This window comes from Ammospiza caudacuta, chromosome 2 (assembly GCF_027887145.1).
Source record: "Ammospiza caudacuta isolate bAmmCau1 chromosome 2, bAmmCau1.pri, whole genome shotgun sequence".
Lineage (NCBI taxonomy): Eukaryota > Metazoa > Chordata > Aves > Passeriformes > Passerellidae > Ammospiza > Ammospiza caudacuta.
The window spans coordinates 100574697-100799746 of NC_080594.1; the positions used below are offsets into that span (position 1 = coordinate 100574697).

At 39.8% G+C, this 225050-nt stretch overlaps 1 protein-coding gene across 3 annotated transcripts; it reads left to right on the top strand.

The window, feature by feature from the left end:
- Positions 1 to 21457: 21457 nt before the first annotated feature.
- Positions 21458 to 212867, top strand: TBL1X (transducin beta like 1 X-linked). Of its 3 annotated transcripts, XM_058825108.1 has the most exons (17): positions 21459 to 21816; positions 75298 to 75370; positions 124391 to 124498; positions 158624 to 158731; positions 175748 to 175893; positions 178670 to 178919; positions 185453 to 185585; positions 192422 to 192563; positions 195295 to 195358; positions 195460 to 195557; positions 197036 to 197096; positions 201485 to 201606; positions 203052 to 203126; positions 205006 to 205133; positions 206308 to 206473; positions 207203 to 207304; positions 208359 to 212867. In XM_058825108.1, exons 4-17 carry the CDS (start codon positions 158674 to 158676, stop codon positions 208383 to 208385), a joined length of 1572 nt encoding a protein of 523 aa, XP_058681091.1. In that variant the 5' UTR covers positions 21459 to 21816; positions 75298 to 75370; positions 124391 to 124498; positions 158624 to 158673; the 3' UTR covers positions 208386 to 212867. The 3 variants fall into 3 exon arrangements, with proteins under 3 accessions (XP_058681092.1, XP_058681091.1, XP_058681093.1); XM_058825109.1 differs by lacking the exon at positions 124391 to 124498 and having other exon boundaries at positions 21458 to 21816; XM_058825110.1 differs by lacking the exons at positions 21459 to 21816; positions 75298 to 75370; positions 158624 to 158731.
- The last annotated feature ends 12183 nt before the right edge of the window (positions 212868 to 225050 follow it).

The window sequence follows — 225050 nt, forward strand, 5'->3', positions numbered from 1 at the left end:
AGAAGCTGGGTTAATACCCAAATAATTTAAACTAGTATTTTGCTGAAGGAAGAATCAACCGACTTGTCTAGCTCTCACTAAAGGAGCTCAATGGAGATGTAAATTTCAAAACCAGGAATTTTAGTTCTATGTGTATCTTACACTTCCCATCAGGAGCTGTTATAATGTGAACACAGGGGAGCTGGGTAACAAATGGAATGTAATCCACATGCTGCATCACCAGCAAGGCCTATTCTCTATGTCATTGCTGCTAAATCTACTTCCTTCAGCAGTTTCTTGGTGGTATCAAAAGTTGTATGGCCAGGAGGACAGTGATTGTCACCCTGTACTCCACACTGTGAGGCCACACCTCAAGTCTTGTGCCCAGTTCTGGGTCTCTCACTACAAGAAGGATATCGAGGTGCTGGACAGTGTCCAGAGAAGGATGGAGCTGGTGAAGGGTCTGACACAAGTCCTATGAGGAGCAGCTGAGGGAGCTGGGGTTGTTTAGCATTCAGAAAAGGAGGCTCAGGGGTGACCTTATCACCCTACAACCACCCAAAAGAGGTTAGAGCCTCTAAGATGGGGGTAAGCCTCTTCTCCCATGAAATCAGTGACAGGATGAGAGGAAATGGCCACATACTGCTCCAGGGGAGACTCAGGCTGGACATCAGGAGGAAATTCTTCACTGAAAGGCTGGTTAAACATTGGAACAGCCTGCCCAGGGTGGTTGTGGAGTCACCACCTCTGGAGATGTTTAGGAAATGACTGAATGTGGCACTGAGTGCAGTGACCTGGTGATTGATCAAAGGTTGGAATCCATGGCCTTGGAGGTCTTTCCAGCCTTAACAAAACTGTGACTGTATGATTCTGTTCAATGATGTCTCCCAGACATGAATGAAATATCACATTGGCTTCATGCCTTTTATTTAGATGCATGCAGATGCTAAGGAATAAGTTGGATAGTGTAACATACATCTTAACAGCACAGTAACAGATATCTTCCTTATTGGCTCAATATTTTGTAATGATTGCTCTGCTAAAAGGGAAGGTGGCCTTCTAGCTGGGTCGTACTTTATAAAAAATTTGTGAATACTTCTACAAAAGTTATATTACAAAGGTCAATCCATTCTCAATATATTTCTAAGGAGGTTTTTTTTAGGAACTTTTACCTAACTTAAAGGTTTAACTCCTAGCTTTATTTTAACAGGAGGAAACAAAGACTCCCACCAGTGTGGAAAATTTCATCTTCAGTAGTGAATATAGTGTTTATGAAGCTCTCTGTATTTCCTTAAAATGTAAAAGACAAACAGCTCTTATAGGATGGTAAAAAACTAGAGGACATAATCAGCCTGGCATTCTGAAGCAAACAGTTGATGGATTGAGCTGAGGTGTGAAATATGTTCTAGCACAAAGAAAGCCAGAAGATTTCCAAACAGTTCTTGTGGTTAGATATTCCTGTAAATGAGTGTTTTAGTTTGGGTGAGTAATGGATTCGTAATAAGATATTATTGTAGGCCTCATTATGTTTAGTTTTTGGCTTTTTTATGGCATAAAGAATAATGCTTGGATTTGAAATTGTGTGATCCTTTGCATTAGCTGCTTGGCATGATCATTAGCATAAATTCAACAAGTGGATAAACACCAAGGAGGTTTAAATAATGCAGAGGTAGTTCTTAGCGTGTTCTTAGCTAAATTCTTAGCTTAGTCTTATTTGCATCTTCTTTTTTTAATCAGCACATGGAGATTTTCTTCTTCTAAATTAAAATCAAATCTGAAATTGTGGCTGGACATAAATTTCTCATAATGTCTTGAGATGCAAAACCATGATGGCAGAATGGGGCATCCAGTAGAAAGATGATACCAGGAGTTAATAATCTTAATTACATTTTATTCTGATGTTTCATTTCTCAAACTCCACTTCCCAGTGATTAGATTTTATTATACCTTTATGGAAAGGTCAAAAAGCTCACAGCCTCAAATAGCTGTTCAGTGTTTAAATCTCTATCCATGGTAATCTTCTCTTGTAAATTTGTAACTAATTCCTTATATGTAATGGAACTTGCCTTGTAGTTTTTACTCCATTTTATTGTATTTTTATCTTTTTCTCAAAATTCCAATTTCCTTCTGAAATGTAACTTTTTCACTTGGACATAATGTTTTACACTCAGCATTACATGTATAGGTGCCAGCCACTTCTCTGCCATGGTTCTTATCTCCAAGACGTTTGCAAATGCCTGTGGGAGATTTGCTTTCTTGTCTTTGGAGCTCCTCTGAGCATTCACCTCGAGGCAATTACCACAGCTTACTAAATATGCCTCTGTGTGACTGCTTGCCAAGACAGTCTCCCATCCTCAAAGGAGAACTTGCAATTTTGTTCCCTGTGTACTATTTTCTATTTAGTTTTATTAAAGTACATTGTGCTCGTCATGACAACATAATTAGGCCATTCAGCTTGCACAGCACAAGCAACTTCTCTACCTTGTTCACTACCCTGCTCAATTTCTCTGTCATCTGCACACATGATTAGCACAGATGCAATGTCAGTGTCTAGAATGATCTTTCATCAGATGGAACCATTCTGTAGGGAGCAGACTAAAATAGGCCTGCCTTTTTTTGTATGTTCCTAATTATAACAACTGCATTTTGTATCTATGAGTGATCCAGGCTTCAATCCTTTCCATACAAATTCCCTATAGTGCAAGTTTTTAAATAAGTCATTATGTGGTTCTAAGTTAATATTGCAATTTCAGATAAAACCCAGCCTTCTGGGAAATGAACTTTCCTGTAACTGTTGTGTAGGTGGGAACAAGTGGGGATTGATATTGCCTTATCCAGCTTCCTCCTTCACTTCCTACTCTAAAGCTCCAAGAGGAGTATCCTGGCTCAACAGTGGGTCAGGTGTTTGCCATATTCATTTCTTCATGCTGAAGAATGTGTCCTGTCTGTAGTGACCAACCTCAGAATTAATGAGTTCCTCAATTTTTCTGTTCTCGCAGTGTTCAAAAACACATATATAGTTCCAGTCATTTACTGGAATTTAGTCTTGCATCCTAATTAGATATTGCTTTAAAATGTGGCAAGAAGTGTCAGATGTGCATATGTGTTGTATTATATTATTTCAGCTGTGGAAACTGATAAATACTGCAGCTGCAGATCCAGGCCTAAGCATGCTAGGTGTTTAAAAAAAAAAAAGAAAATAGAAGTTGTAGTCTTTGCCCAAAGGGACTTACATAGCCCCAAAACACAGCTATCTGTCCTTTGTTCCACATGTGTTTTCTAGTACTCTCAGCTATTCATAATATTTCTCATTAGTCATCTTTCACTGTAACCCATCAGGGTCATTACATGTGAAACTTTCCAACAAAATGCAGGACATCAGCTTCACTGAAGACAAAGGATTTGGTATTCTGTAGTGCAAAACGTGCTCTGGCCAGTTCTAAAAGCCTCTGAGGTGCACAGTTTCCAGTGTCTACCCAGGACTTTCAGCATCTCTGAAGAAGTCCTTGAACCCTGCCAGGTGGAGCTCAATAAATAGCTAGCAGTATATTAATTAAAGCACCCTGAGAGTGAGAAAGTCTTGGCACAACATGAACAAAAAAGAGCCAAGTACTCACCTAAGGTAAATGGCTATGTTCCCATCAAGTACAATTATGCCGATTTATACTGCTTCAAGATTTATCTATAAATGCTCCTACACCCATATGGATGCAGAGCTGTATCCACCCTGAGCAGTGCAGTCACACACAGACATCCAAGGCAGTTTGGCTGCAGCAGCAGGAGCAGAGAGCAGCTGCTGTCTCCAGCTCTGGGAGGGAATCTGCAGGACACCCCACTGCGGCAGCCAGGCTCACACCTCTACTGCCTTCAGGTACATCACTGTGATTTCCAAGTTTTCAGGCAGACTCGGGAAACAGAGAAATAGAGTTTAAATGGCCACTTGTAATTTTTTTCTACATGATGTTAAGTGAGCAGGGTTATGTTGTCAATTAAAACCAGAAACCATTCAGCTGAAGTATCTGAGTGCTGCCTTCTTCTTGGCCCCAGTACAGCCATAAATACTTAATATTCATGAGAAAGATCTTAATAAAAATATTTGGCTTGAAATCTTGAATGTCAGTAGCTTCTCCAGAGGTTCTTACTTCCTTAAATGTAGTCAAACCTAAGAGGTTAATTGGGAAAAAATGCAGTGGAACAGGTAGGGTTATCTTAAAGCAACATCAGAGCAGGGAAATGAGAGATTAATGCTAGCTGTTACCTTCAACTAGGAGAACAAATTGGGTGACCTGAGCTACTAGAACATTTATCAAAGGTAACTGTCAAGTGATCTTTTAAACTACACACCTGTCCCGTTAAATACAGAAATCTTTCATGTTGTGGGTAATATGGCTCAGCAAAATAGCCAACAAAGGGGCACTGATGTGTTTTAAATTGTGCTGCTCTCTGGCTCCTTTAATGTATTTTCACACTGGCTGCTCTGGCAGTGGAGGTGGTGTGGGCATGGACATCAGCAGAGACTGCTCCAAGGGCTAATGGGGCTGGGGGAGAATCCAGGCTTTGGGCTGATGGAAGCAGAGGCAGCACAATGGCACATATAAGGTAGTGTAAGGGCTTTGGTGGGTTGGGAAGCTGTGATCCATGGGTATCTGCCCCCCACTCACCTTGCTGAAGCAAGTTTCTCCTCCAGTGTGGGCTACAACAGCCCTGCTGCCTGAGGCTCTTTGCTAACCCCACACTGTGTGTGTTCAGTTAGCTGTGAAAAGGGACCAAGAGAATAATTTCTCCACTGCAAGGTGTTAATGTCAGTCTCCCACACACATCCACTTAGAGGCAGAACTAAATTTCTTTTTAAAGGTTCTTCAACTTAAAGGTGAACAACATGAATCACTGTTTCACCCAGAGTAGGTGTAATTTCTTTTCACTTGACTTACATGACAGCAACCAAACTCAGGTATCACTAGTACCTTCTTGCTCTTCTTTCTATTCAAGTTTAAAAGTTTTATGAAGGCTTTGCTATAAGTTTGAAGCAAGAAGCTGATCTACGAAAGCATTTGTTAGTTTTCCTTCAGCTGCTACAGCTAAAAAAACCTGAATATAGATGGAGTTGTTCAAGCAAAACACGTGTCTTTCACTAACATGTCTTGGTCTGGGGAGATAGTTTGAATCTACTGGAAAGAGAATTATTTCTGTGGTACAAGAAAAAAAACTCCAGCAGCAAGGTTTGTGATTTTAATTTCAAAGGCATGTCCCTTCAGGTACAGACTAAGTTCTACTAGCCATTAAGGTTTAATGGCAAAATTAATACACCCTAAAAGTTTAATATATCCTATATATGAAAACATCTGTGTTCAAGGTTTATTAGAGGCTGTCAGTAGAAACATTAATTTAAGTGCTGTTAAAAAATTAATGTTATTATGTTTCAATAGGCATTTAAAAAGGGAAAATGCACTCATACAGATAGACAAGAGTAAGAGTTGAAGAGGTCAAGATTTCAACTACTGTAAGTACCATTGCTCCTACAGGGGCAATACTACAGGGGAGTGATAGCAGCGGACACTTGTTGAAAATCTGGCCTTATATTAAAATTACAGAATCCATTAAGTGGGTATATCATTAGTTTGGACATCAGGAAGAATTACTTTACTGAAAGGGTTGTTAAAAATTTCAACAGACTGCCCAGAGAGGTGGCCAGGTCACCCTCCCTTGAAAAGTTCCAGAAACAGCTGGATGTGGGAGTTAGAGCTGTGGTTTAGTTTATAAGGTGGAGATCAGTCAAAGGTTGGACTTGATGATCTTGGAGGTCCTTTCCAACCTAAATGATTCTTTGATTCTGTGATCATTAGACTCAAGAGGCAGGTGGTGTACAGGGAGAGGCAAGTGACAGACCATTTTTGTTCCCTCCACTTCCAATCTACCTTAGATCTCACCACTCTCAACAAGAATTATTTTGTCTTTCCTACAACAAAAGAGATTTTTTTTTCTTCCCTTCCCCCATTCTGGCAAAACCCTCAAATAAACAAATTTTTATTGGTTTTATCCTAAAATGCTTGGATGAAGTTACCTCTTGCTGTAAAGTTCAGGGCTAGCCTTGAAGTACAGGATGGTAAAAATTCTATTTGGTACTATATTTTAGAGCAGGACAATAATGCATCCTGGTTTCCTTGCTTTAAAACAGACATTTTTTTGGGGAGTAGAGACATAGCACAGTGTGTGTCCCCACTGAAAGCAAATCCCACAGCAAATGGACCTTTTGTTATGGCTTGTGAGAATGTATAGCACTTCCTAATTTGAGGAAAAAAGTAATAAAAACATGAATGAATGCCCATCCAAATCTATGTTTGTTTGAAAAATCTAGATAAGAGTTTTTTAGAAGATAAAGTCTTAATTGGCATGTTTCTCAATAATTTAAGAGGAAGGTTAAATGCATGATAAAAGTGTAAGAGGATGGATTTTCTTCTGTTTTTCTTTTTACCTTTAAGCTACCAGGAAAGCTAATTTTCCTATAACTTTGCTTGAGGAGCCATTGGAGACCCCACATGTTCACTTTGAACCTTTTCTGCCCTGAAGAAAGACAGAGATAAATTTTCTCCTGAGTATTTTTCAGTAATCAAGTTAAAAGTCAAAATCAAACAGTGTGAAACTCAACTTCCCTCTCATTACTGAGGATTTATTTGCATAGATTTTCCTGCTGCCATAATTTCCTCCTCTTCTTTGTCCAGAAGTCTGGAGACTCTGAGGAGTCACCTAGGAAAGAGTGGTAAGAAATGAATTGTCACTACAACACAAATGTACAGTTCCAGAGGTAAATATGTCATCTGATATTTGCACTTAAAGACAAGGAAAAAGAACATAAATGAAACTTTCACCTCCTCCTTTCATAATGCATTATTAGTAACAATATCTTTTTTCTTTAGGGTTCTCCCATGTGCCCCTCATTAATCTAAAAGAGTAGCACAAGATTAGCTTGATTTATCATTGACATTGTTCCCTGGCCTTAAAAAAATGTTCTCTTTTAATCCACCCCGCTGCAAAAAAATGCTGAATGACTTTCTAAAAGGTGGGTGAAATAGTTGCCATAGCCTGAAGGCAGCAACAATGTAAATGCTAACAAGTTATTCTGGTTTTACATGTCTGTTCACCTTTATACAGATTCTACCACCTCTGCATCTCATACTGCATGTGTTAATGCTTGGGAAGTTCTTTTGGGCCCTATAAACAATCCCATTATAGTCTTGAATGTAAACTGAAATAGTTTCCTCTAATTCTCTGATGCCTATTTAATAAGCATATTCTTGCTCTGCACATTTATGGAGTGCCTAGCTTTGCCACCCATACACATTCTCCCATTTTATGATCTTATTTTTTTTCTTAATTCAGCACAATAACTTGGATTGTGACAATTGCTTATTCAGTTTTAGAGAAAGTAAAAACACAATATCCTTCTCTAAGACCAGCCCACATCTTGAATCCATATGTTTGAGTGTGTAAGAAAATTGGATCTGATGCCCCCACCATGAACAAATTAAACAAGAAAGGGTGACAATGGTGATGGGAAGAGCAAGGAGCAGTCCAGTGTATAACTGTACCCTTTAGAGTGGCTTAATCAATGCAAAATTCAGAGAAAAGATGCTCTGTTTCATTGTGACCTGATGGATAGCGCATTTCCCTCTTGTCCAATTCAAGTCAGAATACTCTTTTTTTAGGGCTGACAAATAAATTTACAATCCAGTTCGCAACCTGTTGGAGTAAGAAACCTCCCAGATGTAAGAGAAGCTTTCTGTGAGCTCAAGTACATTTTCACCAAAGCCTCTGGATCCTGACTGGTTCTCACTGAAGTAAAAGCCACAACATCTGCTGCTGTCAGCACCCTGAGGTTTCACCCAGAAGTGAGAAGCCCAGTTTGCCACAGCCAAACCCCTTTGTGCTCAACACCAAGGCACCCTAAGGGCTTCCTCCAGAGCCACCCAGCTCCAAACAGGTTCCTGCCGTCCAGAGCAGCTGTGGCATGCTACCAAAATATTTTCAATTTTTTTTCAGAGGCTAATCAAGTAACAAGCAGACTGCAAATTCTTCTGGCGTGAAGGTTGCATTGCTGTGGCAGTGCTACCAAAATATTTTCAAATTTTTTCAGAGGCTAATCAAGTAGCAAGCAGACTACAAATTCTTCTGGTGTGAAGGGTTGCAGAGAACAGCAACATCAGGGTCTTCCTGTTAGTCATGGTGGCTGCCTGCAAGCTACCAGGGGATCTGAGCTGTTGCAGCTTGCACACAGGTGAGGACAGGCTGGAAAAGGGGCACTTAGAAGTTTAATCAAATGACATGTTCCTCCAGGCAGCTGTGGCCATGCTGGACCTCAAAATCTCCACAGGAACCACTTGTAATGATCTCACACTAGATTTTAGCATGGGAAGGGACAGATTGCAAATAGAAACATTGGACTTGTTCTTGATCTCTCTCAAGATCAAGGGAGAAATTCTAGGGCTGCAATGGCACTGGAAGAGGGAGGAGCTGGCACTGGAAGAGGTGGCTGCTCCCAACCAAGGCTTTATAGGCTCAGGAATGAAAAATAACAAGGGAAAGAACAGGTTTCATGTTAACACAGCAACTGGAATTTGAGCCTGAAAAAATTCAGGGAGTATTTTTCTTTCTATTTATACAAAATTTATAATGCAAATACAACTGTGTTTTTGTATGCTGGGCCTTTCAGCTCTATTTATAATTTGACCATCATTTTCAATCCTGGCCTGATTAATATTAGTCCATTAAAATCATGCTCAGATTTCTAAAGAAACATTCGGCTTTTTTATTGTTGTTGGAAGTGGTGAACTCTTGCCTTCCCCTATGGCATGTGTAGGATGGTTTTGCCTTTTGGCAGACTCTTAAGGCAATGTAAAACATTTTTCCATCACATAAGAACCTCAAATTAGGCTCTTGAGGACATTCTGTTGGAATAGAGCTGTTGGTCTTGCCCTGTCTCAGTGCTCCAGCAGATTCAGCCTGTGAACTTGGAACTATGGACTCCAGCAGTTTGTGTGGAAAGGAGACCATCTGTCCCAGCCCTTGTGCAGAATGGGGCTCAGTGCAAAGCTGGGACAATGCTTCTTCCTCCTCCTCCTCCTCTCCACCAGGTGTTTGTTTGCAGGGAGCCATAGGGTCTCCCCTTCTCCAGGCTGAACCAGCACTGTGCCCCCATCCTTTCCTCGAGCAGGGTGGGCTCCAGCCCTGGGATGCAGCCATGAACCTGTTCCCATCCCATCCACCCTCTCCTGTCCATCTGGCTTCTGCTGCAGGGGCTTCTTCCAGCCCTGGGACAGCAGCTGCTTGTGGCACATTGACCATCACTCCAGTCCTGTCCACTTCACACACAGCAGCTCAATTTCCTTGCCTGTTCCACATGCAGGGAGATCAGAAGTGCCACTAAAATCCAAATCATCTTTGCTGAGGACTAAAAGATCCCATCCACATGAGTGAGCTGAGTCTGTGCTTCTAAAAATTGTTCCCAAATGTTTGCTCATGCCATGCTCTTCCACAGTGACTGCCCACGGACTCACACCACACACACCCTGCTTTCATCTGAGTGAGTCACCAGCAGAATGTCCTGACCAAGGCCACGTTCTAACAATGGCCAGAAAAACACTGTTGTATGCATTTGCCACTTTCTGTGTAAGATAATACCCTCACCTTAGTTCAGCTGGATCAGAAGGATGAATGAATTATTAATCTGGGCAGTGTTCAGGTCTGGGGGAGGGGAGAAGCACCAACATTTATGAATTATCTTATGAATACAATATAAATTATTCAGAAGCTATACATCCTTCTCACAAAGGAAATGAAATATTTTTTGGCTGTAGTAGGCTTGCAGACTCCTAAACAGAGAAGGAAAGAAAGATAAATCTTAAAACAAAAATGCAAACAGAAAAATGTAAGTAACCCTGATTTTAAAGACCTCATTGGCAAAGTTTATGCATGTCACATTTACCTGTGACTTTGTCCACCATTTTAGGGGGAAAAAAGTACTTTTTTTCTTAAGATAAACACTTGTGAAGCTCTAGTTTTACTTGGGTAAGTTAATTTCATTAATTAGAACAAAACCCCTTTAATTGTATTCCTGCCTGTGGTAATTTTACCATGAGTTGAACAAAGCCAGAACTCAACCCTAAAATTTCAGAAACTGGGGGAATGACTATACACAGAATTTTGAACGCACTGGACGTATTGTTTTCCTTTTTGAGCTCACACTCTTTCACAGCTGTAAAGGCTTGTGGTTTAAAACAGAAAGGCAGCTTGTGTGAGTTAGGCAAGTGAGGTCTTTCTGACCAAATTGAAGACTTTTTTTTCTTTCTTTATAAACCCTAGGGGGAAAAAATCCCCAAAAATTTCTTTCTACATTATTTGCTGCTGCAGTAGCTCCCACTCATTGGTGTACTTCTGCAAAGAAATTGTTCTGCCAAATGCAAGTAAAGTGTACTGAAAGTACTTAACTGATCTGTTGATGGATGATGTAAATACTCTCTTTAAAGGGGTACTAATTGTAGAGATAATTACAAGCATTTTAAGGGCCTCTCTTTTTATTGACAGCATTGCTCAATATTAGTAACCCATTTAATGAGCAATACAATCACGCAAAGGAAATGCTTACATTCACTGCAAAATAAAAAAAATGCAAAATTCAGTTTAGAGGGTGGAAAAGCAAATTAGGTGCCCTTTTCTCTCTCATTCATTCTTTCATACTCTGGGACCATCTCCAGGCAAAACATCAAGCCTGAAATCTGTCCACAGCTTCATAATAAAGATCTGAAATTTGCTTTGCATATTCTGCAGAAAGAAAACAAGGGCAAGCCCCTTGGCTGCTGTGAATGGGAATAACTCCAATGGCTGTAGCAGTGCTCTGCTGCACTGCAATTCTTTTCTGGACATGCTTCCTATGATTTGAGGCATTTCTGATGCATGGAAAAGGGAAGGGAGAGCCTGGGATACCATTTCTCTTGGCTGTCTCTCAGAAGTCATTTCAGATTGATCCACCTTAGGAAAACCACATTGCCTTAATTACATTCATGAGGAACATGATACTTTAAACTATTTTATACCATCATAAATTCTTGTACCTTACCCAAACTCAGTTTATTTTATCCCTTGTTTAAGGGAAGGCATACTGCTGCAGCTACCTCTACATCATGGAAGTTTTATTTAAAATGACACTTAATAAGAAAACTAAACCTGCAACCATTCTAGTTCCCCATTCTAGTTAGTTCTTGGCAAGAACTTGTTCATCTTTGCTTGGACATGCCTTTGAGGGATGAGTAGGATAGCACTTCATCTAAAAGGGGCATTGTGTTGCTGCATGAGCTCAGGCCCTTGGTGGCTGGTCACCAACACCTCCATGGCTGACCTCAGGCTAACCTGCAGAGCAGGGCTTTAGTTTCAGAAGCACAGAACCATTAGGATTAAAAGGTGGGAAAAGACCTTCAAGGTGACAGAATCCAACCTTTGACTAACTACCACTTTGTCAACCAGACCATGGCACTGAGTACCCATGTCCAGTCATTTCTTGAATGCTTCCACAGATGATGACTCTACCTCTTCCCTGGGTAGCCCATTCCAAAGATTAACCCTTTCTCTGAAGAAATTCTTCCTGATATCCAGCCTGAAAATCCCCTGGCACTGCTTAAGGCCATTTCCTTTTGTCCTGTTGCTAGCTGCCTTTATTTTACAAATCAGAAGGGAAATTTGCTTCTCTACAATTCTGTCACTGCAATGTCTTCCAAGAAAAAAAAACAGAAACCTCAAGATAAAACTCATTTCCTACTCTCAAAAAAAGTAAAAACATTGAGAAATCATTGTTGCTCTGTTCCTAGGTTTGGGTAGATCAGGGACTGAGCACAGATTAATCCCAAGCTTTGAGTTCTGGTTACTACTGAGAAGTAAAGAGTACATGGCCACAACTGGATGGGTGTTAATGAGGATAATGAGGATCCTGGTACAGCACTAAACAAAGACATCGTGCAGTGCATCTGGAACAACACAGCTGTTCTCCTTGAACTGACAGGATGCAGCAAAGGACTGCTGGCACCTTGGTTCTAGTGAATTCAGTGAGGTCTTTGTGAGGGTAAAGGCTAATGTGTGAGGTCCAAGGCATGTGGCTTTAAATGAAGCATGTTTGTATATTGTGTCTGTGTGTTTCTCCTGCAAATACACAAAAATGCACTTAGGTTCTGAGCCCTCACACACTACTGGAAAATAAGTAATTTCATGGGATTGTTTTGGCTGATAAATCTGATGATTGCTTGGTTGGTTTGCAGCAAATCTGCAGACTTAGTAAGAGAAGATAACACCAAAGTTAACAATGACCCCATCAGAAAGATTCAGGCAACTGGTACCTTTGCAAGCCATCAGGAATCTTCCATGGAAGCTGATCCTTATAGAACACAAGCTGGTTTGCTTCTCCTGGCACTGGGCAAATGGAAGGGGTAAAAAGTAATTATATTATTTCAGTAACCACACTCCAGTTGCAAATGCTTACATGGCTCTGGCTTGCAAATAAATCTTTCTAGCTGGACTATTCATCACTCTTACAAAAGTAAACATAAACACTGATGAGTGCAAACATAGACTGTTACGGAAATTCTGTGGTATCTGAAAATCTTGCAGCTGCTCTTACTCCCAAGCAAGTCAAAGTTCATGTGGAGGGACTAGAAAATGTAGAACTGAGAGTCCAAAAGACTTAAAAAAAACCCCAAAAACCCTAGCCAGTGTTTTCTCTGTCTGGAAAGTACAGAGCAATCAGCTTGAAAAATTACAGGCTCTCTCCCCTAATCTTGAAGCTGATTCTGTGAACACTTAGTGCCGAAATTAGACACCATTTTAGGTGGTATCTTTTTAACCTGATGGGATCCCTGTGCTGTAAAAATCCTTTGCATGTTGGTTTATTATTTTTGCCTCAGGGTAATTTCAGTATCTTGCCCCTTTATGTTCTAGTAGGGAAACAAGTGAACAAATGTACAAATATGCCATGGTAAATATGTAAAGGCACTTCTACTCTTACCACAGAGGGATTGATCTAAATTCATTAACATACAGACATGGAAAACTTGATTGAAAAATTATACTAGAAGTCTTGTAAAAATGTTGGTTTTCCACATAACCTTTATTTCAAAAGCATTTAATTTTTGATAATGTATAAATGTTTATATTCAATTCAGAGTTTTTCTTTAAAAAAAGGAAGAAACATAGTAAATTTAATAACTATAAATGCAAGTGTACTTTCAGTTCCACTTTTTTTATATATTTATTAAAATTTTGGGCTCACCTTGCATATCTCAGTTATGTTTTCTCCAGTCTTTCATGGTTGACAGAGTTAGAGATTTATTTTAGATAAGGTAGATAGCATTAGATGGTTAGTAGCCTTAATTTAAAAAAGTCATAAAACCCACACGAATACAAAAAAAGGTTAAGCTAAACTTAAACCTTAAGCTTAGGTTTGACATGTTAATTCCACTCTAAGGGTAAGTAAAGCAATATTTTAGAATGAGGAATTTTATGTAAATTATTCAAAATATTTCAAGCTGACTCACAGTTTTTCATCCTTCATTGCAAATTTTAATTTAACAAAAATGAAACATTTAGAGTCTTGAAAATAAAAGAACAAAAGATCCTAGTAAGAAAACACTAAACAATGTAATCAGTTATGTTCTTTAAATATTTCCCCTCTTAATCAAGAAAAAAGAAAGAAAAAAAGCCAACAGCCTACATAGAGCAAATTACACAGAAAAATCATGAGCAATTGCAGCCTGTGAAATATTGCCAGCCACAAATTTACCATGACACAATGCAGAGGAAGCTATAGTTTGAAGCCCAAGCTGTTAAATCTGAATTTGGAAGTCTCAAAATGCATAGTTAAACTTAGTGACATTGGGAAGATATTGAAGGGAGATGGCCAAGAGACACTGAGGAACTGCCTCATTCCCATGATCCCCCCCTAACTTATGTTCCTAATACAAAAATTAAAGGAACTGCTGAAATCAGGGAGGAAAAACCCAGCGCTGCAGGATTCAAGGAAAAGAAGGATCTGTGGTGGGAGGGAAAAAGGAGGGAAAGAAGGAGGGAAGGAAGGAGGGAGGGAGGGAGGAAGGAGGGATTGTTGATTTGAGAGGAAGGAGAGTTGGCCTGGTAAAGAATGAAAGAATAGTTTTTTGTTGTAATGAAGGTTTGTACTGATTTATTGAACCTGTTTCTCCCTTGCTGCTTAGTCTTTCAAATAATTTTCTGTGTTACTTAGGAACTGCAACAGGAAACAACAACAACCAACAAAAAACAAACCACACACACACACAAAAAACCACCCCAAAATACCTAACAAACAACAAAAAACTCCAAAACAAAACAAAAACACCCCACAAAACATTAATCACTAGGGGTGCATTTATCCTACTGCATACAGTTTTTTTCCAGTAGTTATAAGGTATTGAAAATTAAGGGTCTTATTATGTTCCCAAGGAAGTAGTGGCAAACCCACTTTTGGTTTTAAGAGGAACAAGAGAGAAACTGAAAATTGATTTTATACCTGAATGTCTTAGTTTGAATATCCAGTTTTTAAACATAGCTCGCCAAAGCGTGGAATTAAGAAGTATCTTTTTAAAAATTAAATATTAATTTTTATTTCATTTTCCTTATCATAATACACATATCATAATAATAATGCCTTTTGAACATCTCCTAGTTCTTTATTTTTAATTTAATTATCAAAAATGAACTGAGTCTCTTCTCCCTCTAGTGCATTTTCATTTGTGCCCATGTAGAGCACTGGCCTCATGAAGAGAGGCTCTGAACTGTACCAGATCAACTGCAGCCATATAGAAATTAGGACTGAAAGGCAGGCCTGATTCATAGCCTATATCATAGTTTGGTTTACTGCTAGGGCAAGAGGTTTGGAGATTATCCTTGGTTTCTTCTCTTACTTAAATAAGGTTCTAGGAAAAACCTTTGGAATATGAAAAAAACACTAAGCCAAACACTTTAGAGAAAGTGTTTGTTTTATACAAAAAGAAAAGTTGTTTTAAACGTTTAATGTTGTTTTAAATGTTTGTTAAAATTAGAAACACAGTCCACTTTCCACACACCTGCAGTAACACAGGTGCAAATTGGGGTGGCAAAGTAAAACTTCTTTGTTGTTAGGGTATTAAGAGCATATTTCATGAAAATGTGTATCAAATAACCAACAGGTAAATATTTAGCCAATCACACTTTGGCTTCTCAGAGGTCTGCACTCGAAGGTTTGCTAGAAATACCATTGTGATGGTTTGCTCTAAGCATATCATGTCATAAGTGGGCCTTAGGACTTCTTGCTGCCTTTTGAGGCTCAGTAGTCGTGCTTGCTTTAAGATTACAGTCAAAGGACATCCCCACCAGCTGCTTCACTGGTTGATTTCCTTAAAAACCTGCTTCTTGCCTGTAACTTTGAGCTCTAGATCTTCCTGTGTTTGTGGGATTGACTGAGAAGTTCTCTGATAGCTCTTTTCCTTCCTGTTCATTCTTCCAGAGGGCTGAGTTACTGCATTGATAAGTTAAATGGATCACTTCTTTAAAAATAAGACAATCCTTTTGTCTTTATCAGTACTCTGTAGTTCCTCCATCACCCTTCTTGAAGAGCAGATAATTGAATGGGACTGCTTTAGCAGACATCACACCCCCAGTGCCAAGCAGAGATTGTTCAGACCCTGTTCTCCTTCCTGACACATCCATTTCTGTGTGCCCAATATTACAGGAGCTCTTGGGCCACTGCACCACACAAGGTTAATTTTCTTCCAGCATTACCATCACATAGATGAATTTCTTCAGAAGCCTTTTCCTCTCTATCCACTGCTCCCCAAAAAGGGCAGCTTGCATCTAGAAATGATACAGCATACCTTGTGTGTTTCAGTAGCCATAGGGATTGTGTAAAGAAAAACTATTTTAGAATTCTTGAACCAAAAATTTTGCATTTGGCAAGGGAAGCAATCCATATGTCTTACATTTTGCAACAGTGAATCATGCTTTAAATCCTGAGTAATCCTAGTGAATTAAGTGAAACCTTCTAAAGTGTAAAATATTATACAATGCAATGTCAATATAAACAGGGAACTGTCACAGGCTGCATCTACACCACTCTCAGTCTAAAACAGGAGTGCACTTCTGAAACTGATCTTCCAACCCTCTCCCCATGCTGAGCTTTGGGACACAGACCAGAGCAGTTTCTGAGCATGAGAACTGCCTTCCCTTTGGGTGAAACCAGCCCAACCAGTGCACTTTGAGAGCATGTCCAGGGTGCTCCTGTCAGGCAGGACCAGCCTCTGGCTGGACAGCCCCAGGAGGCACCTGGATGCTGAAGTTGGTGCAATGCAGACACTTGGTCCTTGCATCCCTGTTTCATCCTTTCCACTGTCCACAGACATGTCTGTGTCTTGTTTGCTTGCTCCTCTGCATGCACCCTCCTCATGAGAGGGATTGGGCTCTCCCTCTCCCCTGGGGCTTGTCCTGACAAAGTCCCCCCTGGGGACCAACAGGAATTCTTCAGGAAGATTAGGCCTTCCCAAGGGCAGACTCCTGGTTCCCAGCTCACTTTAGCCACTTTGAGAAGTGTGAGCAGAGCTGCTGCTGCTGCTGGCCTCAGAGGCTCAGATAATCCTCACAGGACCAGGGGAGATATCTGACAGCACTCTGACAACACTCAGGATCCATACACCCCCAGAAACCCTGAGCAGCTAGGGGTGATGATGCATAGTTAACACCTCTCACATCCACAGCACAACCTCCTGCTGAGTCTGGCTTCTCTGCACAGAACTGATCCTGTTCACTCTCGAGGTGTTTCAATCTCTTGCAGCCAGCTCCTAGGTAGAACTACTTTCTCTTCTAAAACCTTTCATGGGAGGAAAAAAAGGTTTGAAATGATAAACTGTCCCAGACATTAATTCAGCACAGCTGGGGCCATGCAACACTGCATGGACGAGGAAAGACAAGAAAAGAGATCATCACCCCTCTCTTCTTTCTATTCCAGACTGGCAGGAGGCCAAACTGGCTCTAAGAGTAAATTAGAGCAACATAAAAAATCTCTGTTCCATCTGAGGATCCTAAGGGACCCATACTGCTAGCTCAGCCCTTCGTGTCAGCCCACTAAGTAGATCAGAGGAGTGTAGATTACATACATCAAAGTTTCTGATTTATTTTACCTTAAGTAATAACAAGTACGTGTTCAACATACTAAATATCTTCCATATAGTAGATAGGAGTGTTGCTGTAACTTATGTAGATTTTTGTAAAATCTAATTCCAAATCTGTTCTTATGATCTTATAGAAAGGAGCAAAACCATATTTGGTGTGATGCCTACCTAATACACAGTGTTCCTCAGCAGCAGGTGTGCACTGTTTGTACATCTATGTACAAACTATGAATAGTGCATCCCTCTTTGCAACCTCTGCAACAGAGTAACAGCCTCAAAATTCTTATCAGAGGTTTTTAGATTAAGTCTTCACATCTCAATGGTGGAATAAAAATGATCACTACAAGGTGCAGGTATTACAGGCCACATGAATCAATCTGTAAGAGAGGAATATGATAGAAAAAGGATCAGACCATGCTTCCTTTGCAAAATCAAAAAAGTTTTGACAGTTTTATCTTCCAGAAACTTTGAAACAAGGTCTTCCACTTTACTTTTTTATTTCTGATAATATCATTTTACTCAAGAGGTCTACTTGCACAAGTGGTCATGATCTTTCAGTCTAATCCAAATATATCAATGAAGTAATAAGTAAAGAAAAAAACCCAAAAGGAGATGGTCTCAATTCCTGAAAATATCTTAGTCAATCAGAATTTCCTTCTAAAATTGAAACTCTTGGTATTAACAAGTGACTAAACGAGAAACCATTTTTTGGTGCTGTGAATCAGTTGCTCACATAAGTGACTCCATCAGAACATTCACCTGAAGAATATCAAATATTGTAAGGACGCTCACAAAATAGAAGTCAAAGCTTGCTGCTACAGAAGTGCTAAATAGTAATAATAATATGCCAAAAGTCTTTACTTTCACTCCACAAATAGTTTGGCAAGACACCTCATAATAGGAAGGATGAGGTTTAACATATTTTTAAGTGTGACAGAGCAAGGGCCTACCATGTCACATTTCCATGTATAGAATATCCACCTCCTGCAATGTGAGAATGGAATAGTGCCCCTCTGTCCCAGTAGTGTGGGGATATCTGTTCAAGTTCAGTTTTCCCTATTGTACCTGAAGTTTGCATATGAATTTGTCTTAAAAACTTAAATTAGCAGCAGATACTTTTTTCAATCCATAATAGGATTGAATTCTGCATTTCAGGAGCTTTTTTTTTGTTTTGCAAGAATTATTTAACAGAAGTAATGTAACAGAAGAAACAATTATTTACTTTGTAATTATTCACTTTTTCAAGAGAACCTACTTTTATTTAGACAAGGGAAAACATGGGATGAGGGGAAAACATAGAAACAGTTACCAGTGCAATACAAGATGATGAAGCACTAGAAAAATAACAACAGGCTTCATCTAATAAAATACAAAATATTTTGCCTTATGATCCCATTATCTCCCCAGTAGGCCAACCCTGCTGGCCCTTGACTTTGATTGTTTCAGGTTAGGGTTTCCATTTTAATGAGGCTAAGAAAGCTCAGCTTTGGCTCCCTTCATTTGGAGCTGCAGGGCTGTGGCACTGCTGCTGATCACCATCGCAGCGACACGAGTCATGAAGCTGAAAAACAAGGCTCTTAAAAAAAACAGTGATTTCTTTATACATGGTCACTTTGGAGTCTTCTCTTACACCAAGGCCAAAATTATTGCAATGGCCAGAGTAGTGATTCACTCTTCTATCCTTTACTCTCCCGCCACTTTATAGTTGGGGATTTTTTTATTTTGTTTTACCTGGAAAAAACCCAAGTCTTTATCATGGGTCTGTGTAGCTCCTCTTAGCCAAGCACAACCTGAAAAAAGCGCCTTCCTTGATAACTTTCACTTGAAGTTCTCTGCAAGGATTACGTCAACATTAACCCCATCCCGGGGGTGCTGCCTGGCTTCCCAGGCTCAGCTGCAGGCACCAGGGCTCCGCGCTGCCCACAGCCTCGGCTGGCAGAGTGGGGGGCAGGCGTGCAGCCCCGGCTTGTCCTGCTCCCTGCAGGACTGACTGAAACTCCCCCAGACACAGGCAGCGGCGGCTGTGCCCAGTCAGTAAAGAGGAAAAGTAATTTCCTTGTATCCGTATGGCGTTGCAATTTAATTTCCTCGCCATCACAATGCTTTCAGTGGCCCACCAAGCTTTCCTTGTCCGCCTCCGTCTCCCTGCCCGCTCAGCAGAGCGTGTGGCCAGGCCTGGCCAGGCTGGGCCCGGCTGTCCGAGACCCCGGCCGGGACACGGGGCCTTTCCCGGCTGGGGGCCGGAACACTGCGGTAGGTCCAGGCCAGGCAGCGCAGGATGAGCGTGTGCTGCTCCTCAGCAGCGGAAAGCCCAGCACAGGGCTGGGAGGGCTGCCAGGACAGACCTGCAGTGCTGCGGCTCCCGGCATGGCGCTGTCCCGCTGCCCCCTCAGCCCTCCCGGCCATGCTGAGCCACCTCCCGAGTGAGGGGGACAGGGACGGGACGTGTCACAGCGGTGACAGCTCTCAGCTTCCTTGCTGGGCCACCGCGCCTTGGAAGCTCTGCAGGTCTTGACCAAGGACCATTTCTGGTGAGTTTACCTCATTGTCAGCCCACGGCACTTTAAAAGCAAGCAAGCAAACAATAAAGCGCAGGAGCTTAAATTTTTGGCCCATCTCGCTCTGAATCTGGAGGGTGTTTTATGTTTGTTTACACTGCCGAGTAATAAAAACGTAATGTAGGTTTTGCATTTGGAGAAAAATAAGGCGAATGGGAGCTTACTTGGAAAGGGAGACACGTGTCTGCCTGTCTGTCTGAGCGCAGATGGCCTTGCACTGCAGTCTCGAGGCTCTGCATACGAAAATGAATCACATCAGCCCGCAACATTTCCCAGTGTTTCGAGAGTTCTGCTTTCAACACAAATATGAATGTACGTAGCAATGATCTTCATTGTCCTGACTTGGGTGATGTCATATTTTTCCATCAGGATACTGGGTGACAGCACATTTGTATGCTTTGGGCTAAATGTATAACGAGCATGAAATTCCCTTTAATGTCAAAATAAAACTAAAGGAGAAAAAAGAGTGGAAAGGTCATAGGGAAAAAACCTCCAATAAAAATATGACTTTTGGGGCCGCCTGAGTCTGGCTGTCACCGTGATGAGCCCACCGAGGCAGACACCCCGGCAACATCCCGATAATCTTATTATTTGCATGACATTACCCATGAGGCGGGGGGATGGGGAGAGGGGTGGGGGAGGGGAAGGGGGAAGAAGGCCGCCGAAAGCATCCAGGAGGCCCCGGGCGAGCGGGCGGGCCCCTGGCGGTGGTGCGGGGGTGCGGTGGCGGCCGGGCCGTGCCGTGCCGTGCCGTGCCGGGCGGGGGCAGGGCGGCGGATGGCGGTGCGCAGCTACTCGCGGCTGTGCGGTAGCGGCGGCGGCGCGGGGCCCTGCGGAGCGCGGTAATGATGTCAGCTTGTTATTTACCTTCCAGCGCCGGGTGACGGCGCAGCGCGAAAGGAGAATCAATCAGCCGCCGGGTGACCCGCCAGGCGCAAAAAACCGGAGCCGGGCGGGGGAGGGGAAGCACATGGAGCCGCGTTGCATCATCCGCCCGGGGTGGGGGGGACACGGGCGGGACACGGGGACACGCGTGGGACGGGCGCGCTGGAGGCTAAAGAGTCGCGGCGCTGCCGCCCGCGGGTGTCGAGCCCCAGCGAGATGCGATAGAGCCCGTTTGTGCTGATTCACAGCCCGCCCGGCCCCGCGCTCCGGGGCGCTAACTGGGCACTGCCGCCCGCCCCGCACCGGGGCAGCGGTGGCGGCGCGGGGCGCGCTCCCGCAGCGCCGCCCGGGCGGTCCGTCCGCGCCGCTGCGCGGGACGAGCGGCCGCGTCCCGGGCGCCGGAGCGCGCCCCGCGGGGCCCTGCGCGGGCCGCTCGAGTTTGACCGGGCCGGCCGCGGGGCCGAGCGTGCGGGGCACGGAGGGCGGCCGCGGGCACCGCGCGCCGGGCCGGCACCGGGGAACGCGGCGCTGCCCGTGGGCGGGGGAGGGGAGGGCCGCCCTCCGCGCGTGTGTGTGCCTGGTTTGTCACCGGGTTTCAGTTGCGGGGGGGTGTCAAAGCACAACATAACCACAGGCGGGGCGAGGGCTGGCGGCACCCCGGGGCATCCCCGGGGGCGTTGGCGGCGGCGCCTCCTCGAGCCGCGCGTCCCGGCGTGCGGGACCGACGCAGGTGGGGGAGGGCGCGGCCGGTTCGCCCCCCAGCCGCCCCGGCCCTCCCGGTGCGCCCCCTCCCCCGCCGTCCCCTCCCTCGCTCCCGCCCGGTGGCGGCGGCCCCGGGCGCGGCTGTGGCTCCCCCTCGGCGCTGCTCCCGCCGCCGCCGCGCGTCCGCACCGGCCCCGCCAGCCCCCCCTCACCGCCATTCCGCCCCAAAACTTTCCGTTTCCCCCATCCCACTCTCCGGGACTTCCTTGTGCCGCCCGTGCGCGCGGAGGGGGGGGAGGAGGCGTGTGCGGCGGCGGCGAGGGGGGATTCGCAGCCTCCTGGCAGGCTGGCCGGGACCCCGGGGGAAGAGGAGTTGCACCATGCGCGGCAAGTGAGGGAAAGTCTCCGCCAGCAGCAGCGCCGCCGCCCCCCGCAGAAGTTGGGGCTCTCCCCGCCCGCGGGAGCGGGAGCTGTGCCTTTAACGCCCGCTGCGCCGCGAGGTGAGTTCCCGAGGCGGATTATTCATCCCGGGGACCCTGTTGTGGTTTCTTTTTCCCCCGTCTTTTTTTTTATTATTATTATTATTTATTTTTTTTAATTTCCCCCTTTTCTTACGCTTGTCCTTCCCGGCGCAGCCCCCCGAGCCCAGCCCAGCCCGGGGCCCGCTGCCCCCCGGCGTCCCCTCTGCAGCCTGACCCGCCCGGGGGGGAGGGGGTCGCTCAACCGCCGCTTGTTATGACGAAGTTTTCTCAGCCCGGACGTTTTGGGCTCTGTTTGGGGGTTTTGGGGGTGTTTTCTCCGGGCCGAGGGGATGTGTATGTGTGGGGCTGCCGTACCCGTGGCGGGTGTTTTGCAGCTGCCCCCGGGCAGAGCGACCCCAGGGCGTGGGAGAGGGGAGGGGGGCAGTTTCTCCCTACTTCTGAGACAGTATTTTAATGTATGGGGGTTTATTAAAAGACTAAATAAATGCTCGGGGAGGGGGGGAGAGAAATGCGAGGTATTCACGCTCCAGTGTGGAGTTTGCAGAGCCTGGGTGGGGGAGGGGATCCCATTCATCGCCAGGGCTTGAATCAGCAGCGGGCGGAGGGGCCGGTCGCTCCCCTACACCGAAGTTTACTTCCAAGTAGGTAAACAAGTTCGCTGCTCGCCCCCCGCCCCGGGCCCAGCCCGCCGAGCCGCGCTGCCCCCGGCCCCGCTGCCAGCGCCGCTGCCGCCGGCGGGGCCGGGCTGCGGGGAGCCCCGCGGGGCCGGAGCTGCGGGGCCGCCGACCTGTTGCACGTCCCGGGCCGGCGAGCCCAGCCCCGGGCCGGCGGGCGCCCTGCCCCCGGCGCTGTCAGCGGGCCGGGCTCGGTCCCCATTTTGCGGTACGCCTTCAGCCCCGGCGGTGGGGCTGAGAGATGGGTTCGGTGCGCGGCTCAGTGTCGGTGCGGTGTAAAGCGAATGACCCTTGACCTATTTATGTTGTGTTGCTGGGCTCTGGGCAGGCATCCTGCACGGCGCAACAAGGGGCAAAAACACCAAGCCACACCCTAAAAGTTCGGCTCGCATATTAATTCCTCAAAGTCGGCGTTTAGACGGAATAAAGGCTGCCCTTTATGTGGTGCCTTAACATGCCTCTGTGCTGTTCTCCACGAGGATTCGTACGGCGTTTCTCCCTGCCTGACGCACGAGCCTGGCAGTGTGGATGTGGATGTGTGCGCTGGGGGAGGGGAGGCGGGCTGCTTGGCGGGGCTCACCCACCGCCTCCTCCAAAACCAGAAAATATTGCAGCATAATCTTGCAGAAACCGAAAATATTCCATTGAAAAGACTGATGATTTGAAATAAAATGGAGTGTAAAATTAAAATTTCCCAATTAGTGTTTTAGGCTAATAGTATGAAAATAAACATGTTGTGCCAGAGGGAGATCTGATTGTAGGTAATAAATACGAGGTCTTTACTCTTGACAAATAAAATGTCATGTCTTTCTTCCTTACCCCATTTATTTGTGGTCTTTTAACCGAGACTACTCGTGTGGATGTGTAAGGTTTAACATCATCTACCTTGTGCACCATGTGACTGCATGTACTGGGTTTAGGCCTCTCCCCGTCCTGCAGTCAGTGTTCTCTCATGTACAGGGACATTGGGCAGGTTTTAAATTAAATATATCCATTCTGTGATAGCAGATGTTGTTGGCAAAGAGAGCCAGATTTGTCCTAGTGTGTGTTTTGGCGCTGTTGTTTTTTTTGTTTGGATTTTTTTTTAAACAATTACAGATAATAATTGCAACATCTCAACGACAGCAATAGTGAAACAAGGAAGGTTTCCCACAGAAGATTTGTAGAGGAGGTGGGAGGAAAAAGGAAAGCAAGAGGGGGAGGATGCTATCACATTAAAAATGCGTTAAAGCTCTCTTGTGCTATATGTAATAATGGTAAAAACAGGGCAGATTTGAGCCGAGCTGCTGTAGTTGTCTCAGTGTATAACACGTTCAGTGAGCTATGCAAGAACCAGGGGCAGGGCAACCCTGCATGTACAGACTGGGGAAGGAGAGGCTGGAAAGCAGTGTCAGGAGACGGACCTGGGGGTCCTGGTCGATGGCAAGTTGAACCTGGGTCAGCAGTGCCCTGGCAGCCAGGAGAGCCAACCCTCTCCTGGGGGCATCAGGCACAGCATGGCCAGCTGGGCAAGGGAGGGGATTGTCCTGCTCTGCTCTGAGCTGGGGCAGCCTCACCTCGAGTGCTGGGGGCAGTTCTGGGTGCTGCAATATAAAAAAGACATTCAGTGTCATAGAGTCTGCAAAGGAGGACCATGAAGGTGTGAATGGCCTTGAGAGGAAGCCCTATGAATGAGGAGTGGCTGAAGTCCCTTGGCTTGTTCATTTTTAAGGAGACTGAGTGGAGACCTTATTGCAGTCCACAGCTTCCTCACGAGGGGAAGCAGAAGGGCAGACACTCTTCTCTGTGGTGACCAGTGACTGGACCCGAGGAAATGGCCTGCAGCTGTGTGTGGGCATGTTTAGGTTGGGTGTTAAGAAAAGACTCTCCACTCTCCCCAGGGAAGAGATCACAGCACCAAGCCTGATAGGGCTCAAGAAGCATTTGGACAATGCTCTTGAGCACATGGTGTAATTCTTGGGATGTCCTGTGCAGGGACAGGACTTGAACTTGATGATACTTGTGGGCCCCTTCCAACTCAGTATATTCTGTGATTCTAAGGTTGTTTTTTTCACCCCCTAAGATGAAAAAGCGTGTCTCAGAAGCAAAGAGGATTAAAAATTACACATACGTGTGAAGACTGGCAACTGCACAACTGTCCAGGTTTCATAGGGCATAAAAAAGCCCTCGGGAGATAAGTTGGCATCTGAATACATCTCCCCCCACCCATCTGATTAAGATGACTCCACTGTTCTCTGCTATGTCACTGCTGTGAGTTATGTTACTGCTTTAAATGATCGTAGATATTCTCTGCAATAAGTATCTAAGGAGCAAAACTGAGTTAAGGAGGGAGGGGGCACCTGGAGTTGTCAGGTTCTGCTCCACCAGTTTGCCCAGTTTTCACCAAATCATAGAATATGCTGAGGTAGAAGGGGCCCACCAGGATTGAGTCCAGCTCCTGACCCTGTGCAGGACAGCCCCAAGAATCCCACTGTGTTTTGAGCTCTTATCACACTTGGTGCTGTGATCTCTTCCTTGGGGAACCTGTTTCAGTGCCCAGCCACTCTTGGGGTGAGAAACCTTTGCCTGGTATATAACCTAAACCTCCCCTGATTCCGTTTCATGCTGTTTTGGTGCTGTCACTGATTATCAGATGGGCTTTTCTCATGTGGTGACAGGGACCAGAAGTAGACGTGTTGTCTGCTCGGTATGTCTGATGTGCCATGGCTCCTGAAGAGCTTCCTGAACAGAGAGCCAGCCTGTGGCAGCAGCAGCTGTTGAAGGCCTGTCATCCCTTTGCTTGGAAGGAGTAGAGAAGAATGTCTCTCAGTGTGGATGGGATCTTATTTCTCAGTAGCTGAGCTAAGTCAGCAGTGGATTGAGTGGTGTGCTGGGTTGGTTCACTGTGGAGGTGAGGCTGGAAAAGCCCTCCCAGGTTTAGGTTTAGGTTGCTGGGTGGTTGCTGCAGGTAGCGGGGTCGGTGTGTGCGCCAGCCCCTTGCTCTTTGCTGCTGCTACGAGTCCAGAGTAAGAATTCATCTTGTGTTAAACTGATGCTGTTTGCGTTTTAGTAGTGCCAAGGGGCCCCCATTCAAATCAGGGCCATTTGGGGAATATTATAGACAGTGGTTCTCACCCTAAACAGGTTGTAATGTAAGTGAGGGAAACAAAAAGCCAGGAGGGAAAATGCTGGAAAAAACTGACTCAGGGGAACGGCAGCTGATTGTAGTGCTTTATCTGCAGGACCACGGTGTGATCTCAGCTGGTAGGAGAGAGCAGAGTTGTTAACACCTGGCAGCACTGCTGCTGGTAAATCTGTGTGCTCTGCCCAAAGTGGGGTGGGCGTCACAACGTGATCCATATCCTGGATTCCCTTTACTACTGCTCTTCTAATTCCTAGTATTTTAGATTATGCACACCAGCCTGCCTATAAAGTGATCCAGGTTTTGTAACTCTTGGGACAGCTTCTTTTTTTTATAATCTTCATTATGAAGCAAGATGGAAGTAATTTTGTAAACTCTTTTTTCAGCTGCTAAATTAAACTCCACTCCCTCTTCCCCTCCCTCATCTTGCCTATTTTTAGTTAGGAGGAAATAGCTGACCTCTTTACAGCAAGAACCCATACCCCCTGGGTGCCATTTATAGGTTTCTACCAAATGGCCTACTTGGACAAGTTGGTTGAAATTAAACAAAAACATTGGAACTACGGCTGTACATAGGAATAGCAGCCTTCCTGTCAGTGCAAAATCTGTCATTTTAATGATACTGAAACAAGCATACAAAGGTGAAAAGTACAATTTAGGTTATTTTTCTTCAGTATACAAGAGAATATTTTAAAGGTTTTTGTTGTTGTTCTCTGATTATTGATATAATGGAATTTCATTTAAGGATGACTGATAGTGTTTTGTCTTACAGTCACAGGAAGTCCCCCAAAGTTAGGGCCGTGTAAAAGCTAGAAGCAGTCAAAGGAGGTTGTTCATTAAGGAAACATCGTTTCTTACCAGTTGTCTTCATGTGTAGAGATTTTGTCCTAGACAGAGATTTATAAATTATAGTTACTAATGTTTAATAATTCTGTAGAAATATAAATTTGCTTCTGCTAGTTTTACCAAAAGCACGTTTAACTCCACAATGGGTATGTGACAGTTTTTGAAGGTAAAGGTGCACAGGCCTTTCACACTGCTTTTCTTGAGCTGCTTTTCCTATGTGTATTTGTATTTATTTTAAGTGATAATAAAAATACTGGCCTGTAGCAATAGTTATTGCATCTCTTCATTTGTTGTTTGAGAGGAGAAAACTATATTGCCTCTGTTATCTTCTGTTGGGGTCCCAGCCACCAGTCCCTTTCTATACTTTGGGGCAGCTTGGGGTTGGGTGCATCTGAGGATGTGGCTTCCATCTTTATAATCCTGTCCACTTTATGCAGTTAAAGTGGCATCATGATGTTTAACCTCATTTCTTGGCTGTCTCTTTTGTTAGTGTGAATAATTAATATGTGTCCTGTTTAAACTGGAGTGCTTGTAAAACGTCATAATTTTGTGTGAAGTTTCAATGGAAATTTCTGCCAAGAACCCTGCAGTACAAAATCATGATGATAGTACTGTAGTAGGAAGAAATAATTATTCTAATATTTTAGCTAAGTGCATTGCATAACTACATTTTGGCTTGGGTGTTGAACTTTAGTCATTTGCTAGGCTGAGTTACCCAGCACACTGAACATGTGGATGAACAGTGCCTTGATGCTTAGATGACACAACTTAGGGCCTGTTCCTGAGCAGATGAGTAGTACTAACAATGTCTAATAATTCTCTATATATGTGTATCAAAATACTCTCATCTAAGTAACTAGGGAGTTTGAGTGACCCTTTGCTGTTGGAAGGTGGAACAAGACCAGTGTTCTGCATTAGTGTGTAACAGTTGCTCTATACATCACTCCAGTGCTATTCAAAGTGTGATTGCTTTTACTGACCTAAGTTTCATTTAAGCTGCTAATTCTTAGTTACAGTTTAACCTCTTATCACTATGTAGACATTAGAAAGTGTTCTGTTATATAAAATCATAACTCTATTAAATGAAAAAATGTAGTAACATGATTTTATGGGTTTTTTTTGTATTGAAATACAATTTTCCCATACCTCCAATAAATTACTGATAAAACAAAAAAGCAACATTTTTCCCATAGACATTTAAATGACTTGGAAAATATGCTTTGACATTGTCTTCAATAAAACAAAGAGGATTTTACTTTGGTGGATAGATTCCTTTTGTCATTCTGCAGCCTAATGCATTTGTTGTACTCCTTTTTGAAGGCAGCAAACTGCCCTGGATGTACAGTGACAAACTTTGGCTTCTGCTGTATTTTGCTGTGTAGCACCATCAGCTCTTCATCATTCCTTTGCTATTGAATAGAGACCCTGCAGAATATTCTCTAGTTCAAGAGTTAAGCAAGTTATTTATGATTTATATTTCCAAATCAGAGTCATGCTACAGAGGCCCCGCTGAAAGGGAGCAGTTGCATTGATGTGATTAACATGTATACAGTGTTATTGTGCTTCATGCTTAGAAGTGTCCACTGCTGAGTTTGTGCTAATTTGAACACAAGCCCATAGCCTACAGCAAAATAATTGGAAAGATGTTCTTCCAAAAGAATTGACCGGCACAGTGTGCAGTTAATAAATACAGGAGATTTTTATAAAGTGAAGTAAAAATATGGATTTTTTTCTTTTGTAAACTCATGTGTTGGTAACAGAATGAGGAATTGTTATAACAACACGATAGTTTCAGTGTCATTTAGCAGCTACAAGTTGCTTGTTCATTGTATCAATGGTTTTAGTCTGGTTGCTACTGGCAGAGGAGATGTGTGTGTCCAGAGACCCATTAGTATTAGACTTGTGTTAGCACATAGTCTCAGATGGGATTGTTGAACAGGAGTCAGTTTCACAAATATTAATTGTTTCAAATGAACTACACTAATTGTGGTGCGTGAGTGCATGCATGTGCACATATATACACGTACATGGATAGCCTTAAGGTAGGCCAAAAAGCAGTTTTGGGGGAAAAGGTGTAACCCTGACCCTGGAGAGTGGTGGCAGTGCTTGACTCCCACACCCTGAGCTAGGATGTGCTCAGGCTCAGGTCAGCAGCACCTGAGGTGTTGCAGAGCCAGTGAAATGACTGTAGGCTGGGCCAGGCTGGATGTCAGGTTCTGGAGAAGGCAGAGGTGCAGCACCCTTTAATTATGTGCTCGTTAAGATGTAGCAAGGTCAGGAGTGCATGCTGTGCTCCTACCTCTGACTGAGCCTGGTGAGACCAGGAGGCGACAGCTGGGGCTGGGACATGCATTCAGACATCACAATTATGTTATCTTCATTTTTTCCTCCTTTTAAAATTTATTATTATTATTTTTATTTGGTTTTTGGTTGCTCTTAGAAGTAAAATTTAAACCCTGACCTTGACAGAGATGGAGGTAAAATTGCCCTCCTCCATAGTGTTCTCCACAGATAGGGTGAGCTTTGCTGACAAGTTAGGGCTGGGAATCCAGGCACAGACAGTGCCGGTTCATATTGGGGGGATTAGTTTCCAAGGATATTTATCTGTTGCTTTTTACAGTCACAAAACAAACTTTAACCCTTTTCATGCTTATTTTACATGCACACATGAGTTAGACCTCTAAGAATTTGGATATAGAATTGGTTGAAACATATTAAATATTTTCTAAATATTTCAGAAGATATTGGTAATGCTACTAAATATGTGGACTCAGACATCTCTCCTTGTATCTTAACTTTCCTCTTTGGTTTTGTTTTGACTTTTTGGATGGTTTTGTTGTTTGTTTGTTTTTACTTTTTGGCTTTAGTTTTGTCCTTTTTTAATGTAAGGGCTTCTGTAGTTTGTATAGTTGACTTTTTCAGTTGGTGACTTTTAAACTAAAATACTGCAATCTAGGAGGCACAGATAAAAGGCATGCCTGAGGATTATTCTGATGAGGAAAACATCTTCCTTCCTATGCCAGTTCTCAAAAAATGAAAGCAAGGAGCAGAAGCAAGTACATTTTTAGTAACATTGTAGGGTTTTCACAAGACAGATTTTATATAATTCTGTGAAAACTATTCAAGGTTCCTTTATTTTCATTTTGACTACTACTGGGTTTTTTTGGGCTGCTGGTGTTGTAACTCTGTAACAATGCTAATTTGTATTTGGAGGAATCTGGTTCAGTACTAAAATACACAAACACACTCAGCTCTGATACTTCTGCTAGTATCAGAAATGTCTTACATAATCAATTAATTTAAATGAGCCAATTAGTTTAAAATTAGTGCATGACAGTGTATCATAAAAATTCATCCAGCTTCATTCTCACAGGATTTGATGTGCTTGGAGAAAAAAAACACTGAAGCTGAAAGGGTGGCCCAAAATGCAGTATTGGAGTGGAAGGAAAGAACCTAATCATTACATAGAGCTCAAATTTACTAGAGCATTATCATAATGGTTTCCCTCACTGCTGCTGAATGAAAATTACTTTCTGGGAGACCACCAGCCTGTCTTTACTACCTAGTCTGGTGGTGCTGGGTAGAGGTTAGAAAAAAACGTGGAATGTAGCTTAAGCCCTCCTGGGCAGTTTACAAGGAAGAGGAAGATGAGTGGGAGTAGGCTGCCTCAAAACTAGGATTCACTGTTTTTAACCTGCTGACCATCAAGTGGGCAACTATTTTGATTTTTTGGGGGTTTTTTTGCTTGGCTAAGGTGGCATGTCTTCAAAACACTAATTCCTGTGCATTTCTTCAGTGTGTTGATGGTAGTATAATGGTATTATATGTGGGTGCTTTATAAAATGTTATTTTGTGGTTACAGAAATGGCTTTTTGTGCATGCCTGGTTTTTGTAATGTTTTACGTATTTGTATGCATAGGTGCCTCACTGTGAATTAAATCTTCTATTTTAAATTTTGCTTAGGCCAAGTGATAAATTCTTCATGGTATCTACTATGTTACCAGCAGCATGTATTTTAAAAAATAAGTTTAAACATTTTTAAAAAACACTTGAAACATGGAAGGGTTCTATGTTCTCTAATGACAACATGTTAAATGCAATTATAAAGTGTCAGTTTGATCATGGGCAGTGAATGATGGCTTTGTAGATAAGATTTGTTGTGCACAGCAGATGTCTGTGTACATGGAGTCCAGTGTGAAAGAAATTTAATTTCCTCTTACTAAAAATAATATAGTGACATGCATATTCTACCTGTTTAAAATGTGCTCAGATAATTGCAGTGAATGATTTTGTAGTTGTTTGCTCCTGTATTCATTTTCCCATGAGCTTTTGAAGGACAACATTTTTCCTTTTTTTAAATGTAAATTTGAGTATATATATCTGTGAAAAGAAAGAAAATCTGTTTCTTTAACAACCACACAAGGTAATTGGTAGGGCACACCTTTTCACAGCTGGGTAAATCATTTACATTCAACTTATAGTGCAATGTTGTACTACAGAATTGCTATGAAGGATTTATGAATGACAGCTTCTGAAGAATTTTAAACAGCAAAACACATTGTCAGTTTATTTTGTTGCTAGTTTATTAAAACATGTGAATGTTAAGCTGTACTTAATAAAGTATAATCCCATTTTTCCATCAGCTTATCCATTAGGATAGCAAAGTATCAAAGGAAAATTATGAAACAAAAAGGTTCTTTCTCCCTTTCAGTGTTCAGTTTAGAGTTAGAAGTAATGACTGCTTTAATTTGTTAATCTTCTATTAATCTGTAAGTTAGTTTCCTGGCTAACAGAGTTGGGTTTAGGGTATTAGTTTGCCTCAGAACAAGTCTTTGTTGATTTTTTTTCTTTTCTTCAAACTTTTTGTAATTGCTTTTAAACCTTTATTTTAATTACCTCCCTCCACCACAGCAAAAAAATCTATTTGGGCTTGCAGTGGAATTTTAGAGGTTTCATTTTAATGGGTATTTTCTGTGCAACACAGTCTTTAACTCCAGCAAGGACAGAGTTGATGATACATTTGTGTTCTGAACATTCAGCACTGCCTGTTGTATCTATGGCCTGATGTTGCAAAAATGTGTTTGGATGTGCAGGAGCTTTCTGGGGCCAGGCCTTATATGATGGCAGCACAGATTCTTGACTGATGAAGTAAACATTTCTGAGCCTTTTTTTATAGCAGCAGATGATATGTGTGATTTTAGCTTTAGTCCCAACAGGCAGTGTTCCTGTAATGAAGTGGAGATTGCAGTGTCCCTCTCTGTTCCCCTAGCCCACGTAAATAGGTTTTTTTGTATGGCATAACTTCCATGGTCTGTTTTGGGTACTGTTCTTATCTGAATCTTCCCCATGTTCTTGGAAGTTTCTTTAGATGGCAGACATGAAGTTGAGATTTAGAGCCTGGTTTCTTCAAAATGTGCAGGAGCTGTGTTGGCTATGTCAAAATTTACTGGGCTTAATATTTTGCAGTGTGAGACTTGGTTGCAAACATATACATTCAAAAGTGGCCTGCACAGGTGGATGATTGGAACCTGCGGCCTTTTTTCAGTGAAGTGCCCTTAGTTTTTCAGGCAAGGCCATGTCACGGGGGTCAACAAACTCTAGCAGTGCCTGGCAAGCACTGGCAGGATGGACTCATGGCCTGTCTGGATCATGGGTAGTCTCAAAAGCGTTCTGCCAGATGTGACCTACCGCATCCAAAGCCCAACACCTTGGGACTGGCACTGGATGCTTGTCTTGTGTAAGGGCTGCATGCACCATAGCCTCTGTGGAGAGAATATGTCAACCTTTTTTGTTCTAATTTACTGTTCTTCTCTGGGGTGATTGCTCTGTGTTTGACTGCAGTAGATCAGGAAAATTACACAGAAGGATCGTGACATTTTTTTCACCTTAAATACAAATTTTCTAACATTTTTTCATTTGATGACTCAAACATCCTACAAATTGTTGTCTTAAAGAAATATTTAGCTACTTATGCTATTAGCATTGTCTTGTTATTTTTGTCTTTGGAAGTACATATGGTACGTTCTGGTGTCTCAAGTGGAGCCAATGTCTTGCCAGCCTATTTAGAGTGCTAACGTATGTGAGAAAGTGTGCCCTGTGGCCTAAAACATCATTCATGTATTTGCCAATTGCCTCAGTCTTTTAATTTCTGTTTGTATGCATTGCATTTGCTTAGGTTGAATTTATTATTGATTTCAACTGTTTGCAAATAGTCTACTGACAGAGCATTTGCTCACGTCTCCTTTGAGCCAGGATTTTACCCTCATTAGTCTATGGATGTGTTCTTTTGAATGTTTGCCAAATGTGTTCATAAAACCGGTGAAATTAATAGAAGGAAAAGTGGGAGCACTGTGTGACCTGTTATTTGTAAACAACATCATGAGGCTGCCTTTCAGTGTTTGACCACAGACCACTACATTTATTTTTCCCCCCGTGTTTTCCCTTTTTATTCATTTGGGTTTTACGAGCTTCCCATCATATACAGCCATTTTCTCAGCAATGTTAGTTACCTTTTTTTTTTTGGCATGTTTTGGTTTGGTTGGTTTTGAAGGCGAAAGCTACTAGGTAAATAACAACAGTAATATTTACCAGTTCTGTAATTCTGTAGTTCCAGATCATGGCTTGCAAGCTGCTGAGGTACACAGGATTGTTTTTATAGAGAGCTGTGAGGTTAAAAAAAAGAAGGAAGTCTGTTGTCATTGTTCAGTTTTACTGTGCAGGGTATCTTTATTGGTCGACAAATTTAAAGGGTTTTAAAAAATGGTCTAATTATATTGTAAACTTCTTTAGGATGTGATGATATCTATTTTTATGACTTACTGCTTTGTGGGTGTATATATCATTATGCAAGTAATGATCCTTGTTTTCTCAGAAGATAATTTATACCAACATTACATTTTGGCATGAGTTTGGTTACGTTGTGTAGATATTTATGAAAATATCCCTTCTCTTATGTAGGACTGTGAACTGTATTTTCTCTGATAGAATACAGATCTGTCTGATCCTGAATTGCACAAAGAATAATCTGTAGAGAAGCATTTGGATTCCCTTAGTTTGTGTTTACCAGGTCTGTCATAATAGGAAACCTGCTCAACTGATCTTTATTTTCAGGGTCTTATGCAGTACTGGTTTTGTTTTTAGACTACAGCTATTTATATGGCAACATCTGATTTCAGTAAATCCAAATTCTTGCATCTTAAACTGTCAAGAATTTTGTTACTTGATGTTACTACATTTGTGTTCTCTCCTGTGCTTGAGAGCAGCACTCCTTGCTAATGTTAGGAGGGGTGAGGTAGAGGAGGTGTGTATGGTGAGAGTGGGGGTGGGTAGTGAAACAGGCTCTGGCTGTTTACACATTCCAGGCAACCATAGATCTGCTCTCTTTGAGGCCTGAAATATTTTCCTTTGCACTATCAGTCTTGCAGATCTGGGGTATTTGGGCACACTGCCAATAAAAGTAAATAGTGATGTGTTAATCTCTTAGATTGAAATGTAATAAACTGTTTTACCTTTTTGTGTGTGTGCATAAGAAGAAAATATTAACTGCACTTTATAGTTAATAAATGACATTTCTAGAAATACTGAAAGTTAGGACTATTTCTATAATTTCTCAAAGAGTTGCCTATAAAAGGACAAAATAAATTTGACTCCTTTTGTCTTGCTAGATTGTTCCAAAGGGAAAGTTGCCTAATCCAAATATTTTTGCTAACTAGATTTTGTGTTTTCAGCATGGTAACCATTGGGTCAAGGAGCTGAGGATGACTCCCTTTTTCTCATTTCCATGTAATGCGTGTATATACATGCATTTTTAAAATTTATTTTGTGGTAGGCTTAATCTGCTTTATAGTCTTTCATTTGATCATTCTGGTTTTCAGCACTTACTTCAGAGTCCTGATGAAATCAGATACAGAAAGCCATCCACCTGCATGACTTTTTTTTTTTTTTTCCCCAGTATTGGAAATTATTTCCTGTAGCCTGCACTGAAATAGACTGAGCAGGCAAGCAGATGAATAATGATTTCTTCCAGGTTCTGCATAATGTAATGAACAGACCTTCTGTTTATTATTATTTATTATCAATATTTGTATACATGCCATTTCCTTCCCTGAAGCTTGCTTTCTTGGGTTTCTTAAAGCTGTATGCTTTGTGTGAAATTATTGCTTTATTCCAAGTGGTGCAGTAATGCCACTTTGTCACTCCAGCAACTTGCTTTGTCACTAGGACTTGACATGGCCCAACTTCTTGTTGTAAACAGAACATGTTGCCCTACAGAAATGTTACCATATCATAGTGGCAAACACAGAAAAGACAGTCCTACTGAGGTAACAGCTGCTGCCTTCAGTCTTGGGACCATTCTAGCGCATACAGTGCAAAAGGTAATTCAGACCATACAGTTGGGATTTTTTCAAAGGCAGCAAATTGCTTAAAACTCTTGCATAGCTGTGACTGCCATCTAAGCTGCATTTAGAGGCATTAAACTGCTTTTGGAAAAGCTGTGGGCTTCTTCAGCTACATCACCAGCAAATTGGATAAACTGGTGATGTTTCTCTTGACTATGTTTTTAGGAAAAAAGTGCTGTTCTCATCCTGTAGCAACCTGGATCTAAAGCCAGAGGTTTTTGGGGGTTTCTGTCAGGGGAGATCAGACTGTTGAGTTTAACCTAAATGGAAGTAAACAGGAACATTACCTGCACCTCATTATTTCTGTGCTTTTATGACAGACACTCGAGACTGTTTGTATAGTGGCTATGGCTCATGCTGATTATGTTGTTAATGATTGGTGTCTGTAGCATGTGTACTGGCTGCAGTGATTTAGAAGCCAACATTTTTGAATATAAATAGCTAAATAAGTGGCTTGTTTATCAGAAGCTTGGATAGGTACAGCTCCAGTTGAAGTCAGAGGAGTTGGTGCTGCTTAGTGCTTGGATAAATAATTTGTCTTAGTGCAGGGATGCATCATAACATTCTGACAGCAAAAGATCACCTCCATCTTTCTACCCAAAGTTAAATAAAGCTTTATGTTAAAAAATATTTTAAAGAAAAAGATCCTACCAAGTGCCTACTGTCAGTCTGTATGCAGATGGGTGGATTTTTTCCCATGTGCATAAGTTCATTGAAAAGGAAAAACTTGATTCTCAGCAGCAGCTTCTCACATTTACTGTATGGGTAAATGTATGTATGTATGGGTAAATGTATGCACTGTATGACTGTGCAGGTGATAGATGGTTTGTGTAGAGGTTAGAGGATCTCTCTTGTAAATTGGTACCAAGTTTGCTTACCATATGTGTTTAATTTCATTTAATGTAACATTTGATGCAGTGAGAAGAAGTACTATTACTGTACTAGTGATCCTGTTTACTGTTTGTTACAAATATTTCTGAACTAAAACACCATGAGAACTTGTTTTGTGGTTGAGATAGTAGAAACTGGAAATCTTGTTCTTCTTTAAATAAGCAATATGTGGTATAATGACCTAATAAAAAATAAAGACCCAAATGCTTCTTAAAATTAGACAGATTTACTTATTAATTATGTGTATAAATATCTAGTAATCAGCAATATCAAATGATGAACTGTATTATATAAGAATTACATGCAAATTGCACTGGCTTGGAGGTTTCTTCTTCTTTCTCTAGCTTAGAAGTGTTGTTAACCTGGTTGAGAATTTAGTGTAAGGTATTTATTGGAAGTAATTTGATGGTCTGTGATGGTCTGTTCTGGTCCACAGTGGAGTTCAGGAACTATAAGATAGTAGATTAAACTTCTCATTTTTTTCTATTTTTGTGTAGGTTGAGAATATTGGCCTGTGTGAAGCATACTGTAGGCTGTTTATATATTGACCATTAATTTCAAGCCACAGAACCTATGAAATGAAAATTTAGACATACATTTAAAGGTTTGATTTTCATGCTTTTTTGCTGGTAACAGGTCTTTAACAGCCAAAATCAATATCACAAATTTGCATTTTGACCTAGCATAACAGGTGGGTTAGTTTTTCGAATTTTACAGCCTGATAGCTTTCTCTAGAATTATTATTTAGTACTTTTTAAAAATTCAGAATATTTCATAGAAATCTTAGTTAGGAGTCTGACTGATGCAGTGAAAAACCTGCAGTCACAGGGGCATGCAGCTTGTAATGGAAAGAGGCTGTTCTAGTACTGAATTTGTTTCTTCATCTCTAGTGATGGAAACATAACAACACTTCCAGTACATCAGCAAGCTACTGTTTCAAGAGACCTTTCATAGGGAAATGGTAAGAAGTAAACCATAATAATTCATAGACAAGGAGCACAATCTGGGCCTTGCAGGAGGAACCCTCACCTATCTGGCAGATTTCTGTTCATCTTAGGCAATTGTTGTTTCCAGAAGGTTTCTCTCACCATTGGTTTCACAGTTTTTGAACCTGATAGTTTCAAAGTCTATTCTCAGCTAGGCTGTTTCCTGTGAAAAGTGGTGTTTGGTGAGGTGTTCATGTGTGCTGCATCATGCTGCTGAGAAGTAAATTGTTTTCATCCTGCAGTTCTTGCTTCACTTATTACATTTAATGTTCCTTTTGAGAGGGAGAGGGAGCGAGACAGCGGGAGCAAACAACAGTGCTGATATGGTGTGGTTTATTGGACAGAGAGGCATGCTTGCCAGCTTTCCCCAGGTTTGCTCTCTCTGATTCTTATCCGAGGTAGGTTTGGTTGATGCTGGTAGCACAACAGTGGCTTAAAGAGACTGGTCCCGTAAAGGTAGGAATTTACACAGCACCAGTTTCAGCCTTAAATTGAGAATTGGCCTTTCTGAAAGAGAAAATTGGTTTTGCAAGCATTCATACATTACTACAAATTGTTCTGTTGATGAGTCTTTAAATAAAACCCCATGAAAATACACCAGAACAAAATAAAATTAAAAGAAAAAAACCCAAAACAACAACAACAAAAATTCCACCCACAATGCCAACCAGCCCAACAAAAAAACCCTCCAAAAACCCCAAACAAACAAAAAAACAACCCCCACATCCCCCACCAAAACAAAGTTAAGCCCATGACACACTTATCAATTGAGCACTGATAGGTTGCCTTAGGACATAGGTGCTTACATTTGAATTGATTCTCAATTGTCAACTTGATGTGTGTGGGAAGTGAACTTTTAATGAAAAACATTCTCATAAGAACAGTTGCTATTCGTGGTTCTTCTGGTACATGTAGGTGTGTGTTTGGGGAGAAGGGAAATCACATATTAGTATTTTCACTTCTAAATTGAAGAGTTGCCTCACTTATCTTAAGCAATGAAGTCTTTGGATCATACCCAGGTGTTTGTCTGCTGGACAGCTATACTTAATTTTCCATTAAAAATAAGCTTTCTTATTTAAAAAAAATGATTTTGTCATTATAATTTCAGTCACATTAATTAAAATGCTAGTGATAAAAAAATATTTATATAAAGGAACTGATTATGCTCAATGGTACCAGATCAGAATTAGGCAAAAATTTTTACATTATCCATCATGCTTCCTTGCATCAACATATATACCTTTATTCTACTTCTTTCTGCAGTAGTTTGCAGACTGTTTTGGCTGTTGTATGATTGTCAGTACTGTACAAGTTGACACTGATCTAAAAAGTTTATGGCTGACAACTGATGTTTTTGCCAGTTACAAATGTCTTTTTCCTCCTTGTACATACTTCAGTGTAGAAGTTAATAAAGCCATTTCCCCCTTAATATTTAGACTTTCAGTTCTTAAACATTAAAACCAAAGTGCTGTTAGCTGTATTTTGATAGGCAGAAGTGTCCAGGGCTGTGTTGAATGGGGCTCTGAGCAACCTGGTCCAGTGGGAGGTATGTCCCTGGCCATGGCAAGGGGGGTGGAACAGATGATCTATAAGATCCCTTCCAACCCAAAGCATTCTATGATTCTATGAATATGTTGAAGTTGAATTTTAAATAGTTCAACTTAAAAAAAAAAAACAAAACCAGAAAGGAAGATCTCTTTCAAACATATTTATATACTTATTTTTGTGAAATATGTGTCTTTATTGTAGACCAAGACATTTCTTTCTTATAGGATATGGCTCTAGGTTAAATATTTATGTCTGTGCTTAACTGCATACACAATGGTTTCACAGGAATAGAATAAACAGCAGTTGTGTGCAGAAAGCTTTATGTTCATGTGTGTATATGTTTAGGACCTGACCTTCATTGCTGGTTTATACTTCCTAAGAATTTCCTGTCTGAAGTTGAAATGTTTTAGAGTCCATCTTACTTCTACTTTGTAGATTTTAAAACCAGTACCAGGTAACTAAGCGCTTTCCATAGGCAGTGAACACCTACTTGTTGAGCCTTGTGGTTTGTCTTTGTGGTTCATGTTTAATCTTTGGGTACCCCCAGCCCCCTCTCAGTGAGGGCTGGACAGAAGAATGTTTGACTGCTGCCCACAATACTCTTAGGGAAAAACAAGTCTGTGAGACTTCTATGTAAATAACACAGCATTTAGTAATGAGAAGGTTAGCAACTCTCTTAATTGCTCATGAGACATACCTGTGTAGAATTGTGCTTTGAAATTTTCTTTCAAGTTCTCTCCGTATCTCCGGTCTGAATTTTATATCCACCAGCATTGCAGACTTATTCTACAACTAAATGGAAGGAGTGTACATTTCAAACCTTGTCTAGTCACGGTTGGTTCCTCGTGTTACAATCCTCAGAGAAGTTAATGCTCCCTTCTGAGACGAAGGAGGCCTGTCACCAAAGGAATTGAATAAATTATAGTGGTATTCAAAGGGCAGAATGAAAAGACAGGTGTTGGGATTGCAGATGTAGCTTTAGTCAGATGAAGGAAATGGTTGTAAATATGCAGTCTGGTTCATAATGTAGGAAAAAGGGCACTCATGGAGTTCCCAGACAGTGTATATGTAGAGTTTGGATAATTTATAAATGTTTCAGGTGCTTTTTCCTGCTTGTATGAAACAGGATTTTTCAAAAGCTTTCTGTCTAAGACAGGCACTAAGCTTCATTTACCCAGCCATTTTGAGAAACAACCTGAATGCCTTTTGTATTCTTAAAGGACATGGTTTGCAATATTTTCCAGAATTGCTGTGACACAGCCTCTGGGGCTGTGTCTGTCCCCAGTGCTGGGGACAAGGCTCCTGCCCTGGCAGGGTCTGTGAGGCTGTGTCTGTCCCCAGTGCTGGGGACAAGGTTCCTGCCCTGGCCTGCTCTGTGCCATGCCTGGCTCCTCAGGCAGGCTGCTGCTCACAGCTCTCCCCTGACCCGGGTGAGACATCTCCTGGGACAGTGTAACACGTGTGGTGAAGCCTCTGTGCCTCTCCCCTGAAAACATGAGAAAGAAGACTTTGCCAGGGATGTTTGTTGTGGCAGAAGGCATCAGCCAGCAGGCGTTCTGGGGAGCCAGGGAGGAGGTGAACAGCAGCAGTGAGAGGCAGCAAGGCTGAGCTTGCCTGGCACTGCCGTATGGCTGCTGAAATATTGCTGCCAAATCGCTTCTTGCTGGTGGGCAAGAGGGCTGGGGTTGAAGGAGACATGAGCTGGGGAAGAGGGATGGATGACAGCCTTCCCTGGGTGCTAGGGGCTGCAGGATGTGCTCTCCCCCTCTCCTGCCCACTGGCAAGGGCCGTCCATCATTTGTGGCTATTGTTTGATGCAATTAGTTTTTATTGACCAAGACGACCTTAATAGATAGGTTTCATTTATGTATCTTGGTTTTATTGCAGTTTAGCCCTCTAAATACCCATGAGGCTCTTAAAATAACAAGGATACTATTAATTAGAAGCTAAGGATTGTAAGCTTAAAACAATACACGATTTCTTCCTTTGTAACTACCGCCAGGTACTTAAAAATAGACTTTCACTAAAAATGTTTTGGTAAGTGATAGCTGATTAATATAAGAAAGAAATCTATCTAATTTCCTTTTTTTTTCCTTCCATTTTTGTCTCTTGCTTATTTGAGACACTGTTGTCTCATTCAATGTCATTGTAGTCCTCCAAGGTCACTGTTTTTCCCATCTAGTCTGTTGAGTGTTTTACCCCATGGTGAAGGTATTTTTTAAATAGGAACATGAAATAATTTTCAAATCCATAAAAGCAAACATAAGAATTACAACTGATTTAAGCTGTGAAACTACCCTGCTTATTTGAAATTGAGAAGATTTCACAGAGACGATGTCTCTTAAAATGGCGGGAAAGGGAGAGAAAACAAGTGGCATTAGCTAAATGAAAGGTCTGAGAGCTAAGAGCCTGATGTGTAATAAAGTGTTTTTATGCCATTTTGCTGTCAGCAACAAAATGAAGCAAATACATTGGACTAGAAGCTGAAGTCTTCTACTGTGAAATGGAAATTTATCTGGTATTGTACTTTTAAAAATATATTGTTTGTTTTTCTGCTAATGAGTGCATGCCAGATTATTGTTTACCAGTTACCATTATAGTCCAAATCAGAATTGAAGTTGGCAGAACATAAAGGAAATTTTGAGGCAGCTAAATATCATCATCCGGAGCTTCATTTACTGTACGTGTTTGTGACTTCAAAAGTACCATACATCGAGGAACAGGCATATTAGTCACCAGCACAGTTCAGTTCAAATGACTCTTTATTTTTATGAATTCCTATTTAAGAATTGATTAAAATATCAGTATTACTGCCTTTACAATGAAAGAGCTGGTTGTCTGTTAAGAATAGAGCTGCTTAGATTGGAATAGCAGACTGGAATACAGTATTTTGTGTAACTGGGAAGTGCACGTAAAGCAGCATGCATTTCCCTGGTGAAGTGGCCTGCCAGGCTCAGGTGCTGGGCAGTGTTTTGTTACTGAGGTGTTCTGCTCTGCTGGCAAGTAGAGCCCTTTCACTGGATCCTAGCTCACACTGCCTGAATGTAAGAGTCTGAAAAGGTTGAGAGGGAAAATAAACTGAAATAATCAGTTTCTGTACTGTGGGGGCATTAACAGCTACAGCTAGAGTGACTTCTGTCTGATTTCAGCACCTGCCAGCCAAATCCAGAGTTTATATGGTAAAAACTGAAAGGTGGGTCAGCCCACAAACCTGCCTTGTGTAGCATGAGCTGGGCGGGAGTTCAGGCATCTTGAGTAGGTGCATGTCACCTGTCTAAGCATTATCGAGGTTTTCCTAAGAAACAAAATCTGTAGTTTGGATTTGTAAAATCACAGAATATCTCAAGTGTAAAGGAGCCCAGAAGGGGTCTAACTCCGTGCTCCTCACAGGAGTGCCTAAAACCAAACTGCAGGATTAAGAGCCCCATCCAAGATGCCTCCTCCAGCAGGCCCGTGCTGTGACCATTTCCCTGGGGAGCTGTTCCAGTGCCCAGCCACCCTCCAGGTGAATAACCTTTTCCTAATGTGCAAATTGGCATTGTCTGTCACTCCATTCCTCCCAGAATAGAGCACTTGGTTCTGTTAAGCATCAGCCACATTCCACAGTGTTAATGTGCTCAAAGATAAGGAATTCCTCCAGGTGTTGGAAGGATTAGTGGCTGAGGGAGGGGGTAAAGGAGACCAAAGTGATGTCACTCCCTCACCATGGGAAGAGCTCCTGGCTCCTTTGTGGTTCATTCCACGGGCAGCACTGACTGGGCGGGTATCACATGGATCCTCTGGATAATAGCAGGAGTTTGTGAGGCCCTTCAGCAGGCCTGGGGAATGAAAGTGTCAAAACCCAGATTCTTTTAGTTCTGTTGCTTTTAGAACAACATATTTATTTGTTATGTGAGCTGCAATCTGGTATGAACTTAATTCAAAGCCCGTTGCAAATGCCTATTTGCAGAAGGGGCGTGAACTTACTCTTTTTAAAATACATTTTTAAATGTAATTGTGAAAGGCAGATAAAGTTATAAATCCATCAGCAAACTGACTATTTTAAGGCCATCTAGTCATGTTTCCAGAGATTTGATTTTTACAAATGTGATATTTTTAGCTGGATGAAAATGAGCATATACCACATGCTGGAGGTATGAAGCACTTTGTAAGCTGTAAATTTAAAACCTTCTGTTTTCAATATGATGTTTTAAAATCTAATGGTGTGCAGTATTTTTCAAATGCTATATTATTATAGTTTAGCACAATTCTATATGTCTGCAGAATCATCATATAAATTTATTATTTATCATGCAGCTACAGAGTTTATGCTGATAATTAGGACTTCTTACGTAGTTAATTTCTGTGACCCTTGCACAAGGACTTTTTGTTACTATGCTATGTAGAAAAGCTTGTATAAATTTCTTTTGTGATATTGGGCTGGGATGTGTAATACATAAAGGCTAATTTATTTTTAGACCACATTTTCATCTTAACTTACAATAGGAATGTGGATTTTTGTTACATTTTGATTGGTTATTTTTGATTATGGTCCAGCTGACATTTCAAAATACAGCTTATATGTAACAAAATGCCTACCTCTGTCATATATACATTTCTTGAAATCAGTTGTGGTACAGTTCTCATCCAGACTGATCCTAGGAGTGCATCAAACAGCATCACCAGCCACTCAAAAGAGGTGACTTGCCCTCTGTGTTCAGCATTGCTTCAGCTTTACCTTGAGCACTGGGCCCAAAATTTAACAAGGATGTGAAGGTCTTTGAATGTGTCTAGAGGAAGTCACCAAATGTGGTGAAAAGGGCTGGAAAGCATGTCCTGAGAGGAGCAGCTGAGGACTTTGGGCTTGTCTCCTTGCAGAGAAGGAGCCTGGGAAGCAACCTCATTGCTCTGGATGGCTTCCCAAGGAGGGAAAGCAGAGAGGGACGTGCTGATCTCTTCTCCCTTCAAGGCAGTGAAAGGGTGTGTGGGAATGTCTCAGAGCTGCACCAGGCTCAGTTTAGACTCGGCATTAGGACACTTTACCAAGGGGTGGTCAAACACTGGAACAGGCTTCCTGGGTGGTGGTCAGTGCCCCGAGGGTAACAGTGCTTGGACAGTACCCTTACAATATGCTTAACTCTTGGCTAGTCCTGAACTGGCCAGGCTGGGACTAGGGAGAGTTGTAGGTGCCTTCCATCTGTTCTGTTCTATCCTTTAGCTGTGAAGCCCCTCTTATTTTTGTTACTAGACCTGTAGAGCTTAGTGTCAGATCAGGCTGAACATACATCCTGTAACCATGCTAAACAGAAGGAAAAAAAAGTACCTAGGCATTCCTTTACATTTGGACTTCATGAAAGCCTGCTCTGAGTGTGGGTTCAGCTGTTTTGAGTGTCTGCTCTGGAGAGTCAAGTAAAAGCATTTGTTGCAATCTGTTCTCAATACTGTTTTCCAGGTATAAGAAGCTTATTCTCCAGTAACTATGTTGGTGTAAAAACCAGTGCAATAGCCCAGTACCATGTGTGTAGGTGGAGCTATTCTGCTAAAAGTGCTGCCATGTTTATTTTTTTTTTGTAATTGTAACCTGTCTAAACCATAGTCCGTTTATCTATCCCCTTGCTGTAACCCAGCAAGTATCAAGTGGTTTGAACTGCATTGTATTAGATTATAAAACCCTTCTCTAATAATGAGGTGCTTATTCTCAGCAATGGTTACAGAAAATGTAATGGATATAAATATGACTTAATGGAAAACAGGGAGAAAGGACTTGTGAAATGGCAGTGGAGTGGTTGACTGAGCTGCTATGTGTGTTCCATTTTGGTATAATAAGCAGAGCATTCTGAAATCATGCAGATTTTCTGTCAGAAAATTTGCCAGTTCTTTATTCTGGAGGGAACAGATTATATTGGTAATTGGCAGAAAGCTTAAGAGAAATACTGGTTGTGCAGGGTTAAGCTCACCATGTCTGATGATGATTTTTCCTGGATTGACACATCCAGGGTGTGATCAGTGCTTGCTTTTGTTTCCTCATTATGCTGAGATTTAATGACCTGCATTTAGAACAAAATCCCCTGAAACTGGAAACCATTTACATTACTTTGCACTGTTTTTTAAATGCTACACCCACAATAAGTCATTTCCCTCTTGCTGTAGTTATAGCTGTAAAGAAGTGGTGCTTTAAGGGAGGGACCTCACTAGGTGGTTGGATGGCATGAGGTACATGGATGGAATGGGTAAAACTTGAAAGCCTCCCCTCACCTGCTTTTGCTCTGTACATTCTGCTGAGAAATTATTAACAGGTGCTGAAGGCATGGGTGCTGCCTGCCCTGAACTCTCAATGCACAAAGAAAAGATGAAACATACTTTTTTTTTTTTAAATAAAAGGAAACTACTGGAGTTAGAATTTGTTGTGAATGAGGACTAACCTGACAATACGTACTGAATTTTCAGTGACAGTGAAATGTAACTATTAATAACTACATCGACCGTTCTTTTTGAGTCTGTTTTTCTTGTCCTACCACAGGGAGGACATTGGCAGACTGAGGAAGGATCAAGAAACTATTTTAATCAAACATTAAAACACTCTTGAGAGAGGTATGGCTGAGGGTGCTATGCTCAGAAAGAGATAAAGACACCCTTCTAAATTAAGTAAGATTATTTTCCTCTCCTTCTTTGCTTTGCATCAATACCCATCCCATCCTCCACATCATGTTTGTTAGCCTGTAGATTTTGAAAAGATAGCATTTGCTTTCTCTCCATATCAAGATCTCAATCCCATTTGCGTTGACATTTTAGCTTTATGAGGGAGAATGCATTATGTAAAGTTTCCATTAGCCTGCAAAATATTAAATTAAGTGTTGAAAACATGAGTTGTTTGTGGTGAGTGAAGCAGAGCAAGCCATGGAGATGATTTGTACTCGTCAAAATTAGATAAAGCTGTTGGTTTGGATTTTTAGGTTAGACAGAGAATGTAGCCTACCTCTCACTTTCCTTCCCATCTTTTTACCTTTGTTTAGAAAATTAAATAGACAGAACAAAGGCCAAGTTCTTAATAACACAAGTGAAAGCCTAACTATAATTTGTAGTTGGAAATACTGTGAGTAACATTTGTGGCCATACGTTCCTTTGGCAAGATGTTACATTCTCCTTGAACATATAATTATGTATCATTGCTTAATAAGGAGAGAATTTCTTTGTTGAACATTTCTCTGTACTGTTAAGCTTTCAAACTGCATGGTGTAATGGAATGTTTTGGAAGGTATCAGAAGATTGAACTGCTGCATTTTTTTTTCCTGATAGGAGATAACACTGTTACAGCATTAACTGTAGTCTAAAATGGGTAAAAGTGTAATATGCAGTGGTGTATTTGTGCATAAGTACAGGAATATAAATGAAATCAGTCTCAACATGCACTCACGATAACATTCTTCCAGTTTGTTTACAAAATGAAAGAATATCTGTCTCTGGTAGAAAATTCTGTGTTTAAAGCAGTGTCTCACTATCCTTTGAAGTGTTAAATCCTCCTGGGTTTCATTTTTTTTGGCACAAGAGTAGTGGATGTTTAAGAAGCCAACAACATTAGCTTGCACAGGAGCATTCCTGTCTTATTTTTGTTTCTAGGTCTGTTTCCTGTGTTGGGGGAAGGGCAGTGAGAGCACAGCTGCTCCCAAAGTTCAAGATGAAGCTGCTTCTTCAGTGTGTTTTAAGCCTTGGTCACCATTTCTTACTGGAAGTCTTTAAATGAGCTTTAGTCTGATCTTCAATTGAGCTTTTATAGGCATGAAATCTCCCTCCTTCCCCCTCTTCCCTGACCCTCCATCCCAGTCCCCAGCAACAAAACAACTCACTACTAAAACAAAACTCCTGATTATCTGCAACATAAATATCGAAGGGGACCCTCAAAAGCAGAGCATTTTGATGTTTCTGAGTTCAGCAGACTTTTGATAGAGCAATTGATCAATATTTGTTCTGAGAATTTTTTTCCTTCATTTTTAAAATGTTGATGCAAGCTAGCACAAAAGATTGGCTACTTTGGATACCAGAGTTGCTCCATTTGAACTTTTATTTCTCAGATAAGCTGAAACATCACAGAGAATAGGAGATAAATTTTCTGCCAGTTTTTTTATGGTACCTCCAGTAATTCACATGAAAAAGTAACAACCTCTTCCTCTCATACATTGCCTTATACATATTTTAAACAGTATTCTCTCTAAATTCTTCTGAGCATATGTTCCTTGAGCAGAAACATTTCTAACTTTTCATAGTTTTACAAACATATTAAAGCACCTCTTTCTTTCATTTGTCCAGCTGACATTTTTATTGTGTTGTGTTGCAATCATATGTATATAGAAGGAATAAACCAAGCCTGCACTGGGAACAATGTCATTGTTGCAGTTACTCTCTTTTCATGCAGTGGTAGGACTTTCTTTTGAGGTACCTTTGCTTATATGGACTGCTTAGGTGAGAAAGAAAATCACATATTGTTGATTGTATTTGAGTTTCCTGCTTGAGAGCAGATTGATGGTTGTATGGGAAGAGGGTGTTTTGTTTAAAATGCAGAATAATGTGGAAAAGAAATTTGTTGCCTTCCAGAGGCACATAGTCTGGGACAGCAGGAATTTAGGTAGAAGTCCAGTTTTCAGTGTGGCTGTTTCGAGGTCTGAAGATATTTTAATCCAAACAGAGCTGAGGAAGAAGTTAGTGTTGGGCTCTCACTATTGATTTATAAAAGTGTTGGCAGATGGGGAGGACAGGAGAAACTTGGCTCAGCACCAGCAAGGGAGAATAGATACCTGAGGTAGTTATAAACCCAGATTATGATCCAGGTAAAATGATGGAGTAACTGATATAGGGCTTGGTAAGTAAAGGGCAGAGGAGAATCACAGGATATTGGTAATGCTTGTCATGGTGAGTTTGTTAAAAATAGTCCCTGTAACACTAACTACTCTTGCTATATTTTTGAGCTGCTTATATACATTGGGCTGTTGACAGGGAAGAAGTGTAAAAATATATGTTTTCCATAAATTTACTCCCTCGGTGCTCTTCGGCATTTTCCTGAAGAGTCAAGAATGATGCACAGTGAGGACACACAATAGGTGAATTAGACCTAAGGGAAGATTTTGGTGGTCCTTGAGTATCTGTGTGTACCAGTGGGCTGCCAGTCCTCCACACTTGAACATTTTATTGGTCCATGTTAAAGTAATCACTTAAGTTTATAGAGTACTCAAAGATGGAGAAAATAATTTAATAGAGCAAATGGATGAGTGATTGTGCTTGTCAAACTGGGCAAAACAAGGTCTTTGCTTTAACACAGCAAATGTACGTGAAGAGTCAAGGATGTAGAGCTTCTTTTGGAGCAGTAGACTCCATCCTGTGTAGAACATCTGCAGCTGAGGGGTGACAGGAGCCCTGGTATGTAAGCTGGGAAGTGTGGGAATGGGAAGGGAGATGGTGCTCTGGCTCTGCGAGGTGCAAGGCTGGATTGCTTACTCCAGTTCTTAGTGACTACAAATAAAGGAGAAAATAGATGAAGGTTCAAAGGGGAGTTGCAAGATTAAAGGGTGGAAAGAAGCCTTAAGTAAAAAGCTTCTTTGAGTTTAAGGTATTGAGCTTAACAAAAAGCTAAAATGTATTCTCTTTGAGCCTTCTTAATGTGTTAATCTCTTAACTTCTGTGTTTATTTCTAAGTGGGAGAATCATGGAGCCCCTCTTTTCTGATTCCAGTTCTGTCATGTCTCAACAGTTTTAAAAGCTTCACAGATTTTATATATAAAAAGGGCTTGAGAGTATTCAGTGAAGTAGTTAAATGTAATTACCTGATTTTGTAGATAGAGAAACCGGAGTAATGTCACATGTTTTAGTTCTGCCTCTGGATTTTTTATGGAGTACATTTACAGAAATCTCATGGTAGGGCTATATTGTAATTGTATTGTCCTATGCAATGGTTCTGTGAATTTTCCAAATTCAGGATAATGACTTTTTTTAAAGAATTTACATTTGTTCCCTGAGCTCTGATCTTGAGGAATTGTGTTAGTATCTGCAATCCTAAAACTGAAATTCAGGGGAGACTAAGATTGAAAGTTAGGGGATTTGGTAGTTATCTTATAACTCCAAAAATGGAACAGTGGCATAATGAAAAATATATTAAATACTTTTTTTTAATAATCTAATGAAACACAAGCATATTCATTTATAGGCTACTCAGGAAAAATCAATTATGTCAGACTGGTATGAACTGTAGCACTTTCTGGAGAAAAACTGAAGTCAACAAATATGTGATAGAGTGAAACATACTGGAAATAAACTCAAGGAAGAGCAAGTAGTCTTGCTCTTCATTTTTAAAAATGCATGGACTTACTTATGGAATCAGTAAAATACCCTATGTATGTATATAGAAATACATATGTGTGTGTGTGTGTGTGTGTGTATATACAAATGTTATTTTCCTGGAAATTAAAATATTTTTTTCTGTATTAAGAAGTGCCATATGCTGATGCTGGGGAAAAAAGTTTTAGTGCCATTTCTTACCATTACAATATATATTAAAGAAGAAGTACTACAACCTCTAAATTATTATTGTATATTTTGCATAAATGTTCATTATGCACTGTTTTTTCCTATATTAGTAACAGGAGGCAAATAATGAACTAAATAATGAATATGCTACACAATATAGTGTTTTCAAGCAAAGTGCTTATAGATACACAAAACAGGAGAAACATTAAAGTGATACAAAAATATGGAGGAGATAAAAAAAACCCTTAAACCAAAGGAAGAGGGCATGGAAATAGGATCTGAAAGTTCGCATGTAAGCAGTTTTCATATTAATATATAAATAAATATACATATGCATCTAAACAGAGTTTGACTAATCCTTCTCAATTTGAATTTTCTCAAGGATAGCTGCATACTTGCTCTCCTATATCAAATGAATTATTTTTCAGGTATAAACTTGTCAGCAGTTGTTCTAAGGTTCTAGTCTTCCACCCTCATGATATGTTGGGGTGTGGTGCTTCAAAACTTGGCTGCTCTATAGCTGGGAAGAGTGATTCAACTTTAATTAGGTCAGTCTTTCAATGTCAAAGCCCTCAAGCCTTTCACTGTCCCAACAGATGCATGACAAAAATTGAACCCACAAATCACAGTGCTGTGTGTGTGTACACAAACTCTTGGAGCTTCAGTGCCGTGAGAGCTGTGAAACCAGAATTGTTTATGCTACCACCAAGTCCTGCCTTCAGCCTGTTCTGAACTCTTAATAACCAAACAAAAATGTTCCAAGTGGATTATGAATGGTGGTAGTCTGGCAAATTATAAGAATATTGAGGTAGTGTGTTTATGGAAGGTGTTTGGCAGATATTGAGAGTCAGGGCTGAAGGGCTCAGCCCTGCAGCTGGACACAGAAATTGTGGCTGATTAAAGCTGAACTGACTCAGCTGCCAGGTCAGAGTTGTGCCATTGCTCAGAGCTTGTCCCAGGTGAAACAAGGCTCCACTTTTCTTGTCTGGCTGTCGTTACTTTAGAGAACAAACTCAAAATAGGAGCTGTGCTGTGTTGTTGTTTGGTGTGATCAATGGGGAAGATTTTCCTCATGTGTGTACTCATGTATAGATGGTGGATGATTGTCTGTGTGTTTTTAGGACTTGGCTGATTTTTTCTCTAAATATTGTGTATATTGTGCATTTTTCACAACAATCAGTGTTTGTTAGTGTTACAGTTAATAGGTGGAACACATAAATACGTCTGTAGCTGTGGTTGTTCAAGTCTGTTCTAAAATGCCATATTCAGTTGTGTAATACTTCTGACTTAATATGACTTCTTTTTTTCTGCTCAGAAGTATTTTTTTTACACCTGAGCAATATAAGCAAAAACCCTGTAGTTTTTTAAACTGAATATTACCAGAAAGATTCCTTAGAGTCTGTATCATTATTTGAAGGAAAGGGGAGGGAAAGAAAAAATCCAGAAAGAAATCAGTTTTTGTCTCCATCTTTTTTTTTTTTTGTGTGTGTGTGTTCTCAGACCACAGCAGAGTTTTGTGTGTAAATAATACATTTGGTGGTGTATTTATTTTGAAAAAAAAATTCTCATGCAGGTGTATTTTAATGTTGGCAGCTGTGCTTCTCTCCCACCTCAGTTCAGCACTAACCTGTCTCTTTCAGTCTGCATCCTCCTGGGAAATGAGTGCCTGGGTGAAGGGAGAGAGATGTTCTCAACTGTCCTGTGATTTATAGCAGTATGTGAAGAAAATGGCAAGATCCAATGATACTGCATCATATGTAATTATTGTTGTCCTTCCTCTTGGCATACTTTCCCTTCCATTTTTCCTCTTGGTGTTTTCTGGGTCACAGTTCAGGTGTTAGTCTAATTCTGCCTTTGTAAGCTGGTTGTCCTCACAGATGCAATTAATCTCATCTTTAACCATGCTGTTTTCTTAAAGACTCTATCCTAAATTTCAGTGTGCTTGCATTAAATTATTTTTACAAGAGCATGTAGTCGCAGAACAAGTGGGAACAGGTTCAAATTGGAAGTGAGTAGGTTTAGATTAGATACTAGGTAAAAATTCTTTGCTGTGAGGATGATGAGACACAGGAACAAGTGGCCCAGGGAAGTTGGGGTGGATTTCCCATCCCTGGAGGTGTAGAAGGCCAGGCTGGATGGGGCTCTGAGCAGCCTGGTCTATTGGAATGTGTCTGTGCCAGTGGCAGGGGGCTGGAAGAAAATGAGCTTCAAGGTCCCTTTCCAACCCAGACCATCCTGTGAGCCAACTGGGGCCAAGGATTGAAATGCCTGGTCCCCAGCCTATGTTTTGAAATGCAGGTTTTTCAAGCAGACACCAGCAATGTGGAATGCTCACCTTTTGTGCTGTTTTTCTATTCTTTTATTAATATGAATTGAAGTGTAAAGATGATCTTTTAAAATTCAATACTAAAAAGGAGGCAACCAAAATGCTTCTGTTTTAGTCAAGTTAGCAGTCTCAGTTGTCATGTTGATTACTTTGTTTGTCCATTTCTGCAATATTAAGCATGTATGGTACTAACTTAAAGGAAATTATTGAAAATATTATATGTTTTAAACATAAATTTCAATTTATTTGATTTCTATTGTACATTTTTGTAATTATTTCTGTATTTCTTTCATCACATTTCTGCAGGATATGTTCCATAATGTGTTTACCCTGTGTATTTATGGAAACTGTTCTTCCATCAAATTTTCTTACCAGATGTAGTTACAGTTCTTTTAAAAGCAAAATGATTTTTCATTTTATGGACATTTGAATAACTACTTTGCATTGATACCAGGAATAATAATAATAAAAAAATATTCCTGGCAGCAAAAGATACCACACACTATCCATCTTTATACCTTTTCCTGAAACCTGTCTGTTTCCATTGTGGACTGAGATGCCGTGGAACCTCTTGATGTGTTTATGAGTGGTATAAAAATATACCAAAAAATATAAAGCTCCCTAGGATTTCCATGTGTTCAGGAGCATTACAGAGAAAAGTAGAGTTTTGTGTTACATGGTTGGCTTTCACAGAGCTGTGGATCTTATTGGTGTGGACAGCTCTCTAAAAACTGTGACTTCTGATTTGTTTGTCTCATCTTGTGCACTCTGTTCTCTGTGCCCAGTGGTTTGAACAGTGAACCATGTGAATTTTGGAAGTGGTTTTGGGCCATTCATCCTTGCTGGTTTTATAGGTGTTCAGTTATCAGGAATCACTTGGAAAATTATTCCTGCTTTGTCACAGATTTGTCAGATCCTTCTGGCAGGCACTCCTGTTAAAGAATGGAGAGCTAATGTAAAAAAAACTTGCTAAAAAAATGTAGTGTGACAATGGTAAAGCATTTTAAGCTTTTGATTGCTAATTTTGTGTCTCCGAAGTCCAAAATAAAGTATCTCCCTTACTCCAGAATACTCTAGGTCTTTACAACTGATTATAAAGTCATAGCCTGTAATTTACTGACTGATTCCTCAAAAAGTCATTTGACTTAATAGCATAAAAATCTGTTTGATCATACCAATATGTAAGAATTTCATAGTTATGACATGCAAAGCTCATTTCTGAATTTGGAGGTATTAGTAAGTGTTGCATAACACAGGCCACCAGAATCTGGCTGTTACAGAAACCTAAAGCTTCCTGTACTCACGGTCCATTCATCACGAGATGGGGAATAACATGCCTTACATTCATCCTTGCATAGCAGTGATAATGAGGGCTGAACTGAAGTGCTTTCAGCACGGTGGCATCCTCTGAGTGCTGAAAACTATCACTGGCAGAACAGGTTTAAGTGCTCATGAAGAACTTGATCTTTCCAGTCTTTGGATTTACCTGCAAAAAGACTACTTACTGTATGTGGTCGTGTGCACTTATGTGGGAGATCCTTTTGCCATTTTCTTGCAGTGCTCTCACAAAAGGAATTTTGAATGAAATTGTACTACCGCACAAAAAAAAAAGAAATATGCTTATGTCAAGTTGTTTTCCATCCATGAATACAGAAATGAGTTGAGTAGAATGTTTAACTCACTAAAAGATGCATGGACATCAGCATTACCTTCTTGGTGAACAATCACGTGTTGCTTCTTTGCAGAAGCTGGCAGTATTGCAGTAATTCCAGATTCTTCAGGCTTCCTGTTAATTTTTGCCATTCCTAGAGATGGAGGAAGAACAATGGAGGTGCTTCTCTGATTCAGTTGTTTCCATTGTGGACTGAGATGCCATGAAACCTCTTGATGTGCTTATGAGTGGTATAAAAATATAGCAAAAAATAGAAAGCTGCCCTACGATTTCCACGTGTTCAGGTGCATTACAGAGTCCTTTAGTCATGTTTGTGCACTGACTAAAAGGAGAACAGCTGATATAAGCTACTTCAGAAAATGGCGCTCTTAGTTTTTCTTTCATAGAAAAAACAAATATCTTTATTTCTGCTCCCTTCTCCTCTCCCCTTCTGATCCTTGCTTCCTCAGGCCTGACTGCAGGTGTAGGACAGTAAATAAAGCCTTGGACCTGTGTTATGCCTCACCTCCATCTTTCACATCTAGAAAGGAGAAGTTGACCTTTGTCTGTCGAAGGCAGACTTTGCTACAGCACGAGGAACAGAAATGGTCTGAGGGGCAGGAGGTGCTTGTGGGTGCAGTGAGCTGGCAGTGTGAGCTGCAGGCAGCTGTGAGGCTGCCAACAGATACCCGGTGAGCAGTGTGGAGAGTTGCAGGGGCTGTGCTGCACCTCTGGGTAGCCAGAGCAGAGCTGCAGCAGGAAGCAAGGCTGCTGCATGCTGTGCATGGCAGCCCTGCAGCTGCTGCCTGGGGGGCAGAGGCACAGCAAGAGTTCAGAAGCCAGAGAGGGCTAGAAGAAAACTGAGTGCATTCCTACACAAAAAGGCTCATTTTTAAGTCAGTTATTTCTGGTCTTTGAATAGTTAGCACTTCAAGGGAAAGATTGTGCCCATGTTTAATGGTAAGTAAATGCCTCAGTGTTTTAACAAACATGATTTTTTTACCTGTTCTTGGTTTGCTCATTGCTGATGAGAATTGTGTTTATCTTTGGTTAAGGTAGAAGAAATACTAGGTTTGCTTGGGTAACATTGTGGTGATGTGATCTGCTCTTTCTACCTTTGGCATGATCACTCAGTTGTATTTTTGATTAAAATGGGAACACATCATAGTTACAGTGGGTTTTCAGTTCTGGGCAAGCCAAGATACAAAGAGGTGATGATTTAGGAAAGCCTGGGAAAAGAATTGCTAATGCTGTTCGTGTCTTGGTCTTCGAAAGTGTTTTTGGTTTTTTTTTAAAGAAAAGCCTATCAGCAGCAGGATATTCAGAACATTTATTAGAAATTTTATGCACATTTTCCAAAATAAATACTCTATAACAGTGCTACCTAAGTATTTTAGGCATTGGCATTGGTGTTGACTATTTTGGCCAAATACATTTAAATTCATATAAGCTGTTGAAATTTAGAAAATTTGTCAGTTTAATATCAGTCCTTCATTGATGAAAAATAAGAATGTTTGATAAAACAGATCTTACCTCTAGTGCAGCCTGATCTTACAGAATTTTGTGGGCTCTTCTCATTTCTCCCAGTTAGTTTTACATTGCAAAAGAAATAGTTCCATGAGAGGCCATGTATGCAAAATATTTAGGGCCTAAATGATAACAATGAAAACCTTTATAGTGAGGAAAGGATTTTTGCAGCAGCAAAAATGCAGCAGTGCTAATATCCACAAACCACTTAAAAATATTTCCATGAGAATATGTTTTACAACCGCCAGTGCTATTCTGTAATCTTAACAGTTATGCAAATATTAGTGTGCAAAATAAAGCCAAGAATAAAAGCAGAGTTGTTTTCCCCGTGCGGAAGGGGCAGGGCTGGTGTGCTCAGTGGCCTGAGCCCCAGCGCTGCCATGGCCATGTGTGGGGACACGAGCTGCAGGGACCTGTCTGCTGTGCTCTGCTAGGGAGTCAATACTGAACTTCCTATCCCACTAAAATTGGAGGCAGGAAACCTTCCTCCTCTCTAGAAAAGATAGAAATCACATCTGAAAAGAAATAGCAGGATGATTCATGGAAATTACTTTCCTCCTCTTTTGGAGGCCATTTACAGTTGCTAAGCTCTAGCTATATGCCAGATATATCAGCTGTTTAACTCCATTTTCCCTTTTTTTGGGTGGATAATTTAGCAACAAGGTATCCCAGTGAAAATAGGACCAAAAAATATCATTGAAAATATCAGTGAAGACATTTCACAGTTATTACAATGATCTTGATTATTGCTAAGACCACAAAGGGTTTGGTTTTTCTAACACTTCCCTTCAATAGGAAGGGCTTTGTGAGCTCAGGCAGTTTTGGTAATGCAGTTTGTTTCAGAGCTCTGCTCATTCTGTAAAGTTTTTCTCATGCTGTTGATAGAACAGTTTACAGGTTTAATATATGGACATTATAATTTTATTCCCTTGCTACTCTAGAACATAATGCCTCTTATTTCCATAGTTAAAAACCTTTTATCCAGAAAAAAATGCTCTGTCAACTCCCCAGAAGATAAAACAGAAATAGGCCCAGTTGCAATTCTCCGGTTTGAAGAGTATGAAAGAAGGTTTCTCATACAAGGCACTAGTAATCACCATCTTAGAAGAATTTAGAGCAATACTTGTCTTGACCAGTTTGGGTTGCTAGCTGGAAACACTCCCTGGTGTATTTCCCCATGTTTTAATTTGGGTGAGTCATTTTAGGCTGGACAATCTTCCTCTGCTGCTCCTCAGCTTTCATCTCCATCCTGCACTGTGGGCTTCCCCTGGGAACAGCAGAGTGGTAGTGGTGGTGGCTGTGCTGCCCACAGCTCTCTGGGTGACCTCGCCAGCAGCTCCTGGGCTCCCTTGGTGGATGGTTTTCCTCTGCAAAAAGCCAGAAGAGGAAATGGTGGAAAGGGCCAGAGAGCCTTCCCGAAAATCCCAAGGCAAAAGGCTGGGCTGTGTGTCTAATGCCTCTCACTAATAATGCTTCAGATCTATTATTTATTTTTCTAGGATCTTTCAAGTAAAGTCTAATGTGAATGTTTGCTGTACTCTTAGTCTGAATTTTGTTGAATATGGAAGTTCTGTATTTTTGCCAAATTTTCTGTGAATATTTAAAATTTATTTTTCCCTTCTGCCGTTTTGATGTGTTAGGGAGAGGGAAGACAAAAGTTTATGCTTTTCTATAATATTTTTGAGTCTCTATTTCTTGTTGTTTGAAGTATGTTTTGGAGAGAATGCAATGTACATTATTTTTGCTGCAAGCTGTTTTAAGTGATTGGTCAGAGATGTTTTCTACACACACAAACACGTGTACGCATGTGCATGCAGACACAAGTACATGCATGCACGCACATAAACATACAAGACCAAACTCTTTAAGAAACTGTTTTTCTTCTGTATTCTCTAGGAAGAGAAGATAAAATGTAAAGAGAATATAAAAATGCTCTATAAAATGTAGTAGCTTCAAAGATTTTAACTGATATTCTGCATTCTCATCAAATACAGTATTTGGCTAAGTGTTAAAGTGTCAGCTTGCCCTATTTCCTCTTCACAGAAGCTTTCTTCACACCTGCAGCTTTCTTCTGTTTTTCATACCAGAAATACTTGCGTCAGTCTTAAACCTTTGCCAAGTCACTGCTGACACATATTTCTGTAGCTCTTTATTTACAGTATGGTTCTCTTTCTTGTTATGAAATGTCAACATCTGTACTGGACAGGTTAATTTATTTGGAGAAGGTCATGACATCACTTAAAGAAAAGCTAGGCATTCAGCTGAGAAAAAGATTTAACATAATCCTTACCTGTTATGATTATGCTAAAAGTAAGCTTGTTGTAATGAAAACAGTATGTCAAACTGAATTAAAGATTATCTCTGGTATAGGGAGGAATCTGGCCACATAAAAAATTTGGCACATGATGTTTTTTTCTCTCTTCTGAGACAGAAATAAATATTGCAATAAACAGAAGGCTGTTGCTTCAAATAACAAATTAAGGTAGTTGAGTAGAGAGTGCATTAACTCTTTATGTGACACATTACATTTCAGTAGATCTGATAATGCTGTTGTAGTTTTTGGCCTTTTAAATCTATGATAAATAATACTTACATTTAGTGCTGCTTTACATCACCTGATCATACTGAAATCAGTTTTATGCAAAGAAGCTCATAAATGGGTCTTCCACTTGAAGAATAGTTGAAGAAACAATTCAGAGGTGCTTGTTTTGGACTGGTGAAACTCATGGACCACATAGTGCTGTCCTAATTAGTCCCTCTGGTGTGCTGGAATGCTGAGCTTGTAATACCTCATTGCTCATGGGAGCAAAACCGTGGTGTTTAGGAGGAGGTAGAAAATGCTGAACGTATATTCTTCATTTGTAATTACACCAGGCATATAAACATAAACATTCAGGTTTTTACTCTTTTTTGCATTCCTTGATGGTTTTCCCCTTTTGTCAAATAGTTGTTAATGAATCTTTCTTAAATTTCCTTCATCTCCTTTGATGATCAGGCTGCATTGCCAGGAACTGGTGTAGATGTTTAATCTCTTAGGCATTATAGGGTGACAAAATGAGGTAGTAAATATGGTAGCCACTGCAGTTTATTCCTTGTGATGGTTAAGCATATTGCAAGAAAAACCTCATTGAATTTTTTTAATTTGATGGTAACTAACTTGGTTTTTCTGTTTTTGTACTCTTGCTCTCTGAGTCATGGAGAAATAGTTATTTACACTTCATGTGTGAGAGGCAGTGAGAACTGAGGTGAGCTCCTGCCTGGGTAGGCTTAGTGGGAAAGGGGTGCCTGGAGGATGTTGGTTGCCGTGGTCTTCAGACAATGCAAAACCATCATTTTGGCAATCCAGCAGCAGTAGCTGTTCAAGATTCTCTGACCTTGTTGCTCTCCCAAAAAGGGGGGGAAAAAAGTGCAACAGGCTCACAAACACTTTCATTAATAAGTAATTTCTGTATTACTTCTAATTTGCATAGTAGTTCTGGGACATAAAATATTACCCTTATTTGCTAATGCAGGGGCGCCTTATTTGGAGGTGCAGGAAAACTCTATCATCATCCCTTGCCAGAAATAAGGTTTGTGTTCAGAGAAAGTTACCCATTTGCTTATTGCATGTTATGTAAGGTCTCCTTTGAACTTGCTATGTGTGATATTTCTCAGGAGCGCTGCAATAGTGTTACTTTCCAGAATGCACCATCAGACAATGCAAATACTGTCAGTTCTCAAGATCCCAGTTTATGGGAATATGATATTTTCTGAAATATGTTATTGTAAAAATTATGATCAAGTGATGACAAAAATCAGTAAAGCTAGGGGTTTTTCAAAGCAGGGACAAGTCTGAAACATCTCTGCTTCGTTCTTCCTGTTGTTCACTGCTACTTGCTTCTGCTTAAACCTTAGGTTTAGTGTCAGTTCTAATTCTTCTGAATTTATCTGACAGATTTATCTCTGTCAACCACAAGATTTGTATGCCATCTCATACTGTAGTTTCTGATGCCTGTACTTAACTGATTTGTTTCCTATCTGCCTCGTTCATCTTTTCATTTTTGGCAAACTGGATTTATCTTGTTTTTATGATTAAATGGAAGGAGTTGCTAAGGAATGAGATCTGGATCCTTTATTACATTTTAGCATTGTTCCTTGGAAACCTGATTATATCTTGCAAATTAGAGTAACATTTCAAAGGTAATAAATCCTGCATAGCTTGTTAAGTATCTCATTTTTTACTTATAGATTCTTACTGAAGCAGAATAATATTATTTCAAACTTTGCCAAGTGTGAAGTGTTCTGCTGTTGCTGTGTGTTCAGTAGTAACTAAACATTTGCCATGCTAGAACAGAATTACTTTGTCTCAAAGACTTTACATTCAGAGTATGATTTTATAACTGTCAGTTAAATAATGGCTTTTTGCTAATAATATTTAAATATTTATCACTTCTCAAACCATTGTGATAAAGGGAAGTACTTTTCCAGATAAATTCAAATCCATGTGTGTTAAGCCTCTGTTTATCTTCTATTTTCAACTACATGGCTGATACCTGGCTTTTGTTATTTCATGGGCTATAAAATTTGGTTTTGTGTCTGATGCATTGAAAATGTGCAGCATATACATATATTTTGTTATTCCTGATAATTGGATTAGAGTCTTGCCAGTCATATTTGCTTTTAAGAGTTTATGGTATAGATCCATTTGCATTTATGAAATGCTTTTAATTGGTGTTTCTAACTGGAAGTGTTCACAGTATGGGGGTGTGTGTGTGTTTTCTCCTCCTCTTCTGGCATCTGAATACCTTACAGCTTTACTCATGTGAGCAGCTTTCATTCATTAAGAATTCTTTGACAGTCTGCTTTGAGATGTTTCTTGACATTTTTCGGTATTTTTCTCTGATGGAAATCTTGTTGCTGATGACAATGAGACACTGAAATGGAGACAGTGCAGAGAGCTAATTGACCTAGTATCAGATGCCCTTGGGCACAATACATTTTCAGTCATCTCTAGATGAAAACCTTAAAAACAAGTGTGTTGAGTTTTCTGTTCTAAAAAAATTCCCCCTCCTCCCCACCCTATTGCAGATTTTGGCTTCTTATCATTGGTAATGATGCAACTGATCACTTTTGGAAGGAAAATGTATTATGTGATTGCCTCTGACAGGACTTTCAGTGACTGAAAAGGACTGTTTCTTTAGCAAATCAAATTTCAGTGATGCTTACTTAAAATACGTGCTTTTGATGGAAGCTGAAAGCAATGATCAGGAATTATTGCCCCTGTGGGCAAGGAACAGGAAACCAAAGTGATGGATTAAAGAGTCCTCCAATTAGGAAGCTAGACCAAAAATAAAGATGTGTATTTGGGGAGAAAACAGGAGTGAAACTATGAGTAAATCGAGCACTTAAGCATTTCCTATAAAGGAAGCTCCTGTAGTGATGCAGTGGGCCAGGAGTACTTCCAGTCCAAGAGGTAGAAGCTGAGTTCATAAACCTCCTGACCTGTATTAGATGGGAACTTCACAGGCACCAGCTCTTTCAGCTTAAATTCCACAGAGGGGACACCCTGGTGAAAGTGCTGGAGCTTTTGTGAGAGCAGTTGGCCCCCAGCATTATGACACATGGACAGTCACATTCTGCTGCATGCTTACAGAAATGGGGGAATACTTAATGTACCCTCTCCTTGTGGAGCTGTAGGGAGGTCCTGGTTTCTGGCACTCCTGGGCACAGCACTTGCTGCTGAGCTGCTGCAGTCCCTCCTCTGGGTTACTGGTCCAAAGGGGAGCTACTTGTGAGGCTGGAACCAGAATGTCACCCCAGAATAAAACATTCCCCTGCTGGGCCAGCACTAGCAAATGGAAAATTGGCGAAGTACAAAGAAGCAAGCAAACAAACAATTGTTTTTCATCCACTGGGGGATCTAATATAGGTTGCTGTCTGTACAGAAGCAAGCTTCCATCAGTTACCAAACCCAGATCTGACAGCAGCGTTTTTATAACCACATCAGGACTTCCGAGTGTCACGTAGTGAAACGTAAAATTAAAACTGACAGACGTGCTACTTCTTCACTTGTTGGCTTTCTGAAAAGAAATGTGGTTTTATTACCTTTATTTTGTAATGTAAACTTTGGCCATTTGAATTATTTTTCAAATTTTTCAAATTAGTTCATGATAAGCATTATTCTTCCAGGTATTTTAAGATGAGTGTGATTGATGCAAGGCATTGTCCTGCCTCTGAGGTGTACCTGGCTGGAGCAGCAGATGCACCATGTGGATGGTCAGGACTCCAGGCAGCAAACACCTCCTGTGCAGTGTCTGTAGTAATTGTAAGTCATGGTGGCCTAAGGTTTGCTTTAGTTTATACACATAGGATGTGTTTCTTAGGCAGGGCCATACAGTGAAAGATTGGTGCCGTGGGGGCTCTCTGCTCTGGTTTCCACAACCTTCCGTCTCTGCTCCTGGAGAATGCCAGAGTAGGAGAAGGCTGCCTTGTCAGCTTGTTAAGGGTTAAGTGTTCCTGGGCTTTAGCCAGGGTCATCTTGCAGGTAGAATAGTTTCTAGCTGCCTATTTGCCTGAAAAATCTGTCCATTATATGTTATTTGAACTCATTATGAGGTCATATTTCATTTCAGCCCTGAAGGACTGGCCATTTCTGTATCCCTCATTCACTTCAGGGGATCGTGGGTATATTCTGTAGGCTCTCACTCTTCTCAGATTGTGTGCTGTTGGTCCATTGGTAGTTGCTAATTAGAGAAGATAGGTTGATAAACCTCATGTGTGTGTTTCAGTTTCCAAGATCCCTGAACCCTTGGCATATACTTGATTACCAAAATAATCGAGGGCCTGCACTCAGAGTGATGGGGTAGTATTATACTGGCTTTGTCAAGATTTGTACTAGGAAAAGAAAGAAAAGAATTAAGTGATGGAAAGAGGAAAACTCATTTCCTGCCCTTGTCTACTATGGCTTCTTTTGGTTTATTTTTATGCCAAGGGCAAGAAAATCATTTACAGACAATATTTACCTGCTTCTTTTAACCTCTGTTGCATAAGATGGCTAAATACAGGAATGCACATGCAATATTTATGTTGTCGTGAGACAAAGATATGCTCTTAATTTGGCCTGATCTGAAAACAAAAGCTCTTTTGGTCAGAATCGCTATGGCTTTTATGAAGTCTGTAATTATGTTACAGCCTGTAGTGTTAATGATGTTTACAAGTATCTCTTTTTTCCCTTTCCATTTGGGATTAAACTGGTTCTGTATAAAGACATACCTTGTCTTGATCAGCAATGTCACTGAAATTTGTAAAGCAGTGCTCATTTCATGTATAATGTTAACAGTAGCACTTCTTTTTCTGTGAGGTTGCCTTTCTCGGAAAAATTTTGGTTCTTAGTTCATGACCATTGTGACTGAATCTGCATTTTCTGTCTGGATATTTTCCTGGGCTGTACTTCTGTTCTGAAGAGCTGCTAGGAAATGAATGGCAGTTCATTCAGTGTTTTGCAGGGCTCAGCCACCTGCTGTCAGAGTAGGTCAGAGGATAAACTGTGACTCATTGCAAGAGAGTTCATCTCTACTGGTGGCCACAGCGAGACCTGAAGTCACTGGAGTTATGCAGCAGCCCTGGGGAGGGATTTAACAAAGACTTTATACAATACTGACAAAAATGTGTGGAAAGCATAGCATAAGAAATCATGGGAAATTCTCCATTTCTCTTTGCCCAGTAAGATCTTAACCACGATGCAAGCACCTTCTTTAAGATGAAGATCACTTTGTTATTTCAAAACTGGTTATACTTCTCTGACTTCTGTTTGACTTTTGCAGGCATAGTTACAGTCTGGACTTTTGTGTTGCACAGAAGTCAACTCACCTCTTCTTTCCTTCAAACTGCATAGGGTCAATGTGACTGTTAAATTTCAAACATTTTGATAAGGGCTGTTTTGACAACATGCAAAAAGACTTGCTGCAAAGAATAAAATGGCTGAAGATAGAAAAAATACTTAATTTCCTTGAACTTAGTGGGATAGACTACTTAGACCCCTGATTTCAATTTCTGTCCTACCCTTTTTCTAAGCACTTTCCTTTCTTCCTTTGTCTTTCAAGGAGGGAATTTTAAAAAAATGAGCATCCAAAGCTAGAAAAAAAGTATTAAAAATAGTGATCTAAAATATTAAAAAGTTTTGAAATAAGTAATTTAAATGGAAAAAAACCATCATGTCATTGGTGATTCAATAAGTATTTTTAAAGGAATTTTCCCTTGAAAAATTCCAGTGTTCTGGGTACATTGAAATGCGTGGGTATCCTGCAGTAATTCAGAGTGGAGTCTTTCTGCTCTCTCATATTTGCCTTTCCCCATCTCAGCAGGGTGTATCCCAAAACAATACATTGACTCATTTTCTTAGTCCCTTTTGGTACTGCAGTGGACTAACCTTGACCTAATATTGGATTGGCTGGAATTGACTCAGAGCAGTGTCTGCTGCTGGTCATTGGTACAGGTCATGTTTCAGGGAAATTGGAAGGCTCTCCCTTTTTAATGCTCCCTGGGGGTATCTCCACTTATTTACCAACATTTTCAGTGAACATATTACCTGTAAGAAATGTTTTACTGTTATTGCATGGAGTCATAGCTCTTTCAGATAGCATGGGTTGTTTTATTGTTATATTGATATTTAGTATAATTGGGATGTAAACTTTATTTAGCATGCTTGATCATCAGGAAGGTGTAGAGATCTTTAAGTAAATATCAGTATCTTGCATCATTTTCCTGTTGCTCTAAGTAGATAACACAATCTTTTCTGGCCTTTTTTTTCTTTTTTAAAAGAGATATTTGACTCATGTCAGGTGGATACAAATCAAAAATCTAATCCTGCAAACAGCAAAGCATGCAAGAAATTCTCTCAGATGAGGATTTTTACTGACATGGAGATTGCTGAGGTGAACAGTGGTTCACTCCATATAGTAAGAAATCCTTGAGTGGAATCATTGGCACTTAGAAGTGTGAAGGTATCTGACAATTGTCAGCTTTAAAATATTTTTTACCTTTATATAAAGAATTACTTCAATGAAAGCACTCCCAAGTGTCTTATCAGAGAAAATACGAATTCTCCAAAGTGTTTCTTTTAAAAGCCTTTCTCAGAGGTCTTGCTATGCAGAATACTCCTCTTCTTGTATCTAGAGCAATTTTCATAGGCTTTGACGAGGCAGTTTATTCTGATATACACCATTAGAGTCTCTTAAATAAAATATAAATAGATTAATATTACCTTTTTTAAAAAATAATTTCTTCATCAGTAGGTCCTGCAGGAGTAATATAAAATTGTATCACAATAATGTTTTTTCTTCCATACTGATTCTTTTTGCTTTTAATGACTCGACACCATTTGGCTCAGCAATAGTATCAGGTATTTAGGTCCAGGCAATTTGTATTAGGAGTTACTCAGTTTCTATGTAAGGCAAATATTTCTACAGATCTTTCAACAAAGCTGTAACTTTGTATCTCAACAACCAACTTCATGTGCTAAATATGGGGTGCTCTGTTCTGTGGAGAATCCCCTGTACTTTGAGTGTATTTCCTTGTACTCAGCTGTTTTGTGTTCCTAGACTCTGAGTCTGCATGGTGTCGAGGTTCAGCAGGGTTTGGTTTCAGACTCTGGCTGTGGGCAGCCTTGCCAAGTGTCACCTGTGACAGCCTGGAGCCACTGGTGCCTCGCTGTAAATAGCAGTGTCCCACAAGGTTCAGCATTGTTTAACTTGTTCACCAATGGCTTGGATGAGGGGCAGATGCCTCCTCAGCAGGTTCACTGGGGACACAGAGCTGTGAGGAGTGGCTGATACTCCAAAGTGCTGTGCAGCCCTTCAGAAGGACCTCAACAGGGTGCAGAGATGGGCAGGGAAGAACTGTGTGAAGTTCAGCAAAGGCAGGGTCCTGCACCTGGGGAGGAACAGCCCTCTGTGCCAGCACAGACTGGAGTGACCTGCTGGAAAGCAGCTCTGTGGAGCCGGAGCTGGGGGTGCTGGTGGACAACCATCTGTCCATGAGCCAGCAGTGGGTCCTGGGGGCCAGGGAGGCCAGTGGGATCCTGGGGGGCATCAGGGAGAGCATTGCCAGCAGGGAGGTGATCCTGCCCTCTGCTCAGCCCTGCTGAGGCCACATCTGAGTGCTGTGTCCAGCTCTGGGATCCCAAGGACAGGAGGGATATGGAGCTCCTCAAACTGGCTTAATGGAGGGCAACAAAGATAATTAAGGGACAGGAGCCTCTTATGAGAGAGGAGAGCAAGGCTGAGAGGTTCAGCCTTGAGGAGAGACAATTGACAGGGGTCCCAAACAATGTCTGTCAGTATCTGCAGGGACGTGTCAAGGACAGAGCCAGGCTGTGCTTGGTGGTGCCAGGCAGTAGGACAAGAGGCACTGGGCAGAAACTGAAGCACAGGAAGTTCCACCTGAATGTGAGGAAGAACTTATTTACTGTGTGAGTGACCACACAGTTGAACAGGTTGCCCAGAGAGGTTGTGGAGTCTCCCTCATGGGAGACATTCACGAACCATCTGGACACAATCATGTTGGATGAGATGTCCCTACCAGTGGTCCCTTCCAACCATACCCATTCTGTGATGAATTTACTTGATAACACTGAATAATCCCACTAGGATGTCATAAAAGTCCTAAAAATGATGGGAGATGTAGTTGATAGTCCACTGCACCGTGTCTGAGTGGCCAGCTGTTACTTTCTGTGGAGAACTTCAGTGGGTCTTTGTGGAATGAGTAGTATTAAGAAATTTTAATTGCTGTGCTGCTGCTTTGATGCAAAATTCAAGAGAGTAAACTGAAGGAAGTAATTTTGGTCTTGTGTGTTTTACTTTTGATCTTCTGAATAAATTAAAGTTTACTGTAAATTTATCAAAGTTAGGAAACTCAAGCCAAAATCATGACTGAAGTCATGCCCTTAGCAAACCTGGTAAAACACCACTCATAGAAGTTTTGAGTGCTCCTCTTGTAGTTTCTTTCTTCCTTTTTATGGCCATATTGTTTCTGGTTTGCAGGTTATTATCTCACCTGACATCTGCATATGCTGAGACATTATCTTGTGTTGGATCTATACTTTCACATCATACATGTATATGCACACTAAATTTAAAACTACATTAATCACAAGATACTCTTCAGTGTTAGAAAGGAGTGTGCTGTAGATAAACATATGTTTAGGAGCTTTAGGTTCCCTGGGTTTGAAGGGCATTAGGGTTGCTAATATAGGCATAGGCTCTGTGTTGGGTTTACGCTTTTTTTTTTTTTTTTTTGGTCAATTTGGATATAAAGATTAAAAAGTAAAGTTGCAAGGTTAGTCAGAAGGAGTGAGTGGGACCTAGTGACTAGAAATGGAAGTATTGATGAGAATTTGTCCAAACGTGTTGTGGTTTGAAAAACCTCTTTCTTTCATGCTAACATCAAAAACACTGCTCAGATATAGATAATTCAGTATTCTTGAGACATTAATTGAAAGATCAAGCACCATAAGGCAGCAGTGCAAACTTCCTTAATTTAGTCTCATAACTGTGTATTATCCCTGGCCAGTAAGGGTAATTTACTGTAAATCACTGTGATTCTTGTCCTTCCTGATAACACCATATCACATTGTCAGTTTGAAACACTGCCTGCTCATTTTTGCTTGCAAACTGTGCTGCTTCTTTTTTGTACAAAGATCTCAGCATCTGTTTTATACATGCAACCTGTATGCCTTATTTGCAAATGTATCTTGACAAATGTATTTTCCGATTAGGAATGTGACTGGATTTTACTGCTGGGACTTTATAAGAGGTATATACATTTGTGTTCAGATAGAAGTAAATTTTGAATTCTTCTAGATCTGCTGCTAGTTTTCTGCATGGCTATTCCATATTAGAAGTTAAAAGTAGTATCTGTTAGTATGGATAGTAGGATGTATCTATCTTGGTGTCTGTTAGTATGGATAGTTAGTATTAGTAGTATCTGTATGGATACTGAAATTTTGACATATAAATATAATGTACATAGATCCCAATTGCAAACACCAGGAAATAGTTGTCCTGGTTTGCAGATCCCTTACTTTTTGTCAGTATGAGTTAAGCATGCACTCCAGTCAAAAGTATGTGTATATTATATTCCAGGTGTCATAGACCAGGAACCTCACCAGAATTGTGCCTGATATTTATCTGCAATTTCAGGGAAGCATAACCTTTTCCATTATCAGAGACCAAAGGGCTAAACCTCAGATCCTGCTAATGAGCACAGAGGACAGAAAACCATTTTGCAAGCTGGGACAAATTACACTAATGCAGTTTAATAGAATGCTGAGTGATGCTGCAGTTTTGTATGAGAGGGTCGTGATCAGCCTTGGGAGAACTGGGTGTAGGAGGGATTTTCAGAATTTCTGCTGTAAAATGAAACCCAAGCCAGCATGGACAGGTTTCCCCCTCATTGCTGCTGGGCAGTGCGGTAGCTGTGGAGAGAATCTACCTCTTCCTGTAGCTGACTCAGCTCAGCTGGCCAGCAGGAATGTGCTGGGTCATGCCAATTCAGTGGCTTCTGGTCCATACCCTCCTTCAGCAATGCATGAAAGTGCTCTGAAAACATAAATATCTAGAAGGTACATATTTCGTTTGTGGAAGCAATGTAGAGAGTTGTCTACAATTTCTCTGAGGTAGTGTACAGCTGCAGTATTTAATTTTATAAACATTGAATTCTACACCATGGGCTATTAGCAGAAGTGATCCTGTGTGCCTTAGCTGTTTCTGAGCTGTTTCCAGTACCAGCAGTGGGTTACCCTGTGAAGCTGGATCTAAACAGGAAATGGTTAAGGTATATATGTGATAATGAGTGAAAAAGAGAAACCAAGTTTGAGTGTAGCTAAGATATTTATTTTCTGAGAAGGTAGTGTTCTGCTTGACTAGAATGCTTGCTTTATTTATAGAGAAAAGCTCCCATGTCCTTAGCTCACAGGACAGTTCTGGCTCTGCTAGTTGCTTGGTAGAAAAAAATACTTTTTGGAATGTGACTGCAAAACATTCATGGCATTTCTTGGCAAATAAGAGATCTGAGCATTAAGGGAAAGTTGTTCTTGTTTTGTCTAGTTCTAGTAATGTTCATGTTTTGGGCAAACTTTCCACAAAGATAGGATTTTTGGGAGTATTTGATTGTAATAATGAAACTAACCCTATGATGTGAGTGGCTAAAACCTACTGACTTGTGTAGACACCACAAAGCTGTTTGGTACCAACCAGTTAGTCCCTTTGTCCATCATGATTCTTGGACTGTGCATTTTTAGGTTTTCTATGCCTTTTTCTTGTGAAACCAGGAGACTGACACTTCCAGTATGATCTAAACTTTTGAACAAAAAGAACATTCAAATTATAAACTCAGAATCCTGTATAGATTTTTCAGGAGAATATATTAGTGTTGATGAGGGCTTCTGTAGAAGTGGTTATCACTGGACAGCTTTGGCTCTGGCAGCTGAGAGCAAGTATGTGTGAGAGGAGGTGGCCTAGCACCTCGTGACTTGTCTGAATTAAATTGCCACAAAAAGGCACTTTCAGTGCTGGCTGAGGACATAGAGACAAAGCAGGTGGAGGTTTGGCTTTCTAGGTGTCTTCTGTGTGGCTTCTCAGCAGGCTGGTGTGGTAGACAAGTGGCCATGTAGAACCATCCATTTAGAAATTATTTTTGAGTGCAGTATCAAGAGTGCTTGTTACTGTGCACTGTGTAGTTCCTCTGCTTGCTGCTGCAGTTCAGAGGTGTATATTTAGGGTTAAGAATCTGAAAGTCTCAGTTGCTAATTCAGCTCTGCAAGCCCTCTGTGCCTTGTCTGAGACAGGTCACACTTATCTTTATCTCAATATGCAAATATCTAAACTGAGAAGAACATCTGTTAAGATCATAGGAGGTTGTGTAGATGATTTAATGGTTGTAGCAGTCTGAATTAGGTACAGTGCTGTGATAATGCCACTAACATGGCTCAAAGCCACCAGTATGGTGCTGCTGTGAGTCTAATGTGCTTCTGCAATGCATTAGACATGATACTTTTGTAGAGGGAGAGACATGCTAACAGCATTTCCTAAAGCCTTCTTGAGACCTCATTTGTAATGTTGTGTCCAATGGTCCTTTGCAGTGAGCAGAAAGATGAACTTGGATTGGAGCAGGTGCAAGGACAGTTTCATAAGCTGCACGGGAGATTTGTTCTGGAATGACAGTAGAAAGTTAAGTTATGAGATGAGTCTTTGGATTTGAAGTATTGAGGTCTCCAAGGGGTCTGAAGGGAGACTGAAACTGCTTGTTTTGATTATATTTATTTGGCATTAACAACATGCTTCAGCCTTTCCAGTGGTTGCCAGTGGATAAGAGAAGTATGCTTTTTTTGTTCTTCTTCCAAACCTTTTAATAACAACGTATTTTACTTGTTCTCTTCTAGTCCCCACCTTCTAACATTCATCATGGAACCAATTACTAGATCTGGGGTCAGGAGTGAATGGATCCCCTCAGGAAAGGGAACATGCAATGGATTATATTAAACACAGTTCACTTACCGGGATCATTTAGGAGAAGTTGCTACTTAGCAATTACTAAAAGCAAGCGCCTATTGCAAAGACAGAGAAAATAGCAAGTTGTAAAGCTCTAGTACAATTGTAGCCTTTCCTATGGCTGTTTTGCCTTTTGTAGGGTATTGAGGAGCAGTTTGTGGGGTTTAGATACACAATGGGAACTGCAGAACTGAGCATTCATTGTGTGCTTGCCTGCAGTTGCATGTTCATCCCAAAAGGGTCATCCCATGTCTCTGAGCTGTGCTGAGGCACAGGGCAATGCTGGGTTGGTGGTCCAGTGCAGCTGTAGCATTCTTTCTGCCACTCAGACTGTACTGTGTGGTGCAGAGAAGTTTCTCAGTCATTTGTCACCTCCTGTAGCCCAGAAGAACTGTTCTCAGTGATGTCTTGCAGTTTGGTTATCACTCTGCCTTTGCATTTTTGGCCCTTCTGTGAGAAAGTAGTCTTGCAGGGAAGTCAGCATGTCATCAATGACCTCAGATTCAGGGAGGGAACCACAGAAGCAAAATGAGATGTGAAATTCTTTCAAAAGCTCTAAATTTGGTATTAGGTAACCAGAATGTGGGCAGGAAGCAAAGAAAAATAACTGCTTCCATTAGGTTGTCTTGTTTTTTTCAGAAAGCTGCAGTCTGAGAGGGGCATAGTATTTATAAAATATTCATGGCATAGCTGCTTCCTGGTAAGTGTGCAACAGGAGGAAGTGTTGTTCTTAAATTAGCAAGTGAAAAAGTGGCTGATAAAGGATGGGCTACAGATATCTAGATTTTATTCCAGACAGGATTTAAAGAGAAAGTTTCTTTTCAGTGTCTAACTGGAGGGCCAGATAAAAAAGTAAGATGTAACTTCCTGGTGTGGATAGGCTCAGTCCACCACCAAACATTCAGTTGGCTGTGAAAAGACTCTATGCTTTATATGATTATGGTAATTAAAAAAAAATGTCTTAGGGAATGGTTATAATGTAAGCCTGGGTGTTTGTAAAATACCTTGTTAGGCAGTGGTGTACTCTCAAGGAAGAGAACTAGTGAAGTAGGATATTGTTCCTGCTTCTACTAGTAACTTGCCATGTGGTTTTACACATATTTCAAAAGGAGACAAATAACTTTGAGTAGATCATTAATGTTATAATTGAGGCCAGTTGAACGTCACTTTTATTTTGTACCATAAAAAAGCAGTAGCTCCCGTTCAGGATGAATTCTCTTTCAAAAATGAACTGAGTTCAGAAGACTGTACTTCTACTTGTCTGACTAAATGTAATAGCAAATCTTTCAAAAATTCTGGCCATAACATTTACATTAAACTGTTAAAATGGATTGACTTATAATTTACTTTGAGATCAAATACAAAAAATGTGCTAGAGATTGTGTTTTAATTGAAGGGACTTATACCATGGAAAAATTCTTTCCGTTCAACACGTTAAAGATCATCAGTGTGGGTGGAAGAATGCACTGAAACCTTCCGTGGACAATTGTGTGACAGCAACTGCACTGTTTACATTTAAACATCTCTGTTACTTTCTAGCAATGCCCTTCACTATGAATTCCTGTAATTAGTGGTTCCTGAAAGTATCAACACCTCCTCTCTCCCTCAGCTCTCTGAAGTGTGAAGCTCAAGGATCAAAGAAATGTTAACTATATTGGCTGTAGGCTGTTTAAAGTACAATCCCAGATGATTTGCTTGCTGGAATGTTCTAGGACTTACCTGTGTGACCAAGCTAACTAGCACCAGCCAGACTATGACAGCTGTAGTGATGGTGCTAAAATCTGCTTGCTCTATAAAGAGATGTTCTGAGGTGAGCTGGGATTCTTTTGGATGAAGATTGTTAAGCAAAAAACCTTTTTATTGCCAAACCCTCCCCACCAGACCCTTTCATGGAAGATTTAAACTAGTTCATTGTGTGATTCTGTCGCCATTGCAATGGTAAATTTTCCATGTCAGGAAACCCTTAGATGGTAAGAATCATTATTTCCCTTCTTCTTGCAGGCTTTGGGGAGGCACAGGCACTTCTGATTTTGATGAGGTGGGGAAAGGGGTCATTCTGGTCTTGGTATTTGTGGGTTTTGGGGGAAAATATTGGACCTTCATTTGTAAATTATTGTCTTGAGCTTTCTGGCAAGGACCTCTGTGTGGGTGTGAACTTAGTGTATTTTTTGTGTCACTGGTGATGGAAACTAGAATATAAACACCATGGTATAAGGGGATGCCAGGATCTTGTGAGGAAGGGAAAAAAAGTCAGAGTAAAAAGATTTCCTAAGATAAAAGGAGACAAGTACTTGGAGTTGTTCTATGACTTTTTGATCATAGTTTACTGGTGATTTTTTTTTTTTTTTTTTTGTATTTTGAGGGGTTTCATGATGTGTATGTGTTGGGTGTTTTGTTCTTTATTTAATTCAGAATCAATCTACTACTAATAGATGTGTTAATAATTTCCTGTTATCCTAGCTAGCAAACCCATTTGACTATACTGATTAATAGGATACTCAGAGTGCCAGCTTTGGAGTAATGCCTCAGATCACAAGTGATAATTGGTTTCTGTGTGAGTTGTAGTCGTGGCACTAGTTAGGTTTTGAAGCCCAGTTCCCAGAGCATGATTCATATTGACTGTCCTCCTTTCTCCATGGGAGGTGACAGTGGTGAATTTCCTGGGTCAGGCAGTACTGGGGATGGGAGTCAGGATAACTAAATCTCTTTCTGCCCTCAACACCAGCAGGAAATATAAGAAGTGGAAGAACAAGCAATTCTCTGAATTAAATATATTCATGTGACTGTTTGAGACCTCTTCAGAAGAAATAAGAAAAAATGCCATCTTACATTATCCTAACACATATGTTTCAATGTTGAGTGCTTATCAAGATCCAAGTATTTTGAGCATTTTTATTTCCCTGTTGCATTTGGGATCAAATAAAGATAATTAGACACCACTTTAACATGAAAGTGTACTTAACTCAGTGTGGTTGAACAGAGGAATGAGTGATTTATTTGTAAATACTATGTTCATTAATGATATTATATCTATACCTAATTTTTAATGTTGGACAAAAAAAGATTGTGGGAAGGTTATGTTGTTGTAGTGTACCTAAATATTTTTGGTAATTTGCTATTTAAATATAAAAAACTAACTATTGTGCAGTCCCATGGAAAAGGTGAAGGGTAATGATTAAAAGTTACTCTTGGTGAGATGCTGATTGAACACAAGAGGAAAAATTTTCATAATGGGAACAATCAGCTGTTGGAATAATATCCCCAGGGAAGCTGTGGATTCCTCAACATTGGGTGTTCTAAGATTTGTCTGGACAGGGTGCTGGGCCATCTTACCTAGACTGGGCTTCTGCCATGGAAGGTTGGATCGGGCAATTCAAGAAGTCACTTCCAACCTGGTATTCTGTAATATTCTAGAATCATCTTGAATTCAGCCTACGAACCCACCCACACAACAAAGGCAGGGAAGTTTGAGACGGAATAGGAAGATGTCTTTGTTTAGCTCATGCTTTCTGGCAAAAATAGATGAAGGTATGCTACAGACTACTTTCTTCTGTAGAATAATAATAATAACTTATCCTTGGTAAATAGTGCCAAGAAAACCCTGTTTTTAATTAATACCCCTTTTTCCCTCCCCCATAGTACTTAATATATTTGACAGAATCAAGGGCTGTTTTTTCTTTGAAAAAAATGTTTTAAGAAAGTATATGTAACTTGCTGTTAACTTGGATGTAGATTGAGTTTAGGTCGAGACTTAGACTCCAAGTGACTTTATTGTGGTTCATTGTAGAAGCAATTTGTGTTTGAATGTAAAAGAGTGGATGGTGTTAATCTAACAGCAAGACAGAAGTAGCTACAGTCCACAAAGCCTTCATACAGCTGCCTTGACATCTAAATATATAGGTGTCTGTAGTGAGGTATTTAAATGCCTAAAATTCTATTTCTGCACTGCTGGTTGGGCTTTTCTTCTGCCCCAGTTCTTCAGGGATCCTGAAATGAAGTGTTCCTGCTCATTAGCCCTTGTACAGATCTCTTTAGCACCCATCATTAGGAGTGAATTCTGCACGAAGCGTAGCAGCCATGGCTGTGGCATGCTAATCACAGAGACTGCCTAGGAGCCAGGAAAACACATGGAGTTAGTTGTTGAGAAGAAATTTGGAAACTGCCAGGGCAAGAGGGAGGCACAGGAAGTGAATGGGGGAGTAAAGAAGTGGGAAAAACATTGGAAGGTGAAAAGTGGTATGGAAACAGGAACAGATCTGTGAAGGGTGCAGAAAGGTGAGAGATGGAAAGGAGTGCTGGTACAGGAGAGCTGGAAGCTAATTGGACTCTGGTTACTGGGTGGGAGCAGTATGTTGTATAATGAAGGGGTTGAGAATGCTCAAATGGTCACTGAGAGGAGGCAGAGAGGCAGGACTGGGATCCCAAATAGAAACTGAGCCTAAAGACAAGAGTGGATGGGGGCAGTAGCACATGTCCTCAGGATTGGCAACAATGAAGCTGGGATGAGAAGTTTTGAGGAAGCTTGAATATCTGTATTGAGCAAGATGGAGCTCCTCCATTTCAATGGCTACTGTCTTAAAAAAGCCAAGCTCTGAAAGCTGCCATGAGTAAGGAGCTGCTGGGAAGGCACAGAATTAAGATTGTCTAAAATATGTTAACTGAGCTCCCCTGGACATTTGCATTGTGATACAGTTTTAAATTCTATGATCTCAGAATTTTATGGTCTTTCCAAGTGGAACAGATGTGTATGAAGACTGCAGCAAAGAAGGACAGGTCTCTGGAAACCTGCTTTTATTTGTTGTAGAAACCCTAAGATAGATAGTGAATGGGGCAGCTCACAAGTGAGGGGAGACGTGTGCCACCTTAATTAGGAAGCTAGGTGGATACAGCTTCTCCAGGAAATTAGTTAAGGTATTATAGAAAGCTAAATACTCTGAAAAAATGACCTTTAGGAACCTGGTTGAACAGCAAAATTTGTAACTTTGCTCCTGATTCTGCAGCTTTCTTGTCTCTGGGATCACATGGTGCCCTTGGCAGGGCTGCGTTGTTACCTGGCAGCACCAAAGGGAGCTCTGTCCCAGGACAGGCATTTCTGTCCTCAGAGTGCTGCTCTGGAGAGCACAGGGTGACCTGGAGCAGGGAGTGTGTGGAGCTGTGCTGTGGCCATGTGGAATGCAGCCACTGGGTTGAGTTCCACAACTCTGTTCTAGCTACTTATTCCCTGGGTAAGGCTGGGGTCCTGTGGAAAAAAACCTGTTTGTTATCACCTCATACAACATCAGACAAACTAGATTTGAACAAGGGTGCCCAATTAACTGCAAATCCTTGGAAAAAAACTTCTTAGTTTTTTAGAAGAGCTTATCTTAAAAATTTGTTAGTTTCCACATCATTGGATGATACCTATCTTATATTAGGGTTTTATTTGGGGTGTTGATGTGTGTATATAGCTGGTGACTTCTGTTTCTTTAAATGGTGTGCTTTCTGTACATTTCTTGTGGGAAAATATGTGCAAAAAACCTAGGAAAATCTAGGAACTATGGTTACAGTGAGTTTTTAAATTTCTGTTGACTTCTGGTAAAATCTTACTTGAAAAATTGTACCTTGATTAATTTCCCAATTATATATTTACTTGCGTGATGGAGAAGACAAAAATTATTTTCCTTTTATCTGATGTAATTGGAGCTGTGTTTTAAGGGAGCTTAATTCAATCTATCTGATTATATCCTTACCATAGCCAAAAGTAAGGCTGCAATTGCTATTTAAGGAGACTGGTTACAGAGGTTGTGTCATATCAAATACATTGCTTTTCTACTCTCTTACTGTTAAATGGGCTGCTCTAAATTAGATGGTCTAATTCTGGAAAATTTGAATACGTGCAGGTGGACTTTTGTGTCAGCAAAGCCACACTTATTTAATTGGTGCTCCATATGTCTGCAAAAATTGATTCCATATGGTTGAATGGCACATTTTGAAAATGCTTTTTTAATTCATACTAGTGCCAGGAGAAAGAATAACTTGATTTTTTGAGCTCCTTAACTAAGTGACAGTGCACCTGTACACGAACCTTTTTTCAGTTTTTAAAGCAGTAATTGCATACGTAGGATTTGCTTGTCACATGTTAACAACTTTAAGGTGGTTTAAATATATGGCTGACAAAGGCTTAACTGTGTGCTCTGTGTTTATTCTCCTAAAAACAAGTGATGAAATACCCCTAAACCATGCAATCCCACCATCTATTAGGTTGAATTTACATGAGATTTCTTACAAAATACTCTTTCATTTAGGGTCATGGTAAATCTAAATATATATATACTGGTCAAATAAATTTTTTTACATGGGGAAAACAGCTTTGAGTTTGCTTCAGGTTAACCATATTGATGGGAAATAATCCTGTGAGAAAAACTGGGGATCTGAATTATTAAATTGGGGCCATAAAAGTTGATATAATCAAGAGATGAGCTTACGAGGAGTAATGTAAATTAATTTTTTTATTTGTTTATTTTATTGTGCACAGGTACCTAAGGATAAAACTGGCCTGAAGGGAAAATCTGGGGCAAACTGGGGACCTTGACTGTTCTTGCACCTGAGTAAGTGAATACTTAGTGGAAATAAGTTTTACAAAATGTTAAGACTGTGAAATATTTTTCAGCATCTCTGTGCCTAATTGCTGTTGTAGCTTTAGACAAAAATTTGGCTTTTGAATTAACAAAGACCAGAAGTGGTTGGGTACCTGCAAGGGAGGGACTATGCTGTAGAGCCTTCAGTGCTTTGTGGTACGTTTTGTTTTTATTGCTACCCTTGAAGTCTCCACAGAATGAAACGTAGCTTATGAATAGGATTTCTTGGTATTTTGATGTTCTGCCTTTGCAGTTATTTATCTTCAGAGTTATGTCTGAGTTTCTTAAAGCTTAACTTGATCTTGCTGGTTTGTAATCATAGTAAGGAACTGAGACTCAGCAGAGCTGAAGGTCAGGCCAGGTTAAATATGAGGTCAGCAGAGGCTGAAGGCTGAGAAGATGAGCTCGTGGAAGGTTGTCTTGGAAAGGAGGAATGCTCATTTCATGAGGGGTGTTTTTTGAGACAAAAACTATTGTCTTGATTGGGTTTGCTTTCACTAAAACAGGACAGTGACAGCTTTTCTTCATCAGCTTGGATGGGGCATGTGGAAGACATTCCTTGGTATCTGGAGTCCCCCAGTCCCAAACCCAGCCTGCGCAGTTTTCTGAAAGGCAGGAAGAGTCTTTGCCATTTATCCACATAGCTTTCTTTCCTGGCAACCCAGGCATTATTCTGGTTGCAAATAATTATTTTACATGTTGAGAAGGTACGGTGATGTGTTACTTATTATTTAATGCATTTATTTAATCATACATATTCATATATGACATGTCTGTAATATTAATAAGCAGATACATTTTTCATAGCATGAAACTCCTTTCTACTCATAACATATTTTTAAAAATGGGCAAGTTAATTGAGTTTTCTGAAACAATTGCCAGAGCTGGAGCCTTTCTTTCTACTGGCATTTCTCATGCTAAAAGAATTATCTTTGGTTTTAGAGAGCTTTACTAAGCTGAATATCCTTACTGGTATCTACATTAAATTTTGAAAACAATACCTACCAGCTGAAAGTCTCTCAGTGTAATCTGGCCTAAACTTGTTACCAGTGCTGCTTATTCCAAATCTGTTCTGTGGTTTATTCGTATTCTTCTACTTAATTAATGAACTTACAAATTGATATCCATCACATCACTGCATAAAAAAGTGTATTTCATTTTGCTAGAGTATTTATTGTGTTTATCCCTGCAGTAGAGTAGTAGACAAAAATGTCTCTCATTGCTTTCAGTATTAAAGAGAATTATAAATGTAACCTAAAATTCTGCCAGGCTTTGTGAGCTATGCACACATAAGACTTTTAATTCATTAAGAAATACGTCATGGTAGCATTTAGTATTATTGTTCTTTTATTTGTAAGTTAGGTGAGTTACAAATAATGCCTGAGACTGTATTATAAGTAACTGGTTGCTTTCCTGTTTTAGCAGTTCTCATTGAAGTTCTGGTTCCTTGCCTTGCACTTGCTGTGTATAGTTTTAGGAATTAAGTCTCTGGACTAGTGAACAGGTGTAAGGTTTATTAAAGAAGAGAAGTTGAGTGTTCTTAAATGATAGTGGCATGTTTTGAAACCCCAGTAGGCTCAACAGCTCTGTTTTAAATCCAGCAGGGACCTTTGAGAGAGGTTTTTGCCTTGTTTCTTTTAACTTCTATACTAACATGAAGCAAATGTTTTCATTTATTTCCTGTGTTATCAGTCCTACTCTGCATATTTTAGTCTATTGCTTTTGACAGTGATGAAAGGCAGCTATTTCCCAACCTTTTGTATTTTGGGTGCTACATAAGCTCAGCTGTTCATTTTGAGAATGTTTTCTTCTCCTGATTTTTTCCTGTTTCCTCATTTGAAAGGCAGCACTAGAAATCCCAGATACAGTTGCAGTCTTCTTGGAATTGTAATTTAGATTTTGTGCCCATGTATTTGAGACAGGAGCTTGCCCATACAAAAGGAAAGCAGTCATTCTGCTGGACTGGAGGACCTGTGGGTACAGTGACAAAGATACTGTGTCAGTACTGTGTTACTTTGTACTTGAAAATGGTCCTTAATTGTGGTCTAATAAGGTAGAAATCAAGAACTAGTGAACTAAGAAATGGAGATAATCCAATTGCATTGTGTAGTGTGTTCCTTCATGAATATAGGATTGATCTCTGGCTGTTTTACCCAGTTTATTATTTGCCAGTTACTGTAGTTACTGCATCACCTACAGATTTTCTCATTCAGACTTGAAATTGAGTGCCTTGGGGCAAGATTTTCTCTGTTAAGCATGAAAATGAACTGGCCTTGGTTTGAGAGCATCCTGAGTGCAGCAGTTCTCGTGCCTGCTGCTCTGGAAAGATCAACTGGTTCTGAGCGAATCTACATCTGGGCATGAAGCAAGATAAGTGCAGCAGGGATGTAACCCTTGCTCTGCTGCCCTCTGTTCTTTCCCAGGGTGTTATCTGTGTGGGTATTATCTGTGCCCTGTTCAGAGCCTGGAGTGAAGCTGCCTGGTGCTGGTGCTGTAGCCTGTTGATACCGTAGGATGAAGCTTCTTCAACTTCTTTTAGCAGTTAATTTCACAGAGATGGCTATTTTTTTTTTTTTTTGTAAATCACAGTGTATGGTTTCTGACAGCTTTTAAAGATGTCATATGCTCTGCTGTTTATAGTGTAGAAGTCTCTGGGGATTTAAAACTTTCTCTACAGTATCTCTCTCACAGAGATCAATTAAGTTTCTAATTAAAGTTTTATCAACCTAGCATCTATTGAAATCCTAAAAATGTTGGTGTCTGTTGAGACAAACATAGGAGGTTTTCTAATCTCATGAGAAAATTTTTGTTGAGGATTTTTGGTTTTTTTTTAATATTTTTGAGTGTTTCTTTGTTGTTCACAGAGTGGTGTTTGAATAATGGAAAGCTTGAGTAGCTGAAATTTTTAATGAAAAGGTGCCAAAAAAAATTATTTAAACAATTTTATTGATTAAAATAGCTTGTTCTCAGCTAACAAAACTGTAGTTTTAATCCTTCCCCATTCTTTTTGTCTTTGAAAGACTACTTATTTTGATCAGACCTAAAATGTTGATGACAATTATATCTCTTTGTTTCACCTGAAGCCTTTCTTTCATGTTTGGAAAGTTGTATATCACTACATATGAAAGGTACCAAAGTCCTGAGGTGGGCCTCAGCATTAAAATATGTAGACACTTTTGCTTTATGAGGCTGTAAACCAGATAATTCATCACTACTGACAACCTGGAGGTAGATGTGGGCTTTTAAAGAACAATATGTTATATTACAAATTCCTTGGGAGGGAAAGTGTTTGTTTTTAGGGATTCCTGGAGGGTGGAAGCCTATTAGGATGGTATTGTATGTGTAATAATTCATGTACTTGGCCTAAATTGTTTTTTTTTTTCCTTTTCTTTTTTAAGGTCTAAGACCATTTAAACATTCTGTCATAATCATAATAATAATTAGTAGCATCCTCTGTGCAAACACCGAAGAGAGGGGGAAGGTTTTTTTTTATTTTTGGAGTGTAATATTCTCAGTATCTATATAAATAAATGATAGTGTGTGGCATGATTCACATGAATAGAAATGCAGCTGTATTGCTGCTGTCTGCCCAAACAGCAAGAAATGAGAGAGAAAGAGGAGGTGACAGGGGGATATGAATCTGAGAGGAGAATTGTGGCATGAATAAATTGACACTGTGGTTTTTCTTGGGGGGGGGGACACTCATTACAGGAGGCTTCATCTGTTTGCTGCTTTCCCATATTTAGAAAGCATCTTTAGTGATCCTTTTTGCAAACAGCTCATGCAGTAACTGGCAAAACAGAAGCAATTAGTGGTGTAATCTCAAAGGGAATCTCAAGCTTCACTTTAAGTGCAATGATTAAATCCACTAGAATGATAACCATTGCTGCCAAGAACTCCTGTAATTGGCCACTAATGTATTTTGTTGCAGCAGTCGATAACTGCTGCATTTCATGCACATAATTAGTAATGCATACACGTTTGGTCAGTAAAATTGAAAATCCTGATAACCGAGGGTGGAGGGGGTGGAAGGAGCACAGAGCTGGAGAGCTGAAATACTGCTCTGTTGATAGTACCTAACTAGAGCTGTGTGCTTCAACAAAACAAGTGTCCTACTGTGCTGGAATACAAATGGGCTGTCTGTGGCAGGATATAGCAAAGACATTTGGCAGAGAGGGATTTGAAAGCTTCTGGCATAATGTAATTGAATTGGCCATTTCTTTAAAGATACAGCAAATTGTTTGCTGCAGCATTCATCATCGTGAGGAAGGTCAGACAGCTTGCCAAACATATGATATTCATAATAAAAAGTAAAACGGTGACGCTTATATTTAAACACAAGTCATGTTATCATGTTTGTAAAAGCTGCAGAAATGAATGGGAATATTTTTGGTGGTGCTGAGCATTAGTAATCTAAGTAAGACTGTAATTCAAGAAGGGGACAGCTTCTCAGCAAAGATCCACAGGGAAATTCAGCTACTGAGCAACATATGATCTCCCTGATTGGAGAGGGTAGTAGGTGTTTTGGCAGGATTATTGCTGACTCTCTCTTCTGATCACTTAAGGGAAGATTAACTTGTATGATTCTATTTTTTGCCTTTTAAGAAAACAAAGGGAAAAATAACAAAGAAGAAGGACTTGAGTCATTAAAAAGAGACAAAATTTGAACAAAGCGTTGCTGGGGGTTTTTTGTCAGTTATGCTGTGACAATTAAGATGATGCAACAACCTGTAGCATATCTGAAATGTTCTGTGAAATGCTCTGTATTGGTGTGCTGGGAAACCCCTCTCGAGTCACATCCAGAACCCTGAACGTAAATTGCCTGGTGGCAGAGGCTTTGGGCCATGCAGTGATGCCTCTGCAAATGAGTAGCTGTTAGCTCTTAGGTTCTAACACATTCAGGAGACTGGCATTTTGATTTCTTGCACCACTGCACCACTGATAGGGTTGGAAATGGGAATCAAAATAATTAGATTGGATATATAGATCCCAGCAAACCAGCCAAGAAAGCGGCTGGGCTGGGGAGGGCTGCTCTGAATTCTAAAATGTGCCAGTGCTGTTTTTATGAGAGGGTGAGGACAGGAGGAGTAAACTAGAGTGCAGATGCTCACCATTTATATTCAAAGCATGTAATAAAATAATTGAATGTATGCTTCCTCCTATTAAAGCCTGTTAAAATCAGTAATAAAGTACATTACTGTTGTATTAAAAAGAGAGCACAAATTTTCAGGTAATATATCTTAGTTGTATACACAGCGTACAGATAAGCAGACTGGGAAGTGTTTTTTTGCATTATCCAAAGCATTTGTCTTTCTGGTACAGGACTGTTCCCATCAGTTCATTTTCTGTTACTTAGTCCAGCAGTATCTTTGCAGTATTCCCTCTGGCAGTTTTTTACAGGCCAGCAGTCATTTCCCTCCAAAAAGCCTTTCCTTCTAGTTCCTCAATATTTTTATATAAAAACCCCAACAAAAATAAACCACCAAAAAAGCCCTCATTTTCCATGTACTCCTTTTTGAGTTTCCACAGCTGTTAGAAAATGTCATCCTTTTTCTATGCACATTCTTCCTTTAGATATTTGTAAACAATTATCCCACTGTCTCTTTGCCTACTTTACCATTTTTCACCTGCAAAAAAATTATGTTTCTTTACTCAAATGTTAGTTCTTCACCTTTTTGCTTTCCAGAGACCCACCTTCATTTAATCAGGAGATTCAAGAGTCTAGGTTCTCCTAAATCTCTAGAGAATATATATTTTCTTCTATTATCATGATTTCTGGTGCTTTTCTTTTTAAATTTTTACTCTCTAGATTGACTGCCCTTATTACCTCCTACATCATGTATATCTCAGTGCACTCTCTCCCTTCCTTCTCTACCTTCCTTATTACTGATCTGAATTTTTTTCGTACCAAACATGTTAAGTCTTGCATTTTCCCAAGCCATACCTTGCTTTCTATTTGTATTTCTATTTTTGCTTTTCATTGCATTAAATCCCAAGAACTTGTGTCTGCAACTCCATATCTATCAAGTCAATGTTGAGCATCCATCCAGAGTCGCCTGTTGGTTTGTGTGCACTCTTGCATGAGGAAAGCAGTGGTTGCAGGATCTCCTGTGCTTTGAAGCCAGATGCACAGGACTGTGTCTCTGGTAATTCTGTATGATAATAACACATGGGAAGTGCTTGCCTACTTTTGCAGAAGTCTGTCCTGCATGATGTCCCTAAAGTACCAACTTAATCCGTAAGCAAATACAGCAGTTACTGGCTCCAGTTGTAGTCACTGGAAAAAGCTATGTTGAGCTGTTTCTGAGCTAAATATCAACATTTTGTTCCTGTTTGCCTGCTTTGGTCTCCAGGAGGTTTTAGGTGTTAGTTTTCTTATTATTGTGCTCTTAATCCATTCATAATTTCACATTACTCAGTTGTAAAGATAGTGATGAGAAATAGCAAGGTGATGTCTTCTTGTGTTAATCTGTGCAAGCCCATAATATCTGAAGCTCCTTCAGCAGTTGTCATTTGTGTATCCTGAAGGTGTCCCAGTCAGTGATTCAATGTTTTGAAGTAAGATTGCAAGACTAACAAATAAAAAGTGAGTTTGCTGTCCATGTGGAATGGAGGACATTTCGCTGGTGTGGGAGTGCAACATGGATGAGTGGTACCCATACCAGGAGCTCAGAGAATTTGGGTTTACTGCAGAAATAGTTTGGTGGTTCTTCAGGAGCTAATTTTTATAGTAGAAAACATAAAATCCAATCCTTTTTGTTAAAAGAAGACTGAAATTATGAGTTGGCCATCATCTGGTAATTACCATGTGAAGGTTTATGATATGAGAAGGCTCTTCTTGTTTGGATGCTATGGAAATAAACTGATGCACTGGAAATAAGAACAAGAATTCAAACAGGAAACAGATTTTTATTCATTGAAGTTGAGACAAGGAATTAGCTGAAATTTTTACATCCAGCTCAGATGAATTTCTAAAATAAAATTTCTTTCAGCGTGTTTAATGCAAGAATTGAATGTTTGAGTTCAAAACTTGTGTTTTTGAGGAAACACAACAGAGGTAGGAGGTAACTTTTGTTTCTTGTTGGATTTGTACTTATTAAGGCCTTCAGTTAGGGTTTGGGCTCTCATCCAGACTGGTTATTTAGTTCAGATGATGGTCACAGGTTTCTGGAGGGCAGTTGCTGTGCAAGAAATAGTTCAGTCAAGCTCCAAAGGCTAGCTCTTAAAACACACAGCTCACTTACAAGCCCATTAAGGATTGACCTATGTTGGGAGTTTATTTAAATACTTGGCACTGTTCTTTAACCTAGGGAGTCTGGGAAAAAAAATATTGTTTTGTTTTTTAATACATTTTTCCTCGACCTTTATCTGCAGCAAAATTGGCTGGCAGTATCACAGCAGGTCTAAATGCAACATTTTATTTATGGCATTAATTTTATAGAAGAACAAATGGAGTTTGGAGACAAGAAGAAATTAAAGACTCCTTAGCTTTTTTAGATTAATAACTTGCTGAATGTGAATGAATGCAAATGTCACTGACTTGAACAAAGAGATCAAATTAAATACCTTGGGCAGGTTACACAATGTCTGTCCAAGGGGACTGCAACACTTGATCCCTGTGTTCTGTCTGCTGCCATTGAGACAACAGTATAGCAGTGTATTGCACAGGTAACTTTTTCTGCACCTTTTAGGGTGTTAACTGCTAGTAAATATTTCCTGTTCCAATGTATAAATAACCTTTTATGATATGAATTCTAGGTAATGAAAACCCTTGCATATTTCAGCACCACAGTACATAATTTATTTTATAAATAAAATAAATGCAGATATATTTAATCTTCTATTGTAGATTTATTAAAATCATACAATATAAACATCAGGACATGTCATACATCTAACTTGAATGTGCTGTAACTGAGGACAAACTGGCCTTTTTCTTCCTTGCCTGAAAGAATTTCTATGCTTATCTTATCCTTGGTTATTGGAACTGAATTTATGCCCTTCTTTTACAATAATCTTCAGAACTAAGGATGTTCAGTGAACGTCTTATCCCTTGCAACTTTTCACTGATAATGCACATTTTATGGGATGATTCCTTTTGCTGTGCAGCTAATAACTCAGCATGTTATTCTGTGTTCACTTAGCTTTTGGAGGCCATCTTAAAAATATGCAAAAGAATATTCAAATTACTTTTCTTTTTCTGATCTCTTATGCCAACACTTAGAAACATGGTGAATTGTCACATCTTGTGAGATAGTATATAATCAAGGATTTTTCTTTTTATTCTTTCTGAACTGGTAAAGCAGTTTCATTTACACACAAGCTTAGCTGTAAAGAGATTAATATATTTAGTTATTTAAAAAGAAAAGTATTGTGGCCGTGTAGGACTGAGTTATACCAAAGTATGTGGAAAATATTTTTCTATTTTTGAGAAAAGAAAAAAAACAACATTGTTTTTGTGTGTTCTTAGGGAAATATGGTTTGAATCTTGCTTTGTTACAGTAGCAAGTTTGTTAGATTTTCAAAGCATTAGTGCTTAAATGAATAATACCCTTCTGCCACCCATGCAGTGTTTGGGAAAATTTAATTTGTTTAGAAAATGATAAGTGGCAACGCTGATATCTTAGCTCCTTATCTTGAGAAGTGCTCCCCTTATTTTCCTTTTCTGTGCCCCTCTCCAGGAACAAAAGCAATACAAGAATGCAGATGTTGAAAAGCACGAAAATGTGCTTAAAGTATTTTCCTTCTGTCTTGGAACAATGGCTACTGACAGCAGAAGGCTTGCTTGCTTGCTAAAATTAGATTTGAATCATCAGTGTAATAGCAGTAGGAAATTGTAGGATGGAAAGGTGCCAGGAAGCCTATCTGTATCTGCCCTTGTGCAGAGAGGGGTCCTGCAGGGGCTTGAGCTCAGCTGAGTGAGCCTGCCCTATATGACAAGTACTGCTTGAAGCATCCTTAAACACAATTGTCCTTGAGCAGAAACCATTGAGGTGGGATCCCAAGAACAGACAGAAGCACAACAGTGCAAGACAGCTGTTACAACTTAGGCTTCTGAAGAGTTTGTGTCTTGTTGGTTCCTTACATCACATTTAATTGGGCTCACTTCCATTACCTCCCACCATTTTCCAGTGCTAGGATAAAAAAAAATTAAATCTGTGATTTGTGACTTGGTTTTTTTGGTTTTTTGTTTTACGATTGTAAAAACACGGGAAGTTTTCATAAGTTAGTAGTGAGTAAATTAGAGGATGATGCTTGCTCTGAAGCTGCATCAGAGTCAGCATCATTCTGGCTTATTCTGTTTCTCTTCAGTTGTTTTAAGGCAGTCCAGTGCCCAGTTATTTCTTTTATGTAGTCATTATCTGTTGGCTTTGCAGTAACCCAATCTGTGGAACCCAGTGACCTCTCTGTGCACCTTAAAACCATTCACAGAAATGGCTGTAATTCTGCTGATGCAGAATGCAGCTGCCCATTTAAATCTCTTTTTCTTACAGAGGGGATGGTTATGTCTCTGCTGTGTACTGGCTTCTGTTTAATTTCGAGTGCAGTTTTTACACTACTGCCATAAGCAGCTTAGTTCTTGATTACTTCAGGGAGTGCTTTGTGTGATACAGCGGTAATTGATATCAGCTGAAGTGCTAAACCTACCAGGCCCCTCATTTAAATTAGTGCCAGTTGGAGATGGGAGAGCCAAAAGCAGGACTGGGCCTGGGAGAGGGCTCCTGCTTTTGGAAATAATTTCGTTTGCTCTCATAACGGAGTAAGAATTCTCTGACCTTCTGGTTATGAGGTTGTTCTTGTCCTAGGGTGGCAAAATAAAATCAAAGTGGTTATATAGGGATGATCAAGGAGGAATTTTAGTTTAAGTGTTCAGTGATATTTAGTGCATTACTATTGTCTTCATCAGTGCTATGAGTGCCATCAGATATATTTTAAAATAAATCTACATAAATAACTGGGTTATAATAAATGCAGCATTGCTGCATTGTTTTTATCTCTTTTTATTATTTGTTTGCATTTACTCCGTTTAGCACTGTTTTGTGTACTTATGTATCTATCTATCTGTATATATCTGGCACTTTATATATAATGTTCATTTACTTTGTGGAGAAATAATTCTACAGCTGGGCTGTATTGTTTATAGGTATTATTTAATAATTGGCAAATATTTAGAAGGCACACTACCACCATAGTTTAATGAGACTGCTATAGCAAATTTGATGGAGCATAAGAAAAAAATTGAAAGCAGTGCCTGAGCATCAGGGGCCATCTTGCCTTGACCTGCTTGTGTGTCCAGCTCCTAGACCACAATTCCTGCTCCTGCATATGCACCAGCTGAGAGAACAGTGTGTAATGAGGAAGATTTTACTGGAAGTTACTGGTTTGTGATTGAAAAAGTGGGTAGGGTTTGATCTGCCTGATTCCCCAGAGTCCTCACAGGCCAGTAGAGTGTGAGGTAGTGCGAGGTGGGCCTCAGATGATGGTTTGTACTTGTTCATTTCTGTAGTGAGTCAATTATTTATTGTTATATGTGTCCTGTGGTCCTGTACCTGTAATTGTAGACAGTTATTTGCCAGCTTCTCAAGACAACATGAGCCATTCCCTTAAACAGCCCAGATACTTGTGTTATAAAGAACCTTTTTGGGAGTCTTCTTCCTGTTTGTCTTGTAGGTGTCTATAAAAGTATGTAAATCTAATCTATAATATTTAAGGGGTTTATGGCCTTAGTACTTACATTTCAGTTCCATGCAATGCTTTGTGAGATTGCATGTACTCTTAATCATATTGTTAGCCATTATCATCTTTAAGCATATTTCATGTCCCTTGGGTGTCCACCTACCATCTGTTCCTTTATCCCATTAGATTTCCACCAGATTTCTCATTTTTTCTCTAGCATACTGTGCTGAAAAAAACCCTCCTTACAGTTTCCCTCATTGATCTCCCAGTTTAGTCTTAATTACACAGCTAATCAGATTACAGTGACTCTCTTTATTTCTTACCTCCCTGTGCTTTCCAGTATGACCAAAAGCATGTACTTCATTTCTGCACATGGGTATGTATGTGCATGCAGAATATACAAGATTCTTCTAAGCAGTGCTTTCTGCTCCTCTCACTTTGCATGGAGGGTATAAACACACCTAATTCTTCACAACTCCACCAGCTGCTTGGCTTCCACTTCCTCCTGTGGACCATGGGAATCCAGCTCTTAGCAGAAGAATCCACAAGGAGCTTCCAGCCAGCTCGACAGTCTGTCCCCAACACAGGGCAGCCACAGCTTAAATAAGCTTAGGCTGGCTATGAATACACAGTGCTGAGTCACTGCTGAAATGCTTTACCTTGCTGTGCCCCTTCTGTAAAGCAAGCCATGGGCAGATCAGGTGTGCCTAGGATGGGCTATGGCTCACTGTCCTAGGCCATTAAATTATGATTTCCACACACAGAAAGTGTCTTTCTGTTTCCTTTAAAACCTGTGAGAAATGTATTATTCTGAGAAGATGCATGAGGATTTTTTACAAACCCAGTGACAATTCCAAGCAACTGAGAGAGCATGTTTGCTGTTAACCAGCATTAACTGGCATTCCTGCATGGGGAACCATTGTTTTATAGGGCAGGAAGGGTTAATCCATTCACTGCTCATTTTTTATTGCTGGACAAAAGCTTGCCTGATAAAACAGCATGTTTTCATGGCTAATGAGCTCAGTCAGTCCTTGGTTTCTATCCATGTACTACAGGAAATAATTCCGTATGGAATATTACTGTGGAATATTTAGGTTCATTTATAAATACAAAGATTCATGTGTACAAATTGGCTTCACTCTTAATTGATTTAGAATACTTGATTAGACAACACAGCTGAGCCAGTGTAACTCTTGCTGCCACTGAGAGGGGTGGTTCAGCCCTCACTTTTGTCTTCCCATCCCTTCTAGCCATATGGTGCTTGTCTGACTCCTCAACCCAGTGCTGAACTCCTTCCTTCCTGGATGAGATCAAGCCATTTTATCTGGTTTGATGGTATGAAACAGGTGTGGGGAGCTTCATTTCTGGAAATGATGTTTCAGCATGAGGGTTGCAGGTCTAGCGAGAAGCCTCTAGTGCCGAGAGGTGTATGAGCTAGATCAGTATGGGTTCATTTCTACTTACTGTTTGTATCAAGAAAATGAGTAGTCTGATTTTACATATGTCTTCTATATGTACATTTTTAGATGTTACCACCTGCACATGATATCATAGTCTTGTGGCAAAAAAAAAAAAAAAAAGAAAAGAAAGGCATTTTTAGCGCAGATGACATGATTGATAGAGCTGTGGTTTTACATACTTTGAATTTTAGTGGAGTGAGGAGACTTTCTACTCTAAAACTTGAAGCTATCTTGCATTTCAAAATAAAAGATATTTAAAAAATGACTTAGTGCATCAATACTTGGCAGAAAAACAAGACTTATTACTTTACCCAGTAAAAATCAATGGCCACAGAAAAAAACGTTCTTCACCAGCTAATCATGTAGAACAGGGCTTTGTTTCAGTAGTTTTGATGACTGATGAGGGTATCACATGTTTTAAGTACTGGTGCTCTACTTGTGTTTATTCTGATTTTTTGTCTTAAAAAGCTGGCCAGAATCATCTCTGGTGTGCAGCCATCCTTTACATTAGGCTTGTTGCAAAGCCATGTAGTAACTCTGGGAAACAGTTACAGAAGTTTGCAGCATTAGGAATGGTGTTTGGGAACCATTTTTATTTAACATCCTTAATGAGCATGTGTGAAATTGCAAATGCAAAATTTTCAGGGACAAACTTAATGCTTGTGCTCAAGAGCTGGAGCAGGTACTGGGGCACAAAATGTCATGTTAGTGTTGCTGAGTTCAGCTGCTGCTGTTTGCTGTTTGGGGGGAGCTGCAGGCAATAGGAAGGGAGAGGTCAGAGCCAGACTCTGCTTCTGTCTGTGAAAAGCAAAGCAGGGGCAGTGTCTTAGGTTTTGGCAGCTCAGGTCTGCTTTTCTCACATTTAGGTTTTCTACAGTCTTAACACCATTATCATTTGTGTGTCATCTCCTTGGCTGTTCTCCTGTTTTCTGTAGAGAAAGGAAAATTCCTAGGTGTAGTGCTATAAAACAGGGAGATTTACAAAAATGACAAGAAACTGGGTTATAGTAGAAGACAAGAAGTAAACCTAAGTATAGGCGTCATGAATTGTTGCTTTACATCTAGAGACAGACCTTTCTATTCTCAAGCTATTATACTGAATATCCCAATCTGTACACTGTGCAGAGTTGGGGTCCTCACTGTTTGTGACAGTCTGGTTCCCAGAAAAGTTATTTGAATGAGGTTACATGTGAGAAAAGTTACTTACAGCCAGATTGTTTATTAAAATTGTGTCACATATGTGTGTGCATACAGGTGCACGTATACTTGTGCTGAATGCAATTAAAATCACTCTTTCATAAGGACCACAACGTTAGGAGGCTTTTTCCACACAGGGCAGTGTCTCATAGACACAGGTTCTATAAAATCCAAGTATTTTCTCACACTGGCAGTATATTTTTGGAAACACAAAACCGTGAGCAAGCCGCACCATATCGCACATCTGTAAGGTTTTGCACAGAGGTAGGGTAGCACTGGCCAGGAATATGGATGTGTTTCCATCCATCCATCCATCCATCCATCCATCCATCCATCCATCCATCCATCCATCCATCCATCCTTCCCTCCCTGCCCTCTCTGTGCCTGCTCTGGCTCACAGCAGGAGCACAGAGATGGCTGTGCCTGTACCTGTGTGTGGGTGATGGGTTGTTTTTGGGTGCAGACATGGCTGTGCCTGTACCTATTTGTGGGTGATGGGTTGTTTTTGGGTGCAGAGATGGCTGTGCCTGTACCTGTGTGTGGGTGATGGGTTGTTTTTGGGTGCAGAGATGGCTGTGCCTGTACCTGTTAGTGGGTGATGGGTTGTTTTTGCCCTCGATCTCTGCAGGAAGAGAGCAGCAGCTTATCAAGCCCTTCAATCTGGTTTGCTGAGTGGAACAGCTTATGAGAAAATGGCTGCCTTGTTTTCCAGCGTGTCCCAGGGATGGCCACACAGGAGAAAATGAGGATCTGAGCTTGAGGAATCTCTCAGCAGCTTTCCCTGCCATTTAACATTTATAAATAAGCTATGAAGGCTCCTTCTTCTCTCCAGGTAGCTGCCTTGCATTATACCTTGCAGCACAGTGGGAGGAGGGGAGGCAAGGAGCCTTTCCAGACCCTCACCAGCACTCCTAGGGAACCCTTCCCTGGCAGGGGTGCATGCACACACATCTCTCCATATATATGCATATAAATCCATGTGTATACAAGGTGCAACTTTAGGCATGGAATTTGTCTTCTGGGATAATCTAATCACTTGCTTTTTAGTGATTATATTAATGAAGTGTTGTTTCCTTAAGTATTTAGTGCTTCTAAAAATTACTTTCTTCGTTTTCTCATGGTTTGAGTGACACAGCATTGCATTATGAGCAGACATTATGTGCTGTGAAATAGGAATGCATACAGCCCTTACATTGAAGTAACTCGAGAAAGGTTCTAATACTAACACAGAAATGAGCTGCACAAAACAATTCCTCCTGAATAACCCACTAGAAAATTCTCTGCTGTTCAAGTGCATTATTCCATTATTAAGTGGGATAATGAAAACAATTTTTAGCAAATTGTTCTAGCTTTTTGCAGCAGTTTGTTTCCTTCAATTCTTCAAATGATCTTGATGTTTTAATGAATTAATTCCCTCAGTATCCTGTTGGAAAAGGCAGAAGTGGCATGAGGAATTATAAAATCTTACGAGAGTAAGAAAGCCACTTACTTAGAATACAATGACAAGTCTTTTAAAAGGAGTGATTAGCTTCTTTGGGGTTTGGACCTTTAACATAAACTACTGTCTCATAAACACTGGTAGATTTAGCTGTGCTGGTTTAAGATGTGACAATTACCCTTTGTAGTCATCTGCTGGGCTTAATCCTTCATCAGCTGCTCAAGAAAATGCAATCCAGCCTGTGAGCCCTGTGGAAGCAGTGGCTGGAGATCATGTAACCCCTTCTGCCTGGCCCTGCAGAGCTCTTCACTGCTAGGCTCTTAATCATCTGCATCTGTTTATGGTAATAAGGGAGAGGAAATAGGAGTAGGGAAGCAACCCTACAAAACAACCAAACCAAAATTCCAATCAGAGCCAGGCTCATTGCCTTTAGCTGTGGACTTTCCTACCAGCTTCCAAGCAGTGTTTCCAAAGTGTTGTTTTCAGGTAGATATTAGCTACCAGTTTTGTGGCATTGATGTACATAGGTTTCTTGTATTCCCTTGAGTAGGCTTTTCTCCTTCCCTGCCTCCCTTTAAAACAATAATCAGTGAGCTTTTTCTGTGGAACCAGTGTTGCTTTTGAGCATTATCTCAATTTACTCAGTTCACGTTAGTGCTAAAGGCAAAAGGTTCTGTTACTCTGTTCATTTTCCAGTAGAAGCACAGAATGTTAAAGGGTTGGAATAGACCTTACAGGTGAGCTAGTGAGCAGGCCCCACTGCCATGGGCAGGGACTCTTCTTACCCACCAGGTTGCTGAGGGCCTTGTCCAGCCTGGCCTTGAACACTGCCAGGGTTGGGGCTCCCTTTCTCTGGGTTAAACAAAGCACTGTCAGACCTGTGCTGGAGCAGCTTTCTTCTCTTTCTGTGCCTGCTACAAGGGCTGGAAACACGAGAGAGCCCATGGAGCTGTTTCCCTCTTCCAGAGGTCAGCTGTGCTGCTTCAGTGTCACTGCAAGCCCAGGGAAAACACTTCACACTGCAGCTGTACCAATATCAAACAAAGGATGTGTTCTTGTGAATCAAACTCTCACTTCTTCTCTTTGTATTTTCTAGAGCTGTCCAGATAGCCTTTTTTTTGTACTGGTGAAAAAAAGGCTTTTTCAAAGAGCTGTGCATTCAAAATGTGAGGGTGCCAAAGGAATAGGAGGAATGCTATTTGTAGGAGATTCTGCTGTCTGATTCACATTTATCCTTCTGCCACTGTCATTTCTCTTTTAACAGCTGGAGCAGAACAGTCTGAAAAGGGAACTGGAAAGACAGCCACAGGTTTTGTTTTGAAAAGCCCTTTGGAAAGAATACCTGTTTCATACTGCTGTTGCAGCATGGAGCAAAGCTCCACTGCAGTGCTTCTTGGAGCAGGCTTGTTAACCTGACTGATTGCTTTCCTTCTGTCCCTTATTTTGGACAACCCCACAAGGTCTGTGATAACATGAATGTGGGCAGAGTGCGACAGGCTGATCAGGTGACTCTAGGAGGTATCTGCTTTAAAAAAAAGGACAAATTATTGCATTGAAAATGCTGAACAGTGTTTGTTTATTGGCTGTAACAGCACTGCACAGTGGTGGGGAGGGGGGGAGTGGGCAGAAGCCCAAGTTAGCATGGTAAACAAAATAACTTTTTTAGGGCAATTCTTTACCTGGCTCAGTCATAATTTACTAAAGGAAAAATTGTGAAGTGTAGCATGTCCTGCAGAACTCAAGCTACTGTGGGTATGTCTTCTGCAATGTGGCCTGGAAACACATTCATTGTTTTGTTATGCTTTTCATTGAACACAATCCATCCTGTATCTCTGATTTTATTCTTAAATTATAACTTCTGGGGACAAGAACTATTTTTTTCTCTTTTCATGGGGTTTTTTCTAGATTTTAACATAATCTTCCATATAAGATTCACAATTAGCATTTCTAAGCAGCAATTTAGTACAAATAATGATATTTTGTTATTGATCAAGGTTTTCTGTCTCCTGCTGTATCTTGAAAACTGCTGGCTGGATTCAATGTTTCTGAGCTTCTTTATACTGTTATTCACTGGCTTGTAATTCTGAAGAGAAGAATAAATAATTCACATGAGGCTAGGAGGTTTTGTTTATCATTTTAAAAAATGTTGCAACAAAGTGGTTTGAGTGTTGGGCCATTTAATGCAATTCCAAATATTTTTAAAATAGAAAACTTATGAGATAATGTTATTGATGTTCTGTCTTGCTAAATAAATATTTCAGTGCACTGATAATGTAGAGCTGCTTTGGGGGGATTTCTGCTGACATTATTGTTACACAGTGTGATTGCTATGCTACTGATGTTAGGTACCAAACCTGACTCACTGTAAAATGTTTACAGTTTTGCATTTTCTGTGTTCTAAAAATGGAGCAGCTTTCACAGTCTTTTATTCTCATATAACTTCTCCCTTTCCATGCAATCATACCTAGAAATCAGCAGCTTGCTTTGCTGGGCTGACATGCACGCTGCTTTATTTTTCAATTTCATCAGTAATAGGCTTTTCCTAGCTTGTAATGCTGCTCCACTGACACAATGATGGTTATTCCTTATTCACACAAAAAAAATCTAATGAAGTCTCTCTAAAGATTTCATTCTTTATGGTGGAGTTATTAAAATGTATAAAATTATTCCGATTAATAGCTTTCATTTTTCACCACTTTATTCTATTTGTTCTTGAAATAGAGTACACATTTGTAATATTGCTCTGGGATGTGTGGAGTCTGATACTTATCTCCTCTGGCCTCTGTGTTAGCTGGGCTTTGAAGTGATAGTGTGTGTTCAGGCTTCCATAGATGGGGGAAGAGGAAAATAAAACTCTCTTCAGGACTTGTAAACCCTCTTCAAAAGCATCAGGGCCAGAAATAATGTCAGCAAGGGGCCATGTCTGCCAAACTGTGGCTGCTCCTGCTTCTGTACCTGGTGGTGTTTGGGTCCGTGATGGCGAAGCAGCGCTTGCTGCTTGTGTTCACAGCATCTCTGCTGGGCTAGAAGCAGCTCTTGGATGGACACAGCTCCTCAGATCTGGAGGCCAGGCCTGCTGAAACTCAGGCCACCTGACTTTAAGCTGAAGCGGGTGTGTTATTTGTCCTTGCCTGTTTTACCAGTGAAGTACTGTCTATCTCCATCATTTGCTTTGGTGGCAACTACTTTGCACAGCTGATACCTCTCCAAGGCTAAAGGTTCCTAAATCCTTTTGGCCCTGGTGGCACACTCCAGTGCCTTGTGCTGGTTAGCAGCAGATGGCTGAAGGCTTTTTGATTTGTATGGTTGTACTTTCAGGTAGGACTAGGCTTTATGATGTTGTTTGTGTACAAGTTCAAAAAGCTTCATTTCAAAAGTGTAAATCTGAGTAACAATAGGCCACTTTTCTTAAAATGTAGCCACTCAGGGTGCTTCATTAATGCATGCACTTGGGAGAAGTTTTGTTGGTTGGTAATTTTATTAGTTCTGAATCCATGAGGAAATAAAACTGACCCAGAAAAAAGCCCCAGTTCATAGAGTGTTAAACTAAGGACTGTGGTGTCCCACCCTTAGGAAGGAACACCAAAGAAGGGAGCACCAAGTAGATGCTTGGTGATGGAATGACAGAAGTCAGAGGCTCGGCAAAAGCTGACAAAGTTGTGTTAGTGCATTACACACCTGGCATGGGAATTGGTGTTCATTAGTCCCTTATCTCCAGGTATAAACCTGTGGCAGTGAATGTGGATAAAGGGTCAGGGCACAAGGGAAGAGAGAGTGACAGAGATTAATTAAAGAGGAGGAGAGAGAAACATGGGATGTAAAGAAGGAATAGAGAGATCACCAGTCCTGGTTCCAGCATTGGTCCAGCTGATGGTGTGGCCAGGATCCTGGGCTGCCTATGTCCCTAGGCTTTGTTGGGTGCCTTTTTAATGATAGGATTCTCCACTCTGAAGATAAATTTCTCATTTTCTATGCAAACTAGCTATCATGTGCAATTTGTTCTTCTAGACCTGTTTGGAAATGAGTCAGAGGGCTTCAGGCATCTTTGGTAGCCTTGATCCCCCACCACTGTCCATACCTTCTTCCCAGCCTCATCCCTGTGCTTGAGCTGTTCTGTGTTGTGTTTCTGTCCTCAAGCCAGAACAAGGAGGTTTCTCCCAGGAAAGGACTGCCCTGCCTCTGTGTGGCCCCCTTCTCCAGCCACATCCCGTTCCTTCTGGCAGTGTTAATGCCAACAATCCTTGGTTGTTATCATCAATCCTTGGCTTGCTCCACAGCTATCAGTGCCTGAGACATACAATAAACATCAGCCAACCCCTTGCTTTCTACAGGAGCACATGAACACATTACTTGGGGCTAAAAAGTTATTTCATGTTGAAGAAAGAGTGCTGAGTTAATTTGTGTTGCTTTTTATGTGCTATGAGCTTAGAATATCTACATAAATACTACCTCTTTTTACAGGTAGTAAGTTACAGAACCTCACTTACTAAACCTTAAAATGCAGTTCTGTCTTTGGAACCAACATAGGGAGCCATATTACTGCCAGTGGTAATAGCAGTCGTACCCATGCACTAAAGATAAAACCCTTATGATTTCCCAGTTGTGATAGGAGCAGGATGAAATACATTGTCGTGGATGTTCTGAAGAAAGGTATTGGCCTGGCTTTCTGATAAAGTTGGCAGGTAAAAAATTGGTTTTGTTGTTAAATTGGACAAATTTGATCTGGAAGTAGCAGAACACAGAAAGCAACAGACACAATAATGTCACTAGAATCAGTTTTCACATTTTAAGACTCACAGACCTTGCTTTGGACCTCAGATTTGCCAGTGGAAATCTGGAATAGCTTAATCTGTAATTCATTTGAGTCTCTCCAGGCATACTTTGCTGGAATTGAGTGCAGCCTCAGCCAACCCACTCCAGGCTAAATTGTTCACCTGTTTATTCACCTATGAACACATGCATCAACTCACCCAGTGACACAGTTTCCTATGAAGCCAAAAGACAGGGGCACATTTTATAAAAGCAAGGAAATCTTGAAATTCATAACATTTGACAGCCATGACAAATAAGCAACCGTATCCATTACCAGTCCCCAGAGTTATCTAGTATCCTTTCTTTATGTAATTTCTTACACTACTTGTTTTTTTACATCGATCTTCTTATCACTTGTTATTTATTATTCATAGCATTAATAAGAGTTCACTACTTTCCTTTTATTTTCATTGGTGTCTTGAATATTTTAACACAGTAACTGTGCTTGCTTTGTTTCCGTGCTGTGGATTTTTTTCTGCTTTTTTTCATCTTGTGTTTTCTAGTTTTATCATCTGGAAATATTATTAAAGACATTATATACCTTTTCTTCATCCAAAGACGTGGTGCATCTGTTGGCCTTCAGGGCATATTGCTGGGGCCATCTGGTTTTCAAGGGAAGTGGGGGTTGGCAAGGAATGGGGAAGGATTTAAGGCAGAAGGAGATATTAGGTTACTTCTTTATTATTTGATTAAGGTTTTCCTTTGTTGAATGGTAAGACTGATTGGTACTTTGTTACAGTGTTTGTCTTTTTATAGTCTTTGATTCTTCTTGTGTTTTTTTTTTTGTCATTGTTGTTTTGAAGTGGTGCTGGGCTGGGGAAGCTCTTGTGTACTTGTGCTTGTCTTTATCAAAATAAACAAAACAATATGGCCCCAAAGTGCTGTGAGGTGTTGACCAGTGCTGCTGTATCTGTTGGTACCAGGATTAAATGACACCATTTCAGACGTTGCTCATCTCTCAGTTGAAGCAAGTGTTGGTGAGGAATTAACAGGACAAAGTACCAACCCCATTTCAACCTGAGAAAAGTTGTATTTAGAAGAAGTTTGGGCTCTGGAATTTTCCCCCCAGTTTTTCAGAGGGAGCCTGATAACTTTTTTCTAGTGAATTCACAGCATATAGATAAGAGATACCATTTAATTTCTACTGTTATCCTTTCAGAATAAAGGAGTCTGACATGTGTGTAAAGGTTTTATGGGGCTGGAGCAGGAAAATAGGGAATTTTATCAACTCTGGATGCTCCCCGTTTCAATATGGCCACAGGAATTGCTGTTCAGTGGATTTGATACACCTTTGCTTTATTATCTTTTTCTCTCAGTACCACTAAGAAACCACTAGTTGGCCATATAGGATATAAATTGGTACATTTTCTTACATTTTGAAAATGTTTGTCATATATCATATTGTGAAATACACTGCAGTGCATAAAAAGCTTTGATTTTCTTGTGCTAAAAGCTGTTACAATTCAGTTACCCAAAGTCTTGTACATGAACTGAAAATATGGTGCACACTTTCTTAGAAGAGGAAAGAAAAATTCTTATAAGTAAAGCTAAAGAATGAAGTATTTGTTTTAACTGAAAATAGGAAACAGCCTGGTTCTAAGAAAAAAGTTTAAGCTCACATGTTAGAAATCATCTTCTCTAAATTAAGAAGTGTCTAATTTAAATTAAAACAGAATGTGCCTTCATGTAAGTTCTGAGTGATCTGTTTAAAACCCAGAACAAGCATCCCAGGAGGAAGGGGTGTGTGTTTGTGTGTGTGTGTGTCCCGGGGCTTCTCCTCATTGTGTAATCTCCATAATTGACTCCCAGTAAAACAAAATCAACAAAATCTCCCCCCAGTCCAACAGCTCCTGCCCATGCACAAGCCTCCTCATAACCTGGAGCAAACCAAGTGTCTGAGTTACAGTTGTAACAACATGATGAACTTGTCAAATGCTTTTGTATTTAATAATGTCCAGGACACTTATTAATTATTCAATTTATTGTCAGTCTTCTCAATGGATTTATTTCTCCATCTTGATCAGGAAGACAAAAAGCCAGTTGAGTTATACACTTACCTTGCCAATAAAGCAGTATGTATGATGAGGAAAAAGTAGAAGAAACAATGTACCTTTGTGGTATTTAATCCTGAAATTAATAACCTGCCTGAATTTGGATAAGGGGACACATAGAGGGGAAAATCTCCTAACTCCTGTGAGGAAAGAGAAAACTAAGTAACTCCATTAGGAAAGTCTTCTTAATCCATTGTGGTTTTGGGGATATTTCATGTTTAAGTGTATCATTTGAGGTGTCATTCCTCTTGCTCTTAGCTTTTTCTCCAGTTTCTTTTAAATAAGAGGTGAAGTTGAGGGTAAGGTAAAAGAGCTTAGGGAAGCATAGTTAAAAGCTTGCTTTGATGTTTGCCTTGTGACTTAATAACAGCATTGCAGAAACTTACCTAAATAAAACTGATAGGGACCTGGTTCCCTGTCCTTATTTGGTTTGTTTGGGGTTTTTTATTTTGTTTTTTGGAGGAGGATTGGTTTGCTGTCCTTAATTTTGAGGAACAGCAGAGGACAAAAAGACAGGCTATTGTTTTTTCCAGTGGCCATGATCAAAAGCTTTCTCACAAAGTCACACACGGGCTTGTAGGAATTCCATCCAAGGCTCGTAGCTGCCTGCATTGGCTTTCAGGACTGTGTAGCTTCTCTTAGGAAAACACATAATAACATAAAACATCTGTCAGAAGAACTTTTTTTCATGAACTACACCTTAGAATTCCTTCCTTGCTGGTAGTGAGCTTGTTTAAATGTGAAATGACCAAGAGCAGTGTAATCTGATTTCAGCAGCTCAGGGGGTTGTGAAGGTGTTGGAGAGACCAGGCTTTTAAAGAGATTCCTGGTGCCATAAAACTTGGATATAATTACAGGTTTTGCTTTTTTAACAACACACAGTGAAATCAGGCACAGTAAGAACATGAGCAAGCAAGGAATCATGTTGTTTTCAGGTGAGCATGCAGTACAAAAAGTCAAAGACTCAATATTTTATTTTACAAAACTGAAAGCCTGTACTCTAGATTAATTTTTTCAAATCTTATTCTGCGGATCATTTCCCCTCTTCCTTTATATTTTAATTCAGAGTTCCTGTCTGCTGCTTTTTTATTCATGCAGAAGTGCTTATGGAATTGTAAATGAAATTGTTTTCTGAATCAGACATCAACTAGGTCATTAATTAAATTCCAAGTATAGAGCCAAACCATATCCTGGCTGCCTCTGTAATGTTGATGGAATTAAAACAGGTGTGGTGACAAAAAGTTTTATGTGGAAAATCATGATTACTTTGGTTAGACATAACAGGGTAAGTCTGTTTGACTTTCAAATCCTGAATTAATTTGCAAGATGTGAATCTGGAATGACACTGGTGGAATGAACACATTCAGTGACAAGTGACTGGAGTGCCTTAACTACAGCCATTCTTCCCATGCATTTTTGAAGGCATACCTGAAGGAATAAAACATCTGTAAATTCTGTTTGAATTTAAGAAGTGATTTTTTCTCATTAAAATATCATATTTTGGTTTTCTTACCAAAGCAATGTTTTTAATAGAAAATGTTCATCTGTTCTAATGATCTGAAGAATGTGAAGTAGCTTGATGGATGTTTATAGGAAACATTTTCCCAGTAGAAAAGAAAGCATGAAAAGAATGTGCAGATTACCATTTGGAAATGTAGTAAGTGAGAAAGGGCCCTGGCATGGATGTCAGATAAAGAAGGTTGAAAAGGGCTATAAAGGACATTAAAAAAAATAGACACTGGAACAGGTTGTCCATAGAAGCTGTGGATGCCCCATGCCTGAAGGTGTGGAAGGCCAGATTGGATAAGGCCTTGAGCAACCTGGTCTAGTGGAAAGTGTCCCTGTCCGTGGCAGGGGGTTTGGAACAAGGTGATCTTGAAGGTCCCCTTCAAGCCAAGCTATTCTATGGTTTTATACAAAAATAAAATTGGCTACATAAATCTGGAGATTTTTCCAAATGTTAAGGTTAAATAGGTTAAGTAATATTATCAAAGGTTGCAAGTCAGTGTGCAAATAAGACTCTGAGGTTGACAGTACTTAAGAATAGAAGCAGTGCAGCAAGAAGGGCTGCAGAGCAAAGGGAGAAAGAGTGTTCAGAATAATTCTGGAGAATAATCACATTAGAAATGGATAAGGATTCTAGTCTTCAGTATAGAGAGGTAAGTCTGGAGCACAGAGTATCTTTTCATAAGTGATAATCAAAATCATTTGCATGGAGAATAAGAGAGTTAAGGACAGAGCTCCATGGATTCCCCAAATGAGATGTAAAATGCAATTAATAGTGAATAGAAACATCCATAAAAAGTAATTCCATGTGCTGTAAGAAGAACTGTAAAAAATGAGCAGTTTCTTTTTCAGTTGAAGCCATGGTTATATGCACCAGTCACGTTTCAGTCAGTGGTTTCTTTACTGAAGAATTGAATTCACAAGTGGAAAAACCAGTATACTAGAGTACTTGAGGATGTGCTAGGTGTTGAGTGAAAAGCCCTTCTGTCATTTTACATCTGCAGTTTCTGTGGATTGTAAAAGAAAAACCTGTCATTTTGCCATTTATTAAGTGATACACTGGGTGGAATGAAATCTATTGAACAGGAAGAAAGTTTGAACAAATCAGTGTATTTATATGAAAAGCTAGATCAAACCTGGTAGGTAAATAAACGGTGTAAACATGGAAGATGAATTTGGATTTTCAGGGTGATGCTGCCAAACTCCTTTTCTTTGAAAACAAACCCCAACAAAACAACATACACACACACACACATGAGAGAAGAACATAGAAGAGTGTATTTCTAGTCTAGAACATCCGTTCTTTTGGGTGGGATCATCTCACCTACCTTTTTACATAGAGTCAGGTATGACAGAGGTGTCTGTCTGCTTTGCAGCCATCCCTGATGCAGGTTTAGCTGCTCCCAGCACGTGGCCTCTCTCCTTGTGGGGAAGTCTCAACCATCAGGTGTATCATGCCCCACAAGTGCCTGTCTCCTGAGGTGAAGAGGAGCTGCCCTTGGCACATGTCTATATTATACCTGTCGAAAAGACATCAACCCAATTATTAGCTTCTGCTGCATTTCACTGACCTAAATAATTACTCCTTACTGTCCCTCAAATACTTAGTTTAAAATATAGCTGAGCTTGCATTCATTTTATATGTTTTTTTAATCAGCTGTGCCCTTCTGGCCAAGGTTTTTATGCGTCATAATTGATATCTGATGTTATCCTCTTTCTGAAATTAAAATGACCTGCTATAAGGTACTTGCTAAGAGAAGAAAGCTAAGGTAAAATTTTTAAAGCAGAGAGAAGACACATAATTAAGAGCATGGTTTCACTGTTAAAGATGTGCCAAAGCAAACAATGCTCAAAGGGTATTGAGTGAGGTCAGTAGGGAGGAGCTGAGTAGCTCCAGGCATGTGTATAACTAATTTTTGAAATACTACAAGTGTAACTCACATTATAAATAACCATATGTTCATTAAGTAACAGAAGAAGGAAAATCTGGGAAAAGTTTGTCCAGACATTTATAACTTTTTTAAGGGCAGTTGATTTTTTCCATATGATTTTCTGATTAAGAAATGATTTTCATCTCTTGAGACTGTTCATTGTTGAGAGCTGCAGTAAAGGAAAAGAGCAAAGTTACCATACAAGCTTAAATGCAAAACATGAAAACCTTTGGGATTTAAGCTGGCTGTTGGTTTCTTGATACAGCTTTTACTTTATAGCAGAGATGTATAGCTAATCTTCACCAAAAACTTAGTTTAGCTTTTTTTCCTAAAGTCCAAAGTGGTAATTGAATGCCTGAGCAGCAAGGCAAGAATATGCCTTCTGTGAATCAAAATGAAGATGTTCAGTACATATTATGCAATTCATCCTCATCATAAAAATGTACTGTTTCTCTATTTCTAATTTCATATTCAGCCGTAATATAACTGTAAAGAAAAAGCGATAACCTTTATATGATGAGTATACAAAAAAAGTGAATTTATAAACTAAGAAAGGGCAGTTCATAGTGGGGAAAAAATGGAATAAAGACAGGTTACTCTGTAGACACTATTGTAAATGTCAAGTAGATTTTGACAGCTGGTAAGTTGGAGACTTAATTAAAAAAAACTTCCGTACATGTACAGACTGCCTTTTAGTGCAAAGAATTGGCACACAGTGAAATGAGAGGATGAGTAGCATATGGGGGATTAAGGCAGCTGAGTTCTAGTGGAATCTGGAGGCAAACAAATAGACCTCCAAGACAAAGACAACCGTAGTGGTCACACTGGTGTTATGTATTTGTCGATTTGTGGTTTAGCAATCTACCCTAATTAAAGGAACGTTCATCTCATGCAGTTTTCCATCTCAGAGAGAACCCCTGTAATATAGAAAAGAGGAAGATGTCAGAGGAAAACTTGTTTATAGAGATGAAGATTTCTCTTTAACAGACTGGTCTCTGTGGCAGTCTTGATGGAAGCTTGCACTCATCGAAATTGTTAGACATTGTGGTCAGTTGGATTAAATAAAGGCATTTAGGGGAGATCCAAATTTAAGTAAGCGTTGGTATTTCTATTAAACACAGTTTCCAAAAATTACTTTGGACTTAGACATCTCTTAAAATCTTCATAGAAAATCAATTACATATGTACTTGTGCACTTTAAATATTACTTTGGTGTATATTTGGTTTTGGCTTCAGTTTAAATTACAAATAGAAAGACACTTGGCTGTGACCCTACAGAGGGAGAGATTAGGTCGGTAATGCAAACTATTTCAGGAACTGAGCTATACATTTATTTCTGTATCTTTGTCTTTAGTCTTTTGCTTGGATTTCTCTGGATGCTTTCTTTATAGCTGTGCTTACCACTCCATTTTTAAGACATGCTTTTAAATCAAGGTTCTGCAAGTCTAGCAGTACTGCTTGACACAGGATTTCCACTCCCTGCAATTGCTGCATCAGGAGGACATTCTGCTGAATCACAACTCAGTGTAACCAGCTTAAAAAGAAAATATTTGAATGTTTGATAGAAACCAAACAGATATTTAATGTTAAATTAAAAAAAAATACAAAACCATGACCTACAAATTGAGACCTACTAACTGATGAATTGTTATTTGCATCGATCTAGTGAAAGTAGTACTCAGTATTAGCTGCTGGAGTTTTAGAGAAAGTATCAGCTCAATTGTGAGGAGACTTAACTGTGTACCTGGATCTAGCCAAGGTAGTAAACCCCCATCTGGCAAAAGTAACATTTCCAGCAGGTTTTCTTCATTTCTGCTTATCAGTTTAGCGAAAAGCTCAAAGCTGAGAAACTGCTTGGGAGATTACTAGTCAGGAAAGCCCCTATTTTCTCCCAGTTAGTAATTTCATTAGAAAACCAAGAAAGAAGGGCTGAAATCGGTTGGTTTTGAAATCTTGGTGGGCATAGGGTCCAGAAATACTCAGTTTCTCTAATTATAGATAATTTCTTTTGTATATATTGAATTGGTTCAAAATGCAGAACAGTTTACAGGATCATGCATGTTTTACATAAACCTTTATTAACTGGTAAAACACTGTTTGAAAAGATCCTATTGTGTTTAAAACATGGATTTTTCTCTTTTTTCCCATTTTAATTGAAGTTAAATTTCCATTAAAAAAAATTATGGCCGTGTATGTAAGAAAGGCTCATTCATTATTTTCCAGCTAAATGGTGTGTAAGAATAGTAAATGTAGGTTAGCACACATTCTTCCTTAGGCATGTATGTGACACAGCTTCATGGTAAGCAAGCTGCAGTATTGACTTGGTGTAAAGATTGTATTTCATTATGGGGTAATCAGTGTGTAGTAAGAAACACTGAAACACTGAAAAGAATAACGAGAATATCAGTGTTATAAATGGCTGTGCAGCTCCAGGATATTTTGGCCAGGATCCACAAAATGTGTAGGGTGTTGGCTGAATGGAAGTGGGTGAGCTCTGGGAGGGCAAGATAAGAGCAGCAAGGCCCTGGGCACCCTCCTGAAGGGCTGGGTGGCTCTGGGCACTGGGCTGGAGCCGTGGCCATCCTTCCTGAAGGGCTGGGTGGCTCTGGGCACTGGGCTGCAGCCTTGGCCATCCCTCCTGAAGGGCTGGGTGGCTCTGGGCACTGGGCTGGAGCCGTGGCCATCCTTCCTGAAGGGCTGGGTGGCTCTGGGCACTGGGCACTGGGCTGCAGCCGTGGCCATCCCTCCTGAAGGGCTGGGTGGCTCTGGGCACTGGGCACTGGGCTGCAGCCGTGGCCATCCCTCCTGAAGGGCTGGGTGGCTCTGGGCACTGGGCTGCAGCCTTGGCCATCCCTCCTGAAGGGCTGGGTGGCTCCGGGCACTGGGCTGGAGCTGTGGCCATCCCTCCTGAAGGGCTGGGTGGCTCTGGGCACTGGGCTGGAGCTGTGGCCATCCCTCCTGAAGGGCTGGGTGGCTCTGGGCACTGGGCTGCAGCCGTGGCCATCCCTCCTGCCCTGGGGTGCCCTGTCCCTGTCCCTGCTGCCTCCCAGGGCACCGCTTCCACAGGCTGGCCCTTTCCTGGGGCTCAGCACTGCCAGGAGGCACTGCAGGAGCTGGAAAAGCCCAGGTGGGTTGGAAGATGTTTGGCTGTTGTTTCTGGAATAGGTTTCCTGGATCGTTTTGAGGGAGGTGCTAACTGAAGCACGCTTTCTAAAGCTTGAAGCAAATCTTGATGAGACAGGAAAAAATTGAAATAAGTAATAAATTAAATTTAAAACATGCATGTTCTTTTCATGTTACCAGTAGGGTTGGAGGGAAAATGCCGTTCTTGCTTTTTGCAAAATTGAATTTCAGTGAAACGCTTCAGAAAGTATAGTATCAAGAATAATCAGTTACTTTGTAAGGTTTTTCCATTTGAATTGCTGACTGTTCCTCATTACTCAGTTTTTTACAATGTGCGTGGGTTAAAGTTGAATTAATGTGTTTTATAAATACCAGGTCTTTAAACACAAAATATCAGAGGCCACCCATATTAGAGGAGTGTAAAGGGTACATGATGTCTTCCACTTCTGTGTCAATAGCTTGATGGTGTCATCATCATTATTAATTAATTACCACCTGAAATTAACCTGTTTGACTTTTGAGTTCATTTCCTGACCTAGTAGGAGGCTTGAGGTGTTTCTAAATTCAATACTGGCATATTTCATCAGAAAGGAAGAGTTGTTGAAGAGACTTGGGGGCTGTGCCACCTTTTCTCTGGGAAGAGGTGAGCACCACGCAGGGCAGCGTGGGGAAGATTTGCATCCCTTCATGTGAATCTTTTGTGGGTTACTCTCAGCCTCAGGCTGATCCTAATAATGTATTGGTTCATTGCAGAGCAAGAACATAATGAAAAAATACATAACTTATGGACAGTTTTTAGATTCTAGAAAAAATTATTCCTCAGACTGTTGGAAACATAAATATTTTGCACTGAGCAGAATTGAGATAGTGTTTATGAAATGTCTGTTTATTTTTTCTGTCTGCAAGCGTATGGTAGAATTCTCTGAACTGGTTCCATGCAGTTAAATTCTCCCTATAAACTGAGTACTTTAAATATGTTGGTGCTGAGGTTTTTGGTTTTTTTTCAATCCCAAAAACATGTGGAGAAGGGAATTTAGGAAAGAATGGAAGTGACTGTTGATTGCCATTATGGTGTAACAAATCTCTGAGATTAATTTGGATTTCACCATATCTGTATGTATATTGTCTGTACTCAAGACTTAAAAATACAGAAAATTAGTCTTCTGTGTGAAAGAGATCTCTCTCCATCCTGTCTTATCCATCCTGCCTTGTGCAACAGTTGCCTGAGCCTAATTCCCTTTTATGTGATATTGATTAACAGCCATGCTGAGTCTAGGACTGTCACAAGGACTACAGGGTGTTTAATTATTCAGCTGCAATAAAGTGGAAGACAGCACAGCAGCAGCAGCAGCTGTAACATAAGTCATTGGTACTTCATCTCCAAAACATAAGAATTGTTCAGTAATAACACAGCAATTCTCTCCGCCTGCCTTGAAGGAAATTTGTAGAAATCTAAAGACTGAATATTTGGAGAATGTGTGAGTGATGGGCTTGTCCTCAAGATAGCTCCATTCTTTGGGTATGTTCTTAGGCACAATGCCAAGTGATTGTACGCACATGAAAAGAACACCATTTTACCAGAGGCACAATATTCCTAAGATTTTCAAAAAGGACAACATGGAAGAGTATTTTTCTGGTTATTTGTTTATAATAATAATATAGATGTAAATGAATATATCTAATTTGTCTAGATGTACATGAATATTTCACATTTGTTGTGAAAATCCCCAGTTCTCATTAATAGCTTCAATGTGCAAATTGATTGTGGAAATATTTACATGTTTGTATGGTTTTGAATTTGGGCTGGGTTCAAAAGAAGGAGTTGATGGAATATTTTTCAAGCTTGGAACAAGACATACAAAAATTAAGGACACTGTTGTATTTATCAAATAGAGCTGAGATCCCTAAAATCACTTTATCATAACATGCCAATGAAGCCTTCCACAAATTTGCAGCATTATTCTGTGTTAGTGTTGGTGCATCTCAGTGCTGGGACCATGAGGAGGTCCCAGAGCTGCTGGGGCTGGGAGAACCCCACTGTGTCTGCTCCATTCATACATTCTTCATTAGACAGCTACTTTTGTCACAGTTAAAGAGGAGATACTGGCCAAAGTGGATGTTTGACTTCATGTAGTAAGTCTGATTAATTTTTAATTTGTATTTAAAATAATTTTAAATATTGTGTATATTATGCAGAATTGTGTTTTGTGAGAAATACATGATCTTTAAAATGCTTCATAAGATGTGTAAATTAATATAATATAAATAACACATCTTCTGATATGAGATTTTGAGTTACATTTTGTCTGGACTGAACTGTAAGAAACATCTTAATAGAATGTTATTTCTTAAATCAGAAAGTAACCATAGCCTTGTTTGTAGTTCAACATTGGAAGCAATGGCAACCTGTTCCAGAGCAGTATGCTTCTGTCTTTACCACACAAGAGCTTGGATGTTTTATTATTCATTGCTAACGAACACAAAAACCACCAGTGTGCTGATGTTTAAAGGGTTTTGGTTTTATTTATGTTCATATTCAGTTTTCAATTATGGATAGATTTTTTTCCCTTGTTTGGGGCAAGTAGGGTAGAAAAGACAGGAAAAGAGGATCCAATAGCTTGTTTTCAGGTATAGTAGTAGTAGTAGTAGTAGTAGTAATAGTAATAATAATAGTAATAATAATAATAATTGTTATTATTGTTATTATTGTTCTTTAAAAATAATTCCTCTATACAGATTAAGATTCATGGGAGCAGAATGAAGATGTCAGAATGGAACAAGTGCTGTGCTTTCTTGTAAAACAGTTTATTGCCCAGTCTTTCCACCTCATTAGTAGATCTTCACATCTTTTATTCTCAGTTGTGTCAATTCTTTGGTGGTTTTAGGAGTGTGGATGGCAGGCAGCTCTCTGCAGCAGGGTTCAGTGGGATCAGACTGTGTAGTCACAAGGCAGAGCGAAACGAGAGCGAGTTTATGGGGAAAATCAATTGTTGGTATGTGAGTACAAATTAAAGCCAGCTTGCCTCACTGTTTATTTAAGAGATGAACTTTACTGTGACTGGCAAATGGATCAGGGACCTAAATAATGTCATTGTTTTACTCATTAAAGCTGGAACAGTGAAATAAACTAGCACAGCCCATGTCTGTGCACGGTCTCTTCAGAATGAGATGAGGTAGTGCTGTTAGAAAAAATAAATTATTTTAAATTAATTCTTTGTTGCTTCCACAGCTAGACCTTAATTAATTGGTACATGATCAGGGTAGCAGAGACTGCTACATCTCTAGAGTGGCTGATTTTCTGCTCTGCCCTGTGCTGTCGGATCCTTTAATATTTATAGATGGATAAATGGATGTATATGGTCTGCATGGATATTTTAAAACTGCTACTGGCCCCCCAGTCCAGGGTGTCATTTCACAAGCATTGTCTGGTTGTAGAATAAGGTATATAATCCTCTACATTTCATTTGTATTGGATAGTATTTTCAGAACAACAGTTAGAAAGTTTCTCAGTGGAATAGTTTCTTTAATAACAGTCACAGTTAAGTGCACAGACACACTTGGTTCTATGTATGAATTCCATATTGTACTAGAAATAGGTCCCCCAGTGCTGTGCATTCAGTTTGATTATTATTGCATTTATTGAATGGCTGGGGTTGCTCAGCCTTTGGCCTTGAGCTGTTGGCATGCCTCAGGTGGTGAGCAAATTGCATACAAATGCTCTGCTTGTCATGTCTTGCTGCTTAATTTGTTCTTTGGAATAAGTTAGTCTCATAATGGGCAGGTACATCACAAAGTTAAAAAACATATTAGAGAGAAGAGATATTGGCCTTGTAAAACCCTTCCCAATATCGAGTCACTTATCTTTCATGGAAAGTAATAAATATTGAAATTAATGGCATGCTTCTGCTTTACAGAATTTGTCAGAATGTTTGCATCTGTCAGCAGCCTCCTAATGAAGTGCCCCTTCAGTTGCCCTGTGGTGGGTCTGCATTGTCATCTGATGATAATATTTAAGCACCCTTTTCACAGAAAAGCAGGGAAATGCACTGATAGAGGAATTTCTGTACCCAAAAAACTGATCACCCATTAATTAGAGCAGATTCATTGCCTTTAATGGTAGTGACAGTCTAGAGTACATTTTTGGGGTCACAGAGTCAATATGGTGCTATATTTATGATTGTTTGTTTTTAATGTGATTCTGAAAAGTCACACCACTCCCTCCTTTGGAACAAAGAGTTACATAGTTCTGAGTAGCTCAGCAGCTTGCAGAAATAATAAAGGACAAACAACAGATCATTTAACTTTTGGGTAAATGTAGAACTTTGATCTTCCAGAGTATTCATTGCAATGCAGAGTATACATTGCAGTGCACACAACAGAAAATTACTAAGATATTGACCATGGTGTATTTTGCTAGAACCTCATAATAGTTTTATTTAATGATAGATGCTGGGATATGTTGCTCTGCTTGTATCAGTTTTTATTATGTTACAGTGTATCTCACAATTATTTGGTGCATGATGTCAGGTTTCAGAAAGAATTGTCATTTTGGATGGCTCAGTATTTATCTACTGGCTTTTAATCAGACTATGTGCTATTATATCTTGCTACATTCAATAAACCCAAAATGTATTTGTAGGTCTGTGTATCTGGCAATTTCTATGGATGATGGATTCAATCTTATTAGACAGTCACTTTGATTTCTTTGATAAATTTTTAATACTTTATGCCCAGAGTGGCAAAGGGTAGTTCTCACTGTTTTTTGATGACCAAGCCTGGACTAGTAGAACATAAGGTCTAAATAAATAAGGCAGCATCAAGATTCTTCAAGCCTGGTATGTAATCTTTTCAATTTAGTGATGAACTGGAACATTTTCCCAAGTTCATCATGCTTTTGGGTATTCTTTATATCACAGCATGAAAGCTTGGATGAGTTTTTATCTTGTAAAATGTGAGTCAGTAAGATCTGAACCCAGCTGAGTTTATGGACTAATTTCCAGCCTTAAAATATGACAAATATAATGGAGTATTTTATTTGTTCCATTTGCAGTATTACATCACAAATCCATCCTGTCTGCCTTTTGCACAAACAGTGTATAGCCTGTGAGAATAAAGAGAAAGGATTTGTGGCTTGCAATCCTCTTTGTTTGGGATTCACAGCATGTTTTAAGGACACCCATTGGGTATTTGTGGAATGGTGACTTTCATATTTCATATTGTGGCCATTAGCAACCACAGATAAATTTAATCATACCACTCAAAGAATACAGAAAGCTGTACAGAATACTAATAATGTGAATCATGAATTTTTAAGCTCTCATAGGATGCTCTAAAAAGAAATAGATTAATCATTGTGCTAAGATAATGTAACACCTCAAAATACTTGGGTGAACATCATAAGATAGTGGTTTGGTGTCAATATTGGATGGCAGTAGTCTCCATAAAGCTGGTCTGGCTCAGTAATGAGCTTGCAGGTATGTTAATTACTTTAGAATTACTTAGGGATTTCTCTAATGTTCATCTTCTGCTTAACTTGGTGCACCTACACCTGTGTACGCACTCAGTACGTGAAACCCATTCGTGAATTTGATGGAGTTTGGGCTCATTCGCTCATCTGTGTTAGGAAAACAAAACCAACCTGCTCAGTGAGCAAGGCTGGTGTTGAGACATTTCTGGAGATCACACCACAGTTTTCTTTCTGCCTAGGGGGCAAAGAGTAGCATTTCACATGTTGGTACAAACGGGTTGTGTGGAGTTTTAGAAGGTTACAGCACCAGGAACTGTGGCACATCCTCCACAGCCAGCGGGCCCAGGAACACAAGCGTGGTTTTGCAGCACAGCCTTTGTCATGAAAGCTACTCCATCACTCAAGTAAATCCTGAGCCATCTTGCTGTGGAAAACTGTCAATTTATTGATTTTTCTAGTTCTCCCTTTTTTTTCACACTTTCACCCTGCAAAAAATCTGCAGTAGGGAAAATGGTGGCAAAGCAATTGGTAATTCTTTATGACAAATTGCATAAAACAGCAGGATGCACGGGATGCTTACTAGAACTACAGTTTAAAAATAAACATCATATATGAGCATAATATTTAAGGCTTCAAAACAGGTTAACATAATAAGTGGCACTAAGCATATTTAAAGAAGTAAAGGATAAAAGTAAAATAAATATTGTAGCATCTTAATCAAAATTAGATTTCACAGCCTACAGGGGGGTAGAACTGTGAAGTCTGAGAGATTGGTTCCATTTGCTGTTAATGTTCAGCTCTCATGCACTGGCTTTTCTACCCTGAAAGAAAAAATATGAGTTCTCTAGAATAATCCAGCTTTTCATTCTATTTTGCAGCCTTGTCTAAGTAGATGAATCTGATAATTCCTTAAATGGGAAATTTGCCAGCTGAGAGAAACCTAGAGAGCAACAAATGGGCAGTGATGACAGAATGTCTTGAATGCTGAGAATGTTGTTTTGATTCCACACAGTTTAAAAATATATTTGTCTAGTGGAAGGTAAAATTTTGCACAGACAGATAACACAGGAGATTTCTGAGGCATTACACACATACATACACACATGCACACACAGTATTTGTTTGGATTATTTTTTTTCTGTAGGCTTAACCCAGATAAATTAAATTACCAAAGCCCTCAAAAAAAAAAAAAAAAAAAGAAAGAAAAAAGGAGGGGGTGGGGAGGAGGCAGGGCACAAAGCAGTGAAATCAAAGCAGCTCTGCCTTAAGGCTGCAGAGATTTCCTTATCTTATCCTGCTGTTTCTAGGTATTGCAAAACATATGGCTCACCTTTAGGGGCAGTCCCCAAACAGTGGGAGATGTTGCATCCCATCTGTGCTGCAGCAACTGGAGGTGCAATAACAAGGTGAACTGAGGACGCCAAGATGACTGTGTTTGAACTCAGTGCTGGTTTACTGAGGTGGTGTTGGGGGGAGGGTGGTGGGGCACACTTAGTTTGGGAGGGTTTTTTACCTGCCATGTGGATGTGCCTTACAAGTCTGAACACAGGTTCTGCTGGAGAAAAATTGTTTTGAGGAAACTTGGTAGCCTGAATCAGGAGTAAAAATTTCAGGATGCTAGATATTGGGAAAAGCAAAGAAAGGAGGAAAAGCTAAGCATGAAAGCATTTCTCTGTCTTCCACATTTTATTCTGGCAGCAGCTGAACTGGCTGAATAGGCTCCCGTCCCCCACTGCTCAAAACTGTTCAGCGTTGCTCCCACGAGATTTGGTGGATCATGTAGTCACTCTCCAACCTGACTGGTTCACTATAATCTACCTTAGTTTGGACACTTTATAACATTAACTCTCTGAAGTCTTTAGTAAGAATCTTCTGGACATGAGCAGTTGTTCCACACACGCTGAGGGGCAGCCATGTTCAGCAAGAATGTAAGGGAAGAGGGATTACGAGGAACAAGGGAATAATGCTACACCAGTGAAGCTTCACTCAGAACAAGAAACTTAATGACACACTGAAATTGCACACTGTGGTGGATAGAATGGAGAATGTAGTTGGACTTACCCTGATGAAAATTAACTTTTGCATACCTGTTCCCCAAAATTTCTAAGCCAAGCTTCTAAGCCTCTAAGCTTATGCCACAGAGTTTTCCTAAATAATTTCAAAGGCCAGGGCAAAAAGTGGCTTAACACCTTTGCATCTCAGTAAAACACTCTAATGTAAACAAAATCTGTAAACTGAGATGCAAAAGGTCTCTTAATCATTTTTTGCTATAATTATTCTTTTACTTCAATAAGTCTTTGTATTAGGTCCTTCTTTTCCTGCAAGACAACCACTTATAATAATGAAGACTGAATATTCATACCCAGCTTTAGGCATTAGCATCCATATACATAAATTGGAATCAAAGTTAAGTGGCATGAGCATCCCTGACGTGTTCTGTCATGATATAAAAAGGATCTTTTTCATTTGTTACAGCAAATAGAACTAGCTATCTTCCTGTGCAAATACTTGTTCTCATTTTTCATAGTTTTCTCAGTTTGCAGAAGGAGAGTTTAGCTTGCAAGATGAAAAGACTGACAGGTTTCCAGAACTGCAGGCTACTTCCCTTTGGTTTTGAAGCCAGTGGCAATTGCACTTCTGAGACCCTGGGAAAAATCACCTTTTAATGCTGACTAAAAGTAACATCACATACTGTCTGCATAAAGTTCAGTGATATAAATGTACAGGAAGGTGTAGTACTGTATTAGGGCATGCATGTATATATACAAATATGAATAGTCTGCATTGCAATTTGAATTATTACCCTGATCTGTATGACTTTCAGGTGTTCCTTATTTATTAGTTAGCATTTCAAAAACCAGACCTACTATTGAACAGACCTAAATGTATTTATTTAATAACATTAGTGCACAAGTAAGCATGAAATGCTGTGGAATACTTCACGTTGATGGAGGTAATAAAAGCCTTTTCCCCTTTCCACTTTTGAGCTCCTTGCAAGTTTTCAAGAAATAACATTTGAAGCAACAGGATCAGGGCCTTTGGACCCTAATGCTGGAGTAGCAAGGCTGAGGAAGCTTTGGGGAGAAGGAAAGCAACTTAGCTTTGCAGTTTTCTGCATTTTAAAAGTCCTTCTCCCTCTTCAACAAGTTTAACTAATTAGTTGAGTTTTCAGAATTTGGTGTGGTTTTGCATTTGTTTTGTTCTGTTGTGTGATTTGATTTTATTAGAGTTTTGAACCTTGATGCAGGTTTTTTTTCATCATGGCTTTAGAAAATACTTGAGGAACTTTACTGTATGTGAACATACCATGAAGTAGAATGATGTATTGACCAAATGGCTTGGGTATACACTTGCTAATACTGAGATATTGAGTATGCTCTCTCTGTGTCCCTTCAATGAATTTGTCTGAACAATAATTGTAAATCTGTGAGCTTCATTAGCTGAATACCTCTTGAAGCAGATAAAAAATTGAAATGAGAGAAAGCAAAGATGAATAGATCATACCATTTATGGTGTCAGAATTGCATTAAAGCACAGAACATAGGTATATTGAGAGATAATCTTTTACTGAATTCATTAAAGGAATTTATGCTCATCTTTTTACATAAACAAACTTTTCTAACATGTATATTGGTCAAAATTATCACATATGCTATCAAAAGAGGTGAATTTTGTTTCAGTGTAGAGATGTGGATACCCATTTACTCCTGTATGGCATATAATGATGAGACAGCTACTATCAACCATCAGATTAATTAATCAGCTACTATCAACCATCAGAGTAACAAATCAACAGGACGAAAATTTATCAAAGTTATATTCTCTAACGTGCAGGTGGTAATTTTGAAGGGTGTTCTCCCTGAAATTTCACTTCTGCTGCTGACTCTTAAAATATTTTATTAAAAAGTTCCAGTGTGTTGAAATTACCTGTGTTACTGACCAAGTCCAAGGACTGGCTTCCTCAGATGAGTGCTCTTTACCACCAAGTCTGTGTGATGTCCATTGACCTGTTACTTCACCCACATCTTTTGAAATGCTCAGTTTTTTCACAGCCATGTTTACTGCAGATGATTTCATATTCCTTCTCTTTTCTTAATTTAGTGTATTTCTCTAGCCAGTATTCTCAGCTGCATTTTTTTATATCCAGACAGTATAACCTATTAATCTGTCCTGCATTTTAATTGGGTGTAGATTAAAATTCACATACATACCACTAAACTGTAATTTAATATAAATAGTTTTTACTCCTATATCTCTACAGTGATTTAGGTAAAAGGAAAAGGTAATGTTGAAAGAGAATCTGCAGTGTAACCAAAGCATTCTGTATCTTTAATCATCAGTCTTAGCTTTGTTATAGTTGCTTAACCAGCATAAGCTTTATATCATCAGAAGGAATGCCTCATATTTGGTATCTTTAAGACCTTGGATCTGTCTGGATTCAATATGCAAGTTGGTGCCCTGGTGTTTTTTTATTAAACTCCATATTTTCTATGTAAATAGCACAACAATCATCTGTAATTTTAGTATGCAGAGATTCTCACTGTAGGATCCTATGATAATTCGGGACTTTTGAAGGCCCAACACCCAGGTTAAAGCAGAGCAGCTTTGGGGTTAGTTATGGCTGTTCTAGGTCTGATCTAGTCAGGAATCCAAAAATAGAGACTACACAGAAATTGTCTTTCAATAAAATTCATTATCTTTCCGATGCTAAAGACAATAATTACTGAATATAAAAATAATTTTTCAAATGTATATTACAAAGGCTGCTCCTTTTTTAGATCAGTGTGTTAGGTCACTTCTGCCATGCTTTTTAGAACAGGCAGTTATTTGCACTCCTGAAATGCTCTGCATTTTTGTGTTTGCTTAACATGGCATGTCCTTCCAAGTGTACACTTCCTACCACACAAAGTATGGATGTTAGTGGACTGTGGGTCCAGTCATTTTTAGATGTTTCATTCCTAGATGATTCCTCTTTTCCCCAAACTCTTCTTTGCTGCCTCTATTAAAAGACCTTGAGAATTCAGTGCAGCTATTTAAATACAAAGCTGCTGTACATTTGCCCCTGATTTACAGGGAAGAATCTGTATATGTAATAATTCTGACAGTGCTTTAAAGAGATACTATTTACCTCAAGAATTTAAAAATTTTCTCAGAGCTAGTACCCAGGAAATTCAGTTTCACTGACAGTATAGCAAGTTTCTTCATAAAGTACACAAATGAAGGCAATGTTCATTATTACCTGGCAATGACAGTTTCCTAGTTAGGAAATTTAGGATCATGATCTGTTTTATTAAAGATTACTAAAAGCAGGAGAAGATTTTTTTTTTTTTTTACATTTTTTACTGCAGAATGTTCTTTTGATTAGATCAGATGTTTGCTCTGCTCAGTACCACTGCATTTCAAAGGAGTATTTGTTAACAGGAGTGTGAAATTCTGCATTTCATGTGGAAGTGTGACTGACAAGTGTTGAGGTTCATATGGTTTGGGGCAACCCGTGCTCAGGATACTGTCTGCCCTTTGTGGGAGTAGAAAATGCACAAATACACTGAACAGAGAGGATGGGGCTGGGAAGGAAGAGGCTGTCCTTGTGTGACAGGCAGGCTGACTGCTGATGTGCGAGTGTCAGCGTCTCTGGGATGAGTTTTCCAGTTTCAGGCCGGAGGGAAGGAGTGGGTGGAGAGTTCATGTGAAACTGAGATTTCTGCTCTGGGGTTCACATGAAGAAATCTCAAGCAGCTCAGTATTTAATAACCTCCTTAGTACTTTAGCAGGTGGTGTAAAGACCTGTGATTGCATTTTTGAAAATCAAGTAGTGTCCAAGTAGCTGCTGTCCTTTTTGGCCTTGCTCTGAGCTTGGTGCTGCTCCCAAGGACTGCTGGCTGTACCTCACCCTGCTGCTGCTGCTTGATTCACCAGCTAAGTCAGGCACATCACTGAATATATTTTTACTTATCTATTTCTTGTTAAAAGTTCAAGTATAGCTTTTTTATTCACTCTTTGAATTCAGACTGGTGTCCACAGTTAATTCTAACTTGTGGTACTACTTTTAAGCTAATTTTTGTATGTTGGCTGTTGGCTTTACTACAAGCACATTGTTTAGGCTTATGTGGAGTACAAGAAGTACCAGTTTCTTGTTTTATTGTTTTTCAACATCAGTATTTTCTGTGTCCGTGAACAATCCAGAGGAAATAAACAATGAAACAGTGCTGCTACTCTAGCTGGATCCTGTGATTCCAAGCCAGAATGTGGATTATTGACCACAATATAATGGATCTAGAAGAAGGACACCTTTTAAAACCTTCTATCTTACTGGTCATTACCAGCTTTGTGGCTTTTTGTTTCTGCTCCCACAACTTCTTAGAAAGGAACTACAAGCATATAACATCCTAGAGGAATTTTTAAAATAATTTAAAAGAATTTGATGAGAATTTAGCATTTTTACAATTACTCCATTTCCAAAGTGTGGCACAGTTTGGAAGACCTTGGCTCCCTATAATTTCAACCTCTGCAGAGTTCCACTTATTGAAATCTGTCTGGAATTAAGTCACGGGGATAAAACGGGTTTCATTGCAACACTAGAAAATTCTGCCCAAGAAATTAAATAAATAATTGTTGTACTTTTATGAGAATTCTCTCACAGCTTGCAAAGTGGATAGATTTGTAGCAGCATGATGTTCAGTTCATGTGTATTCAGTATAACTCTAGACAGCTTTAAAATGTCTTTTGTCACCTCTTGTTCAGAAAGATGTACACAAAGTAAGTAGTATGAAGAAATTGTAGCTCAACAGCTGTAGTCAGGCCATCCTCAGGGGGATATGCTGAAAATTATCCTCTTATGCAAACTTCTCTTGAAACTTCAGAATGGCTGGAAAACTTCCAAAAGTCTTTTCAATATTTTTGTGTTTCCCTATTATTTTTGGCATCATATAGTTCCATAATGCATACATTTAATTTTCATTTTCTGCCTGATAGCTCCAGCATTTTATACTTAATGGACTGATCAAACAAATAACATTGGTCAGTACTGGGAAGAGATGAGTGGAAGATATGTCTGCTTCTCTCTCCACTCTTAATACTGGATTTTCCTTTGCAAAAATGTACAAGATAAAGCACAAACCAGAATGTGGGCTTGAGAAATATTATTAGTGGAATGGGTCCATAGCCAGTGATTCAGTCATCTGTCAGCCTGATAAATGGATTAGTGTAAGAGGTGTTCCAGTGGGGAAATGAAGCCCATAGGGCTTCCAGCTAATTATATTTAAGTTGTTTAGTACTGCTGGGAAGCAGCATCCAGGCAATTACTGAAAGCTTTGATGCAGTGTGCACTATTAGAGTGTGGGTTCAGAAACTCATTACCCTTTTGTGCTTGTGTTGGATGGATTCTAGGAAACTGACATGAAACAGAGAGCAGGAATCAATAACCTAGAAAGGCATTTTAGTTTGCTTCTGATCCATTTCCTGATTCAGCAACTTCTAGCCTAGAGCATTTCATACAATTGCTATAATGTAAGGAGGAAAATGTGACTAAAATATATTAATTATCACATATATATATACATCTTGTTACAGTGATGTGTAGCTGAGGCTCCACCCAAGATGAAGTTTCAGAAGGTCTTTTAGGAACAAGCTGCTCCTCTAATGCTGTGCCACATGTCCAAAGCCTGACCTTGCAGTGTTTATTGATGCCTCTGCAGCATCAAGATTGTATTACCCTGGTGCCCATGGTGTATCCCACCTTCCAAATCTCTTGGCAGCTACAGCTAACCCAAAACAAAAGTGATTATATTGGCTACACATATTAAACCTTGTTTAGGAGAGTTGTACTGGCTCTGTCTTTGCCGTGGGCTGCAGTTCACATTGCTGATGCACTTTGGGAAAACTCTGCAGGCTTTGGGTCATTCAGACATGGGAAACAGCAAATCCTTTCTGCAAATCCAACTGCTCTGCAGTTGGGCACCTCCAAGGTGTGCATGCTGAAAGCAGTGCAGCATTTGTGCAGCTGGGGGCCAAAGACTTCCAAGTTCATCCCTTACATTGGGCTGACAGATCTACTCAGGGTAAAAGTTACATGAATTAATCAAAATTGTGTGGTTTTCTTTTTAAACTTGCACTCACTTTTAAATCTGGTAATGGTGACTGCTAGGGCAGTGCAGAGGGGGCTGCATTTCTCCTCTCCTGTTTCTTCCTCTGTGCTTTTGCCTGAAGTAGAGCTAAGTAGGCAAATGAGAGCATTACAGTTCAATGCTTCTGAAAGGGATAATTCTTCTCCACCTACCTGCACTATCACAAAATTAATAATTAAACTCCTTTCTTTCTGTTTCATCACAACAGTCCTAGACTGTGGGGTTTGTTTCACGTTTAAAAAGTTCTGCAGAAATCTCATGAGTTACTCTCAAGAGAGATGTTTGGGGGTTTGGGTTTTTGAAATCTGCACTTGTTAATTAGAAGAATGATATTTGTTTTGCCTGAGGGTTGGTAAAATAAATCTTGTGCTATTTGATACTCACATATCTTTCTGATAAAGAGTATCAGAATTGCTGTGTTGTTGGCCACAGCACCCATGAATCTGTCCACATACTGCAAAAAGTCCTCTTACAGTAGTAAGCATTTCCAATGTTGGTACTAGGTTTGGTTGCTGACAGCTAAGCTTTTCATAAATCCATTGCTGTTGCTGAAAGTTCTGGCCTATTAAATAATGGTAGATAATTCATGTATCTCCTGTGAAACTATTACACATGGGAGAGAAAATATCTTCTACACTCAAATACACAGCTGAAGCAGAAAAAAGCTGAAGCTGTCCAAGTGTCTGTGCAGGCAAAGTGCTGACAGTGGTAAATGATTTTGAGAGTTGTTGCTGTCAGTTCCAGTCTGGCTCCAAGACTGGTTGGATTGAGTCATTGCTTGGGCTGCTAAGAGTTAATTTTTCTTGGGAGGGACCTGTGTAAAAGGCATAATACAGCCAAGGTAACGAGACAGTGCTTCTGAAATTCTTAATTTCATGATGTCCACTAGCTTTGACAGAGTTAGTTACGATGAAACATGAGAGGGGTTTTCACCTGCTGTTTTGTTTTCCCTTGGGAGACTTGCTTCAAAGGGGCAGCCCAGGCTCTGTGAGTTGCACCTGAGGAAAGACTTTCAAGGCTTAAGTATTTTAAGTTTTTGTGGGAAGATGTGGGTTATTTCTGAGGGTATTTTTGTTGTTTTGGCTTAGGTATTACCATGGGGAAGCTTTTTGCACTAGTACTATAATGAATATTTATTTCAACATTGATTTTCAGATTTTTAACAGATTCTAGACTTTACTTCATCAAATCTGGGCATTCATCTATGGTATGTTTAAAATAAAAAATCTCTCATAGTTTCCTTTAGAGGAAGCAGCTGTGGGGCAATAATAGATACATAAGTGTCTACAGCGGGAATTTTTTATCATAGCAAGACATAAACTGGTGTTTATTTACTCTATAAGACCTTAGGGCAAATTCATTAATATTCAGCGATTGTGTGGGTTTTTCTGAACAGAGATTGCAGTTCCAGTGCATAGGTACTCGTTGGAAACGTGATAGAGCAGCCCAGCACATTGTGTTGAAAATGATGGTCCTGCTTTCTGCTCTGTGTCTGCAGTGTTATCCACAGTCCTTGTACACACTGATCGCTGGTCATGCCCCATGGGAGCCACTGTGGTTATTCTGCTGTGATTATATTGATACATTATCTTAATCCATAAAGGAACTAAAACCCCAGCACATCACCAGGAGTTTGAATGTTGAAATGTTCTCTTCACTGACTTGTACACTTTTAAGAAATTGTTTTAGAAAATGCATTTTAGGTTATTTTTTGCAGAAGGGTTGCATAATTATTGATGTCCTGTTATAATCTTCTGTATAGTCATGATATACTTCCATATAGTGTAGTATACTCCACCAGGGGTAGTTTGAAAATATTGAAGCTGTTTATCAATTTGAAAGAAAGCAAAATATTGTGCACTAGGTATCCTGCATTTCCTTCCTAGAGATATAATGCAATCCCTGTTTTTTTAATTCAGTGTCTTTTGAAGATGGCCTGTTTAGCATTTAAACTTTCCTGTGCCTTTAAAGGCCAAAAGGGAGTGGCATAATAAATTAGTTACCCAGTTAATGTTTTTTTCATTATGAAAGAGTTAAGAGAAATATGCTGAAACAGGATAGTAATGGCAGTGGTTTGGTTTCTCCTCCTGTGTATTGTTTAGTAAAAAGAAATGAAATTATTTATCTGAAACTATGCAGAAATAGTACTTAAACAGAAATCAGATTGGAAAAATATTAAGCAGCTAAATGTATTTAGAGGAATTGAGTAGAATTCACTAGAACATCTTCCAAATGATGTGACTGATTATTCCAAGTTTAAATCAAGAATAAAACTGCTGTACTGTTTATGTGCCCTTACCCCAGCCACCCGCCCAGCCAGTAATTTCAAGTGCCTCCTATAAATCTGGCCCCCAGTTTCAGTTTCCTGAAGTCCCTCAGGTGCCTGCAAAAGGAAATCTCCCTGTGAAGCAGAGGATAAATGGACTCTGGTCTGTGGCCCAGCAATTCAGCCCTCCTCTAGGGAGCATCCCTTCCCTGGCTCCCCAGTGCCAATGGTGCTGTGCAGTTTGTCCCTGGCACGGGGCTTGTGCTCTGCCCTGGCCAGGGCAGGAGAGGCCTCAGGGCTTCCCTTGAAGCTAAGCTGGCACTGGGGACAGTCACAGGGGGTTGGTGGCTTACTGCATTCATCAGCTGCCCACGTGGGAGGTGGTGCCAGGGTTTTCCATGGATTTGCTCCACAGAGGTTGTGTCCAGGGGAGGAGCTGAGATGAGGAGATCAATGAAAGTGTTTGCATAGGTTGACTAATGTGTTTTCAGACATAGTGCAAATCCAAAGTCAAACCTTGTGTACCAGATGTACAATTAGTAAAAAGGAAAAAAAATTTCAAACTTTGATTCCTGGTTGACATTTAAACATGGTTACATTTCTTGACATTTAGCAGCCCAAGGCATAGGTTAGCGACAGCACCAATGCTAGCTAAATTAAGACATCCAATAACTTTCCCATCTTTTGCTAAAGGGGTGAAATTTTTAAGCTTGCTCACTGTGACACCAGTGTAGCCTTTAGGCCATAACTTGGTTTTATTTCCTTTTCTTTTTCCTTTGTCCCTTTACAAGAAGCCCATGTCACCTGTGTGCCCAGAGTGAGCTGCTGTTGCAGGGACAGAGCTGTGAGCAAACTGCTCTGAGGCCCCAGCAGCTCCTGGGTGTTGGCTGAGGTGGGGAACTGCTTGGCTAACCCAATGAAATACCCCACTAAGAAGGTTTTTCTGCCCAGAAAGCTTACTGTCCACAGGGACAGGACTGGCAGGTAGTTAATAATGTGAAGCACTGTGTTTATTGCTCCCTGCACAGATTCAGAGAGCATCATTTGTATTGCCTGCCTTCACTCATCTGACTGATGCCCCAAGTGACCCTTGTGAAGAGAGCTCCTGCTGCCACTCTGCTGTGACTGAGTCCTTTCAGCTCATGGGGGACACAGTAAGCTTCCTAAATTAGCAGTCAGAGTATTGTCCCAGCAGAATTTAGTCCACCTGTCTGGAAGGATGGCGGTAGCTCTGTGACTCCACATGGCTTGAACACACTCCCTCTGTCACTTTGCATGTGTGTTTGTATGCACATGTATGCACCAAGTATTTGCTGGCACCAGCAGCTCAGCATGCACAGTGCTCAACACCACCCAGTGCTTTAGTTACAAAACCAGACAATTGGTTTTCATCATAATATATTTAATTTATGAGCAGGAAAGGATGGCTGCAGCACCTAATCTCCCTTTCTCTGTATTGCAGACTTGGTCTATCTGTATGAAACACAGTAACTTCTGTATGGCTGTGGGATGTCTTGTGTTTTCACAAAAATTCATCTTCTAGGAAAGTTCCACTAAAGCTTGGTATCAACCAGTGGAGAATCTCTGCATTCTCCTTTGGATAGTTGCACTAATGGTTAGTCACAGGTGATGGAAAGCATGTGCTTTATTTCTCATTTGAATTTCTTGTCAACTTCCAGGTGCTGATTTGTTTTCTGCAAACCATTTGCTAGATTAACAAGCCAGTTGGTGCTTAGTGTATTCTCCCAATGAAAATATTAGGTGCTGTAATTAGGTCATCTGTCTTTTTTTCTTTTTTTGTTATAAACTATACCAGTAGAACTCTCCAGATATTTCATATTAAAGTACTTTGTACCCTGTTCTAATCACTTTTGCAGCTGTATTCTGTCATCTCTGGTGATGGATTATTTTTCAATTCTTTGTAAATTGTGAAGACCTTATTCTACTGTAAGTAATTATAGTTTGTAATGCTAATATTACAAATGAATGTTTAAAGGAACATTTTTGTCTTTGTCTAGTATTTATTTCACATCTCATATTAGTATTTACTTCTGTATGAAATTGGATTTGAAGAAACTCTTGTTATTGAGTAAACCATTGTGGGTAGGGCCATATGATACTATATGATTATTGCAATCATCAATATATGTATGTTCTCACCCAATCATAAGGGAAATATATGTACCTTTTAAGCTTCACTGACACTTACAGGTAATAAAATGATAATAATCACATCTTTTTGCCCCTAATATGTCTCTTTCACTTTACTTTTCACTTTTTCAGTAGAGAGCTGGTATTTGCCAAAAAGTTGTCTTGCAAGGTAGCCAAAGCTGGCCTTAGCAAAGGATGTGATTAGCTCCTCCAGCCTGTGTACCAGTGCTGCCTGCACTGCTGCCTCCCGCCTCTCCAGCATTGTAGCCTTGACTGATTCTGTCACTGGCAGAAACCACCCGTGATCCAGTTTATAAGATTTGTTAACAGAACAAATGAAAACATGACCCAACCAGTTTATGAGTGGAATTATGACAGAAAGCATTAATAGAATTTCTTCAATAACCCTGATTCATCCACAGTGCTACAGTAGGACTATCTGGTATTCTGCAGTGTCCTTTAAACTCCAGGAATCTTGCAGAAGCCTTCATTCCAGATGAGCCAGTTATTTCCTTGGTATTTGACATGAGAGCAGGCTCAGTACATCTTAGTTACTGTTGCATAGCATAATGTAGGGGTATTGAATAGAGATAATTTTAGTATAATAATACTCTTAAATTTTTTCCCGTAAGACATGGGAAATCCTCTAATTGTTGCTTGGATTTTCAGATTTTATATTTACACACAGTTATGCTTCTTGAGTATATTGTATTTTGCATAAATGTAACATGCTTCACAGGAAAAATGAGATGGGAGACAATAGTTGATGCTGCAACCCTGGTAGTGCTCAAGGCCAGGTTGGATGGGGCTCTGAGCAACCTGGTCTAGTGGGAGGTGTCCCTGCCCATGGCAGGAGGGCTGGAACGAGATAATCTTTAAGTCTCTTCAAACCCCAGCCAGTCAATGATTCTAAAATTGAAAAAAAAAATAATTATGGAGAGTTGAGAACAGTCAACTCAGAATGCCACCTGAGCATTAGGTGGTTAGGTACGTAGCCACATAGATGAAGATTTATATGCATTCAGTAGACTAACTCAGAAAAACTGTGGATGTCCAGCTGATGTACTGCAAATAGTTTGGGATGCTTCAGTAGGCAGGTGTTGTCCCTTGTGTAGTCATTCACCTCTGATTAGGGTAGATGTAACTCTTTCTGAAGTGAGTAGTTGTATTTGGTTAGATGGTGTATTTATGTCACAACGAAGTAAATGAGAACATGTTGTAGTGCTGCAGACTGAGAATTAGAACTGGATTTATGAAAGGTTTTCCTGATGGTGTGTTCAAATATGTTATATATTAAATTGATTACATCATGAAATGATACTTAATGAATAGTTTTTGTGGTTTAACTGTAGCTGGTAACTAAGTTCCACACAGCCACTGGCTTCATCCTCCTATTCACCCCAGTGGGATGGGGAGGAAAAAATTAAAGCCCATGTGTTGAGATAAGATGGGTTTAATAATGGAAATAAGTAATTAATAAGTAAAATCTAATACTAATTATAATATTAATAAAGATAATAATGATTAAAAGGGAGAGAACAAACCAAGAGAGAGCATTGAAGCCCAAAAAGGACAAGTGGTGCACAGTACAATTGCTCACTGCCTGCTGATGGCTGCTCAGCCCAGCCCCAGCAGTGAGCAGCCCCTCACAGCCAGCTCCCCCCAGCTCATACACTGGCTGTGACATTGCATGGCATGGATTGTCACCACTGTCACAGCTGTCCCAGCTGTGCTCCCACCAGCTTCTTGTGTACCTGCTCACTGGCAGAGCTTGGGAAACTGAAAATCCCTGATTCAGTGTGAGCACTGCTCACCTACAGCTACAACTTCACTGTGTTGCTAACATTACTGTCATACTGAGTCTGAAACACAGCACTGTGCCAGCTGCTGGGAAGAAAATGAGCTCTGTCCCAGACAAAAGCAGGACAATAGTTTTTTGAAAGCTGTCAGACATTTGTGTGGAAGAGGATAATTAATTTTAAAAGTCTGCAATGGCTATCTCATTTCACTTTACACCATTTAATTACTAAATTATGTAGGCAAAAATTGAGCATAAGACTTAAGGCTTGAAAATGAAGAATAAGAAACTAGTCAATATACATGGTGCTGGAATGGCAAGGCAATAAGAAATCAGGTTTTATTCATCATGCTTGTTGGCAGGCTTGGAAAAGTCTCCAGATAGGTTTATTATTGCAGATGAATGCCAGGCTGTCTTTCATGTTTGATTTTCATAAATGTTTGCCTTCAGCCTTGCCCCAAAAACATTCAAGAAGGTGACTCCTTTTGCCTACTTATTTCTTGCCCAGAGGTGATGCTCCATCAGTTTCCCACTGGAGGCTCTCTGAGGGAGCACTTCTGTGTGTCCCACTGTTCTGAGGCAGCGCACTGCTGTTCCAGTCCTGTGCTCAGCAGTGGCTCTGGGTGGATTGCTTGCTCTTGTTATACTTGACCAGAGAGGCTGAACATTGTTGAGTCAAGCTCATGGTCTATTTGGATCCTTCCAAGCTCCTGAAAAAGTACCTGGCTTTGCAAAGAGCTCAAATACTGTGTGTCACTGGGGACTGCCCTCACCTTTCTAATTCTTTTGGTGATGGGTGTTGGGTTTTTTCCCCTTACAGTTTAGCTAAATCTCCTAATCTGAGAGCTTAGACCTTGATGAATGCCAAAAGCAAACGGAGTCAAGTGCTTGTGCTTTGCGGAAGTGATGGGCACTGGTTTGATGGGCACTGGTGTGATGGGCACTGGTTTGATGGGCACTGGTTTGATGGGTGCCTCTCTCTCGTTGCAGCCCCCTCACGTGTCAGATGTGGTGATCTCCATGGTAACTCAAACCCCCAGACTCTGGACAGCAGCCTGCGAGGAGCAGCATTCAGCAGCTCAAGGGTCTCACGACCAGGTAAGCCAAAAGGAGTCACCAAATAAGAGCTCACCTCTGGGGTGCCACTCCTGTCCTGTCAGGCTTTTCCTTGGGGAACTCACCCGGGCAGTCAGGCTCTGTGCACATAGGTGTTGGTGGACTCCTACCAGTGTTGTCACTTAAGGCTGTGACAGTCCCGCTCACTTGAGCAGATGCATTTGACAAAAATCTGCATTTGTTCGGGTTTGGTTTTTAAGATACAGATGGAAGAAGCAAAACAAAGAGGAACTGTACAATTCTTTAAGTGGCTTTGGTCTTAAGTAATTGCTATGGTAGGAAACAACCCCAAAAGATATCAACAGTAAGACCTGTCTTGCCACTGTACCTACTCCACCGTCACTACTGCCCAAGCTGTAACTTGTGGCCTCAGCAATCTTGTTCTCCTACAGTGGACCAGAGACAGCTTCTTGTTCATGTGACATTCATTGGTTTTCTGCAGCATTTTCAGATTGCTGCTGTGCTCTTTCCACATGAGTTTCTGTGCTAATGGCAGCATGTAGGGCATTCTGATTAACATCTTAAAAGATGCAGAATTCATCCTCTTTTTTTGTGAATAATGGAGAAAGAACAAGATGTTTGTCATTTTGGGAAAACAGTGCAGGGATTACATAACTTTATTCACTTCTCCAGTACTGCTAATGCTGTGGACTAGGGTAGTATTGCTGGTCTTATGCACTTAGATGTGTGGGAAGTTGGTTGCTCCCTTTTGTTGTCAGGCTTCACTGTCATTTGTATTGAGTTGTTTCTGTCCCATTAAGATTGTGTGTATTTTGTAAGTCTGTGGCTTCTGTGCACTGTTTTCTGGGTATTACCTGAATTATTTCTTGCTTCCTGCGTAAGTCCACTTGGCTGTAATACACTGTGCCCATCGTACAAAGAAATCCGTTATTATTCTGGATAACAATTTGTACCTTTACTGACCAGTTTGACAGTTTCTGTGCCATTATTGCCATCAACAGTATTTACTTCTGAATAATTGATGATACTCTTAAATAGTGTTGAGTAAGTTCTGGATGATTTTGTTGGAGGAATGCAGAGCACTTTTTCAGTTATTATTTCCTGGTAACAGCTACTTTTTCATATGTATATCTTAATCACATCTGATGAGACTGATAATAATTTCTTACTCTGAGTTGTGTGCGGCTGTAAGATAAATGCCATTCAAAGGTCTGTGTGTTTCATTTATGGAATAACATCTGCTGACCAGAGTTTGTAACTTTATCAGATGATTAGATAAAAAATTCTCTATTTTATTTAGCAAATTTCTGTTAAATGGTGTTGACTGGTGTCAGTTTTGTTCATATAATTTCCCAGTGAATTTATCCTTTGGAAGTTCAGTGGTTATTTTCCCTGAGATTAGTAATGGCATAGAGCTCTGTAATTACTGAGAACATACTGCTTACCATCCTCAACCATTAGCAGAAAATGCTAGCAGCCTTACTGAATTTCTGTGATGCTCCAAAATGTATTGAAAATCAGCATCATTGAAATGATCCTGTCACAAACATTCTGAAGACTCTTAAGGCACAAACTATTACAGTGTACTAATTTAAAGTTGACTTTTAACATTTGTTTTGGTTACTAACAGCCTCTTTATCCCTAAAAATGCTTTCCTTCTACTTAGAAGAAAGTATATGTTGCTTGTTTGGGGTTTTTTGTGTAGCATATTTGTATTCCTTTAAAACATGAATCCCAAGTTGGAGGTCTTCTGCTGTTTCAGTTAGCGAGATTTTCCCATTAGAATTAATTTCATTGGGTTTTCAAGTATAATCTGTATTTCAAGCTAATTACACCCTTAACCCAGAATAGGAATATGATTTTTTTTTGCCACAGGTTGCCTTTTTTGAGCTATTTAATCATTACCTTTGGTCCCTGGTGGCAGTAGGGAAGTGAGAGCTGTGCACATTTTTACCCTTGTACTTTCTCCCAAGTGCAATTTTTTCCCTAGTTTACTAGGCTAATGAACTTCCATGCTTGCTATTAACTAAACTGTTTCAGATACCAAATTGTAATTACACTCTGGGCCTGTACATTTAATATGTATTCTAGCAATTAAATTTGGGAGTGCCTGATGAGTTACTACTGACTGCATGGCATTTCTACTTCTCTCAGATGAATGAGATTCACAGTTCTTTCTGTGTTTCACAAACACAAGCAGATCATCCAGTTCTCTGATACAGTTTGGTGGTTTGCTTTACCTCAAATTGCAAGAGTACATCGTTCTGGGGTCTGCTAGAAGTTCAAGACCTTGACATCCTGAATTATCAGTAACTTTGAGGAATAATGTGCTAATAATGTAGAGTACCATCTTCTATACCTTTGTCTGGCTCTTAGTGGTGATGTCCCCAGCACTTAGAATGATAGCTATTGTTAACTGTTGTTGGTATGATAGGTGTGACAGTGATAAGAGGTCAACTCTATCAGGAATATCTGGGATATGTTATGTGAATGACAGTATTTTGACTGGAAAACCTTTTAAAATGCAAAATAAAGCAAACAGATGAGGTGAAATTACATGTCAAAAAATGAAAGGTTGGGGAAGCTCAGTTTGAAAAAGTAGGAAAAGTAGATGTGTGCACATGATGCCTAGGAAGAAACAGGTCATCTTTTCCTAGTTTTATGTTTCTTGTATGAATTAGTTACTTTGAATTTAAGAATAAAATAGGATGTAGTGCAAGGTACTTAAAATGTATCAGCATATCAACAGATTTCTGTTGTTCAAAGAGCTTGGAATAAGTGCAGTTTAGGAATATCACAAATGAAACGAGGTAGTGCAAGTTGTGACTGTTGGTAGAAGTGCAGAGGCACAAATTAATTAAAAAAAAAAGTTCATTGTTTTTTGAAAGCTTCCAGTATTTTTTCATAAACATTTATTTGGTGTGATTGAAAAGAATGGTCCATTATCCCTAAGTTAGCATTGAGATACTTTATTTTGAGGAAATATGTGTCTTCTTTTTGCATGAGAAGAACACTGCATTTTATACAAAGAAATTAAGAGAAACTATAAACAAAAAGTTTGCTTGCAAATGCATGATTTGGAAAAGTACCATAATACCCCCATGCATACTGTTCTGTACACAGCTTTTATAATTTTTTTACAGTTACTAATTTTTAATGATTTTTTTCCAATTTATTTAGAACTTCATAAGTTATATTGCACAGGTATAGGGTACAGAGACTTTCTGTATGTTAACTGAAGTTACTGTTGGCACCCGTTCGCACCAAATAATTTTACTGGTCAGTTAGATTTATGGACTAGAAAATCAAGCTGCTTTTAAACAATATCCTTTATAATTCTGAGGTTTAATTAATAAACTCTGTATTGATTTTGTTTTCTAACATCATTCCTCAAGTGCTGCCATCAAATAATATTGCACCTGAGGGTGTACACATGAACTATTCATAGAGTGGTTATTCTTAAAAGTCTAATGGCATCATAACTGTTCACTGAAAAATAGTTAACTGTTGGAATAATATTTTTTAAATAAGCATATTTTAAAAGAACATGAACATTCATTAAATTTGCAGCTGTTTCATGGCTGAAGTTGAGTTTTATTTGTGTATTCCCTGGTATTTCTCTTGCTACTTGGTGAGTCATGGTTAACTGAACTCTGATTTTATTAATGAAATATTAATTAGTACTTTTTGGGCTGTCAGCTAAGTCAGAAAAAAAGTATATGTAGCTAGAACATGGCCCCGTGTATTTTACATTGTGGTAGAGAGATGAAATTACTATTCCAGTCATGGCTAACTTCTGAAATATTTCCTTTGAGCCTTTCTCTTACAAAGTACAGTTTTAAACTACTGCTGGTGGAATAAAATTATTGTGCTGCCTTTTTGTTTTTTTTAATCCTATGTCTTTAAAACAGCTAAGGTTTCAAGGAAGGTTTTCAATGATAGTAAAGAGGATGCTAGCATTGCAAATAGAGGTGGCAAAATGCCTTATCCTTTGATTTTTAAACTAAGCTGCTGATTATTTAAGACCTAACTGAGACCTTGTAGGACTGAACTGTGATAATGCCATACTCTGCTATTTGATTTGTAGAGCACATCATGCTACCACATTCACTGTGCCAGTCACTTGAAAGTGCTAATAAGAGATATGCAAAGTGGGAAAAGGCAGACTTTGTTGTAGTCATTAATAAGTATATATTTAGTTCATATAGTATAAATTTAGTATATGTTTAGGAATGCCAGCTGCAGTGAAAGGTTCCTGCCTTCATGAGCAACCACTGTGCCACAAGGAGGGGGAATGGAGCTGTGCCTTGCCCAAAACTGCTCCTCTGAGTTTGCCCAGCAAAGATTTCACACAGGTCAGCAATGCATTTTCATCCACCCAAAGTCTGCTTAACTTGTCTGGGCAGAGCTGCAGAAGCACACCCAGGCCAGTGAATTCAGCTCAGGCTGAAGCTCTCCTGGGAAGCTCAGGGGTTTGTTTCTTTGGACACTGGGCACACACTTGTAGGGGGATACAGTATGGGAAAATGAAGGTGGTATAGAAAGATATTATATATATATATATATATATATATATATATATATATATATATATATATATATATATATATAATATATATATTAGAAAGTAATCTTATCCCCTAAAGAGTTGCAGCTGAACCAATTATTAAGGATTAGCAGCAGGCCTGATGTTAACAGGCCACAGCTGTAGCCAGTCAGAAGAGTATTATAAAAGAGTGGATTGGTTGGCTGAGGGGAACTGGAGTCAGTTGGTTACTGAGGACAAGGAAGAGTCAGTGTTTGGAGGAGCTGCCTGTGAGAAACATCAAGGAGGTGTGAAACTCTAGCACTATGGAACCCTTGCAATGTAATGACAGCACTCTGAGTGTGCAGGCATTGGGCACACACTGAGTCCGTAGCACGTTCTGGGCACACGATGCCTTCTGCAACCTGCCTCTGATGAGGGACTGTGTGAGTGCAGTAAATCAGCTGCTTCCCAAACACAGCTAGGACAGTTTTCCACTGAGCACAAATAGGATTTTCTGCGTTTTAAAGGTTGATTCAAATAAATCTTTTATTTTAAACTGAATTATTTTACCGCATTATGGTGGAGAAATGGAATTACTACAGGCCGTCCAGTCAGACATGCTCCTGAATAATTTGAATGTCTCATGCAGCCATCCCACATGGAAAGAGGACAGGTAATATAATTGTTTTTTCAATATGTTGTTAATTAAGCCTTGGAGATGTACAGGATCTATATTTCCATGTACATTTTTGTATGACCTTGTTCCTATCTGGACTGCTTTGATTTAATGGAAGATGAATATAATTGATGGATAAACATATTGTTATATGCATAGTGCATGCTAAAAATTTGTGCCAAATACACAGATTAACATCACTTAATTGCAGAAGAAATTCCATCTTCAAGCAGCTTGTGAACATTTTCACCTGGTATTTTCCTGTCTAGTCATCACACTAAATGCTGTAAATAAAGAGAAATTTTTTTCTTTTTTTTCTCAAAAGTTTAAGTAATGTAGTGGTGAAAGTTAAGTGTAGTTCTTTGGTGTAAACTGGAGATATTTCTGGTGTAATTAATCAAAATGGATTTGCTAACATGGTCATCACTGATACTGTGTTTTTACTTATTCACTGAGGTTACAGGTTCACATTTGACTTTGTAATCAAGGACCTTGGTCCAAGCTTGATTTTTTTCAGAAATGTGAATACAGGGATTAGGAAAGTTGTTGTAATGGCGTATTTGGAGAGTGAGTGATCACCACAGAAAAAGCTGAGGTGATTTAAGGTACCACAGAGCCCACACCTGAGCTGCAAAAGCAGAGCACTCAAAGTCCATTCCCAGCCAGCTCTTACTGAAATATCTGTAAATGACCAGGAAGTTCCAACTTTAAGGAATGCAGTGAAAGATCAGTCAGTAGCTCTGGTTCAGCTGTCAGGGACAGTGAGCTCAGGTCAGGAGCAGAGGCAAACAGGTGCAGCACACCTGGTTTTACACCAGTACTGCCATTTGTGTGGTAGGTCTCAAAACAGTCTTTCATTGACTCGCCCATAGCCTTTGAATAATCTCTGCTGTGTTCAGACCTTCACATGTGAGATGGCTGGCCAGGGTTCTGTAGTGCTGGATCTTCTAATAAATGGTTCTGGAGATTGGGCACCTACTCAGAGAATATTGGGGAACAGGGAAGTCACTCTCCCAAACATCTCTGTTGTAACAGAACAAGGTGGATTTTTGATTTTTGTTATCTCTGAAATGGTTAACATTTGTATTGGTTGCTCTGTGAGCTCCAATGTGATTCAGCAAGCATCCCAAATGTCTGCAACATGAATTGTGTTTATCTTCAACCTAAATCAGTTTAAATAAGATTAGTTCAACTGATGCATGCACAAATTAATTTTCCCTTTTATCTAACCAGCTTGCAGTCCTAATAAACAGAATAATCAATCATAGCTGCCTTCATCTGTAGCATGATTGTATATCTCTGATCAAGGAAATGTAGAATAATTTCTCTCTAGTCCCTACTTATTCCCCCCTGTAATCAAGGTTTCTGGATATAATGCTTCAACTTAATCATTTTTACATTTCTTGATAGAAAAAAAAAAAATCCTTTTTTTTCCTTTAGTTTGTATGTTTAAAGGAAGATTACATTCAACATTGTAAAACTGAATTTAGAAATATATATACTTTTATAAATATATATAAATAATATACACTTTTTTATTACTAAATATCTTATACTTTTAAAAGTATAAGATATTTTTGTTTCTCTGCTGCACAAAAGAATGCCAGTGTGACTCAGAGAACTCTTTGTAAACACAATGGCAATGGTACCATGCTTTGAACAGTTTGTACTGTGTGCTCATCCTTTTCAGTAATAGCTGGTTTGAGGCCACTGGCATCTTTCTTACTGATTGAAGTGAGTCCAGGACTCTGGCTAGACATTTTCTCTCTTCATTGAATTATAAAGTGCCAAACAAAACCTGAGGTTAGCTTTGTGTGAGATGCTAGAAAAAGCCAAAACAATTAAAACTTTCCTTTAGGTCACTGTCCTTCAAATAGTGCTTTAACTTTTATGCTGAATATTATCCCTATATATCAAATGTCTTTAATATTTAAATTTTATACATATATAGTATATCACACATTTAGTAGTACTTCTGTCTAGATAGGCAATTACAAAAAATATACAGTGTGCAAAACATGACATTTATTTGCAGTCATATTTTACAGCTTCATAGTGCAATTTTGCCTTTGGTAACCAATTCTGCCTCTTGAAACTGCAAAATACATCAAGGAAACCTTTATGTTTTCAGAGGTTCATCTCAAAATGCAAGTTCAATATGTCCCATTAAGTGCAGTTGATAATATTAGGAAAACAGCAGTCTGTATGAAGAAATATTCCTACTGTAGTAGTCATTGGCCATTTCTGGACTGCTAGTTAAGAAATACTGTTCCAAGTCAAGGCATAGCAAGGAGTTGACATGGAGATGAATCTTTTCCTCTATATTAAAATTAGTGCATCATTATAAAAAAATAATAATTTTTTTACTGGCAGAAAAGAAGGGTGAAGTACACTTTTTTGAATAAATATTGTAGTGTGGCCTTAAACAACAGTGTGTCATCTTGTTCCTTATGTGATTCCATTCCACAAATAGATATTAAATATCCTTGGTCATTTAAGGCTCAATAATTTGCTTCAAAATTTGACCTCAAATGTAAATTAATCTCATGTTTAAAAATAAATTACATCAGGTTTTAGAACAATAACCTCATTTTGCACTTCTAGTTTCATGCTTTTTTTTTTTTTTGCAAATTCTTTATTTTTTAAGTCAGAAGTTCAGCTGTCTTAATATATGGTGAAGTCTAAACTTAGTATCTGAAATGACATGAGGTCTTTCTAGCCATGTTTTCACAAAACATTGCCTCAAACATTTCCAGATAAATTATTTCATTCCAATATTTTGTTTATTTCCTTCTTTTAAAGAACTCCACGTTTATGTCAAGCTGTTAATCATAGCTGGATGACTGTTTTAAACAATTTGAGTTGATAAATTATTGTTTAGTAGTAAACTGGAGAAGCTGCTTTTCCTTGTAATGTATGCATGCATTTGATTTCTCTCTAGAAACTGATAGATCTTTATAAATTATCTGCTTAAGAGCAAGCCCAAATCTTTGAATTTAACCAAAGTAGATAATGTTTTGGAAGTCTCTTAATATATACAGTCTTTGCAAGCTCAAAGAGTGAAAATTCTCCCCATTAAGTGTGTGTTTAAAATTATGCAAAGATCATTAAAAGCAGAAAAGTAACAAATACTTAATCAGTTTGTAAAACAGTAACCCTAGGACAGAGCAGCAAAAGTTAAGGAAGCAAAGCTATTTGTGGTGCCATCAATGTTAAAATTGTGCTCTGAGGAATGAAATCAGTGGATGCACTTGGGCCAGGGAAGTGAAGTGAAAGAGGAGGAGGGAATGGTCTGACAACCCTGGCTGGGAGGTCTAAACCCAGGGATCCTCTGAATTTCTCTCCTCCACAGATGTTTGATTAGCCAGTGTGGCCAAAATCAAAGAATAAGGGAAAAAAGTCTTGGTATTAAGCCTGCTGTTACTGCCTATTACCAGTTTTATATAAGCATAAATTTGTCAGCTGTTCTTCCTATTTTTTTCCTATAAATTAACCATCTTTCTTTATATAATATAAACTTTTTTCATCAAAATTATGTTTTGAGAAGTTGCAAAATCTCCTTACACAGAATTTCCATTTATCTTGTGGATATTATTTCAGTCCTTCCCCAAAGCTTTTGTGGTCCCTTGTCTCTCAGAGCTCTCCTTTTGCTTTGATCATCTGTCCTGTAATCTCTTGCCTTGCATACAGCAGCTTGGATAAAGGCTATGTCAGCTTTGTTGGAGTCCAGCCTCTTGGCACATGTTTTTTCTGGACTCCTAAGTCTGGTTTGGGTTAGGATTTCACAGGAGAGGGAGCATTAAGAACTCATTGGTAGGTAGAGGTCTGCATCATTAAGTTTTGTGTTCCTAATGTTTTGACACAAGAATATTGGAGACAAATGAGATTGTGTTTGTATTGATTTAAACCATTGCTGCTATGCAGCTGAAAAATTGTATGTTCCTTTGAAAGAGAAGGCAAAATAGGAGTGGCCTTTTTTACAGTGATGGAGCAAATAAAATTTCTGGTACTGTGGCAAGTCTGTTGCTCCTGGAGTGGATTTGTTGATGAAATCTTTCAGATGTATGGTTTCTGCTGTGGCTTTGTCCCAGTTGCTCGAGTCAACTACTAAAGTGAGCCCCAGGGCTTGTTCAGATAATTGTAATAAAGCTTTTCAGTGGCTCTGGAGAGAGTTTACACAGCAGCTTTTATTCACTGTGGGATTTCTTAGTATTTTGGAAACTTGCATCATTCTCTTTATTGAACTTTTATTTTGTCTTGAGAAGACACCAGAAGCTTAGAATGGGTGGTTTTCCTGAAGCCCTTGCAGACCCAGCAGCTCTGTCTCCTGTGAAGGTGTCACCTGGGAGGGCAGGTGCAGAGCTGTTTACCACAGTCAGACGTGATCTCTCTGTTCCAAATTAAATCTGCCTGAGATGGTTAGCAGGGAGCTAATCAAATCACCAGCACCACTGGATCTGCTCCCAGTGCCTTATCAAAGCTCATTTAAACTGCTTTAAACTAGATCTGAACTGATAAAACAGATAAATTCATACATCTCTGAGCACGTTTTCCTGCTCTTGTTTTTTGTATTGTCTGAGCCTAAAAACAAGGAATAAAACGGCCTCATACACGGTGCCTTGCCATCTGAACAGTTCTATTGATTTAGCCACTCTTAGTTTGGTTTTGAACAATGCAGAATAGCTTTTCATTTTAATTATGAATGAAAATAATTCCTATTTTCATATTCAGTGAAAATATTAATTATTTTCATTCATATTAAGTAATATAGAAGATAAAAGTTAATGTTCTGCCCTTAGAATTGCCTCACTTCCTTATGGGTAATAGACAATATATAAGAAGTTGTTGGGGCATTGCTTTAAAAGCACTGTTACTTTTTCCCCATAGTAATTAAATACTTGAAAACAACAGTCATTTCCTGTGGATGGTGTGTAATCTCTACATAATTAACAGGCTTTTCAGCCCAGTGTTGTAATAAAACCAGTCAATACTGTGTTCCCCCATCCATCCCCAGTTGTATTACACCAGACCAGTACAGTGAATACTAACTGAACAGACCTGGAAGCAGAAAAGAACTGGGCTGTTAGGAGAATTCTTATGAACCTCTTTCTTCCCCTGCACATTTGAAAAGCTTCCATTTTTAGTTTTGGTTTACTCATCAGTGATATTCAATTGTCAATAATCCATCCTCAGGTTTGAATTGTGCTGTTGGGTCTGTGCCATCTGCAATACCTTTGATGTGGCAGCTACAGAAATTAGACATTTGAAAGTGGTCACTGGGACTTGATTCCTGATTTTTTTTTTTTGCAGGCATTTTTAATGCTTTTTCATTTAATTAGTAAATCACTACTTGAATTAGGCCCTCCAAGCTGAAACAGAGGTATAAGGATGAGGTCAAGACTTAAAGCAAGATGTGGTTGCTTACTGTACATGGTACAGGATAGATAGAAGTGGATTTTTCAGAAGCCTGGCTCTTGGGAAGGGATTGACAGGGTGCCTCTTTTTTCCAAGTGATATTATTTAACTCTTGGAGCTGGCAGGACAGTTGAAGTATTTCTGAATACATAAAGAATTGGGAGGAGGGGGAGCAATTGCAAGATGGTTTTCTGTATGCTGTGCTCAATGGTGAACTATCTTTGGAGAGATTCAAATTGAATGTTGAGCCTATTGACACAAACTTACTCCCCTCATGTTTCAAGGGTATTTGATTACATTAAAGGCTAAATTATGGCTTTGAATTTGCATACAGATTTTGGAAAAGAGCAGCATAGCTTCCAGCTGAGATATCTTTCATATATGAGTGTCTCCCCCAAATACTGGTGCTAGTGCACATGGTAACAAGGGAGTGTTTGCTGCATTTTTGACTATTAATCATAGTCCATGCTGATAAAAGAGAGTCAGATCTAACTCACCTTCCCTGTGAAACAGACAAATGACTGAGTAAGTTTTGGTTAGATACAGCTGTCTGTATCTATGGCAACAGCACTGCAAAAAGGGATATTGAAGCACTGTCCCTGCAAATTAGAGTTAATCTCAGTTTGACACACCTTCTTACTAGCAGTAATATGCAAGAAAAAAAACCTAGCAGGTTGACCTTTGGTTTCCTGAAGTCAGTTTTATTCCCACTGGCTATGGCAGTAATACAATGAAGAGCAACATAAAATCCCAGGTCTCTAATACCATTTGTTCAAAGGCTTTGCAGGCCATACAGCAAGAAGTGCCAAACCTGGCCAGTGAGGCCACAGTGCTGTATTAAACCTGCCCAGCCATGGCTGAGCTCCCCACAGTGGAGTTCTGCCCCTCCCTAAGTGTCCTGCAGCCCCCTGGGGTCACCTGCACTCTGGTGGCAGCTGGGACACTCCGGGCTCCCAGCTTCTGGCTGTCAGGCGCCACAGGGCTTTCAGCCAGGAACAACTTACAGGGCACATGAATACCATTATGGTGCACTTGGACTTCATGATCCTAAAGGTCTTTTCCATCCTAAATGATTCTTTGATTTCACATCCTGCTTGTAGCTCCAAATCTTCTATTGCCTGCATTACGTGTAAAAATTGAGTATGAATTTTTGTGTATTTTTTATGCTACAGATATTTCCAGATTTTACCATTCGCTCTTTCAGTGGTAGTAGTAAAAAGTGACTGCTATCAAAAGTATGATGACAGTGATCATATCTTTTCCTTTTTTTCCTTTTTTTTTTTTTTTTTTTTTTTTAATTTTAGTGTCAGTTATCGAATTAATGCTATTTGGGTAGAGCAAATCAGGTCAATATTTAAGCAGATACTGTAAATGTTGCCAAGTTTTGTCAGCTGTGTCTTGGAAATAGAAAACTGCAAATTTTCAGCCACCCCAGTGTTAAAATAACCTTCATTCTGAATACCCCAAACACTAAGGAGAAATAATGAAGTTTTGAAGGATGACAAAGAAATGAGAAAAGGCAAAAATAATTGTGGGATGTGACATAAGAAAGAGTGAACTTAGAAAGGGGATAAACCCATTTTTTTTGTGTAGCCCCCTGCATCCCTCCTCTTTGTCCTTGTAAGCTGTGCCTTCCTTAGAGGTGAAAGCAGTGAGGTTCTCTGGGTTCCCTGGGATCACTGACATGCCCCTGCATCACTTGAGAGCCATAAAGTCTCATCCTTTACTTTAATAGCTCCCCTGGGCTTAGTCAAGCGCTTTAATGGAAGTTCTTTGGGAAAGAGGCTTTGGATTTCCATCTCCTGTCAGAGGGACTTGCCATATTGTGCAGCAGTTCAAAAATAACCTGCAGTGAAAACAAGGAGAGTAAAAAAGGCAAGAATGTGTGTTGCTGCAGTTGTTGGGAAATGCGTTATACTTCTGGCACTTCATTCTCCTCTGCTAAGGCAGTGCTTCTGCTCATATTTTGTTGCTTTTCTGGAAGATGAACTGAGGGCATACGGAGATAAGCAATTGTAAAGGGAATTTTTGGTTGTCTAAGTACATGCACAAATTAGCTGCTTCTTCTGGCTATCTGCCAATTAATAATATGAATTAGCAGGATCTGGAAGGTTGTGTGTGTGACTAAATTCAATCAACCTTGAATTCAAAGTCAAGGCTATTTTTTTAAATTTAGAAGATGAAGTGTCTTGAAGAGAATTTTGAAAATTAAGATATGTGTAGTTTGATAAAGCTTGTTCTATCATTTTGGGATTGTTTCATTTTTTCTCTAGGTCTTGTCCAGCTAATTACCACAAAACACTGGTAAGGCCAATGAATCTTAAGTGAACTATTCTAAAGCAGTTTACAGTGAGATCTAAGTAAAAAGATAGAGTTGTATTTCCCAAGGTTGCAGAGTTGGAGTTGAGAATCAAATGTAATCTTTGGGAATCAGTCTTCAGCCTAAACTGTGTAGTTTTTATCATTATTTTGAATTAAAAAACACTCTTCATTAAGACAAGTTTGAAATATTTTCTCTTTGTTTCAGTGCTCAAAAAACAGTCTATTTACAATTTCGAGTGCTGCAGGTGTTTTTCTTTCTCTTAGCACAAAAATGGCTTAGAGAGTGAACAAGACCAAACATAGGACTTGGTAACAAAGACTATCTCTGGATAAGACTGGTTTTTTCTATAGATACTGGTGGCTTCTTATGAAATTTTGTTATATTCCAGGCTTTTAAGGCAAGATGAATTGTGTAGGACATGAAAACAAATATGTTTCTGTTCGACACATTTTTAAAAGGTAATTACAATACAGACTTTAACAAGTAATTGCTCTCTGAATTTACTGTGAATTTCATTTACTGCCTGACTCAGTTGTGTGGTCAAACTACATTATTTAATATAAGAGTGATTGTAAAACCCTTGCACTTTTTTTTTTCCTAAAAAAAGGAATTCTCTTTACCTAAGGACAGAAAAATAATTTAGTACATGTTGATCTCTTAATATATTATTCAGTTTTTTTTTTTTTTTAGTTATTAGATACAGCTTACACCTGCATTGCTGCCTGTGCACCAGATTCACCCTTGAGCAGAGACATTTGCAGTGGCTGGAGCAGTGCTGTGGTGGGCAGAGCCTTGGCAGGAGTCCTCAGGGCTGCCCAGCTTACCTAGGGCTGACTGAAGCTGATCAAATGCACCTGTCCAGATGAAATCAAGGTTACAAAACAAATCTGCAGTTGAACCAGACTTCAGAATCAGGCATCCAGATTTTATGCCTTTGGTTCTGTCCATTGGTGCTGTTTACAGTAAGGTAGCAAGCGCCTCATGTGGTGCTCAGACTTGGCAGCTGAGGAGTGGCACCAGGGGCCCCTGGGGACACCAAATCCCAGCCAGAACACACTTGTCACAGCTCCTTGTCCTGGCACACCTTCACCCACACACTAATGTCCATCCCTGCCCAGAGCAGGGAGAGCTGAGGAGAAGGAGCAAAGTTCTGCAGTGAGGCTCCCAGAGCGAGCACATACCTGGGGACTTCATTCTGCCTTCAGCCCTGGTCCCTGCAGCTAAGCCAACCAAAACAAACGGGTTTGTGCTTCCAGTAATAGTTTGCAGGCACACTTAGCTATCCAAGAGTGGCATTTTCTCTTTAAGTATGTTATGGGGCATTTATTTTCCTTGGTTGTGAGGTCAGAGATTAATGTGTGACTGTATCAAATACCAGATGTACTTTTAAAACCGTGGAGAGTTTAGAACACAGTGAAGGGCAATGTCAATACTCTGTCAAAGTATAGACCAAGGAGTTTAATACTGGAAGATGTAATTTGGACTTCAGACAGAGCAGTTTTCCCATGAGGCCATAACAGAGACAGAAAACAGTGTTCTTCAGTAAATTTTGCTAGAGCACTGTAATGAAATTATAAAGTTGTTCCAAGTGACAGAAGAAAGGTATGTTGCATCTTTTTTGTGTATGTCCCATGGCTTTTTGTGTCACTTTTTTGCTGTATTTGCAGCTCCATAAAATGTTTCTCATCTTCCATATATAAAAGTATTTAAAACCAGCATGCCATTCATCATCCACGTCAAAAACCTCTCTTTAAGTTGTTGTAAGTTTATGTAATGTCCAGAGCAGGAGAAAATGAAAACCAGTTTAGCAAGTTCCTGGAATAGCTGTTGTACAGAAGTTGTATTTGCTGCTTTAGTTACAGGTCCAAGTCCTCAGGCATTTTCTGCCATGTGCCAGTGCCCCTGTTGATGTGTGGTTTGGTTTCAGTTATGGCCTGGAGCTACACAGTAATGAGCCAAACAGGGCAGTTGGAGTACCAAGGGCACCTCAGGTTCTTTCCCAGTCTGATATTCGTGGGTGGATAAGCTCTTTCCTTCTGTACCATGGGCTTCACCTTCTCTGTGGTCTCCCAAACTACAGTTGTGCTTTGCTGTACTTTACTGTGGAAGGCTACCAGCATCTTTGCAGTGTCAAAATTGTTTTTATTGCATCTTCTAACACCATGTACATCCACTTACATTAATTGCTGTACAGGTGGTAGGTTACCCATTTTGCTAAGCAGCAATCTCTGTGAATAACTGGTTATCCTCAAAAAGAAATGTAATTTGTGGTTTCTGTTGGCTTTCCTAGACGTATTTGATTCTTATGTTTCAGTCAGGTAGTTTTAATAATGCTGAGGTGCAATACTTGAGTGGGGACCTTTCTCTGACTACTTCCAAGACTACGTGAAGGCAACCTCAAGGGAATTTTTGGGAAGACTTTATTCAGATGCTGACTGTCAATAGTATCTCCAATATAATTTCAGAAGAGGGTGATGATGGCTGAGTGTTTGCTGTTGGGGTCAAAAGTACTATTCAACTCCTGAATGCAAATGCCTTGTCACATTTCCCTTTGGAAGCAGCAGATAACTAGACCGAACTGAAACTGAAGACAGTGTGGTTTTTATGACACAAATTGAACTCCTGCCAATGACAAATTTCAAGGTACATTGTGAAAATGAAGCGCTGCAGTGCTAGCTGAAGTGCATGCCATAACTATGAATAGATGTACCCATGTGTGGGACACAGCTCCTACCTCTCTGTACTTGGGGAAAACAGTTTCACATGCACCAAGGTCGACAGAGTGGTTGTATCCTGCAAAGCTCATGTCATGCATGAAAGTACATAAAGACCATCTGGGAACGATAAAAATAGCCTGTCCTGGCTGGATGATTTGTGTGGTGGCCAAGGACTGATACGCTCATTCAGGAAACGGCAAAACAATGTCAGACTTGTTGGGAAATAACCAGGCTTATTTTCATCCTTGGGAATGGCCTGGTATCTCATGGAACCAAATACACAAGGAGACTTTCAGCCACATGGTTTCTGAATGCCCTGAAGGAGTCCCTGTGAACTGAAGTGGTTCACTGCAAGCAGTGGGAAATGTTAGGATTATTCTTAATGTTTTAAGATTTCAGGTTTGGTATAGCTGAGGAAGACTTAGAGCAATAAAAGAGTTTAACTCATATCTATTTTTTAAAGTTCTTATATGAGTTTATATCAATTTATCATACAAAAAAAAAACCTGACCACAAGCTGGTAGTCAGCTTGTGGTCAGCTTTTCAGTTATTTCAGTTATCTCCAAATGGTTTATATAATGATCTTGTGTGAAGATGGTTTATAAAGCAGGACTGAAATTTTTTAATTGACCTATAGGAATGCAAGACATACATCTTAAATCTGGGTAACATTGGCCAGATTTTTTTGTTTAAGCTCAGTCTTGGCAGGATGATTCTAAACTAACAGACATATCTATAAACAGTGAAACTCAATTTCAGCCTTTCTGTGAAGTAGAAGAAAGAGATATTGGTGATGACTGTTTTTCTGATGAGTATTTAATGTGTCACAGGTGTCACAATAGCAGCTTCTGAGCACAGTTTTAATGAGAAAATTACTTCTGTAGAAGCCCTGAACCTGAACACTGTAACTTGTGACAAGTCTATCTCCTGGTTTTTATTGTTAATGGATATCCTGGATAAAGCTGTGTTCTGCAGCCACATCAGGCCATCCAGGCACTATTTTAAATGCTGTTAGGAACTTTAGGAGATGCTTTTAAGAGAATAGCTGTAAACCTGGCCTGGTTTAACATTGAGCATCTAATCATTGCTATACATTTCAAAACTGCCATTTTATATTGAAGACAATATAATGGTCTGAAGGACCTGGATGTGTTTCTGTTGAATGGATTTTGAGTCCTCAAATGGCTTGTTCTGTCACTTATTTATATTACCTACCAGCAGAGTGGTGTGTACAGACAGGGAATTCTGCTGTGCCCCATTAATTGAGCAAAAACTAACTACAGTTGTGTTTTCTTTCACACTTCTGGCTAAACTTGGATTGAGATTGGTGATTTGAAAGGGCCAGGCCTTTGTGTCCCCCAGTGCCTGCACTAGCAAATTTTGTTTGTTAACCTATGCCAGACTCAGCCAAAATTTAATCTGATCTGTGGGAAACAGAACCAGCTGTAGACTTCAGAGGGAATTTGATTTCTGAATTAACACAAGATTTTAGATGTACTCACAGCTCTTTGGTCTCCTGGTTTGTTTTTTTTTTTTTTTTTCATTGTTATAATTGTATAAAGAGGAATGATGCACTTCTTTTGAATGTGAAAGAACATACAGGATATAGTTGTAACCATGAGAAACTTGGGGTTTTTTTCTGCTTTTCCAGAGGTATAAGAGGATTTAGTGTTGAAGAATCTGTTCTTTCTTTGTACAGGGATAGTTTGATCTTCTGTCTGAATGAAGGCAAAATCTTCAGAATAGTTTTTTCACATTTAATATTCCTTATATTTCAGACCTTGTCTTGGGAATACTTACTTACCCTGTAGTTTTTCATCCCTTACTTCTGAAAGTGATGTGAGTGAGTATTCTGCTAAAGAAAATGGATGATTTCTTGAATGACAAAAAGGTCATTTTACGTAAGAGGAATAAGAGATACAGTTACAGGCACCCATTTCCTGGTGAAAAAAATGTAACACATTTATGCCACTTGCTGAATACAAGTCTTCATTCAGGTGTGATCTTGCAGGGAAGGAGAAATTGAAGCTGGGTTTTTTCCCAGGTTTCTTGAGTGGTTTCAAGTGAGGGAATGTAGTGTGGGTGTTCCAGGAGTTGTGAAATCTTTGGAATACCAACCTAAAGAAGAAGCAGTTGTGCAACTTTCCTGTTTTATAGCCTCACCTGTAATCAAAGTAAATGATGTTTCCTAAATGCCATTAGAGGGTGCAATTAAACAGCAGGAATTAAATAGGAAAGCATTTCTTTGCTCTTGGAATGGAGCCTCTCTCTTCAGCTGGCATTCTCATCCACCCCAGCTCTCACTGGGCCACATCCCTCACCTGGCAGCCTCTTCCCTCTTCACTGTGTCTGTGTCCTTGCCTTGTCATTGCAGCTTTTCTTCCATGTCCCCAGGATGCACATCCCTGTGCTCAGTCCTGCCCATCAGCTCTCTCTCAATCCATGCCATTTGCCACCAGTCTCCTGAATTTCAGCCCTGCAGTTCAGGCTTGGCTCAGACCCTGCCCCATGTGCAGAGTTCAGTGTCTCTGTCAGCCTCAGCTGGTTGGCTCCAGGGAGAAGCTCAGGGAATGGGGTTTGCCTTGCCAGGAGAGAAAGTGACTCCAGCAACAGGTGGCAGGAGAGGATGAACCAGTTGGTGGCCTTTGCAGCTTTAATTTTAACATTCTCATTGTGAGATCCTTGATGATGTGTCATGTCTCTGTTGTAATTTGTGTGTTACATGGTTCTGTTTCCTATGGATTAGTGAATGTAGGCACTAAGTGTAAATGGCTTACCCCTCCAGCTTCACTTCATAGGCATTCTGGCAACTGGCTTTTAAATGGCTTCATATAAACGCAAAAATTAAATAGAAGTGTCTTTATAAGCAAAAAGGATCCTTACAAAAAATTGGGTAAAAGTTGTAATTTCACTTTTTATAAGCTAATTGCCTCAGTTTACACCTGCTGCAACAGAGTATTTGCTTAGAAAAGTGATTATAAGAGTTGAGACGTGATATTATTCTCTCACTGGCTAGCTCACATGAAGTAAAATAGCTTTAAGGGTCTCATTTGATATCCATTGCATCTTAGTGACATCATATGTCTTGCAGAATTGTTTGCAAATTTAATAATATAAAGAGCTGGACCATACTTGTGATAAAGTTACAGCAACACTGTGCATGCGTTTATGGTGCTATGGGATTCATTATAACTCATCTTAAGTCAGTGATTTGTTTATTTACTTCTACCTCCACACTCATAGAAATATATTTGACTTCTTGTCTCCAGGCTTTTGTTTCCTCTACTTCTACTTTATTTTTATAGCAAAAAATATGCAGCTCAGTCAAGAGGTCAGTCATTGGAACATGATTGAGCACTTAGACCATCCCCATGAGCATGTCAGCCACTCTCTGCACAGAGTTAGAGCTTTGTGGAAGTTCAGTGGAGAGGATGGGTGCAGCTCTGCTGGTTGCTGCTGCTGTAACCAGGACAGAACCAGGAGGAAATGGAAGTGCAGTTAAAGCAGGACTGGGGATACAGGTGAGCAGCTGACATATGGGTGAATGTTTCTGATCTTTTTTTAATACATCAGAAGCATTAAGAGCTGTTCTTACACACTGGCATTATTATTAGGCAGGTGGCCTAACTTGAGCTTAAACTAGAAAGGCTGTTGTTAGTTTTGCTTTTTGAGGAGCAGTAGAAATGATTTTGTTCTTGTTTCTAACAGTTGAAATCATCAGAGGGGCTGGAGATATGAATTTATGAAACATGCTTTACATTTGTGTTCACATTGTGTCACAAATGCAGTGTTGTCCTTCCCTTTGGAAGGGAATGGATGTGGTGCCTTAGAACCATAATAGTTAATGACACATCCTGAGAGCCTCTGTGTAACACCAAAACCTACAAAGACACATTTAAGATGTATTTGTTAATGTTTTAAGACTTCTTTCAAAATACTGAACAGTAAAAAGTCATTAACGGTGACACTGTGATCTTCAGAGGTGGGAGATTCATCTTTTAATGTGAAAATTGCCATTTGCATGTGCATAAAACTATACTTTTCTTAGACTATCATTATCATTGTTGATTTTATACAAAAACCCTGTATTGTTTTATTTTGCTACATTTTATATAGCATTCCTTCCAAAAGGAATGCAAAGTTTATTACTAGCTATAAGCAGTTGTTTTTCTCAGTGAAATGTGCCTGAACTCCTGCCCTCTCCCAAAAAAGTCTTAATTGCTTGATCTGGGTGTGTGATAAATGCTGTATTAGAATGTCCATGAATTGAAAAGCTGAGAATTTAAAAAGAGACACGCTACAATCCTATTACTAGTTAGATCACACAAAATAAAACCATTTAAGGTTGTTTGTTTAACAGGTCTCCATTAAGTTTCAGTGACTGCATGTCTTAGAGAGTATTTTGCAGTTTTAATAGTCTTGGAAGACTGGTGCATAGGGTAGGGCTTAAAGTGTCAGTGGCTAAAAAGGAACATTTCTTAAAGAAATACCTGTGGTAGTATTTTCCTTTTTTCCAGTCTTATTTTCCATTTTCTAAAGAGAACAAAAAGCTATTACCCAGTCAGGTGACAGTGATGTATTAGTATGAAATGTAGAAAAGGTGAAACTTTCTCTGTTTTTAAGATTTTTTTCACAAGGTTTTTGACTGGAAGGAGGATCATTTTCATCAGTGTATTTGATGTGGCAAACCTGTCTTTGGGACCTAAGGGATTGTAAGCATTCATAAACATCAGGTTAAATCATGAGGCATTTATGTAAAAAGGAGAGAAAATAATCAATTCTCGCATCACTGTGAGTCATTTGGTTTCCTTTGCAGGCATTAGGGTTTAGAATATCCCTTGCCTCGAGAGCTCCAGGCCAGCACTGTACAAGTTGGTAGCCAATAAAAAACTTCAGTGATGGCCCTTCACTGATGGATTTTGTTTGATGGCCTTTTTCTAGTTTATAGTACCAAAATATTCCTCACTGACAGCAGAGCCATGTTATAAGTGACATTGGCAAAAACAAGTTTTGTTTCTTTTCTGTCTTTGAATGCAATCCCTGAGAATAAGTATACCTTGAACAATGTTTGTGTGCATTTCTTATGGTCAAAGGAGTTTAATATTAGCAGTTAAGAGTTAAAAATTTCAGCAATTTTCAAATTAAATTTGATTGAATTAAAATATAGGTCCTTGTAAGAAAACAGCTATGCTATTAAAGTCTGTGCTTAACTGAGAAAGAAACAAATGAGAGAAGGGGGGAAAAGTCTTCCTCTATGTTTGTTAAATTATACTTTTCAATTTTTTAAAAATAGTTCCATAAACTAGCTAAGTCTTATAATTGAGTACTTAGGAGAAGAATCCTTGACTCATAAAAATAATAAAAGATGTAAATAGAGCTGCAGGGCATTAAAGATCATCCAGTCTAGAACTGCAGGAATAAGTGACTGATAAAAATCAGTATGAAGGACAGCAGAGAAATTTAAAAATCATGTTTTGATTATAATAGTTTTTCTTCTGAAATACTTGTTGGGAAGAAGGTGTTCTCTGCTATCTGGTGGGATGAGACACCTGAGACTGCCATCTCAGCTGTGGCCATGATGCCCTTTGCCCTTCCCAGGGCTTGTCACCCTTCCCTGGCCATCAGCCTGTGGCTGCTTTCCCCTGTGTAAAAAGGCTCTGATCTGACAGGAGCCTTTGTCAGAGATAGCACTGCCTTCCTGAGCAGGAAGCAAAGTTAATGCAAGGAAAATACTTTGATAATTGAATTACAGCCTCTAACAAACATGTGCAACGTGTATACAAGTAGTGTTTTCAGAAGGCTTTATTTTAGTCAAATTTGCACGGATTTTCAGTGTGACAACAAAGGCTCTGCCAGGAGAGCAGCCTCTCTGCCAAATCCCTGCTCCAAAATATAGAGGCACTGGAAGCTCTCATTGAAACACTGAAACTGTATAAATATTGGCAAAATTGGGTTTTCTCCACCTTCACACTGAAACGACTGAAATATTTTTGCTTATGCCTTCCAGAAAAAAAAAATTTGCCTGAGGAAAAGACTCACTGTGGAGCTTTACAGTCCAAATAGTTGAAATGGAGTCAAATTATAAATGACAATATAAGCTTATAATATGTCATGTTTAAATATAGGTGTTGATGTCTGCTCCTTGCATAATACTACAAAGGCCCTTGTAGAAATAAGGAGACCAATTTTATCTTCTCTTAATAAGGAAATGTAAAACATATGTAAAAAAGAGTGGAAAAGATGAAAGAAAATTTATCTTTGGACAAATGCTCAGATTTAGATCAATTTTTCATTGATGCTGAAAAATGTTAAAATGTATATGATTGTGTAGCCAGATACTTGCAATAAACAGGTGATTTGTGAATTAAGAGTGGTTACAGATCCTTGCTGCTCTTCCTTTCAAGTCTCTCAGTTCTTTGCTCCATAGTGGTTTTGTTTCAGCAACCTGTAACCAGGTGTGAAGTGTGCTCTCCTGGGAGCTGGAAAATGCAACTTTGAACCCGCTAATTCTTCAGTGAATACTTTAATCTTCAGCCTCTTAAATCTGTTATACCACTTCCACTGCCACCTTTCTCCTTTCTTTTTTTTCCCCTTTTCAAATAAAAGTTCTGAGTCAGTTCTCCACAGCCAAAAATACAGATTGGAGCCTGGATTTGGAGCGGAAATTTGAAGCCATGAATCCCAGTCTCAGACAAGTGTCTAATCCACGTCTACAGGAAAACACATAAATCTTTGGAACAGGCACATAACTCTCCCTATGCCTTGTAGAGGGAATTTCATAGCTAACTAGGCTTTGAGAATGATGTTCCAGGAGCTGGATGACTGAAATACCCACTTGGTTTCAGTATCCTTAGAAGATCTAATAGGCATGACCGTGTGGAGTGTTACCCTATCTATCTTCCTGCATGGCTTTTCCAAATAAAATTTCTTTTTTTCCAAATAAAATTAGTAATGAGGACGATGAGTAAGATTTGTTCCAGTTTGGAAAAATTGCTTCCCTTGAATTTTTGCTGTTACTGATGTTCATTTTAAAGTCATATGGAGGTTTTGCCTCTTTATAGCCCTGGTGTAATTTTTTTTGTGTGAACTAGAAGACACAAATCCGGGCAGTGGGAGAGGGAGCACAGCCAGTTAATCAAGGAAGGGATTGTCCCTGTCTGTGTAACTCCTGTCAGACCCCATCCAGACACTGCATCTGCTCTTGTCACCTGGCACAGGAAAGGTGTGACAAGCTGGAGGATGCTTGGGAGGACACCGGGCTGGACACTGGCACTGTGAGAGGGATGGGGGGACAAGGGGCAGCCTGGTTGGCTCTGGAGCACCTGAAGCTCCCAGGCACCTACAGGGAGTCCTTGGGATGGGACAGGAGGAGCAAATTACAACAGGTTTGGGCTTAAGGAGAAGCTTTTCTTAAAGTGTTCCCGTGGGGTGAGGCAGAGGAGCAGGTCACCCCAGGAGCCTGGGCCATCCCTGTCTGAGGAGGGTTTTGAGCTCTGTTGAGCAGCCTGGTCTGACCTCAGAGCTGGCCCTGCTTTGGGCTGGGACCTGAGATCCCCTCCAGCCTGTAGGTATCCAAAATCCTACTGGTGTTGAGCAGCTTTTATAATATTTCTATAATATCAAGCCTATGATTGACACATACTTCAGCCTTCCTCATCACCTCTAGCTTCCCTGGAGTCCTCCTTAGAGAGAAGGCCAAAAATGTAGAATAATTTTATTCTCTGATAAAGTGATTCTTGTCCAGGGATTAAAACCTTTAAAAGCTTCTCAAACTCTGTATGTATGGATTTAAGCCTTCAGTTCTCTGTATCTTGATTTTTTTAAAGCAGGGGAGTGCTTTTTTTTATTTAATCTGAGCTAACTAATAGCTGTGTCATAATATATTAAAATCCATCTTGAGAAGTATTTAACTGAATTTTTTTGTGAAAACCTTAGATTATGTCATGTCTGTCTCTAACTCCCAAAGGATTTTTTAGTTCATCTTACTTTCTAGGCTGTATGGCTTTTTCTAAAAGGAGGTTAGAAAGCTTTCCTATTAGCATTGCCTTTTAATCCATGGACTTTGCTATTTATATTAGGCCTGTGTAGGACCTCATGATACTGCCATCAGAAATGTGAATCTCTGTGATTTTGTGGTGTTCATTCTTCACCCAAAAAGCCAGGAAAGTCTGGAATGACTGAAGAGACTGCCTCACCCCTCTTGGACTATTACAGCATTAAAGGTGGGAGGATGGATGAAAAGGCAGATAATATATAGCAAAGTGTTGTACAACTTGGATTATATTACTGGATACACTGTGTATTAATTTTTCTTAGCTATTTAAATCCTGGTTATAGAACATTGAGAGGAAAAGTTGAAGACAAATCAGTGTCTGAAATTGGTGATTGAGGTAGTTTTTATTAGACAGAAATTTCTCACCCTTAATTCTTTGAATTGATTTTTAATGGGAAGTTTCTCTATAACATATTTTGCAATGTGAATGCAGAAGAATAACCTAGAAACAAACTTTGTACTTTAGTGATTGCTTAGAAGTTTCTACTGGCGTTCTTTAAATGCAAATTATTTCCCTCCATCCATCTTCCTCCCCTCTCCACCTTCCAACAAGGAAAATAGTCCTATACCTTCCATAAAATGTAGACATTTAATAACCCTTCACCAGAGTTCAACCAATATAAGCTGTATGGTTATGTGTAAAAAAAATGAACACACACCAAAAAAATGCTGCAACAGATTTCCACTAAGAACTAAATACACAGCAGTGATATATACTGAATTTATGTATATATTTTTCTTTTCCACTGTCCCACCATATGTAATCTTTGTCCTTACAGCTTTTAGCATTGACATTCTCTTAAGATTATTCAAGGGAAAACATGAAGTATTTATAGCCATAGTTAAAATCTTTATAAATAGTTTATAATAGGAACTGCCATAATAAAAGTTTGAAATAGTTTCCATTATAGTTCTTTGTTTTTATACATTTTAAAATTTGAAAAATACTTCTTGGGGGGGGGTTAAATTTTCCATGCTATGAGTCTGAAAAGTATTTTTCCTCATTAATTTGGAGTATAATCCTTTTAGCTATTTTGGAATTATAGACAAATGGGGAAAATGCTTTTTCCCTTTGTACAGTAATAATAATAAAAAAAATAAAGAAAATATTCAGATACATTTTTTGACAATACTACAGGGGGAACAAGGGAAGGTTGAAATATGTGGCAAGATCTACTCCCTTTGCTTTCTGAGGGGGAAAAAACCGTTGAAAATGATGGAAAAATAACATCAAACTCTTTCCAGTAACATCTGCTGAGCTTATTAGCAGAAACTAATAAAAACACACCCCCTTAATGACATCCCTGCACATTCCCTTTGCCTGAGGCCATCCAGACATGAGCTGGCTGGGCTGCTGCAGCTCCCTGCTGCTCTCTAGACCTTGGTGGCTCTCTCCTATGGGCAGATCCCAGACTGTGAGGTCAGGGATGTGCCCATCTCCACCTCCCACATGCCATGGACAACACTGCTCCTTCTCCTGTCCTTTACTTCTAGGAACCCCCAGCTGTGTGGGGCCAGCCTGCATGGCTAGAAAGCTGTAGGCTGGTTAGCCTAGCACAGATTGTGATGGTTCCTCTCAAGCAGAGCTTTGCTAAGTCCAAGAGAAGACTTTATCATGCAAGTTAGCAGTGTTGTCATGAGAGAGTAGTACCAGAATGGTTTTCACTCTTAGCTTCTCTCCAACTGTACTTGTGTCAAGCTGTCATGAGGGATACTAAGCCAGGATGAAATTCATATAGGCATGGAATTGAAACAGGATTTACTGGGTATCTGGGTCCTGTGGAGGATGTAGCACACAAACCTGCAGGTATGTGGATGAACAGGCCCTCCTGCCTGGTGACCGTGCTGTGTCTGTGCTGCCACTTGCCTGGAGAGCTGTGGGGTTGCCTCACAACTGTGGGACAAAGGGACAAGGTGCAGGAGCAAGTCTCAAAGCCCTTTGCACTCACTCCCCTGCATGCCACATCCGTGGTCTGGCAGTGCTCAGGGCACCTGTCTGTAGCATGTTGGGTTCTGGAAGCACCTACCACTGTACTGGGCACTGACACCACTGCAGCCATGAGGTGGTGGTGGTCTGGGTTTTGTAACGAGAATTTACCCTCGTGGTAAAGGGTGGTGTAGGAAACAGTTTGTGTAAGGAACGTGGTAAAAAAACCACACATGGATGTTTTATCCTTACCTCACTCTTCAAAAATAAGGTGCAGAATCAATGCACAGCCCAGTTCTGCAGTGGGGCACTCAGATGCGTTTGGAGAAATCAAGATTTTGACCCCAGCTACCAGGTGAACCATTTTTAGCAGCAAAGATAAAAATCAGAAATAATCAAAAAAGCCTTATTCAGATATTCTGTCTTTTGGGCAAATCCTTCAGACTGTCTCTCATTTCTCCTTCCAGGCATATCACTCTTATGTTCCTTGCCCTGCAATTGTCTCATTTAAAATGGGTGCCATGGCTGCTAATCCCCACTGCCCATATAGCAGGTGGCTGAGCCTTTTGGAGGTTTCTGGAAGCTCCTTTTGTGTCCCAGCAACACAGTGTCACCTCAAAGCCAGTCCTCTTCTAGACCATGGCCTGCCTCATCACAGTTGATGCCTGCTAGTGCCCATTCTTACAGACCAGCTCGGAAATCAAAAGACTTCACATTTCTTTTAGTGTACATTTACTATTTAACATCAACTGAAAAAAACCCTACACTTTATTCTGGATTTTTGTGGGGATTGTTCTTTCTAAAAGTTTAGCTATGTTATCTTACATCTGGATCAGGTACAGTCATTTCTGGTAGGAACTCATGCCATCACATTCATTTCACCTCAAAACTCTGAATATGAAGTAAAGATGAAAACTTTAATTGCTAATGTTTTGTTGAGGTTTTACTGAAAATCCTGGTATATTAAGTGAAAAGTTAAATTTGAGATAATATTAATATATTTTACCTCTCTCGAAAATTAAAGAAAAGAGGTTATCTTTGGAGAAATTGTGCCATCTCTTTAAAGTTGCAATCTTCCTTAACATTATTGAACATGTAGCAGTACTTGTAAGATTTAAAGCACATTTTTGTTGTATGACGTGCGTGGAAACGCACACAGACCATTGGTTACTGCACCATCAGACAATCATGCATTTTGGCCTAATTGATTTGAAATGAGTGGACACATACCATTGTCCCTGGGTTGGTCCTAATTGCAATTTTGTGCTCATGTAAGGAAGAAAATCCTTGGTTCTGTTTAGTGGCAGCATTCCCAATTGACTTCAGTTGTTCCAAGACTGATGAGGTATCTTGGTTCTCAAACTAAATCCAATCATGTGTTTTGATTTCTCAAGCCTCTGTAATTCCTTCTTTTCTTATTTTAAAACAATTATTTTCATTTCATTTGCAAGCTCTAGTCTACTGTCAACCCTTGCTTTCCCATTTGTCTTTCTGTGGCTTTCCAGAGCTTTCCATATAATATATTCGTGTAAATGACATTTCTGTTTTTTTAAAAAATTGAAGGTGCCTCATCTTAGAACAAAGTTATGAAAGAGGTGAAACACAATTGCACTAATTAGGAAGAGCTAATGTGGGTTTTTTTTCCTTTTTCCCCTTAGCAAAGAGACAAAGAGGAAAAATCAATACTGGAAAACCCATTTCATTTTGCAGCAAAGGCAGTTGGAAAAGATCCACTTGAACTCTTAGAACTGAAATGCTGGAAGCTGATGTAATTAAGTAAACCAGCTGAGAACTGAAAAACAACCTGATCAAACGAAGGGATTATAACTATGAAAGATCTGATGCACTGTTCAGAACCTTTTGATGGAGGAAGTAAAATTTGCTGGGAATTTGGTGATTAAAGGCTTATCTTCTGTTGATGATTAGTTATTTTGCTCTGGGAATTGTTGATTAATTGAAAAATGTTTGAATAGCACTTACAAATTGTTGGAATATCTCTCGTTGCCCTTTCTTTAAATAAATAGATGTGGGTTTGGTTCCAAATGGCTCTTCAGTTTGAAAGTAATTTATAATTTATTGAAAAGTAGTATTCATGCAGAAATAAAGTTTCTGCAATTATGTCCACCAAAGTGTTTAACTGGCCAAATGATTTTTATAAATATCTTTGTGATATTTTTTCCTTGATTTTATTTTTTGATAGTTTACTGGATGATGTGTTATTTTGTTAACCTTTTTTCCTGGACAGGACAACCATTTTGATAATTCATTGCAGATTTTTAAAATAAGAAATACAGTAGGAACAGTTACTATTCAAAAAAAGAATAATCTGTTCAAAGACAACTCTTTTTAGATGCTGCATAGTAATTCAACCTTCCCTGAACAACATTTTGATTTTATTGAAATGCAAACCTCATTTTTGCTAGGTTTGTCCATGCAGCATTTGATTCATCAAGAGTGACCTCTTGAAGACAGAATTGCAGGTTAATTGATCACTAGCACATGTCTGTAGATGGTATTCATCCTTTTTCTCTGATTGGCACCAGATTTGGAACACTGATATGGTTGAGCTCACTGGCTAGTAGAATGAGCTACCCTAATGTGTCAGGACCCAAGGCAGGCTTTTATTATATCCTGGCCAACTTTTTCTGAAGCTCTCAGGTACAGATTTAGTGGTTACAACTTTTCATGTGAGTGTGATCTTAACAGGCAGCAGTGAGGACAGGAATGAGCTGTGGCTCCCTGGGTTTGCTTTGGTTTAGTGTCTTGGTCTTTTAAAAATCAACAGAAGGTCACTGTAAATAAATAGACTTAAAACCAAAATAAGAGCCAGGCTTAACATTTGGCAGTGCAGGATTTTTGACAAGCCTATTGCCTTCTGCCATTGAGGTCCCTGTCCTTACTGATGTGTTGTTAACATGGGTGAGAGACATCTAAGTGAGACAGTGCATACTGCACAACTCAATAACCATTCCCAAAGGAAATCACTCTGTTCTGGGGAATCTCAGCTTTTGTTTTCCCCAAAACAACAAATATGCTACTGCTCTTGTAAAGAAAGCTTCAAAATATTAACAGTGTAAGTGATGCTCACATATTTGAGCATCTGTAACAAGTGTGGTACATTAGATCTGAGATATGTGAATTGCCTCATTTTTGTCACTGAATGGTTTGGGTGACATGTGGTTGTCATTTAGAGTGAAGATAGTTAACATGTTTGTGTCCTCATTAAGAAGGGCCAGGGAGATACTGTGCAGCTCTTGTTGGGAGCACATCTTGATTTGCTTTCTTAAGTGCAAGGTCTCTAGAATGGGCAGCTGTTTATGTTTACATTTGATGGTTTTGAAGCAAGGTGTCTTGATCAAGCCTTGCAAGGAGGAATCAGGAAGTCATGCTTGCTCAAGCTGCATTTTGAAAAGGGTTCACTGTTAATTTGGTCACTAATAGTGAAGTTAGGAAGAATCATTCTTCTGTTCTTTATACCTTGTAACCAGAAGGAGGAGTGTGATGGTCTCAGTTCCATTGTCAGGATACTTGTGAAGAAAAGATGTTTTGCTCCTTAGGCTCATGAAATGGCAGGAGAGACTGTGAGGGGAGAAGAGGCAGAGTTTGCTCTTTTCCTCTCCCAGAAGTTTGGTTTGGCATTTTGAGAAAGCAGCATGCTGGAGTTTCTCCAGAGAAGAGGCAGCTGTGATAAAAGCCAAGACTGAGGAATGCATTGGTGAGGGCCAAGCAGAGCTCGTTGGCCTTTGGGGAAGAGCTGCTGGCTGCTGCCTCTGTTCTGGCTCCACAGTAACACACATCCCAGAAATACAGAAGCGTAGGGCTCATTGAAACTTTCTGATGAAAGTATTTTTCAACAGAAAACACAGAGATTGCCTAAATGACTCACTTTGTGAGAAGTGGCTTCTGGCTTTGAGAAGTGTTTTTCATTAAGCTATGGAGCATATACAAAACAGTAACACATTGATTTGGCTGTGCTGCCACGGTGCCTTCCTAGAGTCTGCTTCAGTAATTACATTCACATTCTCTTCTCTGAGATGGGGAGACTGTCTCAGGTCCTGAGAGATGCACTTTGGTGCACAGATCTGTCTTGGGTGGGAAAATGGGAGCATAAGTGTGTGGACTCTGGTTCCCATGCAGCGGGGCATCAAGTGGACAATGTTAAATGTTTGAATTCTCTGGAAAATTTTCATTTTTATGGAACCTCTGCTTTTTGGCTTTTTTCCCCCCAAAGCAAATACACAATTTCTCTTTACACCTCCCTGTCATTTTAATGACAATGTTGTCATCATTAACGTTTCAGTTGTGAGAAGACATTTCATTTATCTCTGCAGGAGATAAATGAAAATTTGAGTGTTTCAGCTGGGATTTGGAGGAAAGGAGGGCATGGGGGAAGAAGGGTATAGTGTTTATTTTACCACAATGACCCCAAAAAAAATCTCTCCCAAGAAGTTGACAATTGCTCAGCATTCAGTTAAAGCAGACTGGAGCTTGCAGAATTTTTGAAGGTGTAAGATGAGAGCCAGACCAGCCATCTGATAAATTTCTGTTAGCAGGGCTGTATGCACAAATGGGAAGTGCCCAAGTTCCTATTTGAGTTTCAGGTTTAGGATTTAGTTTAGGTGTTTTCCCTAAATGTCTGACCTGTTTCTGCCTTCCTGAGGGGGAGATTGACTGGTAATTCCCAGTCTCTATGGATGGCATGCTGGTTCAAGTAGCAAATGTAAATTCATTTCCCAGAATAACCTTGGCTGTCCCCTGCCCCAGGGTTGGCCTGGAGGGCAGGACATGGCCCTGGGGGACCCAGTGACCATCACTTGGAAAAGAGACAGAGGAGTTGAGTCTTCAGAGACTATTTCAAAATTGAAAAGATCATTTTCCCCTGATTCTTCAGCCAGATCTCCCTTATTTATGGCAGCAGTGCTAAAATATGCCTGGCAAAGGAAGAGCAATCCTTTTGAGCAAGGGGATGATGGGATGTGAATAAACAATTCTAAGCTGCCCTGGCTGTCACTGTGTTGAGCCATGGCTGTACATGAGGCTGCCTTCTCCAGAGCCTTGCATGGCCCATTAGCAGGATTCCCAGTGCTCCAGGCAGGTTTGATTTGGGAGCAGTGGTATGGAGTGCGCAGCAGAGCCAGGCCAGGTGCTGTGGTTACTCTGGAGGAGGCTGGCCTGGCTCCCAAGCACAGGGAGGCGTGCTGCCGTTCCAGCTCCACTGGAGCCAGCTCAGCACCAGGTGAAACATTTGGCTCAGCAAAAGACAAGCAGCCCTAGAAGCACAATGCTGGTATTTGAGGTACTATCCCAGATTTTAAACCCTATATGGGAAGCACTTCTGCAAACCTGTTTGATAGAACTAAGAGTTGGTTGTTTAAAATAAGTGTTTGATTTAATTTTGAATAATCTTGACAACCCATTCATCCACTGATAGGGTTTGTATGTTTTACGTCCGTTATACTTTGGGAAGTGTTAATTGGCTCAGGTCACATTTTGGGGCATTCTTAAATATCTACAGGATCACAAGCCAAATTTTTAGAGGTTGAAGTAAATAGAACTTCCCATTATGTGTAATTGGCTGCAGGAGAAAGTGTTTCACATAAAGAAAGTTCAAACACATTTGAATGCTTTTTGTTAATCCTCTTGACATTTGGAAGAATTAAGATGTTATTGCTGGTTTCAATGTGAAATGTCTCCAAAGGCACATCAGTATTGTTTATAAACTGCACTTCATTTCTTTTAAAAAACTATTAATCTAGGTAATACCAGTTGTCAGTAACAAAAGGAGGCCATCAATTAGCAGAAATAAATCAATCACAGTGGTGACTGAAAGTTTCTGTGATTTGCTACAGAAGTTTACATTTCTGCATTTAAAAGATATATTGAGGGAGAGGCTAGTTGTTCGTTCCTTATGTTCCTCTCCTCCCCACCATGTCTTTTTTAGCTGGTTTTATTTGTACTGTTTCTTTGCAGAGAAGAAGGGAATCAAAAGAGCATTAATGCAATGGAGTGTGGTCAGCCAGATTTCTAATTAATAGATTTCTCTGGGTAAAAGGCAAAATCTGTCTTGCTTTGGACGGGTAAAAGATTTATAGTTGTGTATCTGTTTGCTACCCTGACATCTGTGGGAGAGAAGAAACCTTAAATATATGAGTGGAGATCATCTGGTTATTTGTGGCATGGTATCAATATGTGTATAAAGATATGATCTGACACATGTGTCAAAGTAATTCCTGTTGACTGACTTCAGAAAAAATGCATTGTAAATTCAACTATTACTGGGTGTACTTGGGATTCTGATACAAGGGTAGCTGCTGTAGAGGGTTTTTTTTCTGGAGCTGGGAGACTATTTTGCAATCACACTGATTTTCTCCGATTTTAATTAATTTAAGAAAAGTCATCTTTAGAAAAACAAATAAAACCCAGCATTCTTCCTTTCCCTTGCCTCCCCTTTCCCAAAGCAACCCTCTGAATGTGGGAAATACCATGTTAATATCTAAAATTGTCAGGATGCACCCAGAAATGGCATTTGAAGGTTTTGATTTTTTTTTTTTTAATAAAGTTCATCTTACCACAGCGTACGTCATTGCTGAAACTGAATTTTTGTAAGCGGTTTCATCTTTACCAACTTTCCTACCACCAAACTCTGAAACAGCTATTTTTAAAATGCTTTTAAAAGTGGGGTGTTTTTTTTTCAACCCACAGCGATCAAATTATCTTTTGATTTATTACTATCATGGCCATAGCAATGATACAGATGTATTTTTAGCACTCAGAGATGAAAATGGCCTTAACTGTTGCTGTAAATGTCTGTCCTATTCTTCATTGTACAGCAATGGTTATGCAAAAAGGGTACAGGAGGTTATTAATTATTCAGGTCCAAGTCTGTTTATCTGGAAGAAGTGTGAATAAAGTTATACTGAAAGTGGTGCTTTCCCTGCACGAAGTTGCCAGCTTTGGTAACTTCAGTCCTAACCACTAGCCGTGCTTCCAGTCTCCTAATCGTGTGGCAGAGCAGTTTGAGCCCATTTTACAGATGAGGGATTGAGGAGAGCAGAGACTGAGTGGCTTCCCAGGGCAATACGTGGCATGTGTGACAGGAATGGATGTTGGATACAGCTGATGCTCTCCTCAGCCAGAATCTTAGCAGAAAGCATTCATCCTTTCCAAAGGAGATGAAATTTTCCTTACGGAGACTGAATGATTTTCAGTACTGTGTTTCTTCTTGTTCTCCATGAAATGTAAACTGTAACAATTAAGACTCAAGTATTTGAGGAAGATGTCTGCCAAATTAGCAAGCTGTGGTTTCGTAAGAAAAACCAGCATCCAAGCTATTGATGAAATACAGCCTGGGATAATAAGAGGCTTACCAGGGTTCCAAAGACCTCCATTTACATAAATATGCAGAGACATCTGTTACAGTCATGAGTGACCTGCTGGTTTAAGCCATCAGCGGGGGAAGCGTCGTCGATCACCATCGCCTGCAGTAGCAGGTGCTGCTTTAGGCAGCAGGAATTACTGAGGAGGTTTTCCATGAACAAAGGCGACCTTTCCACTTGCCAGGAAGAGACAAACGGGAAACCGAAACGCCTGGCACACGCCCACGGTCTTGCACTTGTGAGAGCCCCGCGTGCCAAAGCTGTGTGTGATCACTCACTCACAGGTATGGTGTGGCTCACACAGCTGCACAGCTTATGTCTGAGGAGTGCTTGGGTCTTCTAAAACCAAACTACTTGAGTCAGATTCCCAAACAGGAGTGAATCATCAAGATTTAATGGAAAACATTCAAAACAGATTTATCATCTAAACCCAGTGTTTTTATTAGCAGAGTATATGCCCAAAATAGTAATGTAAAACCGTCATCCTCAAGGTTGCAATTACTTAAATGAAAAATTGGAGTTTAATTCTTGCTCAACATAAATGAACAGAGACATTATAATATTACAGCTTTATATAATGCAAGGATATTTGTCTTCCTTGTTGGCTCAAGGTATATGGTATTCTCTCTCTTTCTCTTCCCCTCTGGCCCCATTCATTGCATAACACAGTTTTGTAAGGAAAGAATCTGTCTTCAGTGGATGAACAACTGGACAAAAAACCGGATTACAAATTCAGAGCTGCAGAAATATTATCATTTGGTGTGTTATACATGACTGTAATTGCCAGCAATTCTGAAAACGCTCACACAGTAAAGAGGAGTCTCCAAAGAACCTGTAGGAAAGCCACACAAGTAAAGGAGTTGACATTAGAAAAGTCTTCCAGTATTTAAAATGCTCCCTCTGACTCTCTCATGTATGTTAAGTACTTATTGTGAATTGTACTAGGAGGTGCAGTACAGCCTGAGTACTTGATTTCCAATACGTAATGGATGCCTCACATGGGGACGTTACAGCTCTAATAACTGTATGACATCTTTAAATACCTTAACAATTCCCACCTCTGTTTTGATAACACATTTCATAGTAAATGAAAATAAAACAAAACCTGTTCTTATCTCTCCCTCTGAACAGAGCGTGGATCACACTTCTCGTAAACCTCATCGTAGTGAGGTTGGGCTAAGATGAGCATAACCAGTGACGAAGTGAATTTCTTGGTGTATCGCTATCTCCAGGAATCGGGTAAATTCTTGGTCTTTCTTCATAACTTCTGGTCATAAATGAAATGGGGAAATTGCCTTTTTGCATGATGTTGCTCTTGGGATGTGTCCTTGAGTGTTTCAGACTGATAGACTAAATATTTTTGCACAAACCCCTGTTTCTTTGAAATCTAGAACACAATAAAAGTGCATACATGCAGAGGTACAAGATACTGCAGTTTGGCAAAACAAGAAGTAAATAATATTATGTTAACAAATGCTTTGGTAGTGATATGTCAGACAAAGTAATTTTTGGCAGCACAGGCAAAAAGCACATGTGTCTTGTATCTTTTTTTTCTTAGATACCTGAAATTATTTACATTGGGTCTATGTTGGCTCTAAAGAGAAATTTGGGTGCAAGTTTCTGATGTTTTACACCATTCTTAGGATAATTATGTATGCAAACTGAGCTGCACAAGTGTCAACATGGCTCTGTCTCCATACCTCTTCCACCTCTAGCTGTTTTCATATTGGAAAATACCACAGGACTTCAAAATCTTAAAAAAAAAATTGAATCTTATATTTTGGATTTATTTTATATATGTAGAGTCTTCTTTCCACTCTTTGACTGCAAGAAGTAGAAAGTCTCTTAGCTAATGGAAAACATTCTGTTACTGTAGAGATGATAGGGGAGCTGAGAAACATTGACAAAGGATTTGTAACCAGCATCACCAACATTTTACTCGGTAATGACCCTCTGCTTTGTGTTGGTAAAAGTAGAATTGACTAAAAATATTTCATGCTTCATATGCTGAAGCAAACAAACAAAGCTGTGCAAAATAAATGTCATCCTGTCAGAAGATTTGAAGCCAGTTTTAGAATAAGCCCTCAAGACCCAAGAGATGTCTTGTACAGAGAATCCCAGCAGGTAGAAGGTACTGCCTTAGCCTGCTTCCCTTGGTCACTATAACTGGTACTCATTAGATGCATTATTTTAAGTTGTTTCTTCCATTTGCAAGACTCTGTTTCAATCCCAAGAAACTGAATCCCCATGCAAAGAATCTCCACTTGAATGAAGAAGGTTTATTGTACTTCTGCATGGTTTGGTTTTTTAAAACAGTTCTTTGGGAGTCCATAGTTGGCCTGTGTTAGCTGTTGTCTCACACTCTCTAATAATGGAGCTTATAAAAAGTTGTCTAGATCTGGTGTGCAAACAGATGAAAGAAAAAGAGGAAGTATCAAAACTAAAATTTTGTCCAGACAAAGTTTACTTTTAAAGACAAGCCCTTGTGTACAGCACTAAGAGCTCTTAGACATTATAGCAATGCACCAATGGATGTAATCAAAGATAAAGAATCCTGGAGTTACTTTACATTGTTATGTTTGGGTTATAGGAAATTCTGCATAACGGTGTATTAATGCAGTAGCTTTTCCTGATGTGGAAAAAACCCAATGTTTTTGTCCCTCTTGATACATCAGGAGGTGAGTTAGTGTTGTGTAGTGATTCAGGAAGCTTTGCAAAGTCAGTCAAGAATGGTGGGATCAGCCAAATGTGAGGGGAAAGTTACTCTAGGTAACATCTCCCACAAGCAAGCAATCACTTTTGCCATTTTACAGGGAACTTAACATGCAAATTTATATGTTAATGGCAAGTTGTACTGCTCTTACATTCTTATCTAGAGGGTCAAAAATTTTTATTATTTGATCCACACATACTGAAGACATACACAAAAACATCATATTTCCACTGTTCTGTGTGTTTTATATACATAAGAGAGTGGAAATTGAGGTTAAATATTTGAAGAAATATTCCATTGTGCTTCAATCTGAGCATATTTAAGTCTAGATGTTAGATATGGATGTAGTAGATATACCTGGCAGTTTGTTAGGAATTCCATTCAGCAAACTAGAACTGTAACCAGTGATGAATCTGTTAAAAAGCTTCTTGCATTAGGTTTGAACCTTTTTTTACTGCTGTCATCGTTTTTTCCAAAAGGTTTTTATATCTGTATTTTCAGATGAAGTAAGGCAATAAGACAGGAACTGTTATTCAGCATTTTGGCTTTCCACTGGTGACTATAAAAGACACAACAGCAAAGGAAAGATATTTACTCCACAGCTTCAGAAATAATGCAGGCCAGATTTAAAGGGCTAGTGTTAAAATACAGTCTGAGTTCAAACCCCTACAGTTTAAGGAGTTTGCCAAAAGCAGGGTTATTGCACTGATGATTTGTTAACATTAGCTGAAACCAAAGCTTCTAAAAATTTTATCAGACACAACCATGAATGTTGCTTACAAGGCCACACAAAAGTTCAATTCTTTTTTTCAAGTATCTGAAAAAAATCTGATCATGTAAAACTTCCAGGCTTTTCCATAACATCTAGGCAAATGATAGGAGGAAGAGAGAAATAACAAAAGAAAAAAAAAAAAAAGGCAAAATGTTCCCATACTATTTCACGTATTTTGCATCTGCGAGGTACAGGAGCACTTGAGATCCCTTGAAGCATTATAGCAAAGATGCTGAAGGGGGCTCTACAGTTCATTATGAAAATGCTGGCAGGTGATTCTAGTAGGAGTTCAGCTCTTGTAAACTTGAAGCTAGAAGTGAATTTCAGTAACTATATATTTCCTCCTTAATTTTTTGTCAGATCAGAAGCCTTGCACAGGAGAGAATTAATAGCGTTGAACTGTCTAAACCATTATTGTTGCTTTTTAACAAATCTTGGCATACTGAGGAGAGTTTCAGTGAACTGGAAAAAGCAAATGTTGTGCCAGAATTTTTAAAGGTTAAATAAGATGGTACAGGTAACTATAGGTCAAGGACAATCATTGGAATGCTGAGACTAAATATCTTCAACAAATCTGAAGAGATGACATCATGGCAAATGCCAGCCAGCAAGTTTTTATGGATAATAGATCTTGTCAAACATACTTGATACTGCTTTTTTCCAAGATCAGAAATGAAATTGACAGAGATAGCTGTGCTGACATTAATACACTTGGACTATTTTATGACATTTATTTAGTCTTGTTGACACAGTGGTTAAAACCAAAATGAAATAACAGTGAGTAAAATCAGTGTAATCCAGAGTTACCAAATGGATTAAAAATGGGGTAATAGAAACATCTTGAAAAGTGATTATAGCTGGGGAGTATTCGTCTCAAGGGTTACTTCTAGTGGGAACTCACAGGAATCTCTTCTTGGCATAAGGCTGTTCATCAGCTTTATTGGTTACCTGGAAGGAAATATAAAATGATTACCAAGTACATCTGCAGATGGAATGAAATAGTAAGTTGTGGCATTTGGTGAGTTACACGGACTGATAATGGGGTTTAACAGAAAAAAATACAGCCAGGGAGACTGCTTTGAGCTGCCTGCTGCTGGAGGAGCAGGCTGGAGAGGATGCTCCAGGGGCTGCCTGCTCCAGGAGCAGTGCAGCCAAATTCCTCCCTTACAGGACAGAATGGGGACAAGTTAAGGCTCTAAATGTTTAGCTGTATTAAAATAATTTAAATAACTAAGTAAATAGTTGTCTCTTCTCACAGGTGACTGTCTCAGTGCTTATCTCTGCCCAGAAAATCAAAGCAGTCTATCATAATTTCCATTTATGCTCCGTGGCTTAATGCCATAGGAAATTCACCATGAAGGTGACTTAGGTGTTAACCACTTCCCCAGTAAGAGCATCAATGCCCCTTTCTTGAGATACAAAGAGAAAAAGTGTTTATTTTCAGTTCAAGGTTATCTCTTCCTATCCAAAGTCAAGTATTGCAGTGTCTAGTTTTCTCCTTTTTTATTATGAATATTTGTGGTGCACAATTTAAAGTCCATTCTTAAAAGTGCTGAGGCCTTTCAACCATTGTTTATCTCAGGAGTCAAACTTCTTAAAGTCAGGTTACATTTATTTGGAGGTGTCTTGATACAAAGTGCACCTTTAAATGAAATCTTGGCCCCAGTTGGGTGCATCTATCTTAGAGTGTACAGCCAGTGTGGAGGTAGGAGCACACAAAATCACTCCTGTGCTGGATGCAGTTAGATCAGCAAAGCAGGTCCATTGATGAAAGTGAAACAAGCTATACCTAAAGTATAGCCACAGTTCTGGCATCCAAATTATGTTAATTACAATTAAGAGTAGATAATATTAAGACTAACATCATAATAATAATAATATAAGAATAATATTAGTTGTATTAACTTTGCACCTCTTTAAACACCTGAGAAGCGTGCTGTTGCTAGCAGCCATCTTCATTACTGACGTAGACTTTCTATTGTGTTTCTTTTTGAAAAAAAAAAGGTTTTGAAAAAAAAAGTTTTAAAAAAAAAAGTACACAATTCATAATGTAGAGTTTTCCTGTTCTGTTTTTTCCAAAAGAGAAACAGGTAATTATTTGTCTTTTGGAATGAAAGTCAGAGCAGTACAATGCAACGAGGAGTGATGAGGATCCCAAGGAAATTTCTAAGAGTTGAGGGAGGATGGCAAAACCAAAGGGAAATCAAATGTCTCACATACTTCTTCATCTAAAATGTGTTGCCATCTGTTGTAAGTGCAAATCCTGTCTGTCCAAATGCTACAATAAATTACCTTCCCTACCCAGCCCAACATGTCAATTCAGTTATTACAGCTTTTCAAATGGAGTATTTTTGATGCATTGGTCATTTAACAGTGTTCCTTTTCTAGCATTTATATGCATGCTGCAGTCTGGAATTCTTGTCTGAAAATCAGGTCCCCAGGTGCCTGTGGCTTACACTGTTCTCTAGTAGAACACTTGCTGTGAAAAATGACTTGCAATGACTGCTTAGAGTTAAGATTGTGTAAGCTTCCGTTTTCACTCAAATTTTTTTGATTTGAATTTTTCCATGTTTTATGACACATCCTTGATAACTGTTCCCCAGTGTATAATCTGCACCATGTACAGTCTGTACCACATCTAAGACAATAAAAACAGTAGCTAGATGCTTTTGTAAAAAAACATAACAATGACATTTTTAGATGCTGGCTTGGGACAATTTACCATTTTACTTTGGAATTTTCATTTGTTTTCTTCCCAGCCATGAAAATGAATACAGCTAATAAAAAAAGTTTTTCCCCCTCTGTAAATTCAGGATTTTAGCAGCACATTGGTCTGTCTGGTTCATAGTTGACAGATTTTCTTGTTTTCCTAGAGAAAAAGATTTTCTCTCAGGTTTTAAGCATCGATTCAAGGGCACAGAGCAAAGGGTTTCTGTGAATCACAAAACTCTTTGTAGTTAGGCATGTACAAATATGTGCCTTTGCTATTAACCACATCCAAGGCATTTTGCTGTCATTTTGCCTTTGGAAATTATGAGAGAAATTATCCAAAATTTGGATATTATGATGTTTCTGGGATTTCATCCTTGAGATGAAACTAAATACTAATAGTTGGAGTAGTACTAAATTACTTTTTCCCCAATGGCATTTGCAATTTTTTGAAAAGGAAGCAACAAAATTTGAAGGAAAACTACCTTTTCTTATTGAATAGTTTTCTTTTTCGACCTAGAAATTGTACAGAAAATGTAAATATCACAGTTTGCTTGCGTAAGTTCTCAGGCAGTAGGGAATGATTGAAGATTATATTCTCTGTTCTTTTGAATTGGTGCCTGATGCAACAGTCTTTACTTACATAAGCCTGTGTAATTTTTCTCTGAAGTCCATACTTTGCCTGCATGAGGTATGTTTAGAGTGTGTTTTGAACAACTGTGTATGGCACAGAGTCCCTGAGTCACAGACGAAAGACGTGCATGTTGAAAATAATTCAGATTAAGCAAAGCATGAAAGATTGGCATATATAGGTCAGCTAAATTTGTTTCAAAGCTAACTGCTTCCTTTGTGTAGGAAGACTGCTGCGAGGTAGAAGAGGAATACACAGTGAATGTTTTTTTCTGAAATTATTAAAATTTAAACCTTGAAGAATAACTCATTAGAAGGATGAATCACTTGGTCAATAAAAGCAATTGTCCAGTGTGGCAGTAAAAGCAATAGTGTGCACTGATGGCAGAGTCACTGGATAATGATTTTTCTTTTGCCTTTTTTTATGTTTTGTTGCAATTTGGCTCATTAGGATCGTAGGAGGGTTCAATCTGGATAGTATCTCAGGAGATGGCAGAATCAGTGAATAGTTCAGGTTGGCAGGGGCCATTGGAGATCATCTAATCCATCTCCTCTGCTCAGAACAGGGTTGGTTGCACCAGGTTTCCCAGGGCTGTGTCCAGTTGGGTTTTGAATATCTCCTAAGGATTGAGAGTCCACCACTTTACTGGACAGCCAGTTCCAATGCTTCTATCACCCTCACAGTAAAAAATGATTTGCTGTGTTTCAGGGAAATGTCACATGTTTCATTTTGTGCTGAATGCCTTCTATCACAGTGGAAAAAGTGTCCATCCCCTTTGCACCTCTCTCAGGTATTTTTGCACAGAGGATAAGCCATCTGTGAGCCATCTCTTCTCCAGGCTGAGCAGCCCCAGCTCTCTCATCCACTCCTTGTATGGCAGATGCAGCAGTCCATTGATTATCTTTATGGCTATGGATTGTATTTCACTGGGTTCTCCCCAGTGCATCCCTGTCTCTCTCATGCTGGGGAGCCCAGATGTGGATATGGCACTGCTGTGTCTCAGCAGCCCTGAGCAGAGGGTGAGCATCCCCCCCAGTGACCCTCTGGCAGTGCTTTTTGTGGTACAGCTCAGCGTGCTCTTGGCTTTCTGTGCTGCAAGGGCACATGGCTGGCTCATGTTCAAGTAGTCCAACCTCCTGCTCAGCACTGGAGAGCCTCAAAGATCCTTTAAACAACCTGTAGAGGAGGGTTTGCAGGGCAGCCACTGCTGTGTTCCCAAGGCTCTGCACGCAGCTGTGCTCTAAAGGCTGCAGTGATGGGAGACCTTGTGTTTGCTGAGGGAAAAATGCATCCTTGAAATGACAGCCTGCCAGGCAAAGATAAAACACACATTTTAGTGTAGATCCAGTAGCAATCTGTGGCTGCATTATTCGTGTTGATATGTGTGTTAGCACAGTCTCTTGGGCCTGCAGCACAGGGTGACTGTGGCTCACAGAGTAAGGACACTTCTGGCCTTCCCTTTGCACAGCTCCTCCTGTGCTGGCCAGGCATTACTGACAGATAAAGTGATGGTACATTTTTCAAGGGCATACATGAAGACTGAGTGTTTATACCTCACCCTAAAGTTTCTGTCCCTCAAATTTCCTGTTTGAAAGCAAAATTAATACTATGGACAGTACCTCAGCAGATGTTGAATGTTTCTAGGCCTAAAAGGTACTGAAATCTGCTGAGTAAAATGTATTACATGGGTGCTGGGACAATATTTAACATTATTTTTCAATTATTTCAGAGTGCTGTTTATGAATTTATGGGTGAATATATATCCCTAAAAGCAGGATGAATGAGATACTAACAATATTTTTCAGAAACTGTTTATTTAAAATTTACACCTTTATACTTTTATACTGGTGTTAAAACTCAAGGCAGGGATTCTTTCAGCTTTTCAGCTGTACAATACTTCAGAGCAAAACCAACACTGCTTTTAATTCTCATGGTTTAGCACAGACCTGATTTGTGGGCATGCAGTCCTATTTATATGATGCATTTTCCTTTTTAGGGCCAGCCTACTCAATTAAAATAAAATAACTTCAGGTTTGGTCCAGATCTCTGATTTATTGAAAGTTGGCTGTAGAGCCAGCCAAGAACCATAGAACCAAAAGTCACTAGAGTTTTCATGAATTATTTTAGATAAATAAGGCCACAGTGTTGTTCTAGGAATACAATACATGTTAAAGTGACTCTTGGATAAGAACAATTAAGAAATTTGACCCAAAAAATGGTTTGCTTTAAATTTCATAAAAGTCACCTCAAAATGAATGTTCCTATATGACATGAAACCATCTGTAACAACACATATTTCATATAATATTATATATATATCTATACATATAATGCCTCCAGCATAATATTTTTGTAGTAAAATAGTATATTATCAAAAGGGTATTTAAGGTATTTTAATAAACCACAACTCCTTTTTTTTATATCTGTTCTACTTTTCTGTTTTCCTTTTAAACTGGGAAGGCAGTGACTGTATGGTTCCAGAAACAGTGGGCCTTACTCTGAATTTGAAATTATACTTCATTATTTGAAAATGCATTATGCTGAAAAGACAAATCCATTTCTAAAATAAGAGCTGTATTATTATGCAGTTTCTTCTCTGCTAGTAAAGATTTATTCTCTTTGTAAACAATAAATGCATTTTAAGAAAATCAGGGTCAACATTAGAAGGCAACAAGCTTTATTGAGCTACAGTTCCCAAAACATTTTTGTTTAAACTTAACAAAGCTACAGATCTTGGAAAGAATGAAGCTGAGCACCTGTGCAAGTCAAAAGCAAATTGGACATTTTTTCATAGAGCAATAAATATATACTAGCAATGTTTGATGGTTGGCTTGACAAAATCCAAATCTGTGATGGTGAGGACAAAATATTTTTACATGTAAAGAAAGTTTTGGGTTTATCCTACTTTGTTCTGGTACATTTCAAAATAATTTAATAGTCTGTATGAGACCCATTTTTATTGTTTTATATGCACAGACTTGTGACTTTTGTGACCAGATATCTCTTTATATACAAATGCATAAACAATATTTTCAAATGCTTTGTGGTGCAGTTCAAGAGGTCTTTTTGAAAATTTATTCTATTTACCCTGTTTCATAAGTGGTGCAGAATTTTTAACTTCATGTGAAGGAAAGAAATACACTGTATTTTGGGGTTTTGCCATTTGCAAAAAAGCCTGCTTACCTCATATTTCCTTCTAGGTCTCTTCACAGTTTTCTAAACGTGGCTATTTCAATTTTTCTTTGGCCTGAAAGTTGCCATACAGGGTTGGATATTGGACACTGAGCAAACACAGTGATTTTGAAGTTACACAAACATAAACAATTACACCTTTACAAATTTATTCCATGGCACGAATTTTGGTTCTGATCACTTCATGTCCTGTTTTTTAAAGCTTGCAAAAACACAGTATTTTTAGGGTATTAAGAAAATAGCATGTGGGGTAGAAGACAGATGTCTAAAGGTCAAGATGACTTGGCTGGTAAAACCAGTGCAGTCCTACACATTTCTCACTTTATTGCTTTTCAATTTGAGTCTCCAGGCCCAGGGGAGCTTTGCAAGTTTTGCTAATAACCTCTGAGCTGAGAATGTTCAGCCGTGGTGCTTACAGACACCCCTCGTCACAGCCATCCTGTGTTAGGGCTCTGTTTGTAGTCGCCATCCACAAAGCCCTTCCTGGTGTCAGGTTCCTGAATGTCCCCTGAGTGTCACCTGAGGTGTCCCAGGTGCCACCACTCAGGGTGTATGTTAAAACAGAGAGAGCATAGCTTAAGGAGAGTATATAGACTCTGGGAGTCTGTTCTATAAACATTATCCCTAATTTTATGTGTATCTCTTTCTTTAGATGTTTGTTTGCACAGACAGGGCTAAAAGATAACAACGTCCCATGAATTCAGAAATTAAAGATTATTTTCATCCTTGTGGCCTTTGTTAGCTGTTTCAAACTTTGCCCATAGTTGCAGTAAATTGCTAGATCTGTACTGATACTTACTTGCAGCTTTCATTCTCATTTACACAGAGTGAGTGAAACAGGATTACTTCAGACCTTGTTTTCAAGAGCTTTTTATAAGTTCCTCTTTCCATTGCTTGTGCTCTGTTTTCTGTCTGTATCATATTTCTCTCTGTTAATTTGCAGCCCTCAGAAAGGCTTAAACAGCGAGTGCCAAGTACCACTCATCAAAAGATCATTTCCAAGTTGTATTAATCTTTTCCAACATACTTTCCCACATGAAAAAGAAAAAAAGTACCTGCCAAAAGCATTCTTTGGCACATAATAAAATAATTCTGGGTAGCAGACATTTACTCTGAATTCTTGGCAGAAGGTGAACAGGTCCAATATCCAAGAAAAAAGGGTGTAACGTTTAATATTAGTGAATAATCACGACTGTAAAACTTTGGGTAGCTAGACATACTGTAATTTTACCTACAGCTAGGAATCCTTTCTTTATATTTCCCAGTGACTGTGAAAGAGTTTGTAATACTGAACACATTTCCCAGGGCTCTGGAAATAATTTTAATCATTTAGCAATCCTAATCTTGAAACAAATGTGCAAGCCCTATTGTTCAGCTGGTTCTTCTAAAAATATATTTCAATTGCAGTTCTCTATTTTAAATTGCTAATGTGTGTCCTTGTTAAACCCTTTATGTAATTGCAAAGGTAAGTCTTCAAAATAAGCAGACACTGCCAAAGACAGATACTATGGGATGTATTACTGAGAAACAGAAACCTCAACTAAGAGAAGAATCTCAGTCTGCTGTGAATGACAAACAAGAACTGGCAGAGGATTCTTGTCCACTGTTATTTTTTGTAATTGTTAATAGAATCTTACCAGTGGCTTAAGGCACCAGACACTTAGTGTGACCAAACATATTTCCAAGAAACCAGTTGCCCGTTTTGTAAAGTCTTCACATATATGTACACGGGGAGTTTATGACCATATTTTTATGGATACATAATTCAGTTTAGACAAAAAAATCTCAGGAAAAGCAGGGATAGGGATCCATGTTGCATTCTCAGTTCTCAGTGCGTCATATAAATGGCAACTACAGTCAAGTACAGTGAAGAGCAGCACTATATTCTCTCAGGCAATGGAAAGAAATTACATCACTTGCCTCAGGAACTAGCATGTGCTAGGCCCTGAATTAAGAAAATACAGTTGCTCTAACTTAAGTTGTTTGCCCTTGGTTTTGCATACAGAAATTGCATTCAAATCTGCTCTTAGTGATACATGTGCCTTGCTTCTGTACACTGATAAATCTAGACCTACAAAAGTCTTCATTTAACACTGTCTGTGTTGTTTGTCCGTCATTAGTTTTTGGAGGAAATTGTTCTGTTCGTGGTCATATTTCACTGGGTTTTTTTGTATTTTTTGGACCTTTTTTTAGCTGCTGTGCTGGGGCTCTAATTTATTTCAGAACACCACATTGCACCACTCTGCCCTTCTTGCCTTCCTGCTCCCATGGCACTCCCAGGACCAGACATCAAACTTGGGATGAAATGTTTTTCTCCTGCTTGCATCTGGTTTCTTTGGCAGGCAGTTGTGCAGGCAGCTTTGGAGCTCCTCGGGTTTGGTAACGCGGCGGAGCAGCTGATGGGATTGCGGGTGGACGTCTGCTCCTCCTGCGCGTGATTTTCTTTTGACTCATGATGCAGTGGAATATTTCTACTTGATGTGTCTGAATCTCCTGGGAATTTTGCCCATATACCCATTTATGGTCATAAAGATGACTTTCCTTTGCCCCTCACAAACATTTTTTTTTTGCCCTGCAGCCTGTATAGCTGTACAGGCCTTCTGTTCTTGTCTGAATTGTCCTGTGGTCAAAGTCTCAGCAGTAGTGCCAGCTGCAAGACTTACTTTAAAGAAGACATGATCTACTGCAGCCAGAAAACTTGAGATTGCGGGTGGATCCCATTATAGCAGCTTCATGTTGATTCTGCTGAGCCAGACATTTTAACAATGTCTAAAGCCTTGTTCATTTTTGTCTCCTCTACCTGCCAAATACTTTAAAAGGGAACACTGTGTTACTTCAGAGGTGAGGACTGGAGGAGCTTGTGTTGGAAATTTCAAAAAAGAAAGGCAACACAATGGCAGAGAAATCAATTAAGCAAGAAGTGCTGGTTATTTCCATGTGGAGATGTTTAATTGTTGGAGAAAAAGAAGGGACTGTCAGGTAGTTTATTCCTTTTCTTTTGTTTTTCTTCTCTCTTTCTTTTAAAGTAATAGCATCACTAATTTAGTGATCTTCAGAAATTGAAGTTAAGATCTCTATATATGCAAACCTCAGTCTGGACTGCTTCAGTTAAAGAAATAGGAAAATATTTTGAAGGAAATGACACAGATCTCCATATGAAATGTCACTATTTTTCAGAAAAGAGGGCCACACTCAGCATTAGTTATACAAAGATTTGTAGGAGTGGCTTGTTACTTGTATTCAGTGTTGGGGTAGAGGGTGTTCATCATCAAGATGCCCAAAGTGTATGAAAAAGGCAATTTGATTTTCATAATTCTCTATTCTCTGTTTTATTGTACTGTAGCAAATGTTTCAGTGAAGGATCTTACAGTGTGAGTAATTGAACCAAATAAGTCACAAATAACTGAAAAACACCTGGGTTTTAAAAATTATCTGTACAGCAAACTATTTAGGTTAACCCGAGAAACCTAAGTCCACTTAGCTCACAAACAGAAAACCTTGTTCAAGAGATCGCTTGTCTATTGTTCATCAGGGCATCCCCAAAGTAACTCCCCAGTAACCAGTAAGGACTGAAACAGTTCAAGGTTCTTTGCTTTTACAGACCCCTCTTTGTCATTCCCCTCACCTGTACAAATACAGCAGCAGGTACTGTAACTGCTACAATTCAAGGCTGCAGTTTTACAAAGACAAGCTTTTTGTGGTGCTAAAGAGATTGGAAAATTAAAGGAACACTTGGTAGATGTCAGTTTTACCTGGAGCTGTGAGTGCCAAATGAGCCAGCATGGGGAATACTCAGCATCACCCCAGGTGTGAGTCTAAAAGGAGGCATAATGCCTTGCTCCCAGAAGAGATGAGACACATCACTGGAGAAGAAAAGTCATTCCCTGGGCTGTGTGGCTCCCCAGTTGCCTTTCCTACACCTACATTGACAGGCATTTCTGATGTGAGCCCGGCATATTGCAAACAATTAAAACTATGTAGCCTTCAGATCAAACAAGCATGCAACTAACATCATTATGTTCATTAAATAAAACCTTGTCATTTTATGATCAATGACAAATCTAGCTTCAAAGGGAAGCCATTTCTAACTGAAAAAGGAACAGCCAAAGGAAAAACCCTCCATCATCTCCGTTTTTGCAGTTATAGCAAAACCTATCAGTGAAATTTTGCAAAACACAGTCCTACATATGCATTTTTTGGCACTGCCTAGGGCAAGAATTCCCAAACGGCTGTGTATGTACCACTGAGAGTATATACAGACACCTCAGTGTGGGAAAAGATATAGCACAGAACCAGGACCTGTTACCACTGTCAGTACAAAAAAACTGTGGGAATCTCTCAATTAGGAATTGCAGTCAGTTTCCTAGTCTGTTTCTGACTTGTGTAATAATTTTTGAGATTGGGGGGTCAAATTTAATTAATTGTTTTCTACATTCATTATTTCTTCTCTGCTTTTATGCTCTGTGAAATACTTCAAGTCCAACTATAAGTCACCTCCATTCGTACCAAGATCATCCCAAGATGAACTTTTTCTGCACAAGAATTTTTTCTGCATTATTCCTATGGGTATATTTTTCATTTATGATAAGGTCGTTACAAATTATGCATAGCTTGATGATTTCTGTTTTCCCATCTTTTTTGGGGCTGAAAAAACCTGAAAGCCATTCTCTCAAGTCTGCTGAAAGATGCCATTTAGGGCACTGGTCATGTCACAGCAATAGCAGCTGGCTCACTGCTATGAAACCTGTTTCTTGTCTTCAGCCTTTTGTGTTCATGCTTTTAACCTCAAAAGCTCATGGTCTCACTGCATGTGTCTTCAAAGGGTATATTGCGCTAAAATTTTGTTTACTGGTGCTATTTGAACAGAAGTTTTTGTTTTGTGGAATGATTTTTGCAGTCACCAATGACAGAATTTATGAGAAGGAATGCACGCAGACACGGATTTGCAATTTTCATTCATTTCACTGCTGCCACGGCATTTTCAGTTTGTCTGCTGTAATTTCATGTCTCCCCCACCACATCCTTCCTTCAGATCCCCACTTGCAGAGGTCCTTCTGTCTCTGCTCACGCTCCCAACTGCCTTGGCAGACTGGGGCTGGGGGTGGTGCTTGTGTCTTGGCTTTGTGTCCCCAGTGTATTTCACAATCTTAGAAGGAGGGCCAGGTTAACAAGATAACATTTTTTTAAAATTGCCTTTGTTTGATCGAAATCACCTTCTCATAAGACTGAACTATGGAGCTGCAGCTTTGCTGTGTAATTTAGTGTAGTTCAGTGCCGAGCCCTGAAGAGAACTGATGACGTCTGGTAACTATAAAAGTAAAGCTCAGGTGATTCTTCAGTGTTATCAGAAACCTGATGTAGGTACAGCTTCATTGAGGATTTTTTTTTGACTGTGTGAGGTGGTTATAAAACTGTTTATTTTCAAATGAGCCTTATATAACTGCTGTGGTAATACAAGAAATCAGGAGGGAATTAGCTATCTATTGGAGGACTGGTTGGCATATTTCTGTTGGTTTTTTGGCTTTTTTTTTAATTACAATTGTATTGGTTGCTTTTTTTTAAAGAGGTGTGAGGAGTGCTGTGTCCAGCAGCACCTACTTAAACAGTTTTGTGCCATTGATTTTTGTTAATCGAATCTTGTCTGATAAAATCTTAGGAAAGTTGCTCACAGCTGCTGGAAGTGTGTGAGTGAGATTGCTCCTCAGTGACAGCGTACCGGGAGTTTTGTGTTCCCTCATCTAACAGGTGCTTTGGTGATAGTTTCTCAGCATCCAGAGAAACAGTAAAATAACATGTTTCATTGCAAAAACACAACTGAGTTTTGTACTGAAAAGTTTCTTCTCTCTCATGCTGTGAGGTGAGTTGTGTTGCTCTCTGGGGATCAGCACTGAACAAAGAGGTTTAGCTGTGTGCACAATCATCTGTCTCCTGGCAAAGATGATATGCCAGGGGCTTGAGATATGCCAGCAGCCAGCTAAAAAATCTGTAAGACACAAAATACAATAATGAGATGTAAAATGTCATACCTGAGATTTATGTCTGCCATAGATCCACAGTCGTGGTTTTCCACTTTTTTACTTTTTCCTTCCATGTTTGTTGGTTGCCGTTTTTATGCCATCCTCCTGTTGTTTCAATCAGAGACCGTGTTACAATTTTCTGAGCTGTTGACTTGGAAACTAGCTGCTGGGCATTTTAGCAGTCACCTTTAGTGCTCTTGGACGGCATCTCAATTTTCCTAGATTTACGATTTATCTGTTGTGTATTTTTATGTTCATTCTGTTTTAAGAAAGTTGTGTTACCATTGTTGATTAACTCAAATACACATAAATATAAATTAAGAGGAGTCTGATTCTCTAATTCTGGCTAGTTTTATGCCATATATTTATAGATACACATAGAGGTTTCAGTGTTCAGTGATTAGGCCCTAGACCTCTCAGGTGAAGGCTATGTACACTCAGTGCTTGATTTCTCTTCCTCATTGTGGTTCCCAGTAATGTGCTTAGATGTCCTATAAAACTAATAACCAGGGAAAAACACTGCCCTGCAGATCTTACAGTCTGTTTCACAGCTGGAGGTCCAGTAGCTCATAAACTAGACCAGGACATAAAGAGCAATGCAGAATAAGAAATTGGCCTAGGGATTACATAAATGACACTGCAGTTTTTCAGTGGGGGTTTTTATCTGTCCTTTTTTAATGCCTTGTGGTCCTATGGAATTCTGTTCATAGGTGGACCTGCCATTTCCTAAAAAGTGTCCAAAGCATCCCCCAAAACTGGGAGAGTGCCAGGAAGGGAAATTAGGGTGGGAGAGGAGAGAGAGGAAGCTGTTAGCAGGAAAAAGAGAGAAGCAGCAGCAAAATAAATTGCATAGGGGGAGGGGGAGAATCAGAGAAATACATACCTTGGTTTCAAATGTGGGAAGCATTCTGTTTCTCAGCTTGTTTTTGCTAGCTATCTGTGTTAATAATTGAGCTAGCTGGGAAAAGCATCTTGAAAAGACAGAAAGAAAGCACTACTGTCAAGCGAGCCCAAAATCACATCCCCAGCCTGCGCACAATTGGACATTGCAGTGATATAGGGGAAATCCCTTAACGGACAGAACTATAAATGAAACTGGTGTTGACAAGGGGAAGAGGCACAGCTATATTTAACGGAAGTATTTTCATTTGAAAGCTGCTTTCTTTTTCTTTTTGGGGGGGGTTTGTTGTTTGTTGTTTTTTCTTGTCTAGCTGGTGGAGACGATGAGAGCTCTTCCTGTTTGAGGCAGTGCATGGGTGGTTTCCCCAAGGCTTTTAATGTTAGATTAATGCTCTGGGGACAGTGTGATGATAAATGGGTTCCTACAGTTATATCTACATCCTGTTCCCCCTCCCCCTCCCACAGCTGCCCCTCTGTACAGTCTCTCTGCAGCGCTCGCCTCCATACCCAGCAACAGTTCTGAGCAGCTTCAGACAGAATTTAAGGCAGCACTCTTTAAAATTTGTCTGCCAAAATTCTTTAATTTTCAGTGCTGTCGCCTTCATTGCCACTTACTTATGCAGACAATGACAAAAATGAAACAGGGAAGAGAAAGACTTCTGGCTGAAGTACAGGCCACCTCAGCTTGTCATCTGCTGTGTGGCAGATCCCAGTTAATTACTTTTGCTATTGCTGTTCACATACAGAAAATAGGTTTACAGGGGTGGCCTTTCTGTGGTTTCACGTTTTAACAGCAGTGCTCTGCCCATCATATTGTACTAAGCAATAAATGAGCTGAGGATTGGAAATCTTTTCCGTGGTATAAGGGAATGTCTCCTCTGTGTCAGCTGCATCTATGCCTTGATTTTATGCAACTTGCATGCTAGTAGGGATTTAAGTGTGCAGCTTCACAAACACCCAGCACTGAAATTCAGCAAGGGAAACGGAGATTTGAGGCGCTTTTTTTAGCTGGACCTGCCCTTGTGGTGATTGCCGGTGTTTACGTGTTCTGGGGGGCTGTGTTTTGGTTAGTGCAGTTATTTTTCTGTGCATGCATTTCCATTTCTATCTATATGGCTTGCCCTGTATGTGGGGGAGGGAGGGGGGTGGGCAGGCCGGGTGGCTGAGGTTGATCTCCCCAGCTCTGAGCAGCCAGCCCACACCCTCCTGCTTACACGGCAGCATCTCTTAGATCTCAAGACAGAATTATTTTTAGACAGTGAAGGTGTATCTGGCGGGTGCATTTAGATTTCATATCATGGCTTCCTTTTCCTGCTCTCAGGTTTCTCCCACTCGGCCTTTACCTTCGGTATCGAGAGCCACATCAGCCAGTCCAACATCAACGGAACACTAGTGCCACCTGCTGCACTCATCTCCATCCTCCAGAAGGGGCTCCAGTATGTGGAGGCCGAGATCAGCATCAACGAAGTAAGTGCCACTGCTGCCAGCTGCCACTGCTGCCACTGCTGCCACCGCTGGGACGTGCCAAGCAGCACACCCCAGCAGCCCCAGCACGAGCCGCTGCCCATCTTCTCCTCATCTGGTTTAATTTTATTCCTCATACTTTGCCCCATCCCAGCAGAAAGCCCGAAAGCTCTGAGATGGAAACATGTTTCTGGTTTTTCAGCTGTGGCAGGGAGGTGTTCTCTGCACTGCTTACCTGGTGTTTCATGGTGTTTCTGCTACCCCAGCCAACAAATCCAGGGTGTATAGGTTCTTGCAGCAAACAAGAAAAAGTACCTGTGCTTACAGCCTTGTGTTTTCAAGGTCATAGCAGAATTTGGCAGGAAAAACCTGCAGCATGGGTTAAAACTTCACTCCCTGACACCTCCTAGCAGGCAGCACTGTTCACAAGCCATGAGAAGCCTGATCAGAAATCCACGGAAGTCACTGGAGAGTGACTTTGGCCTAGATCATATGAGATGAGGCATCATGTTCATGGTGAAACACTTGCATGTAAATTCTCAGTGTGGCTGAGGTGCAGGTTTTCTGTAGATATTGTATGAACAGCCACAGACTGTCTCTGTTGTCCTTGAGCTGCCAGTGGAAACAAAGAGGGGATGTGGGAAAAGCCAGTGGTTTTGCCCTTCCAACCTTAAAGACGAGGTGCTTTGAGAGGGAATGAAGCCTGACACGTAAGCAAGTGCTGCATTACAAGATTTTTATGATAGATACTTCTGATTGACAAGCATCTGTAATAAAAATTAATACAGAGAAGCTACTGCTTTTTCCTCTACACCTGAATGTAGCATGTGAACAGCATGGGTGAGAACAAAGGAATATAAAATAGAGAAAGGGCTCTGTTGTTTGCAATGTGTAGTTTGGAAACTCTTTTGGTTTTATTCAAACATTCTGTGTGTTTTTGCTTCTTGTGACTCAATAACACGTTTAAGATTTGTATATGTGTTATTTTGTAATTGGGGCAATAACATTTGACATTCACGCCAAGCTGCACTTTGATGCAGTTGTAATAACAAACCAGTGTTAGGAAGCTGTCTCAATTTGCTGCTACTTAACATTTTGCCCCATGCCTGAAACTGGAGCTACACAGTTAAAAAGTTCCAGCTCTGAAGCGCTTAGATCAGGTTGTAGGGTCCTGCATTGCCCAGCTTCAAGACTTTCCCTAAAATGAGAGAATAATCTGAAAATATGCCTGTTGTCACCTATAAGGTTTATGTTTCTCTCTCATGGTTTGAGTCAGGTTGAACAAGGCTGTGAGCATGATCTAGTGGAAGGTGTCCTTGTCACAGCAGGGATGTTGGAAGTGGATGGCCTTTAAGGTCCTTTCCAACTCAACCCAAGCCATTCTCTGATCCTGTTCAAACACATACTGTTAAGTATGTTGCAGCAAAGCAAAGGCCACTCATGCTACATCTGAATCCCAGTAAGGGCTACCATAGATGCTTCCCTATGTAATCAGTGAGTCGATGAACTAGTGTGCATAAAATTATTGTTTGTGATCTATGAAATGGTAGTCATGTAAATAGTCCAGTGAGCACATTTACAGATGAAAGTGTAAGATGTCAGGATCTGTTGGCAAATATTTTGTTTATTGTGTAGCAAGAATTTGAGTCAAGATTCAAATAAATTTTGGCAGACACATAAAAAATGTTGAGGAGAAAGAGATTATGGTTTCTTCTCTAATGACTGTCTCTCCTTTTTCTTCCTTATGAGGAAACAAATATGTATTATCTTAATATTGTAATTATAAGGGGTAATGCAACAACTAGGTCAGCAGAAACATACCAGTCAGGCAAGCAGCTATTTTTCTATATTAATTGTTCTCACCTATGGAAGATTATATTGTTTATCAGCTACATTATCTATTTGTATCGTATTCTTACTTGGTCTTTCTCAAGAGCAAATCTTTCACCACCAGATCATTATTATTTCAAAGAATTGAAGGGAGTCTGTAGAAGATTGGCAAAATTGCACTTTACGAAGACTACTGCAATCTTTCCCCTATATTTAAGATAATAGGAGAGTGAAAGTCAAGAAAAGCTAAGTCAATATAGTCTGTATTAAGTCTTCAACAGCCCCCAAAAGTTTACTCAATTGGTTGTTGAAGCTGAAGTCTAATTTACAGAAATCAAAATGAAATTCATAACTATTATTAATAATATAGTGGAATAAAATAAAAATAATGATAAGGCTGTCTTGTATGATCAGCTACAACCGGTGGTGCTGGGTTGAAAAACTGCATAAGAAACCACTGAATTTATGTATACATCATGTTTTGGCTGAGGTTCATTATACATCATCTGCTTCCATTCCATTCCTATGCTCCTGTAAGTGTGGGAAAACAAGCAGTTTAACCAAAGTCTTTTTGCCTTTATCATGGCTTTAGCCATGACTCTGTTTTTTCAAACAGAAAACAAAGTGAAACTTTTTGTCATTGGTCAGATGTATTTTTTAACACGGCTTAACTCCTTTTGCATCTATAAAGCATTATATATGTTAGAACTTTCTATAAAATTCCAACAAATTACTTTTTGATCAATCAGATTTCTGAGTGGACCATGAGTGCCACCATCACAGATCTGAGAGAGAGGCAGTCCTTAGTCCTGTGGCCCTGTTGGTTCAGTCAAAGTGCAGTATTTTCACACGGACTTATTTTGTGATTCTTTGCTGCCTGAGTGGTGAAGATCCTAACCCTGGGCTCGTTCTCCCTGTGCTCGTTCCCTTGTGCTCGTTCTCCCTGCAGGATGGTACAGTGTTTGATGGCAGGCCGATAGAGTCCCTGTCTCTGATAGACGCGGTGATGCCTGATGTCGTCCAGACGCGGCAGCAAGCGTTCCGAGAGAAGCTCGCGCAGCAGCAGGCCAGCGCCGCAGCAGCCGCGGCGGCCACGGCGGCCACAGCGGGAGCCACGACGACTGCTGTTTCCCAGCAGAACACACCAAAGAACGGAGAAGCCACTGTGAATGGAGAGGAGAATGGGGCACATGCAATAAGTAAGCCAACATGCAGCTGCCTGCCATCACTGGGCTGTTTGTGTTTCAATAATGTTCTTGTACTTAGTTACGGCATGGGGTGCAAGGTGTACTTTCTGCATGGTGGTAGAATTAAGGGCAATCATTCCAGGGCATGTTGATTAAAAATGATGTTTCATATCACAGGGCTGTGTTTTATCTGTCTCTAACAACCTGAAAACTTAAGATATGTTCAGAATTGCAAGTTGAAGACAGAGTCAAGAAGTGGAGCTGTATGCTCTCTCCTTGGAGCAGGCTACCCAGACGTTATTATGAGCCTTCTAGATGCTTTTAGATATTGGATAAAAACTGGGCTGTAGCCAAAGCTTGTCATTTTGGCCAGGCTAGGAGAGAGATGGGTTGAGAGGCTGGGACCTTGTCTTGGTTTTAAAGACAGGTGTCTGCCAAGGAAGTCAGGAACCTCTCTTGGAATGGAGAATATGACCCCCTTGCCTCCAAATTATTATGACTTGGAAATTAAGGGGCTTTCAGGCAAAGATATGGGAAAAGGAGTAACAGTTCTTTCCTGGTATGTATAACATACAGGCAAAACAACCAACCACTCTGGCAGCAGCAGCAGACAGACCCACAAACCTGGTGACAGATTTCTCTTGGCTGTCAAGTGCTTTCCCCGTGGGTGCAGTTCCGGGCACAGCCAGCAGAGGCGCTGCTGGCTCCTGGCTGGGCAGGGCGGGTGCGATGGCTCCCCCGCGCCTGCAGGGGGCGCTGTGGCCGAGCTCAGCCGCCTTGCCGCACTGATGGCAGCTGACAGAAGGGATGGGAAAAGGGGCCTGCTTTACGAACCCACAGGAGCAGTAGGTCCCTGTGCCTCTTTGGAGGGCAAAATGAGCTATAGCAGGAACCTTGGAAGCAGCAAGGGTGGGAGAAGACAGCAGGAGATGGAGCCTCACAGTGGTGGTGAACTCTTCCCACAGCGATCTCAGCCTGTTTCCCTTCTTATGCAGAAAAATGAGAGAGAGCGAGGAACTGCACTCAGCCCCTTCCCCCAGCCCAAATCTCCTGCTATTTCTGCTGGTCCAAGAAAAACCACCCAGCTAATAGAGTAGCCAGCCACACCCTTCCCCTGTATTGTGGCAACTTCTTTTGTCTCTCTTGAGTGCCTGTTATTGTTGTCCCTTAGGACATGTGGGAGAAAATTCCCTGAGAGAAAGAAAACAAAAGGAGTAATCCTAACCTCCAACAGCCCTACAAGCCCTATCTGTGTAATTGTTGTGTGAGCAGTGCGTAGCTGTCCTTGTGCAGTAGCTGTTCTGTGATTATCCATAGCCTTGGCATGGTCCATGGCCCAGTTTGGCATGTTCCAGCTTCCATTTGTGTAGGGTGTGGCCAAGCACAGGAGCATCCCTATCCTTAGTGTCATGGTCATTAGCCCAGTTGGACTGCACCAGCTGTCCATTCCCAAACAGCATTGCCAAGCACATGTGCCAAGGACCGTTCCCAGCAAACTGCTTGGAAGCAGCCAACCTGTCTTGAAAACATAGAGCAAAATTGTTCCTTGGCCTTTTATTTAATAGCATGTGCTTATTCATAAATTCACTGCAAGTATCAATTTCAAGGTCCCACCTTCCTGAGATTTCCTTAGTCTTTGGGAACAGTCTGTTCTCAAGAGCGCTGAATTCACCTTCGTTCATGGGTGACTAAGGAACACTGCACTTATATATTAATCATCCAAAGTCAGACATTTCCAAATAGAGTGGGTCCTACCTGCTTGTGTAACTAGATCCTGATGCCTGTGCTAACACTGTGGGGCAGATGGGATTACTGGTTCTGGTTGCTGTGTGCAAGGCCCATTGCATACTGGCTGACTTCTGAAACCAGCCCTTACGGCCCTGGTGTCTTACAAGAAAACTCCAGAGGAACATGCATGGCAGGTTTTGTAGGAAGTCCTAACAGCTGTTAGACAAGGTCAGGACTGTAGTCATGTAATAGATTTTATTAGTTCTGCAATGTAGATAAAGTTATCAGTCTGCACCTTCTCTTTGATCTGAATAGATTCCTGTGCGGGTCAGTGAGAAAACTTTCAAAACAGGTTTTCCTTCAGAGAATTCCAGTTAGACAGGGTTTTTCCCCCAGTAAAACTGCAGTTATTTAAATAACATTTTTATTTGAGAAAGCAAATGTAAGAAAGATCTGAACATTTTAAAAATATTAATCTGTTCTCAAACTATGGATTGCGTATGTTTTACTTTCAACTAACCTTCTGCTTTGAAACCTTAATAATTTTATATGTGAAGAGGTACACACTGAAATTAAAGTACTGTTAAATGTATCAAATGCTGACATTTTGTTTGTTGACACATCTTCAGCTGATCTGTGAAAATTTTAGGGGAATGTCTTGCTGTCTCAGGGCCTGAAAAAAACAAATTCTTAAGGTAGAAAACTGATCCATCGGTTCATCACTAAAAGAGGACCACTCAGATATATTTCCTTCTGATCAAAAAAAATATACCTACTTTTGTATTAACAAAAAGAAAGCCTTAAAGATCAGTTCATGTTTACAGCCACACTGTAAGCCTTGATGTCTCAAATCTGACATTTTCTAATTAAAAAAAAAATTAATTCTCACAGCTATATTTAATAGGGGGATTTTCACAAACAGTTGCAGATCTTTTCTTGGAGTATTGAGAAGGACTTTTCCTGGAAGAAAGAATAATAATGAGTAGAAAAGACTGCTGATATGAAAGCTGTGAGAAACTTCCCAAACGTTAATTTTTACTGTTGCTGTATTCCACAGACCTGGCATATATTGGCAGAGGTTTAAACAATGTGCTAGTCCTTAGTCATAACCTGGAAGTCACCCAAATACCAGGCTCTCAAAAAAAGTGGAATGGGTGGAGCAGGAGGAAGAGATGTCTTTGAGAAATTACCTAGTTTGCATTTATTCTGGCATGGAGTTCTCCCTGACACTCTTAAGTCTTTCCAGAAAGGTTTTAAAATATTATATGATAAGTTTTTCTATGTGGCATTACCAATACAATATGATAGCTTTCAGAAAGAGAGGAGACAGAAAACAATAACAATAGTTTGAGGTGCAGATTCAAATACTGAATTTAAAAAGTTGCTGCCTTTTCTTGTTGCTTCCCAAGTAATGTTCTCAGTTTTAAGTCACTTCAAAATGTTACAGGAAAAAATAAAAGTCAGCATGTAGAAATGGAGCCAAACTTTGGATTGTTTTCCAACACAAATATTTTTAGTGTAATTTGTTTCATTTTATTTGCAAGGATTGACTTAGGTTTATGAAAAATAAAGCTCTGGAAAGAGGACTAAGCCCTGTTCTTTTATTAAAACTACAGCCATAAAGAGCAACTTTAGTGAAAGACCTCTTGAATATTTAAGTAAAAAAAAAAAAAAAATGTATTTCCTGAGAAAAGGCAGGGTTAGCACTCACAAGATCTTAAAATCTTAAAAATATCTATTTTTTTCCTTGGAGGAAATAGTTAGTATTACTTACCAGTGTGTTAGAATTTTTCCTTTTAGACTAAAAAAAAACCCCTCAATCTTAATACTTTGGGGTAATATTCTAATTTCCAGTTGTTTGGGATTTTCTATACATTTGAGGAAAAGAATTATAATGCAGGCTATTACCAAAGATCCCCTGGCCTTTAGAGAATGTTTTGTGTTAACATTTGGACAGAGTCCTTCCCTATGTGACCTGCAGACTTAGTTTTTCACCTGAGGCTCTGCTGCAGTTAGCAGAAATGCCTTCTCTTTCAGAGAACCCCCCCAGGGCAATTTTGTGCAAATAAGATCCTAACTGAAAGCTTTCTGCTTGGAAGGTACTTTAGAACAAAAGAAGCCTGTTCTTGATCTCACTTATTTATTACTTATCTCTTATCTGCATCTCTCTTATCTATTCATTGTCATTCCCCATGCACACATTGTAGCTGCATCCATAGGAATGCCAAATTTCCAGGTGAGACCAGGGCTCCTAAGAGCTGGTGCTGGCTAAGGAACTTGTCACTCTTGAGAGGGTGCCCGTTTGTGCTCAGGGGTTTCTGCAGCTTTTTGTTGTTACCATTATCATATCAGTCATATCCTGCAAGTGTCTGTGTGAATCTGGTAAGAGCCTGAGGCAGTATCACAGAGGCATGAACTGTCCTGTTTGTTCAATGGGGCATTTTAAGTTTACTACTGAACAGTTACACTCTGAATATGGATGTTCCTGACTACTGATGCAAGTAGGAAAAAACCACATAGAATGTGAACAGTGGCAAATTATTTTTAAAGGCTTCTCATCCTTCCCTCTGTTTTCTCATAAACCACCAAAACTGTTCTGTAAAAATCATTATTGGAAGATACAATACAAAATAATTCTGCAGGTATTTCATTCTCCCAGAGGCCAGTTGGTCTTGCATGTACTAATCCAGGTATCAGCTGGAACAAGGTTTCTTCTTCTCAGCATGACTCTTTGTGGGGTTTTTTTCCACAGCAGTTAATAGCATTCAAAGTGTGTGTCTAGGTTTTTCCATTTGGCCACATACAAACAAAAACTATTCCTGAGTTTCAGATGGCTTTGCTCTGACAGCTCCTCTTGACTCAGACCTTGGAGTAACGCTGCTCCCCAGCTGTCATTTGGTTTTAATGGAGAGCGAAAAGCAGCCCTGCCCATAGAGCCAGGCAGGTGACAGTAGGGTCCTGTGTTGCAAGCATAGCATCTCATTTAAATTTTTCAAATGAAAGTGCTTGAAACATCGTCGTGATTTACCCTCAGCTTCCAGCTCACACTGTGAAGAGGACACAGATGAATGCATAGCCATTGTCATGCTGCTGTTTTTCTCTTGAAAATATGCTTTAAGCGTGGTGAATCTGTGCTGTGCTGAGCAATAGAGAATTGTGAGTTCTAGGCTTGTGTCTTCTGGTGGGTTTTAATAGTGCTTCACTCTTCAGTGCCTGACTGCTTGGAATCAAAGATCCCAGCTGCTGGTGTCAGGCTAAATCTTGAGTATTGGTGTATCTCAATTTACTACATTTACTACTCAAATGACTACTCAGTTTAGTAGTCATACACATAGAGAATTGCCAAGGACAATGCTTAACATAGGGACTCAGTACAGGTATGGATTTTACAAATAGGCATTTCCAGTGTTTATGCAGCAAGTCTGTAGATAATGAGTGTAACCAAAATGCAGATCTTTTTCATTAGAAATAAGCTGTCAAACTACTGTTAGTTGTTTCCTGATTTTAATACTTGATTCTGTATAACTCATCTAGATTCAATTCCATCTGTGGTGTAGATGTGACACAGACATAGTTTTAGGGGGCTAACCAAATCTGCAGTGAGAAGTGCTATTTGTGTGACTCAGCATAAGTTAGGCAGAGCCAAACCAGGTATGTGAGAGCCCAGGTAAGGGTGGAAATCTGGAGATCTTCCTCCTGATGGCACTTGTGCAGTGTCACAGTCTGCTTCACCAGCTGATGGGCAATAGCTTAGCAGAGCTGAAGTATCAGGACAGATGGCTGATTTTAAATGCCATAAACATGCCGCAATAATGGAGCATAATTATTCTACTTGCAAACCTATGGATCTTCATATGTGATTGAAGAATGACTAACTGAAAGACTTAACCCAGAGAGAGAACTTGCATTTTGATCAGTCAGAGCTGATCAGCTGGCCAAAGCATTGGTTAGGTAACAGGAGGCTGCCAGCTACCTGCTCTTGGATGTGCTTTCTGCAAAATGGGCCACACGTGTGTGCAGAGTAGCATCTGGTGTCTGCTGTTTCAGTGTGTCACCTGTCCTTGGATGGTGTCATGTTTGCAGAGAATAATAATCTTGTAATGCTGCCAGGAAGTGTGTCCAGAGCTTAATGAGGAAGATTTATACAGAAGCAGAGGAAGCCTGGAGTAAAAACATGGTTCATGATGCAATTTAAAATGAATTGTTGTTACTGAGATAAATCCATCATTTCAAATTCACTTTTTCTTGCTTAAGACAATAAAAGAACTTTGTAAAAGCGATGAGTCCAAAGAACTGCAGAGTTACAGCACACAGGTTAAGTATATCTATGACTCATACCTTTGTATGTATTATGATATCCTTGAGAAGGTGATCATTCACCAGTGCCCTGATGTGCTCGAGGAATGAAGCCCCTCCTCAGTATATTTTTTGTCTGTGAGTAGCAGAGATTTTACTTATAGGAGACTGTGTAAGAAAATATAAATGCTTTCTGTTATTTTTAAAAATTATTTTAATAAATCTGTAAGTCACTTTTAATGAGGCCAGCTTCAAAAGAAAAGCTACACTGAACTAAATCCTGAGTATTTGGGGGATGAAAAGCTATACAGAATGTTTTGGAAAGCTCTGCATTTTGGGGAAATGTCATAAATTTGACTGGCTGAAGAGAAGCAAATAGAGTAATATTGTCAGTGACACAGCACAGTATTAATTTTGGTGTATATGCTGCTGTAAGCTTCAGGCCTTGGGAATCTAGCATGATTTTAAAACAGACCTAACTGCATCTTCTAAACTATTTATTCTGATATATCTCCTTCCAGATAATCATTCAAAGCCAATGGAAATTGACGGGGATGTTGAAATTCCTCCTAACAAAGCAACAGTCCTTCGGGGCCATGAATCAGAAGTGTTCATCTGTGCCTGGAACCCTGTCAGTGACCTGCTAGCATCTGGGTAAGACAGACAGTGACTCAAACCAGCTCCTGCAATTAGAGAATATTTAGAGATGCAAGAACTTGCAAATGTATTTGGGATGTGAATGAGTATTCTCTGGGCTGTTGTATCAGCCTGCAGCGGTGTTTCTTTCAGCAGTACCATACCTTTATAACTGCTAAATAGTTAAAAGGTGATGACAAATATGAAGAATTTGTACATTTAAGATGTAAATTCTGTGGCCCTAAATACACACAAATTTTTAGAAATATTTTTTAATCATTCTGGATAATTTCTCAGAATATTTGGAGATCGTGTAATCTACTGCTCTTAGTTATTGGTTCACACTGGGGTCTCAGAAAGTCGTTGGCATCCACCAGGTTTTTTCAGAAGTATGGAGATAGAGGTGCTTCAGACTGGACCTGAGTTTGTTCAGTGAGCTGAGCAGTAAGCAGTGGTTTAAGGGAATGTTGTGCTTTAGTGTCATTGGAAGAGAGTCTAGTTTATCCTTTGCAGGGACTGCTCTGCAATGACCACCAGAGCATCCTAAGTAGGATGATCAGGAGATTGACTTACAAAAGCACTTCTGATCCAAACAAAATCACAGTTGTAAACATACCCCAGGAGCTGTATGCAGGCACTGGGGGAACCATGTTCATGCTTAAAGTTAAGGTTTAACATGAAGACTAGATTTAAGAAATCTAACTGGAAACATGGAGTAAAGCTGATCATAGTTTGAGGAGATAAATCAGAGTTACTTAGCAGTATTAGGATACTTTCCTCACAAGGAAGAGGACAGTATTTTATTTCCTTATTTTATTTCTAGCTTTGTTGCAAGATTATCAGAATAGTCTTCTTACTTACTTCACTTAGTATATGAAAACAAGGAATTACAGTATAAATAGAAAAGAAAAATAAAATAAATTCCTTGTTGGATGAATAGCAGAGATCTCGAAGACAGTGAAGATAGAAATTTCAAAAAAAATTATTTCAGACAACAAACTGGGATTTTGGGAACCAGAATCCTGCTGAGTATGCTTTTTTTTAATATCTAGGTCTGATACTACTTTTATTATCTGTAGTACTTACATCTTCATTTATCAATTTTAAGCAAGTGAGTGCTTGCTGCAGTGGACTGCTTCCCTAGGATCCATGATGCACAGTCCTAGTGTGCTAATTTAAATGGTGGAGCATTTCATAAACCACAGTATGTGTTGCAGTGTGCGTTTAACTTTGCCTCAGGGTGCTGAGCATTGGTGGATGGATGCCTGGATTGTGATAGCTTACAGGTAAACCTGGAGGATGATAATCAGAACTATTAGTCAGGTACCTGAGCCAGAGGAATACCCTCTCACTAGCCATTCCATTAAGCTTTACCCTTCAGTGTAATAGGCCTTTGGTAATGAGCTTTGCTAGTGACCGTGGAGGCACATAAATACACATGTGGTTACAAAGTACAATCATGTGCTTTAGCAGACTAATAGCAGTGCAATGACAATGCAAGTAATTTAAATCCATGTGCATCTCGGTCAGATTTTAGCCTGCTTGTAAGAAGCAAGGTAGATATGCAGCTGGAATTGGGTGAAACAGCAGCCAGTGCCTGGTGAAGCTGAGTGACTGAAATGGCAAAGAATGCCCAGAAGAAAGTGAAACTGAAGGAAGAGAGCTGAGTGAGTGGTTATGCCACTGCACAAAGAAGCCTTTGTCTGGTATAATAATAGTGCAAGGTTTTATCTACAGGTGAACTCCATGTTACAGCACCAGTTAAACAAGGGAGAGAAATTCCCTGAGATCCACAGTATTCTGCAGCTCTGTTTGCCCTTTACAAAGTAATGATTAAAAAAAGAACACTGCAGTTAGTCTGATGTGTGAGTGTCAGACTGTTAGATTCTGTAACAGCCATGTTGTGCTGCCCAGTCAATACTTTTCTTTTGTTTCCCATCTGCTTGATTGTACCCATCTGAAAAAATACACTTCAAAACCTAGCTATTAAACACAGGAAAAGATAGCATATTTGTTTTGTTTATAAAGTGACTAATTGAATCTCAGTTAATGACAAAGTATTTTCCTGAAGCCTTGTAACACAGGCAATAGCTTTTTCTAACAACTCACAGCAACAGTTTAGACAGCAACCTGATGCAATCCTCAACTAAAAGAATAATGCAGGTTCAGAACCTAATCTCAAGCAAGCTGTTTGAAAGAAATGCAGAATGAGTTACCCAAAACTAGAGCACTGGTTTCCAGATTTAGTCACTATCCCACTGAGAGAAAGGGATTTTTATGTTTAATGTCATATCTACTCAGTTGCTGTTTTCCTAGAGTGTGAAAACTAGCACAGTAATATATACTCTCCAGGCTTTGCAAACAGCCATTTCAAAATAAAACAGAGAGACAGGAATTTCTCTGATCAAATAGCTAGAAAAATATATTCTGCAGCTGCTCTTCCCCCTCCACCACACACATAACCCTTAAAGATGAGGATGGGGGAGGCTAGAAATACCAGTAAAAGCTATCAAAGGCATGACTGTCACCAGATGCCTATGAAAAGAATGCTTAGATGTTATGAACAGAAGCATTATAATAATAGAGTGAAGTGTGTGCATACAGCCATGGGAGATGATTAACTGCACTTTATAAACGAAGTCAACATTCCAAAGCAAATAATTGCATAGAGTGTTTTGGACCGGTGAAAAAATAGCCAAAAAAATAGGTGCTTGGTTAAATCTCAATATTTGGTCATTCCCATCCATAAACCCAAAGGCTGATATCTTCCACTAGTTATCTTTTACTATCTTAAGTTTTAATTTCATGACACATTTAAATTGTTGCAGATGGTTATATTCCCTGTGTAGTGCAAAAATCCATTAGGGCTGCCTCCACATTAGTAAAGTAACTGTGCCTGGGAATATTGCTGGGCACTGAGGCCAGCTGGCACAGCATGGCTGCTGTCTGTGCTAGCAAACTGCCCTGGCTGCCAAACAAACTGCACATTGGGAACCATCTCTGGACATTGTAACCACCAAGCCATGCCCAGGAGTTATTCAGAGAGAACATCAGAGACCCAAGCAAGAGTGCTAATTAAAACAAGCCAAACTCTAGCCAGGGAATAACCTGTCAGTTTGCTGGCACGGGTCACCATGGTCCAGTGAGACAGAGTTCTGAACGTGCTTGAATTTCCCAGTGTGGAAGTGGATGGACTGTGAATGTCAAGGCTGCTAGAGCCTTGAACTCCAAAACCTTTTTCAGTTCAACTTAGGATGTTTTTGTGCTTGTGTTCCACTGCTGCTTCCAAAAGTGTTCTGTTCTGTGACATCCAGCCATGCCCTTCAAGTAATTCGCACAGCCATGAAGCAGAGGGACCTGGCCTCAGTCCCAAAACCAACAGTAGGTTTTTTAGCTTATCAGCTGATCTATGGCAGCCTCTCTCACACAGAGAGGTTGTGACTTGTCTCTTCCAAACCACTCTGTGCACCTTTGCTCTCCCTGGTCAGCAAAGTAATTATCCATAAAAGCTGCTGTCTGAGACACTTGCCTGTGTCTCTCAGAAGCAAGAGAAGATGTTTCCAGGCTATCTGCTGTCATCATTTCTGGGTTTTATATATTCAGTACTTCAGGTTACTGCTCTCCTCATATCAGTGGTTTAGGATGCACTGTAAATTACCTTTCAGAATAATCCTTTTGACTTACCAGGTTGAGGGTGTTAATTTCAGACACCACCCCTCAGTGTCAGTGCCAGATACTAATTATGCTAACTCTAAGTGCTTATTTGTTAGCAGGGGACTATTTGGACTGGTTTCCTCAGTGCATCAAATCCATGAATGCAAAATGATCAGCTCTTGGGGGAGGTCGACTTGAATAACGTCTAGCAGAGAATAATGTTGTAGAATCAGTAGGGCAGAGATCTTATTCAGGACACCTGTGAGGCACTTCCCTCTACTAACTGCCTAGGAAGAGTAAGCACTTAGTTTAAGAAACCTTCTTTATTAAGGAAATGTTAGATGTCAAAATAAAAATGAGGAATTTCCTTCCCATAATTCTTTCAATAATAATTTTAAAATAAAAAAATAAAACCTCTAACCTGTTGGAGCCAGAAGTATTAAATACACATTAGCAATATTGCATCTTCTAATAACAGTGATTTAAAGTCTTCTTGTAGCTGAAGGTTAGAAATACCAAGGTTCAACAACCATCTTGCAAAATTCTTTACCCAGCTGCAGCACTTAAAACCTCTGTGCTTACAGAATGGTAATTTTATATGTCACAAATTACATTCCACAAACATTTGTCCACCTTGATTCATGAACATACTGGGGCAGGAGAGCATGAAATAAAATCCTTTCAGAGCTAGCCTTCCTAAAATTTGGCAGTACTCTTCCACAGGGCAGAGGAGTATACCTATTACTCAAGTGTTCGTGACTTGCATGTTGGAATGAGCTGCTTTATCATGTAGATAGAAATGCTTCTGTGGGCAAAGGAGATTAAATATCTTTCTGAATTGTGCTTGAACTGTGCTCCTCTAATAAGGCGGGGTTCACTGAATCATTCACCAGAAATCAGAATACTTTCCAGAGCATTCTCTCAACTCTTTTTTTTTTTTTTTATCCCCAGCAACAAAAGGGAAGACACACAAATACCCTTGCTGCACACTGGTAGACTTATAAAGCCTCTCTGCAGGGACACATAATAGTTTATGTAGCTTTGGGAGAAGAAAAGGGAAAAAACAAAATTAAAATACTGGAAAATAAGATTGCCTAGGCCTTGCCAGAAAACTGACTAAATAAAAGTGTTGAAAAACAAAACATAACCCTTTTAGAACTAGCAAATAGGATTGCTTTTGATGGCCAAGTGACTGAATACTTTATTCACAGGGTGCAATAACAAACTGAATTATTACAATGAATGCAGGATGGTCCTGCAATCATATATAGGAGAGAAGCCAGCCGTGAAGGAATTTCCTACTTAGCATGTTAACCAATGGAGCAGTCCTTTAAAGATGTATGTTCCCATCATTGTTAATTACCACAGTTTAAAATGTTTCTTAACTTCTGAGCCTTATTATTAACCTGGTTAATTTTCTAGCCAACATATGCAAAAATGTCAATTTTCCAGACCTCTGAAGAAATAAGGATGCATATTACAGTCACAGCTGTGTGGTGGCAAAAATTACCCTGATCTGAATTATTTCTTAATTGCTAATGTGAAAGATATGTCTCAGAAATAAAGAGTGGCTTTACAGGAGTAGCTGAGTTCAAAACCCTGGCCAGCCATCACATCTCAGCTTGGCAGAAAAGGTTCACAGGAGATGGGGCACATTCCCCAGGCATGCCATAACCCAGAGGAACTCAGAGCTCCTGATACAGGCAGAGAGGTGTTTGCTTTTGCAGTTGAAATGTTTGTATAAAATTAGGCTAAATTATTAGTAAAATAATACCCAGAGATCAATGGAGTTCGATAATTGCTTGGTCAATATTTGCATTTGAAGGCATGTCAAGTGTTGAAAGTTTGCCTGGTATTCTTAGTATCAATAATTAAAATGCTTTACTATTAGACCAAAAGAAAATTTAGTATTCTCTTGTGATGGATTTCTTTTTCAGTAAAACATGGCTTATCAAAGCAAAAATGGGTCACAGGTGGATCCATTCCTTCAAAACTGGATCTTTGAAGAAAGACTTTTTCTCCTTGATAGTGCACAGGAAAGAAAATTTTTTTGTCATTACTTTAAAGAAAAGGAAAATCTAACACATCAGATGTATCAACAATGAAATTTCATCTACACTGTATGAATTCTTGCAAGTATTATTGTTAACTCTGCTCCAAGTTTTTACTTAACTGCATGTAAATGAAAATTGCTTTCTGGACAAAGCAAGCAATCCAGGAAAGTTGGTTTTGGTTGTTGTTGTTGTTTCAAAAACGTAAGGAAAGGGAATGTGAAAAAAAATCCCAGTAAACTTTTAAAGTGGAATATCTTCCACTCCATGGCAAATTTATCTCAGAACCTCAGAGACATTTTTCAGTAGAATAAAGATTTATGCAAATTCAAAATACTTCTATTATTTACAAGTAGATAATGCTGAACTCTTTCTCCTCAAAACCTTTCCTAAGCAAAATCAGGGTTTCAGCCTGCATTAAAAACACCTCTGTAGAGAATAGTTGTTCTAAAAAATAGATCAAAATCCTGATGCTGCCTCTATCTTGTTCTATCATGGCAGTGCTTATTTTGCCATTTTTTTCAGACAGTATTATGTAAGCAACAAGCTACAGACAGTTACTGTATGTTGCCCCAGACTAACTCAGTTATGGTGATGCCAGCTTTAGGTATGTAGTGCAAAATGTAGACAGGAGTTTACAGGTTTTTAGATAGAACTTACCTGAATAAACAAAATTATTATGACAGGTATAATTCAAATATGTGTTAGCATTTTTAGAAAAGTACACAAAGTTGGAAATAAAATTTACTTCTTAAAGGCTTGTAATGCCCTGATCTGTTCAGCAGGTTTAGGGAAGGCTGGTTGGATCTATTCTGGGCAGTGCACAGGAGAAACATCAAAATTCTCAGGAGGTTCAAAACAACTTCTCCATGCAAAATCTGGAACATTTCAATAGAATAGGGCCCTCCCCTAAGTGAACTTCTGCTAATTCCAGCACCAAAGCCTTAGACCTGTGTTTTGCACAGAGCCAGGATGTTCCCAGCAGCCCCGTGCAGACGGTCCCGTCACAGTCCAGGCCAGCAGCTCTTGTTCCTCCCATCTCCTGCAAGGCTGTCATGTTGTCTCAATGAAAACAGAAATACAGGCTTCTACACTGTTTGCTGGGTCAACATGAGGAGTTTTCCACTTATTTGCATAATTGCTTTATAGATCCGGAGACTCCACGGCCAGGATATGGAATCTCAACGAGAACAGCAACAGCGGCTCCACTCAGCTGGTTTTGAGGCACTGCATAAGAGAAGGAGGACATGATGTCCCCAGCAATAAGGATGTGACTTCATTGGACTGGAATGTGAGCTAACTTCTAAGACTCTGCATGGTTTTTAACTGTCTAAATTTAATTCCAAGGCAATTACAGTTGCTGCTCCATATCTTTCATATCTGAGGTGACCAGAAGCTCTGTCCTAACCTATTGACCTCTTGTTTCAAATACTCATAGTAGGCTGAACTTTCTCCTACATGCTGTAATTTTCCAGGACTGTTGCCATCTTCGAGCTTAACAATGATATATCTCTATTTTAGGAGCATGGGTAAAAATAAACTTAGTTAGCTTTAAGAACCAAGATTAAACAAACAATCTATGTAATACTGAAGCCTCATTAATAATGTATTTGCATCTCATAGATACTTTATTTTGGCATGTAAGGAGATAAAAGCACCAGTGAAGCTTTTTCTGAGGTTGGACTCCAGATTCTCTCATTTGAATTATGCTGTGCACAGCAAAATCTGTTCACATTATTTTCTTTGTCTTGGTAGGAGCATGTGTAGTTATTCTGTCCTTACCTTCTGGATGAAACTGTCTTGTCTGATTCCTTTTTTACTTTCATCCTGCAAAACCTCCTATCTTAGATAATGTGCTCATGCACAAAGAATACTGAAGTGAGCAGAGAGGACAGGTATTGTTGAGAATCCCCAGTCTCTGGGCAGTGCCTTTGGACAGCTCTAATTGTTACCAAAAAAACTTACAGGATCCTGCAGAAAACTTAATTACTTCAAGCTAATTTTCATTCTGCCTGTTTTGCTGATACTAGTACAGACAGAGTGATCACATTAGTCTTGTTTTCATAGGAAAACAGATTAATTAAGTACCAGAAGGGATTTTCAGCAGTTATGTAGAGTCTCAGTTGCTGGCCAGAGATCAAGTTTCAATTAATCTTTACTGCAGTGTTGTCCTTCAGGTGAGCTAGGTGCTTCACAGAGTAAAAGATAAGGCCACTGCACAAGTCACCTTTCCCCTGTGTATTTTATATTTGCACAGTGGAAGAAGTTGGTGAATAGTACAGAAAGCAGAGGTGGGTCAAGGAAGCAAATGAAATTCAAGCTTATGTTCATTACTTGTTTCCTGTGGATATTAAAGTGAAGAAATATATTTGTGAAAAAAATTGCTTCTAGGAGTAAGAAAAGAGAAATTGTAAGAGGAAAATATGCAATGACTGCAGAACAGTTAGGAGAAAATTTGTCCAAAACCCTCTAATGTTTCCTGTAGCAGTTCCTTACCTTCCAGACTTCGTTGGTACTTCCCTTGCATTGTACTAGTACTTGAGGTAGGGAAATGTTCCTAATTCAAATACTTCAAGTGCTTCCAAGTTACTTTGAATTTCCCAAAGAATGTGAATTACCAGCAAAAAATTTATATAAACTGTATATCTAATTTCCTGAGCTTTTCTTTTTTCTCTTTTTGCCCTTTATCACCTTTCTTTTTATCACTGGTCCAGAGAAGTGTACATCACAGTGAGCTTCACTTAGCTTATGATATTTTCCCCCCTACATTATTATATATTTGAGTTAAATTTACAAGTGCTCTGAGTCAGTGTTTTTGGAGGATTGGAGTGGACATATGTTTTAAAGGATTATTTAATGCTTTTTTCTAATTTTCTATTCATCAAGCTAGAAATGCCATCTGCCTTTATAGTTTATTTAGAACCACAATATTAATCATATTTCCCTGTGAAATCTTCACACTGGTGGTATTGAATTAGTTCTTCTCTGGTTTGTGTGACTTACATGACATAAAGGTTATAGGAAAGGTTATTTCTGGAGGTCATATTCAGATCATGCCCTTTGATACCATGGGTAGGATTCATCTCCTGTAGGTTTAACCTTCTAAACTCACCCTAAGTCAGCAGAAACAGAGACACATGACTTCATATTGAACTTGGCATAATCTAAAGCAAACAAGTTCATGAGTTACACTTCAGAGTTGTGGTGACACGATGCTGTTAGTAATGGAGGGCACTCCTGAACTAACTCCCAACTTCTGCATGTCTGGAGATAAATGGGATGAATCTCACTCTTAATCCAGGTTCTGAAATGTTGAAAAACTAAATACCCTGCTTCAACAGTGTCACCAGATGGCAAAGTTCTGTTTTAATTATTCTGGCCCAATCACACCAGCTTCACTGGCATATCCTGTGAAGGGTTCCTTCCAGAATACATGTGATCTCCTGATCAGATTCATGGGCTTTTTTCCTCCTGATTGGGACCCATGAATCTGTTTCTTCATCATGGTACTGTGCCCATGAGCACATGTGGGTCTGTGTTTAGACAAGAAGAGAGCAATTCCTTGGTGGTGAATAACATTTGAGGTGTTCACCCTGAGTGTATGTGGCTTAGGGCCTTCTTTCAAGTAGAGGTGCCTGAATTTCACTGAACTGGGATTTAGTCTGGGTTTAGGTCATCTGTTGATGTTTGGTAGGTCCTTTATGTCTAAGAAGTAGTAGCTGTTTGTTAAGTGGAAGAAGCCCACAGAACTTGTTCTATCTTGTATTGTTTTCTAATCTTTTTGATTAAATGTCTCATATCTGATGGTATAGGCTAGTATTTCACTGTATGTTAGAGGATTTTATTTCCTCTGTGCTGTCTGAAGTAATAACATTTAGTTCAAATCATAGCATCATCTGTCCCAATGAGTGGACTCAAAATCATAAATCACAATTAGCAAACCTTTAAAAAGAAAGAAGAAGGTTGGTTTAAACAGACTTTATCTCATAGCCAACTTTGCCATTTTTTATATATTCCAACAGAGTGATGGAACACTATTGGCTACAGGCTCATATGATGGTTTTGCAAGAATATGGACAGAAGATGGTAAGTCAAACATTTATTGTTCTTTAAGCATCAAACAGCAGTGAGCTGTAATTTGACCAATTTGTAAAGAAATTGTAATAATAACCTGTTCTTTATTCCAGGTAACCTTGCAAGCACCTTAGGTCAACATAAAGGTCCAATATTTGCCCTGAAATGGAACAAAAAGGGGAATTATATTTTAAGTGCTGGTGTTGATAAAGTGAGTTTTAAAAATACATTATTGTAACATATAAGTATGTTGATGAGTGAGCTTGTGCTGCTGAATTCCTTAAGATTAGTTTCTTCTTCTCCAGGCACCCTGGAGAGTTTACATTTCTTTAATATATTTTAGTGCATGTTGATTACATTTTTGAGGCTGCATGAATGTATACTATTTTCATAGAAAATGTTTAACTTTTTAAAATGTGTAAAATTGCATCTGGAGTGTGTCTCTGTTACAGAAGGAACAGCTTCCAGTACTTATAGTTTTATCAGCTATTTACAGGAAGAAAGGGATCTTAAACATACCCCACCTTTTTGCTCATCTAATTGTTGAAACACTTATTTGAATAAAATATATATGGCTTCCTCTAGAAATATGCAAAAAAATATGGTTCTGAACTGAAAATCACGCAAAACACAGTAGGTACAGCTAAGTGCACATTAGAGATTAAAATGAACAGCTGACTGATGATCCATTAAAACTGAAACTGGAAAGTACACAGCATTCATCTTGCATAAGTTTCAGTGTCTAAAAATTAGATGCATATGTCATCCTTGGCTTCCTGTACAAAATTCTTAGAGAAAAATGGCACTTCCAAGGGAGAGGCTGCATGGTCTGTGTTCCAGTGAGATGCACTGACAGTGCTTCTCTCCAGCAGCTGGCAGAGGGGAGTCCAGCTGAGATTTGTACTTTGTAAGCTCAGTGAATCCCTATATTTCCGTAACCTTGTGAAAATGGAAGCTTTAATATTGGCTTATATTCAGCTAATCTCCCAACTGTAATTCCATTACTCTGGCAAACTTACATTCTCAATAAAAGCAGCATTTCTTTAGGTGATCCATTATCAGCAAGATGATGCATCCCTAATTTATTTTCTGGAAGAATATACTCCAAATAAATTAATAATTCTCTCAGGAGGTGGTATTGAGCTCTACAGGGGACACACTCACGTGTGCTGTGGGTATGGATTAAACCTGTAGTAAGCCAATTACACCTGACTCTGTCCCACCTCAGTGGCAAGAAGTGCTGTGTACTCTGCTGATAGAAAAACATTTCACTTATTGCCTTGTTACAAATGGGGTTCAGCATCATTTTGAAGTAGAATTCAGCTGGCATCTTTTGAAAAGGGAAAAAGTGTTCTTTAAAGATCATAACTGGAACTTTTTTCCAATATGCTTATTGAAAATGGATAGTGTTGTCTTCTAGATTATTCAGAGAGAGTATGCCTGTTCTTCATAGTTATATTGCTTCTTTTGTAGGCATGATACTTCTTTATCTACACTTAGATTATTATTCTGTAATACCTAGAATTAATTTCTGGTTTTCCCACTGTTAAGCACGCAAGGCTCTCTGTAGTCAATAATTTTATCAGTTCATCATTTAGAATTGCTACTTAGTGAGGGTTATTTGGGTTTTTTTCTCTGAGCTGAACAACCACTAATCTTTTTTTTTTTCTACCCTTTCTTTGGATGCAGACAACAATAATTTGGGATGCTCACACAGGAGAAGCTAAACAGCAATTTCCTTTCCATTCAGGTACTTTTCATGTAACTCTTGTTTAGGAAAATGAAATGCAGTTTTCAATTCTGTCAATGTACTTTATCCATATCTGCCACAGGAAAGTTTCAATCAAGTTTTTTTATGCTTTAACTATCGTGAATATCATGGCTTGTTGGTTTATTCTCATTTCACAAAGACACAGTTCTGTGAGAATCAGCTTTGAAAGCTGATTTTAGGAGAGGATTTGTACACCAGCCATGTCTACCTACCTGAGCAATCCTGTTGTTATCTATGTGCTTGAATAATACCAGGTGGGGATTCATGAAGAGAATTTTCAGTGGAGGTGTCTGGGATCTTTTCAATTCTCTCTGCTCCTGTTTCAGTGAAGCTGATTTGAGGCAGAAGCAGGAAGATCTCTCATGCACCTTGCATTCACCACTGCACTCACAAAAGTCCTCAGAATTTATTAGCTCTTAATTTTAACTTGAATTTCTTCAATATTTGCTTTCTCTGATTATTGGAAATCAGTTGCCAGCCTTGAGTTTCAAAACCTTGTTGCACAAAAATGCTATTAGGATGGTTACTTATAGAACTGTTTTAAGAAGACAGGAGATGTCACAGATACTAAATAATCTTGAATAACAGACAGTCATTGACAAAATCTGAAATTCATCTGAGACCAGACATGTAAGATGATGGCTGAATTCATGATCCAAAGTGGCTACATTTGCATAGTGAAGAATTTTAAGGGGTATAGTAAAACTGAGTTTAAAACCATGAGAACATTCTGGATTCTGATGTTAGGGGTGTTCACCTTCCTAGTTCACTGTAACTAATCCATTTTTAAATACAACAAGCTTTCACAATGGTGTTTAAAAACACATTTCAATACTAATTTTAAAACATTATATTGAACATGCTTTTCGACTCAAACTGTTCTTATTCTCACATTTACACTGATGTGAATAATATGCAGTAGCAATCTAAATGGTTATTCAGCAGTAGACAAAAAGTATGTCCATGGGCACAGCAAATCCATACTCTGCATTTTTGTCACTCATCTCTCATTTATTAATGCAGCTGTTGGTTTAGAGGAGTTGGTGTCTGCTGACAGATTTTCTCACTGTGGCATTTATTTATCTACCATAACAGCAAACTGTGCACATAGAGTGATTTAGTTAATGAGATATTAATCCTCTGATCCCTAACTAGTAATCTAAGTAGTTGTGGATTCAGAGCTTGGTTGCCCCTTCAGAATCATGTTCACTGACACATAAGCTGTTTTAGCAGTGATGTGCATCAAGGACAAATCACCCCATCCCCTTCTTAGCAAGTTGATAACTCAGCTGTATCTACCAATGCAATATGTCCTTGTGCATGAAAAGATTTTTTAAAAAATTCTTACTGCACATGCTGTATATCTTTGGAACATGAGACACAACTGAAATGTAGACATGGAGAAGCTAATATTTTTAATTTTTTTTCACTCTTTCTTATATGTTTTCATAAGGATGTAAAGCAATTATTGAGAAAATGCTGTTGAGGAAATTTTTGATTGGAGAAAGCATGTATCCTACAAAACCTTCTTAAAATCAGCCAGACTCTCTATTCACTTTGTTCTCACAAGTCTAAAGCCACAAACCTCACCTTGTCCTCTTTGCATCACCAGGACAAACTAACAGCAAATTCCTTTCCATATCTGGAATCTGAAAACCTTGTCTACACTAGGATTAAAGGTGGATTTTAACAATTAAAAGTCTAGTCTAGGCAGGATACACCTCCTTTAACATATACTTCTTTGAAGTCTGGAGGTAGTTGACCTGAAAAAACATAAGGTTTTTATACTGTCTGTTTCTTTGTACCAACTGGTTTAGTCTACACCACATGGACAAAACTGTCATCCTAAAATATGTAAGGAAAAGTTCCTTTGTCTGGGTGTTGAAGGCCTCCATGTTATTGTTGTTCCCATGTAATTTTTGAGGCTTTTGTTCAAAATACGTAACTATGCAGATAAGTAGCTTCTAGGGTTTCATTATTTTTTGCAAAACTATGAATCATCATAGGGCATTTGATCAAAATATGTATTCACAAAACTTATTTCTTTAAAAAGGAGCTAAATAATCCAATTTTGACATTTCCTGATAGATACAGACTGATGTCTGTGCTTGCAGGAGCAAGCTGTTAAATTGACACCAAAAGAGGTATTTGTGTGGCCCAGTTTTAACCATCTGTGTGAGGTGACAGGACAAGGGGTGAAAGGATTCAAACTGAAAGACAGAAGGTTTAGATTAGATATCAGGAAGAAATTCTGTACTGTGAGGGTGGTGAGGCACTGGATCAGGCTGCCCAGAGAAGCCCAGGTTGGATGGAGCTCTGATGATCTGGTCTAATAAAAGGTGTCCCTGTCCTCAGCAGGGGGCTGGAATTGGGTGTTCTTTAGGGTCCCTTCCAACCTAACCCATTCTATAATTCTGTGATATCAGTGCTCTGAATCACACTTAAATTTGTTCTGAAAAAGGCTAAAATGCCAGATAATTATTGTAACACTTCCATTTTTGGTTTGTATTTTAGCTGCATTTTTTAAGGATTTTTTTGCTGCTTTTAGTATGATATATTATGATATTCTAATTGTTTCTATGCAATTGGCTGGTATCCTGCGGTTTTGGAAATACTTTGGCAATTTGATTATTTGCGTCAGGAACCATGTTTGTTTGATTTTTTCAAACTTTTTAATGTAGTTACATATCCAGTAAAGATATGACTGAGTACACCAATAAATGAATCAGTATTAATTATCAGCACTTTATGATTCAATTATGCTGCAATGCAAATCCATAGCTTTAGGTACCAATAGCTCTCTGAAAATTAGTTTTTGACTCGTACATCTCCTACTAGATATTAGCCCTGAAGGCATATTGCTATTAATGATGATTTTTTTTTTTTGCTTTGAAATAGTAATACAAAGCTTGTAGCATAAAAAGAAAGGCAAACAGGCAGTTAAAGAAAGATCTTTGATTGTTTCCTAATCCTCATTCATGTTCATTGGAAAACTCAAAAGTAGTCTGCTTTCCTCACACATTTTTCCTTTATATTTCTGCAAGGTAGTAATTCCTTATCTGTCATAGAGAATTATTGAGCTTTTTCATTAATACTGAAAAAAGCTCTTTCTATGAAACAGCGTCAGCCCTTCATTCTCATTTAGGGAGCTACCTGATGACTCAGATGGTGATAGGGATCTATTTTGTTTTGTAGTTCATAAAAATTATAATAGGAAAAACATATTTAAATGTAACATAGGAAAAACATATTTAAATGTAACAGGCTTATCTTTTCACCTCTATATTACCAAAGTATCTTTCTAAACATGTTTGAGTAGGGAATTTCTTGGTTTCGTTTTAAGGATGAATTTGCATTGTATCTTTGCCAGGAAGAGATCCAACTTTGTTTCCTATATGCTGGTTTCATTCTAGCACACTTGCTTCTCATAAGAGTGTGCTGAGAATGAAGATTTCTCTATTTTAGCAAGTCTTATGTCATCCTCTGGAGGGCAGCTAAACTCTATCCTGAGGGAAAAAGCCTGAGCAGCAATCATAGAAACACAAGCAAGCTGTTCGTCAGGAGCTTCCTCCTGCTCCTGCTTGCACTCTGCACTGACATGCTGGGAGAGTTGTTTGGGGATTTGTTCCCATTCTTTTTGCAAAGTGTGTGTGTGTGTGTGTATGTGTTGCACACATGCACATGCTCACGTGTTCTCTGTGCACAGAGTTTTCTTAGTTCAGTACTCGTTAATGCCAAACCCTCTACAGAAACCCTTCCTCTCATTTCAGATGAGGCTGATTAATGTACCTGCCTAAAACCAGTCCCCAAGCAAATCAAACTGAATTTTAGTGTTATTAATCCATGTGCCTGCACAGAATGATAGGTTTGTATCAAAGGGTGCACAAAGCTCTAGTGCAAAGGGACACAGCCACCTGCTCCTCCACCTTCCCATGTGTTGTGTCTGGCATTCACAGGAACATGCTTGTCTAACCCAGATGGAATTCTCCACACTTTTTCTGGGTTAGTTTTCTTTCAGTTTCTTCACTGAACTGGGTTACAGAGGGATGAATGCTAGACATAAGCCATGATATGCATAGCTGGGAGCAGAGAGGGTGGAGGGTGTGTTTTGCCCCCTCTCATGTAACTTGACACAAAAGATTCTCATAAGTAGTTGCTGTGCAAAGTATCCAGATTATCCATGGGAATAGAAAAGATACTCTGTGTCCTTCAGACAGTCCCTGTCAGCCCTGTAACTGGCTGCAGGTGACAGACCAAGAACTAGCCTGTAGTCCGTTTCATTCAGACAGGTGATGGGAGGAAAATGATTTGGGATAGCTGCTTCTTTATGTGATCCCTGATATTCCTTCTGTTGTTTGTATTCACAGCTCCTGCTCTGGATGTAGACTGGCAGAACAACACTACTTTTGCCTCCTGCAGTACTGACATGTGCATCCATGTGTGCAGACTTGGCTGTGATCGTCCCGTTAAAACCTTTCAAGGACACACAGTAAGTTTAAGGAGTCCAAAATGTTGGTGGTAAAGTCACAGCAAATGTTACAATGATGGCAGATGATGGGTGTGCACACTATGTTCTAGCAGCAAAGGTGTTAAACCCCATTGTTTCCCTAGAAGTATATTTATTCCTTGGGAATGAGGGATTCACTGCCTGTGAGAAGGGATAAAATGTTCTAAATCACTACAGGAGGCAACACCTCTGGCTTAAACAGTGAGAGTGTTTCTGGGTAGCATGAGCTGCAGACTAAAGGCACATTGATAAATAAGATTCTGTTTTCCACTGGCTTAATGTCCTTTACTAAATGACAGCTTATGAACAAGGAGAGAACAGTTTACCTCCAGCCATTGTTCAGTTTTAGAATCAATTTAATCTAATAAGATATATTAAAGATTTCCCCACTCTTTCCTTGGTGGAATTTAATGGATGTCAAAGGTTACTTTTTCTAGGTTCCATTTGTGAGAAAAACTGTGATCATTCACTGACCCATAATTCAGATGTTAGCTTCCAGAACTATGCATTTGGAGACATTTATCTTAGTCTGTGGTTAAACTGATATTTTGTGACAGGTTGTACATTCCTAACAATAGACTGGTGCTTTTTATTATTATATGAACTGCCCTGCTTTGTACGTGATCCAGATTTTCACTTCAAATATATCTATATTTGTTTTTAATTATTACTGAAACTTGTAAAATGTATAAAGAAAAATTTAAATATATTCCAGGATTGTTTTCACTGAGACCCTGGGCCAATTTATATATTTAAGAAATAGTCTTTCCCTTTTTATAAAACACTTTTTTTCTTTTTACTTGTAGCTGTGAAAGAGCATGGGAAACTTACTCATTACCAAGGGGATACACTAGGCTTAGTTAATTACAAAGTGCTAGAAAGACTGAGAGAAAGCATCCTAAACTGTTTAATATTCCAGCATGGAATTAATTTACACATAAACCTCTCTTTAGAGAGATCAGCACTGTTGTAGAGCTACAATATGAAGAATTGTCAAGTCCATAAAACAAAACACCCCACCAGTATCATTATTTTCTTTTGAAAATTTGTATCACCAAGTCTACAAAACATTAATGAAAGAAATGTCCCAGTTTTAAAAAGAAGGTAATGCTGCATCATCAATCTGTCTGGGTTTATTTAAATCCTAGGAAATAATAAAAGGGTAGGAGTAACTTTGAGCCAGAACACACATCAGAAGATTGCTTGTGTGTATTGTTCACAAGCACAGGATGGTTCCACTCCAAAATGCCACCTAAATACATAGCATGTTGGGCACGCAGCAGTGCTTTTGTTCACCCCTAAAAGCACCAGCACTGTAATTTGTGGGTGAACTTGTTCCATGCATAAACCTTGAGTGCCCTCTGCTGAGTGCCCAGTACAATGCAGTAACTGGAATATTTGCTTAATAATCTCACTCTTGATTTCAGAACGAGGTGAATGCAATCAAATGGGACCCATCTGGCATGCTACTAGCATCTTGCTCTGATGACATGACATTGAAGGTAAAACAATTTCCATTCCTGTTTTTCAAGAAGTGAGGACAAAAAACTATGTCTCTTTTTCAGTCTTCTCCAGAATGATGATAGTGTATCACTTCAAACTCTGCATGAACAGTAGTTTTCAATGTTGTCCCATATTTCTTGAAGCAAATCTGAGAGATTGAAGACAGAGAAGCAAACACTGGGGAAATTGAGGCATCCTATCCAAATAAGTGTTACATGACTGATATGCCATTGTCACAAAAAAGCCATAGTTTAAGTATAGATAATGTAAAGCTTGAGCAGCTCAAAACCCTTTCTCATTTTTCTTTTCCAGCCACATCAAATGAAGGCTGTCTGTGTAGGAGTAGCTATATGATGTTATAGCAAAGTCCTCCTGCTGGACTGATGATTTATGCTGGTTCCTTGAAGAAAGCAAATACCCCAGGAAGGATTTGGTTTTGTGGCTAGAATTGTACCAGCAATAGTTTCCTTGCAGTATGGTTGAGTTAATTAAGACTCAGATCTCTTTGCACTGCTGATTGACACAGGTGAAGCTTAGGACCTGAAACTGAGACAGCAGCAGAATTTGCAGATGAGAGCTAAGAGAATCTCAGCATTGTGAATATTTCCTGTTCATAGGTGGACTGACTTCTGCTCTGTCTTTGCCACATACCCAGTGAGGTTTTCATCACTTTGGATTCCAGATGTGTTATTGCAGGCTAGTGACAGAGCTGGAGATTTGCAGAAAACAGGGGTAAAAGGCAGCAGCTTGCCTGTCATGCTGCCACAAAGCACTACTGCATAACTGTTCTTGCTCTGCTTAAACATCCTGACCCAGTGGTGGCACATCTTTTTGGTGCCCAGTTGCATGCTGTGTTTTAAAAACCACTATGGTTCAGTGTTGTTGTTACCAGTTCAAGTTCCTGACCACTGAATTTGGCACAAGAGCCAGTGCTTTGCTATCTCTGGCCTCACCTGGGTATAAAAACCTTCATTGATGGAGACAGAGACAGCAAATGCTCCAAATGAAGGCATTATTCTTCTTCCTTTTCCTTTGTAAATCACTCCTCTCCAACTTTTTTCTTCTCTGTTTTTGGAATTCACAAGCTTTTCCTATAACTTCTTGGAACATGCTGCCTGTCAGCCGTAGAACATGTCTGAGTTTGTGTAGCATTTCCAAAAGCAGTCTCAGGTACACTGATGGGAATTCAGCATAAGAACACATCATTCTCTTGGTCAGACTACAACAACTGAGCTAAGTCATTACTACATTTTCAGTATCTCTCTGAAACTGACTGACTAAATTTGAGCTATTTTCCCTGCTGTGAATTCCTTCATCTTACTTTCTCAGTTAGCTGACAAAAAGAGGTACTAAATTACCTGTCATCTCTACACTGAAGTATTTGACCATGTAACACTACAGAAACAGCTGATTGTCTTCCATCTTCTATACTGTTAAAAACAGGGGAGAGACAAATAGAGTTCAGGAGGAAAAGGAAAATTTTACTAGCATAAGAGAAAATTGCTGTGTTCTAAGCAGTTGCTGCAATTTTCTTCTTGTCCTTTAAAATGACTGCTGTTGCAATGTATGAATAAAATTCTGGTTAAACTTCTTCAAATAGATAAACTTCTGTGTGAAAATAGTTACAGCCTTTTGGAACTACAGCAACTCTTTAGTTCTTATCTATTGAATAAATACTATTAAATGTGTAACTCTTCTCCCTACTGGAATTATTTTAATGTATGTGCCAAATTGCTGCATTAATAAATTATATTAATGTGTATTCAGGTGAATTGAGATCTCAAATAAACAAATGTAAGAATAGCATAGAACTGAAATAATTCAGCTGAGAAGAGATTAATAATGTTGCCATTTTCCTCCATTATTCCTCTGATTTAGATATGGAGTATGAAGCAAGATACTTGTGTACACGATCTTCAGGCTCACAGCAAAGAGATTTACACTATCAAATGGAGCCCTACAGGACCAGGCACCAGCAACCCAAACTCCAACATCATGTTAGCAAGGTAAAAAATACCTCTCTTTCTAGCCTGCCAAGAAGGATCATCTTTCTGACATGTAACCCCACTGTCACTTTGCCATCAGTCTTCCTGCAGACAATTCCACTATAAAGTATCTGTGTATGTAAGTCAGGAGGATGGATACAAAGGGAAAGGATTCGTATTTGAAAAAAGAAAGGGAACAAAGAAAGAAAATTGAGTCATGTGGTATTTAACGTTTCAGCTGCCTTGATAAAATGGTTGTAAATTTGGCATTGCACTTTCACATCCAGCATTGCGTTGCTGGGAGTGAAAATCTTGCGGCAGGTGCTCTCAGGATTCAGGCAGCTGGAATGGTTTGTAACTGGAGTCATGCAACTCACCTGGGCAGTTGGAGAAAATTTTTGTAGCTTTAGCTAATAGAGAAAAGCTTGGATAGTCTTTGAAGTTCCACTTGAAAATCTGTGCAAAATTCTTCTTTGAGCTTAGAAGATACATTTACTGTATGTATCTTCTGTATGTAGAAGATACATTTACAATGCCAATTGATGGTAGTACAGTGGGTTTATCAGATCAGCTCATGGCGTGTGCAGTGTGGGGAGAAGCTGTATCAAAACTAGTTTATTTTACTCCTTAGTCTGGGAATGGACATGGAAGAACCTCACTTTTCTGGAGTTATTCTTTTAATATTATTTTTAATGCAAATGATTTCCTTTGCCTTTCTCCAAGCCCACAGTTTGGGATTGAAATGGAATGTAGCAAAAATATCACTGAAACAAAGTGAAAAGAGCCACAGTTCTAGAGAAGTATAAAATGCTAATTCATTAAACAGGTTGAATCTATTAGGAGTAAGATCTCTCTGGGCCATTTAGCCCATTAATGACAAGATATATTTGACCTTCCTGAATAACAGGAGGTAGAATCTCAAAAGTGGGGAGCTTGGCCTTGTTAGGGCTATATAGAGCACACCCACATATGCCCTAAGGGTCCTCATACAAGAATTCAGTTCTACAGCTGTAGTTCTTAAGATAAAAATCATACAGGCTGTGGTACATTTCAGCTTTTCTGTTTGAAACATTATGTCTTGCTTAGCCAAAGGAAAAAAAACCCTGTGGTATTTTCTTTTAACACCTACAGTCTCACAGTACAAGTTGATTAGCACCCAGATGATTACATTCTCATGTTTGAATGCTTCTTGCAGTGCTTCGTTTGATTCCACGGTTCGGCTGTGGGACGTTGACCGAGGCGTCTGCATCCACACGTTAACAAAGCATCAAGAGCCTGTCTACAGTGTAGCTTTTAGTCCTGATGGAAAATATCTAGCCAGTGGATCCTTTGACAAATGTGTCCATATATGGAATACTCAGGTACTGTTTTGCCTCGTGTTAAGCACATCTGGTTTAGGTGACACGTTAATAGCAAAAGCTTAAATGGAAAATGTGTGTACCTAGGTCATGCATGACCTGCCTGCCAGGGTGAACCTGCTGGTATTGGCTGGCACAAATCCATGGCAGCTGAGTCACTCAGGTGCAGTGAGGTGACTGCCCAGAGCAGTTGTGCTTTGTATGCTAAAACAGGTAGCATGCATGAAAATAGGTATGTTGCTTTGAGTCATCAGCTTTGTGAAGCAAAGGTGTTGATTAGAAATAAGGGATACTTTTATTTAGCTACAAACTGAGCTCTGCTGTGAATCTAATGCTCCTTGCTTAGATGTTGTGAAGAGGGGCTATGGATACAAAAATGTACAGGCAGGGGACTGGTGATATTCCGGAGAAAAGTGGGATGTCATAGTTCCACAGATGTAATTCTGGATACTGGTACCTCACAACCTGAATTATCAGCAAACTTCCCAGGCCTTTACTATTACAGAGTTGACAAAAACAGATGTCTTGAGTCCTACTGTTTCTGGAGGAGCCTGTTGCTCTTCATTGCAAGGACCACTTTCCTGACTGTTTCCTAACAAGTTTCCATCACAATATGGAGGTGGCCGTAGCTGGGTGATCTGAATAGCTCCCCCTTTTAACACAGTGTCACATGACAGAGAAAAAGCAGGGGAACTTCTGTATCCAATGTCTGCATGATGTTTTGCTTTGTAGAGTGGAACTCTAGTCCATAGCTACAGAGGCACTGGGGGCATCTTTGAAGTCTGCTGGAATGCTAGAGGAGACAAAGTGGGAGCAAGCGCATCAGACGGATCGGTAAGGTTCATCAACAGCGCAAAAACTGGGGGGAGATTTCTTTTCTGGGAGCATGAACAAAAAGCAGGGTGCTGTATTTGCCTCCTGGGGACAGAGCTGAAGATAGAGGCAGCTCAAGACACAATAAGTTGCTCTGTGTGGTGTATTAAAAATGCTCCTGCTTTGAAAGGTTTTGAATGCTAGGAGGTGGTGTTCCTGTTGGAAATGAAGAATGCTTGTGGAATAGGTGAATACTCCTGAAGATGCCAATGACTTCTAAATATGTATTTGACAAAAACAACAGTAGTGTTGCTTCTATCATTATCTGTCAGCTTTAATGAAGAGCAGATCACAGCAGTCAACTCTGTAACAAACAGTTACCCTGGAGCTTTCAGAGTTTGATTCCACAGAAGAATATTCCTATTCCTTTGAATAGGAATAGATAAAGGAGGAAATTTTCAGCATGATACCCAAAGATTTTGTCACGTGGTAAAAGAGAAATATTGCCGTGGGTACTGATTATTCCTTACTATTTTTTTGCTGTTAATGTTACTTCTAAAAAAATTCAATTGCAGCATGATCAGCTTGTGCAGGACACACCTGGCTGGCTGGCATAACTACTTCAGAGAGTATTTTTCATCTGATTTTAACAAAGGGAACAGCTATGACATGATTCAGTTCTTTAAGCTTAGTTGTGCCATCTCAGACAGTGCCATGCCTGGCTCCCAACAGCTGCTCCAAATGGGCACCTGTCCACTGTCATGCTTGCCAAGCCTGCATCTGTTCTGGATATATTTCAGAAGTGGAAGTGGACATGATATTTAGGGAACTGAACAGATCCCATAATCTTACACCAAAATGTTTGTTTGTAAACCAGCGAAAGCCTAGCTAAGTGTTAAATGTGTGGGTTTCACTTGGGCTCTCTGCTATGTCAGTTTGTCCCTTTACTTGTGTGCTGATTTGAGGCTGGGGAGTGTAACATCCAGCTGGCTGGTCCACCTGTGTACAGGGCGCATGACTGGGATTTCCACATCACCTTCACAAATGCTCTTAACACAGGCTCTTCTCTCCACAGGTTTGTGTTCTAGACCTGCGGAAGTAAAAGTGAAATGTTTTAGAAGAAATTTCAAATGGACCAGCAGTGAATGTGTGGGGAGAAGCACTCTTCAAAACTATTCTTAACAGCTCCAGAACTGTACAAACTTGAACAAAGTTAGAGTGTACCGTGAAACCGATTCTCCCTGGCCACAGGTGACTTGTATTTTGTCCGTAACCTTCATCAAGGAGTAAAATCGCAGTCACTTCAGAGGGGGAGGGAATGGTTTCCACCTGGAACATTCAGCCTTGGAAGCATGAAGCCACCAGCTAGGCATTGCACTGTTTGGTTTGCATCTGAGAACTTGCTCTGATGGCTGGGGAAAAAAAAAAAAAAAAAAGCTGTGCCAAAAAAATTAATAAAAAGGAAAAAAAAGAAAAAGAAAAGAAAAATGCTGTGATAAACCAAAAGGGAAAAAAATCCTCCTCCATGCGGTGTTGTATTTTTTCCTTCCAATTTGGACACTACAGTTGCTCTCCCAAAGGACGTTCAAAGACCAGTTTGTACTGATGAAATGCTCAACTTTGTAATCACAACACTTTCTATTTTCTAGACTACTTTTTTTGTTCAGTGGTTTTTCTATCAGCTGGAATATTGCAGCCTGGAGGATTCCAGGCTTAGGATGAAACTTTTGTTTTCCTTTTATTTCTCCCTTCCACTCCCAGCTTTTCCTTCCTTTTTTTCTCCTCTTTCTTTTTGCCCCCTTTTTTTTTTTTTTCTTCTCCCTGTATGCCCATAGTAGATGCAGCCAGGTGGACATGACAATGAAAATTTTTGACAGACTGCTTCTCCTCTCCTCTATAACTTCCTTTTCCTTTCTTTCTCTCCATTTAAAAGAAAAAAAAATCCTCCATGCTTCAGATCTTAGCGTCTCAAGGGCACTTTCAGCAAATTGTGTAATAAGTGCTTTATATAAGAATGCAGTGCTGGGGAAGATTTTTACAGGAGAAAGATGACTTTTAACAGAAAGAACCCAGTGTATTTTTGGAAAAAAAATATTTTTTATGTTAAACAGTTTTAAAAGCCTAAATGGCCACAAAATGTAGACCAGTTGTGTAATTCAAGCAAAAAGAATGACACAGAGTCCAGGGAACATGAAAGGCGCAGTATCCTTTTTCTCTCCTCTCTCAGAAAGTGCTGTAAGAAAAAATGGTGTTTGATACAAGAAATACCAGTCCTTGACTAAAGTCCTTTTCCAGCAGCCAGCCATTTGCATAGTCTCATTCCATTTTTTATGGCTGTTTGATGATGTAAACTTACTCAAAGAGATTCAGAAGCCTGAGACTATAACATTCATTTTCTCTAGTCTGTATTTCTGATTGTTTTCAGTAACCAGGAGAAAATGCTTGTGTATCTTCTTTCCTCTAGAGATAGTTCAGATTTTGACAGAATATGGGTTTTGCTGCCTGTGGCCTTGCTGAGCAGTGCTGTCTTCCACTGTTCATTATTCCAGTCAGTCAGTGGGGTTTTGCCACTGACTTAATGAGACCAGGTGGACTGAAATACATTGACTGCATCTGTCACTGCTGAAGAATGGACTCTCACCAAGCTCCTGTCCATCCATGGACCACACACACCCAAAGGCTCTGTCATTGCAATGGGTGATGTTGCTGTCACCACATGTGTGCTGCATCCTGCAGGGAAAGCTCTGGGTCTGCACTTGCAGGGTTGCTGTCTGCCCAGACTGGTCTGGCCTCAAGGGTGTCCTCAGTGTGGTGCACTGGAGCAATGAATTCATTAACTTATGACATCCTATGTAAGTTCCATCTCAGCATGTAAACCTCAATGTGGTGCTCTGGAGCAATGAATTCATTAGCTTATGACATCCTATGTAAGTTCCATCTCAGCATGTAAACCTCAATGTGGTGCTCTGGAGCAATGAATTCATTAGCTTATGACATCCTATGTAAGTTCCATCTCAACGTGTAAACCACTGGAAAGTTGTGGGGTGAAATGATCAGAACAACAATGGAGAGTTCCAAAGCACCACGAATCCAATCGACTGTGGACAAGATTTCCTTACTGCAGCCGTGACACCTGCACAGATGCCAGCTGAAGACTGCACTGCTCTAATTGAGGAAATGACAAATGCAAAGAAGGACACATAGGCAGAGTTTACTGAAAGGGCTGTAAACTATAAGGCATCCTTGGGTGGTGTCAGGCATGGCTTAGATCCTCAGAACTGGCTGAGTCATGCAGGTGTCTTCTCTACAGCCTAGGCTAGGATCTGTAGGAGAGAGTAGACAGGCCACAAACCTCTTAACAAATGTAGAACTTTGTGGCCCAGAGTCTCTGTAACACAGCATCATCCCCTTGGTTTGACCACAGCTGCTGGAGGTGTGATTTGATCTGAGCAAACCCAGAGCCCTCGGGCTGAACTGGTGGTGTGAGACCTGCTGAGATCCATCAGCCTGGAATCTGAACACCATCTGTTCTATGGAGTTTTCTTCTCTGTATGCTTGCATCTGTAGGGGATCTTAGTCCTTCTAGTGGAACTAGATGCTGCCAGCTTCAGCTGCATTTCCTAAAGATACACCTTGGGAAAGGAGAAAAGAATAGAAAGAAGTAACTGCTGAAAAGAATGGAAAGAAGTAACTGCTGAAAGTATTAGTTGAAAACAGTTATGTGGAATTATGGTTACTAGTGATAGTTAAGGTTGTTTGTAATTTATCTCAAATAATTGGATGCCAGGCAGTATCAAGGATTATTTTTGGTGTTAAATGCTTTTATATGCTGGTTTTAGTTTTTTGCACCAAGAGCATGGCTGTAGATCACCATGTGGCAGTTTTGCACTCTTTCCTAATAACCACATGTACCTGCTAATTTAAAGTCACTCCTTTTTTTGAAAAAAAGAGGATTGCTCAAAGAGTCTTGAACTTGAATACAAGGGCACAGTGTGGTTTTGTGACGCGTTGTTGGGACAATGATCTGACTGCAGTCATTGCGTGTAAACGGTTAAATTCCTGCGCTGCTTTTGGGGCAGTTCTGAGAATAACAAGCAGAAGTTGCTGGTCTGTGGGAGGGCAGCACTGATGGGGCTCTGACCTTGCCTCTGTCCCTTGAGTGACACCTGAATAGGCCAGACCTCAGGGTTTGAAGAGGTTCATTTGCTCAGTGCTCCATGGCTGGCTGGCTCCACAGCCCATGCTTCACAGTTGTTCCCAGGATAGCTACTGTAGAAAACAGGGCAGTGTCTGTGACACCTGTTCCTTTCTTAACATTTTTTTAATTTGTCAGAACACCACTTTGCTTGCCTACATGGAGGTAAGGAGCCAAGAGAAACAAAATTTGAGTATCAATTGTTTTGCAAAGCTCATGTGTGAGAGAGGCTGCTGCTCCAGAAAGTTTTCTAGATGGACCATCAGAGTTAAAAGCAGTGTATGTGAAGAGCTAAGAAAATTCACTTTTCTAACCTTCCACAAAATCCTGAAGACTGGAAAGATGCTGTAGTAGCATCTTTAGTAGCTAGTTTTCAACTGAAATGAGAGCTGTTAAGGAAGGCAGGAGGTGGAGTTGCAAAGGTTAATCTTAACCTAAGGACATGGTTCCTTCAGGACACCAACAGTGGGGGCAGAGAGCTTTTCCAGGCAGCAGTTCCAGGTGGGAGTCTCAGCCCAGCCTGCAGCACTGAGCTCCTGGGAGCTCTCCCTCCCTCCCCTCCAGCAGCAGCACATTCCCAAGCTGGCAGAGCCTCTCTGAGACTCCCCTGCAGCAGAGCTGCACAAAGCAACAGCCCAGGGCACTTGCTAAGATTTCTTCCTAGAATTTTGTTTAGAGTTCTTTGTAACAGAAGAGAAATGGAAAACCTAAGTGACCAAACAGGATTGTGAAACCATCCAGAGACTTGCTGGATTTTTATTATTGCTGGCTGTCTGGAACTGGCCCGGGAGTGAAAAAAAAACCCAGTTTCTGAAAAACCACTATATTCTGTGGGTTAGAAGGATACTGAATCTTTTATGTAGAAAACACTGGGTCCCTTATGGGGCAATAAAGGGCCTGACTTACAGGGTTATACACACATTAACCCCATGCTACATCTTAGAAATTTCCTTTTAATTTGTTAAAAAAAAAAAGAAAAAAATAGCTAATTTTAGAGCCAAGTGAAGTGCACTTTGTCAAATGTAAGGGTCTGCTTTGTTTTTGGGTTTCTTTTTCTTTTTCCCTTTTTAATTTTTCCTCCTTTTTTTTCCTCTTAACTGCCTTTTTAAAAGATGTGGTTCTTTGTCAATTGCAGAAATGTTCTTTCAGCCACTCACTGAAATTCTGAATTCTGGCTTCTGCAGTTTTTATTGTCTGTGTCAGACTTGCAGCCAGACTTGGTTCTCATTTAAGCATTTCCCAGGTTCTATTGAAACAACATCAACCCTTATTTTGTTTCTCCCCCACCCACACTTTCTTCAAATTCACTTTGTGTATTGTAGCTCATTTGTTTTAAGGAGAGAATCAACAGATCATATTCAGTGTCTTGAATAAATTGCTATATTTTGATATTAGAGAATTCTGTGCGTGTTGTTCCTTATTCTTTTCTGGCTGTTTTGCATCCTGCACATAAGAGCTGGGGTTAAGTGACTGAAATTGTGATGTGGTGTCCCTGGCCTGTGGATGTTTAAAAACCTTGACCATGGGTTCATAGGATTTTGTAGTACACAGGGCATGGACACTTTAGCCTCTATTTTTCTTTACTTTAATACAGATTACCACAAACACCACAACTCACCAACTCACCATTAGCAAGTACACCTATAATAAAGAAAGCAAATATATATATATATATATATATATATATATATATATATATATATATATATATTACTATTACAGAGTAGTATCTGCGGCATTGATATAGCAACAATCAGTGATACAGCAGCAATAAATTTATAGCAACAATCAAATATAGCAGCACCCAATAGTAGTAGCAATTAAGTGTGCGTATATATATATGTATATATATATATATATATATATATATATATATATATATAAATTACAGGTTACAACTAAGTTGTTACTGCTGAAACTTGGCATTAATACAACAGCAGATAAACTTAGGATAAGTTAATCACATGTACAGATTGGACACCAAGCTGTAGATCTCAGAAGGGGCATCCCAGAGGTGGGAGGATGAAAGAGGCCAGCCCCAGCCTTGGGCTGAGTGAGGGAGCAGTAGAACAGGCAGGGTCTCCCTTCAGGCACAATCCATGTCACAGAGTTTGGAGTCAGCAAGGCTTCCCCAATGATGGTCCAAGGTCTTGCAGACCTGTGTAGGAAAGGGACAAGGATGTGCAGTGCAGGAAGAGAAAGAGAAGCTGATTTGGATAGAAAATCATCTCTGTCATGGACACATAAGAGGGTTCAGGACACCACCACTTTGAGCAGTCAATGGATGTAGTTAATTTCTGTTTTTCACCTGGGACACCTGACAGATTATGATTTCAGTTCTGTTTTGGAACTTCTCCTGCTCTTGCAGTTGAAACAGTGGAAGTTACCAATACATTCTTTCTCAGGATGTTATCCCCTTTTTCCAGACTATTTTTCAGCTTTTCAGGTGATGTTACTTGGACTTGCACTTTCTGAGGGTATCTCAGGATGTCTCTGGTACCCAGCTGCATTTCAGAGATGCTGGCTGCACTTCTCAAGAACTTCTGGTGCCCAGGCTCACATCTCCCAGGCTGGCTGGTCATTTCTCTCCCAGCATTTTGGCAGACTTCTCCTGTTGAGTACTTTTTCCTTCTGAATCAGGTCACCTTTGTAGCTGTTCCCATCACATGTTTACTGTTTGATTTTATTTCCTCCAATGCTGTATTTATTGGAAATTTATACAGCTGGTAAGGAACCAATTTGAGTAAAATTGGGTTGTTGAAGTACTTTTTAAAGTTTCCTTCAAATAAGTTTCCTGAAAAGGACATTTCTCCATATAAAATAAATTGAACTTGAGTTCTGATCAAGGTAAATCGTTAATTTTTCTTTACCCAGGCTAAAATTCAACGTTGCTTAAGCAGTTGGAAGTTTTTGAAGAACTTCACATGAGTGGAATATTCTGAAGTTGTCACAGTCATCCTCTGTGTCAGGAGCTCCCATGGGCTCCTTTCTCTGCTTAGGGCTTAAGGCACTGACCTGAAAGGATGCAAGGGGAGGGAATTGCTCAGCATTAACAAGCTGAGTGTTGTGTAGATTTTGGTTGGGTTTTATTCCACCAAATGGTTTCCATGGTACCTGGGGGGATTCAGCATGAAATGGGGTTCTGGCTTTGTGACCATGTAAGAGGCTGAACCATTGACCTGAGCTAAGGCTGATTGTCCAAAGCCTTCAAAAGGAATTAGTGCTCAGAGCAAAACCAGTCCTGTGTGTCACATCATCCACTTCTGAGGTGTTTAAGGACCCAGAGCATTAAGTTAGGATTGATATATAACATTTGGAAAGACAAAGGGGCTAGAAAAGCTGGTGTGCTGGTGATGAGCTCCTCAACACATAATGTGTTCAAAAACAAGAGAATGCAATGCACTTTCATGACATTTGTGTCAGTTCATGTTCTGACTCAGCACTTACATCTTCATAACAGCTTCTCAAAATAAAAAGTATGAGAGCCAAGGAGACAGCTACAGTGGGGCTGGAGCTTCGGGGGTAGTGCTATATAAAGTTCTCACTTTACCTGCTTCTTAAATAAATGCTATGTCATGGTCCTATTTTTAGTCATGTTATTTTCCAGGAATGTTTTCAGACAATGTATGAGTGTCAAGCTAAAACTGTAGTTTAGTTTTCCTGCCTTTATCCTCTCTATATATATTTACTTTGCCTGAATTATGTGAGAACTAACAGTGGAAGCATTGAGCAGTCCTAAACATTTGCTTCTCACTTCTGTCAGTGTGCAGTACAATTAAGGGCACTTTTAGAGCTATTCTGCAAGATGTAATATTGAAGCATCTCACACAACTCCTTTCCCTGCCATCATTCTGTGTATCATTTCCAGCCAAGGGTGAGATCAGCACAGACCATTAAGAGCACATGCAATTTCATATTTGAAGCTCTGTGGTATAAAAAATAATTTTTAAAGCTTTGAAGTCTTTTAAGTGAAGAAATTACTCACTTGGCAAGGAATTTATCATCATTGCTGACTCCTTTCCCAATAGGAAGGAAGATCTTTTGTTTCCTTAGAGATAGGTTTTTTTCCACTTCCTTTTGAATATAGTCAAAAAACCAAAAGAATACAAAACCTAATAGTTGCAGGAAAGCAGCTATATCCTCTTTCATGGCTGCAAGGTCTAACATCATTTACCTTCAAAGAAGAAGCCTTGACTTCACCATGTGATTCATTAGTCATGATTTCAATACAAGAGATCAAAAAAAAAGATTCTGCTCATCACTTTGCTATCCTTTCCATTAAATACTCGGACAAAGTTGACATCCTTGTCCTTCACTAGAGTAATTCATCACAGTCAAATGCACAACAGACAAAAATGGATTTGGCTGCAAAGCACTGCCATTTTGCAGTTCCAAATCTGAGAATTACCTCTCTAGGCTTGTGAGAATCTGTAGTGTCAAGTGAGCATCACATCCCTACATGTTGTGTTACAGATCCTGAAAAAATTCTGAATATTTTCTTGAAGGGAAATACAGAAATGCCAGACCCTTAGGAGGGCATTTGAGGCATCCTGCAATCCTTACAGTCATGGTGTCCTGCCAGCTGGACTGGAAAAGTGGCTGAGTGCCTGCGGAGAGCTCTGTCAGTGAGGGCACTGTGGGGAGATGACTGAGGTAAAAAGGAAACAGTGCAGAAATTACAGGGAAAATGCAGCTGCTGCTCCCTGGAATGAGCATGGTGAGCACATCTGACCTCCCACACACAACACAGTCTAAGGGAGACTAAACAGAGCATGGAGCAGAGACCACAGCCAGGGTTTGTGCAGACCTGTGCAGAGAAGGGAACTCAGTGGTACTTCCTAGCTGAAAAGCTGCTTAGCACCTGAAAAACAAGGGAGAAAAAGGAAGCCCTTGAATTAACAACCATGAGAAAATCCCTCTCCTTGGACTGACACATGCCCATCCCAAGGTTATCTCAGGTACTCTGCTGACATTCCCACCCCCAAGGTCCCACACCCTCAGTGAGTGAGGTGTGTGGCTCAAGTCACTCCGTCTCCACCTAAATATAAAGAAATAGTATAAAAGTAAGTTAAGAATGGGAAGAAGTCAGGGAAGTCTCCAGAGTAACTTGTGGGGTCAGCTGATGTAGGGGAATAGAATCTAGGTAAATAAAGGTAGTATAGAAAGTAATCTTACCCCTTGAGTTGCAGCTGAGCCAAGTATTAAGGATTAGGAGCAGGCTGATGTTTACCAGGCTGCAGCTGTAGCCAATAAAGAAGAGTGTTATAAAAGAGTGGATTGGTTGGCTGAGGGGAGCTTGAGTCAGTTGGCTGCTGTGAGGACAAGGCAGAGTCAGTGCCTGGAGGAGCTGCCTACAAGAACCATTGAGGAGGTATGAAACTCTGGCAATATGGAACATTTGCAATGTAATAACAATAGAACTCTTGCACTGTAATGGCAACAAGCTGATGGGGTGAACCTTCTCTCCCACAGGAGGCACCTGTTAGGCAAGATCTGTATTCTATGAGCACGGAATTATTTTTCTCAAGTTTTGTTAGGATTGGAGCTTGTCACTGTTGCTTTGAGTTATATGTTGATTTGGATACATTTTTTCAGTCAGACACTATCCCCAGCAATCCTTGAACCCTGTCATAGCTTCATTCCTAAAGGGTATTATTCTGTAACCTGTTAATGTGAGTCCTTCAAGGGTGTTGACAGAGAAATCAAACATTAAGCGTTTGAGAAAACCTCTCCTTTCCATGTGACAGGCAACCCAGACTGCTAGGACAGAGATCTGATGGGAAAAGCCCTCAGCTGGTGTTTCCTTCCTTGAAGCCCTGGACAGTGGCTGCTTGTCAGCTTCTTTCCCAGAGGCTGGTCTGGGGAGAATCATGAGAAATTTGTGTGCAATGAAGTGGCCGTGTCTAATCATTCACCACTCACCTTCCTCCACAGAGGATGACCAAGGCAGAGAGCCTGTGCCTCAGTCAGTTCACACAGACATCCTTTTTTTTTCTTTAATATCCCCATTAGAAGTCCATGTCTCATGACTTGATCAAAGAATACATATCAAAGCAATTTTTAAAAATGTAACGTTTCTAATCCACCAACATTTAGAGTGGCATCCTGACTTAGGTCTGCTTCAGCACAGAGACATTGATGAAGACTGTAGTAAGAGCTGTAAAAATCTATTCATAAGCAACATGAGTTTTTAAGATAAAATTATACATCTTCTATATAGAGTGGTAAAAAATGTGTTGGTACAAAATAATTTTTTAAAAATGCTCTGGACTCTGTACCAGAGTCTGTAAAAGAATTATAAATTGAAGAGTATTTCTCCAGATGCAAATTTGGAAACTGAAGATGTTGATATGGGAAAGAAACAGCACTTCTCATCACTGTACAAGTTCCATCAGCCAGGGCTGGAGACTGGGGGAGCAGTAGATTAACTGCATCCATTCCTGCAGACCCCTGATCAATACAAACCTCAGCATTCCTGTCTGTACAAAATAGCACATTTCTGCCTGGTTTTGGTTTCTGCACTGACAGGGAAGCAAGCAGGTGGGGAGAGAGGGACTGGTGTGTGCACAGCTCTGAGCTGAGAACTTGTCCCACAGCTTTTATCACCAAACCTTAAAAAACTTTTACTTTAAAAACAACCATCAACTGCCTGATCTATTTCTTGAGCCAAGTCTATTCCAGTAGAAACTGAACAGCAGCCCTTCTAGCAGAAAAGAAGAAATTTAGTTTTATTACATATCGCCACTTGAACGACTCCTTCCCAAGTCTGAACCACAAAAGTGTTGGTGCTCCTCCCTCCTTTGGTGGAATGATAAGCTGATCAGCTCCCAAAATAAAATTAATTTAAGAGAATGAAAACCATCTTGCTTTCTCCTGTACTGTTTTGGCCTAATTCATTAATATTTTCTTTCTCCATGCTATACCCTGCATGCTTTGGGCTGGGGAAGATACCATTACCCAGTTAGTGCTGTGTATCTGGATTTTTTCTGAAGTGGAAGGTCCATTTGGACAAATATTATATAGTGGCCTCTTGGAGGCCCATGTAGTAAATCATTGCTTTAGTTGGTTGAAATAAAGCAAAACCAACCAAATACCCCAATTGTCATGGAAAATAGCCCTGAAAGAAAATAGAAAAGGCAAAGCACTGGAAATTTTATGAGAAAATGTTGCTGGAATTTTTGATGGTGTGTTTGAAGGATACTTGAAGTGAACTGAATGTTAAAATTTTATTCTTAATGAAAATTTAAGTTTTCTTAAACAGAATATTTGTTCATCACTTCAGGTAGTATCTTCTGGGATGCTTGTTTTTTAATAAAATACAATATCATTTGGAGAAGAAAAACAATAATTTAATTGGTTTTGGTTTAGAATTTTTTGTTTATCCATCAGCAGAAACCATGTTTCTATGAATTGAAAACCTAGGGAGAAATTATATGTGTGTTGTGATGTGGGTGTGCTCTGACATCTGAGTTTTTGTGTAATTGTACCTGAATATTTATCAGTTTCTTTCACAAGTGTCTGCAGAAGCAAGGCAAGAGGCCATTCCACAGTTTCACAGGTATGATTTATCTGGAATAAAATGAATCATTAAGTGACTATCTACAGCATGGTATCTTCACAAAATAAATGCAGACAGTACATGCCATTTTTGTCTCCCAGTAATGTACCAATAAAGCTAATATTTGAGGATGTTGCCATGAAAAAACAAACACATTTTTTTGAGGTTTTACAGACCCAAAGCTAGCAGGCTGGTGCTCAGGCAGCTCTGCTGACAGGATGCCAGGGGCAGGCAGCACCCAGGCATCTTCCACAGCCCCACTGGGAGCCCTGAGCAGGGGCTGCAGCTCCCGGGGCTTCCCCTGTAAAAACACTGCCAAACTGGGGTGAGGGGTGTCCTGCCACCAAGGCCAGTATTGCTGGCATTTCCTTTCTTTTGGCCCAGTGAAGAATGAAATCTGTGAGCACAGAATTCACATCAGTTCTGTGAGAACAGTGGAGGGGCAGCAGCTCAGGCACGAACAACAGCTCCCACTGCCCCATTCCCCGTGAGATGATAAAGGCATCTGGAAGAGAGGAACAATTCTCCTTTGGAGCTTTGTGGCTGGCCCTGTGTCTGCAGCTCACCCATTCATGCCTTCCACAGGTTTCCAGTTACTCAGCATTGGCCGCATTTCCAGTGAAGTGGTGGAACTCACTATGACAGAGCCCAGCAAACAAGGGTGAAAGGCCTCTGTGACACTTGGAGATGCTTATGAAAAAGTGTCTTGTCTTTGGCAAAATGTATTTTGCTCAGGTAGACTTTTTTTTTTCATTTTAAATTCAGATATTAACTTGAAGGAATCTGGGTATATCAGCTTTCAGCCTATAAAATACCCCCTGGGAACCATGAAAAAGCTGCCTTATCTGGCCTCCCCTGCATTGCTCTGGGTGTGATTGCATTCCATGGGGATGGCTGACTGCCTGACACGGGGCATTAGCAGAGCTCAGTTGTTACCCAGAGCACTCAGTGTGGCTGGGGGAAAGCTTCTGATCCTTGGCAAGCCAAGTCTGGAGCCTTGAGGAAAGGCTGGTGAGAGGAATGCTGTGCTCCCTGTCACATGCTGCCACATGACCAGAGGCAGGGTGGAAGGACTTTCATTGCCACGTAAAACGTGGTGCTCAGTTGAGTGCTTTTGCCTGAGGAGGGACTTATGTTGTTGCTTTTTTTTTTTCTTTCCCTCCAGGAAATTCACTCAGGATCTGCTGTAGCAGCAAACCAGGAGCAGATGCTGTCATGTGGCTACAGCTGCAATGAATGGCTGCCAGTGTTTTCTGCTGTCCTGAGTCGTGGTGCCCTCTGAGGGGGAAGGATGCTGCAAGGACACCCCACCCAACGCAGCTGGTTCCTCACACTGCACAAAACCAACCCCACCATGTTGTTTTACACCCATGTCTTTAAAATGTGCCTCTTTCAGTAAGCTCAGTAACACCCAATGTGTTCAGTTCTCCCCACTCTCAAGGCTTTCCAGGAGGTTCACAGATGCTCAAGTGGGTGCGTACTCTGTGGGACCAGCTGGAGGGCAAGGATCCAAGGCCTCCATTTACCCTCCAACTCCCTCCCTGCTATGGAAAAGCTGGTGGAAAACTAGGACAGGAGAAGGCTTCATCAACAAAATTTGTCTTTATTAACAGTTTTGTCAGTGTCCCACTCCCCAGAGGAAGGAACACATCTCAATCCCTCACAGCTCTTCTCCACCCCTTAAGACCCAATTTTCTCCCCATAGAATTGAGGGCAGAATCTGCCTGAATTTCATCCCTATGTGACACCAGGGCACAAAGAGACCCACGGTGCCCGTGGCACTGCCATGTGCCATAGGACAGAGCCCAGGGCAATGGTGGCCACCACCCTGCCATCCTTCTCATCTGCAGGCACTGGCTGTGCAAGGACTCAAATGTGCCCTATGGAGAAGCCTGAAAGCTTCTTGCTGCCCCAAAATATGATGAAACCTGTAGGGGGGATAGAACATAAGTAAATAAAGGTAATATAGAATGTAATCCCACCCCTAAGGAGTTGCAGCTGAGCCAAGTATTAGAGATTAGGAGCAGGCCTGATTTTAACAGCCTGCAGCTGTAGCCAATGAGAAGAGTGTTATAAAAGAGTGGATTGGTTGGTTGAGGGGAGCTGGAGTCAGTTGGGTGCTGTGAGAAGAAGGAAGAGTAAATAAGAGTGCCTAGAGGAGGTGCCTACAAGAACCATTGAGGAGGTATGAAACTCTAGTGGTATGGAACCTTTGCACTGTAATAACAGAAACCCAGCAACCAAGAGATGCTGGAGCAGCAAAAATTCTTCCCATCACTTTCATCACTGAATGGTTTCCCTTTAGCTGCATGCTCAAATTTTCTCAGCCTTTTGAAAGCTTTACCTAGAAAACCCCATGTGGCTTTAGTGCCCTGAATGATCGAGTTTGCTTAGAAAGGTGCAGGAAGAGAACCAACTTTCCATCCAGCTCAGAGCACATCCTAGGGAATATTAACCAGGAGAACAGATTCATGCCTGCATTCCTGGACTGGACTCTGTTCCCTACTCTCCTTTCAGTAAGATTGCATCTTCTTCAGCTGCCAGTTTCAATGTCCACACATGTGCATGTCTGTTCCTTAAAAAATTAACAACCAGACATCACCTGACCTGTCTTATGTCAACTATTGTGGTTTATTGATCATGTGGTTTATTGATCTTCCTCTGGGATTACTGTAAACTTGAGATTCCATAAAAATTTTAAGAATTTTTGGAGATCAGATAACTTATTATCATGGAAACACAGAGGGAAACACTGAAGTATAAGTCAAGTATGGTTATCCAGGGGATGGGGGGGATCACATTTAATATTTCACTTTCTAGCTCCATGTATTTGGGCTACAGGAAGGGCTTAGTGAGAGATGTAGTTAGGATTTTGTTACTCAGACATGTGGTGCACCTCATAAATGCAGGACTGTGGTATGCAAGAAATCTGCCTATTCACATTGTTTGTTATTTTATTAGTGCTCATATTTCAGCTTTGCAATTAGCCTGAACATCTGGCCAAATAAAATAGTACTTAAATGTATGAGGCTGGCATGTCAAATACAGAGTGCTTAAAAATAAGTGCTGGTGAATACAGAGAGAGGTTACTGTGTGTGGCTGGGTTTGATAAGCTGACTGGGAGGCTGGGAAAGTGTTTAATGGAGGCAATACCACCCTGCATGTAGAGATATCCTCTCTATGTGATTCTACTACACTAATTATATTTCAGTGCGTGGATTCAACTATATTTTTTTTCTAATTAACATTTTTTTCCTTTTGATAAATTCAGGAAGGCTTTGTTGTGCTCTGATCCATCCAAAATACAAGAAACTATAGTTGACAACTGCTCTACTCATAAAACAACACTTTAGCTACATGTATTTTATTAAACAGTATTTAATCCAGTTTTACTTCTGTTTGCTCCTGCTCTGAGTCCCACCTTGCTGTTCCAGAGGAGCAGCTGCCCTCCTGCCCAAGGACTGGGAGTGAGTCCCTCCCACGGTGTGAGATGGAGACCAGAGTCTGACTGCACCATGGGCTTCAGGGCTGACCAGAGCTGTCACTTGTCAGCCCAAGCCATGTTTGAAACTCATCCTAGAAAACAAATGTGCAGGCCAGAGACAAGCACTTCTTGCACTCACCAGGGCAGCCCTCATGACAACTAAGCAGATAGAAATCACCATCAGAATGGAAGCCAGGATGTGTTTCTGTGTGCTGATGAGCACAAGGGTCTCTCAGCAGTGGTGGCACACTGAAGAAGGCAGTGGTGGTGGCAGAGCTGGACTGTCCAGGATGTTATGTTTGTAGTTTGCCCTGGCTGACCCTTGGAGGACACTGGCCTGTGGCTGCTCCCTCACATGCATGCAGCAAGCACATGGAGTGGGGACAGTCAGGAGATGGACCTCAAAAAATATATTCCTGGTGGGAAGGGAGGGGCATCTGCTGCAATCCTTGAAGAAGGCAGTGCTTTGCCTGATTTGTTGAATAGTGAAGCAAGAATAAGGTTTGTGTAAGGTGAAATGAAATGTGGCTGTGGTTACACATGAGTAGAATCAATTATCATCCAATTTTAAGCTGTGAAGGAATCCTCCTGTACATCCACTGGAGGCTAGGAGCAGCAGGTAAGGAGACTCTCCTCACACACAATTCTTTAATAAGTCAAAACCCACTGTCAGTGTGCTATGCAATGCCCCATATCAATTTCTAGATACATCAAAATTAGGTCAGTTTTCTTTCTTAGGCTCTCAGGCAAGTCCTAATTTTTCCTGATGACATCCCATAGATAAGTGATACACAGACGCACCATACTCACCCCAACAACAGCCTGGAAAGAACCAGTAGAGGAGAGGAGCAAAGCCTGGTCCTTGCAGAAGACTGTCCCACAGCAGCTCCAGGGCACTGCCAGGGGCTGCTCACAGCTTGGGGGGCAGCACTGGGGCATCCCCTCTGTCCCTGTCCCACACAAATGCCCTGAGCAGGGAGGGAGGGAGGAGTTAGTCATTCCCTCATCTCACAGGGCCTCTCGCTACAGCCTGCCACCTCCCAAGTGCTTTCATGCCACATAATTATTCCAGTGAAGGCAGAGACTGTTTATTTTGGTTTAGGGTTTTAGTGCTTGGTCCACACCACAGCATATGAAAAGGTTTACTAACAAATCCACCTCCACCTTTTTCCTGCTCTTTTGACCCCGGTTGTGATGAGTATTGCACTGAAAAATTGTCTCTGTTTCAAAAGACTCAATATAATCTGCTCATAAGTGTGCTGTCTCTTCATACTTTGGTTGGTAACAAATGACTGTGATTAAAAGAAAGGGTCTGGTGATCTGCCAGTAGTTCTGACAAGGAGAGCAGCAATAAAAAGCCATAAAGCCACAAAGGTTTCCAAAGGGCACAGTGTAAAACTTGCTACAAACCAAGCACAACTCTGTAATGATCTGCCTAAATAGCTGTCCAATCATTGTTTAACACCTTTGTATCAAACAATTAACTCAAGAAGCTGATTTATTTTAATTAGCCAATCAGTATTTCTCAGTATTGTTTCTGCTGATCCTGAATTTCTAACCTTCCCAAGACTTCCTTGAGTAACCCAGCAAGTTAAGCCTCATGTTATTTTTGCATTAACCTTTCAGCTGCCTTTAATTTTTATTATGATTATTATAATTTTTATTTTTTTTTACAACAGCTGAAACTGACCTGTGTTGGAAACGGCCAGGAAAGTTCAGCCAAAGTGGATGTGAGCAGGAATTAAAGCCCAGGCCTGGTCACATGCTGAAGAAGAGGAGGGTGATTACTTGGGCTGAAGGGGCTTCCACCCTGCCATCAGTAAACTGTGCTGTAAACTGCTTCCAGAACAGCCAGACAAATCAGATTACTTCTATTTTTGGTATGAAGTCAAAAGCTTAGGGTAGACATAGTCATCATTGTTTCTTAACTTTCAGCCATTCTGGGGAATTGTTTGGGTGTAGGTACCTGGGGCACTGCACAAAAAGAGGTGTAGCTGAGTGGGAAAGGAAAATGGATTTAATGTCTCTTCATTCAGCACATGAAGGTATAAAACAGAATACTCCTCAGAGAAGGGATTATTGATTCTGCTTGTTCTGTTTTAGATGAGCACTCAGAGCAGGGAAGTGTTTTATGCAAATGTTGTCTCTTAATGCACCTGCCCCAGCAGCCACTCTCCTGTTAGGTAATTACACATAAAGATCAGACTGAATCTGTACTAAAAAATAGTTAGAGAGTTTATTTTTTCTTGAACCTGGCATGAACTGCAATCTTTGTTCTGAAGTGTTTGTGGAGCCTGTGCTGGGCTCAATTTTTTTAAAATAAAGCCTTTCAGCTCCCTGGATAAAACCACACCAAAAATTCACATACAGAAGCTAAAAGAAGACTATGTCAGTGAGAGTCAACACAAACAGGAAATATTTGTGCTGAAGTCAAAAGTTTGCTGTCACTAATGCTTTACCAGACTGTAAAGGCTGGAAATGAAGGTGCCTCAGAAATCCTAGAGCTGTGTTCTGGGTGAGGAATTTTATG

Bases quoted from the DNA above. Each gene is read 5' to 3' on its own strand.
- TBL1X (XM_058825109.1), top strand. From the start codon at position 158,674: ATGAGCATAACCAGTGACGAAGTGAATTTCTTGGTGTATCGCTATCTC. The intron at 175,894-178,669 runs GTAAGTGCCACT...TTCTCCCTGCAG, and splicing joins CCGAGATCAGCATCAACGAA to GATGGTACAGTGTTTGATGG. The intron at 206,474-207,202 runs GTACTGTTTTGC...TTTGCTTTGTAG, and splicing joins TCCATATATGGAATACTCAG to AGTGGAACTCTAGTCCATAG.